Source organism: Copadichromis virginalis, linkage group LG18, assembly GCF_057382275.1.
Source record: "Copadichromis virginalis isolate Kocher_CV1m ecotype Utaka linkage group LG18, C_Virginalis_male_GT1.1, whole genome shotgun sequence".
Classification (NCBI taxonomy): Eukaryota; Metazoa; Chordata; class Actinopteri; order Cichliformes; family Cichlidae; genus Copadichromis; species Copadichromis virginalis.
The window spans coordinates 21,412,530-21,700,887 of NC_140635.1; the positions used below are offsets into that span (position 1 = coordinate 21,412,530).

At 40.7% G+C, this 288,358-nt stretch overlaps 1 protein-coding gene and 1 long non-coding RNA gene across 3 annotated transcripts; one reads left to right on the top strand and one right to left on the bottom strand.

The window, feature by feature from the left end:
• Nucleotides 1-1,554: 1,554 nt before the first annotated feature.
• On the top strand, nt 1,555-176,950 carry ephb1 (EPH receptor B1). Of its 2 annotated transcripts, none has more exons than XM_085439564.1 (17): nt 1,555-1,856; nt 53,207-53,271; nt 75,861-76,542; nt 100,700-100,855; nt 110,191-110,526; nt 125,660-125,784; nt 136,335-136,497; nt 138,896-139,004; nt 139,986-140,050; nt 145,080-145,268; nt 146,326-146,573; nt 147,807-148,022; nt 168,708-168,857; nt 170,801-170,994; nt 171,814-171,969; nt 172,853-174,356; nt 176,501-176,950. In XM_085439564.1, the coding sequence occupies exons 1-16, from the start codon at nt 1,796-1,798 to the stop codon at nt 172,959-172,961; spliced, it is 3,024 nt and encodes a 1,007-aa protein (XP_085295690.1). In that variant the 5' UTR covers nt 1,555-1,795; the 3' UTR covers nt 172,962-174,356; nt 176,501-176,950. The 2 variants fall into 2 exon arrangements, with proteins under 2 accessions (XP_085295690.1, XP_085295691.1); XM_085439565.1 differs by having other exon boundaries at nt 145,146-145,268.
• On the bottom strand, nt 111,969-113,151 carry LOC146687776 (uncharacterized). Its single transcript, XR_014916456.1, has 2 exons — nt 112,861-113,151; nt 111,969-112,751 (listed from the first exon to the last, which is right to left on the bottom strand). It is a non-coding gene; the product is annotated as an uncharacterized LOC146687776 (long non-coding RNA).
• Nucleotides 176,951-288,358: the final 111,408 nt, after the last annotated feature.

A 288,358-nucleotide genomic window follows, 5' to 3' on the forward strand; every position in this document is an offset into this window, starting at 1 on the left:
GGCAAGTACTTGTTCGGCTTTGCGTGGATCATTATCAGAGTGCTGTGTGGGAGAGCGGGTGCACGCGCATCCGTGTTATTCTATGTGCTTGTTTGGCCGTGAGTGTAATGTAAGGGAGGATGTGCTACAGCAGCCGCTCTATTGTTCCTCCCTCCCCTACTCTTCCTTCCTTCCTCATCCCCAGGGTGTGCACGGCAAACAGGGACAGATTTCTCCTGTACTTGGAGATGACCTGTGGAGTCATAGGTGATGATGACTGGCCGGGTGAAAAATAAGGCCAGGTGGCTACGAAAGACTGAAAAACCAGCCAGTACCAGAGCCCGTGCTGCGCTGTGCCATGCCACATCGTAGTGCCACTCCTCACCACACCATTAAAAATGACAAATGCCCTCATCAGCTGCTTCCCCAGGTTAGCAACCGCTGCCTGATGCTCCTGAAGCCTTGCGTCTGCCCCAGTTCATCAGCTGGAGTTTGCCACAATTGGGACAACCATTTATTAAATGTGAGTCACCTTTCATTTTTGTCATTGCAAAGGTTGGGAGCAGAATAAAAAAAGAGATAGAAAGCAGTCAAAACAGCTCAAGTGTTGTTGGATAAATGCCGCACATATTTAAGTGTATTCCGTTATGCTATAACCTTAAGACATATACAGTAATTTTAGAAGCTGTGGACAATAATAAAACCCCCAAGATAAAAGTCATCCTTTATGTCCAGTAAAACGAAAGCAGGTGAACAGTATCTGGGACAGTGTACTGTGAAGGGACAGCACTGAAGTATTAGGCCAGCCAGTGGCCTGGGGTAAATTCAGACCTATTCAGGCTGCAGATTAACAACTCCATCCCAATTCTTCAGCTCCAGGGACACGGGTAGGGGGACACATCTATCCCAAGACAGGTGTATGGTTCTGGGCTACAGGGCAGCAACTGTCCCTCCCTCCGCTGAAGCGGACCCTGGCCCTCTGTGTCCCTGCAGGGAAAAGCCCATTGTGTGCACCATCTGTTGCCTCACAGACGCACACAAAAGGGGTGACGGGGACAACGGGAGGGAGCTGATGTGCAACGCCTGTTTTATATCATTAGGAGGTACAGCTGAATTTGTCAAAGCTATTAAAGAGCATTTTCAGTGCAAATAGGGCTTGAACCTGTGGGCACAAGTGAAGCTGCCAAGCTATAAAATCAGCTTTATTATTCATTCGCGTATCTGGGAAGTCCACTCAAAGTGATTCAAAATGAAATCAGCTGTGATTTTTAAGAGACTGATGAAATGATACTTTGAACCAAAGGTGGATGGGCTGCAGAGCAAGTGGTTCTCACAGTCAGAGTCAAGCTTTACGGGGTAAGCTCGACTCTAGGTTTGCTTGACTTGTAGGTGCAGCTCTGAGCCGACTGGTGGCGTTATTTCCCTTCACTGTAGCGGATACCGCTTCAAATAGGTCAAGGAAAAGTTTTGTGTTTTGACAATGTGCGGTGGGAGGAGCGCCGGGTTACCGATTGGTTAGTGAGTTTCAGCTACCAGTCGGTGATTGGCCCCGGCCCTCTAATGGGGCTGTGAGCAGGCAATGTCGGGTCTCCCCCACCTACTCCACCTACACCCCCTCCCTGCCTCGCACCCCCTTGCTCGCTACACTTCGCTCCTTCCTCGCACTGATTGTCACACATTGTTTACTACGGCTTGAAATGTGACACACAACAGAGGCTATCTGCTGGAGTACCGCTCTGACAACTGGGATTCTTTTTGACGCGCCCCGTGCGTCTTGGTTATTTGGGGGACAGGCTGTGGAGACTACCCTTCTGCCATGACAGTGGATTTGTTTGCGCTCTTATGCGTGCTGGTCATCACATCCTCTGCGATGGAAGGTAAATAAGAAATTGGGACTAATACTTGCCGTATATGTGGACATGACTCTCTCCGAGGGGCGCTTTGTAATGTGGGGGATGCATGCAAGGTTCTGTGTGAGGCAGCGCTGCGTCCGTGGCATGCAGAGCGATGCCATGCACGTGGGTCGCTGTGGGCATCCAGTTATTTCAGAGCAGCATCCTCCGGCTCCGCTCGTGTAACTCGTACTTGTGAAGAACGAGACGTTGCATGATTAAAATGCGTTCACAGCAGCGTGTGATAGTTTATCAGTGACTGTTTATCTTTATTCTATACATAAGTGCAAGCCAGCAGAAGCCTCCGTTATTATTTATGTTATTTTCTTATATTTCCTTTTCCCCCCTAAGTAGTGTTTTCTCAGGGGGATGCAAGCGCTCGCATTTATTTTCCTTTTTTTTTTTTAAATTAAACTAAATTACTACAACGAAAATCCACCGTGCATTGTTCTGTGGCACTTTGAATTGGCGAGGCAAACTCTATTAGACTGTGTTGATGGGAAGTTTCCCAAGATGCACTTTATGCTGGATTGCATTACGTCTTTTTACAACTGGAAAGCAACTACAAAAAATAGCCTCTCCCTTTCTGTCGACTATGCCCTGATTTTTTTTCTTCTCTTCGTGCATCTCCTTTCCTCCTTCACTATCTGTGTCCGCATCTGCTCCTGTTTCCTTTCTGTTCCCTCTCACAGTCATCTGGACAAGCGTTGGTGTCAGTAGAGTGGTAGCCAATATCACCAATATCATCAGTTAAACATGTTTTTCATTTCCGCTGTGGGACCCCAGGGACCGGACACTAGGCTGCTGCCTGCGACATTATCTGCTGCACGGATAGCCCAGAGGCATGGTGGATATATAGTGTCTTCTCTCGTGTTATTGTACAGTAGCAGCCTCTTTCTAATATAACATACACTAAAGCACACCGGCTTCCCCTTGGCTGTCTGTATCCACTCCCACAAACAAGTAAATTAAAAGCACAGTTAAAATGTGTTTTCTCACACACAGGTTTTCTCTTTAATCGTTTACAACTCTCCTCCTGGGCTGTCCCCAGCTCTGGCGGTACTCTATAATTTGGCGGTGGCTTTCTTGTTTGTGCTCATCAGATTTCGACACTGATATGGATACCAAGCCCAGGCCCAAATTGCTACCTCTGCAAGAATGGATATTCTGAGGTTCAAATGTTTACCCTGTGTGAAATGACAGCAAGAAATGTAATTTTGGAGAGATGAGTGGAGGATGAGAGGGAGGAAAAAAATTTCCCTGCTTGGAAAGAGGTGTGGGATTTCTGCTTTGAAAAAAAAAAAACGGGATGGGACTGAAGCAGATGGGCAGGGAGATGGCCCCTGGGTTACCTCAGTAACAAGGATGAAAGCGATTTCCTTGTTTTTTGATGCTAATTGAAAGGAGGTTGCCCCATGGGAAGGTTAAAATCTTTGCTGATCTGAACTCCAATCTGTTGCTCTTTCATTTTTTTTGTCTGTGTGTGCGAGAGAGAGAAAGCGAGAGGGATTGAGCGGGGGCCATTGATCACATTATCCCTGCCTATCCTGTCACCCTTAATCTGATTAGTCCAAATCTGCTGATAATCACAAAGTGTCAGGGATCTGTTTGTATGCGGCGGGTGTCGGGGTATCCGTGTAACTTTAGAGCCACGACCATATAGAAGGCTGATTGTGATGAATTGAATGGTTTATTTGACCTTACGCATATGGTCGTAGTAAACAACAATTACATCATCGATTCAGACCCTCAAGACCACGTACTGATGAACTGTGGGATGAAAATTATAAGGAAGAAGTACTCCAAGTGTGATTGCATGGGCGGTAGGCTGTGGCTCAGGAGGACGAGTGGCTTGCGTCATCATATCAGGTGGTTGACGGACGGTGGTTCAATTCCTGTAGTGTACCCGATGAATCTGCCGCAGTGTGAATGTGTGAGCGTTAGTTTAAAGCGGGTGAATGAGGGTTGTTGTAAAAAAAGTGCTTTGAGTATTCAAATTGAATACAAAAGTACTATATAAGTACCAGTCTATTTGTCTCGAAGGTGGATTTAAACTCCAGCTGCAGCATAAATACTACACCACACATCAAGGCAAAATATCAACTTACAGAAACACATTCACTGGCGAGCTATTGAAAAGGTGCAGAGAGGCGGTCAGAACCAGAGCAGAAGGTTATAACAGTTAAGTGTGAAGACAGGGCTCTGTATGGTAGCAGTGAAAAAAAGACTTCTCCTTATTATCTTCACTTTTCTTCACAGCTCTCCTCTTTTCCTCGTTTGTCTACCCTACTCTGTTGTTCCTAGTTTTCTTCCCTCATCTCCCGGTTCCGCTCTCATCTCTCTCATCGCTTCTTCAGCTCACTGTCTCTCTGGTATGCATGCACTACTTGCCAACAGCAGCAGTAATACTGCTTTGCTTAGAAAGCCACTGCTTATTTATGTTTGCCCTTAAACCAATTAGGCCCAGATAAGCCCGCTCATTTACCGGCCCAGAATGTGGTGGTGGAGAAAGCTGGAGTGGAGCGAAGGGAGGATGAAACAGCAGCGGAAGATAGACAGAGACCGAATGAGATAAAACGATGAGCGAGACAGAAAGAGAGAGGTCAGCGAGTTTCAGAAAAGATACGGTATGCATGTTTTACAAATGAGATGACTGTAAACGAACCGGGCTAAGAAAGTAAACGAGCACCCTGCTATATCAGGGATCTGACATACAGTAGATGTCTGAGCCATGGCGCAGCATTGTAAAACAGCAGTTTTATTCAGTATGAGTATGATAAGAGAATGTTAGTAATGTGCTGTAACCAGTCCCCCAGGATGCTGTGCTAAGTAGCTGCGCTGCACTATGGTGATGCATCATCCTCAAACGATGGAAGAGAATGTATTGTAGACTCCTGAATAAATAGCAATTATGATCGCTTAATCGATAGTTGTAGGTTATGCAGGTCAGCTAAGTTAAGCAGTGGTGGTGTGGTTGATTAGAGGTCAGAGGAGAGAGTATAGAAGCTTACGTTCGTACGCTTGTCTCAGTGTAAGTAACCGCTCTGTTGAAGTGTCCTTGAGCAACACACTGACTCACCTCCAGGGGTACTACACTGTGGATGACCTGTTGCTTCTCCCCATGTTGTGCAGATAATTCAGCAAGCTTTCCTCTGTCGTCTCCCACCCTTTAAACCTTGCATTGAAAACCGAGCTCATACTTTGTGACAGCAGAGTTAAAAATGTTCTACTGTTCAGTGTGTAAGTTGTGCGCGCTCACCAGCTGTGCAGAGGAGCCAGCCTGCAAAAAGAATCCTGTTGAGTCTCTAATGGATTTTAATGCAAGATTGCTCTTTTCCTCTGCTCTCTCATTTCATATTATTAGACAAAAATAACAAAGGAATTAAAGCTGAACCGAGGCTCGTGGGTTGATGTGGTAAGTGTAAAAAGACATAAAGCATTATTTGTGTGAGGGGCTGACGTGTGTATTTTAGCCGCAGGCGCTACTGCTGACCTGGGACCACCTGAAGTAGAATTCAATTTCTCCCTTGTTTTTTACAGCCATGTGTGTATTGTGCGTTTGGGTCCCCATGTTGTGAGTATAGCTCTAAAACACATTATAGCTGGCAGGGGCAGCAGACATGGCCTCATCCCATAATAGAGGCTTTATTTTGCCCACAGTGAAAAGACGACTTGTTGTTAAGGTTCGCTTACATAGCTTACTCAGCTTACTGAGCTATGACGACCCCCAGTGCAAACCCCCTACGTGCAGCTTGTGTACCTGCAGTCCTGCAAAAGTGCTTCTTTTCCTGTGAAACTATAACACTTCCAGCGCACGCAGTGCGAGGAACATTCTGTGAAGGGTTTCCCACATTTTCAAAATGTGTTTCACTTCCTCCTCCTCATTCTCTGCGTCTCTGCTTCCTTTCTCACTGTCTTCCCTCAAAGCCCACGTACACGTGACATCCACAGAGAGCACCCCTCAGAGTTCACCTTACCCCAGAGACATCTGAGCCATGGGATGGCCAGATGGTGGATGCAGGTTGGGAGCTTATGCATGTGCACATTTTTTGTGCACAGCCCCCCTCCCCAGTGTGAGAATGAGTTCTGTCAAGGTAGAGCATAGAAAGAGAGAAATAAAGCACTATGCGCTGTATTGCAAGCGTCTCCTCTGCATCCCGGTCCATTTTAATTACTGAAATGGGACTTGCATCGTGGATATCTCATGTTCTTTACGACGCTGTTTTCCAGTGTCGTCCACGCATTTCCGAGCCCAGAGATTTACCGCGGCGATGCTATCAGCAGTGTTAGGTTCCTACCCGTCTTGCTTCGTGCTTGGCCCTTATCTGAGCAGGTGGCCGACTGTGGGACGAGAGCTACGGCCTTATCTGTGCGATCTCGGGGATAAGCAGACCCACTGCATCAGCAACATACGAAACGCATTAGAGCACAGGAGTGAAAGCGGTGACGCTCGTGACACAGTTCAACCTCAAACTGTGTGAGTCATCTGTTTGCTGGTGAAGCCAGATCGCTCAAATGGTGAGCACACAACAGGGAGAGAAGCACGCAGCGCGCTCAGTGATTAGACTTGATGTGCACAAGAGCACAAACTTTGAGAGAACCCTCCAAGCCACACCTAGTATAGGAAAATGGCAATGCAGGTTATTGATTGGCTGCAGTGACCCAGCTTCTCCACCACTCATGGATGGTAGTGTGAAAAATGTGCTTTTTCTAATTCTTTTTTTCAGTCTCAGAGGCCTTTTTTCCTCTCCATTATCACCTGTCCTACAGATTGGGTGACAGTTGTTCAGTCAGCAGGAAAGGGGAGCCTCTTCAATATCTGTTGAGCTGAGAGGTGAGAAGAAAAAGCATTGATCACCGAGTCTTATTTCCCAGTGTTCACGCAGCCTTGCTCCTGAGGCTGTTATACTTAAAGCACCATTTCAACCACCTCTCCTCCATCCCATGGTCCCTTAAGCTTGTCCATTTCAGCTTCTCCTCACCAACTCAGAGTCAACCCAGGACCAAAATGCTTGTTACTGACTTTTTCAGAAGTTCTTCTTGCCTGTTAGATTGTTCTTATGAATTTAATATGAGGGTGCAACCTTTAAGAGCCTGTTAATAGTGCAAAAAAAAAAAAAAAAAGACATATGGCACCATGTTTTTATTGCTGATCAAATAAAGTTGTTAAGATAGACCCCTTTCTTTCTATTTCCCAGTAGACTTTAGGAAATATACTTTTTTAGACATAAATAACTGTGTAGTTATATTAAACCTCTGTCTACAGACGAGCACGACGGATACCATTTATCACCTAGCTTCACCTTTCATGTCACCATTTTAGCATTAGCCATAGCAACGCGCCGCTACTTTCACAGTAACACATGGCTAATGTGGCTGTCAGGTAAATGCTAATAGTTAAACAGGTAACGTTGACGTGTGCATCGGCCAGGTTAACATTTCTGATCTCTTTAATCTCACTCTTTGATAATTCGGTATTGTTGAAGTGAGAGCTTCACTGACCTTTTCAAAAAGGGTGAAGTGTGCATCACTGTTGATATTGATCCTGTTAAAAAAAGAATTTTAATATTGATTATGATCAGAGTATTGTTTTTTTATTTTTTTTTATTGGCAGCCAAAGTGCAAAGTACAAAAGGCACCATCTCTGGCTGTGGGAGTATTAATTCGGATGGCGTGGGTATTTTAAGTAGAAATATATATTCCAGCATGTTTTGCAATGAAGTGTGCTACTTCCACCTGAATAATTTGCCAGTTATTTCACTCTGTTTTTATTTTACACAGCATTTTAGCCTTCTTAGTTGCATTTTGGCTGTAGATTTGTTTTTTGTGGTTGTAAGCGCAGGGTACACTCCCGTCTGTAAACTCTTATTTCCCAAACCTAACAGCCTTTGAAAAACTGGCTATTTCTCCCTTCTTCTCCCCAGTTTTTTCCCCCCATCTTTCCCCCTTCCCCCCGCAGACGTTTTTGGTTAAAAACAGATGCATTTATAAAGCATTATAGGGAAAGTGAAACATGAGCCTGTCGTCCTGAAGATGTAACAGGCACAGCATTGGCAGAAAGAGAGGAGCGAGACTGTTGGGGTTGTAGGCGTGCAGGCAGAAAGAGCTTCATTTATGATTGTTATAATGAGATCTATTTTTAAGTCTGGCCCAGAATGAATTAATATGACTTTTAAGCCCAAAATCTAAGGCTTAAGGGCGACAAGTAGGAAGGGAGTGGTGCAAGAACACGTAGTGAATCAGTGTTTTTGTGACTTCCAATGCGTGGGAAACTTGAAACGTCTCTTTTAAAGTCTACAATCAAACTGATAAGAATATCAGCTAAGAGTACATGCTTGATAACTACACACTGTGTTTATTCAGCAAATCCCTTGCTGCAGAAGTTTAGATGTGCAATATATGAAGCTGCCACCATACAGGAATTTTATAAAACTGTGGGACTTTTGCATTTAAAGTGAATTAGCAGCCCAGCGGATGCTGTGTCTCCAGCGCTCAGAGGAATTAAAGGCAGAACGTTAATAGGGCTGAAATTACGGTTGGTGGTGGAAGCTGCTCCACTTCTGATTAAATAAAAGCCGGCTCCTCTACAGGCTGTTTCTCATAGGGACTGACAAGCTCTCTCACACACACAAGTACAGTTGTAAATGTGCGAGAGCCTCGCAGCGCACACATACACAACGACATGCATAGCTTTGATGTGTGGAAAGGAAATGAGCAGAGACTGAGAGCTAAGGGCCTGGGCCTGAGGCCTGTCCCATTATTAATGAGTAAGTGCCAGAGCTTCTCCCAGGTTCAGGACATGTGGACATATTTCACTATTCGCCTGCCCTTCTCCTCACCATAAATGTAATCTCTTATTAAACATTGGCTTCGTGGCAAGAGAGTGTCAGAGAAATTGTGCACGAATATTTGTGTGTCTGTATTTGTGTCCCATTAGCAAGAGAAATGAAAGTAGTGGTGGAGAAAAATGAAGTGCCTGCGCAGTGCAAAATGGAATGCCAGCTTCCAAGAGGGACACTGATGGGCCAATAAGTAGCAGTGGTGGGAGGACAGTTTTCACCCTGCATAACACTGAATCTCTCTGCCAGGCAAATTTCAGCCTGCCCTGTGCTGTCCACTTTTCTAGCTGGAGAAGAAAAGAGCATTTCTGGAGGTAATTAACTATTGATTTGAAGCATAGAGGGTAATGGGGAAATGAGCGGACAGTATCTCGATCTACCGGCAGCGGGCTGGCTGGCTAGAGTACAACTAAGGAAACTGACAGGGTGTGAGGAGCATTTCCTAAGTGAAACAAAGCCAAAGGTGGTTTGTTTGGGTGTGGAGTTCTGTTTTCATTTTGGCAGAGAGAAGAAGGAATCAGAAGCCTGTGAATGTCTGTTGATTGCTGCCTTACTTTCTGCGTCACATGCAGCTGTTAAACTGTGGGATCTTTGATCAGGACGGCATCCTTGACACTTAACTTCATTTGACATCATTTCTGAGAAAAAAACACAGTGACATCATCTGTGGGGTCACAAATCCCTTGACATCACACCTCATCCAGCTAACTTCAAACTTAGGATCACACCTACTTGGATCCAAACCACTGCGGCCAAAAGACTGAAGAGAAACACACACACTGGTATTTCTTCATTTATTAGTGAGATTTTTCTTTCCTTAGCTTGCCATGTTTATGTTTGGTTTGATAGCCAAGTTAATTCGAGTCTATATTGCTGACCTTCCAGGACCAAAGGGACTAATTTAAATGAGACGCATCCCGAGTTCAATTCAAAACCAAACGTCCTCAACTTACACTTTTAACCCTGCAGGAGATGATATATATTTCACAGAGAGTGTTGCTGTGTTCCTTCCTCTGCGCTCTCCTTTGACAGCTCTGTGTGGTATTGTTTTTGTTAGCGGCGAGCTAGAGGACAAGGATTAGGACTCATTTGTGCAAGAGAACAGAGGCGACGAGGGACGAAGAGACAGAGAGGGAGCAAATGATAAGCCTGTATCTGCCTACAATCTTATTTGTGCTAATGAGGAGGCTGGTGGTTCTGGCTGCTAACCCTTAAGCACATCCAGCCTTTAGAGTGCGTATGGCTACATGTCATTTTTATGAGAGTACGTCTCCTTAGCTCTCTATGGGGATTGTGATTTTAAAAAAATGGAAAAAAAACAACAACTCTGATGTAGAGAGGTTTTATTGTTGCTGTTAGCCAGACTAGTTTGTGTATTTGCTGTTAGTGCAAGCTTAGTTGTTACAATTGCAGTTGAAATTTCTGAAGAATGTCTTGATTCAGCTAGTTAGCAGACTCAGTAAATCACTCTTTTCCCAAACCTCTATTGGGGCTCAGTGAACGGTATAAATTCATGCCCCTCTTCAATTGTTCTCTTCCTCCTCATTCCCTGCTTTCTGCATTTAAAGCGGCATGCCTTTGATGTGAGCTTTACACACTGTTAGACACCCACTCAGCAGATTGACACTGATGTCTGGGCGGAGTCGGTCCATTTCTGAGAGCTGGGGAGATGAACTGCCTGAATATACTGTACACATATGGTACACAGTCAGGTAGTTTTAAATAACGTAAAGTGGGATGTGGACGTGAATGAACAGATGTGCTCATTTTTCCACTCCGGCCGTGCTGCACTCAGCTGATGACGTGTCAAGATGATAAATGTTCCTACTAAGCCAAGCTGAATGTAATTGTAGAGCGGTTTTCCTGGTGTTTTACAACTATGTCACACCGATTTTAGAGGAAGCTCAGTTAAAACCAAAAGATACATTCTTGACATTTAAGATGTCGATTGGATATTATTTAAAAAAATAAAAAATTCCACCAAATTCCCTAAACAGCCCTCCAGCACAGTGTTAGAGCTTTGCTACAGAACAAGTTCAGTAATGCTGAATGATTTGTAAAGGCCTAATTAGGGAGGATGTGCATGATGTGCATGTGTGTGTTTGTGCTGTACAAATTGTCAGATGTAGTTTGTGTGTCTGTTCTAGGGATCACTTAGTTAAGATCGTGTAATTAAAAAAAGAAAACATACACATTCAAACACACCAAAAAACTGTTTTATTCATCAAAACATCCACAAAACAAAAACAACATACATTTTAAGGCAGATGCAATCATTGACCAAACCCAAGACAGACACACAGTTAGAAAAAACTGGGGCAGAGACTTAACAGTGAAAATTGATGAAGACTGATTAAGGTTATAACATAGTTATGATATAGTCAGTAGGCGTATAAAAGTATTTTCAAGATTTTTCTTTATTATTTTTCTTTCTTTTTTTTACCTAAGCCAATGTCAGTACTATGAAAATGACTTGCGTCACACCTCATTTCTTTAACTTTTGCAAGCAAAATAAGAACTAGGTGGAGTAATTTATTGAAATGTGTGCAAACATCATCATGATTTACATTTCTTAAATACATGACTTTCAGATGTTGTCCATCTGCTGTAGATTGTCTTTGAGGTCTGACAGTCCCTCTTTTGTCCACCACTTGTCCAGTTTAATCTGTTTTTTTAAGGACGCTGCACATATCACGTGCCAAGATTTCGACTAATAGCTCTTTGGGAATTGCCTTGTTGTTGCACAAATACTATTTTATGCTTGTCAAACTGTGTTATCGTTGGCATTTTCTATTGATTGAACTAAAGAAATGGGAAGAAATTATGTGTTTTTGTGGCAGGCTGCTGGTAATAAAATGCCTAAAAATACAAGTTAAAATTGGCCTGCTGTGTTTAGACACCATACTTGTTCATCTATTGAGACTGGTGTATTTATTTATTCTTGAATAATTTATAGGTCAGCGTTAAGAGGCTTAACAAACAAAACGTTCCTCTCAAAATGGTCAAGTGCAAGGACTGGACAGAGAAATGAGTGAAAAGGCAGCCAGTTTCCAAAGATAAACCTTGAAAGAGCTTCAGAAAGCTTGCAGAACTATTGCTCAAGGCTGCTTTACAAGTTACAAGAATGCCCCAATCCTTGGAAGCAAACTATAAAGAAATGAGTGGTGGCCCAAGACTTTCCCATACTGGTCCTGTGAATGGTTTAACAAATAGAAAAACAACTTGGAAGACCTGAAAAAGAAAAAAAAGAACCTATAAAATGTTATTAATTTATATAGTTCAGCTGTTATCTGACCACTTGTGTTTACTAATCAATAGGTTAAATCCATTTGTGTTATTGTATATACGCTTTTTAAGTCGTGCTTATAACAGCAATTGAAATTATAAATCTAGATCTGTGTCATGACTATATTTTCAGGGTTGGAATAGCAAAAATCTGCAGGTTGGGGAATTGCATAGAGCATGCATACTTCTGTTTTATGTGCGGTGCCTATTCTAACGCCAGCATCATCTCCAATATGATCCATCACACAACTTCATGGTGGAATGGTCAGTTTAAGAAAAAATCTAGTTTCATTTTTATGTGTTTGTTGGTGTGTTTGTCAGTACTTGTTAAACAGAAGGAGGTTTCGCTTTGTGTGAGAAGAATTTTACCTGCAACTGGTATCGTTTCTTCATTAGAGTACTTGAGTTTGAATGAATCACGTTGCTGAGTTTGTCCCAACTATATATTTCAAGTGGGTATATCATGTTCCAACGTGTCTTAATGACAATATTGACTAAGTAATACTGATTATAAAGCGGATGTCTAGACAAAAAGCAGTTAGCTTAGTAGAGTCATGCAGGGGTGTGTTACAGTCTCCCAGGCTTTTGTTCTCCTCACGAAAGCTTTAGTCCTTCTTTCCTCAGACAACACTAAACAGGTTAGGGAAAATAGGGAAAGTACTTCCTTTTTTTAAAAAGCAGTGCGTGAGTATCTTAGGCTGTTACGATTTGCAGACTCATGTTCATAGTTCTTCTTTCCACCTGATCAAATCATAGCAAATTTTTTTTGTCTGTGTGTTTGTTGGTGAATATGTGACCGTTGATGACTCATCTCTTTGTAAAGAAAGCCAGGTTTAGTTTGAAAGTTTGAAAAGAAAATGCCTGACCCAAGAAAATGCTTTCATGTCTCAAATAATCCAGCAGCCCACCATTCATTTGGCACTTAAGGAAGCCACTTGATATGTGAACTTGCTTTACCCGAGGTGCAACAGAGAGGCACAGATGTGTATTGCTCTCTTCGCGTGATGGTTATAACTCCTGACAAGGTCACTGTGTGTCTTGTGTGCGTATTTGTGCGAGGAAATTCAAGCTTGTGTAAAATGTTTTTCAGACACCTGCCAATGATTGGCCCGAAGTGGACACCTTTTTTCTGTTATTACTGATGGCTGAAAATTTAAAAGGAGCCTGGAGAGTGACTTACATTTCTGCACTTTCTGGTTTTTTGTAATCAATTTGTGGTTCATGCAATGCTCTGTGAATCTCTTTGAACTCTTTGATAAACATCCTTTAGCAGCTTCTAAAAGGAAGAGCATGATGGATGGTCTGACGGACAGATAATGCATCTAAAAAAAAGAAAGAGAGAAAGAAAAAGGGCGGAAAAAAGAAGCAGAAAAGATGACGCGCAAGCAAGAAGCGTCCTTTCTCTTTCTGTTGTCTTGGCTGTACAGATTGATTGTGAATCGTCCAGGATGTATGGCATTGCGATCATATCATGGATCAAAGCATGGGGAGGGAATGACAGATGTCGTAAGCGTCCTTTGTTTATTTGAGAGCTGAGTGGCTGTGTGATGGATTGGCTGTGTTTTTTGGATACTAGGATGATTTGTCATCTCCTGTGTGTCCCTTTGTGTTTGTTTTAAACATTTAAAGGGGCAAACAAAAGGTTTGTCCCCTGCTGAAAAACGTCCTAAAGTTGGACATTTTGCCACCACGCGGGCATTTATAGGTTAAATAGTACAAGCCATTAAAATTATAAGCCCACGGCCGCTTTTAGGGAGTATTTTTTTATTTAATATTACCTTCAATGGGACATTTGTCAAAATTCTAGAACATTATGTGAGTATTCCTGTTAGACTAAATGTGCCTCAAAGAAATGGGGCACCAGTGGTGGTAATTGGGCCATAATTGGGCTGTTGAGGAAGGGGTTAAGTGGGTTTCAGTCAAGGTCATTTCGAGTGGTAGGCTATATGTACCCTAGAATGTCCCCCAAACTCCTGAGCATTGTAGATATGAAATTGTACTGGCAAGCTGAAATCATGCTGTAATTGCTACAGCTACACTGGAGATTTGTAACACACATGGACGTGCGGTTGTACGGTGTGCTCCCATCTCAGGTGGAGAGTAGATCGGGTCATTGATATGGAGGACCATTTCTATGCTAACAGCTCCTGATTGCGCTGCCTTTCACATCGCAGTGACATCAGCACATTGCTAATTGACAGATAATTGCCAATAATCACGACATGGATCTGTGTGAGTTCAATTAGCAGAGCCTGCTGCAGCGTGCCAGCTCTTTTAAGAAAAAAAAAAGAACTGATCATTTGGCTCTTGTTTAGTAGCCTGGAGTAATCAAATTTTTCAAGAACAATTTTGGAAATGGTTGTGCATTGTGGATATGTTTGGGATTTTCACGTTGCAATGTGTACAACAGTGTTTGCTGCTGCCTTCGAGTGAGATAAAAGCCAGGGACTTGTAATGGGATCCTGTCTGTTGGGAAAAGATGGAGGAAATCGCTGGGAGCAGGAATGTGCTTGACTTGTTCGTTTGGGTCAGCGAAGGAAGTACTGGTGTCTGTTTGTGTGTGTGTGCGTTAGAGGGAGTTGTTATTGTCCAAAACTGTATTTGCTCAGCAATAGAAAAACTGAAATGTGATATGAATATCCGCTCCATTCTTCCATGAAAGTACCTGAAAATACCCCTGAAAAGGTCCCATTTAGGCTCGCTCGCAGACAATACAGTACAATGCTCCTGATGACAGGCTAACTGGGGGAGGAAATAGCCCTGCTAGGGCCAACATAATAGCGGAATATTCTGGAAGCCACAGGAGGGATTTATGGAGGCAAATAGTCTTTTCTCTAACATTCAGTGGAACAGTGTGTATGGGTTATATGTGTGTGTGTGTGTGTGTGTGTGTGTGACATGCTGACCTTCTTTGCTGTGTGTCCACCACGTTCTGTGATGAAGTGAGATGTGTGAATTGGATTCTTGCCTAACCTGTCAATCAGATGAAGAGATCATTAGAGGTGTCACACTCAAATCTCTCGTCTCTCTAATCAGCTGTCATACTAACAACCCCAACTTCTCCATGTGCCCGTGGCCGGCTGCCAAATGCAAGTTCATGAGTTGAAGCTGAATACACGGTGGAATTAAAGCCTTGGTTATTTTGCTCATGAATTTTGTTCAAATGGCTCATATATCAAGGTGAACACCCCTTGGTTGTTTTCTCTTCCCACATTGCCAAGGAGATGACTCTATCTTGGGGTCCGCATGTAGCTCATGTTGGATCCCTGTTGCTCTCTAACAGTGAGGGAGTGCAATTAGCGCTGAATTTGCTGAGGGTGGCATGGAACCAGAGACCTGTCACCTCTGCTTCACAGCTCAGTCTTTGAAGACACGTATGCACATGCACACGCATGTGCCTGCATGTGTGCTGCCATGCGTGGGGAAAGGGAGCATAAAATCACGGCACCTGCTTCACAGCAGGTGGTGAGACTGCCTCACCATGACAATGTGTGTGTGGGAGGAAGGGCAAGATGCAGTGAAAGGCATATTGCATGTGATCAGAGACAGAACAGCATCTAAATGCAGGCAGTTATTTGTAATCAATGTTACCGCAGGTCCCTTTGGGTATGCTAATGTATTCTAAAATGTTAATATATTTCAGTGCCAAACCCCTAAGTTGTATCATCGGAGTGAATGAGCGATGGTGCACACCATGACAATGAGATGGAAATCTGTTTTTGGAATGTCATACAGTATCTTGGGGGAAATGAATTCCTGCATACAGTTATTGAGAAATTGCATTGCACTGTTTCTGACTGGACTCTTCAGGTAGCAACCATTGCAACTTGTTTATTAGAATTATTTGATCCAAGTTTGAAAGTCCCTTTGATGTTTCTGGTGAAGGGCTGATGTGGCACAAAATGGTCAGAAGCTCATTGACATGGACAGGGAATTTGATAGGGTGGGCTGTAACTGACCCAAGAGACTGGCAATTGGATGTTGTAGCTGTGAAATCTCTCTTGATCATGGAACAGCTGGATATGAACTAGAGATGGCACGATACCACTTTTTTATGTCCGATACCGATACCGATATCATAAATTTGGATATCTGCCGATACCGATATGAATCCGATATAGTGTTTTTTAATCAACAAAACTGTTTTTTAAATATCTTGCTGCATTTTGTATAAGTTCATACTCAAGTTTAAAACAACAACTACACTAAAGCTATTCTGTTATACCTGTATGCAAAAAAAAATATTTCATAGTTCAGCAATACTGATCAATCTAATAAACTTAAACCTACACCATCCTCCCTATTCTGGTATTTTAAAGAGTACTTAGCGTAAATATTAAGCAACCTAACTAATAGGGTTCCAACTCCCAGCAACAAAAATAAATAAATAAAAAATAGGGAACCACCCCTCACGTTCCACCTCATGATGCTTAATTGACGTAATCAACCTTAATTTGATGCAGTGTGAAAAAAAATGCACAGAAATCAATTATTTTTCAAGAAATATTAAATAGATTCAACATCTTTCTTCAACAAAATTGCAGACTGCACAGATAGTACCTTCCCAAAGGAAAAAGTACTATAGCTTACTAGGGTATATATATTAGACTTAACTCATTCACTGCCAGCCATTGGCAGTGAATGAGTTAAACCCATTGACTCATACACTGCAATTGACGGCTATAGACGTCAATGGCAGTGAATGAGTTAATAGTTACTATATACAGTAATTGACTTCTATTCCTTTTACATCAGATTAAAACTTTGGGTGTAAGATTTGGATAATTATTTATTAAAAGCGCGACATTTTAAATGAGAATAAGAAAGAAAAGTATGTCTTTGTGCCCCCTTTTCCCTGTTAATGCCCTATCGGCCCCCCTGGCTAAACTTTGCTAGATCCGCCCCTGCACAGTTACCAGCCGTCAGCTGTAGAAAAAGATCCTGGTGTAGAAAGTAATATTAAATAAATTCTAACAACAGCTTATCAAGCTTAAACGTGCTGCTGTTGTTCAGCCGCTGGTTTCCTCTTTCTGGTGCAAAGTGGGCCAAAAACAAACAAAAGAGACAGACTCGCAACAGAAAAGCCGATCAGCTGATCGTTAAGCAGTTTCATGATTGAAGTAGCAGCAAGAAGAAGCAGTCGCTCCATATATCGCTTGTTAAGCTTAACGCAGGAATGCTTTACAAACATTCAGAGATGGACTTACACACTTGCTTTACTTCTCTCGGGATAACTTTGTCGGAGATGAAATGCCAGGTTGCTAGCGAAGCTCCACATGCTATCCAGACCACCGACAGGTCCCGCATGCCACAGCCGCTCTATCACGTGATGCATACTGCTCCGAGTGCTAACGTTCTGAGGTGAGTTACGGCGTGTTGCAAGTTTTGTGAGGTGCTTTCGTGATATTTAATGGATCGGATTACATTTTTTATTTTTCTCCGATATCCGATCCAGTAATTTAGGTCAGTATCGGACCGATACCGATAGGTAATATCGGATCGGTCCATCTCTAATATGAACATTTGAGAAATAAACCAGAGGAAAAAGAAATCATGTCTATTCCTTTGTCTGTTTCTCTCTCTCGTGATACCTGGTGATTTGTTTGTGTTTTTGCATAATGATCAAAGCTACCAGATGACTTGTTTTCTTTTGACTGACATTAGACTCTTTCGTAGCTAAGATTTACATGTAGTCAATGTCCCAAATCAAAGGTCAATGGCGAAACAAGTGAGAAATGTGGTGAAATCTCTGGTCCAAAGTGGGTGATCCTAACTGAGTGAACAAGAAAAAAACTCAAACGATCTCAAAAATGTACAAATTTTTCACATGTTGACCACTTAAAAGCTTTATAAAAAAATAATCAAACATATATAACCAATTAGTTTTGCACACTGCCTATATTTTTATTATTACTATTATTATAGGGTCCACTTTAAGTAGACATTGTCATTGTTTGTTTTTCGTCTTTCATATTGTTGCTAGTCAGCCAATCAATTCCTCTTGTGCTTCGTCTGCCTGCGTTTCTTTCTCCCATCATCCACACAGTAGACTGCCAGGTTGTGTAACATGTTGGTTGGCTTTGTACTCACAGATGATGACTTTTGACAGTTGCCTACATTTATGTAATTAGCTTTGTGTTGAGTCAAGTGCATGTGTGCACTATGAGTTTTATTTATTTATTTGTTTTTTGCATAAATGTGCCTACATGCGGGTTTGTGTGTGACAATGAGTGCGGATGCTAGTGACAGCTGACTGGGCCCACGCTTCTTAAATTAGCCTTGCTGTCTGGCCCCAAGGGAAGGCATGGATGTTCAGATATGGAGAACGCTTTAAAGCTTCAATTCCTGCTTTCCTTCTCTGTAGAGGATACAGCCATCCGAGTCCCACTTCTGCACCTCAGTATCTGAGTGAACTTATCCCACAAGCAGTAATGACAAAAGGGAATCCGGGCCTGGGCCTAGTGCCAGGATTAATGTTTATCGTGGAAAAGCTCGTGCCGAAGATGCTTGCTGCAAGGAAGAGCAAGAAAAAAATATTTTATTCTTCTCCTTGCAGCTATCGAGTCTCTTGAAGAGTTTGTGCTGTTATTTAAAATATTTGCTTTCTTTATAGTATAGTTATATTGAGCATGAATGTTTACAGCAGAGTCTTGATCTTGGAGTAAAGTATTGGAGAGGTTATTGTCAGAGCTACACGATTTGCAGTAACACAGGTCGGGGACATGCCATCATTAATGAAGTTCTTTTGGGTTAGTGATTTTTAATGGAGCTGAGGTTATAATCACCACCTGAGTAGTAATCTGGAGGTGATCAATGTGGCAGTATAGTTTATTGTTTGGCTCGTGTGTGTGTGAGTGACTGGATAGATAAAGGAATAAAAGGGTCCCCGTGTGACTCGGGCTTTATTAAAGAGAAGTTAATGAGTTCCCATGTCTCATTTTTTCCTCCCCTCCCAATTTATTCTCGCCTCCATCTCGTCTTCATCCTATCTTTTTAATATCCCCGTTGTTCATACTGTTGCTCAAAGTGTGTTCATGTTTTTTAGGCACGCTGCCTTGTCCTGGTAAGTAAATTACAAAACTGAGCCACAGCAGCACTGGGAATACAAATATCAACATATCTGGTTACATCCCAATCTGCTGCCCTTTTCTCTTTCTCTTGTGGGCTGCCACGCTCATCTTTTTCTCGTGCACAGAGGAATCTCGCCTCTATCGCTGTCTGCTAGTTGGATTTTCATGCTAATTCAAGTAGATCTAATCTGACTGAGGCTGATCTCAGATGTTGTGCGACGTCCCTGATGTTGACGTGTGTGAGCATGTTTGTTCATTTGCGTTTCTCGTATTATAGCGTTTTATTCTTTTCATGCGCGCATCCTTTGTTCCTTGAAATCGCGTAGCTCTTGCGGCGCTGGTATCAATGATGCTAATAGACTTCTACAGTGCTTTTGTCTCCACTGTTTACCTTCTGGCTTGATACAAAGCGCCCTTGCTGTCTGTCCTAGTCTGTGTTATGTTCGGAGAGGTTAGTCACAGGAGAAAACTCACCGAGTCTGCAGGCAGTAAAAAGTTAGTGATAACAGGTGGCACTTTGTAAAACTCAACTTGGGGGAGGAAGACGAGCCAGCGGAGAAAAGAGGTGAAAGTGAACGAGGTAGACGAGGGCGTAGAAAAACAGAAAGCCGTGTTTGTGCGCTCTCTCCCGAGGCACAGAGTGCAACCAGTGACCTGACATGCCGGCGGAATAGTGTTCTGCTGCCGTAGCATCAATCTGCTTGTCCCTGCTGCAGAGGCAGGAAGGGAACAGCAGCATGAGCACACAATGCTTTGTCGCTGAACACTTTGTACAGTTTCTCCTCTGTCATGGTTGCTGGAGAAATTACACACAGCGAGCAGACATGGCAACAAGCGTGCACAGGCACACAATCACAGAGAAATTGCACCAGCATGATGCTTCCTTATGGAAAAAAAACAACTGTAACATGAGGATAGCAGGTATGGTTTGAAGGAAAACATGCTCTTAATTGCTCTGTTCTTTATGTGTTTTCTCACAATCTCCAGCTTTATCAGTTTGACAGAACAAATGTAGATCTGTGTCTGTGTTTTTGCAGCACAGTGAGATTTTAAACCCGGTATATTTCATGTCATCTGATTCCATTCCAGTTTTATTCTGGAGGCTTTCCCTCTCTCTGTCTCTCTCTCCTGCTGACTGTAGCCATCTGGGCTTTTGATCCAGTGGAAATACTCTGACAGGCCTATTTGAGGGGAAGAGAGATGACATTGTGTTGCCGCAAATCCATAGTAGGGACATGCAGGGGGCACTAGCGAAAAGTCTGTCTCGTGGAGTCTGTCTTCAAAAGGCAGAGGGGGATACTATATCCTTTTGGAAGATCTATGCCGTGTGATGTCACTGACATTCTCTCCTATTCGCTGGAACCCTGTTGGACACTGAGAGCTGACACATCTGTGGCACCAAGCCAAATCAACTCTGATTTACACCACACCACCATCTAGAGGGAGGGCCGGCCCAGTCACCCTGTCTTTCCGAAGATGTATGGCGAGGCGTTAGCGCAGCATCAAAAAACAATCACTCACAGAGACACACACATGCATGCGCGGACTCATAATAAAACATGATGAGCGCTTGGAAGTATCTCCACACAAGTTATGGCTGCTAATGTTTCACGTACATAAATTTCCCTTGCGCGCTGACAGAGACATCAGCAGCCGCTGCTGACAGATATTTTGTTAAGACAGAGCCATAATTGCAAATAAAACAAACGTGTTGGCCCGGTGCCCATCTGGAGTCATTGTGATTACATGTTAAAACATTTTGTGAGTGAGCAACATGTTCCCATCCTGTTACCCATCACTCTGCTGTGAGGCCCATAGAATGTGTAAGAGATTAAAATAGTGACGTGTTATGGGGAGGGGAAAGGAAGAGCTAAAGCTGGTTGGCAGGATTTAAGACTGATATGACAAAAGAACTGGGGGCAGTGATTTTGCAAAGAGGATGTGAGGCATTGTTATTGTCAATTGCTGTTATAATGGCAGTATGGGCAGCAGACTAGTTGAGTATATGAGCCACTTGATCATCACATCTTGATAAACCTCCACTTTCCGGGTATTAAAAATAAAGGTGTCTTTGAGTTTGGATTAGAGATGGCACGATACCACTTTTTTATGTCCGATACCGATATCATAAATTTGGATATCTGCCGATACCGATATGAATCCCATATAGTGTTTTTTTAATCAATAAAACTGTTTTTTTAATATCTTGCTGCATTTTGTATAAGTTCATACTCAAGTTTAAATAAACAACAACACTAAAGCTATTCTGTTATACCTGTATGTAAAAAAATACACTGCACCCAAAATATTTCATAGTTCAGCAATACTGATCAATCTAATAAACTTAAACCTGCTCCATCCTTCCTATTCTGGTATTTTAAAGAGTACTTAGCAGAAATATTAAGCAACCTAACTAATAGAGTTGCAAACTCCCAAAAAAAAAATAATAGGGAACCACCCCCCACCCTCCACCTCATGATGCTTAATTGACGTAATCAACTTTAATTTGATGCAGTGTGAAAAAAAATGCACAGAAATAAATTATTTTTCAAGAATAATTAAATAGATTCAACATCTTTCTTCAACAGAATTGCAGACTGCACAGATGGTACCTTCCCAAAGGAAAAAGTACTATAGCTTACTAGGGTATATTAGACTTAACAGTTACTATATACAGTAAAGGACTTCTATGCATTTTACATCAGATTAAAACTTTGGGTGTAAGATTCAGATAATTATTTATTAAAAGCTAGACATTTTAAATGAGAATAAGAAAGAAAAGTATGTCTTTGTGCCCCCTTTTCCCTGTTCATGCCCTATCAGTCCCCCTGGCTAAACTTTGCTAGATCCGCCCCTGCACAGTTACCAGCCGTCAGCTGCGTAGAAAAAGATCCTGATCTAGAAAGTAATATTAAATAAATTCTAACAACAGATTATCAAGCTTAAATGTGCTGCTGTTGTTCAGCCGCTGGTTTCCTCTTTCTGGTGCAAAGTGGGCCAAAAACAAAGAAGAGACACGGACTCGCAACAGAAAAGCTGATCATTGATCAGTTTCAGGATTGAAGTAGCAGCAGGAGAGGGAGGGAGAGAGAAGAGGCAGTCGCTCCATATATCGGTTGTTAAGCTTAACGCGGGAATGCTTTACAAACATTCAGAGATGAACTTACACACTTGCTTTACTTCTCTCTGGGATAACTTCCTTGGAGATGAAATGCTGGTTTGGTAGCGAGGCTACAAATACACACAGCCGCTCTATCACGTGAGCACACTGCTCCAACGTGCTACAGTTATGAGCTGAGTTACGGCGTGTCGCAAGTTTTGTGAGGTGCTTTTTTGATATTTAATGGATCGGATCCTTTTTTTTAAATTTCTCTCCGATATCCGATCCAGTAATTTACGTCAGTATTGGTACTGATACCGATACTTAATATTGGATCGGTCCATCTCTAGTTTGCATACTTTCTAAAACTCTGTTCATGATGTTTACGGAGAGAAGTAAATGTGAATCATAGTGCTAAAATAGAATTGATAGTCACTCTAACCCTTGCTAGGAAGAACTAAGACTGTAGCTCAGCATCCCTGTTAGGAAAAGGATGCCGTCATAGGCCTAAAACATGCAAATTGAGTCCCATTATGGTAATTGCAAAGGTTCGGCAAAAGCAGGACCACTTCACTTATTCAAACTTTTTTTCTGCTCCTTTAGGAATCCTTTAAACTTGCACACAGACATATGTGGCCCCATGTAAACATTCTAATTAGTGGTGAAGTTGACAGAGAGGAGGCCTATTTGGCCTAGGCCCTCTGGCTGGGCTTGGCTGTCTGATCTATAAGTTTAAGAGCGTTTCAAAACGAAGGGCGCACGAGGCATTTTGAAACCTGTTGCTTTCACTGTAACAAATCCCTACCTGTGTGGCCGTGTTTGGAAAAACACATAATTTTGTTTGCATATATTTGCGCTTAATTCCATTTTTTTCTTTCCTTTTTTCCATTCTCAGCCTCGCTCTCCTTCTTTCCCGCTCTCTCACACGCAGAGGAAAATTAATTAGGGTTGGCACAGCAGCAGCGGCAGCCTCGTTCTAATAAATCTCTCCATTATCTAAAGTGATTGGTGGACGCTGCAGCTCATTTCCTCTCAGAGTTGAGACCTAAGACCTGATGTTTCCCATTTTTTCCAAGTGCCTCAGCCACCTCGGTGCATGTGTAGCGAGAGAGGTCATCGCGAGAAAAGGAATTAAGGTGCTAATCACAAATTCTTTTGCATAAAAAACACTATGGAGATAATGATATTGCACGGGAGTCTTTAATTATTTTGTTAATGAATAGCCTGCTTAATCTACTCAAATTATTTAGCAGACATTGATTTAAGGCTTGTCCTCCTCCTGACCACCCACTGATATTTAGTGGCCCTTTTGTGCACATCACTTGGTGCCATCACCAACAGCCTCTTGTGTTGTCAGCACTGTATTTGCTTTTGTGAGTGCACCTGCCTGGCAAAAAACATTGTGTGTCTGTGTATATGTATATGTATATATATATATATATATATATATATATATATATATATATATATATATATATATATATATATATATATATTCAGTAACAGCTACCCTAGATTGGTCAGTCAGTGAACTTTTGTGAAACAAACTCAGTGCCATGCCACAGATTGGTGACCCAGATCCTCGTTGGCCTAAACTTGTAAGCCGTTGTGGCAAAGATTAAGAAACCTGCATACGAGAGGAATTTTAAGCGGAAACCATTTCTTCTTCCTGTTCCATGATGACATCACAGGTGTCTGGGGAGCCACTGAAACACCTGTGTCCCATCTCCATGGCAACTGGCTCAAGGCCTTTGGGTGATGGAAGACATAGATGAGGCAGACTTGCACATCCAGGCGTACACATGCACATACTTGCACACAGCTAATTTTTTTTTCTTAAAGAAGGACTTTAAGGCCAAATAAATCACACAACATGAAGTCTAGGGTGAGAGCCTCTGATGAGATATAGAGCCTACAGAAATAGGCCATTGCAGACCCCATTCCTTCTAGCCACCACCAGAGTTAATGGCTTTCAGGTCTCTGGGTGACTCTCTGATTCTTTATGTGATTGCAGGTTTGTCTTTGCTCTACCAGTTCCATTTCTCAACTGCATGGCCACTGTAAAAAGCTGCTTGGTGCTCTGTCCTAATGAACGCTTTCCTGCGTTGTAGACTATTTGAAATGCGACCCCGATTGTACAGTTCAGTTATTTCATTCGTGCGGTTTTTTGAAGAAGAACTCAAACTGAAGAACTGAGAAAAAGATGGAACAAGGAAGGAAAAGGCAGGACAGCATAGTAGACAGAAATAAGGAAAGGAGGGCAGTGACTTTTACAGTAATACTGGCAGAAAGTCAAGTGTGGTTGATGAAGCAGTGGGGTGGGTTGAAATGTGCCTTTCCAAGTGTGCATTTTGACTGGTACTCAACCCCCGATTCTCTGTTTGAAAGGCTGTAGCTCAGTTTGCTCCAAATGAGAGGCTCAACAACTTTGTGGTATCTCTGTCTGTGGTATCTTTGTGCTATCTATCTAACAGAGCAGCAGAGTAACACACAAAGTCACTAACTAGCCTGTGACTTGCAGTATGACTCAGTGTGCCATGGCAGTCTGGTGGAGGTTGTGATTTTAAATATAGCACAATTCCAAAGTACTTACTGACACCAAACTGGAGCTGAAGTTGTGCACAGCAACTCTAAAGGTGAATCATTGTCATAATGGAAAGATGTAAGTAGGCTGCACTAAATAGGTCACGTGGCTCTGTCAGGAGAACGTTATACCAAGATGTCCAAGTACACACACGGGCATTTGCAACTTAGGTCCGCTAATCACTGGGTTGGCGAGTGAGTACATGACCCCACAGAATGTGCTAGACACTAAACCCCAGGTTATTCCCAATGGCAGGAAGGCAAGTGCTTTCCCATCCATTGGTATGTGTGTGTGTGTGTGCGTGGCTGAGTGTGAACGAGAAACATGGTGTAAAACCTTTTGCAGAATGTAGCTAAAAGAACTATGCAAGATCATTTACCATTTACACGTTCATACAGACCCTACTCATTCACATGCGAATACGGGGTTACCAGTAGCAACGCAGGCCCTGCGGCATCCTCGTGTTTACTGTTTGCCAAGCAGCCAAATATCCAGCACCATTAACCTCATCATTGCGACATAATCAGCTGCGGATGAAGCTGCCACTAAATCGAGGCAGCCTTCAAGGCACAATTATAAATGTTAATTAAATGTTGCTCTGTCTTGCATTGGCTTGACACATGATGCAAAAAACAAAACAAAAAACACAGACAGAAAACTACCATTCGGTCTTAGTCGTCTGAGTAAGTCATTCATCGAGGATTGTAGAACACACACGTGCTATAGATCATGAGTAGGCAACCATCTAAGACAGCACCAGATGATTTCACTGAGCTGTGTAATTAGCAACAGTAACTAAGCGTTGTGTGACTTCCTGGCATTATAGTCTATTTATGTTGTATTTCTAGTTGTAGTTCACTCTTACTTTGGACATGTGGGTCATCTTCATACCCAAATATAGATTTTTTATTTTGTGTGTGTGTGTGTGTGTGTGTGTGGGGTGGGGTGGGGGGGGACATTTTTAGTGGATGTTTTTATGACCTTTGTTCCTTGTGTTGCTCTGTGGCCACACACACTGAAGACTGAAAACATGTGCACCTTTCCTGTTTTGTCATGGTGTGTGTGTCTGCAGATTTAAATGACAGGGTATACCTGTTATTCACAAGCCCCGTGAAAGCACTGAGGTAATCTTAGAAAAAAAAGGCAGGAGGTGTACTGTGTCAGGCTGGCCGTCCTGTTCTTCTTGTTGAGGGATGGAGCTGTATTATTATTAGCAGATCTTCTAATCCTCTGGCCAGAGCTAGCCTTCGTTGGTATTGTCAGCTTTTATTTCACTTACAGTCACGTAAGGAGCTGTTGTCAACCTGAGTAACACTATCTTTGCTTCACCTGTCTGCTGAGTGCAAAAACACTAATGGTTGGTGAAAATAGCACCAGCACCACTCGAGGGAAAAAAAGAAATGTCTGCACAAACTTGTGGACATCTGTAGCTGAACAAACATGTGAAAGTGACCAGAGAGAGAGAGAGAGTGGTCCACTGTCTTCTTGTGCAGTCCATATCTCAAGCCATCTGCAATGACAACGAATGCAGAGGGATCGGTCCTAAAATAATTGGACAGATTGGACAGTCTAATACCATTTTATTAGATGCTGCCAGTCTTTGCCCATCATCTGTGAAAGACTGCTTGCTTTGCAGTAGAAGTCCCATAAAGGCACAGCAAGAGTAAAACTGCAGCTTGAGTGTGCGCGTGTGCAATTTTGTAGGTGGTCGGGTTTAGCTGTGCCCACAGATGAAGTAAGCACGATAATGACAGGGGAGAGTGAAAGGAATTAAAAGCTAACTCCATTAAGACTGTGTCAAAGACAAACAGGTCTGTTCTTAACAGGTGTCGCATATCCTTTTTGCAAACTCACAGAAAAAAGAAAAAACAGAGGCAAAGCTGTGGTGGCGTATGTGTGTGTGTGAGGGAGAGAGAGATAAAACAGCGAGAAGGAGGGAGACGGAGAAGACAGAAGATTGTATGTATACAATAAGTGTGTTTGATGGTGTGTGTACTGTTGATGCAGTTACACTATCGAGATTAGCTTCCGTTGTCAAAGGAACAAAAGCCCCCCATAAATCTATAAATTACAGTTTATGATGTAGTTTAAGATTTTGTAAAATGATGGAAATACAAAGGTGCGTGTGTGTGTGTGTGTGTGTGTGTGTGTGTGTGTGTGTGTGTGGGTGTTGAGCATTGAGTTTAACAGGATCACAGGAAGTATTGAAGGATCATTCACTGTATACTTTTCTATGTTGCAAAGCACTGCATCACCCACACACGTCGGGCACCTACGTGGAATCCCATAGCAGCTCGCGTACATTGCACACATCCTCACAGACGTTTTCTGAGTGTAGGTTAGAGAGGGGGATAAATAGCAAGGGTGCAAAGGGTTTGCGTGCCGTGTGAATACTTTTCCAGCCTTAATCTGCCCATTCCTGTTGGCATGAAAGACAGGGATTAATAGACGAAAGGTGAACATGAAGAAAAGGCAGGACTGAAAAAGAACACAAGCAGAGAGAGAGATACTATTCCCGAACCTCGGCTGGATTCCGAGGCTCCTGCGGTGAATCCAGATGAGCAGTCTTTTGTGTGAAGTTAAATCCGCTTATTGATCAGCAGCAAAACTTCGGAAAGACGGCGTCTCACAGCAGTATCTGCGTGATTAGAATAACTGTAGTGATTGCTGAAATAATTATATAATTGGTCATGAAAATTTGATTGAAGTGATTTAACATTAAAGGATAAACACTTACTACACAATAAACAGCTACGGTGTAAATATCATGTTGTAAATCAGTTGTCTGACAGTTGGAAAATGAGTCAAAAAACTCAGACATCTCTCATTAAATGTGAGTCTGGAGCTAGCAGCTGTGTAGATTTGTTTAGCATGTAACACCCTGTTGTATGTAGTTATAAGTTAGCTGTATAACACTGTAATTCCTACCCAATACAAATTGGTGCAAATTTTCCATCGGACACACACACACCGGGACTTATAAGTGAAATTGCCTACTTGTCTCTAATGTAGCATTACGCAATCTGCTCAAATCTAGGAATGTATCTTAAAACGTGAAGCTCTGCTGTACGCCCACAGGAGGGGATCTCCCTCATTGTGAGATCAAAAAAATGTTTTGCATCATGAGAAGACTGTCAAGATAATTATATCCATAGCCATGGTGTTGCTGTTAGCTTATAGTTAGTCTTTTTTTTTTTAAAATTTTGTAGTAAAAGTAGATCTCCAATTTTGCTCTTAAAAAAGATAATAAAACATATCATAAGCTTCCAAACAAACCTAACTAAAAATAGGGCAATAGACCAGTAAGGTTTACAAACATTTTAATTCTATATGATTGCAATAAAAACTAAAGATATTTATAGTATATTGTGCCTTGTACAGTCTTTTTTGTGCTCTTCACTTTTCAAAATACAACATGAAAACACCACCACGGGTGTCATCAGTGTTGGCTGATTTTGGAGTTGGCTCCTCCAGGATATGCATAACTCGAAGCTTTTAAAGAACAGCGTCTTGCATCAGATGTCACTCAAGATGCCTGTTTAGTTTTTACTTTCTTTTTTAAAATGAGGAAAAAATATAACCCCTTTCCAGGGGAAAATGGCATCAAATTAGCACTTAGAAATACAAACAGTGACTATGCCGTATTACCCACACATATAGCCATGTATCAACTTTGGCATAGGCGTACGAAAAACTAGAAAGCTGGCATTACTATGACCTTAATGCTGTTTATTGAACTGTTGTTCTGTCAAACCTTACAGATGTTGACATGATATAGGGTCACAGTTAAATACTACTAATCCATCCATCCTTCGTCTGTGCCTCCATGCCTCTATGCATTTTCTGCCTCTTATCTGGATTTAGGTTGTGGGGGCAGCAGTCACCTCCTCCAGCTCTTCCGGTGGGGGTTAAGATGCCCGAATCACCTTAACTGGGTCATTTCGATGACCCAGAGCCATAGCAAGCTCCTCCCGAAAGGCCAAACTCCTTTCCCGTCTCTGAGGCTGACCCCAGCCTTTCTTTGGAGGAAGCTGATTTCCACTGCTTGTATCTATAATCTCATTCTTTTAGTCACTACCCAAAACTCGTGACCATGGGTGAAACATAAATGAGCTTGGCTTTCATGCTCATCTCTCTTTGTCCAGAGTCCAGTTGCTGAAGCAGCTTTGGGTTCATTTTAACACTATAATGCTTAATTATTAAACTAAAAGAGCTTTAAAATACAGGCCAAATATCTAATGGTTAAACCTTTAAATGTGAAGTCCATCAGAGGGGTTAAAATGTTCCATATTGTACTGAAAGTGTAAAATAAATGCTAAAGGTTCTAACTTACACATTACTGAATGCTGTTTTAGCTTGGACATAAAAATGTTAATGTGCATTGACCTGTGGTTCCAACTACAGTCCTAAATGTTAAGAGTTGGTTTCCTCAGGACAAGAGACTAAATAGAAGCTACCGTAAGCAGCCAGTCTCCAGATACCAGCGCATGGGACTATCCTTTGTTAGCTATGTAGCTTTGGCTGACCTTCCACAATGAAATGCTGCAATATAGCATCGTTTTCATGATCTGTGGAATTTATCTAATTAAAGATTGTCCAGGATATAAGCTGATCAGCTTAAATGATTCAAATAACAATGTAAATTTCCTGTAATTTCACACCACATGATTAGCCACTTCACCAGTCTAGTTTGAAACACCCAAAATGTTCTAAAAGTATAACTTTTCTCTTGCTAAGTGAATAATTGGACTGCACTCGATCCACTTGCTCCATTGCCCATGCAGCTATTCCCATCTCAGCAGGCGTACTGAAAAATTCACCCTGAATACTGGGCAGTCATTTGTATTACTACATGAAAGACTGCAAGCTAGTTATCTGAGCGGCCATTGTTAAAAAAAACAAAGCAAAAAAACGAGGGGCGGATGCTTTTAGCTTGCTTTGTGCCCAAGACCTCATCTTTCTATTGGTACAGCGAGGTAGACACAAAAATAACACAAAAGAAAATGTGTTAACAAAGGAGTGAGAGGACCACCATCTGGTACGTTGTGGAAATGAGAGAGACAACACTGATTTTTTGGAATGCCTTTTAACAGTTTGTTAAATATTAATATGAATAGAAAGTCTGTTCTTGTCAGTTACTATACGTGCTGATTTTAGCATCTCAGCATTATATTTAGAAAAGTCTTCGAAGTATAAATAAAGGACCAACTGTGAGCTGTAGCTGCGCCATCATCGAACACTTTAATGAGAGCACGCTTGTATCGGTGTGTGTGCGTGCTTTTGTATGTGAGTGAGAGATACCGTGCGTGTTTTGTGTTAGCGACTGGAAAGTGAGGGAGTATGTTTGTGCGTTCTTGCACGCGTGAGTGTCTAAACGGTTTCCTTTCCACAACAAAACAAAGTTAATTGCTTCAATTACTGATATTAATTGCAAGTTATCCAGCACCGGTTGTCTGTGACTCTCAATTTGGATTCCTATAAATTCATACCTTAACACCGCATTGTGTTTTGTTGTGGTTGTTGTAACTGTTTAATAATGTTTATGCGAAATGCCCATAACTCTCTGTTGAGCGCACGCACAGGGACGCATTCAGTCTCTGGCTTCTGTTGTTAAATTAACACTGAGAGCATTTGCTTTTGTCTCCTCAGTCCACATTTTGCCTTGAATGTATTTAATTTCACTTAATCCACGGTTGAAATGTTGGATATTTGGATGCTTTGTCTTGCCGTCCCTGTCACTTAACCAAACAGCCTAAAAAGATGGATGCTTTGCAGGTCCACCTTGTGTCTGTGCTGACATTCATACAGAGAAAGAAAAGGGAAAACAAAAAGAAGAAGCAGGAAACACAAGGATTTAAAATGTCAGGTTTTGGAGATTAACACAATTTGACATTGCTGCTGAAACTAGGAATTAATTTCCGCTGCTGTCTTTTGCTGGTATGTGGGCTGATTATTGAGTCAGTCTTGCATGTGTTTGTTTGCCTGTTGGGTCATCTTTGTTGTGAAGTAGGTGTCATGTCTGACAGGTTATTCTTAAGCATGCAGAAGAGTTAGGATTGCGAGGCCAGGCACACCGAAGAAACAACAAGATATATTTGCTTTTTTATTTTGCTAAACAATAAACAAGCCTAACGGGCCAGATAGGGAACATGAATTTTGCACTTATTTTGGCTTTAGAACACCACTTATTTCTAAGTAGTGTGTTTTGGGTAAGTGGTGTTTATAATCTAGGGAGACACCAGGTAGTGTTACTGCAGGGTAGCACTTAGAAAATGTATGAATACACATTATCATCTAGCTAATCACCTGAAATGAGCAGATGCAAGGCAGATGTGCATTGCTGCTGGCACAGGTGCTGCATAGTAAAGGCGTCCAAGGTTTATCTTGGAATACCTGATAGCCTTGGTGCAATCTAGCATCCGTCTGTTTTCCAGTCTGCTCTTTCCTTTAGACGGAGAAAGGAATGTGTGTGTCTGTGAGACTGCGAAGGGCAAAAAGAAAAGCAAACAGTAGGAAGAAAAAAAAAAAAGAGCATAGTGCAGCCAGAAGAGTTTAATTACTAAGGCATAAGTATTCATGAGCTTGTCTTTTGGGCTTTTTTTCTTCTTTTTCCCACTGGCTCTTTTGTGAACTGAGTATGACTCTCAGCATTGGCTTTGGGCCACTGTGAAACCAAGTGGAGAAGTTTCAGCACAACACCCGAGCTGCATTGCTGGATTTAGACCCATCGCAGGTGGACTCCCCAAAAGCTGTGCTGCCTGGCTCAGAGCGACACCACAGGGGATCTATAAAGGAGACATATGGTAGCTTATGATTAAAAGTGGAAAGTTCCATGCCAGTGAATGAGGGTGTGCTTGTGTGCGTATGTGTGCGCGATTCCCTTTGTACCGTTAGGATCACTAGAACTTTTCCAGCCGTGAAAAAGCCAAAATTTGTGCAAAAACATGGTATCATCTGTTAATCATAGCAAAGTGTGTTAGTTCACCTTATTGCTCTTGTTTTGGCTTAAATCGCAGCTCAGTGGTTATAGTTGAGATTATAGTTGCACATTTTTATCCAAGTGAAGACATGAATATCTTCAGTTGCCTGCTACAGTTTCAAGCAAACAAATAAAGAAGTAGCTTCCCACTTTTTCATTTCACGTTAAATAACAAAATAAAAATATTCAATTGATTCATTTTATTACTTTTACGTTGACCTTCCGGTTCTACTTCTTTGTTTTTCAAGCTGTTCACTTAAAACTTGTTTTTTTTCCCTCTTCCTTATACTAGAGGATCTTTGAGCCTTGAGAGCTACAGTGAGCTTTTTGAGCCAGTAGCTATTGAGATCACTTTGTGACACTTATTTCTAGAGGGCTCCCTTGCTGCCTATATTGTGTACAATGTACCACTGACTGGTTAAACTGCATGTAACAAAGCTAACTCCAAGGGGATATTGAGGCATATGAGCATAATTATGCCTCGCGAGTGGCACTACTGTGATTGTGAAAGTCCAAAGGCCAACGGACAATATTTTAAAAAAGCTGGGTGACAGAGTTGTATTATATTAGGTGCCGAGTGATTCAAACATAAATGCGTGCATTCCCTGCTCTTAAAAGATATTTTGCAAAAAAAAGTTTTGCTGATGCGGTTAGAGTTTTTTAAAGGACACATTTGATGGAATGCACTGGACAAGGCCACCACCCAGAGATTCATTTAATCCTGTTATCCATATCATGGTATTCAAATCTGCCACAACTCTGCATGCCCTTTCTTTGGAAGTGCAGCAACAAAATGTGACATCTTCCAATGTCAGAATCTCTGCAGTTGCTCACGATGTACTGCTGCTCATAAATGGAAAATACATCATCTGTGGCTATATATGACTAAGAGCAATATTGTGGTGATTTTATTGAATAGACTATAAAAGATACCATAACTCAAGAAGCCTGATAAATATAATGTACTTTGATTTTTCTATATTCTCTGTAATGGGGAGGAGTTATTGGGCACTAGTTTCGTCATAATAAGCAGAACTTTTAATATGCTTTTTGGCTGCATGGCTGCATTTTACATGAATATACAATAAACGCCTACATATATCTGCCTATACCCACAGAGTAGTAGTGTGTGTATATATAAAGATATATTAATGTATTAAAATATAGGCTAGGAAATCAAACGAAACCACGTTTGTTCCTATATGAATAACATGTTAAACAATGTATGTCATGTTTATCTAGTCCGACTAAGGAGTGTAAGGATTACGTGGCCCTGCCGTGAACCAGCAGCGCGCAGCTCTTATCCCTGCCAGGCGTGTGTCTCCGCCTGGGCCTTGAGTTATTGCTGCCGGAGTCTGAGACCCATTCATCAGCGCTTCATTAAAACCCAAATCACTTTTTCACTCCCAGCCTTCCAACTGCCAGGCCGACAAGTCCCACATCCTGCCTGCTCAATTTCTAGGCTGAGCCTGCTGTTACAAGCAGTTCAGCCCCAAACTGCTCTTAGTTGAGAATAAGGTGCTCTAAAGAGTACATTAGCCACTTGGGAACCTCACCGGCTAGAATGTCTTTTCACTGGTTAAGCAGCAGAGCAAAAAGCCTCACCTGTGTGACATGGTAGCGAGTAGAGGGTTGGGGCGGAACGAAAGAGACAAGGGTTGAAAGGAACTCTCAGTGGTCTTTTCCTGTTCTGCTTTTGTTTGGTACTGTCTTGCCATTCTGTGTTATTCAAACCACACAATGAGGTACAAAGCTGCTGGCAGCTGCCCCCTGCTCCATCCCTCTGTTCCCTCAGCTGTATTATAAATCATTTTAACAAGGTTTTGGCAAATTGGAATCAACGCAGGTGAAACTGGAATGTTCACAGACACCTGACCATCCTTCGTTTTCAGGAAATTAGCTGTCCATTGTGCTGTTATTGCTTAGCTAAAGACTGTGCCAGGAAAGGCCAACATTTCCATCAAAACTGTGGCGCAGCACTTCAGGAAGTCTATCATGTTGTTTCTTTGTCGCACGCTTTCTCATTCTTATTGTGTATCACTGCATCTTGCAATCATCTAACTGCTTTGTGAAGTCTCCTTTAGTCTATTAAGTTAAAAGATGTATTTGAAAGTCTAAACCATTCATTTAGTCATCGTTGCAGCACAACAGGTAATCATCTCGCCCTAAGTGAGTGCTGTAAGAGAGAATTTAGACCATCGGAGAGCGTTGTAAGTGTATGCCATTGATTATGGTGAAGGCATTTTGCATTGATCTTTACAGCAAACCAAGAACATCACATCCATTTGATTTTTTAGTTTCATCCACTACTTATTGCTGCTGCTCTACATGAGGGTCACTCTATTAGTTGATCCACAGATCTTAACTAAACTCTTTTACTGCACTTCTGTCCATGCCCAGACCTACAAATATGGGCAGAGAAGAAAACAATTAAAACTGGCTCAGTCACACTAGAGTCAAAATAGGATGGCAACCTCCTCGTGACTAGGAAAAATCAGTGGTTGACTGGTGATTGTATTTATTTATTTATTTTTTTATATATTTACCAAATGGTTAAAAGTAGTTGTAGTGATCAGCTGTTTGCCCAGAAGTTGAGCATACAACATCTTTAACCTGTGGACAATCAGTTTTGATTGCGTGGTGAGTTTTCCTGGTGGCATGCAACCTGTCTCCAATTAATTCAAAAAGTCCAGCACGTAGTGACTCCAACCATTCTCAGACAAAATTCCAAAGGTTTCCCATATGGAAAAGAAATAGTAAAAACTTATAAAAGACTTGCATAAGATGTGGCCTACTTCATATAGTGAATCATATAGGGCTTATATGATTTACTCATGAAAGTGGCCACTTTCTCATTACTTTCATATATTGTTTTAATAAGGATCCAAAACATACCAGTTTCATTTATATGATTTTTCAAGGGATCTTATATCTGTTTTTACTCTTGTATGCTTTTCATACAAGTTTCACACAAGACAGATACAAACTTTATACGATTTTTATATATATTTTCCATATGGGTTACAAGTATTTGGCGTCTAATTTATAAATGCAAACAGATTGCCAACCTGTTCTTAGTGATTTTGACTCAGTCCGCACCGATGAGTTCAACTTGTCTGCAATCTCTCTATATAATAAGTAGCTTGTGTGAATTTCTGTTTAATTTGAACTTTTGTGTTTGTAGCATGCAACAGATTTGCAGCTTGTGCACCAGTCTTCTGTGACTGCGCATCATATAGCTAACCAACTAGCTAAGAGCTAGACAAGCTCTTTGTTTTAAAAAGCTCCTAAGCAGTTGTTTCTGTTTAAGCTGTGCAGCTCGAGCCCCAGTGGCTGTATTTCTCCTGAACAGGCCCATTACATTCACTGTGGCGTGACCTTTTCCTTTAAATAAATGCAACACAGACTACAGGGACACATAAGGAAAAATGTTTAGATATTATGCACTATATGCACTCTGTAAGCTCAAATGCAGTAGTGTAGTAGAAAAAATATAGAAATATGCTAAAATATATACATTAAGTACCTACAACTTAAAATACTTAATTTTATATACCATCTGTGGAAACGACACAGCTAAAATTAGCTTTGCTTTTTTTTTTATAAAGCCGTTTGAAACATTTAATGAAACATTTTCAAAATAACGTATGACTTAAAAATGTTAACTTAATGAATATTATAATTGTCCATTGGGGCATTTAAAAAAAAATCTGTACCAGTACAAGCCTTAGAACAGAGTTACCAGAATGTTGTTTAGCTTTCTAATTTACTTTCTCAAACAAGCAACACATAAACCATTATTGAGGTAATTTCCTGTCTTGCTATCATGTCTGCCATTGTTTGCCTTTGGAGTCTGAAAGGGCAAGAGTCAAGACTCAGGAAAGCTCACAGGACGCCTGCCATAAGGTGGCCCTGCATTCACTGTATCAAAGTAAGTATTCAATTTTTTTAAGCCATTTCAGGAAGATGTCAGCAAAGCAGTTTTGATTCTAACGTTGCTGTTAGCTACAAGGTTCACAAAGCTAACAGGTTAACAAGCTAACAGCCTAACAAAGCCCTGACACAGGCTTACATTATTAAACTTAAGGAAATGTTTTATTTGAATATGTTTGAATGATTAGTATTATTATTTTTACACAAGGAGAGAGATTATATTGAAATACAATCTTTCAAATTTAGAGTTAGTGAAGAAGTGAGAGCTGATGAAAACCCCAGGAGAAAGTGGCATGAAACGGTTAAAGCAAAGAGAAGCTAGTCTGTATATATATATACATACATATATATCTGATATATATCTGATATATACATACATATATACGTACATATGAGGTAACAACTACTGTCATAAGACTTTCTGCAGTATTTAATTAAACTGGAGAGATGGTTTGTTAAAAAAAATCATTTTGTGGATTAGTGGATTAGTTTGTGATCACTATCTCTCTTATTCATTTAGGATAGAACTGATGAACCAGATCTGAGATGTTGCGGTGGTCCCCGTTATAATAATCCATGACTGTGACCCAGTTCATTACCAGCCTGTGAAAGTCTGTCATCACTGAAAGTGACATTGTGGACGGTCTCCCAAGAATTACTGATTAACTTCCTGGGAATGGTTTCACTGATTTATGCACTACACTTGCATTATCCCAAGTGACTGATCAACACTGCATTTTTTCAGAAGACTTAACTTGGTTGGGGAGATGGTAAACTGTTGCCAAACTGACAAACTCAAGAGTCTGGATCGCAATGTCAGAGCATAGTATCGTGTGTTTTTACAGCAATTACTGGAAACAAATTTCATATAATTACTGTTTTTAGTGTTAATGTTATAATAAACAATAAATTGTGATCTTTTTTTGCTAACCTGAAAAAGTGACTTGTACTTATTCCTTTTAAGTTATGTCAACTACTTATTTTACTTTTATTGTAGCCAAACGGTAAATGAAGAATGTAGTTAAATCAGTGATGTTCCGATAATCTTTTACTTTTAAATTCATCACCTTAAAAAAACTAAACTGACTCATTGCTCATTATTTTTTATTTTCCTTCCTCTTACCATGCATTTTATCACCAGCCAAAATACACTCTTGCTGAATCATAGAGAAGACATTTTCAGTGTGTGAGCTGTTCACGGGACAGCTCGCACGCTCGCACTCCTCCACCCTTTCCCACATCCTGAGTGGGGAGGTCAGGTTAAGAGCTGTGTGGGGCAGTAGGTCTGTTTTTCCTCATGGCTGGCATCCTGCCCATGTCAACGGTCCCTTTCTTCAAAAGCTGCTAATGCAGGGCCCAGTGCTGACAGTGTTCTGACAATGAGTTAGTATCTGCCAGCCGTGGCCCCTGTCCGACTGCCGGTCCCTCTGAAAAACAGATCTGTGGCAAGAGCAAAGGTTAATCTAGCAGTGAGGCTCGGCTGGTGGCTGCCTCTACAGCCATGTGTGACTGAGAATAGGCTGAGAGGAATTAACACTGCTGCCTCGGGGAGTGTTGACAGAGGTGTGTGTGTCTCTGTTGCCGCGTGTATGTTTGTGTCTGTTGATGATGGCAAGTAAAGAAAGGCGAGATGACGAGGTTTGAGGAGGAGGGTTTGTGTTCACAATCCATTATCTTCAGGGACGATAAAGGTTGCTTCGTGCCATGTCAAAGATGTAAGACAAATACCAGCAGACCGTATAAATATTGCGGTTAGACTATGCATGCATGCTGTCTCCCTTTTATCTACCTTATCAAACGTTCTGTCAGCTTGCCTGAGATTTTTTTTTTTTAACACACCTGCATTGTTTTTTCTTACATCCTACTTGTCTGCCGTTGTGTCACAGTTAATAGGCATGGTGAAACCAAAGGGCTCCTGCAGCCTGCTGCTCATTAACAACTCCCATGTTAGTATGTGTATCTGTCTACGCTGTCATTTTATATTGAAATGAAATAGAATTCTAGGGTATCATACTCACATCTGGTCTGCGTTTTTTAAAAAAAATGAAGAAAAGTTGTAATTATCAACATTTGACTAAGTCTGTAGGGGTCAGCTCAGTTCATGGTGCCTCAAGAGGAGGCCATTTAACAGGACTCCCTGCTATGGTGTCAGCTGACTGTTTGTCATCCAAACAGCTCTGTTATCTAAGTCCTTGTTGCCACATCACCGCTCTGTGATGCCTTTTGGTATGATGCTGATTGTTAGGAGCTTACCACGGTTTAGAACTCATCCTTAGAGAATTAGTTGTACCTCAGATTTGAGCCTTTTTTTTTTTCAATTTCACAGTTTCAGATGGAATATATTATTTTAGCGTGACAGTTATATACAAAGAGACTGTAAATAAAATTCCCCACCTTCCAGATTAGCATATTCGTGGAAGCAATAAGTCTCACTTTTGCAGCAGGGGAGATATTGAAGGATTTGTGGCTTAAGAAAACACATGAAGAAATGCCCAGTTATGTGGAATTTTTCTTATTGTGTTTGAGTAAATAAAGTGTAAATTATGAGATAAATAAGGATGCAAAAGATCAAAGTGTGCTAGCGCTGGTTCATCACAGACAATTAGCTGTGTGAAGCACTTCTCTTCTGGAGAGTTTCACTTTGAGTAATGTCTCTTCTGTCATCAACCTGTGTGCGTTTGTTGAAATGTGTTTCTGCATGCCATTTCTTTCTGTGTGGGTATGAATGGATGTGGGTATGTGAATGCGGGATGCCTGAGCACACATCTGTCAAAATACTTTCATATAGCCCTCCTTGTGAGATGGAGCAGACTGGATTGCGTGTTTTCCCACTCACAGTGGGTGTGCATTTCTTTATCTCCTTTGCCTGTCGTGTTGACTGATGGGTAATATGCTAAATGGGGCCTGTGTTTACCTCACCTGTGCCACCGGCAGGCCTCTGTGTGAGCTGGGCTGTGACAGGGAGCACTAATAATGCTTTAAGTCCTCTGTCAAACTTCAATCACATTGACACAAGCTCTTGGTGTGGCACACTGTCCTACAGAGGTGCTGTCACTGGACAGATGTAAGTGAATTTTGTCTCAGTAGTTACATGGCAAATGGTGACTGCGCACTCGGGGTCAGGTAAATGGAGTGTGCAGTCACGGCACGAGTGCAAGTGCACACTTGCGCGAGTGTGTTAATTTGTATTCTCGTGTCTATGTATGCAAATACGCAATATGTGTTTGCATATGTGCATGGGTGTGTGTTTGAGTAGATTTTCAGTTTATATTTGTGTATCTGTTGCGGGGTTAGTGGAGCAGTGAGGCCTTGCAGTGAGTCTCTCTACAGGAGTCTACGTGATTTACGAGCCTGGTGTGAGTGCTTCTCCCATCCTCTTGCATAATGTCCCTATTAGAGACAGCAGACACTGTGGTTCTGTTCATCATTTAGCTCCAGCGACCAGCACACCTGGGGAGAGAGAGAAAGAGGGACAGAGAACCAAAAGATAAAGAGAAGAAAAGAAGGAATAAAGGGGAGAAAAAAGGAGATGCACTTTCTTTCAATCAGTTATCACCCTATGCCTTTATAGAACTGCGTCTGAGTACAGCAGAGCATAAACAGGCAAAAAAGGAAATAAAGAATATGATAGGAAAACAGACGGGAAACAAAGAAGTGTTATGACTCATGCTCTATCACATTAAGCCACAGACACTACAGCAGTAGCCGTACATCTTGCCAGACATAGCAGGTTGCTCACCTCACCTCATTCGTCCATCTCCAATGACTGTACTTGATATTTTTTTCTCTGCCCCTGTTCTCCACCTGAGTTTGTTTAGGTCTGTCAGCCTCATTATGTCAAGTGAGCTGCCAGGGGACACGCGGGCTAACAACACTCCTGGGGAGGAGAAAAGAGGAGTACTAGTGTATGGAAACTCTCTGGGAGTCATTCCAGCACCCATCTACATTAATAGCTCCACGACTGCAGATAACAAACACTTTGTGAGATGGTAGTCATATTTGCTCAGCATACACTTAAGCCTTAGCAAAAGCAATGTATGAAATGTGTACTGGCAAACATTTGGAAAATTGCCTTTTAAAGCGGTGTGGTACTGACACCATCACGCAAAGTGTCTTTATCTTATCTTATTCATCCGACTGCTGTATGTGCTGCTGCTTATCACTAAAGGCACGTTGTTCTTTTGTTTTCCGTTATTCATAAGTTGCAGGACACATATACGTGTCGCAGACTTGCTACTACATGATCAGGAGTTAAGCCAGTGCAGTCAAAACCAGGTACATCTGTGTCAGGTATTTTGTTGTCATCATGTTCCTACCAGCCACCAGGACCCATTTAGAATTTGTTGTGTGCCTGTAACACCTTATAAAAGCATCATATCGGTGTAATTTCACAAGAATCTGATCTAATTTATATCCACAAAACTTTCATTATGGGTGATATATTATGCCGTCATCACGTTGCCTAGCAACCACTGTAGTGTCAGAGTGAAATCACAGACCAAACAATACTGTAGGTCGGGAATGTACTAGCTCTAGAAAATTTCAACAATACATTTCAGGCACTAAATGAAGAGAAGCTTTTTTTTTTCTGTTATTACACAAATCCAGTGTTGATTATATATCACAACAAACTGCACTGATAATTACTGGGAAAGCATTTAAAAGTAAAATGTTTTAGAGTCAGCTTCACTGCTCTAACCAGTTACTGCTTTCTTTTAGACTTTCTAAAAATGTAGCAGAACTATGATATCATTTATTAATTTAGCAGTAAAATAACTTCATTTTTGAGATAGTAATGTTTGCTGTTGAATAAGAAGCTTAAGTCATCTTGCCTGGAAGAATTTATGATCCACTCATTTGTATGGATGTCAGTGGAAGGTTTTAGTGTTTATTGCTTGAAATGCTTTTCCACCCTATTCAAGATCCACAGGGGAAATAAGTGAATCATCATTATTGTTGGCATAACAGTGGTTGACTTTATATAAAGTAAGTGTGTGTGTGTGTGTGTGTCTGAAAGAGAGGGAGAGAGTGAGCGAAAGAGAGCAAAAATATTGAAATACAACCTTAAAAAATCTGTTTCCTTTGGGCCGTGCATTCATTTCTTCAGGGTGACAAGCAACATTTTTGCTTAACGTAATGAAAACATGGGGGGATAGGTTAATTGGATAATCCAAATTACCACTAGGTGTGAATGTGCGAGTGAATGTGAGTGTGAAGGGTTGTCTGTCCCTATGTGTTAACCCTGCGACAGACTGGCGACCTGTCCAGGGTGTACCCCGCCTCTCGCCCTATGACAGCTGGGATAGGCTCCAGCGCCCCCCGCGACCCTGAAAAGGATAAGCGGAAGCGAATGGATGGATGGATGGTAATGAAAACATACTCTTTCTACTTCTTCTGAAGCAAAGCTTAAAGCTTAAAATCATCAATATATTGCCACTTATGATTAGGGCATTTATTTCCATCTGCCAGGGCCCGATAATTTTAAATGAGTATTCAAAGTAAAATGACACAAGATGGATGGAGTTTATCGCGTTTTCTTGACATTTTTGTTTGTACACAAATCAAATAAAATTCCAAATTCTACTTGTATAGACTTTCTCCTCTACACGCAGCATACCCAAAATGTGTAGAATTTCTATGAATTTATCTAAAATACAGTAGGTCTTCAGTAAGTCCTCTTCACTCCAAACACCTGGAAACCACTTTGTGAATTTCCACTACAAGCTGATAACCACATCTGTGCCCTGGACAGACACCTGCATATATTCTGACCCGGTGGCACTGAAGTGGTGAAACAATTTAACAGCTCGGATCAACATTTACAGCTGTGCAAGCTGTGTGTGCCGCCTGTATTTACATTTGCATGTGGCCATTAGTAAATCTGTGTTTTCGAGTGCGCAAAGTGCACAGTTAGCAAGTTTCTGCTGCTGCCGCCTCTTACGTGTGAAGTAAAGGGAAGTGCTTAAAATGTGTCTGTGGCGAATACATATTTAACGAAGCATCTCGGCTCTTTAGCTGTGCGGTTGCAGCGCAGCGAGCAGAGTGTTGCACTTTGACTCCTGGAGCACAGCAGTAAACGGCCTCATCTGGTGGGAATGCCAAGTAAAGCTCAGCCTGGAAGCTCTTTTTTTTTTTCCCTCTGGCAGGAAGATTTTTAGCTGCGATGGTAACCACAGTCTGTCATGCTACATTCTGAAGATCATCCAATGATCCACCCAATGTTGTCTCTGTTATATTAGCAATCAACAGAAGGCTTGGAAGATCCAAAATGGCGAGATTAAAATATAAAAAAAAAGAAAATGTTACATTCAGCTAGTGCTGGCATTGCTACTATTGGGACTGCCAGAGGGATGGCTGATGTTTGCACTCCCCACTAGTGTCACTGGACAGCTGTGACATTTGAGGTTGCATTGTGGGCCAAAGCTCAAGCGTCCTGGATTCCAAGTGAGATGAGGTCAGATTCAGCGTGTGCATGTATCTGTGTGTGTTTGTAGTACAAGATCAAAATTACCCACACTCTCCCCGTGGCATAACAGACTGAATGTAATGTGTATGAAATGACATTTTCTCTCCCAGAAGAGCTCAGTGTTTTACTGAGCTGTGGCTTAGCATTCAGAGTGACTCTGCGAAGGAAGAGTGAGATACAAAAAAAATAAATACTTACTTACAACTGATTAAAAAAAAACGAAAACAAAAGAAAAGAATGGGCACATTGATGGTGGACATAAAAACGGCACCATCAAATGGAAGAACATCAAACACATATTTCTCCTGGGAGCTAAGAGAATAAGCCTTTTCCTCTTTTTTTTACGTTCTTCCCCACCTCTGGAGGAAAGCAAAGAGGGCACACGCCATTTTCCTCTGCAGTATGAGAGATCTTCAGACAAATATAGGCCTACTCAAAAAAAGGTCTCTCTCACTTTCACTCCCCAAAGGTAAAAATGATCTCTTTTCCTCCCTCTCCCCATCCTTCTCTCTTGTTATAGATTGGAGAATCTCAACCCACCTATGTCAGACTCACGCTGTAAGGTCAAGATCCTCTGCTGAAAGTTTTTCTTTTGTCCTTAGGACTATTTTCTTTCGTACACGCCGGCACTGCTGAATCCAAACTCCAGCAAAGCCCTGGAGGAAAAACAAAGCCCATCTCCAAAAATATATAGACGTCCTCAGGCATGCGAGCATATGCTGCAAGAAGGTGGATTTAGTGTTCGCTTTTAATGGAAAGGATTGTGTTTGCTCGGAGGCATTGGATAGGCCACTGGCGTTTTTATGGGGATAGGCAGCAAGGGGGAGAACGAGAGGTGAACTCCACCTGCGGATGTCCACGGTCACCATCGCTAGTGGTTTAGCTCACTCCTGGGATGTATTCACTGCTTATGTATGTGTGTTGTTGGTGTTGAGACTGTGTGTGTATGTGTAGTAGAGCTGCACTAACGAGATCCCCAAAGAACACCTCACTCGCAGTTAAGGGAGTGAGATCACACCACACGATTTCTCTCATTCACACCGTCTTAGCCAGCAACGTCCCCGTGGTGGAGAGCACATGGCTAGGGAATACCAAACTGAGGCATCAATTACCTGCATCTCACTACATCGGTCACGGGAGAACACAGATAAATTGAATAACCCTTTCCCGGTCGCATGTTGGCATATGTGCTTTCAGGTGATCTAACCCCCCCCCCCCCCCCCCCCCCCATACACACACTTAGTCACATGGAAAACAATCAGTGATCCATCCCAGTGGCATCCTCTCCCGGCAGGGTACAGTAACCACCGCTTACCGCTGAGACTCCTCAGTGTGAAAAAGAAGTGTGTCATATGATTGACTCACTCACACCTCCATATGACTGTTAAATCGTCTTATACGTGCAGTCAGTTCAAGCTTAGTGCTTTTCCCAAGCCCCATGGGCACGGGTGATAATTTGAGTTTTATTGAAATTCAGCTCCAGTGGGTTCAAGGTGGTTGAAGGTCGTTCTTTTACTGCCACAGATGAGATGGAGTGAGAGCACGACATCAAACCCTCAAGGTCCCTTCTCTGTCTGACTCCACGATTTTCTGACTCTTTTCCTCTCTACCCATAGGGGAATTATCGAAGAGTCACAGGTCAATTTTGTGGCACATCCAAACACGGTTAACAACAGGATTTAATAAGATATTGCTAGCTGGTATTTGGCTCCCCCCATTAAACACAGGCTGACAGAGGTGCATGGCCTCATTCGTAAAATTGGGGAGAAACTACCAGTAGCATAAGTGAATATGTACTAACCTAATCTTTAGGAAATAAAGGACTTTCTGTATTGTCTTAATTTGTGCTTCCTTTTAGAAAGCCCTGATATTGTCCCTTTGCTCAGACAGATGGCACCCACAGTTTTAGTTATACAATGGAGGTTTAGCAGTGTCCTGACGGGAGGAGCAGCAGAGCTGTGCTGTTTTGGGTGTTGGGAGAACATTTTAGTGCGTGCATACTTTTTTCAATAGGTTATGCACGAACTTTTTTCAGCTGTTAGCGGGATGCTTGTGCCCACGTTTGGATGAGACGGTCTTGACTGTGTGTGTTTTATTGAATATGAATACTACAAGAACCACAAAGAGACAGAGCATCTTTGTTTATGCTGGTTGCAAGACACAAACAGTGTGGTTTCCAAGAAATGATCCAACTCCACTGTTCAGCTAAGGTTAGATCAATTTCTAGATAAGATAACACACAGCACTGCCTTATGACATGCTCTCCGTCACAGTGTCTCTCCGAGTATCTCTCTTTTTATGAATAGCGAACGCCTTCCTCCTTCCTCTTGCTCCTTCTCACTCTTGTCTTACTATCCACTTTATTTTTTCCTTCATCTCTGTATCTCACAGTTTCTTTCTGCCCTTCATATTGGTTCTGCATATTACAGGATGGTTATCTCAGTTCAAGTGTATTATAGTGTGGCAGACGAGGACATTCATTTCTATCTCCTGCGTTGCCCTACTAGCCTCTGTGTTGTTATAAAAGGCAACTAGGGGACTCACATTGTATTATCATTCAACCTTTGTAAACAATTGAAGTTTATTAATTCATGCATTTATCTCAGTTTAACAGTTTTACACGTTGTGATTCCTCTATCACAATCCAGATAAATGTATATACATTCATGTGAAAAAGAAACTTTTCACAGGGATCTGTAAAACACCAAGTACAACCTGTGATTGGTTATCTTATAGAAAGATTTTTAGCAGCAATAACATGGAGTAATCCTTTTCATTATGACTTTTTCATTTTTGGAGGAATTTTGTCCCACTCATATTTACTGCATTGCTTCTGTTCCTTTAGGTTTGTGGACATTTTTGTCATTTAAGGTCCCAACACAGCATTTCAATTTAATTGAGGTCTGCACTTTCGTTGCCCATTCCAACGATTTGATTCTTTTCTTTTTCAACTATTCGCTGGTCTGCTTGGGTTCATTGCCCCGTTACATGACCCTATTTGGGACAAACTTTACCTGTTGGACAGATAACCTCACATTTAACTCAACAATACTTTGGCTTTGGAGTTTGTGGTCAACTCAATGCAAGGAGCACAGGTCCTCTGGCTGCAACACGAGCTCAAATAACCCCCGCCTTTATCACCCCACCACTGGTGTAAAGTGTTTGGACTGGTGTATTTGGTTTTCTCCAAATGTGGTGCAGTGCATTATGGCCAGACATCTATACTTTGGTGTCATCTGTCTAAAGGACATTGTTCCAGAAGTACTGTGGTTTGTTCAGGTGTGACGTTGCAAACCTTATCTGTGCTGCCATGTTCAGTTTGGAGAGAAGACACTGTTCTTCAAGCCTTGTAAAAAAAAAAAAAAAAAAAAAGAGAAAGAGAGAGAGAGAGAGAGAAAGAAAAAAGGCCATACTTGTCAGTCTTTGTACCGTCTAACATGCTTACTGAGGTCTGCAGAGGTCACTAGGTTACTTAGGTCTTGGGTTCTTTGTAAATTTTCCAAGTATTACACTGTGTTGCCTTCAGGTTAATTTCTTAGGATGTCCTGGGAAGGCATTATGTTCACACACCTCAATGTCCATGTTGCTTTTGTAGAAGTTAACCTGGTGAATTCGATTGCTAGAATAGCTTAGATTAGCTGGCAGCTACTTGCCCTGTTAATTGCCATATAAACAGTAAGAGTCTACTTATTTTTTTCTTTCATTTTCACATGACTGTATTCCAGCACATGCAGGACCTCACTAATTGGTAATTCTTACTGTCCTAATTAGAGTGAGGGGGACTGCACTGGGAGTTTCAGTGAATGACATAATTCTGTTCACTCAGCACTTCCTGGTCGACTTGAAAAACACAGATGATTTTACTCACTCTGAATAGCCCATTAGCTATAACTTATAGTGGTAAATGTCAGCCTCACGCAATCCCAGTGTGACCCGGGCATGGTACTTCTCTGTGGCTCATTGTGTCTCTAGGCAGGAGAAGTGATGACAGTAAGCTAGAGCTAACTTCTGACTTTCATGTGAAGGTTAGAAATGTCAAAACTATAGAGTAGACTCATTCTCCTTATGGGAAACTATTAAATTGCAATTTTCTCTGTGCTAGCCCTCCAACATAGAGTTTTGCAGAATTTAATTTTTCCTATTTTCCATTTTGGTACTAGGAAGGAATCTCCTTGTGCAGTTCTTGTGCTGGAAAGTCATTTTCTTTGTGTCCTTGTGACTCACGTAAGCCTTATCAAACTTTTAGTCTAGTGGGACTGACGGAGTAAATTTTATCCAGCTGTGTCAATAAAGTGATCAAATTTCCACTGAAATGCTTTTATTGGAAGCAACGGAGAGTGGGTAGGAGCAGGAGTTGCAAATAGAATAAATGACAGTGAGTGGGTGTGGCTGAGTGATTGGGAAGCCAGCCAAAGCCTTGTTCCACAGCCAGTGAACCATCGGAGAGTAGTCTCCCTCTCTCTAAATGCTGTTTTGTGAGGTGAGGAGCTTGATAAGAGTTGTAATTACCTCATTTTACTGCAGCAAATTGCCAGGTTTCTTAAAAGCAGACAGGCTGGCTGAGGCAATATCAGCAGTAATGAGTATTGTGATGATTGTGGGAGGGCAGTGCTGCTTCCATCTGGATTATTGCTTGGTCACTGCTGCTGGTCTGCTGCTATAGGAAATCTGATCCTGGGAAGTTTTGTGAGGACAAAATGATTTAGGTTTAATCTTGTTATCAGTTATTAGTATTTAAGATTTTTTTCCCTTAATTATTACTTTTAGGCATTAGATAATGCTGTGGATTTCATGTGCTTTTCATTTTTATGAGCTAGAACCCATAATCATGACAAGTAAAATAAAAATAGTTTGACATAATTCATTTTACATGTGAAAAATATAGAATATGTAAAAGTGTAACTAATGTAAAATCATATTATTGAAATTTTTAAGATGCACTTGTACAGATACAAATACAAGCAGAGCTTGTTAGGAAGCTATTTTTTATTTTTAGAATAAGCTCGGGTCATAAGGTTATGCCAGAGAACCCTGAATAAAGCCTAGAGATCATCAGCTCAGTCTTGTCTCCCAGACTGATGCTTATGATGTCTTGGTCTGAATGCTTGGTCTTTTTTGGGCGCGTCTCTTCTCCTTCCTATATTGAAAAGGCTTACGCAGGGGCAGGGTTCGAACCCCTTCCCGGTAGCCTGTCATTAACAGGAGGCAGAGCAAAATACAGACAGCTCTGTGGCAGTGTAAAGGTAAACAGAGATGGCTAAAGTGAAGGAGATGAAAGACGGTGTTAAATGGAGAGTGAAGAAAGTTGCAGGGATGAGGGGGATAAATGATGCACTGAGATTAAGGGACGAGAGGAACGAGGGAGAGATGGGTGGATGAAAAGGGAAGAAAAGAGAGAAGAAGGTGGAGGTAAAGAGAAAGCGGAAGGGTGGGTGGGTAGGTGGTGGGGTTATGATGAATTAAAGATGACACTCTCCGGCAGCCTGGTTTCTAAAGATCACTCTGTCTGCTAATGTAATGTTAATGAATGCAAATGATGTGCCTAACCTCTCTCCCCTGACCAAGCGAGGGAAGAGAAAAGAGTGAAAGAAAGGAAAAGAGGGAGAAGAATAGATGAAAAGGTGCAACGTGGGGGCTTGTGTATAAATGTGCTGTTCCTACATTATGCAGGTAGCTGAGTGACAGACTGACCACTAAGATATGATCAGATGCATGAGACTTTGGTGTTGGTATAGCCTTTGTTTGACCATGTACCTGTCTGTATTTGCCAAGCCTGCCTCAGGGGGGGCTGTTGTGTTTTCCTGCTTCAATACCATAACAACTCTATTACAAACCGGTAACAGCGGGGAAAGAATGTGGCTGCTCACCAAGTGCCGCAAGGTTGAATCTTATATTGAATGCGACACAGCAGCCCAGATGTGCGAGGCCAAGGTAATGTCACCTTCCTGTGATGATAGGATAATTTCATCAGGTTCTTCAGATGCTGTGTGTTTATTAAATTTCTGCTCTTACAAGACATTCTTCTCAACAGCTGCTGCTGAGCACACTTTGCCTTGTGCTGCCCTGTTCATCTTTATCTTCTAGACTCTCTCTCTTTTGTCTTTCATACGTGTCTGCTCTTCTTCCACGGAGCGAAAATTATATTTTCACACAGCCGTCGTGAGTGACTGTTAGCCAGGCGCGCTATTACTAAATCTGTGTGTATGAGTGTGGGCAATCTGTAATTTGTGAGCCTGTTCGTTTAATGGAGTCTGTGGCTCAGAAGATGCAGGACTTGTGTATCCCATCACTCCGCGCTAATGTCTCGGAGGAGGCTGGCAGATTTTTTCTTTTTTTTTCCTTCAGTTTTCAAATTTAGTCACATTGTCATTTCTGTCTTCAGGGGGACATGGAAGTAACACATTTCTTTTGATGCATTTCAGTTGCCTGTTCTGTATCTTCTATTTAAAGTAAAAATCCTTCAGTATGAGTGACAGAGCTTTAGTGTGGCACGGAGTAGAGAAGTCTCACATCTGTGTTTGTATGGATTGTCTTCTTTGTTGAACATGGTGACTCAATCAGATATTGCCTTTTTATATTCTTCTTCCCCCTGAAGCAGTACTGTGCCATAACTGCAGTTTCCAAATCTGCTAAATGGCCTTAACCATGCTGGACGTGAAGCGGTCTTTTCTTTCGAAATCAGGGATGCAGCGGGTAAGTGGTGTCTGTCTGCGTGAGACACTTCCACATGATTTGTTCGGAAAATACTTCACTCTGTCAAAACGTTCTTTTTATATTCATAAGTCCCCTGAGTGGACGGCTGATTAGTTTGGGAGATGCAGCATCTTTCGTTCGTGTTTGTTTGTCGCTTTGTTTTCAGCTCTGTATTAAGATTCCAGGCTCAGCAGGCTACCATAGGGTTTCATCATTGTTAAGTGCTCATTCCAATCCCGCTGATTTCTCCACTTGGTTTTTCATCTCCGTCTTTCTGTCTATTTGTCTTCTTTTTTTCTCCCTCTTTTTCATTCTTTATCCGACCATCTTGATTCCATCCCCCCAAGAAAAGATAAACCCCACTTACATAATGTCATCCAAGGGCCTCAGATCTTCTTTCGCTTTGCTGCTACAGTCACAAAGAGAAGACCCTTAAAGCTTTGCATCCTGCATCTGGACGTGATTGTCTCATTGAATTACAAAGTATACCAGCATCCTTGAACAGGAGGACATTGGGGAGTGGGGGGAGGCTAAAGAATAGATGAATGTAAAAGATGGAAAGAGAATGGAAATCCGTGGAGAATGGCCTGCTGTATTGATTGAGGAGCCAGGAAGCTTCAGAGAGGCACTTCGGCACATGTTGTATCGACTAGTGGCCATACAGTCTCAGATTGGCTGCAAAGGAGGGAATTACACAGACATGTTGGCATTCTGACTCTTAAAGCGTAGAATTAAAGTCATGCATGAGAGCTAAAAGAGGGCAGAGAGATTGGCCAATTCATTTTTGCTGTTGTTCCTTCACTGAACTCCCGTTCTATTGATGTTCTTTAGTGTGTACAACTTCCACGTAATCATGCGTGTCTATGCGATGTGTCATGCGACTGCTTGCTGACGTGTAATTGTGCGAAGAGAGCTGCCTTATCGATCTATAATGCAGAGCCCCATCAATGTTTAATGTAGTCTCTCTCACTCTTTCATTTCTCTCCCTCCCTTTCTCTAGCCCCAAATGGTAGGCTGCTTCCAGAACCTACCATTTGGTATTGATCTATCACTTGCTGCTAATAAGAAGGAGCTGTGCTCTCGGGGATTGGGAGCTGCAAGGCCTCATCTGAGTCTTGGCTTTGGCTTGCGACTTTTGGGTTTTGACTGGTACTCTTGCAGTGTTATCCAACCTACATCCATTGTATGATAAAGGGTAACTAATATTCTGTGATGCAGTTGCAATACAGCCTCGAGCCTTACGGATCCTTGAATGTATTTAAGGCTGGTGACGCCGACACCTACAAGCCATTGTTTTCCAATAGATTTATGAGCCGTGGCTGCTTAGTTAACATTAATCTCTCCATGTTAACAATTTTCACAAAGACTCAACTACTGGTGAAACTGCCTGGTCTTAATTTAGTGGAGCTTGCAGGTGGAGCTGACATAGCAGAATATGAATACAGAAGAAAACACACTGGGCTACCTTCCAAACACTAGGGACATGGCAAGGTCCTTTCCTTGCCTTGCAAATGACTTGCTATAAACTTGGAGTGCGTGGACGACTAATTGCTTTTACAATGCTAAGGAGTAACCCAACATTAAGCTTCTAGACAGACAATAAACATCCCGGGTCCTTGAAATGCAATTTTCAGTAATGTATTGTTTTTAACTGCACTCCATACTGTATTGTGTTTGTGTTGGGGGTGGGGTGGGGGGGCAGAGTACACCCTGGACAGATCGCCACTCCATTACAGGGGCAACAGAGAAACAGGCAATCAACTGAAACTAAAACTCATTATAATAACCAATTAAACTAACAGATTAATTGTTTATTATTTACCCAATATTACCCAATATTAAATAAATTTAAAAAATACCTATACCAAAATTTAATTAGTGTGTAACCTTAGGCTATTTAGATAACTTGTAATTTCAGCAATAAAAAACAATGTTTCCTCTTTTTCGAAGAGATGTTTCGTGTAATTAAGTTAATTTTATAATGAAACTATTCAAATCCACTTATCATTTAATGGATGAACGGTTCACAGAAGTGCTCATTTAAAAGCCCCACACATACACATACACATACACATGCACATACACAAGGGACATTTTCAAAATCTCCAGTGCCAGTGGACAGGTGTGCGAGCAATGCCATGATGGCTGTTCGAGCCCCTCCCCGTTGCTAATCACCACTTAGCATACTCCATTTACTCATCCGCTACTTTGATATTCTGCTAATGGTAGGCATTAGACCACATGACTCTGCTCATCCACCCCTCCCTTGGGCCTTTGACCTTTTTTTTTTTTTTTTTTTTCGTTTCCGCATCCTATCTTAGACCGAATCCCCTCCAACCCCAACCCTCCCCCTTCCATTTTAAAAGGAAATAGAAAAAAAAATGGTCGACCAAGAGCCTGTGTGATTTGACTAAAGCTTCTGTGATTTCCCCAGAGAAAGGTTTGGCAGTCCCCACAATGCTGGCTGGCGCTGAGGGCTGTTTCATGCTCCTATCTCCCCAGCTGACAGCAAGTCGTACAAGCAGGCAGGCAGGCAGGCTGGAGCTGGCTGGCTGTGGAAACTAGACAAGGCAAGGCTGATCTTAGGGAAATTGAAATACTCTGATGGAAGCCGGGTGTGAACAAGGCTGTCACTGTAGGTGTACACAGAAAATTGCTCTCTAAGTTGGCTGGTGCATGAGCAGAACGGGTGTCCATCTGCGTGTGTCCTAACATGCATTGTGAGTGCTTGTGTGTGCAGGGGCTAATTGGTTTCATGTCTGAGGACAGTTTCTCCCAGTAAGTAGAGATTGAGAATGAAAAGGCTCTTTTCTTCTTACAGGTGGCTTGTCACTCATCCTTACCACAATGTACTTGTTTTTAAAAAAAATTTAACCAACGCTCTTGAACCACGGATGACGGGCTTTGAGTGTTCCGTCATTTGGAATGATTTCAAAATGCACAGCGACTTCAGTGAGACTCCAAATTAGCAGCAGCTGCGAGTGCGTGCTTGTTCTGGGGGAGTAGGTAAAGGGAGGGTGATGAGGGCTGGAACCTCTCCTGGAAATCTTGAAAGAGGGCATCGTTGTGTCTATGCATTTAATCAGAGTGAGATTTCTCCCTTATCAACAACACATGTGGGTTGTGCTAGCCAACCATTTGCTGTGAAAGTGGAAGAGCTCCAAGCCAAACACACAACGACCACAGTTCCTATGAAAATTGCACAGACACACACTTTCTGCTTGTCTACTACAGAATGCAGATCATCACACAAGCATACCATTCACCCTTCTGTCTCGCAGTTTTTAATCTGTCTGGACACAACACAAAACAACAAACACAATGGAGTGTATGTCGTGGCAGGGGACATCGGAAAATGTGAAATATCCTTTGGTTCACTCTCTGTAATATTAATGTTTTAGGACCGAGGATAAACTGTCTGTTACAGGAGAAATTATCAATCTATCATTACTCTGCTAAGGCCAGCATGTCAGTTAGTCCATCGCTCTATAAATCTGTATTGCAGGGAGAGGGGCAGGTGAGCGCTTTGTGAAAACTGCCATATTTCTCTCTTCTTTCCTTGAGCAACATATCATGTACCAGCAAGGCAGATATTAATCAAAAAAAGAGCTGATAAACTTCTGGTGTGAGCTGCCAGACTTATTTGTCTAAGCTATGTCCCTGAGGATTAGGAAGGGGGCAATCTGTGTTCTCATATTGCACTGATATGTGGCCAGATATGACATGTTGTATAATAAAAGTCCAAACAAAGATAAATCCAATCCTTGAACATTTCTCTGTACTTTTTTCTTCCTTTTTCAGGCTGTATTGTGTTACTCTTTCATTTTGTGTAGCCTAAAGTTATCCAACATAGGTCATCATGTTTTTTGGCAGGCGTTTAGAAAATTAGCTAATTAATCTGAAATTAAAAAACATTTTATGTTTTCATAACTTTAGGTTAAGGAAAGCTGATGCAAATACATCAGAGCCTAACCTTGGAGGGCTCCTTCTTCATATGTGAAGCCAACTCTTTTTGCCAGGCCATCTGCAAACCTCATACAGTGTATCGACATACCCACTTATCTTTCATAATACTTGCACACATATAAGCAGGACAAAGGCAGGATGTAGTCTAGTACTGTATATAGCGAGATAACACAATGCAAAGAGTTTTTTTTAGTCTCTCAGAGGTTCCTTCCAGCAAAGTGCCAAGGATTTGTTTCTAGTCTTAACAGAAGAGTAACAGAGACGGATGAAACACTGTAGGGATTCTTGCTTTCTGTTCATCAATGAGTGTCAAGCGATCACTGGGGCTTGAATATAATTTAGCTGTGTGGGATGGTACTCAAAACAGCTTCTGTGTGGCTAACCGCTGGTTCTCTCTGTCTTTTTCTTTCTTTGCTGCAGAGACCTTGATGGACACTCGGGTGGCCACAGCTGAGCTGGGGTGGACAGCATATCCTAATTCTGGGGTGAGCCCGTTGTTGCCAACACATGTTTACATAATTAAATAAATCATAAGTTTCACTTCACACTATTTTTCTGTTTTTCTGGTAAATAGCTTTGTTGGGTATGTGTAACATGACACAGAGCACGTACAGGTTTACAGGCAGACAGACAAATAGGCAGGAAAGCAGGGAGGATGGGAGTTATAGTTATAGACTTAAGCAGTGCCCAATGTAGCTCCCATTATGGGTATTATTTTCTCTGTGTCCCGGTTCATAATGACTTAATAACATAATGGGTCCACCTAAGTCCCAGAACACAGTACCTAAGTCCCTGTAAATGGAGGCTGGGGGGGATACCATAGACATAATGATACTGTAATGATACATTTATACAGGGAAGTGGAGGTATTAGGATGAAAGAGGGAGGAGGAGCTAAGAGGACAAAAAAAATGCTCAGGGCTTTTCAGATTTAAAGGGAACTATCTGCAGCTTTTAGGTATTCTCACAGAAATGGAATGAGGCTAACTGGAACAAAGTGGAACAATATTCCTCTTTTCTCTTTTTTGATTGAAACTCAGTATTATTGCCCTGTTATGCTAATGGAGCGTTTTAAGACCTTGTTTTCTGTATTGTAATTCGATAATTCAATGAAAGGCTCCATAGCACAACAGTGATATGAATCTTACAGGAGCTATCCAGGATAGAAAAGGACTGTTTCCCGCATTTTCTGGGTCTTTAGGTCTTTATGAGGCATTTTACACACGTGTAAAAGGAGCTTTTATTGCTACCGAGCAGAGCTTTGACTCTGTTTAAGCATTAGAGTGTGGCAGGGGTTTTTTGTATTCCTCAAGGAATACAAGCTAAAATAACCTGTAATAACCTCGTGTGTGTGAGTTTGCATGTATGGCTGTGATATTGTCATCTGCACAATATCTGGAGTGAGCCCTTCTCATTGTGGTCTCCACAGTTTGTTTTTCTCTTATGGTATGAGCCATGTCGCAAATTCCTTCATGATTAATCAAGAAAACCCCAGTGGCAGATGGAGCAAGTGGACTTGTACATTTTCTTGCATAACAGCCATTGTTAACTGTCATTATCCCCTTCTATGTTTCTGTCTCTCTTTTTGATTTATTCATTTATTTTTTATTTTGTTTACTTTTTACTTTTAATTTTGCCTCGCTGTTGATATTCTCTTCACAAACGGCTAAAACACAAATGTTGGTTAGATACCTTTTTTCTTCAAAAATGTTTAGCTGATATCTCAAATTAGCTGATTGCAGATGTTAGCATGACCAGGATTTCCTCTAGCTTAACCGACTGACTTCCTATTTACTACCTACACATATTATGGGCTTAAATAAATGCAACTCTAGTCGTTCCAAGACTTTATAGACCAACTTGATCAAATGGTGAACAGCAGTGTTCACCATTAGCAACATTTGCACGATGTGCAAACTGTAGTAATGCCATCAAAATGATCACGAAGCCAAGTGTTTTTCTTGTAATACGAGCATGCCCTACCAAAAACTGATAGCTTTCGCCACGGCACATAGAGCTGTGTCTCATGTGCAGCCTCAAATCAGCTGCCCACAGATACTGAGAGACCTACATACATATGGCTGGTGACCATCGCAAAGACACAACACATTTTCCACACATAAAACAGATATATGTTTAAAAGCTGTTCTTAATAAGATCTGACATGCATACCAAAGGTGCAGCACAACAACACTAACAGTTCAAAAATAATAATTGTTTTGACAGATTCATGTTAAATGTTACATGTGTATTTGAATTGTATTTCTGCCTTTCTTAATGTTCCCTTCTACTGAACAGGCAGGCAGTGACCCAGCAACCAACACTTACCAGCTGTGAACAAAAAGTATTTATGGCTTTAAAGGATAATTAGTCCGGTTGTTTTGGACCAAAACTACAGAAAACAATGCATTAGATTTGAGATTCACTGATGCACCAAAACAATAATTAGCCAAACAGCCATAAAATGCTTCATTTTATTTTCCAAATAAGATAAATTATTAAGCTTTAACATTTTCTCTAAATAAAAATAGAGGGGTGCAAATAATAAAGTTGCTATACACCCACCTTTACCTGACAAATTTTACCTTCCCAAACAAAGCAGGAGCATTTGTACAACAAAACAAGTGTCAGGTGCTTATATATCATTTTCCTTTAAATTATAAAATTACCAGATAACAGGACATCAACCTTTTTCTCTTTTTCACTCATCTCCATAATTTTCCTTTTAACTGCTTTGATTCCTTTACTGCTCATACCGAGGCTCACGCTGCCTCAGGTTGTGGTTGCTGACATCTGGCTAGCTCTGAGCTCTGGTTAGCTTTAGCTTTAGCCACTTTGCCCTTCTTCAAGTTGGGCATGTTCAGCTGGGTGAAAGTGATTTAAGTGCCTCATTAGGTTTATTTCAAACATTTTTGTGGTGGTTCCCCTGCGGTTTACCATGATGAATGATCACAGCCACATGCTAACATGTCATTAACATGTAGATGTGGGTGTGAAAGTGACTACTTGATTCCGCCGCTGTGTGCTTTTTGAGCATGCACGAAATTGAGTATCTTGTACACATGTCACATGTGAGACTCATCCGCTGCTTTATGCCTGAGATTTGGAATTACACACTTTGTCAAAAGAAAGCAAACAAACAAACAAAAAGTATTTCTAACTGTTTTGAGACAGGAGCTATTGGTCTCATACTAAACTTTTAACTCTGAATGTGCTAATGTGCAATAAAATATTTCTTTTTCAGCTTGACATTGTCACATCTTTATATATGAAAAGAGAAAGAAAATCCAGTGAGACTTGTTGCGTTTAGACTTCTACAGTGCTGTTACTATCGAAGCAGATTCAGTTTAGCAAGCCCCCAGGCACACAGAGACATATCTGACTTGTCTGAGTTGAGCGTAGTTCAATCCTGCTGCTATTGTAAAGGTTCAGGGAGGGAAAGGCCTGCTGTAGGACGGATACACAAACTGTTTACTGGTAGAACTTATTACACTATGCAGCTACCGTGACCTTGAGCGTGAGAGATGCAGCATGACTGTGAGAAAATATTCATTATCACGCACACTCACATAATTAATGTAAATCCAGTTTTTAATAGATTTCTGTGCGAGCTGAGATGTAATAACTTAGTCAATATCAGATAAATTCCCACGTGTACAACCCTCACCTCTGAGAGCTGCAGGCGAACCTCTTTATGTGTCATGCAGTTAATTTATCAACAGCCTGAACCTTCAAAAACAATGTTTTATTGCAGCTTTTCATAGCTGAATCAATCATAGCTACAGCTATAGATAAAGATTGCAAATGCCAATCTTAAAACCAAGACTGTAGCCTGAGGGGTGTGAAAAGTATTGTCATGTAGATACAGTATACTAAGTTTAGCTCTGTGTGTGCAGCCAGTAACTGGGCACTCAATTTGCTACTCTTTATAACCTTAACAACTGCTTCTCTGACACCACACAACAAGAGTTAAAGTGCACACACTGCATGGTTCCTGAGCTATCTGATACAACTCATTAATTTTCTTTAGTAACTTTCCCCTCAGGAGTTTTTAAGCAGTGTATTTGTGTGTCTGTGTGCATTTGTGTGCTTGGCTGACTCAAAGGGTTAATTCGGAAGGACTCCAGAAGCAGTGCCATTAGTTCCAGTTGTGTAAATGCAAGAACATCAGAGTTAGGCATGCAGACATATAATGGAAAAGCAGCAGTGTGGTATGGTAGCAGTTTTCTGGATAAAGAAAGTTAGTTTGGAAGGTATAAAAATGTGGAGAGTAAACAATATAATATTCTTTCATCATGTGCCTTTCCGCTACAGTATTTTTTTTTTTATTGTTTCAAATGTCTATTCTAAAGTTTTTTTTGCTCATTCTGTCTCACCTTCATCCTTATGCGTCAATCTCATGCTTTTCTCCTCTCCCTTTTCCTTCTGCTCTCTGCCTTGCTCTTATGCACACTCCCTACAATAAATAAAATATGGAGTCCCTGAAAGGCAAGTATCCCCCAACCTTGTGGCCATGCGACAAAGAGCAGACATGAACAGCAATGACACACACACATATACACACAGTGACTTAACCAAAGCACAGTTTCTGTTCCAGTTTTCAACAGTCTCTCGGTTTTACTGGGGCAGCTGTGGCTTGAGTGGTAGAGTGGGATGTACTACTAATTGGAAGGTTTGTGGTTTGATTACCCCTGCTCCTCCAGTACACAGTTTTTTGGTGTCCTTGGGCAATAATCTGTGACACAAATTGCCGGCCCAATAGATACTTTAGGTTGTGAGGGGTGAAGATAGTAAATAGAATAAGAGTGCTGTGAATGGGTGAATATAGCTTGTAGTAAAAAGTAGAATAGAAAATAAGTTTTAGGTAAATTAAAAAAAAATCGTTAGCTTCATAGCATAATTGCCTAAGTCATTTGACTAAGTCAATGACTTAGGCACTTATGCTATGAAGCTAACGAAATGTGTTAAGCCAATTAAATTTATGGTGAAGAGTGTAATCGCATGAAAAAAGGTTGGGAACATTTAGACTTTGGTGAATGCAAAAAGGCAACCATGCAGTAAAAGTATATTAAAATGTGAGTATTTCTTCAACTCTGATTGCATTACTACTTTTTCTCCCTTAAACTAAATAAACTTAAATTAATTAAATTAAGGAAAAAAAGTTCCCTCTTGTAAAGTCTCAGAATGTCACTTAATCATTAAGCCGTAAATGACAAACTAAGAATGCTAAGTCAAGTACTGTTATTATGTATTTTCAACTGATTACAGCTTTAGAAGTTAAATTCTTTGGCTCAGACCTTGAGTTTGAAGAGCCATGGGCTCCTCTAAGTAGATGGCTGACAATCTGAAAATGGAGCTAAGTGATGTTTACAAAGTAGGTAAAAGCTATGAAAAGCATTCTGCGCCTCCAAATTCTGATGTCTAAAATGTCAAGACAGGGTCATAAAAAATGTCGTGGAGTGGTCCAAGGCACACTTGAAGTTCTGCCGAGATGTACTTCAAGGAACACAAGCTTTTTTTTTTTTTTTTTTGGCCTGTCCCGTTTGGCTCTTTTGCCCTCAGAATTATTGTCTAAAGGCAAAGAAAGATGCCCAACGGATTTACTTTACCAAACTGACCATCCCAGCCTTGCCGTAATGGTCCATTTGATTCACCTTTTATTGTTTATTTTATTTTCACTTACTGAATACGGGACAGACTTGACTGGGGGAAAGAAGGGGAGAAAGAAAGAGGGAAAGAGAAACAGCTGAGAAGAGGGACGGGGGAGAAGGGCAAAAAACAAAAACCAACAGAACGGGCAGAGAAAAAAAAATGCATATATCAATCACCTGGGTCACCTGCTGAGAAAGAAAAAAGAAAGCAAGCAGAAGAGAACAAGAGTAATAGAATAAACAACATCACAATGATATATGGGAATATGACAGTAAATACTAAATGTTAAACATTATTGTGCAGCACATAAGATCAACAGAACACAGTGTGCTTTGAGGTAGGAGCCAAAAAGGGTGTAGTTTGTGGGTGTGATCACCCGTGTGTACACCTGTGAGCATGGACGCGCTTGTTTTTTGTTTTTTAAAAGGTTCCTTCATGTAATAATCTGCTAGAGGGTGTGGGGGGGCCACAGCCCCGTCCTCCAGGGCATGAAGCAGGTGTGGAGGAGATCAAAACTCCAGACATCCAGAGGCCCCCAGAACACAAGAGACCAAGGAAGACCAACAGAGGGGCAGCTGCGCCACTGTCCCGGAAAGAGCTGAGGAGAGTCCCAGATAAGGGCTCACTCAGCAGCCGCGGAGCAGAAGCCAGGGGGAGTTGCAGTGACGCGCCCGTGAGCTCCGCCGGCAGCCAGCTGCGCCTGAGTGACCGAGCCCCAGGCCGAGGGGCCGGGGGCACCCCACCTCCGAAGTGGCCCGAGCGAGCCCCAGGCTCCAGGCCCCGATAAGCGGCCGCCAAGGAGTGAGCCGGTGTGTACCTGGACGCCCATCCCCGGACACAAAGAACCACCAACGCACCGATGTCTGAGGGGGTCCGCCACTGGCAGGGGAAGTGGTGGTAGGGGGAGATAGGCCTCCAAACCTTGGAGGGCCTGAGATGTCCCCAGAGAGGTGGTGCCTGACACCCAACCTGACATATAGACACAGACATACAGGCACACTCAGATACAAACATCCATTCCCACCCTCATGCTCTCATATGCACTTACTCCACACTCAACCAACGTGGAGACAGACATAAAGAGACGTTGTACACACGATCACACTCCCCAAGCGTACTCTACAAACCGGGTCTAGGTGCCCCCGCCCCTGGAGGGGGGAACTGCACCCAGACCCAGGTGGTGTTTCCCTTTTCCCTGCGGTTGGGGGAGGCAGACCGCCCCGACTCCGCAGCAGCAGGAAGGCTCCACACTCCAGACCGCAGTCGGACGGCCAACTCCTCCTCCTAGCCCCCCTGCTCCAGCAGGTCGCAGAGAATGGGGGTGAGAGAAGACTCCAAACCTCCCTCCACCCGCTCATTGTAGTGTTGATGCATGTGTGTTTTAAGGTGCATTTAAAACCCAGGAGGGCATGGAGCTACCTGCCAGAGAGCAGCAGGTAAGCGCATGGTCCCTCCTGCTAGCCCTCAATGTCTATGTGTATTTAAAATTGAGAGGTGGGCAACGATGCCAGGGGTGGGGTGTACACCCTGATGGTACTTTGGACTCCGTGTATCGTGCCCACCCCCAAGATCCTATATGTATGTGTAATGAGAGTGTGAGTAATGTGAATGTCTAAGTTGTGGGATAAAATTGAGGCAGAGGCAGCCAGAAGGGGACAGAGGGGGGGGTAGCCTCCTCTGCACCCTGGTGACATACCCCTACTCCAAGGCCCTGCATGTGTGGGTGGTTGTGGTGGAGCGGGAAGAGGGAGGCAGCTGGAGATGGGGAGGGAAGGAAGGGAGGGGCTGACCCCAGTAGGCACCCCCACACTCCGCGACCCGCCAGGGAAAGGGGGCCCAGGCCCATCCAGACCGGGGCCCAGTGCAGCAGCGCCGCCCGGCCCCACAGAGCCCGGGACAGTCCACCCAACCCCACCACAGAGAAAACTGCACCCACCCCACCATCCACTCATCTTCCAGACTACATAAGACAATAAACACCCAGGCTGAGATCTTCCTCCACCTCTCCTGTATCTCCCCCTCCTGCAGAGGGAGCTCCTGAGGAGAGGAAAGCTCCTGCAAGATGTGACAATCTCCCCCACCAGTTGAAGAGCCCCCCAGGTGGCTCGATGCACCGGCGGCACCCTGCTCCAGGGCTGGGCCCCCATGCACCCACCCGCCCACAACCCCGGCAACACACCAACCAGGACCCAAGCCCCCCGAGGCCCGGTCCGGGTCCCAGCCCAGAGACGGAGCGCCCCCAGAACCTCACGCCCATCCCGGACCCACCCAGGGGCAGCCAGGCTACCAGGTCAGTAACCCACGTCCGTCAGCACAGACCCTCCCCTAGCCCCGCTGCACGCAGCCGCGAGGAAACAGTCACCTGAGAGCCAACAGAGCCCCTAACCGGACATGACCGCTACCCCGGGTTGAGCCCCCCAAGGAAGATGCCTCCGGGGAACCCCCCGACGCCCTAAGCCTGTCCCTACCCCCACACCAATCACAACAGTGAAGGCGGGACCAAACTATGACCCCCCACCCCCACTAGGTGATGGAGCTGATCAAAGGAGCCCAGAGCAATTGATCTGATGTGGTGGCAGAGGCTGTATCAAGACTAATGTAATCTAATAGATAATTTCTATATTGGTTAGAATTAAGATTATTTTTATTTTTCCAGTTCATGAGGACTGTTTTCTTGGCTATGCATAGGGCAGTGAAAACCATATGGGCTATATTCTTTTCTGAAGTGACATTATCTAAGCTGCCCAACAAACACACTAAGGGGGAAGTTGGAATGTTACATTTCAGACACTTCGATAAGTCTTCACATATCTCGCGCCAAGACTTCTGAACTGGTGGACAGAACCAAAGAGCGTGGATATAATTGTCCGGTGAATTGGTTTGGCAGTGTGAGCAGTTGTTGGTAGACGTAAAGCCCATCTTGAACATCCGATGACCTGTATAGTGCACTCTATGTAATATTTTGTATTGAATTAATTGAAGACTGGGATTTCTAATTAGATGAAAGGTTTTTAAGCAAATCTGAGACCAGAAGTTTAGGTCTAAGTTAACTGATAAATCCGCTTCCCATTTTGCAATAGGAAGTGATATTGATTCATCTGTTTTAGAAAGCATTCTGTATATTTTGGATAGTAATTTGGGGGGTTTAAGAGTAAGAATTGAACCACACTTGGTGGTGTTTGTAGTTCAACTTGACCCGGTTTAAATGTCTTTTTTACTATGGATTTAATTTGTTGATATTCTAAAAATCTTTTCTTGTTGATCCCATATTGTGTAACTAGTCCGTCAAATGAAATAAATTCTGTTCCTTCTAGTATATGTTCTAAATATTTGATTCCTTTATCACTCCAATCTGAAAAGTTTATCATATTATTGTTTTGTAATATGTCAGGGTTGTTCCAGATAGGTGTACGTTTGCATGGGATTAATGAAGACGCCGTCAATTTTAGAAACTCCCACCATGCTGTCAGAGAAGAGCTGATGTTGATGCTTTTAAAGCATTCATGTCGTTGGATGTTTGAGCTGATAAATGGTAGGTCTGAGATCTCTAGATTATTGCAGAGTGCTTGTTCTACATCTAGCCAAGGTTCATCTAAGAGGGTGTGTTTTAGCCATCCTGAGATAAACTGAAGCCTGTTGGCTAAGAAGTAGTGCTGAAAGTTAGGCAGTTCTAGTCCTCCTTTATCCTTGGTCTTTTGTAGTGTTTTTAAGCTTATACGTGGGGGTTTATTTTTCCAAAGGAATTTGGACATACATGAATCTAGAGATCTGAACCAATCTTGTGGCGGTTTAGTTGGGATCATTGAGAATAAATAATTTATTTTTGGTAAGACCATCATTTTTATAGCGGCAACCCTTCCCATGAGTGATATGGGTAGACATTTCCATCTAGCCAGATCATCTTCTACCTTCTTTAAAAGTGGGATATGGTTTAATTTAGTTAGATCTGCAAGCTTGGGAGAAACATTAATACCTAAATATTTTATATTTCCCGATTGCAGTGGTGTAGAAGAGGAATTATGGAAGGAGCAATTAATCGGTAGGACTGTAGATTTTGACCAGTTAATTGAGTAATCTGATATTCTTGCAAAAGAGTTTATCAATTCAATCACCCCAGAGATATTGGTTTGTGAATTTTGGAGAAAGAGTAACACATCATCCGCATAAAGGCTGATTTTATGTTCCACGTTCTTGCATTTTATGCCCTTAATTACTGAATTCTGTCTAATTGCTGCTGCTAGTGGTTCAATAAAAATTGCAAATAGGAACACAAGCTTAATGTGAACTACTGACTCAGTAACTGTTGCATTTGCAGCTGTTAGAAAGTCAATGACTTATGATTTAACTTAAAATAAATGTAAAACTGTACTGACATTTCAGCAAAGGCCGGTCTGCCAGTATTGTTTATAATACTCTGGCTGCACTGAAGTGCAGTAGGATGCCAAAAATATGTACTTGTATTAAAAATGGTCAATCCACAGCTCAGATAAAGCTGATGAAAAATGACCAAAACACCCCAATGGATTATCTGGTTCATTCAGAAGAAAAGCTGAAATAGTGCTACTTGCTAATTCTAATATTTGTCCCTACTAATTTTGGAAATTTTGGAAAAGTAGCAGCAGGGAAACTGTGTTGTTGGTTAAAAAAACATATTGTAAGCAAGTAAAAAATGAATGATGTTAAAAGAAAATGTTTTAGTCTGGTAACTTAAAAAAGTGAGGTGAATGAAGGAGAATTCAAAGTCATGTGATACTAAACTTCATGCCATTTATTTTTTATTTTTTTTAAATAATTTTGGTAAAACGGGAACCAGAGATGCACGACTGCTTTCATTTTGGATCGGGTGGATGAAACTAGAGGAGAGTGTATGGAGGCAGCGAGAGGGTAAAAGTAGAGAGACGGCTAAAAAAGAAATGTGATAGTGATGTTCGAGGGGCTCCGGGATCAGGAAGGGGTTTGGGGGAGGATTAGAAGAAGCTGGAGTGAGAGAGGGTGAGGGATCAACTGTGTGAATGGGGCAAAAAAGCCAAACCTTTGGCCCCTCAACATTCAGCTGTGTGTTTGTGTGTGTCTGTGTTCAAGAATGCTTGGGTTAACTCGTGTGAGTCAGGAAGGTCACAGTTTGACTCCAAGCTTTAAGAGTAAGATCCTAGGAAGGGTGGGTGGGTGTTGGGAGGGTCGGACCCGCGATCAGCGGGTGGCAGTGGCTGTTGGATTGGTTGGATTGTCAGGGGCTTAGGAAAGAGAGGGCTATGTGTGTCTGTGTGATTGCGTGGGTGGGTGGAGGTGGGGTTGGTGTGCAAGGGGACATGATAGACTGGAAAGCTGCAGCCAAAAACAGACAAACTGAAGTAAATGCTCTGAATGAAATGAATCATTACTGACATGAATCAGTAATAGCATGGTTAATATTGTTGCAAATATATGCCATTTATTAATTAATTAGTTAGTGTTCTGCTTATTATTAGCCCATAATTTGAAATAGAAAGAGGGTTGATTCATTTACCTTTAAATATCTGCATCTGTGGAACAAACTCAGATAACGGTAAATATTCAAGTTTGTTTACTAGTTAGTCTTTAACCCAGATAATCTTACATATAATATGTATAAAATCCTCGGTGGGATACTTCAACTACTTGCTGTCGAGAACTTTGACTAGCTGGTAATCATTTGCTGTGTGGATTTAACACGGTACATTTATTTGCTGTTATGCCAACAGAAAATGTACTCTTTATTTTTATTTTTCACCTTCAGTGACTTAAAGAATCACTGAAGGTAACAATGTCCCAGTTGTGTCCACCCGTTTTTATAGTTCCCCCGTGTTTCCGTGTTATGAAATTGTGGAAAATGTAGTGAAAAACATTTAAATGTCTTTTCTCAAGCTGTAGTGCATTGAGGATTCGGGACCACCAAGGCAGCGTAAAATGGGGCGTGAGACAGACGGCGTGAGATAACGAGGAGAGTTTGGAAGCGCCCCTCTCTATTGTTGTGGCAGGTGCATAAGATGGTTTGGAGAAGCAGTGGAACTCATCATAATATGTTTGTTTGGATTTACTCTCTCTTGTTCTTCCACATGTGAGATTGTGTGTGCTCAGGCATAAATTTGAGTGGCTGAGAGTGTTGTATATCTGCACCTGCATATGTGAGCATGCACAGGTGCTGGAAGAGGAGTACCATTTTTGGGCGTGCCCTATATGCCCCTGTTGTGTTCGGTGCTTCGGCAACGCTCCTGCGGACCTTAACTGCACAGGTGTCAGCATACACTCAGCATTTCCTAAAGAGCACAGATAGATCCATAACGGCCATTTCACCATCTGCTGACCAGACTCAATATACCTCAATTATTCATACCCTGAAAGACAGACAAACACTGGGTCAATGGAGATAAGGGAACACAGGAGGGAAAAGTAAAGTGAGGGAAATGAAAAAGAGAAAAGGGCAGAGAGAACAGAAAAGGGGGATGATTGAATATAGATGGTCAAAGAAATGGGGAGAATTCATGGAACGTAACACCAAAGCAGCACTGAAGGAGAAAGGATAAAAGTCATATCTATACCTATACTGAAAGTACTTACACTTGTATCCAGGGTCAGCCTTTAAGCAGAATTTAAATGATTTAAAATGCTAAGTCATTGGCTAATTTAGTTGTTTTAAGGTTTCATAAAGGATAAAAACAGAAAAAAGGGGTCACATGTAGTTTAAGGTCTGGTGCTAATTCAGTGTGTGACATGTTAACTCAAAAAAAATTAAATACCTTGGTGGTTGACGGGAAGGACGATTTGGAGATATTTTCCGATACTGCTTCTATTATTGATTTATTCATACCTTAAAAATCGGGTTCAAAGGTCAAAGGGAAAAGTTAAATAAGGAAAGTGGGGGGAAAATGGCAGAGAGGAACGGACAAAGGGGCTGCTTGAATGTAGATAATATGTGTCAGAAATGATGAAGGGAAAGGAGATCAAGGACGCGTGTGCAGGAATGAGAGAAAGAGGGATGGAGGTGAACTCTGAACTTAGTGGGCTCGAGCTGAACTGGAATGAGAAGAAGGGAAAAAATGACTGTGAGTCATGCTGGCTTCACTTCAGAGGCCAGGTGAGAAGAGTGCCTTCATTACATACACGGAGACCCACATACCTGTGCGTGCACACACACACACATGCTGGATGTCAATTTAACCGGACATAAGCACATGCTCATCATTACACATTCACCCACATAACTCTTTATAAACTCTTTGGGAATATGGTTGAAAAAAATTGGATGCACGTGCACATTTGTGCAAATGCGCACACATACATATAGTAGACATTGCCATACCAGTGGGAGACCTGTTTCATTTTACCTCCAAGATTACGGAGTGTGATTTAGTTGTGAAGCCAGACATCTGAATTTGCTCTGAGCTCAGACGCGGGCATATCTGCCCAGCGTGAAGACTGGAATGGTAATACAACGAATCACTCGGATCACAGTGCATTCATGGCTCTCTGTCGGAGGGTTTTGCGTGGATGTAAGTCTTTGCTTGGGCATTTGTGCGTTTGTGTTTTCTTAAAAGTCTTATCCAGCGTTACCTCTCAATATTTTCTGTACGCAAATGAGACTTGGTCAAGACAACAGCGTCTACGTTTGGTCACAGAAAGATAAAAACGATACACTGTTTGGGAACTGTATGCCATAATTCCATAATATTTCTCCCTCCCATTATTATTTTTTCACCTTTCCACCATTTTTAAATATTCCGTTTTGGAATGAAATAACATGTGGCTGCCTCAATTATTGATTTCCATCCTTTGGATTCCCTCTGCATAAATGTAGGAAGTGACTTGGATGTTTTTTGGAAACCAAGGACATTTTTTTCCTTTTGTCTAAGAATAAATAAAAGAACAAAGGAATAGAAGTGGGACAGAAAAGAAAGGAGAAATGACTCTTAAATCTTAAATTTGGTATGAATTTGGAGGAGTATGCAGGAGCGCCTTGAGTTTAGCTTGTATGTGTGGGAGTGATTATGTGTTTGCTCCAGTACCTGCAGCACCTGCTATTTCAGCCGTCCTACAGTTGGCAGAAATAGCAGTAAACCCTTCCATTCTTCTATTCCATCTTCTCACCCTGACTGCTTCTGACTTTTTTTTCCCGCTGCCTTTCTTCACTTCAGCTTGTCTGTCTCAAAGCGTCGATTCCGTCTTTTCACGATCTGCATCTAACCACGAACCGCACAACGCAACTACCCCACCCTACCCTGCCCCACCCCCTCCCTATCTTTTTGTATCTTTCTGTATGGATGATAAGGCTGGTAGGTGTCGTGCTATGTAGGATTTATATACACACAAACACACATGCACAATGTACATCTCAAATCATTAGCAGCCCTTAATTCATCATCAGTCTGTTTAAGAGACAATATTCTCTCATTTCATTCAAGGAATATTATGTTATGTGAGAGATTTGGCGGCCTTCAAGTGAAATATAATCTCAGTTTTCTTAACCTGAACATTTTGATATTTGCTATGATAGTTAGGAATGTCACATCCTATGGAAAGGCATTCATACATACTTCAGTGAACAAAAGAAAATTTAAAAAGGACAGCTCACCTGCCAGAAGTGAAATACATTTTCTGTTAAATCGTGGTTGATCCTGTCTATAGATGCTAATTTTGTATAAGTACGTAACACACATACATGCTATATTTTATGCTTAAAGACATGAAACTGCCTCACTTTGCAAAAAGCTCGTGGTGCTGTGTGATGCTGCAGGTGTGCGATAAAATTCAGGAGAAAAACTCAGAATAACACATTTATGAACACTTTATTCTTTAATAGCTGTAAAATTGAAGATCAAAGTGAAAACTTAACATACATGAAAGGCGCTTGGTGATTTTTGGAGAGGATGGCGTGCTCCTCAGGCGAGTAAAGGAATGCAAATGTATGTTTTGCACTTGCTGTGATATTTATGGAGCAGTTCCGCTGCTGAAATGTTGAAAAAGCCCAATGTTCAGACTTTGTCCTGTGTGCTGTAAAGGAGGGGCTTTGAGGCTTCCATGAGTTACGATCGTGAGACATACTGAAAGCAGTGATTTAGGCCACAAAAAGGATGTTTTTGTCCTTCTTTTCCTGTCATATTTTTGCTCTTCACATTCTGTTGCAAATGTATTTTTCTGTCACCCCAGTTCCATTACTTTTCAACTTTTCGTTTCTTTCCCTATGCATGCAAATATACATAGTAATAATTCATTATTTAGTGGTTTTATGATTCTCCAGAATAAATTCATAAGATTGCAGAGGTTGTCAGATTTCAGCTAAACACTGCTTGAACCTTTTACACAGGGTGACTCAAGGTAATGTTGCTACTGGTAACCTAAAGTCGTGCTGAGGCAGTGTCAGCTTCATGGTTTGTCTCAAGGCACCTGAGTGGGTGTTACCAGGTGCATTGTGCTAGAAAAGTATTCAAAAAACAGTTTTATGCTTCAGCGCAATAACCTTAACCTTCTTTTTGTGCTTTTACACGTCTAGTTGAATTAATGAAGGTTTCCAGACCACTTGCTGATTTATCTCTGGGCTTATTAAATCTTTCCTGTGTGAATAATTGCGTGAATATCTTAATCAAACAAATGTTTTGAGATTAAGCAATTTAATATTTACTACACACAAAGCTGCACTAATTACTGTTTTGGGGGTTTTGTTGTTTTTATCCATCAGTCAAAGTTGGAGCATTTAAAATTAAAAATATATAAAAAAAAATGTTGATTCCAAAATATAAAAATTTCCAGTGCAATACATATTATTAAAAGCATAAGGACAACAGAGTAAAAATAATTAACTTTTTTAATGGGACAAATAAAAATCTGTCATTACACATCCTAATTTATTTATTTATTTATCTAAAACATTTAATTGATGTCTGTTTTTCCACATCAAGCAGCTTGTTCTGCCTACCAGTCTTTAGGAATTATACTTATTTTAATGATTAAATATTTAAAAACAAAAAAGAGGCTTCTATATGAAGGGTGGTTGTTGCCAAGTAAATGCAGAAAGTTAGTTAATTGCAGGCTTGGCCATTGGATCCCAGACCATTTTAAGGACCAAAGTGCCCTTGAGAAAGACACTTGAACCCCAATTTGCATCCCTGAAAACAATGCAACCCTGTCTGGGAGAGTTCAGTTTACTGTTATAGCTAAAAACATCTGTATCCAAGCAGACAGACTGCTTAAAGCAACTGGCTCATAATTGAAAATGCAAGCGTTAATAATTCCATTTTAAAAGTTGGATGGAGAAATATGAGAGCGAACAGTCTGTGTGAGTTGTTCACTGAATGGTCCAGAGTGCAGTCACGTTCTGTGCCTCTCTATAAGAAAATGAGACAAAAGACATACTAAAAGCATTTGGAGCAGAGAATGAAACCGAATGGTAACTAATATGTCAACAGAGCACAAATATCACACAGTCCAATTCACTAGCACGGACCCAACCTCCAAATATGAATAAAAAATATTTGTTGATAATGTAGCAAGAGACCTCGTTGAGGTCTGGCGGTGGTTCGTCGTCCTGACAGATCCCATTGATACCTTTAGAGGAAGCTAATAAAACAGGGGAATGAATGGTGGCTCAAAGAAGAATTTACAGACTTACGACCGAAAAGGAGTGTTTGAGGCGCGGTCTCACTATCTCCAGTTGTTGAATTGTTTGGTTTACACTCAGCAACTGCAACATGAACTTACTTGCTTCAAACCTCAAGTCCAGTAAATGTATTGATCAGGGTATGGGCGTGGCAAGGGAGCAGATTTTCAACGAGACTCATTTTGCTTTAGCCAGCCAGACAGACCAAGTTCTGCTTGGGCTCAGTCAAACTGTGTGACTGTAATTATAGAGTGGCTGAGATCTGGCAGGACTGGGAGTGTTTCAGACATCACCATTTCCTCCCCATCCATCACATTCAGCCAAGCGGAACTAGGCCTCAGATGCCCCGCAAAATAATCATTCCTATGCAACTGCCCTGACAGCAGCATCCATTCAATAACACAGCTGATCAGAAATGATAATAGCAATCATGCCACTGCATATTTTAGGGGCTGCAGCCTGGCCGTGTGTGTGTGTGAGGTGGCGGATGAGGTAAAGCGTTCGAAATAAGTGATTTTGCAGGAGATTATGAGCATGTGTCTCAAAGTTTGTGTAGGAAGGAGTGAATAAAGGTGCCAAGACAGACCACTGTTAGTTTACATGAAATGTCCATTCTATTGACTTCAAGGAAAAGACCCAAAGGTTGAAATGCAAATATCCTCATTAACGCAGAGGGATTTGAAACCACCTTTGGGAAGAAAAAAATACTATCTGGATTGTGATTACTGTCGGCAGTGAGCTTTGCAAAATGAGAAGAGTGTCTTTCAGAAGGGGCATAAAGAGTTCAATCCCTATCTCAGCTTCTCATGTCCACCTATAATCCACTGTCCTTCTGAGACCTTCACCTTTACAGACCTGTCAATGTGAATTTCACCCGCACGCATACCATTTCTTTTTTCTTTCCCTCTCTTTTTATCAACAGCCAGGATGTATTCAGGGGTAATTATTAAAGAAAAATCTTTATAGGTACACTTTCCCTCCTTTAGTTCAATGTTGTGTTGTCATGAATAACAAATAGGCTCATTACTGAAATGCCCATCCCGAGCTTGTAGTAATAAAATCAGTCTCATGCTTGCCTCCACCCACACGTTTCAGATGATAGATGAACGGACAACTCGTTGTTAGAAAGTGCTCAAAAACATTTCAGCCTATAGGCGCTTGAGGGTGTAGACTTCAACAAAGCATCCAAGCATAATTTAGTCCTAGGATTATTTGGGTAACACTTAAAAAAAAAAAAAGAACCTCATCAACTAAATTACTTCAAATGCTAACTTCAACACCAAAGGCATTAACTGAAAAGGGCTAAAACAAACAAACAAAAAAAACTGTTGTAAACTGCATCAACAAGTGGAGTCGGGTTAAAAGTTTAGGGGAACACAGTGGTGTTGAAGTGGCTCCATTTGATTGTAGCTTTCTACATCTCTTGCCTTGGGTCCTGCTGTAAAAGCCCATCGTCAGACTGAGTAATGGCTGTTTTGATGGACATTCAAGAAATAGTTGCCAGACACTCATCTACTATTTGCAGTGGCATTTTGTAGACCTTTCAAGGCTGTGGAGATATAAATGTGGAAATGCTCTGAGCTGCTCATCACCCATCTGTGTGCAGTATGTCTGAGCATGGAGCTGTATTAACTCGTGCTGATAGATTTGAAAAGCAGTTTGTGAGTGTGACTCCACTGAGAATCAGACAGCAGGCTGGAGGTTAAAGATCAGCTGAATATGTGCTTCTCTGCTCACATCTTCTGCTCGTGTGAATTGACTGATGCTGAATGATGATCTAAAAGTAGTCAAGTTCTCCCTTTGTGCGTGTGTGTCAGAGTCGCAACCCGACCTACTCATACCAAATGTCCAATTTTAAAACTGAAGGTAGAGGTACGGTGGAGTCATGATAAAACCTCTGTGGGTTGTACGTATGCAGCAAAGCTCCTGAAGCAAATAGGGGAATGATGCTCAGTAAATCCTAAATCCACACATGAATTATAGACAGTGTCGGGAAAATTAAGGTGGGGTAGAACACAACTGGAAATGTCCCTTTTTTTTGTTTAGGGCAAGAGTGCTGTCTGGGCAGAGTGTGCAGGAGACATAACACAGGATGGCCAGTCATTACGAATGGGTGCAATTGGACATCGTACACAGAATTTCTATTACAAACCTGACGATCCCCCTGTCTGTGTTCTTACAACCACCTCTGTTGGTTTATGTAAAGGTCAGGGTTGCACTGTGTGTCTGAAAACAACTTTACATAGACTCACAGAGAGTGAGGGAGAGAAGGTGAATACTGCAGAGGGGCTAAACACATGGCTCTCAATTAGAGATCAGATATTCGAATCTAGCTGGTCAATGTGTTTTCTCCGATATTTGCAACATTGGAATGATTACAAAATGAAGTTTACACCTGTTTTAATGCGTCACCCAATCGCAGTTTGCTCACTGTCTGTCACATAAAAAATGTATTTCAATAACTGCTAATTATTTTTCAATATTGGCAGCATCACAAATGCTGAATTGTGCGGAAATAAAGTTCTGAGACTTCTGAGACTCTATTCAACATTACAAAATTCCTGTCATGACCGGTGGTCTAGGAACTACATTAAGATTTAGTTTCCATTCTATAAAAAAATAAGTTTCTCATTTCCTTAAGGTATCTTCTTATACTGCCCCAACCATGCCTCCTCCAAATGACTCATTACTCCAGCCCATTTGGCCCATTATTTTCCACAGATGTTACATCCTTGTTCTGATTGGTTATTCCTCCCATCTCTGCTTGTCCCCAGCCCAATATTGGATGCTGTAGTCCTCCAGAGCAAGACTGTGGCCATCTGAGCTGCTCTGTGTTATTTTAGTCTTTGAGGATAATGGCAAGAGATCAATGTGATGGATGGTTTTTATGAGGGCAGAGTATTGATGGCTTGATGGCAGTGAGCTGAGGCTGTGGGAAGGGGAACATCAGTCTGAATACATTACCCCCACCCTCTCAACCCTCCCCCTTTTTCCTGATTCCTCCCCATTCCTGTTTTTTTCTTTTATTTATCACTCTGTATTTTTTTCCCCCCTTTTCTCAACCCTCTCTTCTCCAGCTCAGCCAGCTGTAACTGGTCATTAACACAAACATTAAGAGCTCTATGAATCCATAGCTCCTCCATCTCCTTGCTACTGCCCATAAAACAGAGCAGCAATAATGACACACACAATAGCCACACTTGACAATCAGGGGCAGGGGACAAGTGTCTCCTATATTAATGGTAAAAGCAAAGCTATTAGAGGGGTGCCGGTGGTTACTTTAATTGGCTTACAAATAAGTGTTGAGTTAAAAGGCTCTCGGTATTTGACAGTTTTTCATCAGCAAAAAAAGTTTAAGTTCAGTTAGGTTGGTAATGATAAAATATGAATTAGGTGATGCAAAACTGTGTAAAATAAAACTAATTGGGAGTGAGCTCATTTTATAGAGGCACATAAACACGCTAGTAAGTGAAAATTGGCATGTGCATGCCAATACTCCGGATATAAAAACATCAGTGGACATTAACAGAATTAAACTCCATAAACGACTGCATGCGATGGCGCTTTTGGTCCATATTGACATTACAGCATCACACAGTTGCTGCAGATTTGTCAGCTGGACACCCATGATGCGACTTTCCTGTTGCACTACATTGCAAAGTTGTTCCATTGGATTGAGATCTGGTGACTCAAAGGCCATTTGAGTACAGCAAACTCATAGTCATGTTGAAAAAAACAAAAACGGACAGAGATGATTTGATGTGGTCATAAAGGCATGGGCAGGGCGAGCAAGTGAACTCACTTTGCTGCCAACACCAACACCAGCATGAACTATTGATACAGGGCAAAATGAATCAATGCTTTTATGTTGTTTACACCAAATTCTCAACCTACCGACGCAATGTTGCAGCACAAATCAAGACTCATCAGGCCAGGCAACATTTTTCCACTGACCAGTGTGAACTGGACAAAGGTAACTTCTGTTCTTAGGTGACAGGAGTGGCGCCTAGTGTGGTCTTCTTCTGCTCTCGATGTTCATTTGATTTATTTGTTTTTATGTGCACGCTTAATTCTGATATGCATTTCTGTGACTAGAACAGGTGTTTAGATGTATGGCTCGATTCTATTCGAAAAAGTAAAATTTGTATTTATTGGTGGTCTGAGAAAGAGCCTCTGGCAAGAATACACAGATGCCACGAGGCAGATACATTTGGCTTAAATTATTTAAAAAGCACAGAAAGCATAGAAATACTGTAACAGTGGGGGCCGAGACACCATATTAACATGACTTTGTTCCTGAGTGTATGCGTCACATCTCTGAAAATAGTGGGAAAATTATCCTCCTAAGACCAGAACTCTTCCATGACATGCATTTTTAATTTCTCTTTGATATTTGGGCATATTGGGGCCCGATGAATGTAAAAACAAAGAATTACCAGTTGTTGTTTGTTTTTTTACCTTATTTTTGTTTTTAAGAAAAATGAGAGCCACATATGAGGATATTCGTTTAAAATTTTGATAGAACAGTAGCAGTATAATGTTCTCCTAAGTGGATATCAGGCCCATGTAGAGCAAAATTGATATAACCCAAAATGTGGTGTGATGTGGACGTCAGGTCCTAGGATAAGGTTAAAGAGATGCCAAATATTAGTTATATACCAGTTTTAATGCTCAAAATAATCAAATGTTTTGCCTCAAGCTTTGTGCAGCAAAACAACAGCTAGCAAATCAATATGTGGTTGCTAAACCATCAAATTATCAGCAGCACCTTTTCCAAGCACACATAAACACACAGGTATAACAAAGCACTGAAAAGAGCAAAGAGGGAACTGGGTCACAAAGTTTGATTTCGACTAACTAATGCACCTATTATTAGTTTTGGTTGTCTTTAAACAGCCGTGACACCGCATATCTACTGAGGAGGAGAAAGATATAGTTCATTATTATATGAGCCAATGAATTTCTGGACAGACTCTAGATGGGCATTATCGGAGACGCCTCAGGCTCCTCTCTGGCGTGAAAGATGGTGGTCATTTGGCTAGACAAGAGGCGGTGAGGACCCCCTCCTAGACTGGAGCAGACGGGTGCAGAGGAGCCTAGGGCTGGCTGTATTAATGAACAGGCAGCGCTGAAAGGGACAGGTTTCTGTAATGCTGATGAATGGTCATTACAGAGCAGAGACGGGAGAAGAGAGCACAAGGGAAAGAGAGGAGAGGGGGAGAAGAGTAGAGTGAAGTGGGCACACAGGGAGCAGCAGTGAAAAAAGGCTTTAATTTGCACCTCAGATTTCTGTAAACTCGTTTATCATGTCAGCAGTGCCACTGTTCCTCACGTGCCTTCCCACTCCATCCTCTACATGCCCTTACTAGACCCAACCATTTTTTTGTTTGTTGCCAGATGTTTCCACATATTCTTTGTGCCAAATGGTTTTATTACCTGCGCTGGTTTTCAAACAGCAAAATTCGACGGCTCACATTTATCAGCTCTATCTCGCCTTGCATCATTTTATGGACTTTTTTCCATCATTTGACTGGATGTTGCGGCTGTGTGTGAAGAGCCAATATCTTCTCCTCTCTATTAAGCTTGATTGAGCAGCTGGAGTTTTAAAGGTCATAAGAAGGAGGAAGCACAGGGAGATATATGCACATAAGAAACATGAACTGACTTGAGGCCCACTCAGTCCACTATAGACCTCATTAACTTCTCGCCTTCAGCTGTTTGGATCATTGGTGTTGGGAACTTTGGAGAAATAAATCTTTGTGCCAAGCAGTTGCTTTAAATGGAAGCAAAAAGCATTGTATTATTATAAAGATTGAAATTGATCCAAGGAAAATAAAAAAATGAAAAAGTGTTTCAGATCATTTTCTCAAAATATTCCACAAAATATTCATTTGAATTCACTGGTGCTTTTATGTAACTCTTTTTTTTTTTGGTCTGTGAGCTCTGCTGCTGTATGCTAAAGAATAATACATTCCTCTTAAAAATACTGTAACTAATTCAAATATTGCACACTGAATATCAGTGGAATACCACTAACAATTTTTGCAAGGCCAGCTTTTGCACAGCTGGACGGTTACTCAGATGATTTCAAAGCAAGCTTCTTCTATTTTTTTTTTCTGTGATTTCTCTGCCTGATTCTCAGTGAATCCAGCCAAATGTTAATGGCACGTTTTTAGCATGATTTGTTGCACTGAGTTAATTCCCCAAGGGGCTTCTGATGCTCATCCAAGACCCTTTCTGGGTCACACCTGCAAGAAATGGCCTGCAGTGAAATTCAGTTCAGTATGCACTCAAATGGCTTTCCATCCATCCTTGGCTCTCGTGAAGTCCCTGCCTGTCTGTCTAATTGTAATTCAGCAGTGCTTAATCTTGAATTTGTTACACACTATATTTTGTAACGTATCGACTCAATGCCCAGCGAAACTTGGCATCGACAGAAAACGGTATTGCATCCAAAATCATGCCTTGGTTTGCGCTTATGCAGTGGGAGTGCACATCCTACAGCTGTGAGCCTACTTGATAAACAAGACAATAAATTGTTGCTTTGCACTTGAGGAATTAAATTTTTTTTAAAGTAATACATTTGTGTGTCATCAGTGGATTAACAAGCCCCAATAAGCTGATGCATTTTTCTCAGTCCAGGAAGAGGACTCAAGTTAGTGCCTTAGGGAAATTACTGATATGTGTATGAATTCTCCGTGGCTCTGCCAATATTAACATTCTCTATCAAAAAAGAGTGAGCACTGCAGCCTTATAGCAGATAATTACTTATCAGCCATGTGGACTTCTTTCTCTCTTCTCTGTCTTTCTATAGTGGGAGGAGGTGAGTGGCTATGACGAAAACCTCAACACCATCAGGACGTACCAGGTGTGCAATGTCTTCGAACCAAGTCAAAACAACTGGCTCCTCACAACCTTCATTGATCGCCGCGGAGCACAGCGCATCTATGTGGAGATACGATTCACCGTGCGCGACTGCAGCTCCATCCCAAATGTCCCCGGTTCCTGCAAGGAGACGTTTAATCTCTACTATTATGAAAACGATGCTGTCATTGCCACTAAAGGCACAGTCTTCTGGATGGAGGCCCCCTACCTCAAAGTGGACACCATTGCTGCTGATGAAAGCTTCTCACAGGTGGACTTTGGCGGACGCCTGATGAAAGTTAACACAGAGGTGCGAAGCTTTGGTCCGCTGTCTAAAAATGGCTTCTACCTGGCCTTTCAGGACTATGGGGCCTGTATGTCTCTTCTGTCAGTCAGGGTATTTTATAAGAAGTGTCCAAGTGTGGTTCAGAACTTTGCAGTCTTTCCAGAGACCATGACAGGGGCTGAAAGCACTTCCCTGGTCATTGCTAGAGGGACCTGCATCGCAAACTCAGAGGAAGTAGATGTCCCTATAAAGCTCTACTGTAACGGAGATGGAGAGTGGATGGTTCCTATCGGTAGCTGCACTTGCAAAGCTGGGTTTGAACCTGACAATGGCAATGTCTGCCGAGGTAAGTGGATTGATCTTTTTCTGTAAAAAAAACACCATGGTTGCTATGAGAGTGTATTATCAGGACTTACTGGGCCCTACGTACATTTTTCTTTCTTTTTCATTATTCAATCTTTTAAAGAGATGGACTCCTCGGAATAGAACAGATCAATTCACCTTAGTCTATTGGCATTAATTTATTCTGTTTTGGTATCACATACAACAGGGCATCATGTTACCTTTGGTCACAGGTCTTCCACTCTAGTGTAATGGCTGAATTGATTGTGTTTCATGTTTTGCAGCTTATGATACACCATACTTTTTCCTTAATCACATCTACCTCCAGGGAACTAAAAAGATACATTAGCATTGAGTTGTAATCTGCTGTGAATGTCAGCCTTTTGTCCATCCTACCTTTCAGATGACAAAAGGTTTAATTCTGCCTCAGTGCGATGTGCTGATGAATACATTCTGAGGAATAGATAATAGCTCATATCTAAAAGGAAGGTTGAATGGGCTTTTAGTTCAAGCTGTCACTTTCTGTTTTTGCGTGCCCTCTAATGCACCTTGTTTTTCTGACACGCACATATACAAACAGAAGATTTGCTCAAGGTGTCTGACGATAATGCGAGTGGCTTGAGGCTCTCGGTGTGGCAAAATATTGGTTGGCCTGCCTCTCGGGGTTAGTTGGAAAGTGTGTGGAGCTCAGATAAGATTGATTTACCCACATCTGGTCTGATCAATAAACAGATATAAGTGCCACATATCTACAAAGCACACTGTGTGTGACTGTGTCTACTGTATCCTTCTCACATTGCACCATGTCCTGCGCAAAACCCACCTACACACTAACGCACATCATAACAAACACACAAAGTCCTTGCCAAAGATTGGATGACTTTCGAATGAAAATAACAGGGCAGAAGTTAAAAGGCTGTGCTTAGGTTGATGTAAACTCTTAATTTAGTTTCAAATTTTTACACCATTTCTCAATATTATAATTCTCTTTACAAATAAATTGTAATCTGTGTATTCAATGCTTTAAATGCATAAGATAGACTCTCTTGTTTATCTTGTAAATAATTAAAGTGATCGGCTGATCAGCGACTTTGATTTATCCGATATTCGCTTCTCTTAAGTAAGTACAATTATCAATAAATCAGGGGCTCAGTTTGCTAACAGATCATGCAAATTTAGAATAAAATCCAGTTAGGCCGAAAATCATGGTCAACAGTCTAATTAAAAGCTGATTCCTCTGATGTCCATCATGTACTGGACAAAATCACTTAAATCAAATGCTAAGACTGCCCATTGAGATTGGTACACGCAATATATTTAATGTTAAATTATTTCACTGAAAAAAAATGTCCTAAGTATGTTTTTTTTGTCTTTCTTTTCTTAAACTTATGTGTTTGTGACACACAATACTTATGTATTGGTCTGCAATATAAAAACAAAAACACAACAAAATAATTATAATAAGCAAAATAAAAACAAACTACACATTGTCATCACCTTGAAGCCACGTGGCCTTGATAGAGTACTCGGTTACAATACTACAGTCAGACCGAGCCATTTGTGCTGAATATTCATAAGTCCACTGAACATGCTCCTGGTTGTACATTGACCTAACAACCCTTCTTTGTTACTGGACTGCGGGCTCCTGAACGTCTTGGTCTCAGAGTCTTATCGATAGGCGAGTAGCTCTCGTCACTGTTAATTCTTGACATGAAGATTGGATCATTTCAAGCCTGTTAACAGACTTCATCTTGATGCTAGTTTTGCTTCATGTTTACATTGATTATTTGTTTATTCGTGTTAAATCCTGACTCACTAATCATGCTGTGTGTGGCATGTGCATGAGCATGCCATGCACTTGTGTTCCTATGCAGTGCAGGAATTTTAATTCAAATGAACCAAATAACCTTGCCTGTCCTCTAGCGCTGACAGTCTCATAGTCTTTAATGGATGTAAACTTACACTGATCCTTGTCAGTCTTTTCTCCGTGTAGCGTAACTTTGCCTCTTTCCCCATTATTTACCTCAGGCTTCTGCACACTTGGTGCAGAATAACTGGAATGTTAGTATGAGGGTTATTGTGGCTTGTGTTAGTGGAAGTCACCACAAACACGCATGTTCATGTACAGACAATGGTCTCACTGTAGAAATTGCTCTACAAAGACCACTAATTCCTACAATCCTCCAGACTTCCTTCTCTAGTACATTTCCAGCTAAGATAATCATCTCATCTCTCTCTGATGGAAATGCACTACTTAGCAGTGCAGGGACTTCGAAATTCTGGTCAATACTGATGTTTGAAATTTCATCCAGTGTTGAAGCCTGTTTTTGTTCTATTTGTGTTGTTTTTGTTTTCCCGCTTTGTTTCATAGTGCACTGCCTAAGCTCAATGTCTAAATGTATGCCTAGTATTGTTATGGAAGCTAGTGAATTAAGCCTATACTAAGAGGAAATTACTGGGGTCTGTAGCTTAACAAGAGTTGACAGTAGTATGAATCTGTGAGGCCTCGATCCCACAGGTCTCCAGACCAGTAGGTAACCCCTACAAAGAAAACCTCTTTGCCATTTTTTGGACACTCGTAAGTTTGCTGTGCTTGCCCGTATTTTGTGTGGAAGATACAATTTCTCTGTGAACACTCATTGCGGGAGGAGGTTTCATTACCGTTTCATTACCGTGTGGCAAGTGTTTGCAGATATATCAGCATATTCCATACAAAATACAGGCGCATGCAGTAATCTGCTAGTAAAGAGGTTTTAGGTGCAGCAAACTACTCACAAATCTTTGTGTAATATACATTTTTCCGTCTGAACCAGTGGTTACCAGATGATTGCCAATCGATCTCTAGGACTGTGAGACTGTGGCCTAAAATGTTGTGTTGGTTAACCATAGTCGTCAGCACAAACACTGACTTGACAAAAAAAAAAAAAAGGCCGGAGTAGAAATAGATGATCTAACCATTTCTAGCTCGAATAACTAGCTCACTCTCTGGAGTCTTGTGTGGAGTCAGTTCCCCTCTCATCTCCACTGAGAGTCCCCTCCAATAACAGCAATCTCAACCTTTTTATTTTTTGTGCAGTTTCTTTTCATGGACTTGCAATCCATTATTTAAACAGGGAAATCTAACCTTAAAGTGCTTGTGGAAGCTCAGTTCTATGGGCAACCAATCAATTGTGGGGTTGGTGCAATAACGCAGCCTCAGCGTTGGGTCAGAAGTAATTGCCCATTAGCGATGAAGGAACAGGAACAGGAACAAAAAGAATATAAGAGCATGTAGTTTCATGCTGGAATAATTCCCCTCATTGATACCAACAAAACAAAAAGGTATTGCTTAGAAAAAGGAACACAGTAGTACTGTGTACAGTCTGGTAAAGTGTGGAAAATTTTCAATTAGTGCCTTTATTATGTAGCTCTTGAGACACAAATTAATGTAATTTGCCTAATTCACCAGAACCTAAGAAGGTAAAAATTTGTTTCTGCTTATAGTGACATGAAAACGAAAGTGCATTTATTCTAGCTATGCATCTGTATATTACATATTATACCCACCATACCAAAACTTCTGTTAGGTGGATCATCGTTTTGAATAGTTGTCCTTTTACATGGAAAGCCAGTTTTTTGAATTGATAAATGATGGTTTTATTTCTAATTTTTTTGGAAGTTCTTTGTCGTGACAGCAGAAATAACGCTTGTTTCTTTTGCAGGTTTAATATGTGTTGTTTCAGGGCATGTGCGAGCTTCCCAGCACCTGATTGCACTTTCATTAATCTATATGTTTTAATTGTTGTCAGGTAGCGTGTTGTGTATGTGTTTGGTTGAGCAGAGAGACCATGTAGAGTTGTTGTGCTCTGTAACGATGATGCCAGCATGCCATCCTCATTACCAGCTCCCCAGCCACTACGCAAGCCATTTGGGTATCCCCCACTTTTCCTCTCCCTCTTTCTCTGTTCCTCGCTCTCTTCCCCTTAGCTTTGTAAGCAATCCGCTAAATATTTTATCACCTCCCTGTTAAATCGAGCGAGACACTCCAAATAAGACCCCGCTACCTCTACCAATACAAAGCTTGTCTCGGCTGTGTGTCCTGCTTAACTCAAGTATCCTAAACAGGCTTGTAGGATGGTTTCACTGACCCTTCTTAGAACTGGTGTCAAGGCCCACCTGAGGAGTAATTGATGGAATCACCTCGATCGTGCTGGCTTTGCGTCATGTGTTTTGTTTTGAGTCTGTCTAAGCATTGATCATTTTAATGTTCCGTATGTTTTTTTTTATTTGAAGTAATTAAAACACCACAGAAACCTAATTATTCTGTTGTTTAAGCTCTTAAAAGTGGACGATGTGGCATAGTTGCAAATTATCCTCTATGAAAACCAATTCAAAACTTTCGAGTGCTTATTCTTAATTTTGGTGTTAAAACTTTATTTCCTGTGGGGAGCCAAATTTTCGTTGGGCTGACAAATGTCCTCTTCAGGTCTATAAGGCTAGCTATATTTTGTTTAATTTTGTAATTGGTTATTCTCAAAGTTTCGTCTGTTTTTACTCTTTACAGGCCATATGCAACACACATAGCTGTTGAGACTCTCCCCACCTGTGTGGATGTGGAGATTTGTGTGGGCTCAGGGAATCGCAAAAGGTCTGGAATTGAAGCATTGCTATTGCAGCTACTGATTGCTTTCAAATGGATGTGAACGGGCTATGAATGAAATGGGGGAAATGAGAATTTGACTGGTTAATTTCATTATCTGTGGTACTATATGAATTCCCAGAATTTTGCTCCATACTATCCATCCATCCCTCCATCCATCCTATATTCCAGTGCAGTGACCATAAGTATGTATTTATTTACTTTAGTATTTATGTCATTCCTCACCCGAGCAGTCCTATAGGCTGGCACGCCAATATGAGTTCTCTCATATTTTCTCTCACTGTTAGGCTCCAGCAGGCTTTTGACATGCTGCCACATTAATATTACAAATATTCAAATAACTTTATTTAACATTCAGCAGGCTGACAGTGGCAGCAGGAGATTCACAGCCCATTGAGCAAGAGCGCTTCCCTGGGCTAAGTGCCGATTCATCATGGCTGCCTTACTCCTGTCTAATGGCTGCCATCATGGGGCATGAGCACACACACTAAGAAAAACATATTACTTCTACCACGTGTGCATTTTTAAAAATGTTAAATGTAGTGAGGTGGGCACATTTATCACATTATTAACCTTAGCCTAAAAGCTTATAAATCCCCATATATCCCAATAGGGTTCATTGTCACGGACATCAATTAGCAGGCTTATTTCTCTCTAGAGAATAAAGAGCTCTTGCTCAGAGTCTAGCAGTAGAAACACATTCATAAACTGAATCCATCCGACCAGTATTTTAATCTTAAAGTTCGGTTTCGCAGGCTATGCACTAGGTTTTTTACGTTTTTCTGCTCCGGTAAGTTTTTTTTATTACTTCTTTGTATGGCTTATCTGAGTGTAAAAGATCTGACAGACAAACCCGCAAAGACCCGGTAACCTATTAGAGCCCATTCCATCCCATTTGGCCGTGTCTGCTCCTGTTCCACAGGGTTTACTTCATTTGCAGAGAACCATCCATGTGTACTGAACAACACACACACACACACACACACACACACACACACACACACACACACACACACACACAGCATTTACTAAGTCACCTTGAAGCCCAATTAAGTAAGCATCTGACTCTTCCTGTTCCTATTAGTCTTATTGCAGAGAGGGCCGGGGTGGTGTGAGGAAAATGGAGTGGGAGGAAGAGACAGAGAAAAGCTTTAAGAAAGAGAAGAGAGTGAAAGACATCTTGTTTCCATGGCTCTCAATAAGCTGAATGGCAAAGAGCACTGGTGAAAGAGCATGACCCAGACAAAGGCCTTTTGAATCTAAGGGCCAAACAGAGTGTTTATAATGACCCGAAGCACAGATGCGCAGCTCTCACTGCAACAACAGACCCGGTCTCTAATGATGCGAGGGGAATCCAAAGATTTTGTTCACACATAATTGAAATAGCCACCACAACCAGAGCTGTTCTTGTGGAGGGACACAAACTCCTCCCCCTCCTCCTTATTATTAGTTTTTGCTCCCCTTTCAGCTGTTTTCCTCTCTGTATCTGTCTCTAGTCTGGCTTTCTAACCTTCAGTCACTTTTGGGTTATGGATTTGGCCACTGGGCTTATACTGGGGTTGCTGCTGCCATCTCTCACTTGGTCGTTCTCCCAGATGTGGAACGGGGAACTTATTAGGCGGGCCTGCCTTTGACCCAGGACCCCTTCTAATCTACTTCGCCAAATTCTCATTCAGTTCTCATCGTCTACTTCACAGTCAGCCCTCATACGTACATGTCTCCTCTCCTGCGCTCCACTCAGTGATTGACACCGGGAGCCGAGGCCAACCAGTGGCACAAGGACACAGGAAGACAAAGAACCCCCAGCATTTATCTGATGGCTGGGGCCCTGCCTAATTTGCCTATGTCACCCCCATGACAAAACACAAAAAGCTTTTGCTTTGAAGGGCTTTACTTCACCTTCTCACCGAAACCATGAACCCCATCAATCAAATCTACCACAATTTCCTTTTTTTAATGAATGCACATTTAGGAATTCAATGAAAAACAAAAATATCGCATTTCTATAAGTTTGTATTTCAGTGTCTGTGTTGTCTTCACAAGATACCCAAATGTTAAATGCCAAGAGACACTTCAGCTTGCACGGCATGTGGGAAACTGTATTCCCCCTCATTTTTGTTTTCTTCTTCCACGCCTCATCCCTCTGGAATATGCTCCAGCACACAGTAAAGAGGCGACACGTTGAGCCTCTTCGCAGAGTACTACCTGCTTTGGAAAGCAGAAACACCAACCCCTCCCCCTTCCATCGTACCTTATTGTCCTTCTAACCTAATCAGTGTCCATCAATATTCACTGTCCTGCTAATAAAACTGTTTGTTTGTCTGTGTGGTGTGATGGCAGAAGGACACATTTCAATTCCAGGAAATTGTCTCATCGCTTGCTGGAGGCTATCAGCTGCTCATTGATAGATGTGGATTAGTCAAATTTATGTTGTGGAACTTGTGGACTGACAATCTAATTAGAATTGAATTGCAATTATGGCGGGGCCGATATAGCTCTGTTCGTCCCACCTTCAATGACAACTCGACCACAAAACAACGAGTAATGTCAGGCTGGAAAACATTTTCCGTTTTTCAAGTATGTGAAGTGTACTTAAAAAATTAGCATGTTCTCTAGGGCTGCACAGGGGTGCAGTAGTTAGCTCTGTCGCCTCACAGCAAGAAGGTCTTGGAGTGAAATCCACTGGCTGGTGCTTGTCTTTGTGGCATTTGCATATTGTCCCTGTGGTTGTTTGCCTCCCTGTGTTGGCTGTGGATGGGCTGGCAAGATGTCTGGGATACCCCACGTAGGCAGCTGGGGTAGACTTTGTGTCATGGCTCGCAAACTATTCAGTCTCTTTTGTGTGATGCCTGTACACACATTGAGAACCCACACATGTACACGATTACTAACACTACCACCTCAAGCTGACCTCTGCGTGTCTAATTTCCTAACCTAATCATATTCGCCTTACTTCCTGCACACTTGAAGCAAACAACATTGCATATATACACTGTAAACGCTCCTATGTTTAATCTTTAATTAAACATATGCAAAGAATTATGTCTGTGTAATTTATGTTATGACACCCTGCATTATCCTAAAGTAATTCAGCTCCCCAGGTCGTAACTGAGCAGGCTGTATCAAACACAACCTCACAATGTGCAATTATACATCAATTAGACAACTCCTATAATCTGTATTGCTCTATATCATTGTGTGGATGTAATTACATGTTTTCCTTGACAGTTAAGTCAGCCTGTATTTTACAGGTTTAAGGCTTGTGGTTCTGCTACAAGAAAGGTATATTTTCAGACTGACAAATACAAAGAACACACAAAGCTCAGGCTATTTAATAACTTCTAAGACAGCCTTTTTTTATAACAACAACCAATTACACAACTATTATACTTTAGCTGTGAGTGAGTCTGTGTCAACAGGTCTGGTGCTACATACAAGTGATACAGTATATCAGAATTGATCTCTCCTCATACAGTTAACCTTTGCACATTGTTGTGCAGTTTGTGTAGTTTTAGTGGTGTACCTCTCACTTTTAGTTGTAACTTTTGACTAATATACAGTATCAGGAAATATGTTTTAATAAAGTAGCTGTATTATTAGGAAGATCAATCAATGTACTCAGGGATAGCTTTACCACTTACCCTCTATCCCCATTTTATGATGTCTATGTGCAGTACTTACAAAATAGAAAGAGCCTGAAAGAACTGAGATGTTATCTCAGTGCTGGGCCAGCATTACTATAGTGCTAGTCCGGGCTGCACAGTGGTATTCTCAAAGAGAATGATATCTGATTAGTCCAGCTATAGCTGACAAACAAATGGATTTGCTGTGTCTAGAATGTTCTCTAGGGGTGCTACATGGGCTGAGATACAAAGACACTGCTTTTGTGATGGGGCCAGCGCAAGGCATAATAAGACCCTTTGGGGAATGAACCAAACACGGAGTGAAAGGGACACAAAAGCACACATGCTCGTACACTCAGTCAATTTCACAATGACTCTTCCTCTATCTCTCTTCCCTCTTTTTCCCTCTACACCTCTTTCTCTCTTGCGTTCCTATAAACTGACCTTTATATTATGGGCTACCGTAGTTGGACTGTCATTATGTGTTTTGGCTTTGTAGGCCTGTTGAGTTTCTTAACTCTCACATAAATTATTGTGTTGGCCAGGTTTCGTGTCGGCCTCCCACAAACAGGACACACAACAAGTATTATTTGTGGATGTACATTCATTTATTTGTGCACGCACATACTATATAAGTATGGCTGTGAGGGCTTTACACCCACTGATTCTTATTCACTCCCTTCCTTGTTTTCTCTCTGTATCTCATCTTTTCTGCCTCTTTAATTCCCCATTTACCACTGTCCTGCTTCTCACTGCTAAGAGAGCAGTCATAGAAGGAGGGTGACAATAGAGGTATTAACCAAATGCATTCTGAGCTGGCCTGACTTGTGCAGTCAGTGTGAGGCTTTTACACCCCTAATGCCATGTGAATAGGGCTGCTGCTCCCCAAGAAATTCCTTTATGAGGACTCAGACCGAGGGGCCTTTTTCCTAGCTTTCGTGACCTGGGTCCACAGAGGCTGTGCAGTCCCTTCTTTTTTCTCAACACGCAGTTCTTCATTTTCATAAGCACTTAATCTGGATTGGAAGCCTCTCCATTGTGGAAATGGTTTGAGAAGGGGACATCAGCCAGACAAAAGTACTTGTCTTTGGCGAAGGGTGAAGGCTCTTCTTGGCCCTTTTCCGCCCATTCCATTCTCTCATATAGAAAGTCAAAGCCCCCTGTGGAATATAGATGTGGCAAAGAGGTATGTGAATGCAGACTTCGGGGGGAAAAAGACCTACCCTGCAAAAAGAAAAAGAAAAAAAAGATATATCCACTTTTCGCACTATATTTATCATTTGATCCAAGCCAGAAGAGATCCTGTGATGCTGGCTGATAGTAAAGTTTGAGTTTGATTCCTCTAGGTTACAGTGCATAAGACTTTGGAGCTGGAATGTGTAACAAACTCAGACTGAAGCTTTGAAGTGTAATACTGTTGCCCTGGGCTTCTTAGCTCCAGGGTGGAATGAGATTACACCCTTGATCTGTGTTAGCGCCCTCTGATCTGAAGGATTGCAACACAAAGGTGTGTGCATGTGTGTGCGTGTTTAAATTTGCAGACATATGTGCATTTTCTATGTGCTTGACTATGTCTCATTATATGTGTGTTATAGAAAATATATTAATTTGTACGTAAATGAAATTATTTGCCTACGTTTGTGTATATGTACGTGTTTGAAACACCAGTAGATGGTGTGGATACATGGTCAAACCTATCCTCACCCAACAAATGACTTGTTAACTAATTGCTAATGTTGCTGACCTGATCTTACTGCTTTGTAGGTGAATCTCTCAGGATGCTAAGCCTATTCTTTCTCCCCCCTTTCTCTATGACTCTGTCTCTCTCCCTCTGTTTCTCTCTCCTTGCTCACTGCCCCGGAACACCTTAATCCAGTGTGAAAGCAATTGGCTCTCTCAGATCTAATCAATAGAGGGCCAGGGCAGCGAGCCAGGGGGAACATCTCTGGCCCCTGCTCAGCTACAATCAATTTAGAACCATCGATTCAGTGATTGAAATACAAAGAGGAGACGCGTTGGACCGTACAGGTGCTTTAGTGTTTGGGTGTGCCAACATGTTATATATCTCCTTGGTGAGCATTTCTCTGTATATGTGTGTGTGTGTGTGTGTGTGTGTGTGTGTGTGTGTGTGTATGTATGTGAATATGTGTGCGTATGGATTGTATGATTTGTTTTTGAGCCATCTGTAGTAAAGTGGGAATGGCATTTAATCTAGCACCTGTGAGACAGGACTCAGGGGGAAAAAAAATCATTCCTAATCCAATATGTCCTGTTCAGGAAAGGTGTGCTTTATGTGTGTCTTTGTGTGCGTTCATGTGCGTGTGTGCATTGCATGCATTTCCTGTTCTTCTATGTTTCATTTTTTTATTGATTGATTTATTTCTTTCTATGTGACCTTAACCAAACAAGTGGTACTTTCCAAAAGAAAGAAAAAAGGCAAGAAAAACTATAATACATAAAAATAAACTAGAGAAATATGAGCTCAACTATATTTTTTAAAATACAAACCCATCTTTTGTGTGTACTCAAGGTTTTTTGCCAAGTAACTTGATGGCCCAGTCCCTATTTTTGATGTTCATATCTGAGTATATCCATTCAGTATTTGGATGTTCCTTGGAATATTTGTATGCAACAGGTACTGTATGCATGCTTTGTCTCTGCAACAATGCGTGTCTTAACTGTTATCATGCGATAACATTCCTGAAGTTTTCAGATACGTGTATGACACTCATTGCGTGCGTATGTGTCTACCCATGTGTATATCAGTGCATATTCTATTTATTTGGTCCTGTTTATTCAGCATTGCACTGTCATGCTTGTACCCCTTTGTGTGTCTATGCATTTGTGCAGTTTGTTGTTATTATTTTACAGAGCTGTAGGGCAAATTGTATGTTATGATACTGTATATTGACTTGAGTTTAATGTAAGCTCCAGTTGTTATGAAACTGAGCACGCAAGATCAGTTACAGTTTAGCAATGGTAGCCTTGCATTACTAAATTACGCTTTCAATACTTGCTTTACAATTGCTGATTTTACAGAAATTGTGCCACAATATTATGTCTGCTTGTGTCATTATTTTTTTAAAGACAGTACTGCTGTGTTTTTTACAGTATGTTAACCTAATTAGGCAGTAGCATGAATACAAGAAGATGTGACTGTGGCAGAACAGAAATTGATAAGCTTTGGAAATGTACCTAATCCAACCTTACCTACTTTAAATGACCAAGTTTAAAATCTCTTTTGTTTAAGCAGGCACAAAAGTGCACTGGATGTTGTTCGACCTTTGCTTCATGTTAACTTTTTTCTGTCATTTATATGGATAATCTAGTTTCCCAATTGGTTATGTTGTGTTACTCCTTGATTTTCACTTGGACAGTGTGTTGGTATGTATCTCACCACAATGTCAAGAAGTCAAATGAAGACTGGCAATTTCCAATTTGAAGTGCACACGGTCTGTGTGTGTGTTTTTTTCCTGACTTAATGATGTCTGTTGCCGATATTGTTCATTACCTCAGAACAGCCCAGCAAATCCCCTTTCTTGATAAAGCTGATAGATTTCTTGAAAGTTAAATTTGCTTTCATCTTGATGTGTTTAGCCCCTAACTACTTTACTGACAAATAAAGGTGGATGAGAGGAGAATGTTAGCCAAGCTAATGTCCATTATGAACAACACCCGACACTGGCCCTGAGCAGCTCGTGCAGTAGTTGACTGTTACAGCAACTGTGCAGGATGGACTGCAATCATCACCCAGTAGCAGTCAGACTCTTATAATCCACACATAGGATAAATACCTGGTAAAAAAAAATAAAAAATACACGTGTATATTTTCTAATTTCCACTAAACGTTTATTTCTGCATATTTTTAGCATTTTTTTCTACCTTTTGAAAAAAATGTATTGTTTTCTAATATTTCTATAATTCACATCATCTTTCTGCCCTTATGCTGCTTCAAAAAGTGAAAAAGTGAATATCTTTCTAAAAGACTTAATAATAGAACGTCCCTCCGTCCTCCTCCGCTTATCCATTTCAGAGTTTATGGGGGCTGGAGCTTATCCCAGCTACCATATGGATTAATATACAGAATACGCAGGTTGATATTTAAAACCTCAATACCAAATATTACAGCCAATATTTGATAAAAACACATAAATGAAATGTAAATATAAATGAAAAATGTATTTGTGTTTCAGTATCTGTTCTGAAGGCTATTTGAAGTCCAATATCTTAGCGCTCCATGAGCACCAGCCTATGATGCAATTTTTATTCTTTATCTCCATCAAGCGAACAATGCACAGTTGCATCCGTCCAGGCACCATATGGATGTACTCACTTTAAGCACAAAAGCACATTCTACCCAGCTAACACATGTGTGCCCCGTTTATAGCTCTGGGCTTATTGACCAAGTCTGTCTGATAAAGGTCAGAACTGTCCGCATTTTGACGGGTGGTGTGGGGGTGTCAGTTACCTATAACACCCAACATTTCTGTGTGTTAGTGTGTGTTTGTTTCTGCAGAAGGCGATACTGATAAGGTTGTGAAGAGGTCAGGCAGATGTAAATATGGCATGAATATAGATGAGCTCTGGGTCCGGTTACCTTTTGAGAGTTTCACAGCTGCAGGTGCACTCTGTGCCAGGAAATGGGGTCGGCTTCTTGTCATGCAAAATGATATTTGCTAAACATAACCATTTGTTTTTTTTGTTTTTTTTTTAACATTCTGTGAAAAAAGAAAAATTTTATGCATGTCATTCGTCTGTTGAGTCACAGTCACGCATGGACCTGATTGTTGCTGGACTGTGTCGTGCAGAACATGTAGCTTAGTTAATTTAAAAAGTATTTGTCATGCAACCTTTTTTTTATTATTTCCTGGTGCCTCTTTGTCAGTTTTAGCAGTAATAGCTTAGCTGTCACTTAGCATTCAATGAGAAGTGGCTGCTTCACACAGCGCACATATTGTGGGACTCTGCCGCCACCAGCTTGAGTGACAAGATGTACTCCTGAGTGCTTTCTCACTTTATTTAGCTCACACCTCCCCTTTCCGCTTTCTCTCCCTTTCTCACACCCTTATATGCTGCGCTTGGGTCGGTTTTGCTTACCTACGCTTCACACATAATTTGTGCTTTTTTTCTTATGGTGCAAAACATTTTGTCAATTCTTCCTATTACGCATAAAAGCAGCGAGGGCAGTGCGCAGCGGATGGAGGGATAGCTGGAGGAACATCTTACTAGTGAATGTAGAATTAATATAGCTATTTTTATAATAGTTGATGTCATCACAATCCAAGGCTTCAGAGCTCCTGTGTAGTTCACACCACCTCTCCCTTCTCATTTTCGCCACTCTCACCTGTCCATCTCTTGTCTTGTTAGTTATGTCTGGAGCCTAAGGGCTGGCTCTAAATTTTCTATTAGATTTGAAAAAGCCAGACTCCTTTTCTTTCTCGTTATCCAACTGACTCGTAGCCTGCTACCGTCTGATAGCATATTTGCCGTGTATGAAAATGTCAGCGTCACCATGAGCTGGTGCAGATGCTCGGTGCTGGTCAGACACATGTCACTGCTCTTTTATGTGGCGATGCTGTTGTGAACAGGAGAGCCTCTTCCTGAGATCATCAAAGGGACGAGCATAGCTGTGTTCAGCTGAGTGTGTCTGCCATGGCTGCTTGTCTTTGCCAGAAAATTTTGGTGTAAACATTGTGTTATGTACGCTCAATTAGGAATCAAATTAGAGAATGGTAAACAGTGAAGGGACCTTTGTTTTTCAGTTGTTTTATCACTCTACTCCACTTGTATGTTCATAATTGCTAATCCCTCTTGCCAGGCCTCTACACTCATTAGCGTGCCCCCTCAACCCCACCCTAAGATTACAGGCTGGGTATTTGAGAATAGATGAGTGTTTAAAGCTGACTTTTAGCCTTGCTACAACAGTTTTTTTAACATTTGAACCAATCGGGAGCTAATGTGTGTTTAAGATCAACAGTCTCCACTAGATAGTGACACTAGATAGATAGCAGGACTTTGATAGTGGTAATGTAAGAAAGAATGTTTTCTGCTTGCTTGTATAATTTTAAGGCAAATATAAAAATGTGCAAAATAAATAAAACCCAGTGAAACCCAATACGTGTCTTGCAGTATCAGTGCAACAGTTTTTGGGTGATGCATGGCTTAATCAATAATTATCCACACCTTACAAGATGTGTTTGTACTTTATCCCTAGAAATTTAATTCAAGTCTTAATAAACTCTTTATAAACTCTGGTGTCACACTCCATTTTATTTTGGAGTAACAAGCTGAGCCGTGACACTCACCATAGTGACAAATCATACATTTGTCTTTTGCAAATGTGAATCATAAATCCGGAGTGGGTTTTTACTTGTTGTATTTGTTTAACAAAACAAGTCAGTGTTGTTTTGTAAAATTAGTATTTGTTAAAAAAGACAACTTTCTGTCAGCAAGCTATAAACATTTAGCTTTGAGAAACCTATTGAGGCTTCATCCACAATCATCGATTACACACATTTTCTTTCATTGAATAAAGTTAAAGGTTTCCTGTGTTACCAAATGAGGCTAACTGATTAAAAATCCAACTGTTGCTGAACATATGTCACCGTATCTTTCTGGGGGGGGGGGTGTTTTGTACTTGAATTTGTATTTTGGAAATACGTATTTGTTCGTGTAAATGAAATCCAATTTTTAATGATCAGACTGTCTCCGGATCTTATTATTCTACAGCGTTTGTTTGTAGTGTTTAGTCTGTAATATAAGGTTTAAAGGCTGTAAATGGAATATGTCGAGCAAAGAAACAGCAATTTAGGAAAAGGAGCAAGAGTAGGCATCTTTGGCTAACTATTATAGATTAATTGTTCTAGATCTGCTTAAAAGAGACAAGTGCTGAGAGGAAGCTAAAGGTTTCACTACTTTGAGTTTGATACTGTTTTTCTTGGAAACACAAGGTAATTAATCACAAGGTAATCATAACGGCTTCTGATGATTATTCTGATAAACTGACTGATGAGTTAAAGCACTTGATCCACATTTACCCATTCATGCCAGTTTTTTTTTAAGTATATGTATTTATTTATTTATTTTAAGACACACTGGTATATCTATCATATACACTCAGACCTTGATGATGCATCTGGAGAAGTTTTGGGCATTCAGTATTTTTTTAAATGGATACTAAAATAAAATAACATAAATAAACACCCAGTTTTTGAGTTAATGGCTCCCTTCTCTGATTTCCAGCTACTGAAACAAGTAACATATCAACTAAATCATATTTGAATTTCAATTAAAACTAAACTGAAATGGAAAAAAAATCCACTGAGAAAACGAACTAAAGCTGAAAATATGAACCAATATAGGTATAAATAAATCAACAAAGCAAATTAATAAACCAACAATGGGAAAAAAAAACATAATGAAAAAAGTCACTAAATGAAAAATTAGTCACTCACAAACATCACAATAAAATAAATGTAAGTTACTAATGGTGGTGGATTCAGTTTGTTACGCGAGTAATTTTAGATGAATCGTATCCTGCAGCCAGTCAAATGCTGAGCATACAGAATGCCTCTAGCTAATGTGACATCCCTCCGTTTTCACCCGTCATCGAGAAACTCTCGATCCTTGCACCTCCTTGTGTGTTGTCTTTTTGTTTTTGTTCTTTCTCTATTAGTTCACAGCGGGCAATGAGCCTGACCAGTCCCCTGTTAGGTTCTGATTACAGTGTAGATTGTAGTGCAAGCACATGTTACTGCCTGCTGAGCGGTGATATGAGGGCCGTCTTCTCTACTACCCTGCCAACCAGAAATAGACTGGCACAATGGAGTTTCCTGGAATTCCAGCACCTCTGCGGCTTCTCTGTATCTTTCTTCTCCTCCTCTCTGACCACTTGTCCGCCTGAAATATAAGCCTGGAGCCCTGGCACAGAGTTGCATCTTCCTGGAAATAAAACTGACCTAAGCCAATGTGTCATGACATGATACAGACAAGCCAATTGCCAGCGTGCCACTCGAGTCTATATGGAGCTAAAGCATCGTTTGGCTCCCTCGATCTGTATCGGGCTCGTATTATACACACGCATACGCAAGCACGGATGCACGTGCACATGAGGACACACAATTCATGCATGTGCTTTCAGAAAGCCAGATTTCCCAGTCAGCTGGTCTGTCATTGGCCGGCTGTTCAAAGGAAAAGTGTGGGCCAAAAAAATACTGGCTGTAAGGTTACTATGGTAACAGCCTGCCCAAGGGCGTGGGCTGTCTGCTAAATTGTTTGCTGGTTTGTTAAGACTCGCACATGCACAGATACGTGCACACACAAATTAATTTGGAGCAGAATGTGTTATCCTTTATTCATTGTCTGGGAGACACATGTTCTGTTCATTAGCATTAGCAGTGAAACTGTTGAATTTCATATCTGTATGTGAAGCAAACTGAATATTTTGGAGAAATCACACACAGGCCTATTTCTCTCCCTCCTTTTTTTTTTTTTTAAACTGGACACTGTCTCATCCTTTACTTATTTCACTGCTGCACTGCCATCTATTGAAACCAGTCAGACATGGCTTTTCTTCTCCGGACATGTTCACATTCAGGAGTGTGACAGGACTCAATTACTATAATTTTCTAAATATTAGGACCTCAGTGTCTACAACTAAAGTAGGATGCAAATTTCTTTTACTTTTCATGTTGTTGTTTTTTTTTTTCATTCCTTACAGAGATTTTGCCTCACACAGCAATATACAGCTCAGTGTTGAACCACAGCTCTAATTGGAAGACATCTTGCTTTCTCAAGGGGGTTTAGCTATTGTTCACTGAAGTTTCTGCAACATCAGGCATTGCTGTATTAGCTAGCTGAAAGAATAGGTATGTCCAGATGAGCAGTGGCTGGGACTACGGCAGCAGAAAGTTCAGGATAGCTGTATGTGGGCAACATTCATGGGCGTGTGAGTTTGTGTGTATGTGGGTGGTTGTCGGTTTAGCTGCCTGCTTTACCTTGGATGACAGGCTCTGACAGGGCCAGAATGGACAGATGATTAATGTTCAGAGGGAGTGTTCTTTGGGCGGAACATTTCAGCACCGCTGGTCTTAACAAAAGCAGACGAGGTATGCTGCACCCTTTTTTGACCGTCCCTTTTATTCCTGAAAAACCTCTCTTTCCCTCTTATCCCTCCTACATTCTCTCTCTTTCTTTGAGATTAAAAGGCGATGACAGGGCATAGTGGAAACTCATACTGACCAGACTTGCCAAATGATGTCACCACTGTGAACTCCGAATGCCTTTAAAACAAGGGAAGGAATGGGATCACTTGTGAGAAGATGCATAATATCTGGCCAGTGTTGACCTGTGATGAGGAAAAAAAAAAAGCTCAATTATTCTTAAATCAGTTTCTATAAATTAATAAATCATAGCCCTGAGAGGACTTTAACCCTGACTTTTAATATCCTGCGGGCATTTTCTGATGATTTTGACAAGGCTTTGTTTCAGCCCATGCGTCGGTCTCAAATAATTGTATTGTGTTTTTCAATGACCTTGTGAAGAAATGGAACACCTGGGTTGGAAAAGCAGCTCATTACGTGGATTGTGGCTGGAAAATGAACAATGACAGAAGAGCAAGGCTGAATACCAATACACTGCACCGCTGATTGCCTTTTTGTTTTAAAGTGTTGGCTGTCCTGACACTTTTTGTGTCCCCTCTGTCAAACGAACCTGTTCATTTCACCGCTCAATTGATGTATTTTTTTTAGATATCACATAAACATAAATACACAGGCTTGGCGCAACCACATCCTCTGCTTGTTTTAGTAGGAGAGTGTTGTTTTTCTCAGAGCCTCAGCAATAAAATCATAAAATAGGGGTCAACTGGAGTCTTGACCCAGACATACGTCTGTCTGCATGAGTGTCTGTGAGTGAGTGGGCGTATGCATGAATCCAAAGCCTCTAAAGGCTGATATGTCCCATGTGATGGATGAGGGTTGGGGTTAAGGGTTCACTGGGGGGGTTAAGGGCGGTTCTTCAGGGTCGCTGGCAGGTCACACACCCTCTTTGCATCAAAACCTCACACAGACAGAGTCGGAATTCCTTTTTTTAAAAAAAAAGCTATATTGATTACATCAGGCCAAAAGCTATTTGATGAAACCAAACGTCTTTGATGTCGCTTACTTTATATTGGATTGCTGGATTTTCATTACATGAAATGGAAATTCCTTGAGAAATGATCAGACTTATTACATAACCTTCTCCATATCAACTACTCCATGTTTGATTGCTTTTCCCACAATTATCTGTCAAGCAATTTACAGCGGTTTTAAACCTCGTGCGTGCCTGGGAGCCATTCCCATATAAAAGTCAGGGAAAGGATTTAGTACAGTATACTGTAACTTTGATTGGGTTTTTGCATAGGAGACCTGTTTCCAATCTTGTCTTTGTCATAATCCTTTGGCTTTCTTCAATCCCTGACTCGCGCATTTCCATTTTATCTAGCCGACACCTAGTGATGCTTCCCTGACAAGCTAATGTAATATTTATCACTCTACCTCCATTAATCCCACGTCTCCAATTGCCTCCAATTCTTATGGGTTATAGACATTTTGCAACTTCACACCTTAAACACATGCAGCTAATGCGAGACATTCCCAGTGTGCTTCCACGTTTGATGTATTGCCTGCAGTTTGCACTGTATTATGCGCTCACCGAGCATATTGCTTAGCCTAACCCCTGAGCAGCTCTGCACATCAACCATTCTTAAAGCTTGCTCTCAGAGACTTTCTCATATTGCTAATCTTCTCCTGTTTGTCCTGCCTAATCGATACATCAATGTTGTGCGAAACATTTTCTCCAAATTAACAGTTTGGTGTATAAAGGTGGTCTGCATGCTTCTTAACGCCGGAGAGATTTAGGTTGTCGTCATTATCAGTAATCTTGAACCAGGTGGGAAAATGACATTGAGGAGATCGTCATCTCAACTCTGCTGCTCAGGCTCTGCTATGACATGAAGTCATCCCAGTTAGACTGTCATGAGTAGTGAGCAGCGATCCACAGCTGCCATACCTCCGTCAACTAACTGTAGAGTGAGATAGAGAGAGAGGGAGGGAAAGAAAGACAGCCAGCCTTCGAATAGATTCAGAGCTGTCAATCAAGGCGAGAAAGGAACAACGGGAGGAAAGGTACAAGGTGGGGGGGGAAAGCAATTCCAGGGAGAGAGACAAAGAGAAGTCAGGAAAGAGAAGTGAGCAGGAGGATTGAACAATGCAAAGAGAGTCCTGAAGGGACCACTTCAGAGGACTGAATGTTTTGTTTCTGCATACAGCCATTTCAAATGTGGGTTATTCCCCCACTGGGGAGACTAATTGCTTGTTGATATAATATTACAGCCTTCATCTCCCTGAAAACCAACACATCTGATGAGTTATGGCTCTGCGTGCTACATGTTTTCTTTTTCTTCTCGTCCTTCTTCTTCTTCTTCCTCTCCTTCTTCACCTTGTTCCATCCCCCTTCTGCGGCACAGGAACTCCTGACCTCCTGCAATCTAAATATTCACAAATCAGGAAGAAAGATTTTGGGCTCAGTTCCAATATCAATAAAGCATAACGATACATTCTAGGGGCTGCCTGCTCTTCGAATGAGACATTTGCGGTTTTGTGAGTTATTGACATAATAGTTCAAATCACTTTATCATTCTGACTTTCTCTTTTTGCCCATATCTATTCCTCCTTCTGGTTTTGTGAGGCAGACTAGTAGGGCGCTAATTGATGAGTTTAATGGTAACATTCATGCACATACGATTTGTCAATTACAGGGAGAAGACAGAGGAAAAACAGCAAGTACGCCCGAGGCACAGGTTTTCAGGCACCAGAGCAAAAAAAAAACAAAAAACCCAAAAAACATTATGGTGCAAAGGAACGAGGCAGTTTACCTGAAGAGATCCTATGGATTGAAATGTTACATTTGCATAATTGTTTTTTTTATGCTTTTGTGTTTTGCTTGTGCTTTCTTTTTTTGTCTGTTTTAAGGATTAAGTCATTGCTGAGAGCAAATAGTGCGCAAACCTTTCCTCAATTAAGGAAGAAAACCAGAGCGGGGGTTCTAATCTAGACAGATATTAATCTTATGTTGTGTCTAAAGTGTTTGCTTGCGTCTTTGCGGGGCTGCTTTGTTTCTGCCAGGTTGTCACTTATCTCACCTCCTGTAATGCTGATTGTAGCGTCTTCGGTTTTCCCAAGGAGAGGTATTAAATTATCTCAGGTTCTGTCAAACATGTTTTAGTCCAGTGGCGGAAAATGCGGGTGCGCCATCTCATTTAATCGGGTCAGCTGTAGTCATAGTACGTGATATCACTGATGCCAGTATGGGAGCTTTTTCGTAGGATTATGGAGTGTGTGCATTTACATGAGTTGTGTACAGGAATCTAAGAGTGTGTGTGTATTCTTTTGCTCATAGGTTTGCTTAGAGACTCATTTGTAGCACCGCTATCTCAGACTGCTGAATCAGCACGGGCTCTCCTGCTTTTCTCCTCACTTTTTCCCATTTATGAGTGTCTAGCCCAGCTACTGTCTGTCTGTAAACACACAACCCGAGGGCAGAATCCAATGCACATATTCTCCTCACACCCCATTAAACACACGCTGAACAACCTATTGTGATCCCTTTTCAGAAGAGCCGAGCAATGCATTTGAAGCTTTTCGCTTGCTTTTGTGAGACGCCATCTGCATGCGTGCGGTGCTCTGCTCCCCCGATGTTTGAATTTTATGTGGCAAAGATGATGAGACATAAGATCCCTTCCCTTCTCCTGCTAAAAATGAATTTTTGATCTGCGTTTTATCGTCTTGTAATCTCTGATATTGTTGGTGGTTATTGCTTTATAAAATGGGTCTGCAGCTGGTATGTGCTCCCACATATGGCCAGGGAGAGTTTTATAGAGTCTCTATGTTCTTGTATTAGAAGAAGCTTGATCTCATCACACATGGAGTCAGTGTTACAAGTCAAGAGAGTTTGCAAACTATCAGTCCCACACTAAAAAAAGAGCCCCCCTACACACCCGTAGGAACATTATTGCCTATATGCAGTAACATTTTCACAACCCTTGCACATCTGCTGTATCAAGACAGGTCTTAAACATCCACGACATAGCAATAGCAATATGTTCTTCTTCTATTTGGACTTGGTGCAGTTTGATCATGTATGTTTGATAAATATTGGTGCTCTGACTGTGTGTGGAAATTGCTGTGTGACTAGACATAAGGTCAGTCAGTTAGCCCACAGTGTGTCCGTCAGCCCAGCCAAAGGACATGTAAGAACCGCGGCTCACTGGGAATCGCCTTCACTTGTGTGCGTGTGTGTGTGTATATAAATCATCTCTCTTTTTAACCTGATTTGCTTCTCATTCTTTCTTTATCGCTAATCCTTCCCGACAGCTTATAAGAGGGGCTGGCCAAATCCTAGTCTATAAATGTCAGAAAATAGGATCTATAAAATGTCCAGCATTTTTAATTTTTTAAGCATAATATTTTTAATTGTGTCTCAAAGACCTGTTTAATTAGCAGTGGAGGTTTCCCTTTCATGCAGTGCTATATTTTCTAGTGTTTGACCTGGCAGTGAGGGAGAATGGGCCCAACACCTTGCCATTGTGGCGATCGTGGCTCAAGAGTTGGGAGTGGCTCAAGGTTGCCGGTTCGAGCCCCAGCTTGGACAGTCTCGGTCGTTGTGTCCTTGGGCAAGACACTTCACCCGTTGTCTACTGGTGGTGGTCAGAGGGCCTGGCGGCGCCAGTGTCCAGCAGTCTCGCCTCTGTCAGTGCGCCCCAGTGTGAATGTGTGTGTGTGAATGTGTGTGTGAATGGGTGGATGACTGGTTGTGTAAAGCGCTTTGGGGTCCTTAGGGACTAGTAAAGTGCTATACAAATACAGGCCATTTACCATTGTTAGTTTAAATAGCTCTCTGTTTGGCAACGTGTTCATATTAGAATTGAAGGCTCTTAGTCAGATTAAACTAAACTATTTTGTTGATGGACTGATTTAAGCAGTCTCTATTAATATTTGAAATACTTAGCCAAACCACTGGCCCGTCATTTTGATAAACTCTGTCATTGTTTTTCTTGATAAGCATCTTAGTGCTGGGTAGGTGTTTCACTTTGTGAGCGAAATGAATAAAATGACTGTTTTTATCTGTCTATCGCTCAGGCAAATAGACACAGCCTTGCCCCATTAAATGTATAACTTATTCCCCTTTTGGCATGCAGCAGTGCCAGAGCATCCTCCCTCATCAGTAAGCCTGCTAAGACATAGGACATTGATCATAGTTATTTTACTCAGTAAGCCCCTCCACACCACACAGAAACTCTTTGTATTCTTTTGGGATATTGGGGTGAGTGGATTAGGTTATTGCCTGCACTTAAGCACAATGCTATCAGCTACAATAATCTTCATAGTCCACCGTGGCCTTTAGAATTTGTGACTTTAACACATCACACCAACATCCACAAACTAGTGCTGGCAGGACTGTTTTAGAAATCCTCGTTCTTCTTATCAGTAAGGCCAGTATGACTCTCGCAGCCTGTCTGAGATTGTGGTCATGCTGCAGAATAACTTTTAAATGATCAGAGCCTAATCGCTCTGGTATCAGGCGATGAATAAAACATTTAAAGTGCCCGAAACTTTTGCACACTGCTGTGCACGAGGAAAACGTAAATGAGTAAAAATTCAGTACTGCGCTTAAATATGTCTGCATACAGTAAGGGGTCAAATTTACTAAGCAAAGCAAATGAAAACACAATGCAAAAATGTGCCAGTGGGTGTGGAGGCTTCTGCTAACAATGCCCTAATTTAGAAACAAAGACGCAGCCGGCTCATTTTAATATTGACCAAAAGCGTCTACCAACAGAAGAACAAACCAGCAGGTCAAAAGCAAACAGACCCAAAGAGGGAGCGAGTAATGCACTAACCAAAGTAATATGAGCTAAGCACAGGTTTCAGGCATGGTCCTCTGTCTGGATATAGTATAGTATTTCAGCTCTATAGGTAGCATCGAATGTGGATCCAAATGTTTTTGATGTAAGGGCAAACTCTGTTTCCATTAGATATTCCTGGGGACTTTGTGCTGTCTTGTAGGCTGAGGCGGCCATTCACTGGATAAATCTGACAGCTCAGGTGGAGTGTGGGATTTATCTGGAGGAGGGATTACAAACTGTTCAGCTATACTACCTGAAATCGCTGTGTCACACCTGTAGAATTTGTAGAAGAACACAAATCATTATTTACCGCAAGCTCTTCACCAAGCCTTTGTGTGCCTACAGATCTTAAGATTCAGACGTTAAAACACTTTTGGGCTTTTGTGCACTCTGCTGTTTTTCAGAAACCTGAAACCCATCGGTCACTGTTAAAAGAAAAAAATTTAAATAAATACCTTGGGTGGCTGTAATCCAAGACACATCTGTTTAGGTATTGGGGTTTTCCCTCTCTCTATCACACTGAGTTCAGAGAGTTCGGTTAAGTTAAGTTGTGTTTAATCAATATGCCTGTATTATAGATATGCAGAGCTCGCCGCTAAACATTCAGGGCGAGGACTCAGTGGAGAAGTACAGGATACAGCCAAAGCTGCAGCACCATGTTCACATCCTTGAGCCATCCATCAATGCCAATTACCTCTATTTCTGATAACATCTTCCACTGCTGTCCCACATAAATTAACCCTCCTAGCACCAGCGATGACAGCCACATTAGGAGCAAAATAAGACATGCGTTAAATATAGCGGAGTTTGGGAGGGGGTAAGAGTAACTTGCAGAAAGGCAATTGACAAAAATCACTTAAAAATAGCTTAACCTTGTGCTTGCCTTAATTGAATTCATGCTTTTTTTGTTGTATTTTACAGTTCTAACAGTGTTTTTTTTTTCTTGTCACAGCATGTCCACCGGGTACCTTCAAGTCGACCCAAGGTCCAAGTCTTTGTCTACAGTGCCCTCCTAACAGCCGCTCCACATCTGAGGCTGCCACCATCTGCGTGTGCCGCAACGGCTACTACCGTGGGGATGGTGATCAGCCAGATAAACCTTGCACCAGTAAGTATCCAATAAATTAGATTGGCTGCGCACTAAGGCACTAATACATATTAAAAGCCACATATAAACAAAATGTCAGAAATGGCACTTTCTGGCATTTTCTGAGACAAACTGAAAAGGATCCAGTGGTCTATCACGGCTATCACAGGGTGAGACGCGGGGTTATCTATTTTAATTTAAATGCATATGAATGTGCATTCATCCAGCACCCATCTTGTCTTCTTATTGTCTTCTTCTTAGGATTGATGGAGCTCCTTGTGTTTCCTCTCAGCTATCTCTCTCTCTCTCTCCACATCCTTTCTCACTTCTCTCGTTTTTGCTGTTGTTCTTTCTCCGTGTCTAGTATCATCCCCTGAAGTCCTAATTACTCAGGCAAATGCTGTGAAACTTCGACACTGTCCTGCCGTTATCCGCTGGAGATCCAATAAGGCCTCTCACAGCATCATAGTTATCTTAATATGATGTAAAAGCAATATGCTAAGCCTTCCTGTTATCCCTGCTGACACACAGTTATGCAGAGGGAGAGCATTGTTAGACCCCAAAAAGTTTGTTTACCTCACTTCCTTCACTGTCACTGGGGAGTGTCTTAATGGTTTGTTCTCTTCACAACATCAGGCTGGAAGCATTATTGGTGTGGTTATGTGTTCATTTAGCCCACATTTATTCACATAGACCTGATTAATTGGCCCAAATGGACTCAAAAGCACATAGAACTTTCCTAATCAGGTAGCAGCTGTATAGCTTTTGCTTCTAAACTCTGAGTTCATTGTTCTTATTTAGCCATGTATTCTTTTGTGAAAAAAATAAATGAGTAAACAAATAAATAAATGAATAAAAGGGGCTAAAAGGTGCAGTGAATGCCCAGCGGAGCATGGCTGTCTGTCTCTGAACGATTTGGCTATGTGAAAGGTGTGCACAGCAGCGCTTAATCCACCGAGGAAGACGTTACACGTAGGGAGAGTGCCGTTTGGTGAAAAAGTGGACCTGAACAGGTATGAGGGCAACAGCATTGATCACCACAAAGATGATGGCGTCACTAGGTTTCATTTCAGCTCTTGGTCACAACTTCTATCTTTTCTGCGGCAACAATAGCACAAACAGGACTAGCACACAGACTGGTTGTACCACATGTTCTTGACGTGAAAGTAGAGCTGGGCGATAGAACGATAACGATATGTATCGCGATATAACTTTTACTCGATAGAGAAATTAAGCTATCGCGATAGACCTCGCCGCTCTTGTCCTCTTAAAATAAAAAAAAATTTAAAAAAAAGGTCAGCCAATCCAAACTAAGTAGCGCAGAGCCGAACCAATCACAGCCGCAGCGTCACGTCGCGTGACTTGTTACGTACAGCACAAGTGCCAAGCCGCACGTGTGTTTGTTTGGGAAGCAGGCAGCGCGTAATGGAGGAAATGAGTGTGCCGACTAGAAAAATCAACCGAGCGTGACCGAAGAGAAAACAGATGACGGTTCCAATGCCGGAGAGATTGTCGAACGGAAGAGCCATAGAAGTTCCGTAGTGTGAAGGTATTTCGGCTATTTCAAGTCTGACAAAAAACAGAGTAGCGTGCACTGTAAATTGTGCCGAAAGCAAGTCTGGAAATACAATAAACTGGTGCATGCGTCACACTGTGCGCCACGTTATTGTTTCGGTGAAATGAATTTCTACAATACTGTTACTGTTAATTCTACTCTCTGCAGTGTTTAAATGCTTACATATACACACAGTTACTGTCCGTCCACACTTACGACTCGGTTCTGCTTCTGTGCCCCAGCTTTGTTTACTTTTCCCCACCGAGGCTTCTAGACTTCTGATTGGCCAACATTTCTGCACGGTTAGGAATCTAGCGCCACCTGCTGCTTTGGCATGTTCATAGCGTTTTCCTTCATTTCTGCCTTTATGTGTGGACGGGATTATTTTTTAAAACGAAAACGGAAAATCTCCGTTTTCAAAAACACCCGTGTACGTGTGGACGTAGCCTCAGTCTCTGACTGGAAGCGCTAATTCGTCATTCGGCTTTTGTCAGACTAAAGTAACTGTTAAAACTGTTTGAAAAGCTCAGCTATACAACAAGGAGAGATTGAGAATTTCCTTTTAGTTCTCAGTTTATTTGATACTGACAAAAGTTAGTTTTGTCTGTTCTTCTGTAAAACAAACTAAGATTTATTTTTAGAATTAATATTTTGTTTCTAAGTGGAATTGACAATTTAGTAGCCTGTTTCGTTTGTTCTATTTTGAAACTTAAACGCTTTAGCGGCTGCCTTTTGTGTAGTTTGCAATATTTGCCTTTATTTATCTGAAAAAGTCTCATGTTCCTTAAGTACATCTACCCTGTTGAACTTATTATGGGAAATAAATATTTAAATAAAAACAAGCTGCTGATTATTTCACATTTTACTTGTGAGCAACGGCACATTTAAATCTTACAAATATAGTTATTTGGCTTATATCGTGATAGATATCGTTATCGCCTGAAATGAAAAAAACATATCGTGATATGAAAAAATCTCATATCGCCCAGCTCTACGTGAAAGTAAATGGCTACAACATGTAGACATGTAACATGGCTGCAAAGCAGTGCTTAGCTCTGCATAGGACAAACGCAGAGCTGTGCTGGTACCGTTTAGGCTTTAGATGTTCTCAGTTTTCTGTGCTCTCCAATAGTTTACGGCACTGCCTGACGAATTAGCAAGTGTTCCATCAGCTAAAGCCTCAGCCTTTATTTTGTGGCCTTGCATTTTCCCCCAAGCAATCTCAGCTCAACAGCAGCTCCATCTTAGACATCTTAAATAGATCCGTATGCTCTGTGTTCCATTTCAAAATGTAACTGGCTCCTTTTTTTTCTGTTTTCAATCTCGTCTTATCTGCTCTGTCAGTTCTGTTATTTTTTCCTTTGCCCCACTCTTCTCCTTCATTTTGTGCTCGGTCCTCTCTATAACTCTGTAACAGGAGTCCAGTTACATTGCTGTTTGTATTCAGACAAAAAAATGAAACTGCTTACTAATACACTCACACTTAAGTAAAACATACCAAAAGGCTGTATGCTAAATCTGTTGGAAATGGTCCCTTTTAGCAATATTATATTGATAATATTAAGCAAATGTTAGCAGCTTTTCAATTTGTATTAAAATAATTTGTCTGCAAATCTGTCTGCACAAAGCTTTTTCTGAAGGCTGAAGCATACAGTAGCAGCTAGGCGTGATGCTCTAGTTGTCATAGATCTCAGCCAGGGGGGCTAGTGAGATGATCCTAGTAGCAATCTCTTTAATACTACAGGTCTTGATAAGAGCACTGCTAGAGTAGCTTAAATCAGACCAGCCTGTAGCTTGATGCTGTAGCTTAAGCACTTCTTGCCGTCATCAGGCACGTAGGGGCTCTATGCTCCTGATCAGTCTGATTAGCTCGCTGATGGATTGTCTGTTGCATGGCTCTGTGAGCTGAAGGCCGCATGCTAACCACCCCACCCCCCACAACCTTTTTTTTCCCGTTGGGGGTATGAATATGCCAAGGCAGAGATGCACTTTTAAATACCAGCTCCTCGGATTTCCTTTATCTAAGACATTTTTTTCTGACTTCAGTCTATGCCTGAGGAGAGGAATCAGCTACATCCCTGTTAATACGTTTTTGTTTGAAGACATGCGAGTTTTACCTTTGTGCCAGTGTCCATTCTGCTCTGGGTGGAACAAGATTTTGGAAACGCTCAACCAGCTTTAGTTTGAAAACCCAGGGATTGTGTTTTAGTCTGGAGAAGGAAATATAGAGACTTTTTTTTTAAACGCACATATCCTTGTTGATTGGGTTTTATCTGCCACAAAAATTAAGCTAGAACATTTAAGCTTACTCTCATTCCTTTTTGATTTCAACCTTTTTGTCTCGGTAGTCATTCCATTGGTGATGCTTTGGTACCTCTCTGTGTATTTTCAAGTATTGGTTCCATCTCAGCCTAAGCAAAGAAATCTCTGCTCATATGTTTTCTTTATCATCTTTCTCCTTAACATTTTTGTGACCAACCCTCTGTTTCCTGTTGCTCCTCAGTGCATACACTGCCAGAGTCTGCGTTTGGTCGATGCGATGTGCATTTATAGGTTTGTTAATGAAAATGTTCCTTCCTATCTGAATTTTCATTTTAAAGCAGTTTTAACAGTTTTTAAAATGAAAACATATTCAAATATTTTGAAGAGAAATGTTGATAAAGCTTCAAAGATTGTGTGAGAAACCTTTTCATTCTGATTTGGACTTTTTTAGTGAGTGTTTTATGTTCACTCTGATCCCCAAGCTCAAGGCCCCAGTTTGACATTCCCCAACTACCCCACAGATGTGCGTGTGTTTAAAAAAATAAATAATGAAAATAAATAAATAATGTTTTCATGTGTTAGCATGGTTCAGTGGAGAGAGGTCGGTGTGACCCAGCATGCTGGGACAATGGGTGTCTCAGTATGTGGAGTCAAAAGAATGACAAGCTGAGTGGTAACTGACGGGAGTCGAGCAGTGAAACCAGTTCTAATTGGTCCGGGGGAGGCAGGGGAAAAGGTGATGGTGCATGAGGTCCGGGTGGACTTGTGTCAAAGAAAGAAAAAACAAATCCCATCAACACACCAGGAGGTACTCCGTGTGACAAAGCAAGATTTGAATATGCATTTTTAATGTATAGTCTATGCTGAAAAATAAAAGCAACCCTGCCAAATTCTAAATACACTGAACAAAAATATAAACGCAACACCTTTGTTACTGCTCCCATTCCCCATGGGATGGACGTAGAGACCTAAAATTCATTCCAGATACACAATATAACCATCCCTCCCAAACAGTGGTCACAAATCAGTCCAAATGTGTGGTAGTGGGCACATCTGCTATATTGAGATAATCCATCCCACCTCACAGGTGTGCCACATCAGGATGCTGATCTGACATCATGAGTAGTGCACAGGTGTACCTCAGACTGCCCACAACAAAAGGCCACCCTGGAATGTGCAGTTTTTTGCGCTATTGGGGGTCTGGGGACCCAGAACCGGTCAGTATCTGGTGTGACCACCATTTGCCTCATGCAGTGCAACACATCGTCGCATGGAGTCTATCAGATTGTCAATTGTGGCCTGTGGAATGTTGGTCCACTCCACTTCAATGGCTGTGCGAGGTTGTTGGATATTCGTGGGAACTGGTACACGCTGTCGTATACGCCGGTCAAGCACATCCCGAACATGCTCAATGGGTGACATGTCCGGTGAGTGTGCTGGCCATGCAAGAACTGGGACTCAGCTGCCATCTGCCCTGAACAATGTGAACCATGATTCATCCATGAAGCGCACACCTCTCCAACGTGCCAGACGCCATCGAATGTGAGCATTTGCCCACACAAGTCTGTTACGGCGACGAGCTGGAGTCAGGTCAAGACCCCGATGAGGACGACGGGCATGCAGTTGAGCGTCCCTGAGACGGTTTCTGACAGTTTGTGCAGAAATTGTTTGGTTGTGCAAACCAATTGTTCCAGCAGCTGTCTGGGTGGCTGGTCTCAGACGATCTTGGAGGTGAACCTGCTGGATGTGGAGGTCCTGGGCTGGTGTGGTTACACGAGGTCTGCGGTTGTGAGGCCGGTTGGATGTGCTGCCATATTCTCTGAAACGCCTGTGGAGACGGCTTATGGTTGAGAAATGAACATTCAATGCACGGGCGACAGATCTGGTTGACATTCCTGCTGTCAGCATGCCAATTGCACGCTCCCTCATTGCTTGTGGCATCTGTGGCATTTTGCTGTGAGTCAAAACTGCACATTCCAGGGTGGCCTTTTGTTGTGGGCAGTCTGAGGTACACCTGTGCACTACTCATGATGTCAGATCAGCATCCTGATGTGGCACACCTGTGAGGTGGGATGGATTATCTCAATATAGCAGATGTGCCCACTACCACACATTTGGACTGATTTGTGACCACTGTTTGGGAGGGATGGTTATATTGTGTATCTGGGATGAATTTTAGGTCTCTACGTCCATCCCATGGGGAATGGGAGCAAAAACAAAAGTGTTGCGTTTATATTTTTGTTGAGTGTATGTTATTATGTTTATACATTAAAAAAAAAAAAAAGCTGTATATGCAGCTGCTAACTGGTTCATGGGGAACATCTTTGGATGGTAATTGAATCAGCATAGATATGGGAACTGACAAGGAAAGCAGTATGGTTCTGATGAATTTCAGTATGCGTAATCTGTACCATATTGGTTCTGAGTGTTATGGCTCTCACTCAATACTCATATCTGTGGCCTGTCCCCTGAAAACTTCCTGGAGTCCTATCGAATGTCGTCTGTGCTTTTGTAATCCAAACAAAACCCATAAAAATTTCTAACTGAAATGGTTTATCTGTTTTTTTTTCTTCATTTTCCTCATCATCCCATTTAGCTGTTTTCCTCTGATTTTATAATTCAAAGGGAAAAGAGAGGAAGCTGTCAAAGTGAATAAATCTCTGCTCTTTTCTCACAAGCCTTTTTTTTCTTAATCCACTTCTGGAGTCAGTTAAGGGTGCTTCCCACAGCTCAGCCATCAGCTAGCCAGTTTCCTCTCTCAGTGACTGGTAATAAATGGAGCTAAGTCAAGGTAATTGTCTAGCCTGCTCTAATTCCTGTACTGACTTTGAAGACATAATGCTCTAGACTATCAGGCACAAGCATCCACTTATATTCAAAACTTTCCTAAGTCTCGTTGACACATCTAAAGTATCGCTCACACAGAGTCAAGAAAGGTTCAAAGCTACTGTCGAGTGTTATGGATGTGTAGATTGTACTTTTATCAGTTTCATATTCCAGTTCTTCCTCACTCATCACTGTGAATACACCCAAATCTCACAAGCAGCACTGCTAACACGAACACACTCCGACTCTGACTGCTTTAGTCTCTTACAGAGTCACTATTAATCCTTATAACATGTTGTTTTTTTCATCTCTCACCAGCCCACACAGCCCCTCTTTCTTTCTCCCGGCTCCTCTGGCTGTGATCACTATCTCCACACAGGGACCTTCTGTTGGCCCCCCAAGGCCTTTTTCACATCATAAAAACAAACAGTTTGAAAGAAGAGAAGCACTAGCCTCAGACCATTCAAAAGGTGGATGAGTACACAATATCTGGACGTTTTTATTTTGGGCACTGGGGCTCTCTTTATATCAGTAGCCAAGGAAGGAAACTGGGCCGTAGTGTTTTACAGTCCAGGTGGTATTTTAAAGCCCCCTTAGTAACAGGGCGCTATGCATATCAGCCTGTGAGTGTGAGGAACACATGAGAGGAGTAACACAGTAGGACTTTTGACATAATACTCATAACAATATTGATCAGACTTTCATTTTGTCTACTAACTCAGGGGTGTTTTTTTGCTGCCGTGCATTTCTGCCTCGCTGCGTCTCTTCTTTCTAGGAAGCCATGTTCACCTTGCGTGACCCTGTCGATTTATTTAGCCGTATCATAAAGTGTCATTTTGATTTCCACATCTGCTTAAAGGGTATGACATAAATACTGTGGATGGCTGCACCAGTCTTATTCGCACAGACACTTTTGCGCATATTGCACTTGCCCATATTATAGAAAAGCACATGTGTAATGATGTATCATTACTGTTCCTATGCTAATGGCCTGCTTTTTGTGTTGCTGTGTGCACTGTCTTTACTTTGCAGAGTGGTGCAAAAAAAAAAAAAAAAAATGTGGGCGTTCTTTTTGGAGGGGGATTGGAGAAATGATCTATTTCTGTAGTAGCAGTATGTATGTAAACACAACCAAATTATGTTGTGTGTGATGTAACTGAAGGAATGTCTGCCAAGAGCTACAAGTAAAACTGCCACCAAATTACTTCATGTGGCAAATTAAAACAGCCAAGGTACAGGTCATCATACAGGTGGAAGTCCTGTGTGATTGCTTACAGCATCCCTGCATATGTAGAGTATTGTTGCAACTGGGACGTTAGACATATAATTCACACCATAGTCTGTCTGTGGGTTTGGGCATGCATTTTCCACATGAACAGATCTGCTTATGTTTTTTCCCAGCAAGTGCATTTATGTGACAGATGACATAAAATGTATGCTGCGTGAGTAACATGAAGTGCAGTCCATAGTCCCTAACTGCGAAACTGCCTCCAGTCCCCTCAAGCAACCCTATGACATATTTTACACATTTTCATATGAATTTGCTGGTTTCTATGTGCCTTTTGCCCATGTTGTCTGGAGCGTTAGCGGCCCTCTCATCCAGACCATAATAATCACGCTGTGTGGTTACACCCTTTGTCTCTCTGACCTCTCTGCTTTTGAGACCCTGAGACGAGGTTGCAGAAGTAACACAGCCATTCCCACTCTTGTGTGTTCTGTCATTTTTTACTTAGCTTACCGAGTATGTGTGTGTGGCTTTGCAGCAAAAATTTATTGTGTCTTTGTAGACTGAGGTAACTATTTTCCTCATTTCCATGAACATGTGCTGTATAAAATTCTTATTGTTGTAGGTGCTCGTGGTCAAAAGCTAAAATAAAGTAAAAAGAGGAAGAAGGCGAGTCGAGTAATTCCTCAAAAGGTTTTCTAGAATTGAGTTGATTTTCGGTTCACTGTAGTCATGGGTCTAGAAATAGGTCAGTTTAATTTCTCTTATAATGATAAAGGTCAGGCTTTATGCAAGATAAATTGCTACCAGATCAGCTCTGCAGGGCTGCCTCACTTAACCTAAGGAGCTAGGGTAAGGGTTTTGGAAAGCTTTGTCTGGTATCTGGGAGGGCTGCTTCTGAGCAGTCGAAGGGTCTCTCAGCTAAGAGTAATTCTCCACTGGCATTTAAACAGATTTTAACTCTTTAAGAATTGTGCTGCAATTGCAGAAGGCCAAACAAGGCACTTTTCTGCACCCTGATATTAAGCCACCACTCAAGCAAAACAAGAGTTTCATTATTTCTTGATTTCTTTCTGAATATCGTTTTTGAAGTTCCGCTCCAGCTGCGGGCTATGAGGGAGTGAATGGGAGCGTGAATCTCCAGAGCCACTTGGATAAGAATACTCCATGCAACACTGCATTTTGCTAAATAACCAATGTTTGATAGACACAAACGTTTCGCTGTATGATCTCTCTGGGTGTGAATGGAATAAATTAGCATTCCAAATTGTGCTCGAGATGAAGAAAAATAAGAAAAAGACAAGTTGCTCTCAAAACCAGCATTTGTATTTATTAGACTGTTGTAAAATGACAAAAGTAAAAGGAGAGAAATGTATGAAACTATTTTGTTTTCCTCTTTATAAGCAATGTGTTAATTTTCTTTCAGCCTGATGACATCTTTTACACAGATACCCTCAAGTTTATCTTTCATAATTTTTATATCTACAGGCGTGCCATCCAGCCCGAGAAATGTGATCTCCATTGTCAATGAAACCTCGGTGATCCTGGAGTGGCATGCCCCCAGGGAGACGGGTGGTCGTGATGATGTCGTCTACAACATAGTGTGCAAGAAGTGCCAGGCCAACCGGCGTTCCTGTTCCCACTGTGATGACAACGTCGAGTTTGTTCCAAGACAGCTGGGCCTGACCGAGACCAGGGTGTTCATCAGCAACTTATTGGCTCATACTGTCTACAGCTTCGAGATACAGGCCGTCAATGGTGTCAGCAATAAGAGTCCATACCCTGCGCAGCATGTTTCCATAGATATCACCACCAACCAGGCTGGTAAGTACCTTTACTTCCATGACCATTCAAAAAGCTGTCCATATCAATGTTGTTTTTCATTTTAGCTGTTTACTTTTGGTAAGTGTTCTGTTACAGTACAGTCCAGAAAGAGCTTTAGTGAAGGTTACAAATGACGTGCTTGTCCTGATCTCAGTGCAGCGTTCGATACTGTTGACTATAATATTTTATTACAGCGATTAGAGCATGTTGTTGGTATTAAAGGTACTGCGTGCAGTGGTTTGAATCATATCTATCTAGTATAAACTCCAATTTGTTCATGTAAATGGTGAGTGGAGAGTCTTCACACACTAAGGTTAATTAGGGAGTTCCACAGGGTTCCGTGCTAAGACCAATTCTGTTTACATCATTCATGCTTCCTTTAGGCAGCTACAGTACTGACAGAGGACTAGAAAGAGAGAGCATGTTTCTCTGGCTTACTTGTGCTTCAAGATTAGGCCTAAAACTTTCCTTTTTTCTAAAGCATATAGTTAAGGCTGGATCAGGTGACACTGAATCCTCCCTTAATTACGCTGCAATAGGTCTAGGCTGCTGGGGTATTCCCATGATGCATTGAGTATTTCATCTTTTGTCAGCTTTTTCACCCACTATGTGTTTATACACTTCTCTTCATTTGAGAATAGCTGTTATTAATCTCTAGCTCTCTTCCACAGCATGTTTTTTTCCTGTATTGCTCCTCTTACCTCAACCAATCGCGGCAGACGGCCGCCCCTCCATGAACCTGGTTCTGCTGGAGGTTTCTTCCTGTTAAAAGGGAGTTTTTCCTTCCCACTGTCGCCAAAGTGCTTGCTCATAGGGGTAACATAATTGTTCTGGTTTTCTCTGTTTTCTTTGTATTATTGTAGGGTCTACCTTACAATATAAAGCACCTTGATGCAACTGTTGTTGTGATTTGGCGCTGTGTAGAGCTGGGCGATAGAACGATAACGATATGTATCGCGATATAACTTTTACTCGATAGAGAAATTAAGCTATCGCGATAGACCTCGCCGCTCTTGTCCTCTTAAAAAAAAAAAAAAAAAAAAAAGGTCAGCCAATCCAAATTAAGTAGCGCAGAGCCGAACCAATCACAGCCGCAGCGTCACGTCGCGTGACTTGTTACGTACAGCACAAGTGCCAAGCCGCACGTGTGTTTGTTTGGGAAGCAGCCAGCATGTAATGGAGCCAGCACGTAATGGAGGAAATGAGTGTGCCGACTAGAAAAATCAACCGAGCGTGACCGAAGGTTACAGAAGAGAAAACAGATGATGGTTCCAATGCCGGAGAGATTGTCGAACGGAAGAGCCAAAGAAGTTCCGTAGTGTGAAGGTATTTCGGCTATTTCAAGTCTGACAAAAAACAGTAGCGTGCACTGTAAATAGTTGGGTTGCGGTCACGTGGTTCTGATGACGTGCGGAGGCAGCGCGATTTTTGAGTGGAGGGCGGAAGTAAACATGGAGGACACTGTGGAGAGTCAGGAGAGCAGCTATTGTGCAACTTTAGACCCCGTTTCTCGGGAGAGATATAAACAGATAGTTAAAAAATATATCGGACGTGATCCGTATTCTTTGAAAATGTCCGAATACACCACAGAAGTAAAGGATTTGCCTACTATCGAGGCTGTGGATATCACCAACTACTTGGTCCTCCAGACTTCTTACTACACTAGGCAGCAAATGAAAGCTTTCAAGAGTCTGGAGGCGTACAATTTTTTTGTCAGCGGGTGGGTCCACAACCTTGGAACAAAACGTCTCCGTGATGGATACAGTTTGATGTTTGCAAGGGTGAGTGTTTGTTCTTATATTGCTTTATCTTAAACACGCTAACAGTTAGCGGTAGCGGCTTTAACGTCAACAAACATGCCACATCCTTAGGACTTCGTTAGAGTGACAGTTGTTTGTTTCAAGGTAAACCATTCTCAGCGGTCTAACGAGACACCTCTGAAGACTTGGGTAATTGCAAAGGAGGATGGAGAAGTGATTGCAGCTCATTGCAATTGTATGGCAGGGTTAGTAGCCTGTTCTCCACTGTCACTAGGCTCAAATCCGGGCTCTCAGCCGTCTGTTGCATATCCAAAATCGCCTCTGCACATCGATGCTGTTCTGCCTTAAGCTTCATTCTTTTCTCTCGTTTGAGAACTGATTCCGATCTGGGTTTTCGTTCGTAGCCGAGATTGACCGTCGGAGCCCAGTCCTCCGACTCTTCGTCATCCAAAGCACTTGGGCAGCCTATAGTCCCAATCAAGTCAATATTAGACTACTAACTTAAAAGCACTAAGTAAACGAGAATTTAACGACAACCTAATGCTAATAAGTTCGTTTGCAAACATAACATTACCTCTGACGAAGTGGTCGCTGCAGACACGGGCATTGGCAGACTCTGCTCCTCCCGACTGTAAACGTAAATTTAAAATCCATTTTTTCCTACGTTTTTCGGTTAGAATTTTCCATTTTTCTCCTCTTCGTTGGGCTATTTTTGGTACCCTAAAATACCGTTTATCAGTTTCTCTGGTCGACCTACTGGAGCATCCGTAAACACAACAGGACATAGGCATTTTGCGTACTGTCTGTCTGTGATTTTGCGCTTATCTTTTTCACTTCCGACCGCCAGTCAAATTTCGCGCTTTACGTCGACTTCACGTCTACGTCAAATGAAACCTAGCTATTGTGCCGAAAGCAAGTCTGGAAATACAATAAACTGGTGCATGCGTCACACTGTGCGCCACGTTATTGTTTCGGTGAAATGAATTTCTACAATACTGTTACTGTTAATTCTACTCTCTGCAGTGTTTAAATGCTTACATATACACACAGTTACTGTCCATCCACACATACGACTCTGTTCTGCTTCTATGCCGCAGCTTTGTTTACTTTTTCCCACCGAGGCTTCTAGACTTCTGATTGGCCAACATTTCTGCACGGTTAGGAATCTAGCGCCACCTGCTGCTTTGGCATGTTCATAGCAGCGTTTTCCTTCATTTCTGCCTTTATGTGTGGACGGGATTATTTTTTAAAACGAAAACGGAAAATCTCCGTTTTCAAAAATACCCGTGTACGTGTGGACGTAGCCTCAGTCTCTGACTGGAAGCGCTAATTCGTCATTCGGCTTTTGTCAGACTAAAGTAACTGTTAAAACTGTTTGAAAAGCTCAGCTATACAACAAGGAGAGATTGAGAATTTCCTTTTAGTTCTCAGTTTATTTGATATTGACAAAAGTTAGTCAGTTTTGTCTGTTCTTCTGTAAAACAAACTAAGATTTATTTTTAGAATTAATATTTTGTTTCTAAGTGGAATTGACAATTTAGTAGTCTGTTTCGTTTGTTCTATTTTGAAACTTAAACGCTTTAGCGGCTGCCTTTTGTGTAGTTTGCAATATTTGCCTTTATCTATCTGAAAAAGTCTCATGTTCCTTAAGTACATCTACCCTGTCGAACTTATTATGGGAAATAAATATTTAAATAAAAACAAGCTGCTGATTATTTCACATTTTACTTGTGAGCAACGGCACATTTAAATCTTACAAATATAGTTATTTGGCTTATATCGTGATAGATATCGTTATCGCCTGAAATGAAAAAAACATATCGTGATATGAAAAAATCTCATATCGCCCAGCTCTAGCGCTGTGTAACTTAAATGAAATTGAAAAATTGAATTGAACATTCTGGTTACTCTGCATTTTGTTTCAGTTTAATTTGTGAAATGGCAAATACCCTATTATTGTAAATACTGTGAATCATTTCATCCTAATAGAGTATTCATCATGTGCATTATGAAGCCACACTTCATGGCTTAGGAATCTTCAGGGCTACTATGATTTCATATTTCTCCACTGTGAATAATCAGGCCTTGAAGAGAGAGGAAAATTGTTCAGGTGAGGTATGCATACATGCTCTTTCTAGCCCTTCCTTTCCTTAACTGAGGAAATTGCCTGTTAAATGTTATATTGTGGGGCAAAAAGAGCACAGCTTGCTTTATAGGTATGTAGCAGCTAATTGAGATTCAAATCTCGTCCCTGTTCAACACTAAAGTGTCAGATTGGAGGACACTTTTTTAAGCTTGTGTTTCTATACATCCATGTGTATTCACATGGATGCACATGTGTCCATGCTATGGTTAGCTTCAGGGTGGTATTATTTCCTCTTATTCTCCCTGTCTGTGTCTCTGTACTTGCTTGTGTGATTTGTGTGGTGGGAGCCAAGCCCATCCAATGGAAATGACAGGTTGAGGATATTGACTTTGATGGTCCTTTTTGCTACAAGCGATTTTTTCATGCTTTTGTAGAGTTTTGACTTGTACACAAAAAAACACCTATCAAGGGACAAATACTGACCATGTGAAACATTTAAATGAGGCTTTCTTCCTTTTTTCTGTTTGTGGATGGGTCGAACTGTAAAAAGCAAAGCTTGGGGGAATTAAACAAACATAAAGTGGAGTTGCTTAGTGGAAAAAAAAGATTGTTGAGTCTCGAAAGGAAGAAAGTGACAAGTTTTTAGTAGCCTGGGTCCACGGATCCTTTCGTCAGTCGTGCACTTTGATAGCTCATGTCATGTTTCCTATCCTCTAAAGATGTGCAAATACATACTCTCATCCGCTGATAAAATATATAATATCGAACGAAGTCTAGTTGAGCCCTGTTTTACTTTAATTGTAGAATGAACTTTACATTTATATCAAAGACCAGTGACATAGTAATTGCTTCATCCAGATCTCCTTTGTGTGGGACTACATTTTGAAATTAAATTTGGCCCGCTTGGTTGAGGGCATACCACATTTGATTACAACGACTCTCTGAGGAACATAATGACCAACTGAACTTGTCTTTGTCTGAGAAAGAATCAGGAGATGAGTGGGAGGGAAGGCAAGGCAGGATGGAGAAATGGAGTGCTTTTTTTCCCCCTACCAGACTGAAAGACTGACAGTGAAGAAGAGGAAAATGAGGGAGTAAATAGGTCTGATTATCAAGGTGGCCTAATGGTGCTGACTGTCCCCATTTGACAGACTAATAGTACACTTGACAGATAGATGTAGAAGAAGCAATGCCCAGGCCTATTGTTGAAGTCTGCTGCAGTAATGAGGTGTCTGCTAGTAATCTGCCAAGCCTATGTCCAGCTCTATATGGCCCCTTTGTAGACAGGTAATTGCACTGTTCCTGACTTCAATGGGGGTTTTCGAGGTCAATAACGATGCAGAAGTATCCAGAAGGGATAAATGTTAATGCGCTCAAAAAAAGAAGAAAAAACACCCAACAACAACAACAAAGACATCCTTAAGATATAAGGTTCTAGATTCCCAAAGACTCTTCAGTGCAGCAGTGAAGCACATTTATACTTTCAGAAACATTGAATACTTACATCATCTTATACATTCACTGAACAAATTCAGTGTAAAGTAAAGCACGATGGTCTGCGCCATTTAAATGTTGCCATCAAAGTGTGTCCACAAGTCCCCTGCAGACTTTCATGCATCCATGAAAAACTGTTGTTTCCAGCATCTCTACAATCAATTTAAAATATATGAAGTATAAAGTCAATCAAATGTGCAACAGTTTCTGTTGGCAAATTTCCCAGCTTATGCGAAGGGAAAAGTAACTCCATCTCTAAATGAAATAGAAAATAACACCTAAACCTTATTTCTGTGCACAGCTGTTTATTTGTGGAGGGAGTGTGACTGAGTAATGTAACAAGCATTTGTATCCTGTACATCTTAGCCTCGAGGAACATATAAAATCAGTTGTTGACCAGTTTATTTCAAGTTGGTATTTTTCTGTTTTATTGTGGTTGTTGTGTGACTGCGCAAACTATGCGTTGACTTTCTGGAAACTAAGCAGCTAAATCTTCTATGAGTTAGGTAGCGAGTCACTTTGGCTTGAAGGTTGGCCATATTTATTTGAACCAGAGTGCACAGATGAGGATGTGGAAATTTGCCTCAGCAGATTCTAGAGTCTTGATCGATGAGAGTATTCCCAGTTGTATGAATTTGTGGCTTTGCTAAACATTATCCATAAAGTAAAAGCTATTAGAACAAATAAAAAGCAAGATGTTTATACTGATCAATGGACAAATCACCCTGCACTGGGTATGCCAGAAGAGATCTGGCATAGAGATCCATAATGCAGTTAGCAGTTTTCATCAATAAGGTATTTTTGACTGATCTCTTATTTTCCAAAGGGGTCACCACAACAGATTTTACACCAGAAGCCCAGCGTGATGCAACCCTTCCAGTTATTTGGGACTGGGACCTGATAGGGACTAGACTAGGAGTGGACTAGATGTCACAAGTTCCCAGAATATAACCAGTGATCTTTCACATGTAAGGCTTGCATTTTTTGCTACAGGTGGCTAATTTCCATGTTTGCCATGGAAATGTACATATTGCTTACTTATTTATACAATCCATAGTTGTCGGGAGGTCTTGCGGATTGAATTTAAGACTAAAGGATCAACTTTTTGAAGACTATCTTAAACTATAGCCTTTATATCCATATACAGCATTGCACCTTAACATGACTCCAAAGCGTACGGCCAGTGATATAGTTTCAGGTCACGGAAAAGCAATAAAAAGACAGTTTTATCAGTTTCACACTCAATTTCAGTTCAGGCATTGATAGCAAAAATTTACATTTCCCTGATTCTAAACTACAAATAACACCATAAAATATATAATTTAGAAGATAAGTAGAGCCTACCTGTGAAATATAGGCTGTTTGTCAAGGGCAGTGTTACATTATTGCCTTTCTGGTCTGATAACAACCTGTGAGGGGATATGTGTTCAAGTGATCATGATAAAAAGTTTGCACTTGTGTTGGTGAAGTCTTTGCATTTTCATTTTGACTTGGGTTTACCATAAATAGTCGTGTGATTACGGTAAACCAAGGGTATCCAGAAAACAGTATGCAGCAGTATTTAGATGGCTGTAGCATGAACTGGCTATGAAAAGACAAGGTTGAGGGGAGCAAGGGGAGACTGTGGAGGAGTAGAAGAAAAGGAGAGGATAGTGGGGGAGGAGGGTAAGGGGATTTAGTGTGAATCACCAAAGAGGCCATTTAACTGCCCTCGATCCCAGCGTGTGTCTGGGAGGAAGGGCTGATCAATAGTGTGATTTAGGAGTTCATTCACAGCCTTTGCTCTCCAGGAAACAAACACGCACACACACACACATATAATGATAAAGACACACAGGTTATATACTGCCCCCGTTAAGACCATCATTCAAGCCTGGCCTGAATTTAGTCATATTTATCTATCTTGGCCACTGGATAATAGCTTTTACTGTATGTTGTTTAATTTAAAGATTAAGAAACTCTATTTTGGATTTAGTTAAATACAATATGGCCACAGAGTTAAATATATATGGTCACACCATTGGCAGTAAAACCATAAACGTGTGGTGAATACTACACTGTGCTAGCCGTGTTCCCTCATTTATTCCATCCTGGGCAGTTAACTTGTACAAAGTGCTGCTAGCAAAGTGTTTTTGTTGGGGTTTTTTTTATCCCAACCTTTTCAAATGTGGTAACTCTGTTCCCTGAATTGTTATGTGGGGTTTTAGTGAACACTTCATGAGATAAATATCCAAAAGCCTCTTGACTGGTGCTGTTTTATGGAGCTAATACCCAACATTTCTCTGATCTTACTAGCACAGCCTTCTTGACCTAGATTATGTGCCAACAATCCCTCAGACCACAGAACGCCAAGTGTATCTACAAACAATCCTCCTCCACTTAGTTGCTGTTTGGAGAGCCATTCCCACAGAAATGCAAACACTACTATCCTAAGCCTTCTATGGGCAAGTCTGCCTGGGCGAGTTGCATTTAAGATACTAAGATGTAGTGCAGTAGACTGAAATCCAAACAACCAGATGAATTAAAGAGAGCTGCCATCTGTGGGGTTCTAAAACCCAATGAGATGTTAGGCAAACATGTCCATGGAGACACTGCTCATTATGTCTTTTCAGTTTACAGCCTTTCCATTTGTTTTGGGGTGTTGCCTTGTTTCTTGTTGCTTTACACTCACTGTATAAGATTTAGGGTGTCTGAGAGCTTCATCATCTTAAACGGGTCTTGAGGCTCTCTCCAGTGTGCCATTTTTATTTCACTTAATGTCTGTTCCCATAACTGTTGGATCCTGTCCCTGGATCCAGAAAATGAGGTATTAGCTGCAGGCGGGAAAAAAATAAAAGTGTCGGTTCTGATGCCACTGAGCCACCTTGTCAGTTCTGATGTCTCTATGTGATGTTTTAAGTAAGCATACGTTTGTGTTTCTGTGTGCGCTTGTTCCTGTGTGAAAGTATCTGGTATTTTCTTCTTTTTTTTTCTTGTGTGTGTGCTTCCTTTTTTTTCTGTGTTTGGAATCGTCCACGTATAATGTGATTTTAAAAATAATTCAAACCATGGTTCCTTGACAGAAATCCTTGGCGCTGAACTGATCCCTCTTTAAGATGTTCAAGAGAGGCCCATTACCATGTAGTCATGGCTGGCTTGGCCCTCTGAGCCCCTGATAATAAGGTGGAAGGCAGTCGAACCTATGCCTTTGACAGAGGCACGGCAACATAGGCTGCTTCCCTCATCTGAGACACTGAGTTGCTATTAAGAGGCTTCACAGTTCAGTAGCGTGGCAGCATCTTGAAAAACAAAACACGAGTGCACAAAGAACAACTTGTACATGTGGCAACGAATATGTTTATATATATTTGTTTGCTTCCCCCCCCCCCCCCCCCCTTTGCACAGAAGTGAATATGGCTGTGGCACAAGATCTGCTGACGAATTCTAGTATAACTTTCTGTTCTGTCATATACTAACTGAGGCAGAGCAGGAATTTCTAGCCGGGAATTCAAATGTTAATACGAGGAACTTGTATAGCCATCTCAGTCTGTTTCTAATGAGAAAAAGGCCACAGAGAAAGAAAGGAGACTGGAAACTTTTATTCTCATTTTGAGTTTGACCTTATAAAACAATTTGACTGCCTTGTACAAGATACAGAAAATAGCCTTTAACTAATAATTCAAAGGGAGCTTCACACTTTTTACACATTAACTTTACTTTGTTAGTCTGAGGCAGCACTTCTGACCTTGTGGAAACAGTTATGTAATCTCTACTATAGCTTTTGAGGGACTTTCCAAAGATGGATGATATACACCTTTTTTGTTCAGATCTTTTTCCAAGAAGACTAAAAGTTGCGGTATCTCTGCAGTAGTTTTGACCATTCCTATTTAACATTAGTTATACCAACTTCATGCTGGAGGAATCACTGCGAAACCACAGCCTCAGCTTTGTGGCACACATGCAAAGTGGTGCTTCACCTCATCTATATTCTACAGTTGATTAATTGCAGAAAAAAAAATAAGCTTTTCATTCTTTCATCACTTTGTCTCGTGCTTCTGTCCCGGCCCATCTCTGTCCCTCCTTCTTTTCTCTCTCTCTTTCTGTCTAAGTCAGAAGCTTGGAGGCTTTGACTTTGATTAATGGTGAGCCGAGCTCTGCATTAAAAGCCAGGGGCTGTGAGTGAGGCCAGATAAAAGTGGAGCACAGGAGCAAGGGATGGGAAGGATGGAGGGGGGAGGGAGGAGTGCAGGACACAGTCACCAATCACTGTCACCATCATCGTCCCATGGTGACAGCGGGGGACGCAGTTGGTGGGGACAGCGGTGCTTCATTGGGCTGAACCTCACCCTCATATAGGCACGACACATTGTCTGTGACAGGCTCTTCACACGTAGCCTGGTAGGACCCACATACATGTGCACATGATTTTTTTTTTTCCTGTTCTGCTTTTCTTCTCCGAGCACAGTCAGTATGTCCAGTGGGACACGGCTGTTTTTTAAAAAAAAAAAATCCCTCTCCTCTTCAGAGAGGGTAGTGGAAATGTATATTATAAGGGTACATGTTAATATCACATTATTCCAGTTGAGCTGATGTTTGAGTTCACTGAGAGTCTGTGTTGTGCTTTTGGGAAACAACAACTGCATTAGTTATGCCAAACTTAAATTGGTTAAAGGAGTAATAACAAGAACATCTCAGCTCTTGTATTGTATGAGATCCTCTAGCACTAGTTAATGAACATAAAAGGCTCTGATTGGATGTTGTTCCTCCAAATTGGCCATCAGTGACGCACAACACCTGAATCGCTGGGAAAAAAAGAAAAAACAATTTCATTGTTTTTCTGTATGAATTTGGTTGGGACAGGGACTCAGGGCTCCCCTCTTCTTCTTTTTTTTCTTCTCTTTTTTTGCTGCAGTAATTTCTGCGTGGAGTGCCCCTCCCTGGGGTCTGTCAGGAACAGTGTGTGCCTGTGGCTGGTAATTGATAATGCGGCCCAGGCAGCCCTAGCCCTGGTCAGTGGAGCGTGAACTAGCCTGAGAAGCAGAGAGGCTGAAGTGCACTGAGGTGAAGCTTAGCCCTTACACTCTCTGTCTAGGGTATAGGAGCAGGAAAGGTGGGGGCAGGAGGTGAGAGCCAAGAAAGGCAGACGGAACAAAATCCATTCACACTGACAGGATAAACAGAGCCTATTCATTTGTTCAACATTTACATTTTACAAAATTATCTGACATTCACATCAAGAAATACTAACCCCAGTCGAAGCTGTCGAAGCTGTCGAATAACCTTGGTTTTCTTAGAAAACAGGATTTACGTGCAAACACATGTAAAAAGGTCAGAGGGTTTTTTCCCTACTATAACTTGAATGCTTATGCAAGAGTGAAGTACACAGAGAAGCAAAAGAAATGGAATAATCACCAAGGACTGTAAAAGATGACTTAGTTGAGAGAGGGTGCCATTTGCTGCCTTTTGAACAGAGGAGTTATTCAGCAAGATGTGAGTGGAGACCAGGTGGAGTGATGACTAGGCCTCAGCGAGCAGGCCAAGAGCCAAGTGGCTGATAGGTGCACAATGTAGAGCATGGGCTTGTGTGGGGCTGTATTTATGCCTGCAAACATGGGGGTGAGGATTTCTTTCCAGGACTATATGAAACACCAAGGCTTTGAACTTACATGAGCAGTAGGCAGAATATATTTTATAATCAAAGTCACTTGTGTCTTCACAAATTGGTTTGATGAGTAACTCTGGTTTAATTCATCCTTTAACTTTTAATTAGAGTCCATTATAGCAGCTTGAATTACTTTATGATGATGGAGTTAAATCTGGGGCATATTTATGTATGTCATTCCAGAAACTGATTTGTGCATTAAAGCTAAGCAGTCTAATTTTTTATTGAATAATTTGTGCTGCTTTTGTTTAAAAAGAAAAGTTTCCTCCTGGATCACAGATTGATGCATTTTACAGAAATAAGAAAACACATCCTGGTGCATCATTTATTAAGAGTCTGACGCTCAGCAGCTCCAAAGTTGTGAAAGAGCAACTACATGTTTGGTCAAAATAAAGTTTTAAGTTGTGTCTTAACTTTCTGATCTTTTGTGTTATTTCTGTGCAAATGAATGCAACTTTACAGCTTAAACAGATTTACAGTATCTACAATGGGATATATGGATGTGCAAAGTAAAATGCAGCATATGCTCACTGTTTCACTTTGCAGCACAGGCTTCAGTTACTGCAGCCTTGTGATTTGTGCCGTAGTCCTTGCTGCACTCTCTGCAGCACAAAGACAGCTAAATAAAGAGGGCTTGGCTTCTTATTGCTGCTTTGATGCCAAATCCAGCTGAAACAAAATGTGATTATTACATATGTTATTATATTATAATTCTCCGCATGTTACAAATTGAAATATTAAACTTTGTGGCCTCAGTGTCCAAGCACAGCTCTGATTGATCGTGTCACAGGTAATAGTCTATCAGGAGCTCCATTGCCACATGACTGATCTGTCCCATTACAGCACAAGTAATCAAATCTTTACCGTTTTCTTTTAATCCTCCCCTAATTTCTGATTCAGACTTCTGTGTGGAGCCTTTATAGAGCCTATAACTTAACTTACATTATGGCAGACATGGTTGGCTACATTTATGCGTGTGTATGGTTACACATTAATCACCGTGCTGGAAGCGTATAGAAAAAACACGAAATGTTGGGACATTTTTTCCCCCTCTGGGTATCCGGTCTTAATGGGAGGATTCAATGGCGCTACACTGGCCAATTACAATAGTTACAGGTCACATCGACCTGACGTGTAGTTACATTTCTCGAGAGGTGCGTGTCAGGTTATGTGGAAGGTTAGTGTTAAAAAGGGTTTCTGCTTACGACGTAGGTTTCCCGCAGAAGTCTAAATCAGACATATCTGGCATGAAAAGACATTGTGGTAGCCTTTGGCTTGATTCTTTGAGCTATTCTTTCCATCTGTTACCAGACAGAAGCACAATGAGACTCTTCTGTCCTGTCTTTCTTGAAACCTGAAGTAGTATTTCATTTTGCTCTGGGCTCGTTTGTTTTTTCCCCCACACAGAATTCCAGACCTTTGGAAAGTAAGCTCCAGCCAGAGGAAGGCAAAATGGGTCCCATGTGGACCAAAAGAAAGAAAACCCCCAAAGCTTACAGTCAATGTGACACTGTTTGTGATATTTAAAGTCTTAATGGGATTACATAAATTAATACTACAAGCGGGAGTAAGAAAAATCATTGTCAAAGTAGCTTAGATACTGCATTCAGCAACAACACGACACAGATTCGCTAAATAACAGCAGTGACAAAAATAGTAAAAGAAGTAATACTAAGCAGTAAGACAACCTGAGGGACACCGCATCAGCATGCGACACCTTTTTTATTTTAAACGGTAAAAATAGGATTTAATTTAATTTCAGTTCAATTCATTTTACTTCACACTTGTAGTCCATATAGATTAAAAGCATGCTTGCAGCTGATCAGATCCCGCTCTGGTTCACACAGAGGTCTTATCTTGAATTTAAAAAAATGTCTTCTTAGACTTTCATCTAACTTAAATTCAAAGATATAACACAGCACGCAAACATAAGCGCAGACACATCGGCATGCACACACAGCGCAAGTTTTATCAAGTTTTATTTATAATACAATCTCCGAGCAACATGTGAAGCATGAAGAGGAGCACAGATGATAGCGGTATGACAGTTGCAGAGGGCAAAAAAATATGAGATGAGCAGGAAATTGCTTACTGTCGGGGTTAATTGACAGCCCGTGTGTGTGCGTTCAGGTGTACTTGGGCTGAAGGATGGAATATACGGTGGAGCTGGGTCAAAACAATCACGGTACTATAGTGATTTGATTTTAAAGGGTTTCATTACATGAAAAAGATGCAGTTCATATGCAAACAGGGGCATTGTTTGTATTGACTCCGTCTTGAATATACTGGCTGGGTGCAAAGCTTGCTTTTTTTCCCTTTCTGCTCTATAATTTGGTTCACTAGGACATCACTGATACTGATATCGCTAATAATAGAGTATACTGTTGCAAGTGAAAAAAACAACAAACAAAAAAACCCAAATCTTTTGGAATTACCAAGATGTCTGCATTGATTAATCATAATATGAAATGCACGAGTTTCGTATTTATTTACACAGTTGAGCAGAAGATACAAATACTGTTATGCATGATAGGAAAGAAGCCAGTAAGGGTTTTACAGGACTCACCTTTTCAAATGCAACAAGCAAGTGTACAAGAAATCAAACAAACACAATCTATTTGTATATAATTCAACTAAATGAAAAAGAGAAAACTCATAAATGGTCCCAAGACTTTTTCCTTAATAACACAAAAACTGATTAAATGAATAATATAAAATGCAAAGTGATTTCTACTGGGTCTATTTTCAGTATGTATTATGTTGGACGTAACAGCTGCTTATGCAGAAAATGCACAATTTCCCTCGAAGCTGATGGTTTTGTAATGACCAGATTTTCATCAGTCAATGTTTTTTACTCAAACCTGACTGAATGAAAACATCTGACTTTAAATTCACTGCTGTGGGGTCACATACTGACTCACTCATTTATAATAATGGTTCAATTTCCTGTATGAATAAGTGGCCAAGTATGATAATTTTGTCTCATCAGTTTAATGATTTTAAGCCTTAAGTGCTTTTTTCTTTAAAGGCAAAAGTAATAACGTGTATTTACAGTGTTATCGCTGTAATATGCCTCGGCAGTCCTCACAATAACTTGTGATGCAAATTGTGAATTAATATAAAAATATTTTTACAGAACATAAGATTGATCAGTATAAAAATGTGCAATATTTTCATTTTTTTATAACCCAAAGGTAGCAAAGACACTCAGTGTCTGTTTTATTTAGTTTTACTACCTATACTCTCACTGAATTTTCAGGAAAAAAAATGTTTATGAAATTTAATAATGACAGAAATGAAAACAAGTTGATATTTTTTTTAAGTCTAAGTTAACACAACTGTGTGAATGAGTAGTCGTGAAAGAAAAGGGAGAACTGATCCAGTGCATCCTGTAGAGGCTACACTCATGCTCCTGAATTCTCTGCCCATCAGCGGACAAAATCTAACACAATGGTAGCGGGACACTTGCCAGGCTCGTGGTGATGGACCATTCTGGTAGCCAGAGTCCTGCTCGCTCGGCCCAAGTCCACGCCCACAAATCTCGGCCAAAATTGGCAGATCTGTTTTGGCTAAAGCCAGTTTATATTTGGTCCTGCGGTGCCAGAATATGGCAGAGAGCAGGCCTAATCGCTCTAACTCAGCTGCTTACCTGCTTACTAATGAGAGAGGCAGTTGCACTGTTTAAGCCGCTCGGACTCTGAGAAGCATACTGATGGTGAAATAGTTCAGTTTGTATTTGTGCAGCAGCGTGATGTTTTATTTGCACATGTACAGAATTCAAAAGTGCACTATTTTTTAAAACATAGACCATCATGTTTGAAAGTATTTGGATTGAATTATTGAACTAAATGCACTAAAGCAAATCCCCTAACTTTAGAGAAAGCGCTCTGCATTTGAAGCCACATTTTCTAACTTCACCTCCAGGTTTCATGAAATTGAGCCTTGAGGACAGACAAACATGCACAGAACTGAGCAATTCAGCTGTTTAGTCAGGCTACCCTTGCTCACCAATCTGTTTAATTATCTTGAATTTGAGTATTTTTGAATAACCACCTACAACCAACAAACACTTGTGGGCGAGAAACATGTGTAATTAAAGCCGGTTATTATAGAAATGCACTAATTTTGTCTTACTCGTTCTGTCTCCTCCAGCTCCTTCAATAGTTCCCATCATGCACCAAATCAGCTCCACCATGAATAGCTTCACACTCTCATGGCCTCAACCAGAACAGCCAAATGGCATCATCCTCGACTACGAGCTACGCTACTATGAAAAGGTAAGTGTGTGTGTGTGTGTGTGTGTGTGTGTTTCTGTAATGGCTGAAGTTCTTTTACTCGTGTCGTCTACTCTGCATATTCAACTGCATATAAATCCGCCCAAAAACCAAAGCTCTCCTTGATATCTCTGAGCTGAGTCCCCCTGGGTTGATAATATGTTCTTTCGCTGTGTTCACTCTGCCTCTCCCACTGTTCTTTGGTTTCGGCTGCTGATGAAGCGAATAGTTTGACCTCTGCTCCAGGCCCACTCTGCGTAGTGCAGCAACCTGTCCCACTGTGAAAATGCATTGCATCTGGAGGGAGTCACATCGACCCGTCTGCTCACACACAATACGTCTGCTTTATTAAGTCGCCAGTCCTACCCCACGGAGCCTCTGCTGCACAAGTATTGACCTGTAGGCTTTTCCCAAGGCCTTGAACATAATGATACTGAGAGATTGGAGACTTTAGCTTTTTTGTTTGGGTCCTTGTTTGTCCTCCTCAAGCTGATCGATAGGTATAGCAAAGTTGGTTGTGCAGTTTGTTTTTTTTCTCTCCAGTCCTTGTCATCCTAAGCTAAGATTTGGTGCACCTTCACTCATGTTCTGCTTTTCAAATAAAAGATAAAAAATCAATATAGTTTTATCAATGTTTTTTTTTTAATTCTTTTTGTGTTGAGTTATTTACTTCACACAAACTCATTTTGGCTAAGGCTTCGCGATCAATATTCACAATCCCACCTTAGAATAGTTTTGTCACATTTAGCATTTTCTATCAGAGAGAACAACAATCATGTTTTTAAATAGTGTTTGCAGTTGGACACTCAGTTATCCAATATTAGCTGCAGCGCTTGCTGTTTTCCCCTCTGGCATTGCACAGGTCATGAAATTGAATCTGATTGCGATGGCCCTGAGAAACCTTGTCTGCCAGACAGCTTAGTGTCGTGTAAATAACACTTATACAGCCCCCCCCCCCCCCCCCCCCCCCAATTAGCTCATGAATATCAATGAAACCTAATCCTATTGATGTTTATGCAGTGCATCCTCACACAAATAGACGAGCACTGCGTAATCACAAATTAGTGAATTAACAAGGACAAGGTTGCTAATTGTACTGGGATAGCTCAGGTGACAGAGAGGTTGTACTCGACCCTGTCTGGCTCAGTCTTAATGCACCTACATATACCCCTATGTTTTTGTGTCTATCTGGAAAAATACTTCCCCGTGTGACTCTGAGTAAGACACAGAAGGAGAGTCAGAGTGATTGCTTTGTGACACACTGGGCTGTGAAGATGAGATTTCCACTTCGGTGGTCCTCTTCTGACAAGCTGTATTTTGGATCTGACGCAGCTTTTTATAGGTTCTGAACAGACACTTCTTCAGCCAGCCCTGGCTGTCCAAAGTGTCAGTGTAGATGTGTTTTTATGCCTGATTAAGCACCAACCAACCAACCAAAAGTGCAGGTGGTTGAAGTTTTTGGCCAAAAGAATCAAATGAAGCTAAATGGATTGAAGTGTAATTTCCCAGCCTGCTAAATTTCCCTATGCACATAAGTGCGTAATGCCATGTAGATTCTCTCTGTCACACACCTTGGCATGGCTTTCTCGTGAGTTTATCTTCCTTGCTTTCTTGCCCATTCTGCTGTAAAGTGATGATGTGGCCTTTTGAATATGAGAGTAGTAACACTGTTATGGTTATGGAGTTGATTTTCTCAGTGTGCCTGCCACAGTCAGCTAGTCCTTAGCACAGCAAAGCATGAGCTGTCTTTCTGCAAACTCCATCTCCCCGGGAGCCACATATAGTCACTGACAATGGCAACTTCTCTAACAGCATGGCATTGTCACATTTTGTGTTGAGTAATACTTCAGGTTGTTCATAAAGGAATGATCTACTTCTCTCACAACCTCGTCATAGTACTTGTTCGATACAAGTTTAGTTCTTGTACGCAGGTTTGATTGTTTGCTGTTTTGTTTTTTCTGTGACAGTGCAATACAGAATGTCATATGCAACAGTGATTGGACTGGTTCTTGATCATTTTTAAAGGGAGATATACATGCAAGGAAAAGTACATGCTCTGTGATGTTGTCTGCTGAGCCACCAGGACACCCTCTGGGGCTACAGGACTCAGGCTTAAAGCATGTCTGCTTTAAGTCACTCGCTGGAAAAGCTAAAAAAAAAATGTAGTCATGCTGTCAGTGAAGCAGAATGTTTGCACAGATCTTTAGGTATTTCCTTCTTTATTTTTATTTTAAAATAACTGCTTTTGGGAAAGAAATGTCTCAATTGCACCGATGTCCCATATACAATACTGTGGAAAAAGTTTCGAGCCACATTATTCTAAATTTTAAACGTTTTTGAGCTTTAGAAATAAGTGGCAGCTTTTTCACTCATTCCCAGTACCGGTACTTGTACCTGACAATTTTCTGAGGAATGTTTTTGTTTGTTTGTTTAAGCTACTCGATACTGACCTGTGAATCATTCAAGCATAAAAAAGGCAACTAACTCAAGGGATGAACCCGTGTTGTGTTTACACATAACAGACAACTTAGCAAAGAACCAATTTTTAAATTACTAGCAGCGCTTCGCCAAAAACGTATAATTTGTTCCCATTTCTTTAGTTGAATCTGTAAAAAGTGACAGTTTGACAGTGATTAAATATTTTTCGCATCAACGGAGTGATTCCCAGAGGTATTATCTGAAAAGTTGGCATATCTTGGCATGGTGCGCAGTTTATCTTTAAATATGCTGAGGAAAATGAACAAGTGCAGGACAAAAGAAGACGTAGCAGGCCTAAAAACAAGCTGCAGCAGCTGAACAGTATCTGAAAATCACATTCTTAAAAAGTAGGAGGAAAAATTCAGGTGAAAGATGCATCTGGTCCTTCAGTTTATCCTTCTACTGATTGCCGAGGTCTCATTAGTGAAACGGGGAAACAAGGCTGAGTTGTGCCAGATTACAAAAGAACTGGACTAAAAAACAGTGGTAACAGGTTTCATGGAGTGATGAATCCAAAGAAACTGAGTAGAAAGCTAAGAGAGTTCAGGCTGTGTTGAAGCAGAAAGGTGCTCAAAAACTCTTCTTTATGCCTTATGAACTGTTTTTCCGTGTATGTTTGCACATTTCATTTAATGATAAGCAACATCACTAAACGAACAACTTAATATTTATCATTTCTGAAAATGTACTGCTATATAAAATGTTAACAGTAATGATAATCATAAAGCTGCAGAATAAGTCCAAATTTTCCATATATAGTAGAACTGCAGTTTAAGCTGTAGCTGCATATATAAAGCTGTTGGAAATGACTGCATTTTGACAATTTCACTTGAAACCTCAAGAAAATGCTGGAGGCTGTTCTCTCAACAGGCTTCGCTCACTTCTTCAACCTACCTTCTCATTCCAGAGTAAGCGGTCTCAGGACTCTGTAAATTGGGAAGCAAGATTAAACGAGTCGAAGATTTGTTGAGAAAAAGTAGAATCGCATGCTCTCGTTCTCTCCATTTTTCTCAGACCCCTTTTCCTCTGGTTGCCTGAAAATTTGGGGAGGGTGGAAATAATGCAGCGTAGTGGAGGTCAGGCCCTCCATTAAGGCTGGAGCGGAGCAGCCACCGGCTCTGGTTACTGATTGCTCTGCTGGTGTCAGAGAGAGGATGTGTGTGTGTGTGTGTGCCGGGATCTGTGTGTGAGCGAGTGTCAGTGTTTGCGTGTCGGCAGCAGTCCAGGTGTATCCATTCTGGATGACAGCAGTACTGTCATGCTACGGTGTAACAAATTCGAGAGCAAATGCAAGTTTTATGGCATGTCACTATGATCTGCAACATACTGACCATTAACACTTACAACTTTTTGGGGGGCAGTCTTACTGCAAATCTCACCTTACATATAATTAAAAGGTCCTCAGAAGAAGTAATTGGGAATGCATGTTATTCCTTTGTCTCAACTACAACACTTTTATGGACACACACACTAAAAAAAGTTTTCTTTTTCTTTTTTTCTTCTTTTTTTTCTCTCTTTGGAACTTATGCAGCACTCCCTCAGTCCCTCAGCAAGAGCGCACTCTCTTCTTTTCTCCCTCTTTGTTTGTCTCCCTACTCACTTACCGAAGCCTTCTTGTAGGTCTCCAGGTGAATGGAATGCATACAAAGAGAAAAAGAAAAGGTGCCTACCTACAAAGAACAAGAAAAACTCAAAGAGCAAAAACAAATAGGTTTCCCTTGAAACTTACATTAGATAAATTGAATTTTCTTGCTTGTCTTTTACCATCCTCATTAGTGTTAAACATACAGCTTTGCAGAATCGCAATGAAAAACAAATGCGAGACCCTTTTTGTGTGGGGATAAAATTTGCTCTTACACTGGTTTAACTTCTTTACTTCACAAAATCATTAAGAGACATTGGGGGTCTTTAATGTCGTATTGTTATCACGACTATTTTACAATTTAAAAATAATTACCATTTTCCTTTTAGATTAGAATTCATGAGGCAGTGGTAATTATTTGCATTTGGAAATAAAAACTATCTACTCTCTGAGATTTAAATTGTTGCCCCCTACTAAAGTGGTTTTTTCTGGACAAGATTTCATCTCTTGGATAAAACTACTTTATAATAATCCCACAGCCAGAATTCTTACAAATCAGACATTATCAACTCAGTTTAAACTCAGCAGAGGTACAAGACAAGGATGCGCTCTTAGTCCATTATTATTTGCCCTGGCTTTGGAACCCTTAGCACAGACAATTCGAACCCATATGGATATACACGGTTATGATACAACATACACTTCTAATTCTATATCGCTCTATGCTGACGACATATTATTATACATAACAAAACCATTAATATCCCTCCCAGCAATTCTCTCCGTGATTGATAAATTCAGTACTTTCGCAGGCTACAAGATTAACTGGGGAAAAAGCGAAATACTGCCCATTAAATTAGAGAATAAACAATGGCTTACATCTCTCCCATTTAAAATAACCTATGAAAAAATCACTTACTTGGGCATTACAATACCAAAAAAACACAGCTCCCTAATGAAAGAGAATTTTCTTCCCTTACTGGAGAAACTTAAAAATAACATTCAGTACTGGAGGACACTTCCTATTTCTTTAATAGGGAGAGTGAATTCAATAAGAATGGTATTCCTCCCGCAGTATTTGTATCTGGTTCAAAACATCCCAATTTTCTTGCCCAAATCTTTTTTTAAAAAGATGGACGCCATCATTATGCCATTTATATGGAATTATAAAACACATAGAATAAAAAAAGACCACCTATGCAAACATAGATCCCTTGGTGGACTTACACTACCTAACTTTATGTACTACTACTGGGCATCAAATTTAAGAATAATTTCCCTTCTATTGGATGACACAGCAATACTCCCTAACGGCTTACAGATGGAGCGGGAGGATTGCCTTCCTTACTGTGTTGGTGGAATACTACTCTCTCCTATTCTTTTGACAAACTCATATTACAATTCGAATCCAGTGATTTATAATACCGTACAAATTTGGAGACAAATAATTAAGCACTTCAAATTGAAAAAACTATCAATGTGTACACCCATTACAGCTAACCCCTCTTTCCTTCCATCATGTGTAGACGGAGCTTTCAATATATGGCAGGAATTGGGAATTTGTAAATTAAAAGATTTATACCTAAATGATACTTTCATGTCATTCCAACATTTAAAAGATAGATTTGGATTGCCTCACAGTCATTTTTTTAGATATCTTCAACTAAGAGACTATATCCGTACATACCTGCCACAATTTGAAAACATATCGTCCGATCCTTTGGACAGATGTCTTAGTGATGGAAGGGGGTTTGAACAGAGAATTTCATTATTTTATAATTCAATACAGGAGATGAGTATACCTTCAACTACTTCAATCAAAGAGGAGTGGGAAAAAGATTTTGGGACTCTCCTATCAGAAGATTTCTGGCAGGAGGCCTTACACAACATAAATACGCCTTTTATTAATTCCCGCCACTGTTTAATTCAGTACAAAATTATACACAGACTACACTATTCAAGGGAAAAACTTCACAAAATGTATCCAGAGTGTTCCCCCCTCTGTGAAAAATGCAAGATACACTATGGAAATCTGTTACATTGTTTTGCACTATGTCCAAGGCTTCAGGGTTTTTGGTATGATATTTTTACTTATATGTCTAATATTTTTAAAAGTAAGATTGAACCAAATCCGACAGTAATCATCTTTGGGATTTCCAACGAAACACAAAATTTACAACACTCTCAAAAAAGGTTTATGGCATATGCTTTGATTATTGCAAAGAAATTGATCCTGCAGCTTTGGAAAGGCAATGAAACTCCTGTATTAAAAATGTGGCTTACTGAACTTATAAACACTCTTCACCTTGAAAAAATAAGATATAGTATGAATGACAATGTAAAAGATTTTGAATTAATCTGGCACCCTTTACTTATATACCTTGGGAAAATATAAAACTTTGTTTACTTGTTTCTCTTCCCTTTTGCTGACAGCCGGGGTATCGGGACCCCTTATGGGTGACTGCGGGTTTTTTTTTTTTTTGTTTTTTTTTTTTTGTTTTTTTTGTTGTTGTTGTTGGTGTTGTTTAACTATTTGCCTTATTAGTTTAGAGAAAAAAAGGAGCATAAGCTATGTTATGTCAATTTGTAAAAACTACAATCATGATACTTGCTCTCAATAAAAATATTTGAAACATAAAGTGGTTTTTTCCCAACCTTAGGCAATACATTTTAATTGGGAACATTAATAGAAGAGTTTTTTTTTTCTTCAAATATCAAAATTTTGTCTTATATACTCCCCATCTTTCTCTTTATGTGCGCGTGTGAGTGCACCCATGTGTGTGAGCTTTTCAATAAGACACATGGTACTACCAAGTTTGTCTCTGTGCCAAGGAGCCATGCTGTCCATTTTTGGTGGGGGTTTTTTTGTTTTTGTTTTTTAAAAACAAACAAACTATGTGTACTTTGAGAGGTGTCTGTGTACACATAGTTTGTTTGTTTTTGCAGACCAAGTGAAGTGAAGTCAAATCAGGCTTTTTTAAATAGTCTTATATGACTACCACCTATAACAGACCCACAAGAGGAATCGTTTCGATTCAGAAAGTCACACAAAAATACAAATTTCCAGAAGTGAAAGGATGACAAGTGGCCAAGGAAAACTGGCACTAGAAGAGCAACTGGGTGTGTATTGGAATTTGAAAAAAAAGAAAGAAGTGACAGTCTGTTAATACCAATACAATTATAATTGCTCTGGTAGTAATACAATAATTCTAATAAATATAATAGATTCTCCATAAGAACTTCAATTAAAACATCCAAATATATGCAGTGTCACTACTTTATGTTAGTCATGTAGGTGGTAGGTTATAATTAATAGATATGTGCTCGTGTATTAACAACAGTCCGGACAAGACACATCAATAAAAATGAATCGATTAAATCTGTGAACAATATTCATGAGAGAGTTGCCTCGCTAAGTGTGTTTCGGTGATTTTATTACATGTCATAGAGCCCAAACTCCCCATATTGCTTACTCTCTGTCACCCCTGGCAACGCTTTTGATTGGCTGCTCCGCCATCTGCCTTCCCACCTGCAACTTTGTCTTTATTTAGCAAGTATGGGTGTGGTCCTCCTAATCCTCATTTGACTGGCAGCAGGGGAGGACCTCTCATACCTGGAAGTCCCTCCTGGCATGGGCTTTCATTGGTTATCTCCTAACCTGCTGGAGTGCCAAATGCCAGCTCATTTTAAGTAGCAGATGTGCGCGTGTGTGTGTGTGTGTGTGTGTGTGTGTGTGTGTGTGTGTGTGTGTGTGTGTGTGTGTGTGTGTGTGTGTCTCACATAATCCCCATTTGACAGGCAGCATGAAAGGGCCATTGCTAGCTGGGGCTCCCCCAAGGGATGCTTGCCCATTGGCGATTTGCCATCTGTCTGCTCACCTGTCCCCCATTCAAGCTCAGCAGATGGGGGTGTGATTCAGGGAAATTCACGATGACTGATAAGCAGGAATAGGCAAATCTTGACCCCAAGTGGTCCGCGTGCACTGAACCATATCTTGGACCAGATGAATAGGTGACAAGGGTTTCAGTCTCTCGTGGGGCTTCTTGTGTTTCGCACCTCTTTCAAATGCACAAGCTGCTCCTCTGAAGTCAAGTTCCACAAGTATTTGTATGCAGCACACTGGTGAAATGACAGTTTGTGTGATCTCATGTACAAAAGGTCTGTGAAATGATTAAACTCTCTAAACCAGTTACATCCAGCATTGCGTTTATAAATATCTCTTTTCTCTCAGAGATAGAGCGAAAGCCTGTTGGTGTGATGCTCTCCCATCCCTGGCCCAAACATTTGTCTTCATCAAGCTCAGAGTGTCCAATAAGAGTTAATGTGATTGCTCACGTTATTATGTGGGGGGGGGGGGCAGATTTCATAGCTGTGTTTACCTCGTCTGCTCAATGACAGAGCAACTGGAATGATTCAATTACACCAATAAGATTGGATAATGATTTTGATGTGGGTTCCTTCTGCCTCGAGTTTCTTATCGCTTCCTACCATCTCCCCCCTCCCTCTCTACCTTTATTTTTTTTTCTACTCCATAGTGTTGTCATTTTTTTTTCTCAAGTTTTCTCTGCATACTCATACATGTTTTGGAAGTTTTTATTTAGCATTAAGCATGAGTTTACTCATTACACTTAAGAAAAAGTTGCCTATATTTACACTGCACTACTAATTCAAGGGAAATTGGCCCCTTTGCATTGAGCTGCCCTTTTCCTTCTCTACTTCTGTCAGCATCTAGCTATCAGCAGCTTGCAGTGGTGGGGGTTGTGTAGGTGCAGTCTTATTTTCTGGCTGTCATATTCACTCTGGGTTATGGGAAGGTGACAGGCCATAGTCATTACTGATCCACAATAGCAGATACCTAAAGCAAGCCCCAGACTACACTGCAGCAGACTGCAGACTGCCTCTGTAAGAGTGAAAATATAGTAATGTGCAAAAATCTTCAGCCACCCCTCATTTCTATATATTTTGCTCCCACTGACCAAAATAAAAGTACGCAGAATAAATAAATAGATAAACATAAAATAAACAGAATTGATACTAAAACGCAAAATAAAAGCATCAGTAGAATACAAGATCGGATTAAACATGAGTGAAACAAAAGGATAAAAAAAAGAATAATATACAAACTGCGTTAAACGCCAAGCCGAAGACGTGGATCTTAAGAACGAATTTTGAAGATTAGCAGTGAAGAGGCCCGTCTAATAAGAAGCAGCAATGAATTCCACAATTTGGGAGCTGCTATGGCGAAAGCCCTGTCCCCTCTGAGCCTCTGCTCCTCGGCACATCCATGAGCAGCTGGTCAGCTGAGCGACGGGGAAGGGCAGTGCAAGTGCAGCAGCTCAGAGAGGTAGGGCGGGGCAAGGCCATTTAATCACCTAAAAAACAAATAAAAGAATTTTAAAATGAACTCCGAAATGGACAGGCAGGGAGGATAAAACAGGGGTAATATGCTCTCTTTTCTGTGGTCCAGTTAAAAGTCAGGCTGCAGCATTTTGCACCAGCTGAAGACGACACCAACATATAAAGAATTACACTAATCCAACCGAGTTGTGATGAAAGCATGGATTCATGTTTCAAAGTGACTTTTCTGCAGAATGTTTTTTTATTTTTGCCAGTTGTCTCAGCTGACAAAAGCTGGATTTCACCACTGGATTTCTATCCTAAATAGATATTCCAATTCAAAAATCAATACAAAAAATAGAGGGGAAACACCTTAAATTGAATGTTGCATGGGACGTGCAAGAATTTTTAAGCTATTCCTTTTCATAAACAAGTAAAATACTTACTGCCAGAGGAATTGGATTGAAAAAATAAATAAATAAAAATAAATCAACAAAAGCAAACCCACTTCAAAGAACAAAACTGAGGATCAAATGTTCAAACTTCTTGCAGTAATTAAATTACCTCATGAAGCACATCACAAGCGACAAACCACGCAGTGGCGTTTTTAATGTTCTGACGTAGCGATTTCTCTTTGTAAACCGCAAGAAACGATTGCCTTTAATTACAATATTGTGCATGCGTGTAACTGTATAAATGCTTTTATATTTTACACAGTGTGTTTTAGACCGCGTACGTGCTCTGTCGTGGTTTGAAATTTTATTTGAAGTTCAAACTGGTTGAAGCCTTTTTAAAAACTTGTGTACAAACATATTACCACTGTCTGTTTAATACAGCATTCACACCGAAGCCTTAAGGAGAGCTTTTGCCTCGTCGCTCCTGTCTGTTGTTTATCTACTCTTCTCTATATCGACTTCTATTCTTTCTCTGTCACTGATGTTTTTCAGAAGCACAGTGCATTTCCTGTAACATGCGACTTAAAATTTCTTTTAAATTCGGGACCATTTCTCCTTACTATTACCAGAATACGTGATTCCATCATAAACTTGGTTGTTGTATCTCAAACTTGCCAACACTGGACTTTTCTGAATTCTGCATGGTGTGATTTAATCCTTTCATCTTCTGACATGCTGCCTGTGATCGTTGCTCTTTTCAGGACCATGCAGAGATTAACTCCACTATCCTGCGGAGCCAAACTAACACAGCGCGTGTGGAGGCCCTCAGGCCGGGTACAGTCTATGTGGTACAGGTGCGCGCACGGACTGTGGCTGGCTTTGGCAAATACAGCAGCAAGATGTGCTTCCAAACCCTCACAGATGGTAAGGATTGCAGAGCCAGGAGAAACAGCTCTCCTTCCCTCTCGCTCTATCCTTCTCTGTCTCGTTTGTTTCGTTTCATGCACAATAGCTCTCTTTTTTTTCTTTTTCAGACGTTCTTGTCTTTGTATTTGTTGTTGCATTATTATTAGTAAGTGAGATAGAGGAGAGGCATAATGTTTGATTGCGCTTCCTATTTCTACAGCTAAATTAATTTCCCTCACAGTCAGGTTTGAGTGTGTGTGGGTGCTTCGGATACGTTGAACACCGAGTGTCTTTTGTTTGTGCAACTAACTGTGCTTGATCCAAAATGCTTAGCTAATTGGTTTTTCACCCAGCCCTTCTGTTGCTGGAGAGTTGTCCCAGAATGCGTAGCTGTGATTAGTAGTTGATGAGAGAAATTTTCTGCCATGCATGGCGGGGGGTTGTTGGAGAGAGAAAGGGCTGAAGATGGGCGGTAACACCTGGTGAACTGGCAAGGCTGGGGTTCATTTGTGTATGTGCAGGAAGGCGTGCTTGCAAAGAGTTGATAGCTCTGCCAGGCAGTTAAATTGTTGGAAAATCACATGGCTCAGTCAAGATGTATTCTGCTGGGTTTTCATAAGCGCAAGGCAACAAAAATAGCAACAAAAAGAAAGATATGAACTTATAATTGCCTTTCCTACGTTTTTATGTTCTGCATAAGATTTCCACTCTTTGTACCGTACTTGATGGCTAGCCTACAATGCTTATTTGGCCATAATTCAAAATACATTAAAGACAGGAGTGACATTTCCAGACTCGCTGTTAAACAGCAAAGATTACAATGAATGAGATGGTGATGATCTTGAGGGAGGGGAAGATGGGAAGCATGATGATGGTAATTAAGCCAATCATTGTGGCTATTTACCTGTGTGCAGAGCAGATGTGGCACAGTCACTGCCCCATTTACTCTCCCCAATAGTTCCGCATCAGCTTTCCTTGCGTATGAAACCATACTAGTGAATGTGAGCACATACATGCGCATACTTGATGCTCGCCCACACCAGCACAGCTTAGGGTTCATCTGCTGGCTGGCTGCCACAGCACGGCATTCGTCGAAGCAAGCAGCAACACGCCAGAGGACTGCCGGCAACAACACCCACATCTCTGCCGCCTCCGCCTCTACCAGCCCCCCCCCCCCCCCATCAAACCTGCTTCATTGCCCCATGAAGACAATAGAGGCACTCCACGTCATTTTTCGCAAAACATATAATCTCCTGTCTCTTCCCGTCAGCACGTTTTCATTCACCTCCACGAGGTGTCATTTTGCCACCAGTGGATGCGCAAACACACAATCAAACAAATCAAAAGCGACGGCGCAAAGTAAGGTGTGACGGAAAACAAGTGATTGGAGTATTGGTTATGTGATTGATGCCACAATTCTCTAATTGGCTGAGGCCTCGAGAGTTAACTGATTGTAATGGGAGCGTATTTGCTGTTAGAAGAGGTGTCTCTGTGATTTTTGGCTGTCAAGAAAAGTCAACATTCTCGTATGGGCGCGTGGTGGGCAGGTGGGGGGACCTCGCACATCTAATATACACTGAAAGAGAACAAGAAGACTACCCTAAAAGTTTGAGTAGCTGGAACAGCATTCTTACTCTTTCCTTGATTCCTTCCTTTGATAAATGTGTGAGTTGAAAGAGTGAGCAATTCCTGTCACATCCAGTTTCCACATATACTGCAGCTTTCACACTGCTTCGAAGATGCATTAGTTCTCACTTTATCACTTTAATCCAATGGGCCCATTCTACACGGGGGATTGGATTTAGAAGCTGCTGATTTGCCTGCAGCATGCTAAATCGTGCATTGCTTTAACTACAGTGTCTGCTGATGCCAAAGTCACAGAAAGACATGCTCGCAAATAGATAACCAAAAGATTCTGCTGTGTGGTATTTTTAAGCAGGCATTTATTCTGTCCCCTGAACTACCACAGTCAAAAACATGTTTGGGCTATATGTGCGTGATTGGCAGTGGATGACTTCCTTTCAACACCATAGAAACAACATTCCTAGGTGCATTTTCTTGTCCGCACCTTTCAGACAGCTATAGCAACAGAGAAGGCGAGCTGCCCTCCTCGCTCTTTCTCACAACCAGCTTTATGATTTTTCTCTCACTCTCTGTCTCTCTTCTGATTTATCAAACACCACCTGTCTGTCAGTCTTTCAAATGCTCACAGGATTCCAGTCAGCACATCTCAGCAGAGAGATCTCTGTGTTTCCTTTATCCACCAGTAAACTCAGTCTAACCATTCTGCTCTGCCTTTTCTTCTCCTGCCAAAACACATGCATAAGTACACAGCACCACATAAACACAGACATGCTTCTCATGCCTTACCTAAGCCTTTCTCACTGCTTGTCTGTCGTGTCTTTGTGCAACCCAGATGACTTCAAGTCTGAGCTGAGGGAACAGCTTCCTCTGATTGCGGGGTCAGCAGCAGCAGGAGTGGTCTTCATTGTTTCCCTTATTGCTATCTCCATTGTTTGCAGCAGGTAACCAGATTTTCCTTTATCTTGTCTTTTGTAATACACTAAGAAGATGTTGAAAAATGTGTCACATCGTTCAAACTGTAGATTCTTTTCAAGCTCCCAGTTTGTTTTGAAGGAAGTTGGAACTGCAAAAAATATACACATAGGGCATAAACCATTCGGTATGCCACGTTGGTTCTCATTGTCGCTAATAATACGTACTAAAAAATCCAATAGGTGGCAACATTGCAGGTAAAATTCCACCAGACTCTCAGCATATACGGTTTGTGTCATTTGCTGTATTAATTATGTAAAAATAAAATTCAGTGGTGCGTAAGATTCCTAAAATTCCTGACATTTATTGTAATCTTCTGTAAAAACATTTATGAAACATAACTGGTGCTGATTATGCTTTGGAACTTATCGTGTAACGTGCCCTACATGTAGTCACATATCATTTATTAGTGCAGCAAGACTATCACTTGATTCAATGACAGGCATACTGAATAGTAAAGGCACGCACGAATTTGATGGAACGGGAAAGCAAAATTGTCATTTGAAATGGAATACTCAATTCCTTAGAGAACTTAACATCTCCTACTTTGCCCCGTTAAGCCAATTTCATTTTGCAGCGGTTTGTCACATTGTCACATTCACATCTTGCTCCACTTTAGATATATGAAAGTCAAATTTTCTGCAGGGCTGTGTGCAAGTTTGAGCAAGTAAAGTGTTCATCAAATGGGCCAGGCTCTTTTGATGCTGAGGCAGAGGAGACAGATGAAAAGGAGTGAGATCCTATCAAGGTCTAATTAAAAATCAGCTCATTTTCATAAACTTCATTTGCCATTTCTAACCCTTTGCAGCTGATTCAATTTCAGCCACGTCATTTTCAGCCGGTACACAAAAACACCAAAAGTAATAAGATCATGTTTACCTCTTTCATCTTGGCACCCCTCCCCCTCGCTCTCTGTCTTTCCTTTCCCAACACTCATTGCATCGTTATAGGAAAAGAGCATATTCCAAGGAGGCGGTGTACAGTGACAAGCTGCAACATTACACAACAGGAAGAGGTGAGTCTGCTCTATTACTTACAGCTGCTCTAAGTTACTGGTTAGTTACTATCTATCTATCTATCTATCTATCTATCTATCTATCTATCTATCTATCTATCTATCTATCTCTCTATCTCTCTATCTCTCTATCTCTCTATCTCTCTATCTCTCTCTCTCTCTCTCTCTCTCTCTCTCTTCCTCTACTGTTGGACTATAATTAATAATGTAAGGCATTTAAAATGAATAATAATGCATTAAAGATATGGAAAATTTATGTAGCAAGTGTCTGTGGTTCTACTTTTCACCGTGACATTGACTGACATCTCTTAGGGCTGCACGATAGCCATGACTGAGTTGTGTTTTAAGCACTCCCTGGGCATTGACTGATCAGGGGAAGTAGCCTGCAGGGACACACATATAACCTCTGACAAACACTCAGTCACACATGCACAAAAGAAATGTGTGTAAATTGGTGCGTCAAAGAAAGCCTTATGTACTGCCAACCTAGCAGTCTGAGAAAGGGTTTACTCAAGGGGATTGAATTTTGTTGAGCCTGACACAGCAAATGGCTTCAACACAGTTACTTTGTGTCAAAGCTACGAGAATGGTAGCTTGGGGCTTATTAAAACTGCTCTGGACAGAGGAGTCAGTTTTGCCACAGTCAGGGATGCACTGTAATTAACACAAGTCATGAAAATAAAAGATAACAGTTGTTTGCAGCCTTAATTATCAAATGAAGGATCTAAGGTGGATACAAAATCAAATGCTAATAAGGAAACCTTCACAATGCCAACGCACACGAGGTTTTTCCCCACCCTGTGATGCATTGTTGTTTTTTGCTTTTCTGTCAAGGTTTGACTGGCAGTTTTGTAATTGCAGTATTCAGTGCAGCAATAAAATAGACCAACTCAAACAATTGCTTTGGGTGATCCTCCAAAAAAATGTGCCTGCCAGCTTTCACCCAGCTGTCAGCTCCTCCAGATGTTGCCTCATAATATCGCCTCATTTGCAGCCCACCTCAAGACAGACGTTGCTAATACTGTAAATTCAGTGGTGCAGCCTGATGGTCATGCTTATGCAAGAAATCAGACCTTTAACATTACACCAACTCCTGCTTGTGATGTTCATGTGAACACAAGTCAAATGCTGCTGCTGTGGCTTAAAGCGATCACCCCATCAGATTCAGTGGTTGTTGTCATGTACAGTATCATCACTGTGTACACTGTTTAAGTTAATTAAGTGGATTTATTCAATGGTTAAAACTATTTTGCAGTTTTCTCTTTCAAAACAATCAAAAGATCATTCCTGATTAAGTTGCTAAAATATTTATTAACCTGTGTTTTTGGGCAGTTTGAAAGGTTGGATTGCATCTGTGAACTGCCATCATCAGGCCTCTCCACAAAGTTCTATTTTGTCTAAGTATGACCTTTGCCTGGGCTACTCATGGTTTGCATTTTTTATTCTAATTTGACTCATACTTATTCTTCCTTTCTTCCATTCAGACCAGCGTTCCTATAACAGTTCCCAAGAAGCCACCACACAGCACTGTGTTGTTATCTCCATAGCCATAGACATGTTATTAGACAGGAAATCATGCCATAGTGCTTGGAGTTCTACCCACTGAGTTCAATTTCTGTCTCATCAGATGAGATAAACTTATTCCTGATGCTGCTGGATGCATTTAACTGATGTTCAATAATCTCAAAGCAGCTGTCATATGGCTTAGACTCAGACTGGCTTCTTTTCAGCCCCCAAGACCTAAAGACATGATCTCAGTGCTTCTACTGAGATGATGATCCTACAGCAGGTTTCCCAGGTTTCTTATCTGCAGCAGACCTCCAAGCCTCTGCTTGATTGATCAGTGGGTTCTTTCTGAATAAGGCCCTTCTCCCTCTGTCTCAGTTTGGTCAGACATTTCTAAGAATAATCTTGCTGGTTCCAAAATTATTCAATTTCATGATTATTAAGGCCACTGTGTTCCTTGGAGCACTCAGATTTAAAAATGGGTTGATATTTGCCTCCACATATGTCTAGCCACAGTTTTGTCACAGGGGCCTGCTGTGTTCCTGTGACTCCATGGTTCAGCTTCTGTCCTGACATTAAGTGTGCTACTAGGACTTCATGTACTCCTTTTGCACATATTCCTAAAAACATGTCTTCACAGCATTATTGGGAGTTACCAAGCGTAGAATAAACATTAGAATTCTATACTTTTATCTCCTAATTAAATCTATAACAGTATATAAAAAGTGAAGGAATCATAGAAGTTCATTACTGCACTGCCATGCACTCAGGTCCATGCACTAAGTATTTGCAGATTCTCTCAGGGAAACATTTCCTTTTAGCCTTTAACTCACACCGACAACCCATCTAAACAAATTAACAGACATTTCTAAGTACTAAATGTCTGTGTTGTGCCCTCATGTTTCCACATGACTACCAACAAATTTTAAATTACAAATGTTCAGACCGTACTTGTTGCTGCAGATGTTATTTGCGCTTCAACATCTGGTGCTCACACCCGATGACAATGGAAACTCACTGAAAAGAACTAGTTAATTATGGGTGGATATAAAATATGCTTATACTCCTTTTTTTTCTTGCATATTTCCTTTATATGTGCAAGTTCACTCTTCATCCTAAATATGTTAAAATATTATAATTAACAGGGTGAACCTTTCATCACTTTTCAAACTTTTCAAGGAAAACCAAAAGAGTTGCAAAAGGCCTGAAAAAAATCCCCACAAACATTTCACTTTCTTTTTTTAGTGACTCCATACAAAATGTAGATCTCTTATGTGCATACTAATAAGCCCCAATAAATAATAAGTGTGTGTTTGACAAATACGTTTCTGACATCAAACAATGGATAATTAGTTAATATTCAGGACGGAAATGCAGCTCATTATATTTAGAGCCACGGAGTAGATTAGTGTGCATCTTAGACCTACATAAAACACTCTAGGGATATATTGCTCTGCACATAAATCACATAAAGTATTTAAATGCTATATAGTGAAATCACAAATATTGTCAGGCAAAGGGAATTAGAAGAAATTATGTTTCCTTGGTGACAGGCTAATGTATGAAACATTCCCTTTTAACTTAAAAAGATGAGCATTTATGGAGCTACTATTTCATTCGCAGACATTTTTGTTTGTCTTTGGGCAATATATAAAGTGTTTGTAGTAAAACCAGTAATCTGATTGTAGCCATTGCCAGTAATAGATTAATGTAAGCATTACGGCTCTGCAGTTGATTTGTGGATACATTAGGACCATTACGTAAACGACCGGGACAGACTAATAGCAGGCTAAATTTTGGACATTGGTGAAAATAACATGGTTAAGTGCATTGCAGTACACTGTAACTTATTACGCCTGCCAGCTAATAGAAATGAATAGAATCAACTTTATTGTCCACCAGAGTGGAAATTTGTCTGAGTACACTTAACCGTTTGGACAATTATGTCATAAACTTTGTTCTAATTTATTATATTAATCTAAGCTTTATATCTGTTGTGGTACGCACGTGTCCGTGAGCCACTGTGGCAGCCTTGGATTCTTTCCTGACAGAGTTGTTGTTTTATATGTTGGTCCAAAATAGAAATGACTTCTGGATACATTTGCTTCGTACTCTCAGATGGAGAGCCTATGAAATATTAAAGTAGGAATCTATTTTTTATCCAGTGGCCATAAAAAGACGAGTCCAGTTAACCAGGGCTGTGCCACAGGGAGGACGATAAACTGTTTGCATTTTAAATTATACATAAAAATGGGCTATGGACTGTGAATTAGAAAGTAATGGCTGTACATTTATTTTGGAGGTATGTGCACACAAGAGCTTGAGATTTTGAGTGTGAGCGTGCTGCCATAAGCTTGCTGTTGCGTGCTCCCCACTGAGATTTTGAGTCCTACCCAGTGGTGCCACTAAGTGAGCAGCTTGGCGACATTTGTAAATCGAATGACTTTATGGAATGCAAAGCTGTAAACCCTCTGATGGATTAACTTGAATCCAGTCTGTATGGAATCTCTAATGAGCAATTACACTCACACAGACAGGGTTCAAAGCAATTAGTGTGGTAACTAGAATCAGCTTCTAGTCAAGAGCAAGGTGAGGCACCTTGATCCCAGGACTAGACCCTATTCTCTTTTTGTCTCCTGAGACTCCTTCCTCCTTCTCTGTGGCTTATGCAAAGGGCTAGGCACAAATTGACTTGATGGAGATGGGTTTATTCCAATCATGGCTGCAAAGATTTTGCCTAAACAGCTCTGAGAAAGAAGGCTGCCCTTGGGTGTAGCTGCAAAAATGATGATTTGAAGTCTACTTGCTCGCTGTCCATCTTGTGGCAGCATATTGAATTTGTTTACAAGTGTTTTACTTAGCCTGTCGGCACAGAAAAGCTGTACTTCTTTTTTTGCAAACATCGCCAGTCTGTGAACTGGTCTCACCTACTGTAGAGTGGCATAAAAAGCTAGTTGATAGCGTAGCGGCTTTATCTCTTTATGAGCTCCTATAGGGAAAGATTGCAGGAAAATTGGTTCTACCACTATCAAAGAGCAGATACTGCTAGGGTAAGGGATAAAGGGGTGAAAAAAAAGTCTACATTTACTCTTTCTATATTCCCTCATCTGTTCCTTTATCCCTTAATCTCCCTCCCTCTCTTTGTCTCTCTGTCTCGTTCTCTCTCTCTCTAGCTCTTTTCCTCTCGTAAGCACTGAATCACCACCATTTTGTTGTCTGCCTCTACATGTTTTGGAGCCAGTTCCTTTAATTCTCCACCTACACTCTTTGATGTGTTCAGTACACGTTCATTTTAATTTACACATTGCCGTGCTTTGGCCCGTCTCTAAGCATGGATAATAGAGCAAATGAAGGTATCATCATTTGCAGCGATCAAAAGTTTATAGTGATTATAAGTAATGCTGTGACTCTGTGATTTAAGCTAACACTTGGGGGTTATTTGAATTCACCAACCTTTAGCTCAAGACCCCAAAAGACTAGTTTCATCTTCTGGAAAGCTCACTGAGCACTTTGGTTGTTCTAGAACTCTCATTGCGAGCCGACATGTCTAACTGCCCCTCCCCACTGGGCTGCCCGACCCACTTCTCAGGCTCTCCGGGGATGAAGATCTACATTGACCCCTTCACCTACGAGGACCCAAACGAAGCTGTACGAGAATTTGCCAAGGAGATAGATGTTTCTACTGTCAAAATAGAGGAGGTCATTGGTGCAGGTATGGCAAATCTTCGTGCATGCATGCTTTTGTATTCTGTGTCTGTGTGTCAGATAAATGTGGATTGTTGAGTTGTTGTATGTCATATAAAAACCTGAATCTGTTCAAGGTCATGAAGAACAACCTTTCTGGCAGCCACTTCAGATGGGAACATGTCAAGGGCCTATGTCAAGTGTACTAGCAGTATATAGGCCACCTACCCAGGGACATAATGTCATTAGAAATAACTCAACCCTCTCTGCCTTTTCTTTGTGCTTCTGTGTTTTTGGATCTTGTTGATTTTGGCTTTGATGATGTTCAGCCCTTGCATCATTTCTTCCTCATTTACTTTACATGTAAAAGTGCAGACATTTTGTTTCCTGTCCTTGTTTTGTTTTGTTTTTCTTAACTTGAGAATGACCTCTTATGTATTATTAAACTGTATATTAAAATTACAACTACATAATTAGGTCCTGATTGCTTTCAAGTGAATTCTGATTAAACTTAAGTTCAGTATGTGCATGTGTTTTTGGTACATGTCCCTTTCTTTGGGATCGAACACATCTTTTCTACAGCCGAGAGGACACTGACATCATACATGCTGGTTCATATGGAGGCTAAAATACCCCTGGTAATGTTGCTGGGCCTGGAGTAGCTTTGGAGCACAGGCGACCTCAGCAAGCTAGGTGTGAGGAAGTGACAGAGATACAATAGGGATAAGGATGCAGTGGGATCAGCTAATTAAAGGTTTTTGTTTTTGTTGATTTCACTATGTGTTGTCTCTCCAGGACACCAAGGTGGTGATAATTAATCACATGGGTTCCAGAAATTTGCCAGACAGTGCTTGCCTGGTATTGTTTGATAGGGGGAATATAAAGGCACTTGCCAGCCTATGCTGTGTGTCAGAAGAGCCATACTGTATTATATGATAGCAAGACATAACAGGCTCTATAAAAGCACTTTAGGTAACTTTAAAAACAGACGTGAAATTTATGATCTGATTAACTCTGCTTTTGTGTAAAGGCTTTTTCTGCTAACAGAAGGAAATGAGGAAACTCTTCTTTCTCTTTCAAACTAGGGGAATTTGGGGAAGTCTACAAGGGCCGTTTGAAGCTACCTGGCAAGAGGGAAATCTATGTAGCTATTAAGACCTTAAAGGCGGGCTATGTGGAGAAGCAGAGGCGGGACTTCCTGTCTGAAGCATCAATCATGGGCCAGTTTGACCACCCGAACATTATCCGTCTTGAGGGTGTAGTCACAAAGAGCCGTCCAGTTATGATCGTTACTGAGTTTATGGAGAATGGCGCTCTTGACTCATTCCTCAGGGTGAGTGATTTTTCTTTGTTTAATGCTTGCACTGTGTCACACAAAGTTGCAAACAGCTATATGACGAGATCTGAAGCCATGTGTGAGTTAAATGGAAGCTTGAAAATCTGAGACTGAGAAGCTAATTGGAAGTAAATTGTAAAGCAATCCCACTAAAGGAGTTCATGCTAAGAATCCCTCCTAATGCAAATTGGAATGAGCCTTCTTAATCTGTCCAGTGCCAACGGAGAATATGTTTCATGACAATGAACTTGATTTCAGTCATTCTTAATTTGAAAATTTCCACACTGGCTAGCTTTATCAGCCTTTAATTTAATGCCTGGAGCTATTAATGGACTCTTCACTCTTTCTTTTATAGTCAGGATTGAGCGGACATACAGCTTAATCAATATTCAGCTCTCTTTTTTCCTGCTTCAGTCTCATGGATTGGTGTTCTATTCCACTTTGATCTAGGGTGGGTTTAAATGGGTTCTTTGAAGTTGGCTTTGCTAACCGCCACATCCGACTTGTGTTTCCATCGATCTCTCTTACCCTCTTATTTGTTACTGGGTTTCTGGGGTTCAAAGCTTGCTCTTCAGAGCATTCACACAGGGGTAGGGGCACCATTCTTGGAGTTTAAAGAGATGGATGCCTGTATGCTTGAATGGAACAATGCTCTAACACCTACACTGAGTAAGATTGGCTGCAGGAATCTGATTTGCTTATTTAATACAAATATACTCTTCCTCTGGACATTAAAAGGATTTGAAAGGCAAGACAGGGACTCAGTGTGTTGATTTTGTAATTGCAAAGTGTAACCAACAAACAAGAAAAAAAAGGACGCACAAGAAAAACTAAAATCAAAGATAACTCAAAATAAGGGTCTTGTATGTAGCTATAACAACATGACTCCTCTTGTTATCTGCCATGAGCATGTACCCCATGGCTGTGATAATAATGATCTGCTGCAAGGCTTACCTCATGCTACAGAAGAAGATGAGAATCCAACTGAGCAGCCTTGACTCAAACCGAATTTGATTACGGTACACGTTGAATGAGGAAGTGGAGTGATGAATTTAAGTCAACATGTGTTAATGATTCAGTAAGAAGAAACAGCGTAATAATTTTTGCCTATTAAAAATGGTTATATTAGCCTTTGCTGCAATCTGCGACCTCCAGCTTTGCTCATTTACAGCATGGCAACAGCATGACATAAGCTCTGCATTTTCATTTGTTTTGCTCTCTGTCCTTTAGCAAAATGATGGTCAGTTCACAGTGATCCAGTTGGTGGGAATGATGCGTGGGATTTCTGCAGGAATGAAATATCTCTCAGAAATGAACTACGTCCATCGTGACCTGGCCGCACGGAACATTCTCGTCAACAGCAACTTGGTGTGTAAAGTGTCCGACTTTGGTCTGTCACGCTACCTGCAGGATGACACGTCTGATCCCAGCTACACCAGCTCTCTGGTGGGTAATAATTGTGTTTTACTTTGTCTGAGTGTCATGGGGAAACTGTTATTCGCGTAGCGCTTATCTAAATATAATTTCAAGTTTCCCAATGTCTTTTGCTGACATATAAACCAATTGAAAAACACCACCTATCAGTCTAATAAGTTTTGCTACTGACAATGTCTCACTCTTTTTGAAGGTCTTGCAAACCTTTCACCTTTTCAGCGCCTTTCATTTTATATGAGCTGTCACTCTTTGCTTCCTCATCCTCCTTCCACTCTTCCCTATACCTTGCAAGTCACGGACCGGAGGTCTGTCACATCTTCATTAGTGTGGAGACAAGTCTCCTCTGGGAAGGCTCTCTCGTTGGCATGCCCAGAGTGCAGAGAAACCAAAGGGCATTGCAGCCTCTCAAACTGACATCTCCCACCCTTCTCTCTCTCTCTCCCTCTTTCCACTCTCTCACTCCTCATTCATTATTACTGGAGCATCATGGGAGGCTTTGGCTCCTCATTAACTCCTCCACGCTACAGATCTGTAATTATTAGCAGCCATCGTTAGTTCATCTTCTGCCTCTCCTCTTTCTAATTCATAACACACTTTTACACCCTTGCAAACACACGGCGTAGGTCATTAGGACTCCTGACATGCCTTAGGTTGTGTGCTGGGATTTAGTTGAGTGTGTGTGTGTGTAGGAGCATATAAGGCACCGTGTGGACATCCACAAGCATGCACGTGTGTATCTCTGTTTGCTACAGCTGATGTGCGTGTTTCAAGGATCAATCAGTTATTAACACTCACACACACACACATATATATATATATATATATATATATATATATATATATATATATATATATATATATATGTGTGTGTACATGTGTATGTATGTATGTATATGTGTGTGTACATGTGTATGTATGTATGTATATATATGTGTACATGTGTATGTATGTATGTATATATATGTGTGTGTATGTATGTATGTATATATATGTGTATGTGTGTATGTATGTATGTATGTATGTATGTATGTATGTATATATATATATATATATATATGTATGTGTGTGTATATGTATAAAAAAAAAAAACACCCAGCACGCCCCTGCGGGCGGTTTATCCTTCAAGCTCGGGTCCTCTACCAGAGGCCTGGGAGCTTGAGGGTCCTGCGCAGTATCTTAGCTGTTCCCAGGACTGCGATCTTCTGGACAGAGATCTCCGATGTTGTTCCCGGGATCTGCTGGAGCCACTCGCCTAGCTTGGGAGTCACCGCACCTAGTGCTCCGATTACCACCCTTGGTATTTCTCCAGCTTCTCGTGTTCCTTCTTCCTGATATTGCTGTCATTCGGAACCGCTACATCGATCACTACGGCCGTCTGCTTCTGTTTGTCTACCACCACTATGTCCGGTTGGTTAGCCACCACCATTTTGTCCGTCTGTATCTGGAAGTCCCACAGGATCTTAGCTCGGTCATTCTCCACCACCCTTGGGGGCATCTCCCATTTTGACCTCGGGACTTCCAGGTTATACTCGGCACAGATGTTCCTGTACACTATGCCGGCCACTTGGTTATGGCGTTCCATGTATGCCTTGCCTGCTAGCATCTTGCACCCTGCTGTTATGTGCTGGATTGTCTCTGGGGCATCTTTACACAGCCTGCACCTGGGGTCTTGCCTGGTGTGATAGACCCCAGCCTCTATGGATCTTGTGCTCAGAGCTTGTTCTTGTGCTTGTGCCATGAGTGCCTCTGTGCTGTCTTTCAGTCCAGCTTTGTCCAGCCACTGGTAGGATTTCTGGATATCAGCCACCTCTTCTATCTGCCGGTGGTACATACCGTGCAGGGGCCTGTCCTTCCATGATGGTTCCTCGTCTCCCTCCTCTTTCTTGGGTTTCTGCTGCCTGAGGTATTCACTGAGCACTCGGTTAGTTGGGGCCATCTTCCCAATGTATTCTTGGATGTTCGTTGTCTCATCCTGGACTGTGGTGCTGACACTCACCAGTCCCCGGCCCCCTTCCTTCCTCTTAGCGTACAGCCTCAGGGTGCTGGACTTGGGGTGAAACCCTCCATGCATGGTAAGGAGCTTTCTTGTCTTTATGTCAGTGGCTTCTATCTCCTCCTTTGGCCAGCCTATTACCCCAGCAGGGTACCTGATCACGGGCAGGGCGTAGGTGTTGATGGCCCGAATCTTGTTCTTACCATTCAGCTGACTCCTCAGGACTTGCCTGACCCTCTGCAGGTACTTGGTGGTTGCAGCTTTTCTAGCGGCCTCTTCATGGTTCCCATTCGCCTGCGGGATCCCCAGGTACTTGTAACTGTCCTCTATGTCTGCAATGTTGCCTTCTGGTAGTTCAATCCCCTCAGTTCTGACTACCTTCCCTCTCTTTGTTACCATCCGACTACACTTCTCCAGTCCGAACGACATTCCAATGTCATTCCAATGTCATTGCTGTATAGCCTGGTAGTGTGGATCAGTGAATCGATGTCTCGTTCACTCTTGGCATACAGCTTGATGTCATCCATGTACAGGAGGTGGCTGACAACTGCTCCGTTCCGTAGTCGGTATCCGTAGCCAGTCTTGTTAATGATCTCACTGAGGGGGTTCAGGCCTATGCAGAACAGCAGTGGGGACAGAGCATCTCCTTGGTAGATCCCGCACTTGATGGTGACTTGTGCTATGGGCTTGGAGTTGGCCTCTAGTGTTGTACGCCACATCCCCATTGAGTTCCTGATGAAGGCTCTTAGGGTCCCATTGATCTTGTACAATTCTAGGCATTCCAGTATCCAGCTGTGGGGCATTGAGTCATAGGCCTTCTTGTAATCAATCCAGGCAGTGCACAGGTTGGTCAGTCTGGTCTTGCAGTCTCGGCTGACTGTTCTGTCTACCAGTAGCTGGTGTTTTGTGCCTCTGGTATTCTTGCCAATTCCTTTCTGTGTCCCGCTCATGTATTGACCCATGTGCCTGTTCGTCTTAGCCGATATGATGCCTGACAGGAGCTTCCATGTAGTACTGAGGCAGGTTATTGGTCGGTAGTTGGAGGGGACCGGTCCCTTCTTGGGGTCCTTGGGGATCAGGACCGTCCGACCTTCGGTTAGCCATTCCAGGTGTCTCTCATTAACTAGCAGCTGGTTCATTTGTGCTGCCAGACGTGTCGGTAATTGTGGTTGTAGGTACTGCCCGTAGTGCTGCATTAACATCATCTAGCAGACCTTCTGAGGGTACTTCACGTAATCTATACAGTATATATATATATATATATATATATATTAGGGGTGCAACGATACACAAAATTCACGGTTCGGTTCGGTTCGATACTTTGGTGTCACGGTTCGATATTTTTTCGATACAAAAAAAATGTTCATGCCTTTTTAATATGTCATTTATTAAAATTATAAATATATATTTTAACTCAAAAGTACAGTTTTTAAATTTAACCCTAACCCTTGTGCGTGTTTTTTATTTTGACAGCGAATGCGCACCTGCGGACCACTTATGTGCAGCCCTGGTTATTTAGCTCGTCATATTGCAGCCACAGAAATTCTTTTGTCCATGAAACCATAAAGCTGCACTTTCTTTTTGCCTTATAGTCTGATTTGTCATAACTTCTCCGTTTTGTGGTAAGCTTTTCTTTGGCTGTCACTTCTTCACCCTGACCTGTCTTATTTTGCTTTTACACACGCACTCACATAAGCTCAGCGATTCTCTGCGCGATCAACCTCTCACATGTTTAAGCTTGCTGCAGGAGATTTCACTTGTCATGTTTGCATAGTAAGCTAACGATTAATAAGACGATGTCAGAGGAATTGGTGCACAAATTATCATCACTCACAGATCAGTGCTGTCGCTCTCTATACACAGTTCGCACGATTGCAAAGTGAAAGCAAAAAAACAAGCGCAAATTCAAACGCGACTTCAATATGTCACATATTGACAGTGGCTCACCGATGCCAATGACATAATTACCCAGCTACATTTCTGAAAGAATGCAAAAGCATTGACATATATTTTTCCTACAATAGCCCGACGGGCAGGGAAGAGATAGATTTTGGTAGCCCGACTGAAAAAATCGCTAGCTCCGGGACGTCGGGCTAGCGATATTGCAAGCCCTGTATCTGATTGAGGAATCACTCATCTTTGGAAAAGAGAGTTTATTACAGAGAAATGGCTCTTTCCAAAATAAAAGCTATACTATCCGCTTCTTCTGGGCTATATTCTCAGCAGCATAAGGAGAATCATGTGCTAACAGCTGTCTAAATGACTCGGCTAAAGTTAGTAGCATGCTTGCTTGTTTTTTGTCTGCTTCCACTTGTCTTTGCACTAGGATGATGTCGGCGTAAATGTGCAGTCATATTCGTTGTGTTCCCACTAGTGCTTTCAGGTTAATCTCGTTGAAATGACCTTAACGCCACAACACGGCAAATCTCCGTTAACGAGCTACCGCCGATCGCTCCGTGCATGGGGCTAGACGGCCAACACGTTAACGAGCTAACTGCGCTAACACACTAGTTCACATCAATGTAATTGAGCATTGCATGGCACATCCAACATACTGTTTTACTTTAGTCCATGACTCGCTTACCTTCAGGGTCATACGTCACATGAAAACCAAAATAATTCCAAACGCCAGATCTGAATGAGGTTCAATTTGCCTGTTGCAAGGAGAGCTTAACTTCTGTCTCACTAGCTTGCCCTGCGCTCTTCCTTCTGACTATGCTGTCTGTGTTGAGCGCTCAGTGGATCTGCGCTGGACAGTGCAGCCTAGGCGGAGTAGTCGAACACAGATTCACTGAGCGCTCAACACAGACAGCATCGTCAGAAGGAAAGTTGATAAAATAAATTACAAATTTTGTATTGTTCGATACATATGCGTACCGAACCGAAAGCACTGTATCGAACGGTTCAATATCGATACGAATATCGTTGCACCCCTAATATATATATATATATATATATATATATATATATATATATATATATATATATATATATATATATATATATATATATAGAGAGAGAGAGAGAGAGATGTGTGTATCTGCACTATCCATACCTTTTTTTGCTGTACTTTTTATTTTACTTTGGATTTCAGTGAGCCGTGTCCTGTGTTTTACCTGTCTGCTTCTTATTTTGAGTTGACGGCCTCAAGTGGCTCTGCACAGCCCATTTTAACTGCGTTACCTGTGAACAGGGATTTTAACTTGCTTCATAACACCGCCTTGGGGTTTCTTGCTGAAAGTGATTCATTGTATACAATTTGAATATAGAGCTTTGTGATACTGTGGGGGGTATATATTATGAATAAATATGAATGCAATCTGAATATATTACACTATCAAAAGGGGCATATTTTTAGGTTCAGGTTCATAGGTATTTCAACACATGCAGAACTTGAGATCTAAAGCAACCAGTCAAATAGCCTGTGAGTCGGTGTAGGTATGAAAAGGAGAGTTCTCAAAATAATCTGCATTCATCTAAATATAGGTGAAGAAACAAAACAGTACTAGACAACACACAGTCCCCTGTTCATTTTCCTGTCTTCCTTAGTGCCTGCATTATGCCGAAGCTGCTTTTCTCCTGAATTATTATTTATAAACAGGAAAAGCATAAAAAGCAAGCCCAAGGTAAGCCATTGATTGGTTGGAGCATGGTTGCTGATTTGTGAGAGTGGCAATAAGAGTGATGTGGCAGATATAAGTCAGAGGAGATATGACCACACATTGGTGTGACTGAGAGCTAATTGCTCCCCAGGAGTAACCTGCTTTGTATGCTTGACCCTATAGCTAAACCTTGCTGAATGGGTATTATTTAGCAACAAAGAGGAGCAGCACTTCTGTTGTCTGCACTGCTGAGCTTTACTGATAAACCAGTGTGTAAAAGATAGGGAATGGATTATAGATTGCGGTCCGTATTTTGAAGTTGTTTATTGCAAACTCTCCTTGAGGGCATTATCTGGAAAGTACATAGAGCAAGGTGAGTTTTGAAGTCTGAACCTGGGGAGATGTTGTGATGTTAACACACTCTGGTTTTTTTGATGGTGTGTTTTTAACTGATAGAGAGTTTGAAACAAGCATATCGAAGCTTTGGCTGTGCTTCACTTTTATACTGAGTCCTCATTTATTATCATAGGGATTCAGATGAAATCTTGGGTTTTAGCTGATTTTTGTTTTTAAATCAAGAGTCAAGAGAGCAGTTTTATCCACATGTCTGGGAGGCGTATTCTGTTAATGTGCCAGTTAAACGATTAAATAAAAGCGAAAGTGCTTTCCCATCAGATTGCAGGCACTTCATAAGCCTAGCTGATGTTGCCACACTTTCATGTCCTCCTGGTTCAGTTTAACCTGTGATTTAGGGGGCATCTATGCATACATGCTACAAGAAGGGGGGTGTTCTATGTTGTAATTAAGGAAAGCATGGCTCATGCCCTTCACTCCATGACCTCTTTAGTTATGACCTGATGCTAAACAATCAGCGAGCAAGGCTGGCATCGCAGACAAGGCTGAAGGAAATTCGTAAATTAAATTGCACTGACAGGCAGTGATTTACATCGGCACCAACCTCCTCCTCTAGCAAATTAATCACCTCTTTCCCTCTGCTGCTTTTCTAATTTTTGCCTGCAATTCTAAGCACACCAATTACAGTGCCTGTGGTGTGATGTTGGATGTATGGTTGGGAGGACATGCTGGTAATTGTGTTAACCCTGGACGTGGGTTCAGTCTGGAGCAGTGTTGTGGAGTTTCAGACAGAAGGAGGCTGTCCTTCCTCTCTGTTGGCTGCTCACCAAAGTCATAATTAATTAGGCTCACAGGACAATACCTGAGCCACTCTGGTCTTACTAAGGTGATGCAGGCTAACTGATTTAAGGACTCTAAAAGATTGTGTGCTTCATTGCAGCTATGACTTTACTGTGTTTGTTTCAGTGCAGATTTTATATACTCGACTGCACGAGTTTAAAAAAAATAACCAACTGGCTCATCTCAAGTCGTGATGCAATATGAGTAACCCTGCTAACCTAGCAAACAAGCAAGGCATTTAGTCACTATTCCAATCCATAAAAAAAAGTTTATCATTCCATGCATCACTTGTGTATTTACAATTTTTCATCTGTGTGCAGCTTGTGCACAAGGATATATTTTCTTAATTGGGTCTGCAAGTGCAGCATGTGACGCCTAACAGCTTAGGCAAGTGGTGTTCTCTTTCATAGCATTCGTTTTGTGTCTCACTATGGGAACGCCTCCTGCGTGACCTCATCATTAGCTCAAATACCATTACGCCAGCCCTTACAGGCTGGCTAGGTGCCTCCCTATATAATAGGCTGACATAGCATCAGATGTCATTCAAAAACCTCTTCTCGCTTCTCACAGAAGCTTGTAGACAACTGTGCTATTGGGTGCTAAAGCTAAACTGTCCACAGATTCGAGTGAACAACTCGGTCACGGGCGCTTTGTTCCCAGCTTTTCAGTTGTCCACTAGCATACAAGCAGTAGCAATACTGTTCCGTAGCTAGTGCTGGTGCCAAGTAGCAATACTTTCACCCAGGGAAGTAGCAATATTTTCCGAAAGCGAAGTAGCAACACTTTGCTAATAAAGGTACCTCTAGCTTCACCATCAGGTAGCAATACCCTTCGACGCTAGCGGTTTTACACATTAGGTAGCAATACCTGTAGAAACCTTTTCACCCCACGTTAGCGAGGAATAGCAATATTCTCCGCACTCAGTGTCAGTCTTGCTAACGTGCGCAACCCTCTAGCTAACCATGGCTACGACTGCCAACGAAGTTGCAAAACTCTGTCCTTGCGGCAAGAAAATTTCTGCCTGGGATACACACCCCCGTGTGTGCGGGGTGTGCCTGGGTTTATCTCATGCTCAGGCTGCCTTGACGCCCGCACAAGACTATATCCACTGCGCAGCTTTCCCACGCAAACTACTCCGCCGCAGGCTAGATCGCCAGGCTAACTTGTCGGGTGGTGACCCTTTGCTGTGTGAGGCTGCTGCGGGGCAAGGAGAAACTGAGGTGCCCGATGATTTGGCTGCAACGCCACGGCCAAGCTGTCGCCACGCGACCGCTTTCCCGTCGCTGGAGGCACACGGAGATCGTGAGTTTTTCCCCAATGCTGGAGTCACCTGGGGAGGAGATGCCAACGAGGACAGAGATGATTTGGCTGACTCGGAGCTCCTGCTCTCTGACGACAGCAAGGAGGAAGATTCCACCTCCTTGGCTAGCATCAGCTGGGCTGCAAAGCCCTCGGCTACCGGCGAGGCTGAAAAACCGACACCGCCGTCTCCCCTGGATCGCGACATGCAGGACATGTGAAAGCGCGCAGTAGCTAGACTCAACATCCCGTGGCCCGCCATACAAACAGAGGTTGTAAAATCTCGTTTTGACGGAAAGAAATTGCAGAAGGCGGAAAAGACGGTGAAAGCATGTGTTGCCTGTTTTCCCGGAGCTACTCGATGAGATAGCGGTGACGTGGAAAGCAAAACCTTACAGCGAGAAACACCCCATCGTGGGGAGCTCCCTGCTGGATTGTGAGGGGATGGAGTCTATCGGCCTCCGCCAGATGCCACAAGTGGAGCCGTTGGTAGCGAGCCATCTTCACCCGAAGACGTCTCTGTCCTCATCGACCCCATCTCTCCCCTCCAAAGCAGACCGCTTCCAGTCTAGCCTTACAGATAAGTGCTACAAGGCAGCGGCTCTGTCAGTAAGAGCCCACAACGCCTCCTCTATGCTAATGGCTTACCAAGCTGAGCTAGAAGAGGACATGACAGCTAACACAGATACCACAGTGTGGGAGGAAATCTGCGTTATAACTGACCATGTCCTCCGCCTCCACAAGGTAGCCATACAGGCTACTGGGAGAGCCATGGGCCTCATGGTTCTTCAGGAGCGAGCACGCAGGCTCAGGTTCACCAACCTGACGACCAAAGAGAAAGAGGAACTCCTCGACACCCCTGTCATCCCTCAAGGTCTCTTCGGTGCGGCTGTTACATTCATGCAGGAAGAGATGTGAGGAGAAAAGAGAGATGATGAGACTCTTAAAGTCTGCCTGCCAAGGAGGGCCCAGCACGCCACCCCAGCAGCACCGCGCCAGTCATTCGCGCAGGCAGCGTCTCGCCCGGTCCCCGCTTTCAGGATTCCCAAAGTGCCTAAGACGTAGGTAGCCCCCCAGGCTGCAGGGGCCCCTAAGAATCCATGGACTCGGAAACAGTCTCCCCAGGCCAGACCTCAAGCCCCCCGCTGCCGCGATCGTGAGGAGGAAGAAGCGGCCAGCCTGACAGCCTCTCCTCTAGGCAGGAGCGAACCCAGTTTCCCCCCTTCATGGGCCGCCCTGCCGCCTCCCAGCTCTGTTCCAGAGCAAGTTCAACGGGACATGTTCCACACAGAGTGCTTAACTCGGGCCGGCGTTCTTGTCACCGCACCCGCCAGAGGGAAAGAGAGCCAAAGTTCGCAGTGTTGTTTTACAAGCACTTCTTTCGTGCATTCTGTATTAAAAAAGCCCCGACACGCGCATCCAGGCAGTTTGCCGAGGGCGCTGTTGAGTGTTGCAAAACACATGAAAAAATCAAACATGCTGAAAAACAGAGCAACGTCTGCCATAACGCAGCCCGTGGAGACTCGCGTTTCCACGGCTGTGATGATGCAGATGAGCCCGTCACCTAACTCGCCTGTGACAGAGGTGACGGGACACCGAAATGGCGTATGTTTTGCCACAAGGGGGTGCCAAAAAGCCTGTCTTCTCCACATGAAGAGCTGGGCCACCTGCACTCTGTCAGCATGGGTGCTGAGGACATTGGAAAAGGGCTACAGGCTGCAATTCAATGGCGCTCCACCACATTTCACAGAAATCGTTTACTCTCGTGCTCTGGGCGAGTGTGCCAGTTTTCTCCTGGAGGAAATTTCCATCTTGAGAGACAAAGGAGCTATAAGAGTTGTCCCTCCCGAGGAAATGCACAGCGGATTTTATTCAAGGTATTTCCTTGTGCCAAAGAAAGGGGGGAGGGGGATGAGAGCCATTCTGGATCTCCGTGCCCTGAACCGGCATTTAAGGACATACAAGTTCAGGATCTTGACGCACGCCTCGCTGTTACGGTTTGTACAAGCGGGCGACTGGTTCACATTAATCAACCTGAGGGATGCTTATTTCCACATCCCCATATATCCCCCACACCAAAAGTATCTGAGATTTGCTTTCCAGGGGATAGCATACGAGTTTGTAGTCCTGCCTTTTGGTCTCTCACTGAGCCCAAGGGTGTTTGTGAAATACACCGAGGCAGCAGGAAAAAGGGCATTCGGATGGCCACATATATCGGCGACTGGCTGGTGGCAGCCCCAACCCGCCAGGGAGCGACTTGTCATACAAATGCTCTCATACACCATCTGGAGAGTTTGGGTTTCCAGATAAACGTGGAAAAGAGCACATTGACACCAACTCAATGCATTACTTTCATAGAGCTCAGCCTAGACTCCCTCCGGGTGAGGGCTTTTCTGTCCCCGGAGAGAACAGCGGCCATACGGTCATCCCTAGCACTGGTTCACAGAGGCAACACAGTTACCCTCAAACAGTGCCAGAGGTTGCTCGGTCTGATGGCCTCTTCTCTAGTGGCGATAACACTGGGACGCCTGCACATGAGAGGCTTTTAGCGATGGGTGGGCTCGCGGGGACTGGACCCTCACCGAGACGGCCACCGTCACGTGAGAGACTCTGCAGACTGTTCACTCGCTCTCCGCGAGTGGAAGAGGCCAGGTTTCTTGTCTCAGGGCATTGCCATGGGGGCAGTTTCAGCCAGGAAGGTGATTTCCACAGATGCCTCTCTTTCGGGCTGGGGGGTCACCCACGAGGGCAGAACAGTGAATGGGGAATGGGGCCCTCACATGCGCTCCACCCACTGGAACTGCTGGTGGTTCACCTGTCGCTAAAACACTTTCTCCCTTGGTTGAGAGGTCATCATGTTTTAGTGAGTCCGGACAATTCCACCGTTGTGGCCTACATCAACAGACAGGTCGGTCTGGGGTCCCCCAAGTTACACACACTGGCACACAGACTGATAGTCTGGAGCAGTGTCCACCTGCTGTCACTGTGTCAGGCACGGGGGGAAATATTCCACCCCCACCCAGAGAGGCTAGCTCTATGGGCTTCGCCCGTGAGTGGTTTAACCTGAACACAGTGGGGCTCCCTCATAGTGTTATCGACCCTATTCAGTGTTCTAGAGCAGCGGTCCCCAACCCCCGGGCCTCGGTCTGTGAGTCGTCTGGTACCGGGCCGCGCGAGTTGAGGCTCAGGTGTGAAATGTATGGTTTTCAGGGTATTTATCGGTTTTCAGCGTTATTTTGTTATCGTTTTGATCGTTAACTCGGTTTTCCTGGGTCTTTTCACGTGTGCTAGTTTTATTTTGTTGTATTTATCCGCGACACATTAAAGGCCGGTCCTTGAAAATATTGTCGGGCATAAACCGGTCTGTGGCGCAAAAAAGGTTGGGGACCGCTGTTCTAGAGCATCATCTACTATGACGCTATATGAGCACAAGTGGTGTGTGTGTTTGAAAGCTGGTGCATAGAATCACAGGCCATCCCTGTGGCTGTGATTCTGTCATTTCTTCAGGCCCTGATTGATAAGGGTAAAGCCTTCTCCACCATCAAGGTGTATTTGGCAGCAATTTCAGCCTGCCATATTGGTTTTGAGGAGAAGACTGTTGGCCAGCATCCCTTAATATGCCGTTTCATGAAGGGTGCACGGCGTAAATTGCCTACATCTAGGCCGTTGGCTCCATCGTGGGACCTTCCCATAGTATTGGCTGCGCTCTCCTGTTGCCCATTTGAACCCCTGGAACAGGTTGAGTTAAAATTTTGTCCTTGAAGACGGCTCTATTAATTGCTTTAGCTTCTGCTAAACGTGTAGGAGAGATCCACGCTCTCTCAGTGCATCAGTCATGCATTCAGTTCTCCTCGGATAATACGAGGGTCAGTATGCGGCTCAACCCTGCCTTTGTCCCGAAGGTTGTCGGCACATGTTCCCCTATAGAACTGCCGGCCTCTTGCCCACCGCCTTTCTCCTCAGAGGAGCAACAGCGGCTGCATACCTTGTGTCCAGTCCGTGCCCTGCGCATTTACATGGACCGAACCCAGAGTGTCAGACAAAGTGACCAGCTGTTCGTGTCCTGGGCTAAACCACATATGGGAAAGCCTGTGTCTAAACAGCGCCTCTCCCATTGGATAGTAGGAGCAATTGCCTTGGCCTATACTAGCGGGGGCCTTCAGCCCCCTGCTGGCTTGCGTGCGCATTCCACTAGAGGTCTGGCAACCTCAAAGTCTCTCTTTAGGGGAGTTTCTATTCAGGAGGTGTGTGCAGCTGCATGCTGGACCTCACCTCATACATTTGCTAGGTTTTACAGGTTAGATGTGACAGCACCTAACCTAGCACATTCAGTCCTCAGTGCAGGTTCTTCCCAGGTGGGGGCTTCTCCCCTGTCAAGTGCTGTTGGGGACAGTTGTCTTCTTAACAGGCATGTCTGGCAATCCGGAAGTCAGTATTTCCCCCATAGTGAGACACGAAACGAATGCTATGAAAGAGAACTTAAGGTTATGTATATAACCCCGGTTCTCTGAGTAGCACGAGTGAGTGTCTCACCAGACCGCCCTCCTTGCTATGGAAGCGAGGAAGAGGTGGGCTTGTTTTGAATGACATCTGACGCTATGTCAGCCTATTATATAGGGAGGCACTGGCCCCTCCTGACATGGGCGTCACCTAGCCAGCCTGTAAGGGCTGGCGTAATGGCATTTGAGCTTCTGATGAGGTCACGCAGGAGGCGTTCCCATAGTGAGACACTCACTCATGCTACTCAGAGAACCGGGGTTATATACATAACCTTAAGTTACCCTTTCTATTTAAAGTTCATGCCCGTAGGGTAGCAGTGAGGGTAGGTATGGGTCAGGAATTCTTTTGCTTGTGCCTCAGCTGACAATGTGGGAAGACTGTCATTGGCTTGCATGTCACACGATGCGCACTGTATGTTGTGCCTAAGCTGGCAAGTGTGTGTTTAGAGGTGTGTGTTTGTGCCATGTTCTTAGATATACATGTGTTCATAAGGGTCTCTCTCTCTCTCTCTCTCTCTCTCTCTCTCTGTGCATGTGTGTGCACATGGGTGCGTTTTCTTGTGTCATTGAAGCTGAGAGAGGTTGAAAGGCGAGGTCACACAGAGCCAGTAACAAAGATCATCCGTCAAATCCCTGTGACCTGAGTGACATTCTCTCAGCTCCACTCGAGCGCTCACACTATGTGGACAGCGCTGTTGTTTCTGTCATTTGTCTGTATTCTATTTGCATCCTTTACCACTCTTGCTGGCCTCGGGCCCATGCACTCTTTTTTTTTTTCTTTTGGCTTGTCTATTCCACTTCTAGTGAAATATTTATGTGCTAGGAGTGAGGGGACAGGGTAAACAAACAGTAAAATGGGAACATATCCATATTGGCCAGGCCAAAAGTAAACAAATGCTCTTTCGTTTAGATTTTTGTGTCATGCATCAAATGCTAAGCACCATTTTCCACCTTTCTTTCTGGTTTATTTTTTGTACTTTGTCAAGTTCATTTCTATCCTTTAAGCACATACTGTACAGGTCTGTGAAAAAGTTTTGATTATTCCCTCATTTTTGTGTATTTTGTTAGGAAATTGGGAAGTAGATGCAGCAATTTATTGAAACGTGCAAATATACATGGAAATACAATAATACGTAATTGGCATACCCGAGCCTTTTCTTCCTTAAAAATAGCTTTTTAACAGCCACCCTTCCACTGAGACCATTTCTGATGGGGCTGCATCAAACAGTAGATGGATCACTTGAAGGTCCAGGTACATCTCTCAGGTCCTGTGTCAGTTTGAGTTTGCTACTATTATTATTTTAACATTTTTCATGGATCCATCAAAAGAGATGGGGAGAAATTGTGGTTTAGTGGCAGGCTGCTGCTTTAAAAAAGTGTCTAAAGATACAATTTAAAGTTAGTAAGTTGTCTGTTATGTGTAGACGCAACACTGGTTTATTCCTCAAGTGACTTTTTTAATGCTTGACTGACTTGAATGAAGTCTGGCTCCTTGGAAAAAAAAATCAACAAATGAGACGTGACTCAAGACTTTTGCACAGTCCTGTACTTTGAGACGCCAGTTTCACTCATTGATTCCCTACCTCTACATTACCAGTGCAGTGACCAAGCAGATCCCCGACTCACTTCCCATTTAAGTCACCTATCAAGCTGGAGACACTGCTAACAGGAACTGAGCCAATGATGTGTCACAGAATCCTAAACATCCCACTTAATTCTGCTGGTTTGTTCATGTCTTTTTTTGTATTTCATTAATTAAGCTATTTCATGGCTACTTTTATTCAGATGATAGAGCTGCATTCGCTCAGTCTTGGGACTAATTTAGCAGCAAAAGTATGTTAATGTTGAACAGACCCCTTTTTTTTGTAATTAGAAACATGATCCATACCAGGTCTCCACATCAAAGAGTGAGTGTGCATACAAAACACTCTGCTGTGATTTAGATCTTCTGTCATGTTTTCCAGAGTTAGTAAAAGATGGACACCATCTGACATTTGCCATCTGTGGCTGTTTGACTGTGTTTGCATCTGAGTAAAAATTTCTATTTTGAATCCTTTCAAATCAGTGAAAGCAACGCCATCTCTGCTGGTGTGCTATAAAAGTAGTGATGTTGACTATAATTATTTGATATTGTCTCATTAAATGCACTTTATTTTACAAAATACCAGTAGCATTAAAATATGCTGTCATGCTCAGGATTTGGTACAATTTGATAAAACTGCAAGTGCATCTGAGGGTATAATTGTCTATTTTTTGCATCCTGCAAAAAGATTTCTGGGACAAAGGTTAATTTCTAATATGAGCATAGAGTAGTACAGGCAAAATGAGATACTTGCTCGGGTTAATTTGATCGTGTCAGTAGATGCTAGATATGCCGAGGCCTGTAAGTTAAGCGTAATGCAAAATGCTACTGATGCAGGGTGAACATTACCAATTAAAGGAGTAAAAAGTCAAAAGGACATATAGTAGAAAATAAAACTACAGAAAGTACAGTTATTAATTTTTTTTTCTCTGAAATGAAATGATTTCCTCTATATTCTATTACAGTGGTTTGAGTTGATCCCTTTCTGAATTTTTGAGCTTGCTCATTTATAAAGAAATGAACAGTTTCTCATTTTTATGGTAGTTTAATTTTAATGAAATGAGCCAGAATGCCCCCCCCCCCAAAAAAAAAAAAAACCCCACAAAAATATAAGTGTTGTGTTGAAGTGATAAATTGACTTGCATGTCATTGAATGAAATGACAAGCAGTGAAGTGGAATTCTGTCCCCCATAACCCACCCAGAATCCCAGAACGTCGATCCCTGAGCCAGAACATTGAATAGGGTCATGAATAGGTATTCCCACATGACAGTGACTCACAACATACCGCCAAGACAACAAAGGAGTGGCACAGAAGAAGTACGTTGAGGTCATAAACTAGCATAGCCAGCTTGCAGACCTCAGTCCTATAGAAAACCTGTGGAGGGAGGTTAAGCTTTGAGTTGCCAAATAATTTAGTGAGTGTCTGTAAAGGGGAGTGGGCCAAAATCCCTCCTGAGATGTGTGCAAACCTGGTGACCAAGTACAAGAAACGCCACAAGGGTTTCACCACCGAGTCATGTCTTGCTTGGGGATGAAATATTTATTTCGCTCAATGACATACAATCAAGTTAAAACTTCTATGTAATTTGTTTGTTTTTTTCTGGATTTTTGGTTGATGTTCTGTCTCTCTCCATTAAAATGAAACTCCTATAAAAATTAGATAGTGTTCATTTCATTATAAGTGAGCAAACTAACAAACTCAGCGGGGGAATTATTTCCTCTGCTATACATGCAGATGCAGTAAAGAAAGACAACTTGAATGCATTACACAGAAACAGATCCTATGGTTGTGTTACTAAGGCGCACACAAAGTTGTATAGCACTGTGGGCGTATAGCTGGGAAAAACAAAAACTTGCATCCTTTGGTAGTGAAGCTTTGACAGCCTAAACAGCTGTTTTAGGTCCATTCTAGAAAAGCCAAAGAATTGAGCAGCAAAGCACATATATGCGTGCTAAGTTTATATTTAAAGGTGTTTATATCCACCTTCAGGATAATTGAAGCATAAACACTCTTGATTACAAATGTTTTCCAACTGTTATGAGTAGTTATAAAATTAACTGTTTGTTTTACATAAATGTATTTGATAGCTTAAAACAATAAATAGGATACCTGAAGTTATAAATTCACTGGCTTAGAGTTTGGATAGATGTTATATTGGTTTATTTAGAGTTATACATTATTAAAATAGTACATTATCTGTTCTTTATTGCTTTACTGGACACATTTTAAAATGTATTTACTAAATTAAATCTGACAGCAGAAGGAGATTGTTGTTGAATGCCAGCCTATTTGGGATCTTTAGAGAGTGCATTCTGAAATATGCTTCCCTCAAGATTTGCATTACCTCATTGTACATAAAGACCTATGTCCTTCCCTCCATCAGACATCCCCATGGGGATCTGAGAAACCAACATCTGAGTCACCAACCCACTTTCCTTTCTTTCTTTTTTTTAATTTCTTGTTCTATTTTCTCTCCGTCTCTTTGTGTCACTCTTTCTTTCTGCCCCTTTCCTCTCCATTCCTTCGCTCTTCTTTCTTCATCTGTTTGGGCAGACATCCAGGGCAGATCGTTGCTCTCAGGATTTCATTAAAACGATGTTGATGGAGCACTCTCTCCAGCCTAAGTAAATGTGCTCAAGTCCATTTCAGTGTGCATTGTTTGGAAATGGATTAGCGAAGTTGGAGGAGTAAAGGCAAGGAAAAGAGGGAATGGGGGAGAAATGAAAACACGGAGAGGGAGCTCTACATATTTGTCTTCCACACGAAGGAGAACGTTTATTTAGAATCTCTAAATAGCTTCTGTGAAGTGAAATAAGATGAGTGAAAAAGGCAAAACACTGGGCTTTTTTTTTTTTTTTTCTAAATTCCGGTAAGCTTATCTGTGATTTTGCTGCATATTAGTGGTGACTGTTGATTGTGCTGTGACAGGTATATGTGTTCTAGATTTTGCTCCATTCTGCATCACCATGTCAGTGACAGTCTACATGAAGCTATCTGGCATGTTGGTGGTTCGTATCCTGAGCTGCTGCAAAGACATGACAGGTGTTTCATATCCTACTATCTACACACACACCCACACACTGATATTGCTGAGCCAGGGGACCATAACAGACACCAATAAGTACACACATTACCTGACCACCAAATGTTTATCCTTTATCTTTAAGACCTAGCTGTCATGAGAACATGCTTGTCTCGCTATGACAGCCACGGCGCATCTCCTTTACAGATGCACTTCAAACACATCACTAGCTTGTCACAACCTGTCACAGGCAGCCACAACCAGGTGGAAACCAGTCACATTACTTTAATCTTACTCTGGTGACATAATGTATGGCAAAGTCTGTTCGAGGTATGCTGAAGGGAATCATGTGTGCAAAAATGTCTTGCTGCGTGAGCTACAATCGTTAAAATAGCCAAAAGGAGGGGAGGAAAAAAAACAAGAAAGGAAGCAAAAATTCTGATGTGATCAAATTTAGTAAACAGAAGAAAAAAACAATACGAGGGCGGGTGTGAAAATCAAAACAACAACAAAAACCAAAAGCAGCTTACTTATTTATTACAAGCTAGACTCAAACCTCCCAGGAATTCAGGCACTGAATGTCACCCAGTTTGTTTGTTTTTTTATTGTTGTTGTTGCGTTTTTTTATTATTACCGAGGGAGCATCACTTGGTATCGTCAAGGCCTAGACATTGTGCAGGTGCAAATCTTGCTGTGCATTTTGGCTCATCTACACATAGATTCTCAGTTAACTGTCCAAGATAATTGGAGTGTGTGAATTCTGCTTAAGGGGCAATATTTCACTTCAAGGCAAACAGAAAACAGCTTGTTCCTTTTTCAGTAGCCCACACAGTATTACAAACACCCAACCCCCCACGCACCCCAATGCTTCAAGGCTACGCAAAAGCATTTGTACTTTTGTGTTGACATTAGGTCTATTTTAATTCCCAACATCACTTCTGCTACCCCTCTAACTCGTCTCCCTCGGTATTGATGCTTTTTCTACTGAAAAAAACAAATAAAAAAATAAATACACCAGTGCTTTTTATTATGTTTTTGCCTTCCTCCCTGTATGCATGGACTCCACAGCAATTCATGTTATTAAAGCTGGATTTTGGCAGTTATCATTGGCCCACAGCAGTAATTACTAAGGGTTTGCATAGCTGCCTCTGACTCACCCGCCTTGGAAATGTTATTACTAATGTCTGTCTCATTGGAGGCGCACAGGAAGCTTCTTGTGAAGCCTGTGTCTTTGCTCAGGCCATTCCAACGACACTGAGCTCATATCCCAACAGGGTCCTGGGGCATGAGACCAGATGTACAAAGCGAGGAAGGGAGTAAGCAAGTAATGACAAAGCGAGGACGTAATAGAAAGCTTTTTTTTTTTGTGCTTGGAGCAGCTGTTTTATTTTTGTGTTATTCTGCATTTATTGCTCATCTCATATATGTTCGTCCAGACAAAATAATTGATGTGAAGCATTGGCCCCGACAGTGTGACAGATGAAAAAGGAGAAAATGAGTCATTTTATATTTTTGCAGGGGGCAATGCTTTGCCTGTATCAGTGTAGTTCGATTGCCCTAAGAGAAAAGAAAGAGCAAGAGAAAGTGCCCTTGGGTCTCAGTTTAGATGAAATGATTCAGATATGAACTAGTCTTGAGATATGAGAAAAGCACTGAAGTCAGTGGGGTTATATAGCCTTTATTCATCTATTGATCTCTTCCTCTCTTCCTTTCTTGCTTGTTCTCTCATTTTGTGCGTGTCACACACTCCCGCAACCACACACTGCAGCATTGTCTACTTTCTTCAGTGCTTTTTCTTCACCGGCTGATGCTCTCAGTCAGAGCGTTGTCTCTGCATCTAGCACCACTCAAGGTCAGATATTAAACCTCTTTTCGGGGTCAGCAACGTCTCCAAGGTCAAAGAGGTGCTCGCTAATGAGGTCAGCCTCTCCACCTCTTGCAGCGCCATGTGACAGTGTTCTGTAATCCAAAATTAAACACAGACATTTATGCATGAATAAGCCTGTTTAGCATTAGTATTGTTCAACATTTCATGTGAGCCAGCATTATGAAAACACCCCAAATCACCATTTTTTTCGGTGTCTTATTCATTTCCCTTTTTTTTTTTCTGCCTCCACCCGCCTCTCCCTGTGGTTCTTCTCTTCTCCTGTCGTTCCTAGAAAGTCAGCAGGGAACAGGGTGGTCTGTGTAGGTTTCTCCTGGGTTTGTTTCCAACAGCAGCTTATCTGCAAATGCTCAGGTTCAGCTAATTGGCATTATTAAACTGGTGGCAAGCTCAACTCAGCTATAAGGGAAGGTCCAGTGGGAGGTGTGTGTGTGTGTGTGTGTGTGTGTGTGTGTGTGTGTGTGTGTGTGTGTGGCACAATCCTCTCTGTGCCTGTGCATATGTTATCCCACTGCGCCTGTATGTGTGAATGTGTGCACGTGTGTGTGATGGGAAACAAGCAGCTGTCAATTTCAATCAACAGGGTGCATGGTTTGCCTGGGGGCTCACGTAGCCCAATTACAGGCAGAGGTGTTCGGTGTATGCACAGAAAACCGGTCCTATCTTCTTTTATTAAAACTGGAGTATGAGGAAGGATATACTAAATGCAAAGTTGGTTGATGAGTGTTGGATGCTGCTGATACTGAGGCAGAATCCTCCCTGTTTTTTTGGCTGCACTTGCTGGATGAGAGAATAAAGAGTTAAAGCGATGGACTAGAACAGCTGAGAGTACTGATGTGGGTTTCAGGAAAGGGGCTGACTTCAACATACTAAAGCTGAAAAGAATATTGTTTTGTAAGAGAGCAATCTCAGCCATAGACAGTATACAGGATGGATGTAGCTACTGTGACATCACTGTTTTTATGCCTCAAGATGAGCACTTTTTGCGTCACTGTCTTGACATGTTTAAACTGGATCTGATGGCGAGTGGCAGATCAGATTGTGAAACCACACGTTCGCTGGCTACTGACCTGTCAATCACAAGTCTGTAGCCAATGAGCATTTACTGGATAATCCTCTTTTCTCAGCTTCGAATTGACCAAAATTTACTAAATAGACTTAATGTTTTATATAGTATGACCTGAAATATGCCTACATAGTGCTTTTCTACTCTGACTGAGCGCTCAAAATGCTTTTCATTGTAAGCCTCATTCATCCAAGAGCTTTTTTTCTATATCCAAGCACCTTATCTAATATTTGCGCACACACATGGTTGCATCCATCAGGGGATACTCAGGGTTCAGAATCAAAGGAACCTTTGATGTGCAGACTGCCGGGGATCGAACCACTGATCTTCTGATTCAGACAACTTCCTGAACCACACCCACCATAGACAAGTCAAATCACATCAGAAAGCCATTTTCTCATAGACTTTTAGAGGAACAGAAGTCTATTTGCAACAACGCGTATTACCCCTGTTGGCCTTTTAAAAGAATGGAGGTTTAAAGCTACGCCCATTTTTTTGTAATATGTGTAATCTAAACTTAGAAATTCAACTCTTTTTTTATTATTCTTTTAGGGTGGGAAGATCCCAGTGAGGTGGACAGCACCAGAGGCCATCGCTTACCGAAAATTTACCTCGGCCAGTGACGTGTGGAGTTACGGCATCGTCATGTGGGAGGTGATGTCATTTGGAGAGAGGCCTTACTGGGACATGTCCAACCAGGATGTAAGTGGTTAAAACTACACAAATACTTTCTTAAATATTATGATTGCATTTTGAAAAAGCATGTCTGGGCAGGATATTACACTGTAAATGGAGTTCAAGTCAGTTGGGACGAGCAGGTGTAGTACAACACAAAGTCAGTTAAGTACTAATTAAACATAAAATCAGCACTAAAGATTTTAAGCGCTCATTTCATGAGATGTTCCCAAAAACTCAACATCTAAGTTAAGTTTTATCATGTCTCCGAGTTCCGATAGAACAAAGAATAAACCTGAATCTGAATAAACAGCCTCATTAAATTGAACAGCCATTTCCGTACAGATGCAGTTATAGATACACAATCAAGGGTAACTCATAAGGGAGGAAGCTGTAATAAATCACACATTTTTATCAGCCTGCATCACAAAGCATCATTACTGAAGATGCCCTTGACTCTGACTTTGAAAGCAGACTTATTATGGGCACAGCCTCACACTATCCCCTTTCCTTCCTGGCCAGCTTTTGAGAGCAATGAATGATTGCTGAGAGCTCTGCTTTGTTCCCCATGTCCGCTTGGATAACGTCCACGCTCACAGGCACCAACACAAACACACGCAACCATTGGATATAGTCCCATACTATGAGGTCTCTCTCCCTTAGCTCCCTTAGTGCGACAACTAGCCAACCATCAGGCTTCTATGGACCTCGCTCCACAAGGACCGTCCAAACCAGCAGATGTTGCCTCAGTGGGCCAGCAGCAAACACTGCCTGGTGGGACTAGCACCACTCAGCATGTCCGGCTGCTCAGTCCACACTCTCTTACACACTTAAAACACACTCTCACAAAAATTTTCGCACGCACGCACACACTTTCTTTCTCTATCCTGCATCCTCTCACTTATCCACACAAACACCATAACCTCTGTTTCTCCTCTTCTCTTGAAATCCCTTTTGCTTAATATTGCATCAAAGCCCCTCTCTATACCCCCTCCTAACTCATATCCCCTCACTTGTGCGTTCTCTTCTCTAATGCACCATTTGTCAAGAATCTGCTGAGGTGCACTCAACTCCAGGGTGGAGCTGGCGATATACAGAGCAGCACCTAACTTTTAATGACTATCTTTTACACACGATCTTTCATCAGACTTTCATCTTGCAAGTAAGCAAAAAAAAAAGAAAAAAAGATTAAATCTACAGACAGTGTGGATAATGTGGATATTTGTGAGCACCGGTTCCATCAATTTGCAGCAATCTTGGTAATCATTAGTCTTTGCAGCGTCTGCTTTTGTAGCTACTGAATCAACATTGCATATTTCCTTTAAATATATCTAAAGTGATCTCATTGTCTATATGTTATTTAACATAAAACCTTTTATAACTAACAAAGAAAACAAAACAAGGTGAAGATACTCCACTTCTGTCAAGTTCTGATCAAACTTATATAATAGAAGTCTTTTACTCTAACTGCCCTTAAATTCTTTGTCATAACGTCTTTTTAATGAGTCCTGATAGCTTGTGAAGCTTTTAAAAGTCATGTGTCAAGTGGCTATACTTCACAGTGTTAATTATATGCAATCTGCCCATCCCCCCCCAGGGGCTCCTTTCTAGTGACACTGCCCCTGCTCTCTGTCCTCTCTCTTTCCTCAATCTGTCCTATAGGAGTGATATGTGATTGGATAGAGTCAAGAGGAAGGGCACATCATCCTGAATGCAAACTGTCACTTTATTGACCAGAGGGAGTGTCCATATGGGGAGGGTTGCAGTTGTGTTCTTGTTGCATTGTGATGAGGCAGGATTGAGTTTCAGCCATAAAATAAGTCAAATTATTAAAAAAATGTAACCAGCTTGTAGAAAACACTCTTACTGACAGTAAGTGTTTGAGAGACATACTGCAAGTGCGGTATATGGTGTGGAATTAGCAGCTATCTTCATTTGTAAGAGACAACATCTTGCTTTCTCTCTCATAGGTAATTAATGCTATTGAGCAGGACTACCGTTTGCCACCACCCATGGACTGCCCCAGCGCCTTGCACCAGCTGATGCTGGACTGTTGGCAAAAAGACCGCAACGTGCGACCCCGCTTCACAGACATCGTCAGTACTCTGGATAAGATGATCCGTAACCCCGCCAGCCTCAAAGCTGTAGCCAACATTCCTGCAGTGTGAGTAAAAAAAAATCTGTACACGTAAGAAACAAATTGATCCAAAAACTGACATTAAGTACACACTGACGCTTCTCCTTATGCATGAAACTGTTTGTTTCGAATGAGCCCAGCATGCATATGTGCACCGTTTTATCTTCTCATGAATTAAGCATGAATTTATTGCTATTGATTGCGTCAAACTGCACTTTTCCTCCTTCTTATCCAACCTAAACACTGGTTTCAGGAACTCTCACTTTTTTACCCCGTGAAGATGGAGCAAAACACGTTTTCAAAAAGATAAAAAATGGAATGAAACACCTCATTTACATATATTTTCAGAACACATTCAGAGCACATATTTTTTTTTCCTTACTTTTTTGTGAAATACTGGACTTGTTTTGTACAATCTCTGGCACCCGTCCTCACAGTTTCTCTCAGCGTCAGCCAGATTGGATGTGGTCTGTCTGTCCGTGAACTGTGAGTTTCAGGTTCCTGCACTACTTTTTTTTCCAGGCTTCCACATATTTTAAAGCCAAGCAATTGCGACCAGTTACCGATTACCTGCAGAAAATCTTTCTTGTGTGGCATTCAAAGAAGGAGTGGCAGATGTGCCTCGTGATACTGAATCCCTTTACACTTTATATTTGAGATACATTCCAATATTCACTAATAAATTCTCTCTCCCTAGTTTCCTTGCACCCTATGGCACACACCCATGAAAACACCAGTATCAGCTTTACTCTCCTTCTCTTTAAGTCTGTGCTTAATATTGCATCAAAGCCCAACTATATCTCATCTTCCTCCCCGCCTTGCTCTTGGTGTTCTCCTCTGCACCAGGCCCTCTCAGCCACTGCTGGACAGATCCATACCCGACGTCAACACCTTCAGCTCAGTCGAGGACTGGCTCGCTGCCATCAAGATGAGCCAGTACAGAGACAACTTCCTCAACTCAGGCTTTACCTCCCTGCAGCTGGTGGTACAAATGACCTCAGAGTGAGTTCAACTGCTTGTGTGCAAATGACGGGTTTTCAGACCCATATAGCTTTTGATGGGCACACTTTTATAAAATGACTCAGTGTCAAGTGCATGTATTTTTAGCATAAATGCACCCAGTGACTCAAGTGATTGCATCAAAGTTAAAGCCTCGGTGGGAATTAAAAATACAACACATTGTAAGACGAAATAACGCACTCACCGTGGTAAGAAAATGTACATCTTTGCAAGCTATGTATTACAACTCTTATCTGTACTAATAATTAAACATTTTGTGTTGACAGTGTTCTAAAAAAAAAAGACATGAATGTGTATCCTCTATATACACATTTTAAAGATGCATATTTTCACTTCTGCTGCTGCTGCTGTGTCTGTGAAGTGCTTCAAAGCGCTGGTCATGACAGCATTTCTCAAAGCACTTGTGGTACCAACAGACACAAATATTGCACTTCATCCATTTTAATTAACAATGCTGCTTGGCCTACAAAATTATGTTGAAAATGTAAATTCATTCCAACATTTTTTATTAAAAATATATGCTCGGGGCCTGGTAGCATTTCTGCAATGTCTTTGCAATTCAAAGCAACACGCACTACTGCGTCTTCTCACAGAGATGGAATTAATTTAGTAAATTTGTGGGTTTTGTTCATTGCTACTAGCTTTCCATTCTGAAATTGTGCGTTCATTTGTAGCGACGTTAAGTCCGTGTGAGCTCGTTGAGTTGTGATGGGGGATTTCTTGCAGGTGTTTGCACTTCATATTCAGATCATCTATTCTAACTCCAAATTATTGGAGATCCTGTGTTTTTCTACAACAACAAAAAAGGAAAGAAACAAAAATACCCTGCTTTTCACTTTCTGTCTCCATGTTTCTTTCTCTGTAGAGACTTGCTGAGAATAGGAGTGACCCTGGCAGGCCACCAGAAGAAAATCCTTACTAATATCCAGTCCATGAGGGTGCAGATGAGCCAGTCATCTACGCCGATGGCATGACTACCGGAGGCGCTGTGCCATGGAACAGGCAGCATTCGAAGGACCAACAAAAATAGCAGCCCTCGAATGACCCCCGATCCATCGGAACGCGCCAGAGTCGAAACTATTGTCTTAATCTAATCCACTATCATGACAACAGGAGACCAGGGTCTACACTACCACATGGTTAACAGCTGTCACACTTCATGCAATCCACGACAGGAGTTCAGGGTCCAGACTTGATACTGTTTATCCATTCATCACAAAAGGGAAATCAATGTCCGTTGTTGTGGTTATGAACTACCATTCATGCCATTTTGAACCAAAATAACCAACAATCAGACATCAACACAAAGAACTTCTCAGAGTTTCAAACTGTGGTAAAGTGAGTGATACTGTACTTCTGCTTCATGTGGACTAGAAGGTGTTAAAACTTTAAACTGAAACGTGAGGCATTTAGAAACGTGTGATTTTACCCATCCTGTCTTCAGTCTGTGCAATGAAGATGCCTTGACCTGGCGGGAAATAAGTTCCAGAAGAAGAAGAAAAAAAGAAGAAAAACAAAACAAAACACCTACCAGTGGAAATAATTAGAGGGAGAAGCATACAGGGATGTACAGCAGAGCACCATTTTCAACTTTCACATCATGTTGTACTTGTTTAAAAAATGTTTTAAAAAGTGTATTGTAAATGGACAGGTAACAAAAAAACAAAAACAAAAAAAGATCAGAGCTTAGTTATATTTTTATCCTTTACCATGTGTTTGTTTGTCTGTTTTATCATTATAGCAAGATGCAGTCCACTTGTATTTTATCTTTAACACTACCTGTGGAGTCTTGGGTGGAGGGCCTTGCTAAAGGACTTCTTAACCCAAGCCACCCACTTTCAGAGAATATAAATATGTTTATCTCTTGCTAAATATGATTATATCTTTCATAATAAACCTTCATATTGAAGGTGATATAAATGCATATGTATGTACAGAACTCTATGCTTGCATTTTGGCAAAGACATGTTGACTGAATTCTGACTGAGACACATGCAATGTTTAGATTCCAGTTTCCTTTGGATAACTGAACAATGGGCACTGGATTGTATGTCTCGTTGCTCCAGGGATTTAAGGACAATTTGGGCTGACTGGAGAAAATGTAAAAAGAATGGCTGAAGAATTGGTATTGTAGAATTGTATGAAAATTGCTGTAGGAGTTAAAATAACTGACAAACTATCCATTAACTGGGGGTAATGTTAAATGTGGGTGTACACATGCTGTCTCTTGCTGGTGAGCACTTAGTTGTACAGATATGTTTTATGTTTCATCTTCTTTCTTGACCTGTTGTTTGTCTCGGGAGCGGTCAGCACCATCCACAGGGGGAATGATCCTCCGTTTCCTGCCCCGGAACTGGCCCAAATTCACGGTGAGTGCCAGCTGATCGCGCAGGAAGAACACAACTTGGAGTCGAGTTGCTCTATATGTGGCACATTTTATTTCGGGAAAATCTAGTTAATGTTTCTCGTGGGCGCTGCAAATGTCTAGGCCGTGGTGAGATTTTCTGCGAGTTTGAAACGCATAGGAGAGCGGGCACTGGAAATCACTGCGAATCAGCATCATTTCTCTACACGGTGAAAAATGAACATCTGGGCTGAAGTTTGCCAACAGACACCCGATGCCATTTCGAGGAACGCACAGACTTAAACAGCCCACATGGGCACACTGCTCACAGCGTAGCACAGCCTCCAATCGACTGCTGTAGCTAAGCTGCTGAGTTCATCTGTGCACTCATGCTATATGCAGTTGCCAAATGGCTAGGCAAGTTAAAGGAAATTGCCACGGTACTTGTGGGAATATTTCTCTAACTCTTGGCTGCATGAATTGTCACTTAGAAATGTACTAATCTTGTAAGGTCTCTACATTATTCCCAAAAGTCATTATTTTGGGATATATTTATGGGATTGTTCCGAGTTGTGCACAAGGATGATTCTCTTTCTTAGCATGGCAATGATGATGCTTGTGATTTTGCTGTTAGTCTTATTTTTCCTTTTGCTGGTCATTTGCTTCAGGGCTAGGCTTTTGGAAACGAATTGCAATATTGTTGTTCAAATAAAACCTTTAAAAATGGTGATCATTAAAAATGAGAGTCAACAATCTTTCAGTACAGGCTTGGTAGAACAGCCCTGTAGCTCGCAATTATGGACTATTTTGGTATCAGTTCTTTGCAGTAGCTGTGACCCTGCTGAAATCCCTTTTGGCTCTATTTGAACAGACATGAGTGACGACGGTCCTAACCACCTTGCATCCAAAATTAGAAATTGATGGCAGGCCCATTAGCAGATTATTAAGTGTACTTAGCCCTCTCAAGTCATCCTCCTCCTCCTCCTCTGTCTGTCCTGCCCTCTCTCCCCGACTACTCCCGCTGGCTGGCAGATCTCCAGCTCGTTTATCCTGGGTGTAACCAAGCTGTCCTGGGCTGTGTCTGGAGCTGAGTTGGGCCAGAGCTGGCCTGAGAAATGGTTGGCTCCATGCTCTAGTGGGCCCAGGCAGGGGTGAAAACACCTGCTAAGGCCCCCTGTCTGACAGGCATCTGATCAGTCACGGGGAGGGAGATTGATGGGAGCATAAAAAACAAATACACTCACAAACACATGCACGCACACACACAAACACTGAGGAACCCTCAGCTAGTTTATTCTCACGTCTGGTTTCCAGGCTGATGCTTAATGAGAAGAAAGTGGGCTGAAACCCGACAGAGTGTGTGCATATGCGATAGAAAGAGGAGGATGATTCAGTTAATAGGAGGGCGGGGTTGCATGGCAGACATGGCATGAACAAAGGATGGTTTTGATGAAAGTAAGAAAGTTAGTTCATTGAAGTGAATCAAACTCTTTTATCTCACAGTGTGGTTTATGTGGCAACATCTCTTTCATTATATAAATGTTAATTTGCTTTAGTTTGGTAATGGAAAATACTGTAATCAAGCAATTGGTTTGGCTCACGGGCAAAATCAATTGCTTTTTCTATTCAATTCTCCGAGTCATTGATTTACCAAGTATTCCTAAATATAATCACAAGCTCCTCAAGATTGGCATAAATCCCTTTCACTGAAGCCAGTGAATCAATTTGAATGCATTAGTCCTCTATTCAGCTCAGTCTCATGTATTTGCTTTTCAACCCAAGAGCCTGTGAATGAGATGATAGAACGTATTCATTAAACAAAAGTGTAATTCTTTTTTTTTTCTCCATTTGCTCTGTTTGTCTTTCTAAATATCTGACTGTAATGACACTCCAGTGTGATGAATGGAGAGGCGGTTCGCCATCTTCCTCTGAAAGCGGTTTCATATGGGAGCCATTCATCACACACTGATAGAAAACACAAGAACTTGCTTGTTAAACGTTCCATGTGCTGCAACTGTCTGAAAAGTGACCAACGATGCTTTTAGCAGCAAAAATCATGCCTGTCATTTATGGATCAGAACGGCGTGAGGCCGAAAATGATTTGGCGTGACTCCTTGCAAAACGAAACTCGTTAAACTTCTCCGTTCTCCTTTTTCTCCTCTGTTTCAGACTGGGAACTCAAAGATTTACACACTTATAAAAACGGCATACACCCGGCACTTCACAATTATATTCTCATGGATGCGCACAGTGAACACCAAGAAGAATCGCAGCGGGCCAGTGAGAACAGGTGAAGCCAAAAGCTTTGAGTATGCCAGTCACAACCTCTCTCTGTGTGATGAGCAGTGGATGGGGGGAGCTGACTGTGAGTGTGCACATGTCACAGTTTATTTGTTTGTGTGTTCAAGAGAGAATGGATGTATGCATATCAGGCACATTTGTGTGTACAGACATTGTGTGCACAGGTACATTGGTTTCCTTTTTCTTTCTTTTTTTTAGTTTGTGTATAGCAGCCACTTGTAAATTGTGACAAGTATGTGTCAAGAGTTTGTAAGCTGTAACTTTCTGAGAACTATTGTACTAAAATGCACTCAATAAACGCCTTGGAAAACAAGTCAATCACATCAGAGTCTGTGACTCACTGGACGATAATTCTGCTTTCATTAATAGTGAGTCAAGAAAGGAGAGAGGAAGGTTATTATCCAGTATCCCTATCCTTGTCAGCACTGTGCTTGAGTGTGGTGTGACGTCTAATGCTTGGCTTCATAATGGCTAAGGAAATAAACAGCTTTTGTCACCACAGTCTGGCTGGCAGCACATGTTAAAAGCCATCAGCCACTAATAAACGAGCAGTCACTCGCATTACATGCAAACACAAAAAATGTCTCTCCAAAAAAAATAAAAATAAAAAAGTGACATTATTATGACAAACTAGTGGAAATTATCCTCCCATCTGAAATCTTATATAGTATTTGTTTCTCAGCCACATGAATAAAAACCCCACCAGCAGTTTCACTACTCTCATAATTCCTAGTTGCCACAGAGACACTTCTAGGGCACTTCACACGCCGGAAAGCATGCTACACAGTAATGATATGGTTAATGAGGTGAGTCAAAAGATATAGGGATGTATCCAACTCACAGCATTGCTCCATAACTGTTTATTGACTCTAATTGATTGATAACATCCAGATTCATATTAGCAGAGAGACTGCTGTGCAGGGGCTGTGCCAAAAAAAAGAGAGGAAGCCAACAAGATGAAACAGTCAGTTTTCTCACTTCTCAAATTTGTTATATTAAATAAAGTGTTTCAGTCGTCACTTTTTATTTATTTTTATTGAAGTGTATGAAAGGATGAAACAGAATAGGTGGTTGAAGTTGTTTTGTAAGGAATTGGATAATTAAAAATGTGGACGTATTTACAAACCTAAGTCCAAAAAAAGTTGGAAAAAAGCCGTGTAAAACTTGAAAAAATGTATTAAATGTTTAAACAGAGAAAATGTACCATTTCAACAAAAGGCTGGAAAAGTAAGTGGTGGTAAAAAAAAAAAAAAAAAAAAAAGCTAGAGGGAAGTTTTGCTTAGCTAGTAGCAAGTCAGTAACATGAGTGGGGATAAAAAGAGCATCTTGGAGAGGCAGTTTCTCAGAAGCAAAGATGAGCAGTTCATCAGTCTGCATGTTCTTCAATGTAAAATTGTGAATACACAGTGCATAATATCATCAAATGTTTCTGGGAATCTCGAGTAATCACTGTGCACAAGCGACAAATGAAAAAGTCTGTATCGGGTGCCCATGATCTTCAGGCCCTCAGGCCGATAAACAGGCCTGATTCTGGGATAGAAATCACTGCACTTTTCCCAGGAACACTACCAGAAATCACAGTCTGTAAACACACTTCACAGTGCCATCCAAAAATGCATGTTAACGCTATATCCAGAAACACTGCCGCCTTATCTGAGCCAAAGCTCATTTAAACTGAGCTAAAAGGAAGAAAGAGGAGAGGGACTTAGAATTATCAGTGCTCAGTTCAAAAGCCCACATCTCTGATAGCATGAGGATGCTAAACTGCAGTCCAGACCTTTCACCAACTAAAAACATTTGATGGACCATAAAATGAAAAGATGTAATAAAGTAGAGCCAGGACTGTTGAGCTGCTAAGATTCCTAGAACAGGAAAGAATGGGAAAACATTCCACCCCCAGCTGGTCTCCTCTGTCCCCAGACATTTAATGCCTGTAGTTAAAAGAATAGGATATTACACAGTGGTAAAGATGGTCCTGTACATTTTCTTACTCGGTTTAAACATTTGATGTTGGGGCGCCAGTTTAGCTCAGTGGGTGTGTGGGCCATACGCCACATGGCCAGAAAGCAGCAGCCTTGGATGTTCCTTTGCTGCAGGTCTTCCTCTGTCTCTCTATGCACTTTCCTGTCTGTCTCCACCTTTACTATCTGCAAAAAGCAAAATGCCAAAAAAAAAATTTCTTTAAATTGATGTTTCTATGTTTTCATTTGTGAATAAAGTATGGGTTTGTGAGATTTTCAAATGATTGCATTCTGGATTTTCTATTTTTTTTTAATTGGATTTATCAAATATTACTTGATGCTGACAGTGAATGACATATACAACATCTAATGAGCCGTAAAAGAAAATAAATATGTCAGTGTAATAATTCTCTCTGTCATAACTTCTGTCTTCAAGAAATTATGCATGAATTTTCAGTCTCTGAAACTCCAGCGTGTGAAAGAAATGCAGTACTTTCAGAAAATACGCTCTCTTTTGGTATTTTGTGATTGTAGGAGATTAAAAGAAAATGCCCTCGCATATTGGTTGATGTTTGCTTGGAGATGTGTGTATAGAACAAACAATGATAATAGTAGTAAGAGTATATGTGGAAAAGCTATGATTAAAATGAGGTAAATAAACTTTCATGAGCTTCAAAATCAAGTTTCTGAGCCACACAAGAGTCTCTCTACTACAAACACCTAGAAAATATAGACTTCATGTAGATATAAGAGGCAAAACTTGAGGAGGCTATTCATGCAAAGAAGAGATAAGGCATGAGCCTTAGTCTCCTGGGAAAATGAAGATCAGAATCCATGATGCCTTTAATGCACTGACACATTTATGCAAATTTCAGCCAGCGTCATTGCTGATGTGTTTATATGCAATTTTTTTTTCTTCTCCAGGGAATCAGGTATAAAGAAATAAACTGAAAATGGATCAAAAACCTCACTTTGTCTTCATTTCATTTGGATGTCAAATGGCCTTTAAATAATCCAAAAATTACAATTTTGTGTAATGATAAAAAAGAAAAAGAAAAACCTCCTTCAATATGTATCAGGACATTAAAAATCATCCGGTCTTTAGCAGATGTTAAGATTATTTCTGTCCAACAACACGTGATACACTAGCATCTAATTATTTATTTGCCAAAAACTGTTCCATAATGCATAAAAACAAAGTATACCCTTACTGCTTCCAATTATGAAGCTAAAGAGCAGCCAGATGCTGCTAATAAAGAGCACTTGATTAACTGAGCATCATTAAGTGGGAGGACCTCTATAGAATCAGAAGTCTTGGCAGTTTCCAGGTCTGGAGGATTTAAGTGTGTTTTAATGCACTGGCAATGAGGAAAACATCAGCAGTGATCGTAAATAAGGAACTTTTGCTGTCCATCAATTTGGGAAGGATTATAAGACCATTTCCAAAGATTATTCACAAATGGGAAACATTCAAGACAGTTGCCAGTCTTCCCAAGAGTGGAGCCAAGTCAGCAAATGCACCCCAAAGTCGGTGCAAAGCTCAAAGGAAGTGCAAAAACTCAGAGAGCTACAGTGGGGCAAAAAAGTATTTAGTCAGCCACCGATTGTGCAAGTTCCCCCACCTAAAATGATGACAGAGGTCAGTAATTTGCACCAGAGGTACACTTCAACTGTGAGAGACAGAATGTGAAAAAAAAAATCCATGAATCCACATGGTAGGATTTGTAAAGAATTTATTTGTAAATCAGGGTGGAAAATAAGTATTTGGTCAATAACAAAAATACAACTCAATACTTTGTAACATAACCTTTGTTGGCAATAACAGAGGTCAAACGTTTACTATAGGTCTTTACCAGGTTTGCACACACAGTAGCTGGTATTTTGGCCCATTCCTCCATGCAGATCTTCTCGAGAGCAGTGATGTTTTGGGGCTGTCGCCGAGCAACACGGACTTTCAACTCCCGCCACAGATTTTCTATGGGGTTGAGGTCTGGAGACTGGCTAGGCCACTCCAGGACTTTCAAATGCTTCTTACGGAGCCACTCCTTTGTTGCCCGGGCGGTGTGTTTTGGATCATTTTCATGTTGGAAGACCCAGCCTCGTTTCATCTTCAAAGTTCTCACTGATGGAAGGAGGTTTTGGCTCAAAATCTCACGATACATGGCCCCATTCATTCTGTCCTTAACACGGATCAGTCGTCCTGTCCCCTTGGCAGAAAAACAGCCCCATAGCATGATGTTTCCACCCCCATGCTTCACAGTAGGTATGGTGTTCTTGAGATGCAACTCAGTATTCTTCTTCCTCCAAACACGACGAGTGGAGTTTATACCAAAAAGTTCTACTTTGGTTTCATCTGACCACATGACATTCTCCCAATCCTCTGCTGTATCATCCATGTGCTCTCTGGCAAACTTCAGACGGGCCTGGACATGCACTGGCTTCAGCAGCGGAACACGTCTGGCACTGCGGGATTTGATTCCCTGCCGTTGTAGTGTGTTACTGATGGTGACCTTTGTTACTTTGGTCCCAGCTCTCTGCAGGTCATTCACCAGGTCCCCCCGTGTGGTTCTGGGATCTTTGCTCACCGTTCTCATGATCATTTTGACCCCACGGGATGAGATCTTGCGTGGAGCCCCAGATCGAGGGAGATTATCAGTGGTCTTGTATGTCTTCCATTTTCTGATGATTGCTCCCACAGTTGATTTTTTCACACCAAGCTGCTTGCCTATTGTAGATTCACTCTTCCCAGTCTGGTGCAGGTCTACAATACTTTTCCTGGTGTCCTTCGAAAGCTCTTTGGTCTTGGCCATGGCGGAGTTTGGAGTCTGACTGTTTGAGGCTGTGGACAGGTGTCTTTTATAGAGATGATGAGTTCAAACAGGTGCCATTCATACAGGTAACGAGTGGGGGACAGAAAAGCTTCTTACAGAAGACGTTACAGGTCTGTGAGAGCCAGAGATTTTCCATGTTTGAGGTGACCAAATACTTATTTTCCACCCTGATTTACGAATAAATTCTTTACAAATCCTACCATGTGGATTCATGGATTTTTTTTTCACATTCTGTCTCTCACAGTTGAAGTGTACCTCTGGTGCAAATTACTGACCTCTGTCATCATTTTAGGTGGGGGAACTTGCACAATCGGTGGCTGACTAAATACTTTTTTGCCCCACTGTACATCTCAAACTCCACAGGGCTAAGGCAGCAGGTTACATGACAAAGTCCATAATAGTATAATTAGACAACAACTGAAGTATGTCTTGTTTAGAAGGGTCACCAGGAGAAAACATCTTCTCTCTAAAAAAAGAACATGTCAGCACAACTTAGGTTTGCAAAATTGCATCTTACCAACCCACAAAACCTCAGAAATAATGCTTTCTCCAAAGTGGACATGGTTGGCCATAATGCACAGCACCACATTTGGTGAAAACCAAACACAGCATAGTAGCACAATGACCTCATACCAACTGTCAAGCACAGTAGTGGAGGGGTGATGATTTGCAGCCACAGGACCTGGGCACTTACAGTCATTAAGTCAGACATAAACTCTGTTTGCGTATAACCTATATAGAGTATACACAGCTCGGCTGAAACTGGGTAACACAGCAGTACAATGATCGCAAGCACAGCAACAAATCTACAACAAAATGATGAAAAGAAGAGTCAAAGGGCTGCAATGATCCAGTTCAGACCTCAATCTGATTGAAATGCTGTGGCAGGACCTTAAGAAACCTGTGCATAAACAAAAACCCACAAACCTTAATGAACTGAAAGAAGGTTTTGAAGAAGAGTGGGTTAAAGTTCCTCCTCAGTTCATCAACAAAAAAGTTATTGCTGTTGAAGGTGGTTTCTACAAGCTACTGAATTTAGGAGTGTACTGTGTTTTATCCAGTATAGCATTAATTGTATTATTAAGCTAAGCCATGTCCATAATTTGTTTCAATGAATGTCATTATGATGTGCATTGCCTTAAAATCCATTCTTTTCTTTTCCTAAGTCTTTTTGAACTGCCCAAAAACGACTGACTTTTTTTTTTTTTTTTTTTTTTTGCACATTCATATTTCTGCCAATGTTTTACCATAAAACTCTGTTAGGAAATGAAATGCTTTTGGCTTTAAATGTGAAATTGATGAGCAGTGAATGTGTAGCATCCCAAAGAGGGTGTGAAGTTTCTCATGTGTAGCACAGTTTGGGAATGAGTTATTCTATGTTTGTCATTTTGCTACATGCACAGTTTGTGTTGCGTTTTATGTAACTTCACATTAGATTAGCATAGTGTTGACACAGGTGGAGAGAGACCTGGTTTGATAACTATACCTATGTTTGTGTACATGAGTATATAAAGAGTGCTGTGAGTGAAAGGAAGACAACCAGCCTAATTTGTTTTTTGTTTTTTTTTGAGACATTTATCTGTCTGTTTAGTGATTTACTATTATGTTAAATAGTCAAAGCCTCAATACAAACAAACGGAAGCATATCAGACAGAAGCTTTGTCACACTGGTGTTATCACTTAATCCAAAATCAAAACCTAAAACAAAAAGCTGCCTCTAATGGAAGCCTGCTTCCAATATAGGTCAGATTCTTCCTGCAGTTAAACTAAACGAAGGCGCCAGTTACTATATCAGACAATACAGACCTTTAGCTTTTTTTTCATTCTTCAGAATAGAATGAGATTTTAGCATTGCAAGGAGAAATCCAAACCCATTTTTAGCTGGCAACACTTTTTAATTTAGATAAATCTGTCTAGTATAATGTAGTTACCACATTAGAATTACAGAAAAACAAAACAAAAACAAAACAGACATACACTCACAAACACAAACCTGACTTTAAAATTGATGCTCAAGCACCAGCAGGTGAAACAGCAGCATGTCCGAGCTGGCTGGAAGTCTGAAGTTGTTTTTTTACATCTTATCACACCAACCGTCACTATGTAGCGCAGATGGACTTGCTCCATGCAGTGTGAAGTAAGAAAAAACATAACAATTTTCTAGGATTGCTAAGTCGCTCTTTGTGTTTACCTATCAACTGCTCCCCTAAAGGAAAAGTCAATTTTCTTTTTGAGTATAGTATGTCTTTTCTCTCTCTCTCTCTGTCTTCCAGTTTGGATGACCAAAACCAGACCAGATATCACAGTCTGGCTAAGAACTGCATCCCTGGCTTCAACTATGTTGTTCCACTCTTTATGTGCAGGAAAGGATTATCATTAACACAAAACAGGCATTCACTTTCGTTTTTCACCTAAGAATTAGACGTTTAATCAAAATGAACATATTGTCTTGTTAACAACTTGCCAAAATCCCGTTTCCTCTGACCATATTGCAGTGAAGTTAGCATGCTTCCCAGCTCAGTGAGCAGTATGTTTTCATATCTTTTGGAGAAGACGGCTTTGACTAACCGAGGTTTGTTGAAACTGAAATTTGGTTGCTGTCTGTTGAATAAAATGTACAACAAATACAACCACTCAGGAGATATAATTACAGCAGTTCATAAGAGTTCAAGGTCATGTAAATGGTTTAATTGCCTGTTATTGTTCCCCTAATAGTTAAACAGATGTAATGACCACTGATATGGTGACATTCTTAATAGTATCCTTCCCTATATGCCTTTAGCTAAAATGAGCCTGTTTGTCACTTTAATCAGAGCAATTAGAAAGACAGAGGAAGATATTGCTGTCCTGACAAGAAGCTCTACGTTATATTAGGTGTGAAAGCTGCCTTGTGAGTGTATGTGTGTAAGACAAATGGGATGAGATAGACATACTGAGGCTGACAAAAAGCCAAATAGATGAAGACAGAGATTCGTACAGACAGTCTTCTCTTTAAAGTACACTTCATCCATAACAGGGTGTTTATCACTGATGAGGGAGTCACATCACTTTTTTTCACATTAAAGTCACAGGAAGTTTGAAAAGTGGCTTCTTAGCAGCAAATCTTTGCCTTAATCAATATTCCTTGAGCAATCACCTGCAAGAAAGGATGGTGCGCAGCAGGGAACTCCTGCAGATAGAAAGGGAGAGAGTTGGAGAAAAAGCAATCCATCCAGCGGTGCAGATCCAAGTGTGAAGAGTAGAATCTCGATGTGAATACTGAGTGAAGGACGATGCAGGAACATAGTGAACTGTGGGACAAAGACTTGCAGTGGGGGAATGCTAGAACTGAAAGTAAGCATTTCACAAATCCTTCAAGTCGTATTTTTATTTACAGATACTTACCTGCGTGTGTCTATGCATTTTTAAAATAACATTTATTTAGGAAAACCCAACAAAAGTAACATGACTTGAGTTAAAACATTTTTTTTAATCTCAAGTGACTGCTTGCTCGCCTAGTGGGATTGTTCATAGCCTAAACTCTAATCTCAGCACATGCTGCCTGCAGGACCTCAGTAAGCTCTTTCCATATTTGCAGTAATCTTAGTGGCCTCGGAAAAGTCCAGAGCACAAAATGCTTTGTGGAGGCTCGTGTTGTTTTCTGATGCGTATTGGTTTACCAAAAACATACAAATTATGGATGGCTGAGAAGTAACAAAAAAAAACAAAGATCCACAAGAGGACTCTTTTATATAATAGTTCCTCCTTTGGTGTAAAAAAATAAACATATTATTTTAATTATTTTCTTACTATGAAATCCCTCAGTAAACACGTTTATCGATGTATGTGCAGAGTAGGCAGAAATGATTGATAAACAAGAAGCACTTTGAGAATACAAATCTCCACCAAGGCAGCTCATTCTGGGCAGTGATCGTATTGAATTTTGTATATGTTAATTTCATTATCTTTTTTCTTTTTAAACACACTCTAAGATGTTTGTAATGAAGTAAAACAAGTGCAAGATGTTTCCCTTAAGAAAGGAAGTACCCCTAAGAAATCCCCCAAAACCTGTGTATTTTAAAATATAACCCGTTAGGGTAATGTACAAAACAATTATAAAATAATGTGATATATAGAATCCCCATGTATCATTCCCTTTATGCCCTTAAGTTACCAATACAAACAATGGCAGTAAAAAACATAGTTAGCATCATCATATTTTTGACCTTCAGATCAATCTATTAACCTTAGAGAAGAGGTCAGAGGTGAAGCGCGATATGATATATGAAATTTAAATGAAATGAATCTTGTAAATAAGCACCAAACCTATAGTAATCATAGTTTTTAAGTTATGAGGCTTTTTGTCATTTTTTGTTCAATAAATCATTAAGTTGGCCTTGAAGACCTTGTTGGATGTAAGCCAAATTTTATTGAATGACCCCCACACAACACCCCTACAAAGTTTTATCAGAATTCATTTCAAACTTTTCGAGCTGTCATGTTTATATGCAGAATGATGGTAATTACCTGAATCACAATAAAATTAGAAAGAAAGGCTGCAGCTACATGTCAAAAGCATGGATAACACTGACAATGAAAGTCTCCGGATATCTGGTGAAGGGATCCGAACAATAGTGTTTTGGTGTCAGTTAAGCCAAGCTCACTTACAGTATGGATCAGCAGTTCAGTTTTCATTGATTTGTTCTTTATCTGTATTTAAAAACAAGAGGAAAAAAAAAAGAAAAAAGGGTAAGAAAAAGAGCATAAATCCTGGAAGATGTTAAAAAGCACTGCTAAAAGTAGTAGAGTCTGATCCACACATCTCTACAACAAAAAGCTATTCCTAAAAGAACGACATGCATTTAAAGGAACGACAGACAAGAGGTGAGGCAGAGTCTCCTGGGGCACGAAGAGCAGAAGTCGAGAGGCTCTCAAATCATTTATAGCACTTCCTCTTCATGTGAATTTCATAGCCAATGTGTCTACCACCCAGTTTCTCAGGGGGAAAAAAGCAGGCGATTCATAGGTATGAAAAAACTGTAAATGAGTAGAATGCTCTGCCTGCCTGCGAAGAGTGGCAAAGCACATCAAGGCCTCTGATGCAGGCAGCCATTTGTGGCTGAATGGGTATTGACTTTCAGCTTCTTTTTCTTCCTTCAAAAGAAAAGAGTTTGGCCATTACACAACAACATAGTTAATCCTTCTCAATTCATTCCATTGTAACAAAGGGCAATTTGCATTTCTCTTGTTCAGTAATTAAGTTATTGACGGAACCTAGCGAATTTGGTAAATGTGAAAATACCCCTTTGCTTAATCAAGATGTCAGATGCAAGACTCCGAGTATATCTCTCTTAATAGTAGAAGACATTTCTCCTTTTGTGTATAGGCAGAGAAATGCAGCACCTGGGTCAAATGAGATTTTATGTCTCAGAGGAGTTCATCAAATTTAATTATGATACATATAATTACCAAAAGCAATCTTCTGTGTGGTAGAAATAATCATTTCAGAGAGACGTTGGCACCTGCAGGGGTAAGGCATAATTTAGAGACAAGCTAGACTGACAGGAGGAAGTGAGTGAGGGGAAAAAAGAGACAGAAACAGGTGATTGCTGTATACTCCGCCGAGAGCAGCAGGCTTGCAATGGTTTCTTTCTACTGTAAAGGTTTGGGAAAATGAATGAATAATTAAACCCCACATACACAGGTTTAGTGTCACTCCGCTGCTTTGTATCTTACAGTACTGAACACCTACTTGATTTTGTTTGATTATAAAAATGTGGACATCTTTCATCAGACTTTTACTTGCGGAAACATAAACAAAAGCCTGGCAGAATCCAGATGCTTGCAAATGAGCTGGATTTATCATAATAATAGACAGAAAGATAATCAGAAATTGTACAGCAGGTATAGATTGAGCATCAGGAGCTGAAGGAAGAAGGATGCTACGATGGGATCACAGCGGTAAAGTGTTTTTTCAGCGGGCGGGGAGGGGTAACGGTTATGAGGTGGGACAGAGCACCTCTCCCACACGTACACATATGCAGAGCCTCGCCAGCTCCACACCCATCACAGAAGACCCCCGCGGAGTCTAATCCCACACAGAGCCCTTCTTGGCTCCTCCCGCCTTCGACTGCTGCAAAAAAAGAAAAGAAAAAAAATCAATGAAATATTTTCCCACCAAAATGAGGAGGAACAATGGATGAGATCCGCAAGTCAAGGTCTTCCTAATTAGAGAGTTAACACAAAGGGTTTCCTTTGCTGCATGGCTTGCAGAAGAAAGGCATTGATGATGGGAGAAACAAATTGATGAAGGTCATACTATTCCCACTTAATGCTCCCCATCTCTCTAATATCAACTTCATAACTCATAACCTTGGCTGCACGTCTGATCCTCTGACATCCCTCCATGTTTCCAGCGATAGCTGTGCACACAGCATGCCATGGCAAAAGCTACAAGGTTTTCCTCTCTTTGTCTCTTTGATGTGTAAAGAGACATGTCACTGTGATTTTATCACATCTAACCCTCAAAATGGAAGTGGAAACGCTACTATATTGTTTCATTATTAAAAGACCTTCTGATGTCATTCCTCTGGGTAAGTACAGCAGGTAAACTTTGTTGTTCTTGTGTAGAAATGTTTAAATGGCCTTAGCTAGACTGATGCAAGACAACAGATCTAGGCAGATAGTGGTCAGCTCTCTCTAATAAGCATATAGTTAATTTCCTTGAATATAGATAATTAATACAAATATTTTATATTAGTTTACAATAAAAAAATATATAGTTCTTTTCTGTTGGTCAACAGGTCCAGTAATTGCTCAGCACAGTAGTAATGCATGTGCAGAAGTATGTAGATCAGTGAAACATTGGATAATACCTGTGATTACTGCTCTTAAACAGCACCTGCCATCTTAACAGATGCTCATAGCGCTGAGAGCTACGTTTCATAGATCCACTTCAGCTGGTATAATAGTATTCATGTTTAGTGAAGAGGGCTACATTGCACAGTCGTACTTTGAGATACATTCAATTTTGTGATTCACACGTGCTGAGTGAAACATATATTTTAGTTCTTTCATTTTGTTTAAAAAAAACATAAAGTTATAAAAGATTTGTTAGTTAAAAAAAACACAAAGGTGCTTCAATCAAGTAGCAGGTGTGGCTACAATATAATAATATTAATACAGTTTGAATTTAACAGCAGCTTAGTTATGGCTATGCCATCATCTACCATTTAGGGATATCACCAAATAGATACTTGTAATTCCAAAATTCCAAAAATGCAGCCGTAGTGTCATGAAGTGGAAGTAGAGGACTGAAATACAGATTTTGAGAGAGCCTGAAAAACAAAGGGTGAGCCTTTATTTTTGGTTGATTTTAAAGTCCAACAAAAGCAAAGCTACAACAAGACTCCGCAACAATCAGGAAATACCCTGTTGAGATAAACAGAGACTGAACCATGGACTGAAAGGAAAACAGCACTATTTATACACACCAGGGCAATTAGGGTAATTGGACACAGGAGGGAGGAGAAGCAGGTGAAACCAATAATAACTCAAGGAAAGTCAAAACAAATTGCAAAACACAGGAGACAAATGAAATGACTACCAAAATAAAACAGGAAGTACTTAACAAACACACACATACAGACAGCATCGTTACACTAGGGCAAAAACACTGTGGAAGCATACAAGGAACTCTAACAGCATGAAAATAACTGACAGAAAAATACTGGTACTTTTTTTTGTCTTTAGGACTGTAGGTATAGTAGGCGGACGCTACGGTTCTTCAGGAGTTGACGGGGTCGGCATACGCCTACAAGTGTTCTCATCTATCTTTACATGATGAAGAAAAGGAAGGACGCTCACAAGCACAGGAAAAAGTGCATTGGGAAAACAGCAACCAAAGACAGTGTGAAGGATGCATATTGCTTCCAGGTCAGGAAAAAAAAAAGCCAGTGTCCTAAACTTGCCTCCTCTTTGAAGGCCACCAGATGCTGATACCTGTGGCTGCTAAGACTTCTGGTCAACATTTTTCTGTCTTGACCTCTTTGGACATTTTCCTGATGAATTTATGGGCTCGGTTGCTTATTTTGGGTCACACTGAATAAAACATTAAGCCTATTTTGTAAATCTTGAGTTGGCAGCATCAGAAAGGCTCATCTCAAGTCTTCAAAACAGGACCTCAGAAATCAGTGGTTAATGTAATTCTAGCTACATCTATCTTTTATTCTGTCTATACTGATTATTAGGTGGCATTGCTAATGTGAAATCTACAACGCTCCTTACCAAAAAATGCTGTCTTGCATTGGTATATGCAGTATACCAATGCATTGGATATGCACTGGATTGTTACCAAGTACAAAATGTTTTGTATCACCATTATTATACCTTAAACGATGATTACTATCATACCTTATTACCATTTCCCACCAACATTTTAAACTATGAAATGAAAAACACATTCTGGATAAAGAAAGCTGGTAACACTGTAACACCTCAAAATAGCAACCTGTGTTCCCAGAACAAAGCGCATAACTGATACAAAAGCAATGATTATGTTATCAGGGAAAAGTCACTAAAGGTCTGAACATCCCAGTCACGTTGTATTTAGCAAATGCCACTTGACTCTGGCTATTCTTTAATTAGTACATAGAGTTGGCATGGAAGATGCCGGTGCTGCAAAGTGCAATGTTGATGCATGAACATATAAAAGTGTCCATTTTTTAGTGTTTCCTTGTGTCTCTGTTAGTGCTCATCTTTGTGTATGTACGCGTGCCCAGATGGCAGCTCCTCTGATGGGAGCATGTGTGTGGGTGAGCTGTAACTCAAGAGGCTAGATGGAGGACAGACTAAGTGGCTCTCAGGGGAGAGTCGATCGATTATTAAAGACAGTGGAGAGGGACACAACAGCCTAAGCTTACGGTAACAGCCAAAACAGAAACACAGTCTTGGTTGGCGTAATTGCTATGGACAGGCATTGGTCTGAATGTCCTCGTCTCACTTCGTATCTCTGACATTTCTCAGAGGAGTTTCGTCTTCCTCTAGTCACATATACTGAAGAAAGTGGATAGATTCCAGTGACTGAAAAGTATGTATTAATTCTAAAAGAAGTCTACTCTGTTTCGTACCAGTTATGAGAATGAAAAAAATCAGGTGGTGGAACTGTTTCTGTTTTGACCTGATAGTATAATAAATGCATATTAACAATTAACCAGATGTATTTTTATTTATTTATTTATTTTAATGTATTCTCTGCTTTTTGACTTCTTGCAGTTGAGCGCTATAAATCAGTTTTTGGTATAGCTAAAAAATCCTGACAGTACAAGGGTACAGAGTAAGTAAGAGAAATGGGTGCCCTCAAAACTTCAATGCAATTCAGAAACCACACCTACCAAGTGTAACATCCCTGACAACCACGCCATCCTCTTGATACACGAGTATTCCCACTTTCCTCACATGTGAAGCTTTTTCTAAAGTGATGAAAGCAGAAGAGGAATTCCAAATGATAACAAAGTCCCTCTGGACATCTTCATCCCATTCCCAATCCTGACTGGCTCTCTACTGTCCTCTCCATTTACCGTCTCCAACACCACCACCACCACCATTCTCACAAGTATGGGAAATACAGCTGCTGTCAGCTGCTGAGGCCCTCCAGGCTGATCTCTCACTTTCTGGAATGTGCAGTGCCATAATGAGCTCTGCCCCCCTTCCCCATCTACCATGTTCTTGTTTCTGAGTGTTCTGCACTCTTCCTTTTTTGAAGCACAGTGAGAAAACGACTAAAGAAAGTATTTTTTTTCTAATTAGTGAAGTACACTGAATTGATTATATCTGTTAAATTAAGTTTTGATATTTATACCACAGGAGTCTAGCGCATTTTGCACTCATCAAAAGAATCGATGAAATGACGCCAGATAAAATCATGTCGGCAGCTTTTTAGGTGGTTTCCATGCACGGCATGTGGCTTCTCCAAATGAAGGTAACTCTCACTAAATGCTGGAATCCTCAGGGAGCTCTGCGTATCAAAAGTTGCATGCAGCTGTGCTTGGCCTCTGTGCTTATGTTGACTCGTAACCTCTGAACCTGAATCATTACTTACACCTGTCAGTCAGTGGAGGGCTTGGCCTCTGGTGACAGCTGAAGGGTGACTGAGACATGCCTGGCACCTTAAATCTAACACACTATACTCCCCTGTGGTTGCAATAATCATAATTCAAGAGCTGCCCTCTGACATGTTACTTTTTACACCAGGGAGATGTGTGCCTATAAAAAAACCCATACAATGTAGGATATTATATCCAACGAGAAACACTGCTGACATGTTTTAATAACGTCTATTGTGATGTATTTTCTGGTCTGTGCGTGGACACTGCACAGTGCAGCATATCCATTCTCAAAGTGAAGGCTTCTTAGTTCGGATTAGGTTAGATCGGTGTAACCTACAGGCGAGGAACACAACAGATCTAATATCATATGAAACAGGAACTGAAAGCCATGCGGCCCGAGTGTGGTCCCACACTCATAAATTATAACAGGCTCTGTTGTTCAGCAGAATAGAGCCTTCTCTAATATACAGTCAAAAATGGGAAATTTGAATCTCAGTCATTGGTTAAGCTTCATTGATAACTTGCCAAATATGACGCAACGGGTCACTGGAAGCCACCGGCAATGTTTATTTTTTCTTTCTGTTTGTTTATCTCTGTATGGAACTGTATGTATTTTCTGTGCATTACATTCTGTCATCCTATTAGCATATTTGTTCATTCCACTCGCAACCCATCGCTTGGTCCAATCTGTTGTCTATGGAAAATGATATTTGCTAAAATGAGCCCCTGAAGCGGCCACATAATGTTGATAATAATGATAGAAATCTAGTTTTCCCTTTGATGCATGAACGCCTTTTAGATTTAATAGCCATATGCTGGAGCTGTTGTTGTGGCTGCTGTTATTGTTGTTGATTGTTTCTACTCTTGCCGAGTGTTGGACATATCATATGGACTACCCAAGACTACCATGATTGGATGATGTAGAGGGTAAGAGCACCCATACGGCACTGCATGTGTGCATGCACGTCAAAGAGTGCTGCTATTGTGGCTTTATTTTGAACATGTTAAAATAATACAAGAACAACAAAAAAAGAAAAAAACCCCCACAATAATAAAAATTAAACATAGGGAAAACAAAATAATCATTAAAAAATATGTTAGGAAGAAGCACATGGTTGTTTAATTCCTTATTTAACCTCACCCTCTTTACGTCTAGTAACTAATAATCAATCCCGAGAAATGTAAGTATAATTTTTGGTTATAACTTTTTAAAAAATTATAATATACCAATCCTCTGGATAAAGTCTATTTGTGTGTGTTGCAGAAACCTCTATCAGGTGACTGGCAATCTGTAGCCTTGGTGGGTTAGGTCCTTTGAGAAATCTTCCACCAAAGACCACAGCTTAGATAGGAGATTTCCCTCCGAGTCTCACCAGTTACAGTCATAAGGTTGGGAAAAGGTGTGCATACATACGGTGATGTGTGTGACTGTTTTATAGGTGTGTGCGTGTGACTTGTAGAAGCAAAGAAATATATAAAAAATCACCAGGGGTCCAAAAGTGGACACATTGCAAAAATCTTCTGATGTTGTCCAGTATGCTTGTAAGCTGAGCATCCTGGTTTTGCCTGAGGCATCTTCAAAACTGTGTTGTTATAGACAGCAGAGACTGTATTCAGTCTCTGCTGTGCTCAGATTGGCCTGCCTGTTTCTGAATGCTCTTCCTTCTAAAAGCCAGTACCTTGAAGCTGTGCACTGTTGTGCTGAACCTTAGCATTCATCAGTTTCCACTTGTGATAACAGACCTGATAAAACATAGGACAGCTAGAGTGGATGCTTTATCCTGTCTTTTATAAGCGTTTCCAGGTTTGTTTGTATTTAGAAGGGACTCATAGCCCTTGTTTTGCTGCACACGTTCTACTTATTTCATTTATCAGATTTTTTTCTTTTCTTTTTTATGCTTTCAGTATGGTTAGGAGTGGTTTTGTTAGAGTCTCACAGTTACAGCGGGGTTATCTCTTCTTTTTCCATACATGCAAGCTAACAGCATTGCATCAGGGTATTTAATAATTTAAGAGCGTTCTCCCACTAATGTATTTATGAGCTGCTAACACAAGATAAAAAGACATGAGATGACTGAGAAAATGTGGAAGTCAACACATTTTCTCCCACTTATACTAACTCAAGTGACAAAGTGTTAGACTGTGATGTGTACGGTTAACTATCCTTTAACATTTCTAATCAAATTGTTTCACTTACCACCTTTACCAGGGTGTAGCACTTCTGTGAGCTAAAGGAATAGTGTAATAAATGACTGGCTCGTTATAAATAAAGAAATACTTTGAATTGAATAATATTTAATTAAATTAAAAAGCCATTACAGACGTCAGCAATTCCTCATTCAGCTTTAGGAAGCTGTGTTAATGGTTTCTGTGCCAAAGTATGGTAAAATAATACAGGTGTCGGAGAAACAGAAACTAGTTAATGAAACTGTCAGATGCAGATGCATCAAATTACCTGAGACTCTTTTTAATTTAATGAGCAATTTGATCTGTGTAGCAGCAGGACTTAAAAACAAAAAGGATAGCATTGTCAATTATTGTAATATGTAATGTGGGAAAAATATTAATCTAATCACTTGAGTGTATGATCTGACTTGAAATGAGTGCATATAAAGTATAAAAGCAACTTTGAATTTGGACAGGAAGTATGAGCTATTTTGTTACTCTGAGCTATTTCAATCCAGGACAACATGTTCCACTGGAAAGATTTCCCTGGAACCAATCAGCGGGGCTGTGCATAATCATGCAGATGGTCCTGGTTGACTAGATTTTCTAGAACAAAATAAGACTTGATAGAAAAGGAGAATAGGTCAGTAGACTAGAGAAGAGAGGCGAGTACAGAGTAAGAAAAGAAGTGAAAACAGGACTAAATTGAGTGGAGGAAAACAAAGCACGCAACCAAATGGAATGTGGCAGAAAATACAGAGAGATTACGGGGGTCGAGGCAAGGGGAAAGGGTAAGACTGAGGACTCAGCAGGCCAAGATTAAGTGCAATGAAGTTTTAGGAGGGGAAAGAAGAGGTGAGGAGAGTTAATGTTATGACCCATCGAGAAAAGAATAGAGATAATAAAGGAGTAAGGATGACAAAATAATAGGGCTGTCGAAGTTAACTTGAAAACACATCAACACAATGCAACACAATGCAGTTTTTAAAAAATGGCTCCATTAACAGAGTCTGTATTCTTTCTAAATCATAAATTCAACATGACCAATAGTGAATATATAGTTGTATTCCAATAATGCACTAAACCCTTTGGATTACAAACTTCTATAAAAAAAAATTAAGAAAAAGAAGAAAAGCTACCATAGGACGTTATAGTTCAAGCTACAAATGAAATGCACGCCACTGTAGACTTCTAGTAAATTTGATTATATTAGAAGTCTCTCTATACTCTTTCAGTTGGCGATAACAGAGGAACTTTTCTTGAACAGGAAGTTATTTCAAGTTTCAAAGCTTGACAGATGGCTCACTTGACAAAACTATGTCTGTGTGCCGTTTCTGTAAGGCTTAGTTTTTGCCTCAGTACACCCAGCCTATAATACCACATGCAAGTTTTTGCAAGATTTTTCATTTGCCTTGATCATACACAACTGATCATGTTTTATAGAGGCCAGTGGCAACCAACTGCTATATGAAACTCAACCCAAACCAGAAAGTAGACATTTCTCATGATGTAATACGTTTGTGGTTAATAACAAGCAGCTACACATAGTCTTGTGGTAAATACCAATTTTCAATAAAATGGGAACGCTATATAATCAACTATTAAACTAAAGGAATTGAAAAAAGCACTAAAACAAAGCAAAGAAACTCAGTATTAGGGAATAGGGAATGAGCATGTGATAATAGCAGAGCAGAGCTAAACAGAGGTACGTGTGTCTGTACACTCCTGTCAGATATACAGGACGACACAAGATAAATGAGGTGGGTAAATATGCTGCTATCATCAGATGCTGATAGCATGAACATACTGAACTTTGACATCATTGAGTTTAAACTGGCTTAGCATGAGTGTCTTGGATTTGGCAATAAACAAAATTTGAGTCATCATGTCATCTGCAAAAACTGCTCTGGTCTGGCTTTTTTCACATTTGTTCTAACTCTTTCAATCAAACTTTCTCAACACACTTCCTCAGGGTTCTTTTTTAAAATTCTTTATTTTTATATTTTGCTTATATATGTGTGTTTGTTATACTTGGAAACCCCCCCCCCCCCCCCCGCTTCATCAAAGTTAGCCTTTGCCGTTTGTCTCACTTCTATGTATAGATCACAGGCAGCTTCTGACACTGTTTGTAGCCTACATCTGAGCCACCCAGGTACACAGTGGGGAGCAGGTATTCACGCCTATGTTTGTCTACAGAGGTGTGACTCTGAATAAGAATGTGTTGTTTACGTCTATATCAGTCACTCCCAAGTAAACGAGTGTACACGAAACCTTTGAATAAGGAAGTTTTATTTCATATTTTAACTGTCAGAAGTTCTGATTTCCTGAAGAGCTGTGAAAAGTTACAAACACAAAAACATGGCACTCTTATCATGCACGCATTCAACTTGCAATCACATGGCCATTAAATAGGGGTGGCAGCATGGACATAGTGTGTCTGAATGTTCATGAGCAGAAGAATTTTTATCATTCTTCCTTCAGTATATTTCATGAAGTTCTGTAAATAGAGATTTAAAAAACAAAAAATCCCATCGATCTCTTGAAGAATGTAGCCTCGGGTGACTTAAAAGAAAGTGCCTTCAAAAGCGGAACGACTCAGCCTGCAGTTTGGTACACTGAGCCGACCAACCAGAGGTGATCTCCTTGAATCATTTCAATCTAACACATCTACTATCGGCACACATCCATCCCTTTGATGTTTAGGTTAGCGGGTGCAAGAGAAAAAAAAAAGACACTAGTTTATTGTAGCTCAACTCTTTGTATGCAGAAAATATGTGAAAGTCAACAAATGGTCTTTTGTTCCTTTTGTGGGCTGCAGATGTCTATCATGAAACGTTTGGATATAGGTATGGAATTTAAATGTTTATTTTTCTTGTGCATGGAAATCTATGAAATACTGGATGGATGGATGGATGGATGGATAGATGGATAGATGGATGGATGGATAGATAGATGGATAGATAGATGGATGGATGGATGGACCTGTGAAGGCTAAAGTACAGATGCTCAATAGAGAGAGATTATGTGAAAGAATTGAAGATGATGTAAGTTTTGAGTAACAAACTATTTGGTAATTGGATTCCAACGATGGTTTGATTAAGTCCAACAGTGGATAGAAATAGGACGGGACCCCCACGGAGTCAGAGATGAAGGGATCTCTAAATGGCCAACATGAGCTGGAGATGGGGAGGAGGTGGGTCGCATGAGTGAGAGTGTGATAGGCAGAATGACAGAAGAGCACTGAGATTTAAAGCACATGGCTGATTGGCTCACAGAAGGTGGGCATGAAAATGACTGGGCCAGAGTGATGACGACAGAATTAAATTTGACACTGTGGGAAAGTGGAAGTGATGTAAAGAATAGACTATCAGCCCGAACACCCAGGAATGCAGGCAGATAAGCGAATACAGATCTCCCTTATTGACCTTGTACATAAGGTTTCTATATTGCTCCCCCCCCCCCCCCCCCCCCAAAAAAAAAATGGCCACATAGTGTTGGTAATTTATTCATTCAATTTAGCATTTGAGAATGTGTTTGGCTGATTCTAATGTCATAACCAAATCTGGGAAAGGATTTAAACTTAGATTAAAATAAAGATGCGATAAGACATTTGGCATTAATTGTAACTACCCACAGGAGCAGAGCAGGATTCTGCTGAGATATGCAAAGGCAGAGAAAATGAGTGTGTGTGTGTGTGTGTGTGTGTGTGTGTGTGTGTGTGTGTGTGTGTGTGCGTGTGTGTGTGTGTGCGGACTTACTCAGTTTCGGCCTCACCTATTCCACATTGTCCAACACATAAAATTCATGATAGGAGCTACTGTTTGTAAACAAGCGTGCAAGGTGAGAGTGAATAAAAATCTAACTGTCGCACTCCGAATGAGCAGAAAGAAAAGAAAAACGACAGAAAAAGCTAAGAGAACAAGGCAGTGATGGATGTTTTTAAGAAAACCTCTTCAGACTCCTAACTTAAATTGGATTTTAACTCCACTGAGTGCAGGTAGATTTTTATTTTCATTCAGTTGTCAACCACTACTGATGACAAGTTAACAGCTTTGGCACAGAATGCAAATCATGTTGGCTTTCTCATTTTGCTGCCAGGTGGAGTTCTAAATATGTCGTTCAAGCAAAGGCTGCTTCCACCACAAAGATTAAATAAAGTGTAATTGAAAAGTCTGAAACTGTTCAGTTTTTATGCATTGTTGTAAGGTCCCGGCTTCAACGTCCATCATCTTGACAACTTACCAAATACCTAGGTTTGATAGCCCTGACGCTTTCATGAAACATGGCATTGTGTTTCTAAGCGTCTGAGATTAAAAGCCTTTTTTTGCTACTGTAAACTGCACACTATTACAGATCACTTGTTTAAAATTTTTTATCAAAAAATACAACATACACCAACTTTAATATCATGACATGCATTTATAGAATGTTGCAGCAGTTTTAATCGACACGATCATGCTAATTTTAATGTAAATGAACAAAAAGACAGCTTTGACTAGATTTGCACTATAGGAGCTTCTATAGTAACTGTAGTATAGTAAGAAATCCTGCATCTTGCATGTAGCCATAGCTGTAAATGACAGCTTGTGTACATTATAATCCTGTTTACTGTCATGCAAATCCTGCCTTACAAGAGAAGATATATTCAGCAGGGCAAGCTGAAGACTAGCTGTAATTGTCTCTTGTAAGAGAGAAGAGAATGCCTTGACAGATCCGAGTGTTCTCTTAACATACACACTTTGACCACCTGCTACATCCTCCTTTCACCGTGTAGAGTGACGAGTGATAAATGTGTCACTGTTGTATAAATGTTCAAAGAAGCAGTCTCACTGAAGGAGAAACTTAGGTTATATGGATATGTGTGCCACACTAGCCATATCTATATGGTAAAACAAACAGATCTGCACACAACAACATTGCTGATCATTTGTTTTCTTTTTTTTTTGTTGTCATCTTAAAATGAAATTTAAATGAAACACAGCCAAGTTGTTTGATGCCACAGTGAGCAGTTCTTCAGAATATGTAATCACATTCGCATGAGTCTGAAAACAGAGTCTATAGAAGCCTGATATAATGATGACTCACTGTCCTTTGTTGTAGTTCAGCATCAGATTTTTCTATTTATTTACATTGTATGTGCTAAAAGCCTCTATCATTCCTTACTAACCCAGACCACACCAGAGAACTGCAAGGCAGATCATATTTACACATATATGTGCAGTCGGTCCAAAGCCAGCAAAGAAGATTATGAATGAAAACGTACCAAAAATTCACTGTGAATGCTTTAACACCGTGGAGGATTTGGTCTGACAGAGGTTAAGGAAAGAAAAAGGTTCAAATGATTTCTGGGAGATACGGTCAGCCAATAATACACACTCCATGGGATGATGCTGTGATACTGCAGGCAGTATTTGTTGATGTAGAATTCTCACAGGCAAAAGCCCTCAGTTTGTAACATAGGAGGAAAGAGACTAAAAGTCTTGTTTGAATAAAAGAAAAGAAAAAATCATTTTATCCTTTAAGCTGACAGAACAAGAGTTAGAAAGGGACTAGTCATATTGAAAATAACATTAGCAACAATGAAGAAGCTGATAAAAACTGGATTTTTTTGCCACAAGGCAACATGATGTCCCCATCTCTCCAAGGAAGCCACACAGTTGAGATCTCACATTGTGACACATGCAGCTCCCTATATGGAGCCTCAGCATGTGAAGTAACCCTCATCCCCAGGCCTTGATGAAACAGCTAGACTTGCCATAGACAAGTATGCTGATAGCAGCTTTTGTAAGAACTATAATTTCCAGGTGTCCTGGCAACGTAACAGCTTCCCGTTGGTGGTGATTTTAGAAGCTGAAGTTACCTGTCCATGTGAATTGCTCAATCACCATTTTCCCTTTGAGTTCACATTCACAAGCAATGGCATGTCCATCAAATGCACACATACGAGTACAGCATGTGTCTGTTTCTGTCTGTTCCTTTGTTATTCTATTTGTGTCGCGCCTCTGGGAGGAACATCAGTGTCTATTTCATGGTGGGAGAGTGGGCTCAGTCATTATAGCACCATGTGGCCTTGTCTAATTGTCTCAGAGCATTTTTCCTACCATTCATCTCTCCTAGATAAAAGCAAGTGGAAAAGGAGTCACAAAGGAGTTATACAATACTATGCAAAACTCTTGAGCCACCAATTGTTTCTTTGTAGTTTGCTTCAAACAAGCCAAAATTTACTATCATTTTTAAAGTGGTGTTCTGCAGGCTTTCAGAAGGTTTTTCAAAGTCTTTGTTTTACACATTGGCTGCATTTTCACTCATGTTACTTGCACCTTGCCATTGTTCGAAGAAAGGTTTTTGTTTTTTAAGCCACTTAACACTGATCTGTGAATCATTCAAGCTTTAAGAAAGGCCTCTAAACGAAACAGTGGTACTTTTTTGTTACTAACTGAAACACATTAATTGTTCCTATTTTGTAGTTGAATCTTTAAAAATACCAAAGACAATACTGTCAACACAGACAAATAACTATTAGATAAAAATAACATATCTTGGCATGGTGTGCAGTGCGTCCTTAAAAAAATTTGAGGAAAAGTAGATGACAAGAAAAGGTGGTTTTAAAAAAACCTCTTCAGCAAATAAACAGTATCTGAAAGTCATGTCCTTCACCTTGAGAACGATCCCAAACATCCTGTCGATGCAGTAAAAGCATACCTGGACAGAAAAAACACACGCAATGGAAGTCACTGATTGGCCTCCCCAAAGCCCGGACCTCAACCTTCTTGAAGCAGTGTGCCATCACTTTGAAAGAGAGCGAAACAAGAAACAGAAAACATCTGAAGGAGAGCTTTGAATGTCCTTCAAGAGGCCTGGAGAACTTTTCTTGAAGACTACTTTAAAAAATGAGAAGATATGCTATGCTAAAGAACAAAGCTGGTCATTTGAGCTGGAGACACAAATTTGAGGTTCCATCAGGAACTAAATCTCAACTCATCAAACCTGCTGTGGGGAACCCGTGTGGCAAAGGAGCAGCCGAAACAAAGCTTCATACCAAATACTGACTTTCAAGCTTGATAGAATTGTACAAACTCAGCTTTGCCTTATTTCAATGTATATTTGCTGATGCTTCAATAAATCACTGCATCTATTTCCCCTTTTTCCTGGCATATCATACATAAATGATTGGTGGGTTCAGACTTTTGCTTTGTATTTTCATGTGAAATTCAGAATTCAAACAAGAACTAAAACCACCTCAAATATGATGAAGTGTGCTAAAACTGAAAGAGAATGAAAAAAAAGCAGATAGTAAGATTCTCTCTGAACAAACATGGTTATGCGTGTAAAGTTCAGTGTGATAATATTCATACGTGAGATTTTCATGACAGAAAGATGTGAAAAACTGTCACAGTCTTCACTGTGATCACAGATGTTCACTCTGATATCTCTTAAAACACAGAAGAAGAAAACGAGCTGTTTCCCTTTTGCTTGCGGAAAGACACAAGTTAAAGGCAACGAACCACGAGAGAACTCTCTGACTTAATCACTTTGCTCTCTTCTCTAATTTCCCCCTTTTCATTTTCCTCTTGTTTGAGCTCATTTCCAGCATTTCTTTTTCTTCTTGTGGTGTCCTGTCAACACCTGCCACATTCCTGTGACAAGTCATCATTAAGTGCAGAGAGAAATTTACTTTAAATTGACTACTGAGAGCTCTCCGCGAGTGTTTGTGCAATACTGACAAGTTTTTTTTTAATTAAAGTGGCTAAACAAACATGTTTTCCTGCAGAACAAAACAATACCGTTCCTTTGAGAGTGTCTAACTGTGAACCGTTGATAATGGCTGTACTAAATTGCAAACAATTCACATTGGACAGCCATGACATGAATGGCAGACATCAAAGAAAAACAGGCATAATATAACACATTCCTGTAGGCTTTGTAATGCACACATAAGTTTGTAAATGTGCACATAATGGAGACAGGACCTGAACATAACAATATCACCGCTAGTGTGCTCTACTGAATTTAAAACTCTGACTATAGTTACAGAGCTATCATAGTCTCTGGTTTTGGTCTTTCAGTTCTGAGTTGCCTGTTTATTCTCTCTGTTGTTTAGTGCTGCTGTCACTGTTGCTTTTGATTATTGTTGAATAGATTCCAGTTTAGATGTCATTATCATCCTATCTTGAGTATTCTTGTGGTATTTAAGTTCTAGTAGTAATTTATTTATTTATTTACAGTTTAGACTCCTGCTCTGATTTCTTTATTACACTTAGAATGTTTCAGTCTCTTCTTGCTTGAGTTAGAGTTGTAGTTTATTTCCTGTTTTATTTGGCTAGTTAGTTTCTTCTTTTGTGTTAATTCCTCCTTTTTTTCCATGTGTCTCATTTCCCCAGATGTGCTTTATTGATAATCAGCCCTGCGTGTGTATAAATAGTCCGGTCTTCCCCCTGCCCCGTTGCACTTGCTAATTGTTCTCTGTATCTGTACTATTTGTGTATGTTGGACTTTGTTTTTGTATTTGTTTCTTGTTAATCTCGGAAATCCTGCATCAGCCTCAATAAATTAGCTTTTTCTATGTCAATAAGACTGCTTCCAGGATCCTTCCTTTGGGTCCTACAATCTACTCTCCACAAAAACCCAACAAGAGCACAAAAGTATTGGTATTAGGATCTTAATTACTTACTTCTACAGAAAAGTACAAGTATACTAAAGTATAAACCCTCTGTGTAAGAGCATCATTTTAACCATCTTAAATTTGTTTTTTTTTAATTAAATGATTTCCAACTCACAAGCATAATGAGAGTGACTGCAAAGAGATTTGTTGCAAGTTGTGTTAACGTACAACAGCTTTTCATCAACACATTAATAAGCAAATAAATGAATTCTCCATTGTATAACTGCATCAGGCTTGACTATTGTTTATTCCTCTGATATGATTCTGCTTACAATTAACTAATGTTACAGTTAACGGAAGTTAACACATTTTTCAGGTACAAAGATAATTTGATATTGTTTTGTAAAACAAGGCTCTGCTTTCTGTCTGTGCTACCGACAGAAAGCAGTTAGTCTACACAGTAGCTCTAATTTACACGCTGAGTAGAAAGAGGAATGAATGAATAAACATTTCTAACCATCAGCAACCACCCACAGTACATATATCTTATAGGGCCATGTCTTTCAGTTTATCTGGTGCTGGAGAGTTTACACAATAGATTTTTACATTTACGACTGTCACTGATGAAAATAGAAGTTTTCATATAATTTTCATATACTTTTTTTCATGAAACTCTGATAACAGTCAAATAATATAGAGTTGACAGTGCTGACTCTATTGGCTCTCATTTACCACTAAGCTCCTTTCTACAACCTTAAACACCATAAATATCAAGCTTAACTGCTATGACTCTAAAAAGCAGATTGACCATGCCAGAACTCATCTTAGGTAGTACAGTTATGGGATTTTAAGTAATTAACATTTTCACAATAACTAAGTCCTACAGGATGTTAGTTACTGACTCAGTTCCTACATCAAGGGAAAACCCCCACCTTCATAAGGTTTAAATGAAATCAACCAAGAAACGACAACAAAAAAAAGTTGGCTCAGTTATCCAGTCATTTGTATAATAGTTTGAACATTTCACTTTGAGAGACAACAGTCTTCAACAGTCACACTTAATACTTTAGCCTCTAGTGGGAGTAGATGACATGCAAATAGATGATGCACATATTAAATCATCCTTATTACAGTTTTTCATTAGCATTCAGTGCACTCTGCGAGCTTTCATGAATTCTTCATTCAGTAGGAGATGTAATGAAGTCTTTCTTGCAATTTGGCCCATCAATAATTAGGAAACCTCACTCAATGGTCTCTGGAAATAGTGGCTGTGAGAAATCCTATACCATTAATATTGCATTGAACTCTTTCTGGCTTATTAGCAAGGCTAGGTCCTTAATGAGCCAATAGTCCTTAGTATTGTCAATATTTTATCCTTATGTACTTTTGCTGATTGAAAAGGGACTTCAAGTATTAAGGTTAATGACCCTGTACGTGAGGGTCAAGAAAGCAGTGGAAAGTTTTTGATCTTTTCTTCTTCTTCTCTTTTTTTAATGAAGCTACAAGAATCACTTAAAGAATACTTAAAGAATACTCAAAAGAAACGGAAGAAAAGAGAAGAAACATACCTTTCAAAGTTTCATGTAATTTTTGCTACAGTATGAAATCGTTTGTTTTTTGGTCAACGTGATGCAGCAGCAGAAATTGCACCCCATGCAGTTTTGGAAAGTGAAAACTGTTTTAAATGCATGGCTGCTTAATTTCCCCTCACCATTATCTGAAAACGGCTGAGATCCATATGGGTACCTGTGTTCTGTGACACACAAAAGAAGTCTTTCATTTCCCTGTAGAAGTCTAATCAAAACTCTCCCAGTAATTACTGAGTGGAAAAGTCCAGGTACTGGCAAGAGAGTCGGGGGCATTCATACGCTCTTTAAAGGCACCACTTGTTTATAATCCCGAGTCCACCTACACATTATTAATGGGCTGCACATAGTCCAGTCATGAATATGTATTCTCACCTTGGCTGATGGTTTCAAAAACTAGACCACGGAGTGAAAAGGAACAACAAATAGTGTCTCTCTCTGTAATTGGCTGTCAGCAAAGGTAATATGCAAATATAGAGCCTTTCTAGCCACAGCATTGTACTGGATGTAGAGCTGCTTTTTGATATGTGTGAAAAGGCCTTGATCAGACAGCAGTCACTTGAATTAATCTGCTGGACGGATAAAACTGTTTTAAATTTTTCGTTCTTCAAAAAATAAAAAAAAATAAAAAAGTTTTATTTCTGTACCATTAGACTGAATATTAATGTATTTTTTTTGCTACTAAACAAATAGAAAATTAACAGCTGCTAAAATCAAAGAAAGCACACTCAATATGTGTGGTATCAAAAAAGATTAAGGTGCCGGGCAACACAAAAAGCAACCTCAAATTTGAACAACCATGACCATTAATCATACATCAAACACACCCAATAAAGAAACTTTTCTCATTGTATGTCAAAGCTCTGTCAGCATACAATGATGGAAAACAATAAAGATGTTATCCGCGACACAGTACTCTGACAGCTACTGAGCTGTCATTATACGATCATGAAGTCATTTCCATGCCTAAGTTGAAAGCATATTATTATGATTAAATACAACAGTGAAATGTCAATCAAAGCCATGCCATTATTGCCTCATATTCTATTGCCAAAGATACCCGCACACTGTCGTTTAATATTTCTGTCCATTTTTGATCATGATCTTATAACCACCGCTATGGGGGGCCTTTCATCACATGGATAAAAACCTGGGCAAAGTGTTTCGATACATTTGGAAGTCCTGAATCTGTAATGATACATTTAAATAATGTTCTAATCTAAAAAAATCATATGATAAAGCGAGGAGTATGACAATGGGAAAGAGACATAATGTGAAACGTCCATTAAATGTATTCTTGCTTAAACTGATTGCTATGCTGCATGTTTTTCTATCCACCCATTTTCTTCTGAATATGCAGTTTAGGGTTGCCATGGGGCTGGAGCCTATCCCAGCTACTGTAGGGTAAAAGATGGGGCAGGTCATCAGCCTGTCTCAGGACTAACACAGGGAGACAGAGAATTATTCACTATTCACACCTATAGGAAATTTAGAATCACTGATTAAGCTAACCTTGACAGGCCATGTCTCTGGACTGTGGGAGGAAGCCGGAGTACCCACAGAGAGCCCATGCAGGTGCAGAACATGCTGCCTCATGATTTTCTTCATGCAAAATATTTCTAGGTATTCTAATATTTTAGGTTTGTGATCCTTACTTTTTAATAAGACCATCACTAACAACATATTTAAAAACTCCTCAGAGCTATGAGCGACAACAGGAAATGTGACCTCATGGCTAGGTTATACAGTAGGATATGGGGACACTGGGATAACTGACTGGCTACCACTCACTATACTAAATCACTACTGACTGACTCGTTGTGTGTGCACTTGTTCTGTAGTACACACCAGTTTGAATACAAGAGCTTTTTTCACTGTGTTTGGGAAGAGATAGACCATACTGAAATTAATTGCTTCCCAGCACTTGATTCAGATGAGCAGTTATTCATGGGACTATGTGTTGTGTTCACTGCCATTAAAGACAAACACACAAATATATGATCTACCCACTGTCATTCATGTGAATTTATACCAGCTGTATGGCAGCTGCTACAACAGGTGAGAGGACAAGTGTAAGAAATATGGCACAGAGTCCAGGCTAAAATTGTTAAATAGTCAAGCAGGGTACTAATTTTAAAATTCCAAACAGTTAACAATGAGTAAAGAAAATAATTCTTAAAATAAAAGCAGAATATAATTTAAAATGCATCAAAAATAGTCCAACGCTTAGCTAATCTGCTTAATAAGGACATGACTTAATGAGATTTGATGTATATTAACTAAGTTGTGATACAAATCAGATATAGAGAGATATAGAGATAACAATTAAAGTTAAAAAAGTCAATAATTATAATATTGAAGTCACATACATGACAATAATAAAACTGAAAGTTAACACTTTCTCTCATGCAAAGCGATTGAACCTTGTTCTCAGTTTATGAAAGCACTGTATTTATGCAGAATGCTCAGTTTTACTAAAGCAGAATTAAAAATAGCAACGCATGCTTTTAGAGCTTTGAAGCACAGATGCTTGCAGTCTCAGTGGGTTTAACCATGAAGAGGAGTTTAAACACTAAACATGTTTTTCTAAACTAATAATTTAATTTCCCCTAATAAAAAATTCAAGACACACTGTGTGCGATGAAAAATTGCTGACTGCATGGGCTCTACTGTGTGACTGCGCAAAAGACCTTGACTTGGACTCCAGAGCTGTTAAAGCTGCCCAGGGTGCATTCCTTATCTGCATATTTGTGGCTAGGCATTTCTCCTGCTTTCTACATGAAAGTATAAAGCTGGCTAATTAGACTTTCCAGGTCATAGGTTACAGAGCTGGAGGAGAGAAGAATCATCTTGGGAAGGGCACGTCCAGATGTGGCTTTCTATTCCTTCACTCATTCCCTCTCTTTTTTCTAGCGTACCTGCAAGTCCTGCAGAACAGCATGTGGACAGCTGCATAATAAGCTTGTGAGAATGCTTAGTGAGCCTGATCAGGGTGCATGAATTCCACAGTATATTTGAGAGTTGGCATAATTGTGGGCTGTACTTTGCATTAACACTCCAACACTTCAACAACTGCGTCTGACAGGGTTGCTATTATTTGTTGTTGTTAAAAGTATCGTCAGGCATAAGAAAGATTTAGAGCTGATGTTAAGGCTGGAAGATTCAATAGCTCCTTTGCACAGAAGTAAATAGGGAGTCCCTGTTTAAAGATAGCTGTTTTCCACAAAACAGCTCATCAATCACTAAATTCTGATACTTTGGCCCAAGAGCAAAATCCTTGCACTTGTGGAGCCCCTTTGTCACCTTTAATTACTGAAAGAGAACATCTGAAAACACATTCACTAGAGCCTGTAGCAGCAAAACGAAGAGTACTTGGGTTAAATGCAAAAAAAAGATATAGGGTTTCAAGACATACCACTGCTAAAACCCAGAAAGTGACAGAAATCATGATTTGATTCTGTCTGATTGTAGAAGCATCACAGGCACAGGGTGAGCACTGAAAAAAGGCTTAGGGCCAATCACTTAACATACCGCTCAGAATGAAATATATTCCCAGCCCCGGCTAACTGCATTATCCAATTCCCGTCTTTCGCTCTGAAAGATAATAAAGCAAGCAAATGTGAATGTAAATGCTCCTGTAATTACCCCATTAATTGCTTGTTTGCTGCTGCAGTGTTGCTGGGCCTTTGGAACAATAGCTCAAAAGCTTGTCAGAGCTTGTCCTGATGTGCTGATGCTCCTCTGCTCTCAAGCCTTCCTCTTCTTCTGTCCTTTAACTTCCTTCCTCTCACTTGTGTTTATGCGCTGAGGCAGAGGGGCCCCCGTGTCTCATCGCCATCATTTGGATGAGAGATGGAGTCATCATCGGCCTCGTCCCATCACTGCAGCCCCGCCACAAGTGGAAGGGGGTGGTAGGGTGTTACCATGACGACCACATCAGATTGGTCAAAATGAGACCAGCCACCCAAAAACATTGACATTTTTTTTTCTTTATAGCTATTCCGATATGCTAATCTATCAGCAGCAGCACTGGCGGTGGTGGAAAGGGGGTGGTGGGTGAAGAGGGGGAATAAAATTGTAATAAGGCAGCTGTGAGGGATACCAATCTGCAGGGAAAGCTACTTTATGCAGAAATCCAATTTAAGAGATTGGCTTAGTGACTGAGTCATTGAAGGTAAATCCAATGGTAATTATAGGTAAATCAAAGGTGAAAGCATGCAAAACACTCCCATACACAACTCTCTCTCACTCTCGTTTGCTCTTGCTCCGTCCTCCTGCTACTCCCATTACCATCACTATGCTGCTTACCAACGAGAGGCAGGGGCAGGGTGCGTAGCATGGAACATAAGCATAACCACGGATTCTAGCCTTCACGGCTTAAAGAAATTCGACACTCATGAACACCCTTAATTTTGCATCATGCTAAAGATAGCTGACATTTCCAATTCCACAAGACAATTTAAATAATGTTAATACCTTTGCCCATGCCAATCAAGGTAATCCAACTGCTATGAAGGAGAGGATAGCGACATTGACATTTTTGTCTTTTGATTGTATTGGCATCTGACCTGTGAAAACAGCTCAGGCTTTTCTAATCACACCCATGCTAAATTATTAACTACAGCTAAAGCAGAAATGATAATGGAAAGAGTGTGCCAACTCTCACACCTCCTGTTGGATAAGTACCAACATCCCACAGGGAGAGGATAATTATGAGTGGGAAGCAACAAAAACAGTCAAATCTTCATAGCCAAAGAAACCAATTTATCAGACAATAGCAAACCAATATTATAAAAACAAGGTATTTTTGAGACTTTGACATATAATCCATGATTTGACATTATAGTATGACATTTCAAGAGTAGCTTCCCCCAGCTCTCCTATTTGTTCTGCCCCCTGAGACGCAAAGGAGCAGTAATTTGTTAGATTGTAGATAGAGGGCTAATAAATAGTTGCGCTACAGGCTCACAAGTCATTTATCCTGACCTTTTTATTTCAGGCAAAATCAATTTTCTCTTAATATGCCACTATTAAGGAGACACTTTTGATTTGTTTGGCTCTCAAACCGCACTGATGCTTTTAAGTAGGGCTGTGGCCAGATGGTCCCTATTTGCATTTTGATGTTTTGACTGAAATCAGCCACTTTGAAACTGTGTAAACTGCTTACGGGCCTCCAAACAATGAGGAAACAGCACAGAAACACACAACCAGAATTCAGTCTGTTTGCTCAGTGGAACTATCTTAGTATCTATGGTCCTGGTGAGGCCAGATAATTGTTATATCTAACAGATACACTGCTATATTGTGCAGCTAAAAATGTACCTGATTACACTTCTAATGTTTCCTGTTTGAACTGTTTGAGACTAAATGTTGCCCACAAAACAAGGAAATAAAAAAAAAAAAAAATGGCAAGAACGTGTTACACCACTGCACCGTGCTTGCTACTTGCAATAGTAACTAGGACTAATAATGTGGATTAGACCTTGTTTTTCACCCTCACTCTACTTTGTCAAAAGGAAGAAAAACAAAAAACAAACTAGTGGCACTGAGGGCTTGTGGTGCTGTTGTTTTTTGCCACCAGTACAGTTTTGGGTTTGTTAGAAATGAATCCAAAAGTCACTTCAGTGCCTTCATATCTGTTTAATATACATTATCCTGTCATACTGAAATGATGTCTCTCTTTATGATCTCATTCCTCGGCTGAAAGCTAAGGGATGCTGCATACATACGCTTCCTAAAAAGCAGAGTCAACAGTTTGACAGAATAATTTATTTATGTTGACAACATGACATTCATCCTCATTTCACCTTATTTCTAAACCTTCAAATGTGTGAACACGGTAGAGTCGCATTACAGAGTCAGTCTGATAGCAAATCAGATCACACCTTTAAGTCTGGCGTGTCTACGGGGCTAGAAGAATACTGGTAAAGATGGCTGGGAGAAAATAAAGCAATGCTGAGAGCAACAGCTTTGGTGAATACAGCCTGAAACAGGGAGGTTGGAGAATACCTTTGACTGACAAAACGATTAGAAAAACCCATAATGCACAATTTGCAGGTTATACATATGTGGCTCACAGGATGATTGATAGCCCCAACGTTTGGTTTCAAAACAGCCTGCTTAATCTCTAAGGGTTTGGGTTAAAGACATATCAGGAAACCTGTTGGTAACCATTGTCTTCATGAGTTCATTATTTTCCTTTCCCTGGAGAAACATGAAGAAACCTTGCGAGCAATCCAGGAAGCCCAGCAGCTGCATTATGGATTATTTGAACCGCCAAAACATTTCTGCAAACATGCGCCGAGATCACAAATGCCAGCTTCACTCACCGCACAACAACCTTGTATTTCCAGAGCCTCCCTCCTTGTCTGTGTTTTTCCCCTTCTCACTTACCTCAACTTCCCAATTTATATGTAAATTCCCTCTCCCTTAAACAATGCACAAACTATATGCACATCTATCCTTCAGTGGCAGAGACCCAACCCACAATAAATAGCTTGGTCTCTTGCATGAAAAAGAGCTGCATGACTCATTGCAATTCAGTACTTTAACTGTGGTGTTGTGAAAACACCTAATAACACCTAAGAGTTTACGTTTTCTACCCTCTGTGACTAGAAATATTTTATTGTGCATTTTGTAACAACCAAAGCATGGAATAAAAAGAAAGAAATGGGAATAACCTCTCTGTTATACAAGAGTTTGTGTGCTATAGTAAACACCTTTCCCATCTACCAGCAGTAATTTTCCCTTGGCAGTACAGGGAAGAGTGCTGAAAATCAGGTGGCTGTAACAACCAAGGATGATGTCCCATCTGCTACTGCACAAACTTTACCACGACAGAAAAAAGGACAATTATTTAATCATCTGTTTTAGCTCGCAATGTTGGAAATGTATTCTTTGCTATTTCTGTAAGAAGTACAGTAACACCCCCCCCCCCCCCCCCCACACACACACACACCAAGTAATATTAAACTCTAATTATCTTTTATTGATATGTCCATTAAACATTTATCAACATTAACTAATTGCCATTTGTTAGCCTTTAATAACTTATGACATTAAATTACACAGAATTCTTTAGCTGATCGCAAACTTTGCAACTTAGCGTAACGGCAAATTTATAATCAGCAACAAACATGCTTCTTAACTCATTTGTTTAGAAATAAGGTCTTTTTTATGTTTTCAAGATTACACAAGCTGAGCTTAAGGGGTTTGAGATAATCATTTGCTTGCAAGCTCTATTTGATGTCTTACTGCTTTGAGGTGAATGGCCAGGCCATTTGACAGATATTTAAAATATTCACTTTGGGTAAAATCTCCTCAAAGCCTCCCCTCCTCCGCCATCATCAGATAGTGGTTAAAAAGCGTTGGCTTCATCAAACATTCACATTTCAACACTGATAGAGAACGAGCTAATTTTTTTTTTTTTTTTTAAAGAGTGCTCTTAGTTAGATTTCACTTCAGACTAAAACGAATGGCTGTGACAGCATTCTTACAGTAGTTACATCACCTTGACCACAAAAATCCATCTCCAATATATATTCCAGTGATGTAGCACAATTTAAGACCTCATTTACACTTGTACAATGTTTGAGTAATTGGCTGAAGAGCAGGGACTGCTGTGGTCTGGATGCTCCACAGAGCGTTAAACGATGCTGAGAGGGTCTGCTGTGGTGTTGAGCTAATACAATTTGTTTCCTGTGCCTCTGCTGCTTTGCTGGATTAGTTTTCTGCTTTTACTGCTCTGCCTCTATCCATCTGAAAGAGGGCAAGCCACCAACCACCAACAGAGACGTGTCAAGCAAAGCTCAGCACTCTCTCCTCTTATGATGTACATTGGAATACAAGGTCACAAACATTCGCACACAGACATTACTGCTGTTTGTACGGTGGCCAGTTTGCCAAATGCTCCATTGCTCAGGCACAGAGAGGAATTAGTTGGCAGCTGGCCCTCTAGATTGCACTTCATGACGCCCACCTCCTATTCCCTTATTTACTAAGAAAACATATCCTTGGCATCATCTCATCTACATTTGCCTTTTTGTTAGCATTCATTCTTAAAGGTAGAAAATGAATTGTGAAGCTCCAATGAAAAGAGGAGCAAATATAGAATAAAGGCTTAGACGTCACATACAGAATTGAGAGTGGCAGGGCAGAGAGGGATTTGATAAGAGAGAAATTCATGAGTGTGTGAAAAGGAGAGAAAGTAGCGATGCAGCAAGGACTAAAGGGGCAAAAAATAAGATGAGGAATGAGAAGCAGGGGAGATGAATTTAGAGGAAGAGCACAGAGATAAGGTGGGCGTCTGAGAAGCCAGGCTATAGGAACGAGGCAGGAGTGTAGGACGGAACCATGGGGAGCAGGTCAAACCTATTTACCTCTTCGTGTCATCAAAAAAAGCTGTTGTGGCATAAATGGCAGGGGGCAGGTTTCCAATTCCAAATTGTACACTTACTTTCGAAATCAACAACTTAGACAACAACCCCATGAACAACTATTTGAGTGTCTGGTTGTAAAGCGGAAATGTTATTGACAACACTAACAATGCTTTCGCACAAAGAACTGATAATATGTCAGAGGGGATCAGGACTTGCTCCTACTCCACTGAATATGCATAAGATGATGTATCACCATCTATTTACCATCACATTCATACGCTAGCCATTGTTTTTTTTTGTTTTTTTTCCCCGCCTGTCCCTTTTGGTTCTTTTGCCATCAGAATTATTGTCTAAAGGCAAAGAAAGATGCCCAACGGATTAACTTCAACAAATGGACCATCCCGGCCTTGCCGTATTGGTCTATTTGATTCACCTTTGCTTTTATTGTTTATTTTATTTTATTTTCACCTGCTACACACGGGACAGACATGACTGGGGGAAAGAAAAGGGAGAAAGAAAGAGGGAAAGAAAAACAGCGGGGACGAGGAACGGTGATAAAGGGCAAAAACCTAAAACCAACAAAACAAACAGACCAAAAATACATATATCAATCACCTGGATCACCTGTTGAGAAAGAAAAAAGAGAAAACAAGCAAAAAAAAAGACAGCAATATAATAAACAATATCATGATGATCTATGGGAATATAACAGTAAATACTAAATATTGAATATTATTGTGCAGCACGTAGGATCGACAGCGCACAGTGTGCTTTGAGGTAGGAGCCAAAAAGGGTGTAGTTTGTGTGTGTGAGCACCCGTGTGTACACCTGTGAGGATGGACGCGCTCGTATTTAAAAGGTTCCTTCATGTAATGATCTGCTAGCCATTGTTTAAGAATTGCACAAGCAGAGACCAGACACATTTTGTAATGCAAATTTGAATCCTAAACTCATCCATCATTTAGGAGTCTGCACATGTATGAGATTTGTGATCTCTGCTATCTCGTAGTTGAACATCTTGAAATGGTCACTTTGTTTGAGTTCCATGTCCGGCGACGTGTGAGCTCCTCACTGAGGGTGGATAACGAGTCAGTGAAGTTGGGCTTAAGTAGCTTTCTAGAAAATTCGAGGCACAGTTGAGTGCATTTTTCCGCTAGAGTACACAATCCAAGGGTGTAGAGAGATTCCAGCTTTCCCAAGTACCTCTGGCCAAGAATGATTGTACAAGCCTGTGTCTGTGCACTTTCCAGCCTTTTAGCCTAGTCTGCAATCAAGGAACTGTGTTCACAGTGACTGCATGCGCCAGCAGTAGACACTCGAATCTTGTTTAGATTGAAATCAGTTCTATGTTTTGTACACCAAATTTCTTCAATTAACTCAGCCTTATGTTGACCAACTGTTTAAGGTTATGAAGTTTTGTTTCTATCCTTGTGGTTTGTACATTGCAAAGGCCGGTCAGGCAACTGTGCACCCTTGGTAACACTACATAAATCTTGAAAAAAAAAATCACATTTTCATATACATGGAAAGTACCTATGGTGTTACTCATTCATATACCTGGAAATGGTTTGGCATTTGTATAACAGTTTCTAGTCTCACTGACGACTCATCTAACATCTGCATGGCAGCTTAGAATCATCATTTAATCTAAAACACAGATCTTTGTACTGTCACAGGAAACTGAAACATGCACACACACACACACACACACACACACGCACGCACGCACGCACGCACACACACACACACACACACAAAGGCATAGGGAAAACAAAGATCAGGTTTGAACCCAAACTGTTGTAGAATGAATATTTTACCAAATTTCTTTTTCTACTTGGATAGCATAAGCCGTATCCTGATCCTGCTCCTTAAAATATAGAAAAAAATTGTGTAAATGTATAACTTTAACTGCTTGAGAACATACATCATCTACATCCAAGCCTTACATCACCAAGCGCAATGTGCTGGGTCAAATTCAGTTATGTAAAGCATGCCGCCACTGGACTCTAGACTCAGTTATTTAGACTTAAGAGTAGTGGAGATGTGTTCTCTGGAGTGACGTTTCACGCTTCTACTTTTGGACAAATCTGGGTTGCCAGGGGAACAGGAGGGGGAGGGGGCCCAGGGCTCTAGAGTGCGACCAATTTGGTCGCAAATGCGACCAAATTTTTCAGTGGTAATATTTGGTGGCACCTGTGTGACCAACTGTTCGGGTAACAAAAAAAAAAAAATCTCTGCAACTCTCCGTGTGGTCAACAACAGACACACATTATCAGGGGCAGGACCTCTCTGATTGGCTGTGGTCCAGTTGAAAGTGCAGGTGGAAGAGAGAGGTGAGTAGTTTGAATAAGGCGATATCAATTCATTAACGGATTCCACACAAAGACGTAAACACAGAGCAGACCCGACGCATCAGAATCAGCTTTGTCTTTCTCGGCTTTCTCACCGGACGGCCCGTACACGGACACACTGTCGGAGCTTAGCGATTCTGATGCGTCGGGTCCGCTCTGTGTTTACGTCTTTTTTGCGCTGATTCTGAGCTGCAGGTTTTGTCTCTCTCCAACCAAAATTCGCAGAGCCAGCAGCAATAGAAGCAGCAAACTGCGCTTCACATTTGATCAATGTCGTCATGAATTCCCTCTGCCTTTTGCGGTTTTGCTTCCACCACGATAAAAATTACACTTCATACACAGCTCTCTGTGTGTACTTCAAGAACAGTGTCCCGTCTCAAATCTGTTTTCTGCATTATTCATTTGCTTATTATCCACCAGTCTACTGTTGTTTACAGCGCTGTCTTTTTCTTTTTTTTCTTTTCTTTTTTGTGTCCCGTTTGGATCTTTAGCCATCAGAATTGTTGTCTTAAGGCCAAGAAAGATGCCAAGCGGATTTATTTTACCAAGTGGATCATCATGGCCTTGCCATATTGGTCCATTTGATTGACCTTTATTATAATTATGAATTTATTTTATTTTCAGTTGCTACAAACGGGAGAGACATGACTGGGGGATAGGACAGGGAGAAAGAATGAAAGAAAGAGAGGGAGAGAAAGAAAACCAAAGGGGAGAAGAGACGGTGAGAAGGGGGGGAAGAAAGAAAAAACAAAACAAACAAAACACCTGGGTCACCTGTATGGAGAAAAAAAAAAACAGAAGAGAAAGCAAACAACAAAGAGCAACATAATAAAAAAAACGGCACCATCACAATAAACTAGCTAGCAGTAGATATCAGTAGATACTAAATAATAAACGATATTGTGCAGCACGCAAGATAGACAGCGCAAAATGTGCTTGGAGGCAGCAGCCAAGAAAGTTGCAGTGACGCGCCCGTGAGCTCCGCCGGCAGCCAGCTGTGCCTGAGTGACCGAGCCCCAGGCCGAGAGGCCGGGGGCACCCCACCTCCGAAGTGGCCCGAGCGAGCCCCAGGCTCCAGGCCCCGATAAGCGGCCGCCAAGGAGTGAGCCGGTGTGTACCCGGACGCCCATTCCCAGACACAAAGAACCACCAACGCACCGATACCTGAGGGAGTCCGCCACTGGCAGGGGGAGTGGTGGTGGGTGGAGATAGGCCTCCAAACCTTGGAGGGCCTGAGATGTCCCCAGAGAGGTGGCGTCTGATACCCAACCTGACATATAGACACAGACATACAGGCACACACATATACAAACATCCATTCCCACCCTCATGCTCTCATATGCACTTACTCCACACTCAACCAACGTGGAGACAGACATAAAGAGACGCTGTACACACGATCACACTCCCCAAGCGTACTCTACGAACCGGGTCTAGGTACCCTTGCCCCTGGAGGGGGGAACTGCACCCAGACCCAGGTGGTGTTACCCTTTTCCCTGCGGTGGGGAGAGGCAGACCGCCCCAACTCCGTAGCAGCAGGGAGGCCCCACACTCCAGACCGCAGTTGTACGGCCAACTCCTCCTAGCCCCCCCGCTCCAGCCGGCCGCAGAGAATGGGGTGAGAGAAGACTCCAAACCTCCCTCCACCCGCTCATTGTAGTGTTGATGCATGTGTGTTCTAAGGTGCATTTAAAACCCAGGAGGGCATGGAGCTACCTGCCAGACAGCAGCAGGTAAGCGCATAGTCCCTCCTGCTAGCCCTCAATGTCTACGTGTATTTAAAATTGAGAGGTGGGCAACGACGCCAGGGGTGAGGTGTACACCCTGATGGTAATTTGGACTCGGTGTATCGTGCCCACCCCCAAGATCCTATATGTATGTGTAATGAGAGTGTGAGTAAGTTGTGGGATAAAATTGAGGCAGAGGCAGCCAGAAGGGGACAGGGGGGGGGGGGTAGCCTCCTCTGCACCCTGGTGACATACCCCTACTCAGCCCTAGGCCCTGCATGTGTGGGTGGTTGTGGTGGAGCGGGAAGAGGGAGGCAGCTGGAGATGGGGAGGGAAGGAAGGGAGGGGCAGGTGACCCCTCCCTGGGGCCAGCTCCCCCGCTGACCCCAGTAGGCACTCCTATAGTCCGCGACCCGCCAGGGGAAGGGGGCCCAGGCCCATCCAGACCGGGGCCCAGTGCAGCAGCGTCTCCCGGCCCCACAGAGCCCGGGACAGTCCACCCAACCCCACCACAGAGAAAACTGCACCCACCCCACCATCCACTCATCTTCCAGACTACATGAGACAATAGACGCCCAGGCTGAGATCTTCCTCCACCTCTCCTGTATCTCCCCCTCCTGCAGAGAGTTCCTGAGGAGAGGAAAGCTCCTGCAAGGTGTGACAATCTCCCCCACCAGTTGAAGAGCCCCCCAGGTGGCTCGACGCACCGGCGGCACCCTGTGCCAGGGATGGGCCCCCATGCACCCACCCGCCCACAACCCCGGCAACACACCAACCAGGACCCAAGGACCCGAGGCCCGGCCAGGGCCCCAGCCCAGAGACAGAGCGCCCCCAGAACCTCACGCCCATCCCGGACCCACCCAGGGGCATCCAGGCTACCAGGTCAGTAACCCATGTCCGTCAGCACAGACCCTCCCCTAGCCCCGCTGCACGCAGCCACGAGGAAACAGTCATCCGAGAGCCAAAAGAGCCCCCAACCAGACATGACCGCTACCCCGGGTTGAGCCCCCCAAGGAAGATGCCTCCGGGGAACCCCCCGACGCCCTAAGCCTATCCCTACCTTTTCTTTTTTCACTTAAATGACCTCGGACAAGAAAGCCTAATTTTTGCTGTTCAATACTGAAGAAATTTAAACTTCTTAAAATTATGCAAAATTGCAGAATATTGCAGAATATTTTTAAGGTTATCTGCTATAAAAAGCCAGACCAGGAATATCTCCTTCATGTTTTTCTGTGTTTTATTCTCAGTTACTTTCACACAAAGGCATCTGCTGTGATGTTCACAATTCTGATGAAGTCTCATGTGTATCAGTACTGATAAATGATCAGAATTATAATATTTCTGACTGTCTGAGGCTAAATTGAATCGAATCAGGAATTTGAGAACCGGAATCGAATGGATTATAGAAATCAGTGATGATACTCAGCCCTAGTGAGCAGCCTACGCCCTACAGAAGTGGATGTAGCTGTGGGTAATGAGAAAAGATGAAAAGAACGATTGATAACTTTTTGTTAAGTTAATAATAACGAATTGGATTTATATAGCGCTTTTCAAGGCACCCAAAGCGCTTTACAATGCCACTATTCATTCACTCTCACATTCACACACTGGTGGAGGCAGCTACGGTTGTAGCCACAGCTACCCTGGGGCAGACTGACAGAAGCGAGGCTGCCATATCGCGCCATCGGCCCTTCTGGCCAACACCAGTAGGCGGTAGGGTAAAGTGTCTTGCCCAAGGACACAACGACCAGGACAGAGAGCCCGGGGATCGAACCGGCGACCTTCCGGTTACAGATACGCTTCCCAACCCCCTGAGCCGCCCCAATAGCTGTGGTTGCCCCGCGGTTAAGGCCTGAACCGTCTGAAATTCATAGCCAGTGCTCTGACACAGTGCCATCAATCTTTGAATGCTGAAAAAGCACAGTGCATCCAGAAAACATATTATATGCTGCAATAAATGCACTGCCAAGTGTCCCCTCTCCCCAATGCCTTTCAGCAACAGACAGCAGCAAACAGGTCGTCAGAGGAACCGAGATGGCGATCGTGGCTCAAGAGTTGGGAGTTCGCCTTGTAATTGGAAGGTTGCCGGTTCGAGCCCCGGCTTGGACAGTCTCGGTCGTTGTGTCCTTGGGCAAGACACTTCACCCGTTGCCTACTGGTGGTGGTCAGAGGGCCCGGTGGCGTCAGTGTCCGGCAGCCTCGCCTCTGTCAGTGTGCCCCAGGGTGGCTGTGGCTACAATGTAGCTTGCCATCACCAGTGTGTGAATGGGTGGATGACTGGATATGTAAAGCGCTATATAAATACAGGCCATTTACCATGATTAAGTTTAACATTTTCTACAATATTGACAAAGCACTTTAAGCACAAGTTTGTTAGTTAATAATTTAGAAATGAATATTGTCTGTATGGACTTCCCCCTCCCCCAAAGAAAGTGCACATGTAAAACTGCAGTGATAAGCGATGCGCCTAAATTTTTAAAGGTAGGCGTAGCAGTGCGCCCATGTCAAAAAGTTAGTCTAGAGCCCTGGGGAGAGGGGGGATTATGGTATGGGGGTATATGGTTGTTTTTCAAGGGGGTTAAACTCAGCCACTTAGTCCCAGTGAAAATAAGTCTTAATGCTTCAGCATATCAGGACATTGCCAACAATTTCATCATCCCAACAGTCTAGGGATGGTCCCCTCCTGTTCCAACAAGTCAGGCTTTCTTATCAGAGTTTCTGACCTCACAAATGTTCATCTGGTCAAAAATTCCCATAAACATACTCCTCAACCTTGTTGTTTAGTAGTTCAAGCTGTTATAGCTGAAAAGGTTATATGTGTGTGGAGGCGAACAAGGCAAACCTGTGAAGGCAGATGAGAAAATACTTTTGACAATATAGTATTTTAAAAAATTAGATAAATCTTGGACCACTCAAAGCCATGAAGCTGTCGGTGTACAGTGCTGATGTCAGTGCCAGGGGAGGTTTGGAACTTTGCAATTATTGAGTCAGCAGAGCATCAGTGACTTTTACCCACCATGCACCTCAGCTCACAGCAACCCCACTCAGTAGTGTTACGTAGTTCGCCACATTGGGACTGAGTTGCTGTGGTTCCTAATTTGTTTTTTGCATTGCAGTGTCCCTTACCGCTGACCGTGGAATATCTAGCAGTGAAGAAGTTTCATAAACTGACTTGCTGCAGCAGTGGGATCTTATTACAGTACCACATTCAAATTAACTAAGCTCTTTAGAATGACCCTTTCATGCATGAAACATCCACATAACTTTATACAGCTGTGACAATAACACTTATATCAAAGATTAAGAGGTGTGACAATACTTTTGTCCATATAGTGTACATATATATGGCTTTTTGGCTCTCTAGCTCTCTATGATGTAGCTATCTGTAATGTGATTGGGCCTAATTACTGGTGTCCAAGGCTTGATGAAAGTAAATGGTAAATTGACTCGTTCTTATTTAGCACATTTCTGTTCTGCTTTAGTATTTTTACCATATGGCTCTTTCAGCCCTGCATACAGCCACTTTTTTCTAAATAAAGGAAGAATAAAGGAAGGAAGAATAAATAAATGATTTACATTACCAAAAATAAATATAGACATAAATATGTTTGGACCCTTCAAATAGTATTTCTGTAGCAAAATTCCAGGGCTTCCAGTCTTTATGTCTCTTTGTCTCTTTACCACTGGGTTTACATGTAAAATTATCCAGTGGCACCCCTTGTGGTTATAAGAGCTCATACAGCTGGATTGCCATGTATGGGCACAAATGCCACATAAAATCGTAAGCTGCTGCTCAAAACAATATAATTCCAAATTTTCAGACTGACATGTCATTATTGTTCTTATAAATGCCTTAAATTGCACTGTCATTTGTGTTATGTAGGTGTATAATGCTTATTTTTGCCCTTACTCTTAACTGAACAAAACACAAGTATCTTTCCCTGATTGCTACTGATTATCATACACTTAAAGGCTGAATGAAGAATGGAGAGACATTAAAAAAAAAGAATGATTTGATGCTGGACGAGACCTCTACCTTTGAAAGGCTGCTTATGTAAAATCCCACTTTTGGAGTGTTTTGGTATGTCATTCAAGTGGTTGAGTCTTTTTCTTCCTGTCTCTGTTATACTCTCTAAAATACATTTTCATATTGTTACCCCACACTGTGCAGCTGACTAAACAGGATCTCAACACAGATGGACCCAAACATGCACAAAAAGTATCATTCAGTAGTGCTGTGAGTGATTTTATCGCTGTAAATTACACTAAAATCAGTCCTCTCTCGCTACAAGGCTTAGCTTTGAAATTCAGTTAAAGGGCACCAAGGTTTTTAGATAACAGCAATTTGCATGAACTACAAAGGCCTTCATTAGCACTTCAGTTGTCCCATTTTGTGATACTAATAAAATCACAAATAGCACATAACTACACATCTAACCACTTTTGTATGTATCAATATACTTCAACTCAGTGTTTTACTTTTCTGTGTTACTTTGAACTGATCATTGAATATCATACATAGTCACAACATACTTACAGAAAAAATCTATAGCACTCATTTTATAGATTTGTAGAGCATATGGCGAAAATGTGTATACAACTCCAGCTGTACCCCACAAAAGATGGGAAGATGTACAAAATACAAATTAAAACCGATCACAGTGATTTGCAAATCCCATAAACTAATATTTTACCCACAACAGAATTTATAAAACATATCAAATGTTTAGCACTTTAGCTGTCCAACAGTCCTGAGTCTTCTTTGTCATATTTTTTGCATCAAATGTTTTCAGTTGCTTAAAGGTCTGGCCATGCTGTTGTAATAGCTGCAGTATGCTGGTTAACATTGTCTTGGTGAAATGTGAAAAGATATTGACAACAAGCCAGACTGTCTGCTTTATAGTTTGGAGGACTGACCACAAATGGACTACTGGATCATGCTGACACATGCCTTCGTTTTGCTATGACAGAGTTTTAACCTGACAGCAACAGCGATTTCTAGAAATGTACCTTGCAGTGATTTCCATCCCAGAATCAGATTTTAATCTGCCTCAGGGTCCAACAATCATGGGCATCCAGAATTGATTTTTGTCTCTGGTGCACAGAGATTTCTCCAGATTCCTGGAATCATCTGATAGTAGCTGTAGCTAGAGCATGTCATCTGCTAATTAAAAGGTGGTTCGATGCCAGACTACTTCAGTCTCCAGTCTGCTGAAGTGAGCTGAAGTTGTATCAGTAGTATAATGCAGTTGTTTCTGTCCTGGATGCAGTTTTCACTTTATCATCACACCTTTGTCCTTTTGTGCAATAAAATATAAATAAATTATGCATATCAAAAATATTGACTGTAGTCTGGCCTACTATTTTTCTCCTCCGGCACACAAACTGAAATCATCTGATTGTAGCACAAGTGCAAGCTAGCTAGTTCTTGATTCCCATGACTTCCGCTGCCCATCTTCTGAGAAAATTGGCCCCTCTATGATACTCTTTTTATACCCAATCATGTTACTGACTTGTTGCCAGTTAAACTAAATTAGTTGCAAAATGCTCATCCAGCTTTGTTTTTAGCACCATTTAAACATCTTGCCTGTTGCTGCCCCCATCTCAACACTGTTGAGACGTGTTGCTGGAAACTAATTTTATAAAGGACTAATATTATAATGTTTTTAATGAGATATTAAAATTTCTTAGTTGAAACATTTGATACATTTTCTATGTTTAGTTGTGTATAAAATATGGGTTTATGAGATTTGGTAATAAATCCACTGGTTTTAGTTATATTTGGTTTTAGTTATATTTTAGCCAACCTTTCCAACATTTTTTAATACTGGGGTTGTGTATATGTGACACTTAATATGTCTTTTCACACATTTATCCATCAAACAAGATTGAAATGGAACTTTATACTTGTAAATGTTTTTTCACAAATTTTGCTCTTTATTCTTAAACGTCATAGTCAGTCAACCTTCTTGTTCGGATCCACACATTTGAGCATTGGTGTGCTCAACTAGTCTCCTCTCTGTCGCTTACACACACACGTACACACATACACGCCCCCCCCCCCCCACACACACACACACACACAAATACAATAATTTTGTGTTGAGGGTATTTTATAAAGCGGTGCATTATTGTTATTAGTGCATGGGCAGTATGCCCAGTTCCTAGTGCTGGGTTGAGCGGAAGCAGTCATTAACTTCAAATTGAGCAACATTTTCCTTGATGCTCTGGAAGCTCATGTAGCATGGCTTCACGCTAGGTTGGCACCACTGGTTTGTTTGTTCCATAAACAACTTTATTTTTTTTTTCAAAAAAAAAAAAAAGAATCATTCAAATATGTACTTTTATCAGTAAGATACCTAAAAAGACACACTAATAAGCCTAATGCAGATGCTAAACAATTTTTTACAAGCATCCTATTGTTAGTTGAGTTCATTAGTTGAATGTAATTTCTAATCTAAGAGGGTCATACAACAGTGCAGCTGTATTATTCAAGCCAGCTATGGTTGGAGGAAATTCAAGTCAGTTCAAAAATTAAAAATGGCACTGCTCATCTGAAAATACAAATTACAGGTATGCAGGGACATAAATACAGGGACCTGATAGCTCGTTAAAGGTGTCCTGAAACAGCTGCATGTTCTATATTCAAACAGCTCGTACAATATGCAACAACTCAATATAAGGCTGCAGTGTCTATTATTAGTCCTGCTCTCCTCCTCCTCCTCGAGTTCACCCTCCAACACCTGCCACTCATCCTACTGTTCAATAATCTCCAAGCCTGAACTGGGGCATCTACAGTTACCACAGGACCTGGCAAAGCAAATGAAATACTACCACTAAAATACAAACATACATGCATATGTAAAAATAGCAAAATATCAATGCTCAACATGTTTCAGAGGCTTCAACATAATCTGACATCTGCCTGATTAGAAGTTTCATGGTCAGTTGAGGCCTGTTCCTTTGTTATTTCATGACCAAGAAATGAGATAAAAGATCCCGAGTTGATTCCAAGTGTTGAATTTAGCTGCTCACTGGAACTCTTCATATGAACTCCAAAAAGATTTCAATAAATGTGTGTGTAACCTATTAGAGAAACAGCAAAAACTTCAGGAATGCCTAAATCTGGTTCTGATGTCTTAGAAAAAAAGGAACGCACTGAGCAGCTCTGCAACACTAAAAGGCTTACTAGCTCCTTTAAGGCAAAGTTCAATAACTGCAGAAGTGTTTGCTTGGCTAAGAAAAAACCCTTCATAAAATCTATCCATGTCAAGAACACTCTTGAGGAGGTAGGTACACCATCATCATCATCGGAGTCAACAATCAGAACAAGACATTTACATCATGATTGTAAATACAAAAGGTTTATAACAAAGTGCAAATCACTGGTTATGTTCAAGAACAGGAAGGTGAGATTGAAAACCATCTAAAAGAGCCTGCACAGCTCTGAAAAAAAATTATTTGGATTGTTCAAACCAAGATTAACTTAACTGTGAATAATGGTGCAACATATGAGGCGTGTAAAAGAACAATTATGCCTAAAGGATAACGCATCACCTGCCAAACATATTATACTATAGCTATACTCTGCTTAGATTCAACCAAATGCTGCAAAACTGATTGGACAGCAGTTCACAGAGCAAACGGATAATGACTCCTACAAGAGAAACCCAAGAGTTTCTCTGTCATGGTGCCCCCATCCTCCAGCACCGACCTGCCCAATGTATTTTTCTTTCCCTCTCAATTCTTCTTCTCTTACTCTCGCTCTCTCTTTATCTTCCTGTGTGTTTTTCTGCATTTATGTATTTCCAGAGGTGAGGCTGTCTCCTGGTTCCTCTTACTCATTGCCAGATCGTTTCACCATTTGTGGTAGAGTTCCTCAGGCAACTCTTCTCGATAAGATCTGTTAGTTTTATGTCCTTTGTGCTTATCTCTGGACTTACCTTTTGCTCTCCTCAGCCCAGATCCCCAGTTGTGTGCCAGCGTTCCAAGGAAACGCTGGAAAATTAAGACTTACCTCTTGCCCTCTTATTCAGTATATGTGGCCCTCTGGACCCCCCTTACCACCACATTGCACATTCTGAAATGGCTCCATAAATAAACTGTTGAACTTTTATTTAGGAATTGTTCTAGAATTGTAAAATTTTCAAGACAAAGGAATCAGATATTCTTTCACGACATGTCACCCACCTAATCTCAAACCAACAGGACATGATTTTAATTTACCGAAGAAAAATCTGAATGCAGACAGACCCACACACAACTCAAGGCGTTTGCAGTAAAGGCCTAACTGAGCATCTCGAGGGAAGAAACACAGCATTTGAAGATATCTATGGGTTCTAGACAAGGGCTGCAACGATTCATCAAGTAATTTCTTTGCTTCTTTGCATGGCTCTGTAGCTCGTCGACGTGTTAAATAATGTAAACGAGTGTTTCACCCATATTTGTGACTAAAAACAGACCTGATATATCTTATTTTATTTACTTATTGACTATTTTGTGTGTTTTAGAAAATTAAATTTCAATATGGCATGTACATACAGTCAAAGGGTTGGGTTTTTTTGAGAGATGTTTTATGCAGTTAAACTTTAAAACATTGCAGTTTCTATAATGAAAAACAATGAGCAGTTCATTCCGAAAAATCAGTGTTTTTTCTCTTTTGAATATTTACTATTGCTCATTAATGAGACAAATAGACTTTGTCATGATTTATCAGTGGAATAATAGATAGATTACTCGATTACTGAAATAATCGATTGCTAGATTAGAAATTAGATGAAACTTTATTAATCCCTCGGGTGGGTTCCTCCAGGAAATTCAGTTTCCAGTAGCACAGCACTGACAGAAGTTGGATGTTACAGATACAATCCGGTTGTTCAGTCTGACGTCACTAGCCGTGTCTGGGTCTAAACTCCGCTGCAGGTCCATATATCAAACGATCACTATGGGATTACTGAGAGTTGAAAAACTGTCTAAAGTCTTTCATCTTTAATAAAATGATCAGCGTTCTGCTCTACCAGGTGTAACAATTGAGTTTAACATCCAGGCATCCATGAAAACGGAATTTATGACATTTAACGGAGTTAGAAGTTAGCAGGGAGTTAGCTCGCTAGCTTCTATCTAAATACAATATAGCATGTCCTGACTGCGGGGTTTTGGAAACAAATTAAAACGTACAGCTCTGCTATCACTTCCAGCATAAATGAAGACAGAAAACTAAACAGCAGTGACGTTTGTAGGGTTACTGAAGTTGGGCTAGCTGGTATATAATGATGTGCTACGTGACCGCTAGCGACACAGCTATGTTAGCATAATATAAACAAGCTAACTTTTTTTCCACTCGATAAAAGTTAATGTGAGTGTTCTCGGTGGTCAGGAACAAATGTAATCGCATGGCAGGATGCTGTAAAAGGACCAAACTTCAGCCAGGAGAACAACTGAGATAATCCATCCACAATACGAGGTTAGTCATTCATATACTGCTGCATGGGCTGGGCTGTAGTTACATCGTAAGGTTTTAAAAACTGAGCTTAAATAAATGATTAGCGGTAATAAAAGCCGAGGGAGGTCAACAGTGGTCGCTGACTGTTTTAGGAGCTTTTTGAGATCAAATAGAAGAAAATACATAACATTAAACATGTTAACAACACAAAAGCCATATTAAACGCAGACTACTTTAGACCCGGAAGTAGGATTCGTCGCGTCATCACTGAACAACCGGATAAGGGGAATGAGAGTAAGGATATAAGCATAAAATACCATATATACACATATATAAATACAGAATATAGAATATGGATAAATAGGATTGCACATTTGAGTGAGTATGTGCAATACTGTAGCTGCAGCCCTGTTCTAGAATTCAGACATTGTTTGACTGCAAATACTTAAATCCAAGTATTTAAAAAAAAAACCTTAGATTTAAAATGTTAGTTTGTCTTTTACTTTTGAGCCCCTGAAAATGGCAGAGAGAATGAGATAGCACTTCTAAGTTATCTATTCAGTCAAAAACTGGCAAAGCAGTTAACTGCATAGCTTCAGTGGCCCTCATGCTTTGATCTTCTTTAATCTTTAATAATCTTGTATAGAAAAGGGCTACAATGCATCTCTGAAAAATGCCTATAACCACCCTGTTCCGTGTCAAGGAGAAGCAATCCTGGCAAACAAAAGCAATGCAAAGATTTAAATGAAATATCCGATATTTATGCAAAATACTAAGTTACATAAGGAACAAAAAAAAGTACAATGAAGAGAGAAAGGACATGTTGGAGTTTTTTTCCCACTCTTCTTAATTTGTTTTAATTCATTTTTTATAATAAAAACAAAAATCAGTACATTCTCAGTATTTTGGTGAAAGGCAGCATTTTCAGTTTTACATTTCATCTCACCTTATTTGCCGTCTAATTTTAAATTAAACATAGCAAATTTACAGTTTGTTGTTGATGTCTTTAAACCACAGAATATATTTCTGAATGTAACCCTGAAGAATGAGATTACTGTGACTACTGCAGTCAGTAGCCATTCATGGTCTACTACTTTTTTGTAACTATCCTGGTCAATCTAAGGTTTCTCTGAAACTTTCATGAGAATTTCACTTCATCCTATTTTGTGTTTAAGAGGAAATCTTGAATTTCCATTTAACATTTTCATTATACATTTTGTGAATGTGTTCCCTGCCCCCCCCCCCACACACACACACACACGCACACACACATGCACACACACACACACACACAGACAGAGACACAGACAGTCTGTCCAATCTGACCTTTGGGCCACTGACTAAAAACAGATCCAGCAGTAAGGTACCACTGGGTTTGAAATAAGCTTTTCTGTTGCTCCATGAGAGTGTGAGATGTATTCTCTTTGAAGTAAAGCTGGAAAACAGCTGAGGTGCCCCCATAAACTGGTCCCAAAGGACTTTCTTAGTCTCTTGCTCTGGTTCCACCTCTACCTTTTTTCTTCTGCTTTCCAACTTCCTTCCTTTTCCTGTTAAAGCAATAGGGCACATATTGATTACCTTCAAATGTGTGCTATAGCTAGGAGTCATATGCATCTCACCAGCCTCTATCCACGCTAACACACATCCCTGTTTTATCATTGCTATCCCTCAAGGCAATATGTCTCATTCAGATATTTTCGTCTACATAAAGGGAGTTCTTGTAGAGTTCACCACACTTTCACTGCCAATCTATGCTGAGTAAAATGTACCATTATTTCAGTGAAGAGGCACAGCGATTTATTAGTTTTTTTTCTCTAGTCTCATATTTAGTAGATTACTTTAAATTCTGATGAAATGTGCAAATTGAAGAAACATGGAAATGCAATTATTTGGGGAGTCTGCCTGATTAAACAGGGCTCTAGACTAACTTTTTGCCATGGTTGCACTGGTGCGCCTAAAAATAAAATTTAGGCGCACCAGCACAAAATTTAGGCGTACAAGCACAAAAGTTAGGCGTACCCAAATTTTTAAACTGCATTACTGCAGTTTTACATGTTCACGTTTTTTTTGATTTGTAAATGATTAACTAACAACCTTTCAAAATGATTAACTTGACACCCCCTTTGCTGCCCAAATTAACAGCAGCTCCATCAGCCCCCATAGCAATGATTTTATCCAACCAGTTACTGCACTGGTCCCCAAGAGCAGCAAATGCTTTCTTTGAGGCAGCATAAATTCCTAAACAAATTAAAAAAAAAATACCATTTACTTATCAGATCAAGAGTTTACAATGCAGTCTTTTTCAGTTTGAGTTTCTATATTCATGTATTATTGCTATGTTTAATTTTCAATGATAAGAACATGCTAGATATGGTTAATTCAGTAACACGACGTAATATTATTAATCATATACATAGGCTACGTGACATGACATGGCTTACCTTGGGCATGGGCATGCTGGACCTCAATGTGTCCAATCAGTATATTCGCTGGTCTTCCTTTTTGCAAGATACGAGCGTACACAATGACACATTCTTTTGTGGCGATGTCTGTGTCTCCATCGATCAGGAAGGCCATGTATGTACTGTTCGCAATTTCCACTGACGTCTTTTTTTTCAGTGTGTCAGCGATTACGCCTATAAACTGGGCGCACGCAACATCATTGCTGTATGTGGGGTTTATGTCCAAGCCATTTTTCCTGTGAAGAGTTATTTCTGACTTGAACTTAGTAAACGGAACTTCTTCTTTTGCAATATTGTAGGCGATGTTAAACTTAATGATCATCTCGGCCTCCTCCGATGACCTGTTTACTCCTGCCTGCCGCTGAAAGGCAGTGGGGAGCGGGGACATTTTGGCAGAGCATTTATCGCGGCATATAATGTGTCTTCTCGATGCTGTATGCTTTTTCAGCGTTTCAATTCGAAACGTATTAGCACCAGTGACAAATGCTGTGTTGCCGGCCATGGTCTTTCCACACTCGCGACAATAAATGCAGTGCATCATATTGTCAGCTTGGCTGTATCTTAGCCAGGGAAACTGGTCAAGCCACTCGATTCGAAATCTATACATTTTCTGACTTTTACTTTCAGTGGACTCCGGCTGGGAGTCGATCGTATGTGGCTCATTTTCTGATGCCGTCTCCGGACCAGTGTTTGACAAAAACGGAGAGGTTGATGGCTCCGTGTCAGAGCGCTGGCTCAGAATTTTGGACTGATCAGGCCTTAACTTAACGAAAAAGTTATCAATTGTTCTTTTCATATTTTCTCAATACCAACTTCATACACTTCTGACCTGGGCTACTCACCCTTCTCTATCTGCCCGCACTTTCAAACGTAAACACAAGTAGGTCTGCAGGAATATCTGGACCACGGCCAATCACAGAGGTCCCCGCCTCTGAGTATCTCTGATTGGTTTAGAACACGACATGGGCATAATGTGTGCCTGTTGTTGAACACACGGAGACTTTCAGGGTTGCTGAAACTTTTTTTCCGAGAAAATACTTGGTTGCACCGGTGCGACCAAGTATTTTTTTTACTTGGTCGCACCGGTGCAACCAAGTATTTTTTATTAGTCGCACCATGGAGAAATTTGGTCGCATTTGCGACCAAATTGGTCGCACTCTAGAGCCCTGTTAAACTACTATCATAATCCGATCAAACCCCTTTCAGTTGTAAGGTAAAGGCAACAACTTGTTTGAATTATAGTTCAGCATAAAATGATGTGTTACATCAAAATCCTGCTATGGATTTTAAATCTTTCAACCAGCTGAGGCATTTCTGCGAGACAGACATGAAGACTGACAGAAAAGTCTAAATAAGTCAAAGATTTTTTTTCTCTCATTGGCTTACAGAATAGTTTTTTGTAAGAAAGGCTCCATACAAAGCACCCTACTCAGATGAGTGGTACAGAAAATAGCACACTCCAAAAATGTAGCATATAAGAAATTAGTGTGATTATTTTTGGCATCCTTTCATACAGTTTTAAGCTCCTGTTTTCAAACACCTAATTCGTGTCTTTAAGGGGATCTTACAAAGATGCACGAACCAGTAATACCTGCTTGTCCTCCTTAAAATGCAATAAACTGAGAAAATCACTAAAGATTTTCTTTCTCGTTTACTCGGAGTCTTATTCTCACTTGGACCAAAGAGACATGGCTGGTTCATCCTAGGTGTTGATGAGCCATGTCATCCCAATTAGTCTAGCACCAAAAAGCAATCTGTTTTCAATTGTTATCTGAAGAAAATAAGCCTGGAAAGGCGACACAAAGCACAGAAGGAGGTGTTGATAAGCAGTGGACTACTGAACAGAAAATCATTCCTCTTACATGTGCTACCACACAGTGCAATCATGTTGATTGGAGAGGAGAGATTATCTTGCCTGTCTATAGCTAAGTGTGGCTGTTAGTATTTTGAATATGGCCAAATAAATTTGACATTTCTGATCTTTTAGGAGAACAATCAGCTGGCTCTAAATATGTCTAAAATAGTCTCATACTTTCACTTACAGAACCTGATTTTTGCCATCTTAATGAACCACCTTCTCTATGGGAAACAAAAATGAACTTCAAACAAGCAACCTACAAGAAGTAGGAAGTGAAGTGGTTTTGGACTGTGCAAGAGGGCAGTTGCACTTAGCTCTATTGGATTAAAAAAACTGTTTTTATAAGAGAACTCATTTTGCCTCAATTGCAAATCTAATATTACAATTAGTCCCTACTGTGATGCACTATAGCTCTATCCTGAGCCGACCCACAACAAAGGTGACTGGTTAAAGAGACATAAAACAAGGAAGCAGCCCCCCATCAATTAAATCTATTTTGACTTTGTGGTTACTTGTTCTCTAGAATTATTACTATTATTAAGATATTATAGTGTACTATATACTATAGTTCTATACTATGTTCGGTAAAACACTTGGTTCTACTCTGAGTTTTTTTCTTTCCCTTTCCCTACAGTCCCCGAGTGAGACTCAACAGACCCTATAAAATAAATTGAAATTTGCCAGCCATAACTTACAATCTCTTTTTATTTCTTTTAGCTATTTTCGAGTGCTGTCAGCGTTAATCTCATTAAAATGACGTTAATGCCATAACTGCATTAATGCGGCAAATCTCCGTTAGCAAGTTAGCGCGAATCGCTAGTCTTTTGCAGTCCAACTCTGTTGACTAAACAGCTATTAGACCTGAGGGTGTGTGATGATAATAATGAGTAACAAATCATTAATTAATACAGATAGTACTGTATATATATATATATATATATATATATATATATATATATATATATATATATATATATATTAGGGGTGCAACGATACACAAAATTCACGGTTCGGTTCGATACTTTGGTGTCACGGTTCGATATTTTTTCGATACAAAAAAAATGTTCATGCCTTTTTAATTTGTCATTTATTAAAATTATAAATATATATTTTAACTCAAAAGTACAGTTTTTAAATTTAACCCTAACCCTTGTGCGTGTTTTTTATTTTGACAGCGAATGCGCACCTGCGGACCACTTATGTGCAGCCCTGGTTATTTAGCTCGTCATATTGCAGCCACAGAAATTCTTTTGTCCATGAAACCATAAAGCTGCACTTTCTTTTTGCCTTATAGTCTGATTTGTCATAACTTCTCCGTTTTGTGGTAAGCTTTTCTTTGGCTGTCACTTCTTCACCCTGACCTGTCTTATTTGGTAGTGATGGGATTTCCGGCTCTTTTTAGCGATCCGGCTCTTTCGGTTCGGCTCACTAAAAAGAGCCGGCTCTTTCGGCTCCGAACCGGCTCTTCAGGTTGTTTTGTTGCTTTAATTAATTTATTATTAACAATAATATAAAATTATGCACAAAAGGAATTACTAACGTAAAAACAAGTGGTTTTATTTATATATGTTTATATATAAATATATGTGGTGGCCCCTAGAGACAAAACACGTACAAACTCCAAAACACATTTCTAGCATGAACTGAACTTCCAAAGCAGAGCTACTAGATCACTTAAATTACACAATTGAAAGCATGTGTGTATTGTTTGTGTATTTATACACAGGCACTCATATATATATTCAAATAATTTTAAAAAAAAGTTCATTTACCTGTTATTACCACACACCAAATCCGGTCGTTGGTACTTGCTGGCTTGTGTAGCCACAAGATAACAAAGGCTCAACACTGCGCCCAGCATCCTGGAGCACTTCTGTTGTCTTTTGTACGTGTTTTGAGTTTTTATGTGCTTCTGAGTTTTTATATGCTTCGGAGTTTTTACGTGCTTCGATGTTTGTACGTGTTTTTACATGTTTTGGAGTTTGTACGTGTTTTTACGTGTTTTGGAGTTTGTACATGCTTCAGAGTTCGTGCTTTGTCTCTAGGGGCCACCGTAAATATACTTTTATTTATTCACTCCACATAAAATGTAATAAATAAATCATATAATACAAAAATCAACTATTCACATTTCAAGTTTTAACTATTTAAATTTTCAGCTTTTTCCTTTCACAAATTTAAAGTGAAAAGAACACAAAACACTGCAAACCACAACACAATTAAATATAAATTATAATATGAAAACTAAAAGAACATGCATATTCTCTGTCATATGGACCTGCATGAATAAACTTTCTCAATCCTTTATCATCTGCAACCGAAAATAGTTGTGGATGATTACTATACCTTTCTAATGTTGTTGTCCCTGCCTCTCTTTCTCTCTCTCTGGCTCTGTTCCTGTGCTACTGAGTGTAACTACCGCCCCTCCCCCCTCTGCCCAGCGTAAAGCACAAGGCCCGCGTGCAGAGTGAAGCGGGAAAAAAGTGCGAGAGAGAGGCTGAGAGAAAGAAAAAAAAAAAAACCCACGTGACGGCTCGCGATAAGGAGCCGGCTCGCGTCGTTCACGTCAAAGAACCGCCTCTAAGAGCCATTTCGTTCGCGAACGACCCATCACTATTATTTGGCTCAGCAGAGCTAAAATATATATCTGTCTGTGAAGGTTCTCAGTCATCCAGGTCATCGTAGTCAAATATATATCCTGCTGCTTTTACACACGCACTCACAAGCTCAGCGATTCTCTGCGCGATCAACCTCTCACATGTTTAAGCTTGCTGCGGGAGATTTCACTTGTCATGTTTGCATAGTAAGCTAACGATTAATAAGACGATGTCAGAGGAATTGGTGCACAAATTATCATCACTCACAGATCAGTGCTGTCGCTCTCTATACACAGTTCGCACGATTGCAAAGTGAAAGCAAAAAAACAAGCGCAAATTCAAACGCGATTTCAATATGTCACATATTGACAGTGACTCACCGATGCCAATGACATAATTACCCAGCTACATTTCTGAAAGAATGCAAAAGCACTGACATATATTTTTCCTTCCTACAATAGCCCGACGGGCAGGGCAGAGATAGATTTTGGTAGTCCGACTGAAAAAATCGCTAGCCCCGGGTCGTCGGGCTAGCGATATTGCGAGCCCTGTATCTGATTGAAGAATCACTCATCTTTGGAAAAGAGAGTTTATTACAGAGAAATGGCTCTTTCCAAAATAAAAGCTATACTATACGCTTCTTCTGGGCTATATTCTCAGCAGCATATTAAACATATAAGGAGAATCATGTGCTAACAGCTGTCTAAATGACTCGGCTAAAGTTAGTAGCATGCTTGCTTGTTTTTTTTCTGCTTCCACTTGTCTTTGCACTAGGATGATGTCGGCGTAAATGTGCAGTCATATTCGTTGTGTTCCCACTAGTGCTTTCAGGTTAATCTCGTTGAAATGACCTTAAAGCCACAACACGGCAAATCTCCGTTAACGAGCTACCGCAGATCGCCCCGTCCATGGGGCTAGACGGCCAACACGTTAACGAGCTAACTGCGCTAACACACTAGTTCCCACCCATGTAATTGAGCATTGTATGGCATATCCAACATACTGTTTTACTTTAGTCCATGACTCGCTTACCTTCAGGGTCATACGTCACATGAAAACCAAAATAATTCCAAACGCCAGATCTGAATGAGGGTGGGGGAGGTCCATGTTGCAAGGAGAGCTTAACTTCTGTCTTGCTAGCTTGCCCTGCGCTCTTCCTTCTGACGATGCTGTCTGTGTTGAGCGCTCAGTGAATCTGCATTCGACTACTCCGCCTAGGCGTCGAACGCAGATTCACTGAGCGCTCAACACAGACAGCATCGTCAGAAGGAAAGTTGATAAAATAAATTACAAATTTTGTATTGTTCGATACATATGCGTACCGAACCGAAAGCACTGTATTGAACGGTTCAATATCGATACGAATATCGTTGCACCCCTAATATATATATATATATATATATATATATATATATGTATGTATATATATATATATATAACTTTGTGTTTACTTTAAGACAACAATGTGTGCTAAAATATAATATAATTCTTTTAATCCAATATCATTCTAACTTTGCTTTAGGCTGATTTGAAGTTTGTTTTGCACCAAAGGCAAAACAAATTGCTTTCCATATTTTCCATCTTTCTGAAGTAGGCTATGTACTGTATTCGGCTGTGTATCCTGCTTCATATATTTAATCGTTCAAGAATGACCTTGTATTTTATTTTCAACCTTGGTCTCAGTGGCAAACACAGAAGCAGGCAAGATGGGAACTGCCAAGACTGGATTTCATTTATGTATGTGAGTAAAATGAGCCATTTCCACGTTGGCCTTGAATAAGGTCTCCAAAGATTATAAGTCTTTAGAAGCAGACCAATTAGATACTTACTCTGGACGGTTTCAACTGCACTTCTGTGCGTGTGTTTTAAATTTTATTTGACCTCCCAGCAGAGTGGAATAACAAATAGATCATTGCGCATTCACATCCTTGCATCCTGTCATACTGTAGCCACACACACACACACACACACACACACACACACACACATATATATCTATATATGTGTGTGTGTGTGTGTGTGAAGAATGCACGTGCTGATGATGGTGAAGATGAAGAGGGAGGTTTGGAGTGACCAGGGTAACGCTGAGATGGGGCGGAGCAGCTGAAACACCCAAAAATAGAGGTAGATGAGTGATTAAGACTTTCTTATCGAATTTGTGCATAAGCATAGGTATTAGGTGTACTTTGGTTTTCGAGCCTAATGATGGCCTCCTTCACTTGCAGTGAAAAGTGTTTGTACCTAATACTGAGAGTTCCAAGAACAGCTACAAAATACATGTTCAGTGCCTTGAATCCACTCCAGATATTTTATCTGCTTAGCTTGACATAAAATAAATGATCAACAAACTTGTTAAAATAGGGGCCTAAGCATAAAAATTGTGGCAAATCCAAAACTGTTTATCCAGTGCTTTTGTTTAACCTCTTGAATTTAAGCTGAAAGTCTGCTTTCAGCTTAAATTCAAAACTGTGCTTTCATCATCATGTCCGTATGTTAAAAATGAATCTATCTTAGATTAGCACAAAAACCACAAACAAAGAGGCAGCTAACCTGTTCAGACATACAGTAATGCAGTGTGTACTTTATATATTCAGACACTAGGTGATACTTGCTCTATGCATGCTTTGTGTGTTTCCTGCATACAGTTTTTGAACCTGTCATTACCTTTAAAACCAGGGGTGGGCAATCTCAGTCCACGAGGGCCGGTGTCCCTGCAGGTTTTGGATGTGTCCTCGAACCAACACAGATGATTTAAATGGCTAAATTAGCTCCTCAACATGTCCTGAAGTTCTCCAGAGGCCTGGTAACGAACTAATCATGTGATTCAGGTGTGTTGACCCAAGGTGAGATCTAAAACCTGCAGGGACACCGGCCCTCGTGGACTGAGATTGCCCACCCCTGGTTTTAAAGGTAATGACAGGTTCAAAAACTGTATGCAGGAAACACACAAAGCATGCATAGAGCAAGTATCACCTAGTGTCTGAATATATAAAGTACACACTGCATTACTGTATGTCTGAACAGGTTAGCTGCCTCTTTGTTTGTGGTTTTTGTGCTAATCTAAGATAGATTCATTTTTAACATACGGACATGATGATGAAAGCACAGTTTTGAATTTAAGCTGAAAGCAGACTTTCAGCTTAAATTCAAGAGGTTAAACAAAAGCACTGGATAAACAGTTTTGGATTTGCCACAATTTTTATGCTTAGGCCCCTATTTTAACAAGTTTGTTGATCATTTATTTTATGTCAAGCTAAGCAGATAAAATATCTGGAGTGGATTCAAGGCACTGAACATGTATTTTGTAGCTGTTCTTGGAACTCTCAGTATTAGGTACAAACACTTTTCACTGCAAGTGAAGGAGGCCATCATTAGGCTCGAAAACCAAAGTACACCTAATACCTATGCTTATGCACAAATTCGATAAGAAAGTCTGTAATCACTCATCTACCTCTATTTTTGGGTGTTTCAGCTGCTCCACCCCATCTCAGCGTTACCCTGGTCACTCCAAACCTCCCTCTTCATCTTCACCATCATCAGCACGTGCATTCTTGGGGTTTCTGTCCTTATTCCTGTCACTACTGAGATTCTGATGATGGGTCGTCATTAGAGGCTAATCACCAAATAGCTTAACTGTCTCAATAAATCATCTTAAGTCATCCAAATGATCTCTCCTTATTAAACTGTAGTTTGGAGTCGGAAAAGTAAAACTGTATTAAAGGCAGCGCATCTCTGCAGCCATATTGAGCATCAAACTGTTGTTCCAGTTAACACTTTGCCTGAGGTGCACTTAGTGGGATCTCAGACAGTCATAACCTTGAATATGCATTTCAAGTGTAAACATAGTGACACTTTGTGCATCCAATGAAGCCTAAACAACACTTTTCACCTTCTATTCAGAGTGAGCTATCAGTCTGTTCTTGAATGATACAACAGCCTTTAGAAAACGCCTCAGGTGTCAGCTCTTTTTTTTCTGGATGATTTTAGCTTATATTTTGGGTCTGGCATGAATAAATAATGCAAGGCTTTTATGACAGTGACAGCGAGGAGTCGAGCTATGGTTGAGGGGAGAATGGAAAGTGTGCATGTATGTGTGCTTAAGAGAGATACAGAGCATGCATGTTGTGTATCAGATTTGTGTGTGAAGTGTTTAGTGGATGCAGCTGGACTGGATGTATTATTGATGTGCTGTTAGCACACCCAGGGAGTTGCAGTCTCATCAGAGTTCGCCCGGGGATTAACAGACTCAGAAAAGCAAACCAGGGAAACAGAGAAAAGGCACGGACCATGTCCTTTATCCGAGTCCCACCATCCCACTCCTCTGCTTTTCAGTCTAGAGTAATCATGTCAAGGCTAAAGCCGCTATCTTCATATGAGACATCTGTCTGACTCTATCACAGCAGAATTATTGATTAGTTTTGATTATGTTTAACTGTCTACAGTTTTCAAATGAAGCCATATTCCTAATGACTTTCCACAAGATTACACGGTTGGCACCGCCGCTAACTATCTAATTGTACTATTGTATACTAAATTTATTGTTATTCCCTACACTGTATATGCCCCCCACACGCAGATGTCTAAACAGTGGGTTCCATAAGTCCAGGCAGTGAATCTGTGAAGGATGTGTTCCCAACCTAATAGGAATTATAGGATTAACAGATGTTTGTATGGCAGCTTAAAATATATTTAGATTTGGTAAATCTTGGGACTAATAAAATTTAATATACAATTTTAAACAGCGTTGTTTTGGTCTAATTGCTTTTCAGACACAACGCTCACCGTGGTTATAATCTTATATAAGAATCCACCTCACAGTTTAATATATGAAATATATCTGGATCAGAGTGCCCAATTGACTAATCAACAGCACCATGCCATAAAAAAACGAAATTTGTCAGTTTCTGTAATACGTGAGGCAGCTGATCTGAGCGATTGCACTGCCGATGACCTTGAAACAGAATGCTGCATTTATTGTGTGATGATCAGTGTTTGAAATAGGTTCATATTTTCTTCCTTAACGGGCAGTAAGCATTACCGTTTGCATTTTTAATAACCCATTTGAAATATGTGTGTATGTGAGAGTGTGTATGTAAAAAGGCAAATAAAACCCGAGTTTCTGTAGGTGTGTTTGCAAAGCTTTGAGGTGTCTCAGCACAGCAGGAGAAGCACGTTCGATGTGGGGGCACCTTCAGAGGGTTTATGTGAAAAGTAGATCTCAGCCTCCTGCCAGGCCCAACCTGAGCAAACTAAGAAGATGGAACGACTTTAGAGGGTAGAATTCAGTCCCAGGAATCCACCCTGAACCCATATTAAAGACTGATGATGCCAGACTGCACTGGCCTTGAAGATCAAATAGAGCAAAGATGCAAGCTGTGAACCAAGAAGGTTTTGCCATGCCAGTGTTTAATTATTGACATTTCCAGCGCTGCAAAGCGGTTTTGTCAACTCAGCAAGAGAAAACAAACTTATATTTTGCTTTAACCTAATTAGTTTCATCACACTGTGCTGCAGTAATGATGACCTAGCGGTAAATAAAGTACAACTTCTTCTACTGAGAGAACGATGCCAAGGCTGGATTTACACATACAGACAAAACTATAAATAAACAAAATAGAGAAATACACTTATACCAAAGACATGCAAAGGTAGATTTTTTACCTTTTATTTTACAAAACGGCTGGGACAGGCTGATATTTATGCATGCCATTCTTAAGCGCAGAATTATCAATGACTACATTTAAATCTGCAAGATTTGCAATCCTTTTATTCATCTTTATAACTCAAAACTGCATTCAAGCAGCTGAAGCTGAGAAAACTGCAGTTTTTGTGAAAAAATTCCCTAAAATAATTAAACAGCAGTATCAGGCGCTTCAGCAGTGTAGATATAACATTTTGCCTCGCTCTTTTTTTTTTCATGACTGACAGCTGGCAAGGATTTCTGGGTCTAAGAAGAGCAAATCCCTGGGCACCATAATTCTTATATAATGCTCTGTGTGCTGTAAATGCCTGTTGCTCTCTAAAGGAAATCACATTAAGATGATAGAGGTTTTAGACATGTGCCTTTATCCCACCAAGCAGACACAGTATGTGGCCAGCTCATGTGTCATTTCCTATAGACCAATCTCTGACTGACATGCAGGGAGACAGCAGTTCCTTAACACTACTGCTTCCCCAGCAGTGAGTGATGGGAGATAGAGCTCCCATCTACCAAGAAGAGCAGTGTAGCCGGTTTTAATTCCCTTCAGCTGCTACATGAAGGCTGGTTTTAGAAATAAAAGAAAAGACATAAAAAAAAGCTCATTGAATCGTTTGTATTTTTTAAAATTGGGATGTAGATCTCTTATGTGTTTAGATAGTTTGAATGAAGAATGATTTCCACATATGTTAAACTTACATTTGACTCTTTACTAATGTGCATTTGTCAATAGAAACCAATGAGATTTTCCTTTCTAATTACCCTTGAAATGCATTTGATTCTTATGAACTGTGTCTGCGTGTGTGTAGGCCAGCAAGCCGAAAGGATCACATAAGTTTGCAGAATGAGTTCTGAACACCTTGGTAGCTGATCAACTACTGAACTGACTTTGCAGTTCACCTATAAAGCATACAGCGAGCAGTGTCTTTCTCACTATGGTCAATATATTTGTCAAACAACTAAAACAAACTCTATGCACAGATTTATTTTATTGATTTTACACCACCCTCTCCAGAAACCTCAATGGACCCTAAATGTAAAGCCACACTTTATTGTTAATGCTGGAAAGAGGCCACTAATTATCCACAAATATCACTTTCATTATTATTTTTTTGCCAATGTAATGACATTTACACAAAGATCTCCATATGAAGTATGGTGATATTTACCATAGACCCATCTCCAGAACGTAAATAGGCGGGCTTAAGCCATTTGTCCTTTTTTCTTTCATTCCTTCACTGCACATTTGGACATTTTGTTATTGTCGTAAAAAAAGAAGAAGCATTCAAGAACCTTTCAAACTGTTAGACCTCACTGACCTTTTTCCATGCCCAACTGTTTATTCTGAATCTGCATCCTCTTAACCTTGTCAATCTCCAGCCCATTTCCTCCTTTGCTTATTCCATACATTACTAGTGCATGCAGATGGAGAATGTTCGGCAAACTCACTCAGGCATAACTAATCACTCTTGCAGATTGGTTCCTGATTTTGACAGGTTGCTATGGTGGCCTAAGCGTATGATTATGTGCATAAATATCAGGGTGGGCACAGGTTGCCGCTGTCCTCAGTGGGTCTCTAAAAACATACTCCGAGGCAAGGTCACGACATTAACCCCGGACATGTGTTTTAAGTTTCTGAAAAACAATGAGAGAAGTATTTGAAACCACACAAGGGAAAAGTGTTGTTTCAAAATATTTCCACAACTTTTTTTGTAGGGACTTTCAAATAGTTCCACCATTTCATTTAAGCAATATAGTAATTTAATATTATTTAGTGGACAAACATCCAGCACTGAGACATAATTCTGTTATCCTGAGCAGAGTAGTTGAATAATTCAAACTAAAAGCATTTATGAATTTTTCTTTGGAGAATTGCGCTCATTGGCCCTAGACTGATTGTTGGGGGAGTTTTCTCCTAAACTATTTCTCTAGAGATTTGTGTCAAACATTCAAACCCAAATTCAGATAAAGTGGATTTGTTGTCATCGATGCCTTTAGATAAAAGACACAGACTGGCTGTCTCATCCCAGACAGAGAGCCATTCCAAGGGGAGACATTAGTCTGCAACTCCATTTTTCACTGCACAGTGGCTCCTCTTAGTATGGCTACAGCCTGACAATTCAATCCAGTGTTCGTTTTCATGCGCTGAGTTTGGCAGCAAAACCACATCTGAATGCATGTAGTGGTCTGAGCAGCCCTGACTGTAAATGAGGCCCAGACACAGTTGTACATCACATGAAGACCAATGGGAGAAAACTCACAGTTTTCAATTATTAAAATGCATGGGGAAATTCCAAGGTTTTATACAGTTTCTTGCGTGTGGCTATGCTTGGAAGGAATCTTGGTCTGCTAACATTTTGCAAAAGAGGCCTGGTGTGTTTATGTTGCAAGTTAAATTGACCGGTTCCAATTTCCTATGCTGAAAAGATATTGCTTTCAGCGTAGCACCTTCTTTGCTTCTCTCAGTGTAATGAACTTTTGAAAAATGAATAAATCTTTTCTTGCGCAAAGGCAAGTCCCCCCAGTGTCTTCATATCACTGAGATAATGTTTAGGTCAATTTGACCCAGCTGTGGGTCTTTCTAGTGGAAAACATTTTTGTGCAAAAATAACAAGACCTTTTTATTTCCTGATTTATATTCCTCTCCTCTTCTCTCTTTTACCAAACTTTAATATATTATGAAGCAACAGAGAAACTTCACCCTCCCTTGGCAGGTTTTTCTAGAAAACAGATACATGAGTTGATGCGGGGGCCTCAGAGTGCCTTAACGGCAATCCAAAAATGGAAGATATTGTTGTTCGGCTGATAATAAAAAAGCTTTCTCCAAGCTTAAGTTATTCACATGGAACTGTCAGTACGCAGTGATTTTCTTCATGTTATCCCCCCATGATTACAACTGAGCAAGCTAACTGATTATTTTCTACAGTTTGAAGCTTGGCTGCCTTTCATAATTATTATCAAGCTGTAAATTATTCATCCATGGCATATTAACATCAGAGTTAAAAAAAAAAAATGCATGTCGGCATCCCAGCACTTCCATGACATCTACTCAAATACCCACTTTTCTCGCTAACTGAAGTTACTGTATACAGTGAGGCATCAAGTGTCATGACACATCAAGCTGACTTGAAGGCGCTACTTAACAGATACCCGACAAGCATGCATTCTTTGTCTCGTATTAGAGGAAGTAAAAGTAAAACAATACCTACCAGCATAGTACAAATAAAACAACACTAAATATCCAACCATGACACTGTCATACAGTTAATCTGAGTCATATAATACAAATAATAATACAAATACAAAAGGCCTCACTTGTGTATTAAATTTTACATTTTACATAAATGATGACGTAATAAATAAAGAACAACGTGATGCAATATGCAAATATTGGATATGCTGTAATTTATGAAATGCCTGTTTCACTAGATAGAAGTGTCAGAGAGCTCTTTCTCACCAGCTGTCTGTGACAACTATGCTAAACCCGCTACACAGCCTTTAAAAGGCCAAGTGAACTTTGCTGCACACATGAGATTTTTGCATTTTTAGGACCCAAAGTGCCATGGGTGTCCTTTCACAACTAAAGTGAGAGGATGCATGTTTAGAAACTTCTTCTGCTGTTGTGTGTTTGGTCATAAATAAATTACAGATATGGCTCCAAGTCTTTTCAAAATGTATTCGACCGAGTGGATCATGTCCCGATTACACAACAAGTCAGTCTGGTGTGTTTGCGCAGTCTTTCCTTTTGCGATGATTGTGTGTGTGAAAAAGTTTTGTCAGGCCAAGTGTGTCTCATTATACAACAATACTGTGTGTAGCCACTATGCTAAAATCCTGTCACAGGAGAGACTCCTGGGGCTTTGTCGGTGCATGCTGTGAAGAGGGTTAGGATTAAAGTTAGGGCTATATCTTGGGAAAACAGAATAGTCAATGGAGGTCCTCGCAAGGCTCGTGCTACGAGTCTGTGTGTGCTTATGCAAGTGTGTGCGTATCATCTGTGTATATTTTATGGGAAATCTATAAAAGCAAAGCGTGGCACTCTGGAGAAACCTGATTAGGCCTGAGTTGAGTTCTCAAATCATAATTAATTTGGGAGATGCTCTGACTCTCTACCACTACCTGAGGCAAAGTCATTAAGTTAGGGAATAGCTGCTCACCCCCCACAACACTCACGGTTAATCTAAACTAGGCTGATGCAGGCTTTCTATTGGTCACTAGTGCCTCACTGATGTTAGGTTTTGGCATGTGAAGTAATTAAAAGCCATTGCTGTGTCACATGAAACATTCCTCATTGCCATGGTCTCTGAATGCAGGTTACATGCTTTATTGCTATGTGGAACACTACACCGGCTTTTTGGTCCAAACAAGATCATTCATTCTGTAGATGCTTTCTCTATTGAGCAATTGATAAATTTCTTAATTGTTGTCTGAGGGCACACATCCTAGGACAGATAGGGACCAGTGTCTGTAACATTTTTACATTATCCCATTTGCCCACGGGAGATGGGTTTTGGAGGAATGCTCCTTTGTATTTGAATGCAGGCTCCACTGGGAAGTATCTGTTATTAGTGATTCTCTCTGGTCTTTTACCCTTTGTGATGGTATGTAAGGTGACATTTCTATTTCTTATGCTTACCGTAGTATCGCAAGAGTCCAGCTGAAGAATAACCATTAAAAAGGGCTTGTGATAACAATAAAAAAGGCGACACTCTATTATCATCACATTATATGTGCAAGACCATTTAAAGATACGACTCGGTCGTAGTTCATTAATGGAGAGCTAAAACTCTCTCGACAACCAAAGGCTTTTGATTAGCCAAGGACAACGTGTCTTTGGAGAGGACTGTCTTTAAAGAAAAGAAAAGAAAAGAAAAGAAAAGAAAAGAAAAGAAAAGAAAAAAACAGCAGTGTTTGTTGATGCTGAAGTGGAATAAAAAATATCTAAAAAAAACCCTCCTTCCACTGAAGTTTACACATCATTTGATTACGGGCTTTCTAGCACCGTAGTTTGTAGCATGTCAGTGCCTTAAAATGAAGCTCAGTTACCTAATCTTTACTCTAAAGATTTTTTTCAAAATCAATCAAAAGTGTCAGCTCTCAGTCTTGTTGTGGACACATTATAAATAGCCATATTTGTGATACATGGATATTCTGCCAATACCAGTACTGCTTTTTCATTCATTTTTTTCCAACATGACATCACCAAACCCAAACTTAATGTTACATCCTGAAGCCCACCTCTTTCAATACCACAAGGTAGCATAGGGGTTTACATCTGTTTAAACAGAATATATTACCCTGTCCGAGGCAATAATTTATCAAGCAGTCAGTATTTCGACTCAGAAGTGCAATCTATAAACACACAGTGTTTATAGATAAGCGAAATACTATTTAAAAAATTACAATAAAAAAGAGAAATAAACAGCCATCCAATGAAATCACAGCATTAGAGTATCTGTTCATTAAGCTTTCGCATGATTTTAAACCATCAAGATCCTTTAAACTGAAATTAGTGACCCTGTTAATGTTTCAAGAAAACCAAACTTTTCCACCTATTGTGCTGTTTATTCACTATCTTATAAAGTATATAACTGTTGTGACTTCTTCATAAAGTGCACATCTGGAAAAGGAAAATAACACATCTGTGTTCTGGCTGTTCATTGCAAACGTCACACATGAATGCGCCTGGATGTGATTGCAGTCACTTTCATGCTAGAAATGATAACAAGATGTCTTATTTTCTACTGGATTTTTTTTTACTAAGTTCAGAATACTTCAAAAGAACTGCACAAAGACTCTTTATCATCCTCATTACGTTGATCTCTCCTGGCAGAGGGAAAGACAGAACGTGTCAGTATAAACTTGAATAAAGACAATGTGTGTGTGTGTCTGCTGTGTGTGCACGGGTGCACAGAGTGAGTACTGAGTAAGATGGAGTGAGATGGTGATAGCATGAAAAGTTGTGGAACAGTGAATTTGCAGTCAGCTAATGAGCATACCAAGGGGCACATTAGTTATTTATTTCCTGAGCTTGTTTCGTTAAGAGAAGGGCACAGCAATTAGCTTTGAGGAGATGACATCCCAAAGTGCCCGTGTGCTTGGCTGCAAGGCAACACCAGAGCCCTGTCTGAAATGCTAAGCAACCTGTAGGGCTTGGTGAAAAGAGGAGGGGGTAGGAAATAGCTTCATGCCTATGACCCGGCATGACATCTCTAATGCAGTATGACCAGCTGGAACTACATTATGTAGAGAGAGAAAGTGGTGGCAACAGGCTTGAAATCCACTGTACCTTTAAAAAGATAAGGTTATGGAGACGGATGGCTCAGGGATACAGCCAGGATCCATTTTTTTGTTCTTTGTCAGCAATGTTTTGGGGTTTTTTGCCTCCCCTGACTGAATATTTAAGTAGAGAAGAAAACGTCTCATGCTTTCTATTAGCCTGTGTCAACTGTTTGAAATGTTATTTTATTACCAATTAAGAAACACATTAGAGCTGCCTTTTGCAATGTATTTACTGTCTCGGGGGGAAAAAAACAAAAATTAGATCAATAGTACGAACGTTTAATTTTAAGGACTTAGAGTAATGGTATAGTGAAGCCTATTTTCTGACACACTCAGGCTAAATCTTACACAATTATCCTCATTTTAAGTCGATCCTGTGAATCTCGCTAATTATGATTAAATGTGATTTTCTGTGCAAAAATCGCATCTTTAAAAATACCAGGTGAACAAATTTTCTAAAAAACACATTAAGTGCACCGGCTGATTTATAAAGCATATGCCAACATAAAAAAAGAAAAAGAAAGATCAAAGCAAGACGCCTCTAGTCTAGCATTCCAGAAATGTCTATTTGTGCACCTTCATTAAATGAGGCAATGTGCTCCAAACAACAGAGGATCCAGCCTTGTTTGAAATGTCAGCCTTCTAAGATATTAACTGGAGCTGAGGGCCTCCAATCAAGGGAACAAAATGGTGTGTCCACAGAGGTGAGTGGTAATGAGCTGACTCGTATGTGGGGGGAGGTTTGGCTGATTGAAATTCCACAGAAGTGACAGACCAGACTGCAAACTTATCCTTTAGTTGGTTTAAGTGCAGCATCTTCCTAATTTCCCCACTGCGTGATTTCAAGAAGTGCAACTTTTTTTTAACCTCTATCTTAATATTTGTTCACCCCTCATGGTGGAGTAATGTGGACCGATCAATGCATTTGTATAACTCATTCTCATAGCAGGTACACCAACAAAGTTCTGTTACCATAACAAAAATATTCAGCTCCAGTGACCAGTTTTGGAGAATATCTTAGAAAATAATTGCAGTGTCAGTCCTCTTAGGCATTGTGCTAATATTAATTCATAAAGCATTTTAACATTCAAGCCACTCTGCAAATGGTGAAAGGGTTCAGAGCAGTCAAGAGGTCTAAAAATCACTATAAATCCATAAGTGGTCACTGCTGGCAAACATCTGTAAATGGAAGAGCGTTTAGTCAGTGATGCCCATCTTTTAAAAAAGCAACACTTAAGAGTATTATAATGGGAATAAAGTACCTTTGTCATCTATTAAAAACAAGTCAAATATTATGATATATAGACACAGGCACACACACACACGTCTTCTGACCTTAAAATTACCTATAAATGAAATAATATTCAATGTGAATGTCTGTGCTTTGATTTGTTTTTATTTTTCGTAACTTTGATATATTGAACAGAGCACTGCTGCTTTATAGATGAATCATTCAGTCTAAACTAAGCATAACAATATTATCTCGCTACCAAGAGCAGAGCATGCCATGCCTAGAGGCGGTAATTTATAAGAACGCTAAAATTAAAGAGCAAACAAAAAACTAATAATTTCACAGACACATACATAAATTTCTCTTTGAATACAGGCTTTTGGTAATTACATATGGATGCTTATTTTTAATTCCTGAAGTCTGCTGGTTGCAGAGTTGGTTACAAGAAAAATAAGACATGATAACTGGTGTTGAAGATGCTCCTCCTAGATTTCAGCCAGAGGACACAGGAAATTGATGGAAGCAAAGTAAAGGACGCTGTAGCATGTCTCAATAAAGAACGGTGACGCAATGCTTTTGCAGAAAAGAAAAAGAAAAAAGTCATTTATCTTTCTGTTCGCTGTGATCCACACAAAAAAAGAAAAAAAATACTAACAATTTCCTTGAAAACACAGCAGCTATGCATTAAAGCGAACACGTGCAGCCACCCACTCAAGCAACTGACTTCACAACAGAGGGGAAAAGAATCAGACACAAGACAAAGTCAGCAGCATCCTCACAGCTATTTGATAATTACTGAGCCACAGAAATTTCTGTACAGAGATTTTTACAAAAGGACAAAAAGTGGAAAGGCAATTGTTTCTCCCTGCTGTCCACGCATATATGAATGTTAATGAACACAGCTCTTTCTTCATTAGACAAATATGTTTATACGGCGTCATTTATTTTAAACTTTTGAGTTGCTTCTAAGAAGAAAAGCAGCTATTCGATATTACTCTGTATATATTTGTACCATCAGCTCTCAGTCATTAGTACACTGTCTCCATAGTGTGTGCTGTCTCGTATAACCACGCAGGTATTAGCTTCGTTTTTTCTCTGGGGCTTAAGACCAGTGCAAACATGTCACCACCATCTGTTGCTGCCTGCGACAAGTGTCACAGTCAGCCAGCTCAGTGCACACATGGCCTAAAAGTCTAGTGCTGAAGCAAAGCAACAGCATTTTATCTGATGCTTCTCTCCTTCTATTGGTCATATTAGCATAAGACCAACTTTGCCAAAGTCACTGCCTTGTCCTTACTTTTTCCTTTGTTATTTTCTCCTGATTATCTATCTTCTTCCCTCACCTCTTCCTTTTGTCTCATGCATCCTCCCTGTTTGTGTTCCTCTTTGCTGGCTTTATTCCTGTGTGCCAATTTTGGTAATATTTTGATGAAGATCAGAGTTGATTTACAGGCGCTAATCTCACTTGCTATTAATCCTAATGTACAGAAATTGGCTGCAATACAGTAGAGGTCACTTGTGAAATAGATGAAAGCAATTCCTGATACCTGTTTCTATAGACAACAACAACAACGACAACAACGACAAGAAAAATAATCCACATATTTAATTTAATTTTAACAGGAACTTTTATGTGTTTATATGAAACAGCTGGTTTGTGTTGGTCAAAGGTGGCTGCTGTTAGAAATTCTCTCCTCCTCCTCGGTTAACACCTGAAACCAAAATAGCACACAATACTAAGTCGCTCATGGTCCTGTAATCTGTCAAATACTTAGAGGAATGAATTTTATTCTTATTACTGAAAGAAACAATCTTTTAATAAGCACATCTATTCTTGCTTTTGTTAAAATAAAATAAAAAATTGCCAGTTTCACCCAATAAAATCTAAGTTTTGTGGAGGTCTCAGTCATTCAGAAAGATTGTTCGAAGAAACCAGGAGTCAAGAGAATGGGAGTCGTTTTATTTATGTATATTTGGCTCCTTTGTTTCCTTCATTTTCACCACTGGATCTCTGTGCCCCACCCTTAATATTTCATCCTGTGGTGTTCCAGATTTATCCTGTTTAACATCTTGTTTTCCCTCTTTCATCGCGGAATTGGGTCCTGTTTTCAAAATATATCATATATGAATTACATTCACTTACTAACCAAACCATTCAAGGTCTCTGTGGCATTTGGTGCCATCTGGAACTTGTATATGGCACCAAATGCAAACATAGTGCATTCTTACAGTTAAAGTGTTGGTCTATATACTGGCACTTAGTTGCTTCATAATTTTGCAATTTTAGAGGCACAGAGGGTGATTTTCAGAGCAATGCACACACCAAAAGCTACTTAATCTTTATAATTACAGCAGCAGCCCTCTGCCCCTGGTTAGAGATGAAGGAAAGAAGAAAATATTTTCTTGAAGGAAAGGAAAAATTCCATATGTGGGTTGATTTGTTTGCACATTGTACATATGTGCTTGTGTACATAGGAGTGCACATTAGAGAACATACCAGACCAAAATTAAAGATGATCTTATAATGTATTTTTTGTTAGCCTTAATTTCAACCTGGCATTGTTTTTGTCTCTCTAATTGTTATAAAGCTTATTATAATCTCCTGAAGTCAGTGATGAGTCAGAGCGATTTTTCTCCTGCTGTCAGGGTGGAGTGAGATGAGGAGCACTCAATCTTAGAACTATAACTATAAGTAAGGAAAATCATATCTCAGTCTGATGAGTCTTGAAATCTCCTGTAACATTATGATTGTGGAGTCAAAAGTCGACATGAAACAACATGAAAGGATGGTTCCATCTTGTATCAGTGACTTCAGCTGGTGGTGCAATGCGTGAGGCATATTTTCTTGGCCCGTTAGCATTAACTGGGCATTTTTTTAAATCTCACAGCCTACCTGAGTACTGATGCTGACCATGTCTACCTGTTTCTGACAACGTAGCCAATGGCTGCTTCGAACAGGATAACACGCCATGCCAAAAAGCTCAAATCACTTAAAACTGGTTTCTTGGACATAAATAACCTCCACGGTCACCAACTCTCAATCCCATAGAGCATCTTCGGTAAAACAGAAGAGTCAGAACATGGATGTGCAGCCGAAAAATTGGTGATGTAATCCTATCATGTCAAAATGGATCAAAATCTCTGAGGAATATTCCCAGCACCTTGTTGAATGTGTGCCATGAACAATTAAAGCAGTTCTGAAGGAAAAAGAGTTCAACCTTGTGCTAGCAAACAGTAACTAATAGAGTGTCCGAAGCTGAAAGAAGGAATCAAGTGAAATGGCAGTGAAGGAATTCTTTTTCAAAATACTGTAAAAACTAGAATCTGAATGCTGTTCCTTATTGCACCAGGAATTGCATTATATGGCTTAAGGGTTGATTAAAAGAGCTCTTAGTCAACAAGTATACAGTACACACAGAACTCTTCATGCCATTAACCTCTAGATGTTAGAAGCACAGCTAATTTATATTCTGAAGGGATTTCAGATGCACTTTATTACTGTGCTGAGGGAAAATGAATAGAATAATTGGATTCAGCATTACAGGCTAAAATTATGTCTGATTATTTTGATGTTCAACTCACTCTTTGTGATAAGTCATTTACTTTTGTCCTTTCCATGAAATACTTGGATTGGAATTCCAATTTTTCCTCAAACAAAATTGCCCTCAAACCATCCTCTTATCACCAAACACAGCTTATCATCCTCTATGCGAATCAATTACGCACAAAGACTTTGGCAAATTTACACAGCAGGGCATTAGCTTTGATGAGGGAGCTACATATCCAAATGTTTACCCTTTCTCCTTATCCTCCAAACTACAATACCATCAACGTTGCCCACCCCCTTAAGTCTTCATTACCAGAGCATTACAAAGACATTGGCCAGAGTGTATATGTTTTCATTAAAATATTCCTTGCCTTTTCAAAATGCATGAATGTCTTTAATTTAAGTGAAGAGGCAGTGAACCGCTGCAAAGCTTTAATTTCTGCCTCTCATGACCCCCCACTCCACCCCCTCCCTCATCTTTCTTCACTTACTTCTTATTCCCAAGGGGCAAGGAGGAAAAAAGACAGAGAGATTTGAGGGAGGACCTCACCCATCTAGAAAAGGCAAACCAGCTCTAGCTATAGAGCATAAAGTGTGAAGAAATGCTTACATTTGTATAAATTAGCATACAACATAAAAGGCAAGGTTAACAAATGTTGACATTGACATTGGATGATTCAAATTTCAAGATGGGGAAATGATCCTGGTATATGTGAATTTAAATGAGAGCTCTTTCCTTCTCTGTGTCTCACTGAGGACATTATACAGGAACTGTCTCTTCACTTTCAAAACGTGTCTCATCCCCTGCCTTATCCCCTGCTCCTGTCCTTTAAAAATGCCCACATGCCCAAATACTTGTCAAATTATTTCTACTGTTACTTCTCCGATGTTATGAATAGACACTAAAACTCAGAGACTGGAAGTGGAGATGCATGTTTGCAGGTGTATTAAAGTTTTATTCAGAGCGTCTGCTGGCTTACATTAGACTATAGCAATAGCAAACCATTAATCATCAGGTCTGATGTTCTTATCTCCCTTTCTCTGATCAACAAAGCCCAGATGAACTAAGACTATCTCCACGAACCCTTCAATCATTCACTCTCAGATGGCTCTTTGAGTTAAATCTCCAAGTAAATTCATGCCCATAATTTCAGGGCCAAGTCTGACCATCTCATTTCAAAAATACAATAAACAACAGAGCTGCCTTTAATATTAAAATGCCTTAAGGTGGTAGGCAATGACATAGTAATTCTCCATGTTATTTCCTTGTTATTTCCATATCTCCATGCACTCCATGTTATTTAGCAATAATTAATTGTCAGAAGAGCATCCAGCACAGCAGAAAAATGAAACATGCCAATAAAAATGGCCCGTGGATTAGTTTGGTATCCAACTGAAGACTATATATAGTGCTGCATTGTCAAAGGGGCCCGGAGCACAGTACGTGGGAGTGGACCCAAATGCATGCACCAAACGGAACAGCGATGAGATTTTAACAAGCTTTATTGTGAACACAGATTAGTAATGACAAGACGAGGGTGCATAGCGGGAAGTCTCTGACGAGGAGGACTGAAACAGAGGGAGGATAAGTTTAGGTTCTGAAAGTGAAAAGCTAACACAGGGAGGGAAGAGGGAATCTGATTCTGAGCGCTTACTTGCAGGCAGCGATCGTGAGGCTCTAGGAAAGGCAACCCAGTGAATGTCCGAGGGGAAAGTAAGTGAAAGAGGTTTCCAACCTTGTTTTCCTGGTAATCCAGAGTTGATGAAGGGCAGGAGGACAGACAGGTGGAAGCGGCGACTAGTTTTGATTCCAGGGAGTGGGCTGTAGAGAGGTGCGGAGAATCTTGCCAAACGTCCTGGTATTTGAGCTGCAGGTGCTTAAATTGTGGACCTGGAAACTGGAGGCACAAGGATATCGGGGTAAGTACAGAGCATGAACACAAGGCGCAATGAGGCCTGGTTACCACCATGAGGTAGCTGATGAACTGGCGGAGAATACATGACCGCGCTGGTCTTAAATACAAAGTTGCTGATTGATCAATGGATGACAGGTGAGTGGCTACTAGACAGAGGTAAATACAGGAAGGCAGTGGAACAACCTCTGTGTTAGCAGAATGTATTAATGGCAGCTGGAACCAAACACCACTGCCTGCCGGGTTTTTGGATGACACTTACTTTTTGTTTGGCACAATAAATAGTAAGAAAAATACATAAATGTTTTTGTAAGCAATAGTTTTCTAGAATATTATGCATTGAACAAAGAAAGCAATCTGAAGTCTATCCCAGCAGTCTTAGGGCGACTCTGGACAGGTCGCCAGTCTGTCACTAGGCTAACACATAGACACAGACAACCATTCGCACTCACATTCACTCCTGCATTCATACCTAACTGCATGTCTTTGGACTGTGGTAGGAAGCTGGAGTACCCGGAGAGAATCCACGCAAACACGGGAGGACATGCAAACTTAAATTTGATCTCTAAATTTGTTATTAATAATAAGTCTCCATATTTTCTCAATTTAGTTGGTTCGGGTTTTTATGCCACTTGATAATGAAGACTAACCTAAATATTTCTTCCTGCTTGCTAGTTAGCTGGCTAATAAGCCAAGTTACATATTAGGAGCAAGGCACCATATGTGCAGGTGATGTGCAGGTGATGTGCACAATCATGTCAGACTTTCTACTGGCCCAGGACTAACAGACAAATGTTGTTTTATTGGTGTAAAAGGTCCCGGTGTACATATACACTGAAAGAGCATAAATTTATTATTTATAGCAAATTTTATTGCCGACCATTAGCTATGGGCCACAGACTCCTGGGGGTCCTGGGACAACACTTTAAGAACCACTGTTGTGAGAAAAGCACATAAATGTAATAGCTTTCTTCCCCAAGTCAACTGATCTCTGGGAAAACTGCCTAACACAGTTAACATCAAATCACGTTTGAATTCTGTCAGCATCTGTAACCACAACTCTGACATTGCACTCCCATTGGCACAACAACTAACTGCGTCCCTCACTTGACCTGTAACACTGTTTGGGAATGTGCAGTCATAACATGTTATGTCCCAATCATATCATCTGTAGACAGAAGCATATGGGAAAGCTCTTATTATGAACACTAATGACAACTAAATCCCTGAACTGGAGAGGACGAGAGCCTCAGAAGAGCAATAAAATGCTCAATGTGATTTTTATTTCTCTTCACCGCTCAGGTCAGCTGTTGGTTTTTAGAGGTTTGATTTGGCCCACATAAATCTGTCGCCCCAGTGGGCAGCTGTTCAGCGTGGCCACTTTTGTGTCTTTGCAAGGTCGTGTGGGAACTAAATGGCAGGGTTGGAAGCCCAAATTCTCACTTTAACGCTAACTTGGCTCTAAAGAGCTGCCGTGGTGACACACAAAAGACATGGGAGGAGATATCCTCCTCACAGAGTCAATGAATGGAGACGCTTTCATAGCCACCATTCAGCAGCTTTCATTTTCAACACTACGCAGGGATTATAAAGATAACATTTACCTAACTTCAGTGTTAACTCTAAATCCTGTGCATCTTTACAGCTATTTTTCAAGTTTTGCAGGGCTCGTGTTTATTCTGTAGATAATGACTTACATCTGGTAGGAGTATTAATATAGCAAGTGTCTCATTTGCTCCTTTTGGTAGTGTTTAATATAATCAACATGTTTTTTTCTGTTGGACGGCCACGGTCCACTAAAAATGGGCAGGGTCTAACTGTCTGGAGATGGTAATGTTACATTTAAATACAGATTAATCATAAGAGCCTAATTCATCACCATGACAGCTGTGAAAACATCCTGCCAAGCCCACATCCACTCCTTCCTCCTCTTCGTCCCCTCCGGTCTTTTCAGATTCCTTCTTAAAAAAAAAGGACCACTTTTTGAAATCCCTATGCATGTCTGTGGAATATGTATGGCCAGGAGTATATTCATATGCTAATAGCGGCGGAGCTGAGAGTGCAAAATTAGCCAAGCTTGACAGAGGCCCATGTGACCCCCAAAGACGTTGGAAGGCCAGGGAAAACATTGATCATGTGATACTGGCAAAGTTGAGGCCGGCCAGGGCTCAGTCAAGATGGATGCTCTTTCAGGCAGCACATATAAATCTCTGGGAAGGTTTGAAAATATTGAAATTAGAGCAGAATTATAACAAATAACTTTGGCTGCCTCTCCTCAGGAAATGTGTCATCTATCCTCTTCCCTCTCACTATCTTGTTCTGTCAGAAATGTGCGTGTGTGTGTGTGTGTGTGCGTGTGTGTGTGTGTGTGTGTGTGTGTGTGTGTGTGTGTGTGTGTGAGAGAGAAAGAGCGCACACAAGAGAGAGAATGGGGAAAGTGGGTTGTGAGACACAAAGAGAGAAATAAATAAGCTGGTGCATGTGTGTGTGTTTTCTGTCGGTGTTGAGTAATGTGACTCTAAAAGGGGTCAGCGTTGTCAGGTTCTCAGTGTAAGATGGGACGAGTGCTGTAATGGCCAAAACATGATAGAGGGCCCTGCAATCAGGAAGATACTGTGAAATGCATGTCGGGGAGCAAGACAGAGTACAGTGAGAGCGGGGGCCTCTGGTTGTGTGACCTCTCTGAAGTCAGGTAGCATACAACCTCATTTCCCTCTCTAAATGCTTTCAGGTAATGGCATCTGTGTGGCACGAGAGGTACAACTAGGCTCTACAGTTCCTGAATCATGCTCCGACAAGTGCTGTACAGGAGCCCCTGGCCTCAACCAGGAGTAAAACACTTCATTCCTATAAGCGCTACATTCACGCGCCGTAAATTGATTCATGAATCATTCAAATCTTTCAGCACCTACCTTAGAGTGAGGTCTGGAAATGGCCTTCTTTAAGCTCAACTCTGCTCTTAAAGCACTGCGGCATTTTTGATGTTGAATGAAATGTATTTCTTCATCACACTAAAGCTGAAAATAATACAGCACGCTCACTCAATCCCTTTGCTTTCATACCAAAAGGCAACTATTTAAAAAAAATATAAAGACAGTTCAGAGGACTGTTATTAAAGTGTTAAGGGGTTGCTCACACATGCAGCCAGGCAGGAAACCTTCTTTTTATTTATTCCATTGTTCACCCTCTTAACAATATAAATTGTACCTCTAGTGAGCAATAGGCTTCACATTAAGAATGGGACATCCCCAGATTTTTGTTTGTGTCCCGTGCTGTGGTATGCATCTGTTTGTGAATAGGAGAAAGAGAGAATGAGAGAGAGAGATAGGGAGAAATCCATGCATCCCTGGGTGTGCGCAACATCAGCAGAATATAGATCCCTCGGCTTCCCTGTAAAAGCAGGTTTATCAGTGACCAGATTCATGAGCTGCATTCTTTACTATCTCACCCCACATACTCTGCACCATAGCGTTTTGTAGGTAAACGAGAGCAGGTGTGTCTAACTGCAAAAAAACCCAACAGGATTTCATGTGTGCAGGTTCACATGCAACTGCTGCAACTGAGAGGCAGGAATGTGATGTTTTATCATTTAGAATTAAATGTATCTAATGAATGTATTTAAAATAAAATTCCACTCTATTTTATTTATAACACACCACATCACAACAACAATTCCCTCAAGGTAAAGATTGTAAGGTAAAAACCCTACAATAATACAGAGAAAGCAAAGGAAACCCTAACAATTAGATGATCCCCGATATGCAAGCGCTTTGGCAACAGTGGGAAGGAAAAACTCCCCTTTAAACAGGAAGAAACCTTTAGAACTGCTTGGTGGTTATTTCACTTGAAGCATTTGGAAACAATGCAGATCCAAACTTCCTCATTCTTCATTATGGACAGCAGGAAGTAGGGGGCACACCTAAACACCTGCCATTTCACCTCAGGAGTGGAAACGGAATATGAAAATTTAATTTTTATATAGTTGAATTTTCAATTCAATTCAATTTTATTTATACAGCAGGAAATCACAAGATGCTTTATATTGTAAGGTAGACCCTACAATAACACATACAGCGAAAAACCCAACAATCATATACCCACCTCCATGAGCAAACACTTTGGCGACAGTGGGAAGGAAAAACTCTCTTTTAACAGGACGAAACCTCCAACAGAACCAGGCTCAGAGAGGGGCGGGGCCATCTGCTGCGACCAGTTGAGGAGCGAGAAGAAAGATATGCAGTGGAAGAGAGCCAGAGATGAATAACGAGTATGATTCAGTGCAGAGAGGTCTATTAACACATACTGAGTGAAAAAGGTGACTGAAGAAAAAACACTCAATGCATCATGGGAATCCCCCAGCAGCCTACACATTACAGCATAACTAAGAGGGGATTCAGGGTCACCTGATCCAGCCCTAACTATAAGCTTTAGCAAAAAGTTTTAAGCCTAAACTTAAAAGTAGACACAGTGTCTGTTTCCTGAATCCAAACTGGAAACTGGTTATAAAACATCACTATACTTATTGTTATAATAATAACAATAAAACAATAAAAACAAATAAATGAAAATGAAAAAGTTAAAAAAAATAATATACAGTCAGTCTGAACTCTTGTTTACTACTTGACATTTTTGGGATCTCTTTCTTCTTCAGCCCCAGGTGTGTCTGCAACCACCTTGCTTAAATTAGTCACAACTTTATCAGCTGTCTACATATGACTCTTCAATGAACTGGGTGTATAAATTGATCCCTAGTGTGTGTGGGTGTGTGCATACAGGCTGACTGAGAGTTAACATACGAGTTGTGAGTGTCAGAGATGGGGAGGATGCAGTTTCTGGATTTCAGCATGCTTCGAGAAACCACTAGATGCCGTCTAAAATCAATACCTTTATCGTTTCATCTTCAGGCTTTATTTTTTTCTCCTTTTTAAAGGACTAACCTTTTGTCTGTGGTTATAGCTGTTAAAGACTGTTTGCATTCACTTCAGGTAAGCCCTCGTACAAGGTTTTACATTAGAAAGCAGTGATACTATGATTATGACACCTAACATGTCATTTACATAGCAAATGTGTTAGCCCTGTAAATGTGACTGCTTATTCTAAACTGAGGAAACAACAGGTTAAAGTGACATCGTTTCTAAAATGTGGCCTTCTCAGTTTGCTTTTCGAGCCTCTGTCTGCATGGGAGCCTTGTTACATCAGTCTGTATGACAGAGCTTCCTAGAAAGGCAAAACCTTTTTCATAAACTTAACGAATGTCTAGAAAAACATCATCAGTGCAGTCAGAAAGAATTAAGGCAGTGAATATGTCTGCTGTTCTGGCTCGATGCTCAAGAACAGCATGCTCCGAACAAAACTTCCACTCTGATGTTAAAGTACTGACCTTTAGCTGTAATGTGAGGGTGTTTACATTGACATTTGATTAACTGTGTAGGAATGGTAGACTGTTTTAGTCACACTTTTCCCCCACTGCAAAGATAGGTGTGAATACCCTCAAGAAGAAGCTTCCTCTTGAAATTTAATGTTCCAGAAACAAAAAATTAAACAAGAGGAAAGAATCTCTTTGGGGCGATCGTGGCTCAAGAGTTGGGAGTTCGCCTTGTAATCGGAAGGTTGCCGGTTCGAGCCCCGGCTTGGACAGTCTCGGTTGTTGTGTCCTTGGGCAAGACACTTCACCCGTTGCCTACTGGTGGTGGTCAGAGGGCCCGGTGGCGCCAGTGTCCGGCAGCCTCGCCTCTGTCAGTGCGCCCCAGGGTGGCTGTGGCTACAATGTAGCTTGCCATCACCAGTGTGTGAATGTGTGCGTGAATGGGTGGATGACTGGATATGTAAAGCGCTTTGGGGTCCTTAGGGACTAGTAAAGCGCTATATAAATACAGGCCATTTACCATTTGAACATTTTGGCTTCCCTGTAAATTAGTTTGAACGTGTAAAACCTCTGCATACAATTTTGTGTTGTAGACCACACAAGACCAAGTTTCCAAAGACCAGTGATGAACGGAGGTCATGGGCTGTCGCCAGCAGCACCCAGTAATAACTGATTTAAAAAGGGGCATTAAGCCCTGTCTTCAAGCAAACCCCTTACTGGCTTTCTATTGCACTGTCTACCATGCAGCCTGCTCAGTATTTATTGAGACACCTCCAAAGCAATCTGGGCTGGCAGGCACAGATGGCTCCTCTAATCCAGGTAAATTATCTTTGAACCTTTCAGAGTAAACAGACGTGCCATTCTCCAGAAGTCTGGACTCTCGTAGGCATGAAAAGAGTGGTGAATGAGGGTGTGTATGGGTGAACGCTTGTGAGCATGTGCATCACATAAGATACTGTGGAGATACAAACATTGGCTCTGTCAGAATACCACTGTGTATGTGGCACGATTATTGATGTAAAATTGTTGGTACTTTCTGTTTCTTCCTGGAGAATGTTCAATACTTCAAAATGATAAGACTGAAATTGTAAAAGGTGTGCTTGAAGATAACAGCTAAAGCTCAATCAGGTTTACATGGATAATAAAAACAAATCTACTGTCTGTATCTGTTCACTGACATGCTGAATAAATTGCACTTATGTTAGCCGGTTGGCATCTGCAACTTCATCGCAATGTGGTCATGATCTCCACTGCTCTGCTGATTCTACCTCCATCACTTGGCCTTTCATCGTTTGCATAACTCAAAAATGTCTTCTAAAAGTTTCTGACTCAGACAGGAAAAAAACAAAACACAACCACACAGCACTGAAATCGAGTTGACTTTTTTCTGACTAGCGTTATATAATTTAGTATTTTTCATTTTCATACTTATCTTTTGTTTTTATCATGTTTTTTGCATTGTGTTTTAGCTATAATGTACTTTTTCCATCTTTTAACACTATTCTTGTTCTAAATAAATACATATTTACATTACATATTATTTTTCAATATTTAATCATTTTAATTAGCAAGTTTTTATTGTTGTCTTGTCTCCAGTTGCATTTTTGGTGTGCATTAGTCTTTTTTTTTTTTTTTAACATCCCTCGATAGCTGGGAGTTAAAAAAAAAAACACTTCCAGCTATTGTTTAATTGCTATGCAGTAAATAGCAGAGAGCATTGTGTAGAACTACTGTGAGAGGATTTTAACACCTGCCCCATTCAGTCCTTTTGAATCAAACTTGTTTGACTTGGTTCGTTTCACCCTTGGTGCAGTTTATTTGTGCAGATGTGAACACAGTAAGGACACCTTGGTACAGAGAAGAGGTGTGTGATTTAACCTCAAGCTGAACCAACTCTCTGGTGTACAATAGGGGTGGGTTTTTATAATCGATTTATCGATTAAAATCGATTCTGGCTTGGATAACGTAAAATCGATTCATTAAAATCCTGAATCGATTTTTTAATATAAATTTATTTTGCCCGAAATGCCAGAATCTCAGGTGAAATCTCACAAAATTTCAACAACCACCAAACAGCTAAGACAATAAATGAGAGCAGGAACACGGATTCTGCACAAACACTTAAACACACAGCACAACCCGCGGATCAGAATCAGTTAGATGTCGCCTTTCTCACGGTCGGGGCTGAAAGCCGACAGCTCGCTGATTCTGATCTGTCAGCGTGTCCGCGCTTTGTGTTCACGCCCTTTATGCCTGATTCTAAAGCTGTTAGTTTTATCTCTCTCCAAACAATATTGACCGAACCAGCAGCAAAAGAAGATCCAAACTACGCTTCACATAAACATCGTCATGGATTCACTCTTACTTTTACTGTTTTGCTTCGACCACGATGCACAGCTCTCCCTCTCTCTCCCTCTCTCTCTGTACTTCAAGAACAGTTTCCCATCTAAAAATCTATTTTCTGCATTATTCGCTTGCTTGTTACGCACAAGTCTACCGTTGTTTACAGCGCTGTCAGCCGATGTTTTTTTTTTTAATATATATACTTCTGAAAAGAAAACCTAATTTCTGCCATACAATACTGAACAAATTTAAACTTTTTAAATTATGCAAAACGCTTAGCCATGTCTCTAATAAAACCGCTGTAACTTCAGAGGTAATGTTCATGTGTTGATTAATGGTTTTCTTTCATTTTTGATGTACTGCAGAATATTTTTATAAAATGTTTTTCTGTGTTTTATCCTCAGCTACTTTGACACAAAGGCATCTGCTGTGATGCTCACCCCTTTGATAAAGTCTTGCGTGTGTCAGCTTCCTTTTTATAGATACAAAAATATGTAAATGTACTGATCTTAATTATAATATTTCTGACTGTCACAATTTCCCAGATTCAAATTGAATTGAATCGAATCGAATTAAATCGAATCGTGGATCGAATCGAATCGATTCGGGACCTTGTGAATCGGAATTGAATCGATTCTAGAAATCAGTGACGATACCCAGCCCCAGTGTACAAGTCTGAGCTACCACCAGCTTGACTGAATGTTCTCACCTGGTGTGTCGTGACACATTTTGCTTCAGCGGGCATTTCCTCCAAGTTTTCTCTATTTGACAAAACGCCAAAACACAGGAAAATACTGCAAGTTCACAAACAACTGATTAGAGCCAGAGTAAACTAGTGTGTGAAAACACTTTTGCACCTTTACAGAAACTAGATCACTTGTATCCAAAGTATGATCATGCAGACCAAAAGGGATTAGACTATCGGAAACATCGAGAAACATCTAGTTTTTTCATGGATAATGCAGATATAAAAGCAACTCGATTATAGAAACAGAATTTAGACTCAGCTGCACATACATCCAGACTGCAAAGAAATGAAAGGGTGAGCCACAAATACAAGACGATGTGGGAAAATTATTGTGATACTTTAGTTACAAGAATGCACTTAAATATGGGCAGAGACATGACTGCGTTTAATGAATTCTGCAGATTAAGTTGAGAGCAGGACATGGAGGTGACTTAAGACATTGCAGTACACTTTCTGCTTGTGGACTCAGACAAGCTCAGTTTGAGCAGGAAGATGTTAGCTACCACAAGAAGAAAAAAAGCTGTGTGTGATGCACCTTATAGGGAGTACACACAATACTCTGTAGCTGTGTCAGTGTATGATCGAAGAGATAGGATGAGATGGATTGTCTAAGATGGAGTTCAGTTTAGTTCTCGTCTCCTGTGCTAAGGCCTCTAGGGTGTTCAGACTCACCCCGGCAACAAAGGCAGCCTTTATCACCAGTTTGTTTGTCCTGTCTGCTCCCCAACATTGCTGTTTTCTACCCAGCACACCACTGCACACAACAGTGTGCCTGCAACCACACATTAGCAATCTCAAAAACCCTCCCAGAGCTTTGAAAAGGCACATAGGGTGCACATTGCAGTGTCTCCACTTTATCTACCAAACTCAGAAATGTACTAGAATAGACTCAAAAGGGATTCAAGAAATCCTTTTTTTTTTTTTGGTTGCGTAGGGTACGAACTACTAAATCAGGCTATTGTAGAAATTAAAAATTAGAGCTAATAAATTATCTACTAAGGTCAAGTTTGACCAGTAGAAAGGACAAAAATAATAATTAAGAAGCAGGTTCCTAATACATTGCATTAGCGCTTATATGAAACTGCCAAAACCTCATCTTTGGATTAGTCCATATAAATGTAGCACGTTAGTTTAACAGTAGACTGTCACAATTAATGCAGTAGATACAATACAGTTTTAATGCTAGAAAATAGTTGCCTTTTTATTAGGTTAACTTTAGAATATTTAATTACAGTTGCCATGCTCCAGTATTTGATTTCATTTTATGTTTATTAAAATGTGTACTGCTATGCCTACAATCCTTGGCAATAACAGAATTGTACATTCATTTATTGAATTTATATTTTTATAACTGAGAGACACACTTAGCAGCTGGTATAGCTAATAAAACACGTAGGACGCAGACAAAAAGCACCAGGAACAGACAAGTGCAAACTAATCCAGGAAACAGGAAGAAAGGACCAAATCAAACCAGAAGTTACAAAGATGGTATTTAAAAAAAAAACAACAACAGAGAAATGACCAATCAAAGCAAAGCCCCCACAATAGGGCTCTCAATTGGTTATTGACATTTTTTTAATTGGTGTAATTTCTACATAACAAACTAAGTCACTCTTCCTGAAAAATTAATTCACAAATTATGGGTAAGTTGTTACAATTGTATTAACAAGTGTTCAAATGACACCTGATAATATTTCTAATTTCAGTGCTCTTTATTGATGCCATTTTAGTACTGTTTTGATGTGTTGTCTCACTTGTGTGTTATTCTGTTCTCTGCAAATGGGTCTGTAATTGTTATAAGTGGCTACATTCAACTGGGATGGATGATCGCTTCATGAATTATTCCCTTTATATTGCTTGTACCGCGCATATTACATGCCATATTTTTGGACATTTTCTATTCTTACCTCTATCACCGTGGTGCACATGGGCTTATTATGTATATTTTTTCTTAACCGAAAAAGTAGCAAAGTCATTCATCTTATAATATATGGAAGATCTAGTCCATTTACAATGTGTAAAAGATGAGGGGCAGAGTTCATGGTAAAAGATGGCTGTCCTGGTGTGTGTTGTGTAACTAACGGCTGTAGAGATGAGTGGTCCTGTGATGAATGGTGCCGTCATGCGCAGCTATAATCACGCCTACGCATGGCTTCCTGCATAATTGATTTTTAATCCCCTAATAGAAAGTAAATCACACGAGCAAAGCCTGCTTTAGAGCTGCCCTGGAAAGAAAAACGAATAATAGCAAAGAGCGAGATAGGGAGGACAAGACGGAGAGGAGAAAGATTTGGGGTGCAGGATGAGATGAAAATGAATGGTAAATGTATAAGTGTGTGAGATAGAATTAAATATCTAAGTTGTTGCATTACAGGCAAAATAACTAAAAAAAAAGGCATTACTAAACTAGCTTTACATGATTTCATTGCAGCTGAATTTATTATTCCCTGTGATTCTCAGCCAAGATGATATTGTTTGGAAAGAGTAATGAGATATAGATTGACCTGTCAGCTGATACACGGGCAGATTGCATCTGTCATCTAAAATAAACATGGCTGACATAGGCTGGACAGTACACTGCCAAGAAACTGTCATTTGCACAGTGAAAACAAGAACAGAAATAAACTTTGTTCTGTACACAAGGTGATGGCCGAAGGGGATTCTCCTAGAGCTGCGGTTTAGCGAAATATTTGCAAATTGTTCGCGCCACACGAGCATTTTAACAAACACGTTCTACTTTATACTTCTCTGGTATTTACAGCTCCTGTTGAGATGTTTCGTCATTCATTTCACTGGAGAATAGAGCAAATGTTTTACTGCAGAGCTTCAGATATGAAGATGAGCTGGAATTGATTTTATGGACTGACCCCTTGGAATGCAGATTTACATCTAACTCGCTTATTTACGGCTGCTCCTCAGGCAGTCAAAAAGCTGATGAGTTAAATTGACCAGTTGCGACTGTGTAAGCATAGAGTTTAGGGTAGAGGGCACAATGAAGGGCAGACGAATGTAAAAACAGGAAGTCTGTCTGGACACAGCTCTGATAATTGTCAGCATGCACTCTGACTCCTGAAAGAAAAAGCGAGTGGGAAGTGGAGCCAAGGACTTGCTGTCACCAAATGTGCCAGCCACCAAGACTGAAGAAGATGGAGGAGAAGGGAGGAGAGAAAGACAGGGAGGAAAAGGGAGCGAGCAGAGGAGATAAGAATTCACTACAACAGGTGTCTCTCTGTCTCTCTGACTGATGAGATTAGGGCAGCCATATAATTGCCTCCAAAAAGGTGAGGAATTATATATTTAATTTTGTGTGCAATATACATGTACATGTTTTATTTGCTTAACATATGTTCTTCATATATACATATATATATTATACTCTTGCAGAAATGTTTATTATTATTGAACGCATACAAAAACTGTAAAAATCACCCAACAGGCTAAATGTTATATATTTATATTACATTTATGTTATAGATATGTTATATATGTTTTGTAGTCTCTAAACACCATTGACACGGTCATGTTACACAGTCACTCAACACTTTCACTCCCTATGTGTTTATACACCACTCTGTATTTACTCATTAGTTATTATTAGAGATGGCACGATACCACTTTTTTATGTCCGATACCGATACCGATATCATAAATTTGGATATCTGCCGATACCGATATGAATCCGATATAGTGTTTTTTAATCAACAAAACTGTTTTTTTAAAATATCTTGCTGCATTTTGCAAGTCTGCAAGTTCATACTCAAGTTTAAAACAACAACTACACTAAAGCTATTCTGTTATACCTGTATACAAAAAAAATATTTCATAGTTCAGCAATACTGATCAATCTAATAAACTTAAACCTACACCATCCTCCCTATTCTGGTATTTTAAAGAGTACTTAGCGTAAATATTAAGCAACCTAACTAACAGGGTTCCAACTCCCAGCAACAACATAAATAAATAAAAAATAGAGAACCACCCCTCACGCGCCACCTCATGATGCTTAATCGACGTAATCAACCTTAATTTGATGCAGTGTGAAAAAAAATGCACAGAAATCAATTATTTTTCAAGAAATATTAAATAGATTCAACATCTTTCTTCAACAAAATTGCAGACTGCACAGATGGTACCTTCCCAAAGTAAAAAGTACTATAGCTTACTAAGGTATATATATTAGACTTAATAGTCACTATATACAGTAATTGACTTCTATTCATTTTACATCAAATTAAAACTTTGGGTGTCAGATAATTATTTATTAAAAGCTCGACATTTTAAATGAGAATAAGAAAGAAAAGTCTGTCTTTGTGCCCCCTTTTCCCTGTTCATGCCCTATCGGCCCCCCTGGCTAAACTTTGCTAGATCCGCCCCTGCACAGTTACAGCCGTCAGCTGCGTAGAAAAAGATCCTGGTGTAGAAAGAAATATTAAATAAATTCTAACAACAGCTTATCAAGCTTAAACGTTCTGCTGTTGTTCAGCCGCTGGTTTCCTCTTTCTGGTGCAAAGTGGGCCAAAAACAAACAAGAGAGACGGAGTCGCGACAGAAAAGCCGATCAGCTGATCAGTTTCACGATTGAAGTAGCAGCCGGAGAGCGAGAGGCAGTCGCTTGTTAAGCTTAACGTGGGAATGCTTTACAAACATTCAGAGATGGACTTACACACTTGCTTTACTTCTCTCGGGGATAACTTTGTCGGAGATGAAATGCCAGGTTGCTAGCGAAGCTCCACATGCTATCCAGACCACCCACAGGTCCCACAGCTGCTCTATCACGTGATGCATACTGCTCCGACATGCTAACGTTCTGAGGTGAGTTACGGCGTGTTGCAAGTTTTGTGAGGTGCTTTCGTGATATTTAATGGATCGGATTACATTTTTTATTTTTCTCCGATATCCGATCCAGTAATTTAGGTCAGTATCGGACCGATACCGATACGTAATATCGGATCGGTCCATCTCTAGTTATTATTAATCTCTGGCTCTCTTCCGTGGTGCGTCTTTGTCCTGTCGTGCTCTCCTCACTCCCAACAGCGGATGGCCGCCCTGAGATGGTTCTGCTGGAGGTTTCTTCCTGTTAAACTGGAGTTTTTCCTTCCCACTGTGGCCAAAGTGCTTGCTCTTAGGGGGTCAACTTATTGTTAAGGTTTCCTCTGCTTTCTCTGTATTATTGCCAGGTCTTTGCCTTATAATGTAAAGCATATCAAGGCAACTGTTGTGAATTGGTCCTATATGAATGAAACTGAGCTGAACTGAATATTAGCGTGGTTATTTGTTGTTATTGTTGTTTTTTGTTTGTTTTTGTTTTTCTTTAAACTGAACTTTGGCTTCCTCCCACAATCCAAAAACATGCGTGGGTTAGGTTAATTGGTGTTTTTAAATTGGATCTAGGTGTCAGTGTAACACTTGCTGGTTGTTTGTCTCTCTCTGTTAGCACTCTCTCTCTCTCTCTGTTAGCGCTTGCCCCCTGACAAGAACCCTGAAATGGATAAGCTGAAGAAGATGGATGGATGGAATTCACTCACCTAAACTGGAGCACAGACTTATTGAATAGATGTTTGTGCAGCTAAGTGCACAATAGATAATCAAAATCCTCTTAAAGGTCACCAAGAAAGTCAAGAAGTCCAGATCAGTGGACAACTTGGATTTCTTGTGTAGCCCTGTCTGCAATTATTCGGGCTTGCAGTATAAAGAAAAAGTGTACTGTAATAAAAAATGGTTAAACTATAAATAGTTGATAAAACGTTTAAAAATCATATGCTTTGGTACAAATGTATTTCATTTACAGTTAAGAGTCCAATAAGTAAAAGGGTTTCATGATTTAGAGTTCATTTTCTGTGCACACTAAATATGTTGGGGTGTAACCTAAGTTTATTTACCCATCTAGTGTCAGTTATCTCAATATGGTATTGTCATTGGTTGTTGTGCTGACGAGCCAGTCAATGTCACTCTTCTCTGTTATGGGGGCGGGACAAGTGGTAAGGTTTGTGTGAATCTGTGGGAGCGGACACAGAAGCTAAGTCTGAAGAGAGAGATGTCGTAAGGCAAACGTGGTGTGGATTTTGCATCTAAGTGTGTCATTGAGGTCGACTACCCGTGGTCCTGATAGTACTTATTTGTGATCTGCAAGAGAAGCCGAGGGACGCTCTGAAAGGAGAGAGAGGTTTCTGCCCGGATGGACCCTGCTGTTTCCTCGCCCCTGACTGTTGTTTTCTTACCCCTGACTGTCTTCACTACTGGTGAACTAACTGCCCGTTTCTGATTGCCCCACTAACAAACTCATTGGACTCGTGAGTACTAACTGGAACTAAAGTGCACATATTTTGTTTATTGCTCAGTTTGAGTGAAGCGGCCATCAGTTTTAGGCCTCACCGCACCCGAACTTCGAATCAGGCCTGCATCAAGCACCGTGCTACAGGTGTAGTGTGGACAGGTTAAAGTGTGTGTGTGTGTGTGTGGGCCCACTGTTACACAATCGGTTTAAATTGAGTAAGTGTGTAGTTGATCAAAGTTATTGTCAAAGGTTGAAATTCATCCATGTTAAAGGTGTGAGCTGTTGTAGCTGAAATAACAGTTGAAATACCTAAAAAGGAGGTATTTTGGGTTGATAATCTTTTATTTAAAATCCATGTAGTCATTTTTACAGTATTTTTGTTTGTTTATTTGAATTCAATCCATTTTATTAAAGTAACTGTTTATTTTATTCATTTCTTTTGTCTAAATAAATACCCGGTGAGGGATAAATTTGTGTAAAATACAGTTGTGGTGGTCCTTATTATAGCAATTAGAGGGTATCAGGTATTATTATTAGTAGCACTACGAACCCAGGCCCAGTCTCATTGTACTATATACTCTAGCTTTACCATAGCTACGTGGGACCTGGGTTACACTTGGAATTAGCAGGGATGAGGAAACAGTTATATCTAAGAGCATGGACAGCTGTCATTCAAAGTGACCATACCCCTGATAAGGCATTTAACAATATACCTGCACCATCCAGTTGTTGTGAATGTGAAAACTGGAAATTCAGTGGTTTTTTTTACAAAGCTGTAAACATTTTTGTTTGTTTGTTGGTCGTTTTCAGTTATTCAGTGTAGCAAGACCGCAAGTGGCCATTCAAGAATTTGCAGTTTTTGGTACCCACATATTGGCTTCAGTTTTTAGTTCCAAATAAAGAGGTTTTTAGAAAAAGAGAAACCTGTTGCTGGGAACTATAAAATTCAAGCCAAACAACCTCTATGAAATATATAGCTCATCAAAATCACAGGTGCGAGTCCCAGGAAATTGTCCAGGCTCATTGCAACACCTCCTCCATCCAAGAAGTAAAAGAAGTTTGAAGTGATCAACAATTCTTCATGGAACTTTGTAAACTACTTTAAATGGCTTTAAATTACAGACTATAGGGGGCTTTATAATAGATGTACATGCTGTGCAATCTTACGCACAGAGTTTTGACGATTTGTTTTTATTATGTTCACTTTCCCCTCCACCACACAACTACTTTAAAGAGCTTCACTCTCTTTTTTTTAAACATTTATTAAAGTTAATGAATACCTCACCATATTTACCAATCTGCCCTATGTCCTTCATGTTACTCGGTTTCCGTGGGAACAGCTGCTTCCAATTCATTTTTTCAGTAAAATCTGTATATCAGTCACATATGAATTTACAGATGAAAAGTATAATTTATGATCTGACAAATGTTTACAAGGAAACTGTGATGCTGATAAGCTCTGAATGCTGCTGTAGGAGTAGTTCAAAATTAACAGAAATTCCACAGGCTGCATCAAACAAAAATGTAAATGCCATTAAGAGGCAGAGCTTACTTTATGTTTGGGAAAGCTAAGGAGATTTCCATCTCTCTAATGTGGGTTTAACACTGAAGACGACGCTATGTATTTAACTGTTCATATTTGAATAAACAGTCCTCCAAACCAAACCGCTTTTGAAACAGCAGTGATGGACTCAGTCGGTGAATCAATTTTAACTACATGTGTATAATTGCCCCCTGTACAGTGTTTTCTTCAAGTATAACAACTGAAGATGAAGTCTGAGCCCAAAGAGACTGAAAAACACTTTGATTTTAAACCATTAAGCATTCAAAGGAGGTTTACAAACAATACTTGTATTTTCTTTGTTAGGAACAATAACTCACACTTATGAGCTGTTCAAAACAAATACATAAAGAGTTCAAATAGACAGACTATTAACCAACATAGAGCCTTATTTTAACCTAGTTTCTGTTACATCTGAACCCAAAGTATACCAGGGAACACTGATGTTAGTATAGTGCATTTCTAAAACTACGGCATGCATTGACATTCTCCTGGTCCATAGAATTTCATGTCTGATGATCTGCTGCTACCACTTACAATGCAGTTAGATGGAAAATTTTCCCCAGGACTAACACATTTCACATCCCCACATCTTCCTCTACCACTGCTCTCTACATTTGGTTTGGTTGAGTTGAATGTCTGATTAAGCACTTTTTAAAGCCTTTTCCACGCATGGCCTTATAGCTCATGATTGGTTGCTACTTACATCATAAGCCACCTAACAGTATCCTTAGTCCGACACTGCCAGTCGTTTCAAATTGTCTCACATCTGAGATCAGATTAAACTGGGACCCACCCACTTTGACTGATTAAAGCTTATTTCTTTTTATCAAGTCATCAAATCTTAAAAGCTTGTTCTTGTTAATTTTGCAGTGCTTACATACCAACTAACACAGATAAGAGTCTGGTCAGATATCCATATGCTGTCAGCATCAAAAACATTCAAATTTAACTGGTGAACTGAAATGACAAGACAATTTTCAACCATATTTAATTTTTATTAGGATACATTTTTACCCTCAGATCTTTACAAATGATCATTTAATCAGAAGTAATAAAACATAAATAAGCCATATAGTTAGTTCAGACTTTTTTAAACAATAAATTAACAAAACAAAGTAGTCATAAATGTGTGTTTAGGTTTTCCTGAGTTCTTTGAAATCTTGAATCATACCCAGAAGAAACCCTCTGGGGTTCCAGACTTCCTTTCAGAAAGCCAGACAACCCTGTTTCTTTGCCGGAGAGACAGATGCATCACAGAAGTTCACATAAGGTGTCCCTTACTGTTTGTGCTATGACCCATTTGATAATTAGCATGCAAGGTTCCCTTTAAAAGTTTGCCCCCTGAAACACCATTGAAACTCCTATGTTGACCAGAAACACAGCCCCTTTCTGCCCACATGCTGTTATGACCCAGTCCAACAGGCCTTTGTAACCTTGAATGAATCCTTTTACTGTCAGACCCAACACTGCAACCTTTAGTATGTCTCGAGGTCTATTTTTGCACACTCTCATCTTGATGATTGGATTATTACCCAAATTTTAAGTATATCACCTGAATTGGCAGCTACTTTTAGGTCACATGCATTTTAACATTAGCATAATGTTTTGCATGATCTCTTTTTGTGTCTTTAGATTAGATTCGATTAGATAAAAACTTTATTAATCCCTCAGGTGGGTTCCTCCTGGAAATTCTGTTTGTTGTTGTTCTGTTTTAACTTTCCATCATTTCAATCGTCCTGCCATTGCTGTTAGTGTTTATGTTTGGTTGTGTTTATTTGTCTGTCTCATAGCTAGACGTTAAATCATGATGAACTAGTAACAGCAAAAAATATCCAAATATCTGTTTCATCTATGTATTTGTGTAGTCTAAAACTTTAATTATGTGTTTGCTTATGAGTCCCAAATCCACACTATTAAAGGGTTAGCAACTTTTACTGTAGTTTGGGGGACATTTAATTGAAAATTAGTACAGTATATGTAGGCATTCTGTAAACACATGATCATATCATAATGTGACTTTTGGTGAATTTAGCCTAAAATTGTATACGTATATACATATTTTTACCATTTTCCAATATCCCAGTATGTTTGTGAAACTTACTGCTGCATAAATCTTGATAGATCAGGTTCACTGTGCAGGAAGAACAGGAGCCTCAGATGTCTTAAGACTTAAGACAGCAACTTTAATAGTAAGAAAAACAAAGATGACCTCAAAAGCTCGAATAGTGTCACCCCTTTAAAAATGAAATGCAAGAAGATCCAGACTGCAGAAACAGGCTTGAAGCAAATAAAAAGCAGATATTTTTCTAAATCAGAAAATAAGGAAACAATGTTCACAAACACAAAAGTCAATACCAGGGAACACACTAGGAACTAACTGGGCTGGAACACAACATGGCTCATGCAGACAGAGACAATAAAAACAGAAAAAGGAATGAGAGAAGTGAAACACCTGGGAAGCAACAGACAGCTGAAACTAATCAGGATGACAAGACAAACTAAAAGTGAGACACAAACACAAAATAAACCCTGACACACTAAATCTTAAAACATGAATGATACAAAGTTGAGGCTACAAAAATAACAAGAGACTAAACGATATACACAACATAAACATACATATATAAACACATAAGATTAACATAAAAACAAAATAACCCTTAAGTAGAATACTAATGGAAATAAACAGGAACTGAAACAAAGAAATAAAGACTCAAGATACTAAAAAACATAATTATTAAATAAACAGCAGACAAACTAAGAACCAAATAGAACATAAAATTACAAACACGAATTCAAAGTCAAAGAAAACTCAAATTTTTGGATCCATGACCTACGACCATGACAGTTTACAGTTTGTTTTAATGAGAGCAGGTTCTGAAGGTTTGTGATCTAACACGGTGCATTTGTAGTTATATGGATATTATGTACAATTTGACCCTCTATACCAGGGGTGCCCAATCCCGGTCCTCGAGAGCTACTATCCTGCAGCTTTTAGATGCATCCCTACTCCAACACAGCTGAATCAAATGGTTTGATCTCTTCAGCATGCCATCATGTTTGGCAAAGGCCTGATAACAAGCCATTCATTTGATTCAGGTGTGTGGGAACAAGGATGCATCTAAAAGCTGCAGGACGGTAGCTCTCGAGGACTGGGATTGGGCACCCCTGCTCTATACAGATCCATCCAAGTAAGGCTATCAACTGGTGTTGGCCAGAGGGGCCGATGGCGCGATATGGCAGCCTCGCTTCTGTCAGTCTGCCCCAGGGCAGCTGTGGCTACAACCGTAGCTGCCTCCACCAGTGTGTGAATGTGAGAGTGAATGAATAGTGGTATTGTAAAGCGCTTTGGGTGCCTTGAAAAGCGCTATATAAATCCAATCCATTATTATTATTATTATTATTATTATTATTATCACACCTCCTGTAGCCAGATTCATTCATTAAAGTGAAAGTTTATTGTTGTTAACTATTGATTACTGTGTAAATTAGTATCAAAACCTAGCAGGAGTATGAAATGTTGCTGTTTAAGAAGAAGCAATAAATAAAGTAAGATAGATATTTTTAAGTGTTCTTTGAACATATAATCTATTCTTTGCTAACAGCAATTAGCTTCTATAATTAAATAAGATTGTTAAATATTTATTTTCTTACATAATAACTGCAATTGTATAATGCCTGATTATCACAGCAAGTGCCCGTTCTCACTTAGTCATACATATACACATATACTCATTATATATATGTGTGTGTGTGTGTGTGTGTGTGTGTGTGTGTGTGTGTGTGTGTGTGTGTGTGTGTGTGTGTGTGTAGAGAGAGCGAGAGAGAGAGAGAGAGAGAGATTAGCTTTTGGAAATAAAATAACCACTTTGAATCTCAGAATTAGCTAAACTTTGGGGGTCTTTTTTGGTTTGTTTGTTTTTCTTTCTTACAAAATAACTTGTATTTAAGTTTATTTAAAATGTCATCCAAAATTTTACTTTAATGCCTTGAAGTTTATACATTCATACCTTCTTTTTGTTTAAAACTTTTCAGAACTTTTATTCAAAACAATTTTTTTATGTGACTAACTTTGAGAATCAATATCAGAACTCTACCAGTTTAATGTCTGATGGAGAGTAACTGAAATAAACATTGGGTGCTTGGATATTTAGCCTGTTTTTTTTAGATAATTCGCTGGAGGCAACTTTAAAAAGTGCATTTTGGGGAAACTTTCAGGGTTCATATCAGAATGTAGGATAGATGCCCTTTTTTACGCCTTCTATCACGTACATATTGATACCATGCTCTCGTTGATACCAGGCTCATCTTCTTCATATGTTAAAATGTTCATATATGAAGGCAAAAGTCTGCATGCTTAATTGTCTCAGATTTGTCTGATTTTATAGGGATTACCCTTTTGGGTCTTCTATGTCTGTTTGCATAATGCCTTAGATTGTGTGCAGTGTATTTAGGAACGGTGAAGCTCCAAACTATGGACTGATTTGATACCTATGAAAAACAGAAATTTCTTTCAGCTGCACACTTCCTCTGAGTAAGGTTAGGGTTAGTTGGTTGAAAAGGCTGCCTAATGCCAACTTTAAATGTTTTAAATCAAGCATCATAAAAACCAAACTGTCACCATCTTACATGGTCATTATATTTTCACCTGCAGATAGCCATATAAGATGGTGTTGTTATTTTACTACATTGAAAATAGATGGAGATAGAAATAAAATGTACAATTTCTGTAGAAGCCTGTGAGACACTTCATTGCTGTGTTTCTTCACTACAAAGTCTGTTCTTTCACGGTGAAAGGGACACCTTCTGTGCATCAATAAGCTACACTGAGATAGGGCAGCCTGAGAATTGTGAAGGGAAATCTGATTACTGGCCACCTGCCGTTTTCCACATAATCTGGTTCTTTTCTGTGGATAAAGGAGTGAATACCTTTGTTAACAATTTCAGTTCACAGGGCACCAGTGAAAGGTAGAGCCATCCTTACATGAAAGCTTTGTATTAAAACTGACATAAACCCAATGGTACGAAGCTCAAGTGGGTCCCTCCCACTGACTGCTGAGGCTGGTTAGTCATGCATGCTAGGGGAATGGAACAGAATGCAATCACCTTCTTTTTTTTATGAAGCTGTCAAGCCAATCACAAGCCTATGCTGGCCACAGCAGCTGAGGCTGTATGGAGAGGCACTAAGGCAGCTCTTGAGCCCTGAAGGTCTGATCACTTTGCCTATAAATTTAACATGCATGATATTATGCATATGGGAAGAACCTGCTCTGGGAGATGTGTGTGTATATGCATAATGTACTCTGTTGTAAAAAAGCATGCCTACGTAGTTTGAGTGAACCAAATTGTAAAGACTGTCTTTGTGGTTTAAACACAAATGTGATGCCAGAGTACTACATAAAAAAATCACTATAGAAAATGCACGGTATTATCAAAGGTATCATCAGTCTAGTTACTGAAAATGACCTAGGGATTGGCTCTCACAGGAAAACACAGAAATTGTACATTTTACTGAAATCATTGCACAAAGACTGGAGGAGGGTTATGTTAGACTGGAAACATGAGAGGGAGGGCATGATAACGTATATGAGCGGGCATTACTAACCTGCATGCAGAAGCACAGCCATCAGTAATAAAGACCTCATGGCTCAACGTACCAGAGATCAGATAATGAAGCTATAATGAAGCTATAATGAGATATTACGAGAAAAGTACTGAACTGAACATACATTACGATTAGATTCAGTGTTGTTAATATGCCTGGGGATCCTCTGGGTTTAACCTGTTATAGAAAAACAATGAGGAGGGCTGCATGTAATAATACACAGTAGATATTCAAAAGACATTTTAGTGACGTGTGCATGAAAGTGCAGTTTTTCAGGGAAAAAGTCCAAAGCTAGTTTCTAACATCCATTATTAGCCCTGAGAAAATTGTTCTGGTGTTTTCTGTCATCTTGATGTTTTGAAGCTGTTGGTGATGAGAAGGTGCAGGTCGGTGAAATTAACACAACAACTTTTCATTTGCAAGTCATTAACCACTTAGCATGCAGTGGATAGTCCTCATTTCTGAAGCAAAGTATGACCGCGATTTAAAAAAAAATAAAACATTTATTCAATATGACACCAAATGACTGACTGAGACCATAGGGTCTGCAGGAAAGTGTTAACAGAGGTCAAATCAGAGAGCTGTTTTCCCATAGACTTCTATGTGACTGCAAACCCACAGGTATCGCCTCCTGGTGGCCCTCAGATATACTGCAAGTCTGAAGCCCTTCCACATTAACTGCACTTTTCACATCCAGAAGTTATACCCATCTTTCATACTGTCCATGACTTTGAGGAAACTAACTAAACTAACTTCTAAACTATAAGTCTTGATTCTTTTATCGAGACTTTTCTAACAAATTCGTATGTACGGTTGTTTAAATGCATGAACCACAATTGATGTCAAAAACATGAGAGACACCTGTTCATTATTTCATTTATCCTAGTAATGTCAAAAAAGATGCTTGGCTGGTTTCGAATGTGGAGATTGTAACAAATTGACTATTTTATTTTGAAGACAAAAAATAAATGCATTCATGTGCTTTATTGGAATGGATACAGCTGTAGTTAGTCTTTAAGAAAGACTGGAGCTGTTGTTATATGACATGCCTTTATGCTTTTAGTCAGTGCAAAAAGTCAGTGTGTGTTTCTATAGATGCATGCGGATGACAATACCAAGGCTCTTTCAAACAGAGCACTGGCTGATCTGAATATCAAAGCATGGTGCTTTTCAAATGTATGCAGCGCGTGTTTTTTCCCAGTGTAGCTCTGACCCTGCAGTAGAAGCCTTCTGTTAGGATTCACAACCTCATCGCAGAATTCAAGCTGATGCTGCCCATGGGGACCGATATCAAAGACTTTAGTTTCTATTACCAGATTTTATGTTTGTGCCGTCTTTCTTACCCTCTGAGCTCAGGATTAGCATTTGACTGAAGAAAATAGCCCGACAGTCTGTCACAACTTGCTCTGAAACAACAAATATTTTCCAAATGCAAAGGTTATAATTGTGTAATTACTAGTCTTTTACATGCTGTTTGATGTCAGCATATTCCCTTGATGGGAGCTGAGCAACCAGCTGAGGATTGGACACAATCTACAAAAGAGATCTAGCTGTAACTTCTTGCAACAAAAAAAAAAAAGTTTCACAATAATGAGCAGTCACGTATATACTTTGATCCTGTGCACTCAAAGTATATACACTTAAAAATGGTGTATAAATACTGGACATGGCATAAGATAAGATAAGATAAGATAAGATAAGATAAGATAAGATAAGATAAGATAAGATAGAACTTTATTAATCCCTCGGGTGGGTTCCTCTGGGAAATTCGATTTCCAAAAAAAGCATGTAGTTCATAAAAGTATCAGATACTTTTATGAACTACATGCCATGTCCACCATTTTTAAGTTTTTCGACAATTTTAATTGTATATTGATCTAATTTTCCATGTGATGTTCAGTATACTGTAATAGTACTTACCCTGTAGAATATCATTCATATTTAGCATGAAGGTTAACCACTTTAACAGGAAGTTAAAGAATAAAGTACACAAATAATCTGTATTCTGTAGCTGTATATATATATATATATATATATATATATATATATATAGTATGCATGTTTTACCTGTATCCACAGAATGTATATATATTATTCCATAGAACCTGGCGCAATACCGGAGATATATTTTCTAGATATTGCCATCAGAAGCTGCATTTCCAGGAGTTTTATATACAAGTAGTCATCAAAATATCTTATCTTAAATATTTTATCAGTGTCATGTAGAAGTTAGGTCCCTTTCAGTGAAAGCCATTGCTTGTATTTTGAATTTAAATGCACAGCACACTTCAGATGGCGACTAAAATTTGAAGGAATGATTAGTCTCTGTCCCCACAGAGTTGCACAACATTACGATGCAAGTCTGTTCGTCTCTTACTCATCCAAAAGTATTTGGCCTTAGTCAGCGTGTGACTACCTTCCCTCTGTGGCTCTCCCTGTTATTCTCCTGATAACAGTTTGCAAAACTCTTCACTTGGAGCTCTGCTGGCACACATCTACAGCTAAGCTATTTTTTAACATCCAGGACTTCATTTTCATTGGAATTTTTCTTGTTTTGTTGTTTTGTTTATTCCTCAAATATTGCAATATTATTATTTTCTTTTTTGATTACATAAAAAATAGTTACATATGTTCACTTGCACAGTAAATTTTGACTGTAATTAGTTAAGTGTACTTTGCTAGGAAGAACATGTGTTTTTTAGTAGTTTTTGTTAAATTATTGCTAATTGAACAGTGAAAAATAACAGTTTACTTCACTAGGACGACAAAGTAATGGACTAAACTCTACCTACAGTAGTCTTCTAATAGGAAGGTGAGCATGGCAGAAGCCCACTTCAAGTCTTATGTTTGTTTTATGATGCCGTGGTGGTGTCCATTTGCACGGGTATTCATAGCCTATAGAGACTGGTTTTCCAACTATGCAACAGTACCTAGGTCAAATGCTGACTGGGTGACAAGTTGCTCTCTATAGTCTCCCACTGGACTGCTAACAGAAAACCATGTTGAGGCCATAAACTATTCCATGCATTCTCATGGAAGAACATTGGCCCACTTTCTGTGTTGGATCCTGATTAAAGACGAAGTTATGGTTCGGCGGTGCTGGGGAGTTGGCTGTCTGTTGAGAGTCAGAGTATTTGACCTTAATATTTGAATCTTGAATATCATAGAATATCTGAAGTTGTCTCTTCATTATGATACACAGCTTGTAAACCTGGACAAAGTTGTAGTCTTGTAAAATTTGGAAAGGATAAGTTGTAGTCATTATGTTCTTTGTTTGACCACAGTACAACAAGCTATAAGAATCTAAAACTCCTAAGTCCTGTGAACTCGAAGTTGCTAAGTCACTAAGTCACTAAGTCAAGAGTGCATCTGGCTTAAAGGACCAAGTATGCATATATGCTTTATATTTTGTTACTTAAACTTGAGTAAATTACACAAAAAAATCCATTGCTAGTGAATCATATATTTCTTATTCCAGTTTACTTATTTTTTTCATGCATTGCATTTACAAATGATAGTTTACAGTGTGCAGTCCTGCCCAAAACTTGTCCCAGTGGCACATTTCGTGACTTCAGTGTTTATTTAGTTCAGATTTTTTTTACATATTTGTATGATCTAAGCATTTCACAAGTTTCAAATAATTTCATTGCCAAATAAATCCAAGTGTATTTATACATTCTGGGCATGACTGTAAATGTTATGATACAACAGATCATCGGCTATTACAGAAAAGGCAGGTATATGTGGAGATTTTCATGTTTTTTTTTCTTAATGTATTTTTAATTAACTTTTTTTTTTTTTTTTTTAAAAAGGCTTAATTTTCTCTGACTGACACCACCTGTTTTTCATCTTGAGCCCCACTGTTTTCTCATTATATTTACATTTATAATATCTGATGATTTAGCAGCTTATCTTCATCATCTACCTCTGGAGCCCTTCCACTTTGACACTGGTACACAGATGCATTTGGTGCATTATTTGATCGTCACAAACCAGTGAATCCCTCTTTTTTATTGTAGTGTGTGTGTATGAAATTTGATTCACCCTGGGAGAGGCAGTAGAACACATGCTATCCATCATCTTAGCGGATCTCAATGAAACACAAAGTTGTCACAATCGTTTTACTACATTATGCTTGTACTGTTTGACTTTATATATTCATATTAATGTTTTTGCTTCTACAGAGATTCACTGAACACTCATGCATGGATATGAGCTGTACTTAAAGGTTATTTTAGAAAACAGAAAAGCTAACAGGGTCATTTTAAACTTGCATTTATATCTCGCATGTAAGGAGGTTTCCTGTACTTGTCACTGAAAAATGACAAGAATAGCCTTGCTGATCAAATACAGTTCCATTAAAAGCCATAAGTACCTTTAAATGTCTGCAGCATTCACAGGTCTGACCATTAAAATTGTTTAGCATCTGTGTAAGTGATAAGGTAGAACCCCTTTCACTGGCATTATTAGCTCACTGATTTTGACATTTTTACTGTATCTTCCAGTGAGCTGCAAAACTGAACTTTCGAATTTTGACAGTGTCTCATTAACTACTCTGCAAGCTGGGTTGGACATGTCAGCACTTTGATTACCAGGCTTCTCACGCACATCATTTACCCCTCATATTTTAGTCTGAATTACCTGGCTGATGGGACTAATGAAATGTGGCTTATGGAAGAGGTAGGAGAAAAAAAATTCCATGGTTGGAATAACAACTGACGTCTTTTCATTTCTAGATTCCATTAACAACGACCTCCACCCAGTTTGAGGTTAGTGGGAGAAGGAAGTGTGGGGCAAGAAGAGAGAACACTGTTTCACTTCTCACTGTCCATTAAATGAATCTTTACATATTGCCAACACATTTGCTGAGTTTCTAGCTAAAGGTGAACGTCTCATGTTCATAACTGCCCCTCTGGCCATTACACAGAAAAAACCACCCAATGAAAGAACTTTAACAAAAACAAACCAGCGCGAACATTTCAAACCAACTGTCTGGATTGTTACAATTTAAAGAAATGGATTATCTGGATTTTTTTTTTTTTAATAATCAGTAATAAAGTAAAATTCACACTCTTCAGACACTTCATTAGATACACCTTGCAGCTTAATTCATCATGTATTAGATTCAAAAAGAGCTGAAAACATCCTCTGAGATTTTGGTACATAGTGATGTGACAGCACCAAGATTTTTCAGCTGCACATCCATGATGTGAATCTCCTGTTCTACCACACCCCAAAGGTGCTCTATTGCATTGAGATTTGGTGACTGTGGAGGGGATTTGAGTACAGTGAACTCACTGACATGTTCAAATGAGTTTGAGTTTATTTAGGCTTTTTGGCAAGGTGTGTTTTCTTGTCATGAGCAGTCAGAAGAAGAATGATGGGTACACTGTGTTCATAAAAGGATCGACATGGTCAGTGACAGTGCTCAGCTAGGCCGTTACATTTAACGTGGCACAGCTGATATACCAAGGGGCAAAAAGTGTGGCAAGAAAATGTCACCTTTAGACCTCTACACCTTTATACCACCAGCACCAGCCTGAATAGTTGGTACAAGGCAAGACAGATTCATCTTACATGTTGTTTTCTCTAGATTTTCGCCCTAACCACTGTAGCTCAGCAGGGTGATCCATATGCTAAGAGCGAGTATAGGAGCCTCATGTTGAGTCTACCCCAGACCATTTCCTGCATGTCACTCCCCTCTCTTTCTCCCTGCATTCCTGTCTTCTCTCTGTACCATCCTATTAAATGAAATGAAGAGTGATCAGTGAAAGGAACGTTTTTCCAATCTTCTAATTGTCCAATTATAGTGAACCTGTGCAAATGATAGTCTCAGTTTCTTGTTGTTCACCTACAAGTGTGGCACCTGTGGTCTTCTGCTGCTGGAGCCCATCTTCTTCAAGGTTCAATGTGTTGCACACTGAGGTATGCTTTTCTGCATGCCTTGGTTGTAACAAATTATTATTTGAGTTACTGTTAAACTCATATCAGCTCACAGCAGTCTAGCTATTCACCTCTGACCTCTGACATCGTCAAAGCATTTGCATTCAGGGAACTGCTGCTCACAGGATATTTTTTCCTTTTTGAACCACTCTCTGTAAACCCTAGAGATGGTTGTGTGGGAAAATCCCAGTAGATGTGGAACACTTGTATCAGCCCATGTGGCACCAACAACCATGTCACATTCAAAACCTTTCAGTTCGCCTTTCTTCCATTCTGATGCCCAGTTTGAACTCCGTCAGGTCATCTTGACCACGTGTAGACCATGCTGTCAGTAAAGAGCAGTTGTACAGATGTAACTAACAAAGTGGCAACCGAGTACGTTTTCTTTCTTTCTTTCTTTGCTCCACTGTGTTGGAACCTTTTCCTTTTTCTGTGCTCCCATCTCTTTTAATCATCTCACTGAACTTCCTAACAGTTTTGCTGTTTTTGTTTTTCTCTACTTTCCCCCTCATACACAAACATAAATAAATATTTCCAATATATCTACAGCTCACTGTTCTTTAATTTCATTTAAAACAATCCATCCACCCGTCTCAAATCTAAGCCGAGCTGCACTTCACTTTCTTGACAGCTGTGAGCTTGATTCGTACCGGCAGCCATGTCATTGATTCCTTGGCAGAGGCACAGTTATGGCATCAATCTAGCCTGCAATATCATCACCTGAAACAAGACACCTCAGCTTTTATGATTTTCATATCCACCTCCATAAGTCTGCATTTTCACACTTTGACACACACACACACACAGACTTCCGTTTGCATGTCATTCAAAGAAGTCTGAATTGAAAGGCATGTGACGAAGATGGGTGCTTTCACACGTGAATTATTGATAAGATGTTCAGTTGAACATTTTAGCTCTGGGTTATATTATCCCATGGATGACAGTTCCAAGGGTAAATTTAGAGTAGGAGCTGTACCAGGAATATATTTCACTTCTTTATCTACATTACTTTAGAACTTTGGCAGTGGTCCTGTAGGTTTAAGGTGCATGAGTAATGAGTGTTAAAAGGAAAACTGTATTCTATGTGAACTGTGAAGTTGTGAAAACAGTTATGGCATAAACCTTTGTCAAGCCATTCTCACATTTTCTCCATCAAGGTGATCCAATTTCCTCCCACATTCTCATACTCATTCCTTTTTCTCCCCCTTTTTTAGTACTGTGGACTACATGGTAGATTGGTACCTCCCCAAGGTGTTTCTAGTCTCTTACTCATTGAAAGGACAGATTGATGTACACTATCATCTTGTATAGTCAGTTTGAAGTGATTCTTCTTGCAGGTTAAGCAATCTATAGCAGTGCATAGTGTGTGTGCGTGTAACAAAGTGGAAATAACAAGAAGCGTACTGGTTCTGATCCTAAGAATGAGGGTGATGCAGAGCTATAGTATATAAGAGGGATAAAGCTTTCAGCCATACCATGATTATATGGGAAAGAGATGAAGTTGGGTTAAGGAGACATGAGACATCAGCAAGCAGCAGTTTGGCTTCATGCTGAGAAAGTGCACTACAGATGCAACATTTGCTTTGAGAATGTTGATGGAGAAGTTTAAAGAAGCTCAGAATTAGATTCACTGTCTCTTTGTCAAGAAAGGAACTTTGGTAGCGCATAAGTCAGGAGTGGTGGAAAAGTAAATGGTAAATGGCCTGTATTTGTATAGCGCTTTACTTAGTCCCTAAGGACCCCAAAGCGCTTTACACTACATTCAGTCATCCACCCATTCACACACACATTCACACACACATTCATACACTGGTGATGGCAAGCTACATTGTAGCCACAGCTGCCCTGGGGCGCACTGACAGAGGCGAGGCTGCCGGACACTGGCGCCACCGGTAGGCAACGGGTGAAGTGTCTTTCCCAAGGACACAACGACCGAGACTGTCGGAGCCGGGGCTCGAACCAGCAACCTTCCGATTAGAAGACGAACTGCAAACTCTTGAGCCACAATCGCCCCCCAGTATGCGAAAATGGTGCAGTATGTGTTCGAAGACAGGGAGACAGTGATGGTTTGTGCAGTTTTAGTGACTAATGGGTCTAAGGTAGAGGTAAGATTAAGTCATGGATTAACTCTGAGCTCCTTCTTCTTTGCTATAGTGATTTACAGGTTGGCAGATATTAGCTGCATCCTCCTGAGACCGCATTTGTAGGCCGATTACGTCACAGCGACGCGACGAACGCTGTCCAAATTCGTTGACTGCTCCAAATGCGGCCTCTTTTTCCCCACATTTGAAAGATGGGTTGGTGTATCCTTCATGGCCCAGCATATCCCAGAATTCATGGTGTTGCCCAGCCAATTTCACTTTTCAACAATGGCGGCAGCTACTTAGTTTTAATATCACTCTTATTACTCTTTCTGGGTCACATCCATAAACTTTTAAGATATTTTGAGGCTAGAACGTAGCTGTGTAAACTTTATCTGCTCAGTTTATCAAGATGTCACATATTTCCAAAAGTGCTCAGATGCTTTCGGAGATGTCTGTTACCCCCCAGCTTGCAAGAACACCGAACTTCGGGCACATCATTTTCAAACCCCCTCGCAGTCCTTCGCTACTCACGTTAAACATGATATATGTCACTTAGATACGTTAAAAATGTTGTTGTTTGTTTCTTTTCACTGTTTTTGTTTGTTTGTCAGTAAATCAGTTTGGCTGAGATTACAGCTGAATAAACGTCAAACGGAAAACTGATTAAACAGAAGTGTGAGATGGTCGAGAATTTATGCCAGTGTCCTGGCGTAAATTCAAGGATACCTGTTCTATTTTAGATAGCAATGAGAAGATGACTGAGTTTATTAAACTCCAATGATACAGCTGATGACGCAAATCTGAAGGCTAGCCCATCTAATTTCACTGACGCTCACTTCCGGCCTAACCGGCCTTTAGAGGACCTGGCCTTAGCGGGCTACGTGGGTCCTCCGAAGTCCGGTCAGAAGGATGCAGCCTCTGAATTTTAACACAGCTAAGGTCAGGTAGCAGGTAGAAGTGAACCTTTAGAGGTGGAGGTATGGACTGGAAAGAAGAAGAATGACAATGAGTAGAAGCAAGACAGAAGACTTTGAAGCTCTAGAGCAGGGAAAGAGTTACTTTTATTCCCTGGTTGGAAAACAAGCCCTGACTAATGCAACAGATACAAAAAATGAGCGAAGGGACTGCTTGAACTTGAAAAATACAGCCTTTAAAATTGATATTTTTCACCGAGGCAAATCTACAATCTCATAAAATCGTTCCGTCCTTGAATATATGCACTAACTCATCTATGTCCAAATATTCATCCTTCGATCAACAAAGTGGCAGTGGTCCTACACCTCAAATGACTTTACTGCACAACAGATTGAATAGAGATACATATTGGCGCTTAATGTTTCTCGACACGTGGAAATTATTTTGATTCTCAGAGACCTTACTTTAAGGTCACTAAGTGTAATAATTGGTGAAAACAGATACAGCAAGAACACTACGTGTGGAATTAAATGTCATCTCCAGCACGAGAAAATTGTGTGGATTTGTCCAAGTGGTGCTCGTTCTTTGTAACATGCTAATGCTGGTAAGAAGAGACGCCTGTGTCCATGGAAATGGAAGCGATCAAGTGTTTTTCGAGCAGTTTTGAAAGGGAACCAACACTGAACTAGAGGGAGGGACACAAGATGAAATGAAGGGCTGAATTGTGTGTTCACACCATTTCCCTCTAAAATGATACATTATCGTTTTCTTAATTAGCAGATACACTTGTAAAATGACCTCTGAATCCTGCTCCTGTCAGTACCTCCCACTGCCTAGTGACACGGATCTATATGCAGAGAAGAGACGAGAACAACAAAGAGAAGGAGAGGATTAAATGTGTTAAGGGCAATGAGAGAGGACAGGGTATATTGGTTTAAAAGGAGAGGAGGTGAGAACAAGTGATAAAGCGCGGGAGACGGGGAACGAAAGAACACAGTAAACCCAATAAGATCAGCATAGGTGGTGAATCTAACAGTCCAATTATGTGTAGCACTTGGTGACAGGATGCATGAGTGTACTGTTGCTTTGTTCAACAGAGATAAGGTCAAGAGACAAGCAGATGATGCAGAACAATGAGACTTTTGAGGAAAGACAATGAGGAAGGATGCTTATTCTGTGTGTGTGATTCTAACATATGTGTGGTTGATAAAAATCCATAGCACTGATATTGTATACAGAGAGAGACAGGTTTTTGGAAATGAAGGTAAATAATGAGTCTAACAAAGAACATGAGGATCTGTGATGAATTTTCACCACAGCAGTAGTTTAGCATGCTGTCCCATAAATTTACCGAATGACACAGTGGAGATCAGTGAGTGATAAATGGAGATTTGGTAGCATAGATCCAGAAGCAGATTATTTATTGATTAAATATCAGAGGGCAAGGGCGACGCAGTAGGTGTCTTTAAACTCACCCCAAACACAACAATGGCAGAACTGCTCCCACAGCCAGTTAATTAGATGTCTGCCTCCTTTCCATGAGATCGGTGCTTCTGCAACACCTACAATAAACTATTTGTGTATCGCTCATCCCTTATTTAATTTCAAGCCACTCAATCAATTGTTCTACATTTTCAACAATTAATTCCATAGATCTGAGCAAGGGTTTTCTTTTTCAACTGAATTATTTTCAGTTAGATGCATTCCCATTATTGAATATATCAATCACAGTCGAGTCAGCTGTAACATAATAAAATATCTGGATGAAGCAATGCCTTGCAATCCATTAGTGGAGTCACATAAAGCTTCAATCGAGTTTGTCTGTGTGGTGTCGCAGTCTGACCAGATATTCAACAACTGACACCTGGGTGTTAAAATCATTTCTGGACTTGCTGCATGACTAACTATAGAGCGACTTTAAAAAATTACCACGTGGATCTGCTGAAGCCTCATCAATTACTCCCCCTAATAAATTGATTTTGTTGAGCTTGCAGCCCATCCTTTCATGTCTTCAAAGCAGATAATAACCTTTCTGGCTAGGAGGGCTTCCATCACTGCATCCATAATGACTGAACCCTTTCAGTCTTAATATACACATATCTGTCTATTGTGTAGTTTGCATTATACCCTATGATGAAGGATGTATGTGAAACACACTCCGCCATCAAATTACTGTCCACAGCATTAATGAAGGATGACGATTTGCAACACCCCCTGTTGTGAACATGGAGTTTCAACACCATCTGCTATTTGTTCTATTCCCTGTTACCATGCCTGTGCTCCTTTGAAGGGGTCCTTTTAAAGGCATTCAAATATAATGCTAAATAGCTGTCGCTGCTGGCATTCTGATGCAACTAGAATATAAATGATGCAGTGCGGAGGAAAAAAGGAAATCACAAAGGATAGGTTGCAGCAAGGCCAGGTCTTTACAAGGTGCATAGTTTGGGCTCAGAGAACTTTTTTTTCGAAAGAAGAACCCAACAACATGTGGTTCCAATATGCAATACAAAACTCAGATCTTACAGTGATGTGCTGCATAGAATATAAACTTTACAGTTAGTCAATGAAATCAAAGGGGTACAACTTCTTTCAAGTCTTTAAGTTTAAAGGCTTTACATGTCATGACATAATAAATCAAATAATCTTACAACCAGGTTGTAAAATTTGGAAAGATGAGCAAAGAAAAATTCAAAAGCAGTGTCTGAAAAATTAAGTACGCCCCATGATTGAGTAGTTTGTAGAACCACCTTCAGCAGAAATAAGTTGGAGTAATTGTTTTCTAAATGAATGAATGAATGAATGTGCCACTCTCTGAAAGTGCTGCCACAGCATTTCAACTGGGTTGAGTTGTGAGCTTTAGATTGGTCATTATAACACTTTGATGCGTTTTTTTAGCCATTTACTGCTGAATTTGGGATAATTTTCTGTTGTATATTCCAACTTTGTCTAAGCTTTAGCTGTCAGACAGATGGCCTCAAATTATAATAATTTGGTATACAGAGTGGTTCATGGTTGACTTAATGACTGACTTAATGAGGTATTCGTGTTGATATGCTGTGGTTGGTTTTCACCAAATGTGATGCTGTTTATTATGGCCGAACGTCTCCATTTGGGTCTCGTCTGTGCAGAGGACACTGTTCCAGAAGTCTTGTAGTTTGTTCAGATGCAACTTTTGCAAACCTAGTTTAAATTTATTGTGATGTCCACTCCTGGGAAGACTGGCAACTATCTTCAGTATTTTTCCCTTTCGAATAATCTTGTTCACTGTAGAAGGATGGTCTTCATATTGTTTAGAAATTGTTTTTGCGCTGTTGTTACTATTGGAAAGGTGTGGAAGGATGATCATGAGCTCATGTTCTGAAGTCACGCTGACATTGATCTTTGACCTATAGTGACAAAAGACTAACCAGTTCATCTTAAAGGCCAAGACACTTGGAGAAATTTCCTCAATGTATTAAAGTTATGAATAGAAAAAAAAAACATGAATGTTATACCGTAACAGGAAAGGGTTAAGATTACTGAAACCATGGAACTTTTATTTTAGCTTTTGATTTTAGCTTTTTAGTAAGTATAATATATTTGTTAAATACATCTACCATTTCATCAGCTCGTCAAAAGATGCACTATTATGCATTCTTAAATGACCTATGACTCTGGCATTAAATTAACATTGTGATTCATGCACAATATGGTGTATAAGGAAAACAAAGCTTGATAGAGGACTAGGCCAACCGTGATATTTGTAATTGGGACTAGCTGTCATTGTCACAATGATTTATGGCATTATTAGCGAACAATTAGGTGACATATTAGGGTGGTCTTCTTTGTGTACATTGGGTTTTGTTTGAAAGTTGTTTTTGTTTATTTTTTGCTTCTTGGGAAAGACATGGAGAATTAGAGTTAAAGACAGTGTAGACATAGGCAGGCCACAAACGAAAGAAAAGAAACACTTTTTAAAATTTCTTATTTTCTTGTTATTTTTACCTAACAGTCTATAATGTTTCAGTCACACTAGAGTAAAAATAGGAAAAAACAGTAGTTGCCCAATGTTTGCACTGAATTTGTCAAAGACTGATTGCTGAAAGTAGCTGTGGTAAACATTTACAATTGCAAGGCGATTGGACAGGTCGCCTGGTGGAAGGAAACCTGTCTGCAAATATCTCAATGGTCAGTGGTGGTCAGTGGTAACTTTATTGTCCCCAGTGGGAAATTGATTTGCAGTCTGTCCATACAGAGACACAAAAACAACCAAACACAATATACACACAAAAACAAAAAACAATAAAACTAAAAAAACACAAAAACACTAAAAGTTTGCAAATAATAGCAGTCAATTTTCTAAACGCAGACAGACTGCCAAAAATCAACCTTCGTCAGTCTGCACTAATGACTGCAACTTATCTATTATGCATCTCTTTGCAATAGGGGACTCAACTCAGCTGGTGTCCAGCTGGCTGTGTTCTGGTTCAATTCCTATACAATAAAGTTGCCGAGCATCTGTGTTGACACCGTGTTCATACTCTGCAGTTCAAGCAGGATCGTGCAGCAAATATATCGGTATTTTTGGACTTTGCTGGCCGGCGTGGCTGGACTTTAAATTTAAGCATTTAATGTGAATTTCTGTGTATGTAGACTGTATGTATTTGCCATTGATAGCAGTCTGATTCCATCTTACTGCTGATTTATCACCATTTTAAAGCTTTGAAGACAGCAGCTGACTGCCAGTGCCTCGTTCCCATCTTTGAAGCAACCATTTCCAAGGCACACAGTTAAAATAATTTTGGTCATGCTGTGGCTTATAACCACTGTTTTTCCTAGTGTGACTGCAGCATAATGTTAATGAAAGTTTAAATTTTTGTTTAAATGTTGTGCTATTACCTCTGCCCATTGTATATCCCTATAATGAGCATAGAATTGGGAAGCTTTCATGTAATCTCTTTGCTGTGGATGATTGCAATACTTGTTTAGCTTCCTTTTTAACAACTAGTACTTACTTTAAAACAACGAGGGTTTAATCTCTAATTCTAATTTCTATTAACCATACTAAACTTAATATAATATTTTTTTTTAATTTTTTTCTGTCAGTAAGTTTGGGTGAGACAATGTGCACGTTGAAGTTAAATAGAAAAAGAAAAAACTATATGCCATCGGAATTTATTTGTCGCTCCTTTGAGACAACATAAAACGCTTCACTTCTTTGAACCTTAATAAGGTAGGCTGGAGCTGGATACTTCCTTGATGGGGCTTTCTTAGACTTGAGAGAAACAGCAGGAGATAATCAATAAGGTCTCCCACCAGCTCCACAAAGATGAAGGTGAAGTATACCACAGACCCAGCAGACTTAATTTTTCTCATGAGGTTCAGCAAGGGGACTCATTAGGCTAATGCACCTTTGTTAATTACTCCTGCTAGATGGAGTACATATCACCAATAGTAATAAAAATGAATGAATGAATAAATAAATAAATAAACGTTGTACTCCTTACTAATAGCCAGGTCAGCTCAGGTTTATAAACCGATCTATTCCAAAGGAACAAAATCAAATTGAGTCCCCGCAACCACACGCATGCCTGGGGTTTCAGGGCAAATCAGTTTTCACACAGCGTTTTACTTTTAGTCGGGCTTTGTCTAATACTGTGTTGTTTCCAATTTTGGATGGAGGAAACTAATTAGTTCTAATTAGCACCCAACCCACAACTGATAACATTTTCTGTAAAGACAAAATGTGGATAAGATATAATTGGAAGATTAGCTGTTCTTCTGTAAAACAGGCCTTTTTGTTAATCCTTGTTTGTTTCTAGCCAGGATAATGAGTAAGGTTTCCGTCTGAACAATGACAATCCTGCAGTTATGAACAGAGCTGAGCAACACTGAACATATGCAGCATATCACTAATGCAAAAAAAAAAGAGAGAGAAAAGAGAAAAGAAATAGATTTTCCTTTTGCATATGGCATGGTATCACTTTACTTGTAGTGCTGAACCCTGGGCAGAAACAATATTAGCATTCACTGGCTTTCTCTTCACTAATTCTCACTCTTCGATACCCATCTGAAGAGTCCTTTTGCCAGACTGCTGGTTGAATGTCAGTTTGGTGGAGAGATTAATCGGTGGTCACCCGCTGCGGGTTGTCAATTGAGTGCCTCGGGAAGAGTCATATCAACATAACA

Excerpts from the sequence above, each read along its gene's own strand:
- ephb1 (XM_085439564.1), top strand. The coding sequence starts at position 1,796 with ATGACAGTGGATTTGTTTGCGCTCTTATGCGTGCTGGTCATCACATCC. Across the intron at positions 1,857-53,206 it reads CACATCCTCTGCGATGGAAG|AGACCTTGATGGACACTCGG; the intron begins GTAAATAAGAAA and ends TCTTTGCTGCAG. Across the intron at positions 110,527-125,659 it reads TATCACCACCAACCAGGCTG|CTCCTTCAATAGTTCCCATC; the intron begins GTAAGTACCTTT and ends TGTCTCCTCCAG.